This window comes from Brachyistius frenatus, unplaced genomic scaffold (assembly GCF_029030835.1).
Source record: "Brachyistius frenatus isolate BFR_SWC_R1_liver_20210118 unplaced genomic scaffold, ASM2903083v1 Contig_190, whole genome shotgun sequence".
NCBI lineage: Eukaryota > Metazoa > Chordata > Actinopteri > Embiotocidae > Brachyistius > Brachyistius frenatus.
Window position 1 is genome coordinate 428,290 of NW_027210789.1, and position 287,947 is coordinate 716,236.

The 287,947-nt window shown below is 39.1% G+C and overlaps 4 protein-coding genes across 8 annotated transcripts in view; 1 reads left to right on the forward strand and 3 right to left on the reverse strand.

The window, feature by feature from the left end:
• The window catches only part of tnn (tenascin N), a 169,000-nt gene extending 131,606 nt beyond the window's left edge, over window positions 1-37,394 (forward strand). The window contains exons 2-20 of one of the 2 annotated variants that reach the window (XM_069718332.1): window positions 834-940; window positions 7,552-7,749; window positions 7,919-8,113; window positions 8,384-8,758; window positions 15,152-15,285; window positions 15,395-15,524; window positions 17,186-17,368; window positions 18,011-18,100; window positions 23,709-23,972; window positions 26,604-26,867; window positions 27,284-27,547; window positions 29,292-29,555; window positions 32,048-32,178; window positions 32,798-32,936; window positions 33,101-33,252; window positions 33,791-33,887; window positions 34,005-34,169; window positions 34,749-34,912; window positions 36,968-37,394. In XM_069718332.1, coding sequence (XP_069574433.1) covers window positions 7,554-7,749; window positions 7,919-8,113; window positions 8,384-8,758; window positions 15,152-15,285; window positions 15,395-15,524; window positions 17,186-17,368; window positions 18,011-18,100; window positions 23,709-23,972; window positions 26,604-26,867; window positions 27,284-27,547; window positions 29,292-29,555; window positions 32,048-32,178; window positions 32,798-32,936; window positions 33,101-33,252; window positions 33,791-33,887; window positions 34,005-34,169; window positions 34,749-34,912; window positions 36,968-37,117 — 3,357 coding nt within the window. In that variant the 5' untranslated portion in view covers window positions 834-940; window positions 7,552-7,553 and the 3' untranslated portion in view covers window positions 37,118-37,394. Of the gene's footprint in view, window positions 1-781; window positions 941-7,551; window positions 7,750-7,918; window positions 8,114-8,383; window positions 8,759-15,151; window positions 15,286-15,394; window positions 15,525-17,185; window positions 17,369-18,010; window positions 18,101-23,708; window positions 23,973-26,603; window positions 26,868-27,283; window positions 27,548-29,291; window positions 29,556-32,047; window positions 32,179-32,797; window positions 32,937-33,100; window positions 33,253-33,790; window positions 33,888-34,004; window positions 34,170-34,748; window positions 34,913-36,967 lie in introns of those variants that run through there. The other variant, XM_069718331.1, reaches the window with a different exon arrangement.
• An 8,254-nt stretch (window positions 37,395-45,648) lies between these two features.
• On the reverse strand, window positions 45,649-52,016 carry LOC138632640 (uncharacterized protein KIAA0040 homolog). Its single transcript, XM_069718368.1, has 2 exons — window positions 51,857-52,016; window positions 45,649-48,534 (listed from the first exon to the last, which is right to left on the reverse strand). The coding sequence occupies exon 2, from the start codon at window positions 47,972-47,974 to the stop codon at window positions 47,642-47,644; it is 333 nt and encodes a 110-aa protein (XP_069574469.1). The 5' UTR covers window positions 47,975-48,534; window positions 51,857-52,016; the 3' UTR covers window positions 45,649-47,641.
• Window positions 52,017-65,411: 13,395 nt separating this feature from the next.
• tnr (tenascin R (restrictin, janusin)) lies at window positions 65,412-223,354 on the reverse strand. 4 transcript variants are annotated; one of them, XM_069718326.1, is made up of 32 exons: window positions 223,026-223,116; window positions 214,876-214,928; window positions 171,811-171,863; window positions 149,657-149,709; window positions 131,318-131,438; window positions 129,848-130,070; window positions 129,599-129,699; window positions 128,472-128,634; window positions 127,234-127,710; window positions 121,022-121,141; window positions 120,713-120,856; window positions 119,528-119,643; window positions 116,252-116,402; window positions 112,941-113,119; window positions 112,359-112,449; window positions 111,775-111,905; window positions 110,688-110,790; window positions 109,807-109,896; window positions 107,969-108,102; window positions 107,523-107,652; window positions 103,710-103,976; window positions 100,652-100,771; window positions 100,118-100,261; window positions 93,821-93,940; window positions 91,560-91,703; window positions 81,956-82,086; window positions 77,550-77,682; window positions 76,455-76,606; window positions 76,165-76,261; window positions 71,095-71,256; window positions 70,426-70,589; window positions 65,412-69,020 (listed from the first exon to the last, which is right to left on the reverse strand). In XM_069718326.1, the coding sequence occupies exons 5-32, from the start codon at window positions 131,399-131,401 to the stop codon at window positions 68,901-68,903; spliced, it is 4,191 nt and encodes a 1,396-aa protein (XP_069574427.1). In that variant the 5' UTR covers window positions 131,402-131,438; window positions 149,657-149,709; window positions 171,811-171,863; window positions 214,876-214,928; window positions 223,026-223,116; the 3' UTR covers window positions 65,412-68,900. The 4 variants fall into 4 exon arrangements, with proteins under 4 accessions (XP_069574427.1, XP_069574426.1, XP_069574425.1 ...); XM_069718325.1 differs by lacking the exon at window positions 214,876-214,928 and having other exon boundaries at window positions 223,026-223,354; XM_069718324.1 differs by lacking the exons at window positions 171,811-171,863; window positions 214,876-214,928; window positions 223,026-223,116 and having other exon boundaries at window positions 111,775-111,857; window positions 149,657-149,703.
• A 46,790-nt stretch (window positions 223,355-270,144) lies between these two features.
• Window positions 270,145-280,225, reverse strand: LOC138632646 (zinc finger protein 27-like). Its single transcript, XM_069718374.1, has 10 exons — window positions 279,780-280,225; window positions 279,116-279,185; window positions 278,945-279,032; window positions 278,599-278,848; window positions 276,348-277,706; window positions 274,685-275,002; window positions 274,159-274,213; window positions 273,977-274,043; window positions 273,638-273,896; window positions 270,145-273,008 (listed from the first exon to the last, which is right to left on the reverse strand). The coding sequence occupies exons 1-10, from the start codon at window positions 280,056-280,058 to the stop codon at window positions 271,674-271,676; spliced, it is 4,080 nt and encodes a 1,359-aa protein (XP_069574475.1). The 5' UTR covers window positions 280,059-280,225; the 3' UTR covers window positions 270,145-271,673.
• Between the last annotated feature and the right edge of the window lie 7,722 nt (window positions 280,226-287,947).

Consider the following 287,947-nt stretch of genomic DNA (forward strand, 5'->3'; position numbering starts at 1 on the left):
AAAATAATGTGAGAAACACTTCAAAGACAATAGTACGTAAATGTCAAATCAACTCAAGACTCTTTGGTTTCTAACTGCCAGTCATGTAACCAACAATAAATGTTCCAGTGATTATTATCACCATTTTCAAGAACCAATATCCCAAGACAATTTTATTCCAGGAAACACCAATGCTGCTCTTTTTTTTTGTCTCCATCTCTAACACAATCTGTATGCCAGTGTTATTTCCATGTCATTTTGAATCCAAACTTTCTCTACTCGTGTATTCTTGTGAACGTTTTGATTTAAAAAAATGTGTTTTGTCAAATATAACTTCTCCCCTGTGGTTACTGCTACTCTAAGCCCACTCTGGATTTTTCTTGGCTTCAGTCTTGCCCCTTTCAACCCAAGCTTTATTCAGTTACTGTTTAAAACCCCACTCCCTCTGCTAAAGAGATTAATTTTAACCCTCACTGTTACTATAACCAAACACACACAGGGAGAATAAAAAAAAAAGTATTGAAACAATGGGGAACCAAGGTGAGAAGTGTGTTCGGGTAAAGAGTGATTTTCTCCATAAGGAAAACATAAGTAAATGCTACTCATGATCTCTCCTCCTCCTCATGTCCTTCAACCCCTTCATTTAATCACTTACAGAGAAGAGGAGACGAGACACTCCCAAACTAACTGCCCATTGGCCTACTGGTATTTGGGGGAGATTTTAACTGCTGAAGAGGGAGGGAGAGAGCTAAAGTCACTGGCAGCGTAGAGATTTTTGAATCATTGGCACTGGCCTGTCAGCAGGTGGCAGAGGGAGAGGATTCGGTGAGTGACGTTCAGTCCTTCAGAGAAAGAAAGAAAGAAAGAAAGAAAGAAAGAAAGAAAGAAAGAAAGAAAGAAAGAAAGAAAGAAAGAAAGAAAGAAAGAAAGAAAAGAGAAAAGTGAAAGAAAACCCTCAAGGGTAAGGCAGCTTTGTGATTTATCATCTTTCATTGTCATTTTTAACTTTCAGCTTAATTTCTACGTGTGTTTTATTATTTATTGAAGGGTTCGAAGTAGTACCCATCATTCGTCCAATTAACCTGTTGGTGTGTGACAATTTTACGAGGTATATTGGTCATTTTTGTTGAGACTCAGACGCATTCATTCTGACATCTATAAACACGTAGAAGCAATTTTCAACTAATTATCTGCTGTTAATTCTGCTTTGCTCAAGAGATCTACATTTTGTTTATTTCTACATTTCCCAGCTCTTTCCAGCTTTTCTTTCTCTCACTTTCTAACTTTCTCTTTATCTCTGTTTCACCTCTTTCTACATATTTGCTATCCCGTGGTGAGATGGTTTGCAAGGCTTGAATGAAGCAGTGCACATTCAAAGCCTTTCACCCTGGCTCTGCTGTGAGTTACGTGACAGTCTGAAGGTTAACTTGACACACAGAATTCATCAAGTGTCCCAAATATGAAGCTGCTCTCGTGTTAGTTTGGGTTTGCATTACAGCTCTTTGTTTGAGAAAACTTTCAAAGATCTTGTTGACGGGGTTCGACACCCTTAACAAAGTTATGTGAGCATTCATGCTCAATGTTCATACTGAAAGTGCTGTATTGTGTTTTCTTAGTGTATTGCAATGAAAAGTGTTTTGAGATAAATATGCGCATGTGTGAGCCCATATTCACCATCCATTATTTGTAACATGTTTTATATCAAAGACAGACAAAATATTAAAAAGTTGCCATAAGTTAGATAATTAATGAAAAAGTTAAAAAAGTTAAAATAATATAACATAAATCAACATGATTATTTCCCCATTGGATTTTTATATTTTAGAATTATTGCTTATGATCTATGTCTGGTTAATAACCGCACTGTACTGTAGATAATCCAATATTGTCTGTCAACAAAGCTGCCAGCACTAATGTTCCTCCATTATAAAAATATAAATATTCATAATAACTGTGTGCTGGGGTGATAGAAATTCTCACAGGGCTGTTGATCCAGAAGATTTACCTTTAATGCCACTGTGCTGGCTCAGGGAATACACAGAAGCCCTCCTAAAATGAGCTACAGATGTGGGCTCTCAGCCATGCAGAATGATGGAGAGAGGAGGAGGCAAAAAGAGAAGAGAGAGACCCACAACCCTGAGTGGGTGGCTTATAAAAAAAAGTGTTCAGATTGCATAACGTGACTGCTTTCATGGAAACATCAAAACTCCTGTTATGACGTTTTTTTGTTTTTTTTTCATTTACTTTCACTGATTGAAAATGACCCCTGGGCACATGAAAGCTACTGAAAACACTCCTTTATTATTTCAAAAATTTATCTGTGTGTAGAATTTAGGCAGTTTTATTAATGCCTTTTCAGCAGGTTAGGTTTTCATCTGACAGCCGCTCTGATGAGAACGGAGCCTATATGAAGCAAGGTCCTTATCGAGGTCTCCTTGTGGTCTGTATGGCAGCAGGAGGCAGAGAAAATCATGAAGATATGAGCTCTGTACTCAGACGATAATTGCTTTCAGCTTCGTTTTATTCATTTCAGTTTCCGTGTTCTGTCTGCAAGCTGCTGCATGGGGGAAGGAGGAGAGGAAAGGAATGTCCACAAGTTTTCAACCGCACATAAAGTCACAACTTTACTTCTTCTCATCCGCTGGCTTGTTGGTTTATTCCAAAGAGATGTGTCCTGAGTTGAAACCTGGTGAAACAGTCAGCCTTTTGTCTGAGGTTTAATGCCTCTCAAGAGAGGATATAGGGCAAATGTGGATAGACCAACTGAGTCTTCTGGAACTGCTTCTCTCCTTCTCTATTACCAATTCAACTTTTTCTCTACAGCTGTTTGCCTTCGTTTTGATTTGTGGTTGTCTATTCTTTCCTTTCTTTCTTTGTTGTAGCCTATAGTTTCACAGAGTCAGTTTTCAAAGCTCTAAAAGAGATTTTTCTGAAACACACGCACATACACAAGCATCCGTCAAAGCTTCAGTAAAAGGTGTCTGTCGATCCAGACTGTATTGTCTCTGGATAATTAAATTGCGGTTGTTACTTCTGGAGGTTCCCCTCCCACCTTCCCTGTAAGCTATTAAATACAAAGTTTCCCATACTGTACACACATGGACAGAGCATGTTTTTTTTCTCTCATGTAAACGAGTAAGCACACATCACACGCAGTCCACAAACATTTTACAGGCCCATTGACATAGCTCTGCTTTAACATAGATAAGTTATTGTCAGGAAGGAGTTTTTAACTGTGTTCATGGACATGTTGAATTTTACTTGCAGTCTGGATGAGCCATGTCTGACTTACTGAGTGCATCCTCTAGACTGAGGCCACTCTGTTTTCCTGCTTTGTCCTGCAGTTTTAGAAAGACTCGCGACAGTCAATTGCCTTTAGATCATGAATGTACTGAACACTGATCCCAAACCTGTGATGAACATCTTTATTTGACCGGTCCACTGGAATCCATCCAATAAGTCCTTTCTGTTTTTACAATAATCAAGTGAAAACTTTCTGTGTTAGTTTGTGTAATGACAGCAACTTTATGTAACAAACTTCTTGTATTCATCATTCAGTGGTACCTAATCTTGCCTTTCATTCCACATCCAACCACCAGCTGTTCTATACATCCATAATTATTATTTGAATACACGTAATCTATCATCTATCTATTTAATCCTTCCATTCATACATTCATCTGTCCATCATCCACCTCTCATCAGTTAACATCCTTCCATTTCTTACGTCACCCATTATTTAACCCTCTAACCATTCTTCTACCTGTTCATCCATCCACCTCTGTGGCAGTGACTCTCAAATACGACTGCTTCACTTCCCTCTTTATTCTCTATTTCCTCTCACCATTAATCCCTCCATCTGTCTCTCCTTCCCACACCGGTACACTCTCAGCAGTCAGTAACAGCCCTCTGCTATGCTTGGAAAGTCACAGTGCTATCTCCTCCAAAAGAAATAAGAAAAGGGGCTGAAAATAGTGAGCATCAAATAAAACCTTGACAGGGAACTATTAACATGCTTGTTAAGCATCTCTGTGAGCCAGTACTCAGTGCTATTACACATGGCTATAGCACACTGTCTATAATGTTACTAACTGCTAGAGTTGCAGTGATTTAAACACACTCCCTCCATCATTCCTTCTCTCACCTATTAACTCTCCTTCACTCACTTCATCTCTCTCACTCTACAGTTTTTTCATCTTTGTATTTCCTTTCTCTCCATTTCCTTCTCTTAATGTCCCATAGTTTCATCTCTGGTAGACCTTCCTAAGCTTTCGCCCACAAATAATCTCTGAAGTCCAAGTTTTGACCACCACATAGGGTAAAAACAACAGTTTGCCAGTGATGTCATAGCTTGGATTGTTTGCACAGGCACCAGTCTCGGACCTCAAGCTTTCAACTGGTAGGAGTCAAATAGACAGCTAAAATAACCAAAAAGGTCGAGCATACTGAGTTTGGACTCGTTAGAAGCAGATCGTGGTAATTGTATGTCTATTCGCCTTCCTAAAAAAGGACTGGAGCCTTTTGAATCACAGAGTTACTTCATGTATAAATCATCAGATTTAAGATTCATATGCCAAAGTTTACTTAGCTGAAAAAAAACGGTGTCCATTTGAGTAAGAGAAGTGACTTTCCACTTTGGCTACTAAAAAAAAATGCATTTACATATCGCTCAGCATGTCAGGTATTCTCAGTTTCTTCCCTGCTCTGTTAATCTGATAATGATATCATCATGGTAGAAAGAGGATTGGCAGGTTTTAAGTCCACTTGTTGACATTTAAATTCTCTGACTAATGGTCAGGTCTGTGTCCAATGGAAGTTTAAGTATCTGTTTCTTTCTCTGCACAAATTCTTACTTTCCCAGCTGTTTCAGTCTTTGATGCTCAATGAGCAAATGTTTTGACTGTAGGGGTTTTCAAGTGATCAATTTCTACTCTTCAGAATTCAGCTGTGAGCAAACTAAATTTCAAGATAATTTAAAGTTTATAGTAAAATGCAGCTAAAACATGAAAATAAAATTTTTAGAGAGTTAGTTTTTCATCATGAAGGCATGCTGGAAAAGTATAAAATCACAACTGCCTGTTTGTTTTTTATGTTTCTGTCTTCTGTGCTTCAGTGTGTAGAGCTGTTGCAGGTTTGGCATTTCACTTTGCCTGTATGTTTCACAGAATAATCCTGTATGATTTCAAGCAAGTCCAACATATTTATTCAAGCATATGCTACCATATAGTTTCCAGTGGTCAGGCATCACCCAATTTATTGCTGAACTTTCACTCACTCTATTAGAGGTTTTCTGTTTCCAAAGACCACACAAGCTCAGCACAGTTAGATCAGAAGATCCTTCTTCCACTTTTAAAACTTTTAAACCAGAAATTTAAAATCAGACCAAAGTCCAAAAGAGGTCTACTGAAGATTAAACCAGGCGTACTATTTTGAAAGCATGTAATTTAGCTCCTTGGGGAAGCCGCTGCAAGGTTTTAAGTTCACATGACATCACTGTCATTAAACACAATGACATCATCACCGAGGACAAGTTTCTGCACTCTCTGAAGCTTTGAAACGCCTGACTGAGCACAATTTATGGTTTAGAGAAAAAGGACCTCTGGCAAAGTGATGACTACTCACTTTCTGCTGCCATATTGGAGAGTGGGAGCATCATTTTACAGGAACACACACACACACACACACACACACACACACACACACACACACACACACACACACACACACACACACACACACACACACACACACACACACACACACACACACACACACACACACACACACACACACACACAAGGGGTGACATAATGGTTCAGCTTTTCTGAGATTAAATATACAGTAGCGTGCCCCACTGAATGTAATGTACTTTATGTATCACCCCGACAGCATTTCTGTCCTCAATTCTATAAAACACTGACACTGTGAAGAAAACAAACATGACCCTCTTTCAACCCAGAGACTCAGGTCCAGTCAGCCACAACGAGAAAAACGTAGACAGTTTCAGTGGTCCGTTTCATAAAGTTTGTGCCAAAGATACAATCTGTGTAAAATGTATAGACCAGCACCAGAGAACAGATGGAAAATTTCATCATATGAAGCTTTCACTCATTCCACTCTGTGAGAAGTTAATTTCTTGTGCCTAACAGTCACCAGTGAGGTGTTCGATTTGTTCTTTTAGATTCTGTCGGTGAACAAGGCTGCATTACAAAAAGAGAAAAGTACACAATTGCCTATGGGACCTCAGAGACTCCCAGGGGCCCAAGTTCACTTCGTTTTTGCCCTTACAATTTGACTGATCACACATATATGAGAGATTTGAAGTCTGAAGTAGACTGAGCTATATAAGTGTTCCACAATCTGATTGAAAAAGCATTGAGGAGTCATCTTCAACTTTGTGAACTGAAATGTAACAGTCAACAGTCCCCTCCAGTATTTACAGTTTCCAACATGCAATGATATCTGCATTAAGAAAAAATGGTCTCGGATACTTTCATTACACGTGAACAGTGCATGTTCAGTGTTTTGTTTAGTGAATAAGCAACAAAGTGATTGTGAGCCTTGAGTGAAAGTCAGACGCTCAAACTGACAGAATCAGGCCAAGCAGGATAAGAATAATGCCAAAAAGTAAATCACTTAAAAAGTCATTATAAAACTAGCATTCATCTCAGATAATCAGCAAGGAGACTTATCAAATTGATCAAAATTATAAACAGTGTTTGGGATGTTTGTCAAAGCAATAGCACTTTCTGGATGCAGGAGATCATGAGGAATATATGCTGTCTCAGTTCAGAGAGTGGGATTACGCAATCGGAGCTCAAATTAAGTACAGACTTATTCCCTGAACAATTTTTTTTTCACAAATTTTAATAAACTGATTCTAGTGATTTGGGACCCAGAAAAGAATAGCTTTGCACATCACAACTTGGAGTAAACAAATTCAGCAATGACACCAAAATGACTTCACAGCCCACCTCTGTTCCTGGGGGCTTGAGCTACATATTGGCAAACAGCAGGTAGATTTAGGGACTTCCTGGAGTTTTGTAATCACCAGTTGCCAGGCAACTAACTAACTCTCAAAGAAAGTGAATAATTTCCCCAAATTATGAAGTTTTCCTTTAATGATGTACCATACACTGTTATTTGAATGCACTGGGTAAAATAATAGTAAACACTTTTGTGTTTTTGTTTTATATGCTGGAACACTAATGGCTTTCATTGCACAAAATACCTTTCTCTCTTTTTACTATTTCATACTATTTTATGATAGGTTTTCAATTTGGAGAGAGCCAGTCCCTACCTCCTTGAGAGTTTTACTGAAAAATGAACCCTGCATTTTCCATGCACATATATGCTGTCAAAGGTTTTATTGATTGTTTTTTTTTAGACATATAAAATTGATTGCATTCCATTGCTAGACTTGAAACTATCATGTAATGGTTTCTCTTCATTTCAGCTGAAGATCAGCGGTCATAAATGTGTCTGTCCTGTGTGCACTGAATGTCTGTCTTGTTTTAAAGAAGAAAAATGAAGAAAAAAATAACAATTATCTGCTCTTACCTTGACCTTTAGCCATGACCACTGTGCTCTTGTGGAGGGCCCTGTGCCTGCTGGCCCTACTCTGCTCCGTGTCACACCTCAGCTCTGCCGACAACAACCCAGAACCCTTGGCCCAAGAGCAAGGAGTCACCTTCAGCCATGTCTATAAAATTGACATCCCCGGGAGCTCCAGTTGTAAACTCGAAAACCTGCCAGCCCAGGACAAAACAGGTCATTAAAAAAGATATAAATGAGAGATCAAGAAAGAGAGAACAATTATAGATAGATTTAGGAATATTGAGTGCACTTTCTTCCTCTTTGGGCTGTTCCTTTTTCAATAGTAATACTTGTACCTATTTCTGTGTATGACCATTAAGTACATTTTTGGCATATTTTGCAGGTCTGCAGACAGACACGACAAAAAATGGAGAGAATGACATTGTCTTCAAACACAACATTAGGCTGCAGACACCAAAATGTGACTGTGGAGAGTCTGAAAACTTCAAGTCTCTGTTGTACAGAGTCAATGGACTGGAGGAAGAAGTCACCTACCTAAAGACACAGTGTTCTCAGGGATGTTGTGGAAGAGGTGGAGGTAGGTTGTGTCACGGCCTAATATAGCTGCATAAATGACATGGGAAGTAAAGTCTTGATCCAGAATTCAATTCAGGGAAAGGTGGAGGTTCTGGGAGTCAGGAAGATGCACAGAATTATGTTTTACACTCTGACAATAGTATTTCCTGTGAGCAAGGTACTTTTACCACTAATCTGGTATGTGCAGGCATAATCAATAATCCTACAGTATGAGTGGGTACTGCAACTGCAACTGCAAACAGTATAAACTTTCATCCATATCATCATCAAGGTGTGGACACAAGCTGCAGTGACCATGGTACCTACCAACACAACACCTGCAGCTGCCTCTGTAACCCCGGATGGGAAGGCCCGGACTGCTCTGTGTCCTCCTGCCCTGACGAGTGCAATGACAACGGCCGCTGCGTGGACGGGAAATGTGTGTGCCATCAGGGCTACACAGGAGACGACTGCAGCCAGCTGATGTGTCCAGACAACTGCAACGACAAGGGACAGTGTGTGGACGGAAAATGTGTGTGCTTCCCGCACTTCACGGGGGAGGACTGCAGCGTCCAGAAGTGTCCTAATGACTGCATTGGAAATGGCCAGTGTGTGGACGGCAAATGCATCTGCGACGAAGGCTTTTTTGGGGAGGACTGTTCATTAGGTAAGATATTAATATGCTTATCACACATTCTATCAATCGTTCAGTCTCAAATTGTTGTTTTGAGCACGTTTTCCAAGTTGTAATAGTTGTTTTGGATCCAGGTAGCCGGGCTGCCATTTTTTAAAGGTAAACAGGGATACAACTTGGTAAACAAATGCATTCAGTATTTTTTTATGCATGGAATATATCATGTATTTTCATCCACATGGTTAGAAGAGTCTTTGAGGATTGTAGAAATACAGCTTTTAGAAAAAACTATGAATAACTCGACCGAAGGCATGCTAACATATGAAGAGCTCAGTGAGCTAGTGGTTAACTAACTTAGCGGACAAGCTAACAGCTAATATTACAACATGCTAGAAGTTGACAATAAAAGCTCTCCAAGGTATCTTCAATTTGTTTCTGTAGTTTGCTGTTTTGAGATTGGGAGGAACGGCCTGCCTGATCTGAACCCGAGTGGTGTTTGGTTATTGGACTTCTGTGCTAGTCACAGTTTGGCGCCTGGAAAGACTTGGCAAGCCCAAACGTGTAGTGAGGGTAAACCGGGAACATCTGGCGGAGGAACCTGTCCGGGAGGTCTTCAACTCTCACCTCCGGAAGAACTTCTCACACATCCCGAGGGAGGTTGGGGACATGGAATCCGAGTGGACCGTGTTTGAAGCCTCTATTGTAGACGCGGCCGCTATGAGTTGTGGTTCAGAAGGTCATCGGTGCTTGTCGCGGCGGCAACCCGAGAACCCGGTGGTGGACACCGGGGGTGAGGGAAGCTGTCAAGCTGAAAAAGGAGGCCTTTCGGGTGTGGTTGGCTCAGGGGTCTCGTGAAGCAGCTGAGAGAGCAGGCCGGAAGGGCTGCAGCTGCGGTGGTCGCGGATGCTAAAACTCGGGCATGGGAGAAGTTTGGGGAGGCCATGGAGAAGGACTTTCGGTTGGCCTCAAGGAAGTTCTAGCAAACCATCCGACAACTCAGGAAGGGAAAGCAGGGCCTGCCCAAGGCTGTTCACAGCGAGGGGGGACTGCAGACTCGGACAGGGACACTGTCGGGCGGTGGAAAGAGTCCTAAACCCGACCAGCATACCCCCTGGAGAGGAGGCAGCATCTGAAGACTTGGTGGGGGTCGCACCCATATCCCTGGCAGAGGCCGCTGAGGTACTCCAAAAGCTCCCCGGTGGCAAGGCCCGGGAGTGGATGAGATCCTTCCTGAGATGCTGAAGACGCTGGACATAGCTGGGCTGTCTTCAATGTCGCATGGGGGATGGAAAGAGTACCCATCAACTGGCAAACCGGGGTGGTGTTTACTATCTTCAAAAAAGGGGGCCGGATAGTGTGCTCCAACTATCGGAGTATCACACTACTCAGCCTCCCAGACTAAGCTTATGCCAGCATGCTGGAAAGAAGGCTCCGACTGTTTGTCGAACCTCAGATTCAAGAGGAGCAGTGTAGATCCCATCCCGGAACAGTGGACCAGCTCTTTACCCTCGCAAGACTACTGGAGGGGTCCTGGAATTTTTCCTATCCAGTCTACATGTGCTTTGTGGACTTGGTGCTGCCGGAGTGCAGGGTGCCGGACCTGTTGCAACGGGCCATCCGGTCTCTGTACTACTGCAGTAGGTGTGTTCGTATTCTCTGCAATAAGTCAGACATGTTTCTGGTGGGTGTTGGCCTCCGCCAGGGCTGTCCTCTGTCACCAATCCTGTTTGTGACTATGTGTGTGTGTGTGTGTGTGTGTGTGTGTGTGTGTGTGTGTGTGTGTGTGTGTGTGTGTGTGTGTGTGTGTGTGTGTGTGTGTGTGTGTGTGTGTGTGTTCATGGACAGGATATCTAGGCGCAGCGGGGGGGGAGGAGGACGTCAGGTTTGGGGGTCTCGGGATCGCCTCTCTATTGTTTGCAGATGATGTGATCCTGTTGGCCTCTTCAGACCTCCAGCATTCACTGGGGATGTTTCCAGCCGAGAATGAAGTGGCGGGGATGAGAGTTAGCACCTCCAAATCTGAAGCCATGGTGCTCTGCTGGAAACCGGTGGATTGCTCCCTCAAGCCAAGCAGTTTAAGTATTTCGGGGTCTTGTTCACGAGTGAGGGTCGGATGGAGCGGGAGATTGACAGGCGGATCGGTGCGGCTGCAGCAGTAAAACAGGCGCTGCATCGGACCGTGTTGGTGAAGAGGGAGCTGAGCCGGAAGACAAAGCTTTCAATTTACCGGTCGATCCTCACCTATGATCACGAGTTCTGGGTCGTGACCAAAAGAACGAGGTCGCGGCTACAAGCGGCCGAAATTAGTTTCCTATGTAGGGTGGCTGGGCTCAGCCTTAGAGATCGGGTAAGGAGCTCGGAAATCAGGAGGATATTAGAGTTAGAGTTACTCCTTTGTGTCAAAAGGAGTCAGCTGAGGTGGTTCGGGCATCTAAACAGGATGCCTCCTGGGCGCCTACCTCTTGAGGTTTTCCAGGCACGCCCAACTGGCAGGAGACCCTGGGGAAGACCCAGAAAAAGCTGGAGGGATTATATCTCCCAGTTGGCCTGGGAACGCCTTGGGATCCCCCCTGGATGAGCTGGAAAATGTTGCGGGGGAGAAGGAAGTCTGGGTCAGGTTGCTTGGCCTGCTACCACTGTGACCCAATCCCGGAAAGGCAGAAGATGATGGATGGATGGATGGACAGTTTGCTGTATACACCTCCCCATATAGTTGTGTTATCAGGATTGTACATATTTTCATTTAATAAAAAAGTGTTTTATTTATTTATTGATTTATAAATTGGGTGAAAGTTCTTAACTTGTTAATCGTCAGTTAGCCGGGTAATAGTTAGTAAGAAGCTCTTTTAAAATGGAGAAGATCCAAACTGTCAGTTGGCGCAGTTTTTAGGTTTTTATCCTTAAACAGGACTAAACATGGACTGTTACAGCTTTGATAGACAGAAAGTCTATGACTAACTTGGTGGAACATTTTTCAAGTAAGAAAAGCTCACTTGATGTCCATGTACACATAAATCCTTAATGTTTTGTGGCTGTGGTCAGTTTTCATCTTACCCAGCAACATTTCCTGTCACCATTTAATGAATTCTGTAGAGAAGAATAGTGTCTGAGTGGGCATATTCCTCTGTTAACTTTTTATGACTAAATTATGTATTTAGGGTGCGTATTATAACTTTTTATGACCCAGCCTTGCATTTAGTTTGATCTGTGTTTCTCCTGAGACATTGGGATTCATATTTAACTTTGTAATACAGTCACCTCCATGGCTCTGACATTAGGCCCAGTATTTTAACAGCTAGCTCACACAGCACAGATGCTACAAGGAGCTCTGGGACCATTAAAAATATAACACTTGCCCCTAATGCCCCGTTCACCTTCATATAAATTTCCTTCCTGCGTCATTTAGTAAAAACCTTTAGATCCTGCCGGAATAATTGTGAAGAGTAATGAAATTGTGCTTTGGTCAGCGATCTGCCTCCATCTGTTTAATTTATGTTTCACCATCTCCAACTCATTATATCCAGTCATTCATACAGGTTCACAGGGTAGGCTGGCAGTAGTCACTGGCTTTGCTGCTGCATCTTGCCAGCTGCTCAGCACCAACAAAAACAGGCCACCTGCTCACCTAATATTTAATGTCTCTTACCGGGCTCTTTGAAAACCAAAAAGAGCAATGACGGATAAAAGATTCAATGAGAGCTCTTAGCATAGTAGATCAGCAAATTTACCAAATCTTTCTCATATTTGCGACTTTAGTTAGCTTTAACCTTTATAAGATATAATGGTTATACAGTATAATGACCAGCAGAGTCCTTTATACTGCTTCTCTCAAAGATCAGTCTGTCCAACTAAACCCTAACTGTTTGCAATAATCAGTCAGCTAAGTAAGAGTAGTGGAGTGAGTTTAGTGATGATGGCCATTGTGACCTATTTCTGTGGAATTCAAAGCATCTTTCCTCACAGTTATTTCAGATAGAGCAGCTGAAGGGGCCCATTCAGTGGGCTGACCCTGTGACCACAGCGTCTTTGGTCTCCAGATAACTTATGACATCAGGTCACATAATACCATAGGAATATAAGAATGCCCATCACTCTTTTGGAGCTCCATCTGGCTTTTACCCTGCAGAAGAATCATCACCTTCCCTGCTAAATCCACTGCTCACTAGACCACTATTGCTGTACTGCCTCAGGAGCAGAGTACAAATTGCATTTTTCAAAAGTCTAAGGTGAGGACAGCAGAAATGTGAGCAGCAGCAGCAACAGCAGCAGCAGCCAGGAATCGGCACTGAATTCATACTGTGAATCAATTCTCCAGCAAAATGGAATATTTGGCTGCAGGTGAACAACACAAAGTCCTCATCTCTTGAACTTTAAAATAATATTTTGTATATGGCAGCATCTGTCTATTCTTCTCTATGGCATTTCTCCCTCTGCATTTAGCCTACAGCGCAGAGCCTATACTTTAAAGCAGGAGATCTTTTGCGTCGAGTGGATCCACCAAAGTCCACTCCACAAACCATTCCAGGTCCTTAACCACAGTTCTAGAAACTGCAAAAAGAGCATAAATGATTCAAACTTCACAGTAGCAGGTCAGCTATGTCAAACCTTAGATTTAGTTTATCCTATCTGTATTTTGCTCTGCAAAAAGGCAAAGAATAGCTATAAAGGTCTAGAGCTTCGTGTGTAGGTGCTGTTGAATGGAGTCCAACATCAACAGTGGCATTGTGTCAAAGGAAAAGTAAGAAGGAAGGGAAAAAAAATACATCGTGTTTATTTTACATGTTAGCAATAATAGTGGTAATAAGCAGCGGGAGAAGAGTCCAAAAGCAAAACAGTGGAGACATTCTTCTGTTTTATATGGCTACTTGCCATTTCAACACCTGGATGATGGATGTCAATCTGCTCTCTGAGTGATTATGGCAATGGGAGTATTGAAATATGGCTTTAGATACGCTACACATCCAGGGTAGTGTAATTTCATTCCTTGCCAGGGATGTTAACAGTCTTTGCTTTAATGTTATTTTTTGTCTTCACTATCAAAGGCAGATAGATGCCTTGTGGCTTAGAAATCAGCAGTGCTTTAACAATGAAAATATTGTTTTAGCCTTTACTCCTTAACTCATGTCTATCCATCAGATTATATTAGAAAAGCAGGCACATCTAATGAGGTAATCTAAATATCATGCAGGTGAGATTATTGAAGCTGTTTAAAGCCTTGTTAACACAAGGCAGATGCTTTGGATTAAACTTTATTATTGTATCTTCTTTGGCTGTCTCAGAAATGTTTCCTTTCTTTCATAGACACTTTGGTAAGAGATTTAGTTCAACATCATGTACACTTTGAACTTTGTCCTCAATTTAAAACCATATTTGGCCATTTTTTTCAAGTTTGCCAGTTATGTCTTTGTAAACATGGTTCAGGATTGAGTCACATGTCTAACTTTAGAATATTAATAAACAAATAGGCAGGATAATAGGACACAGGGAAACAAAGAGAGAGCTCGGTTGAATCACCATTTCCTTTGTCCTGAACATCATAAACACTGTTATTTTGTTGTTTGTGTTCACTTGCTATTGACTTTTTCAGAAGTTCAGAAATGTTGTTTCGGTCATAATTCATATTCAGTCATAAGGAAACAATAATCCCTATTACTTTCCATGATGCCAAATGTTAAATGTTAATTTATTCACCCCAGCTGTTTTGAAATATTATTTTAGGGTAAAGATTGTTGATCGTCGTGTCAAGAGTGGTAACAGTGGAACATTAACTGCTCCTGGATGGAAAAGGGGCTGTTACAATTGAGGAAAAACATTGAACTTCCTGACTTGTGGAGCGGCATTTAAATCTGATGTGAATTCCTTCCCTTCCAAAGTTATGGCGGACTCCTTCACCACTCGGTTCACAATTTGTCACTTGAAACATGCTCCTGTGTACCATGTTTTACTCCTCAAAATTAACCACACTCTACCATTTTTTCCCGATATCAGGGCCACACAAAGTTCCTCTTGTTTGTGGAAAACCTCCCTCCCCAACACTGCTGACGTGCTGTCTTCTGACTTTTGGCTGCTGTTTTGTTTTTGTACTCCCCCATAGTTACAGTATATACCTTAGTGTCCTCCCCTCTTACTGTATTTTTTCCATAATCTCCATTGGAGCACATTGGCCTTGTATAACCACTGAAATACAATATTTCTTTCCAGTTATTTCTGTCTCAAACTCAGGGAGAAACCTCCATGCTTTTGCTTGGTCAGGACTTCTTCTTTGGTTCTTGTAACAAGCTGATTTAGACAATATATTTTCACGGTCTTTAGGTAATTGCAATATGTGTGGACATGTACATGAGGTTGAAATACATAGTCTGAGAGAAAAAGATCAAGGAATGTAATTTAAAAATGGAACATTATTAATATTTCAACCTCTTTCAGTCCTCGGTCCTCAGGGTATGCGCTTGGTCCAAGTGACAGACGTGTCTCTCCTGGTTGAGTGGGAGTCCGTTCAAGGGGCTGATTATTACATTTTGACATATCACCCCAAACATGATGAGGGGGCCTTGGAGCAGGTAGGATGTTTTTTTTTTTGTCATATCAGTGTCAAATAAAGCGTGTGGCATAGAGCTATATTTTTATAACATCTTACTAACTCATTAATTTCAACCCACGGTATCCTAGGTTCGCATTCCCAACACAGAGAACTCCTACCTCATCACAGGACTGACTCCTGGCACCACCTACATTGTCCAAGTGTATGCCGTCATCAGAGAAATCCAGAGCCAGGCAGACATAATTGAAGCCATGACAGGTGAGCACGGACGGCTTTCATCAGGACTGAGGAACAACAATGAGGCTTTCAAATGTGTTTCCATTGATTAAATTGATATTTTTCAGAATAATCACTGGTGAAGTAAAATTAGGCAGAATGCAGCATGTTGCCTTGAAATGAGTGGGTGGTTTAGAGTAAAGGCATATGTCACCTATTACAGGCTCATTCTGCTGTGAGGCCAGCTGTGGCCTGCAAGTCTGAGGGATGTACTTAGATTTTCTGTGGATTTAATAGTCACATTCGGGTCAAACGTAAGTATGTGTGTGATGAGGTATAAAAACACTTACATGTCAAACTCCTAAATGTTTAGCGGAAGGAAGTGTTGCGGATTCAATACTACATATTGAACATTGACTTTTCAGATTTGAAAAGTATCACTTATTGATCGTATTTCTTCATATGGCCTGCTTAAGGAGTATATTTATGAATGAATGGGCAGCCTGTTATTTGCTCTTACCTTTGGAGGACAAGCATCCCCCCCCTGTATTTATATGTTTATCTGCCATCTAGTTCTTTCACACCATTGCTATGCAAAAAAGCAACAAGCTGAAGCCTGTGATTACTAAGTTTTTCATTAAGCACTGGTTGGTTGAGCATTAAATCTTAAGGTAATTACAAGGGAATGGCTCCACAGATGTGTTTAATGTAACAGATGTGGTAGGAGACAGATGTGCAGAGAAAGAGATTGACAGGATTGATGGTAGTGAGTGAGACTTTAAAAAAATGGGAGAGACTGAGTCTGACGCTAACGTGTGGTTAGGCATGTTTGCCACGGAAAACCTCACAGAGCATAGCATTCCCATATGGGCATGAGAAAACACGCCATCATCTGGTTTATGGCTGTGTAAGGAGTACACAGCAAGAGACATTTCACTGGTCACATAGTTTTCATTTTAACTTCAAACGATGATCTACTTCAAAAGAGGGTTTAAATGAATGTTTTTCTGTTTCCCTTAGCAAAACAAAATAGCCGGCATGAAAAAATGCTGAGTATTTTAATTTGGTAAGATTTGTTTTCTTTGATGGTTCTGTTTGGTCTTTTTTCACCATATGCCTCAAATGCAGAGGTCCCTCCTCGCTATGACAACGTTCACTACTGTCATATGTTCCCTGTCTGTAAATACAATTACATGTATTTCATGTTCTCATGAAAAGGTGTGCTAAAGCATGTTTCTAATCTTTGACAGTAGAGAAGGATAGCAGTTATGTGCAGTGATGGAAAGATCACTGGAAAGTTATACTGTTACTTTAAAGCAATTTTATTCAAGTAGAAGTAAAATTACTTGTGTAAAAACAAACCCAGACAGTCTGAGTAAACATTAGTTGGCAGGACGAAGAAAAGATAAAAACCTTATGAGTCCTCCATATGAGTGACTTTCATTTTCTTTCGGAACAAAGAACAAATATATTAATATCATTTGGTTTGGGGATTTTCTAGATGGCCAAAAGGGAAATTCCTGCTTGGCCCTACTCCTCAGGAACGTCATATTTCAGTGTGATAGAAAATCATTGTGTAGTTCGAGGACATGCGGGCACAGAGCAGGGCAGATACTTTTGATTACACAAGCTTTAATGCAGGCTTTTCGGTAAGGGGTTTGTGTCTGTACATCCAGTTCCATCAAAGCTTGTGTCCTTCCCAGATGTCTCAACTATTGATGATATAAAAGTTATTGGCCAGACTGAGGTCTCCATTCAGGTGGACTGGAAGAACCCACCAGCTGAGGTGGATTACTTCAGGCTCACACACACTGACCCGGCAGGACAGGAGGAGGAGCTGAACGTACAGCAGAGCCAAGAGGCGCGCATCAAACACACTTTTGTGGGTAAGTCTTGTAACAGAGGGAACACAAGTTTGCACAGAACACATGATGCACTGACATGTTTCTACAGTAGCTCAGAAGAACTAAACACTGAATCCAGAGATGACCTTTTGTGTTTTCCTGAGTTTCTCAGCCACTGTAGATTCTCCTTAATGCTTGGAGAGGGAGGAGGAGGAGGAGGAGGAGGAGGAGGAAGGGGGAGGGGCGAGGGATGTTCAGTTGGTTGCAATCTGCAACCTCACCGCGATATCTGACACACTGCTCCTTTTGGTAGTGGTTTCATGCTAAATGCTTTAATCTTTCTTTTGAAGTGCTTTATAAATAAAACTTACAAACACACATGAAATATACACTATCATACATACAGTATGTGTACACAAATACAGGAATATGTTTGTATAAAATTAAAAACATATATACAGTAGAACTGAATAGAATATAATCATGTAACTCAAATGCATAAAAAGATGGCAATATCCTATCTGTTTATGTCACATCATTATATCACAAACAGAATTGTGGTGAAAATATCTAACATTACACAAAGGAAAGGCAAGAATTTGAGAGAGAGTCAATCCAAGTATGTGAACCACTTGTTGAGAGCATTATAGTACACACTGAAGCTCATTAATATCCTTTCCACAGGTCTGTATCCAGGAACAGAGTACCAGATTGCAGTGCAGGCCATCAAAGGAATCTCGAACGGACAAGGTTCTTCTGTCATTGGGGCAACAGGTCAGTGTCAACACATCAGCATTCATGAGTCTTTAAACCCAATGTGGCCAAACCTTGTTATCAGTAAGCAGAAAATGGGACCAATTTCCCTGAAATTGACTACTGCCTGACATTAATTGCACTGAGACTGCCTTTGTGCTTCCACTGGTGGTGTCTGACTCGGCATGACACTTAAAATGACTGATCAGCCACGAGTGGAACTGAAACACATTAAAGAAAAAGCGAGGATAGCCATATTCCACTTAGTTTTGAATTGGGTGCAACATCAAAGCCGGCTCTTTGCTCTTGTCATATCGCCTATAATTCACCAGTGGTCAGGACCTAATAGGAAAACACATAATCTGTCATGCACAATACTGACATACCGTACAATACAACCTGCTATTACCTTCCACATGCAGCCAATGATAATAGAATAATGAATACAGCCAGCAAGAGGCACGATTATGGATTAAAGATGGAGGGCTGGAATTTACAGCCCAATAATCTGGACAATTCCTAGTGGCTGTGGTGAGCATGGTCACTGAGGGGAAACATGATATGAATGGTGTAATGACTATAAGATGCTCCCTGATGGTGGAGGTGAGGTCTATGATTCCATCTGGTAATGTTGGATATTAGCATGTTGGTCTAACCGTGTTTTGGACTAGGTTTACTACATGAGGAGGAATTCATTTTTCAGCTTCACTAACAGCCGCTGTTGACATTTAGCTGCCATAACGTTATTATTTAAGTGAGTTTGAAATGGCCCACAGTGGCACAACAGGTCCTCAGTTACTCCTATTTTCTGTCTTTCATTCCCCTTTCCTTCTGTCCTCCCTCACTTTCACTCTCATCCACTTTCAGAGCAGTTAAAAAGCAGTCTCTAGGTTGATGGCTCTTCATTTTTAGACGCAGAGACTCCCAATTGAATGGTTTTTAGTCATCAGTGTTAGGTAGGTATTTTCAAGACTCACCTCTCTTCTTTTGAAGACCGTCAGGTACTCAAGTGCTCCAGACTTTGCTAATATATATATATATATATATATATATATATATATCTATATATATATATATATATATATAGATATATATATATATATATACCGAGTGTACCGCCACCTTGTGTCGTGGTTGCATGTGTGTTTATGTGTGTCTAGGCGTATGAATGGGCTAATCTACACCAGGCAGACAGTGGCTTGTCTCCACTCCAGTTGCTGCAATCCTTCATTTTAGGTGTAGCACGAAAAGGCTTAGAGGTGATTGAAGAGGATAGTCGTCCACTCTGTTTGCCAGAGAGGATGTGCTGGTTTCATGATGACTGGCATGGCGCAACATAGAGCACTGTTACCTATTATCTCACTAAACACGCTGTTTGCCTTCGGCTGTAGTGGTTATACACAGTGAGAGATAAAAGGAACATGGGGAGGAAATATGGAAAGTAAAGAAATGCAGAGCAGGCAGAAAGAAAGAAAAATAGGACAGTAAGTGCTGTGGTTAAAGACAAAAATTTGCTAAAATAATGGTATAACAGTGAAAATAAGGAGATGGTGAGAAATCAAGATATTTCTGGGGAAATCAAGAGCAAGAATAAGGCAGGATAGAAAAATATTGGGTCACAAAGAAGCAATTTCAGTAAAATTATGTCGCAGCATGTAATGCTTCACATTGTAGCTACCGCTCTCATATTGTGCCCTTACCCTCATGTGATGAGGGTGGCCCCGCTGCTATTGATAACACAATATTCCAAAATATTATTTTGTACTTTATAGATTTTATTTTTTTTAACACATTTTTTTTTATTCTACAATTACATCTCCCATCAAAAAATTATAAACAGAAAAGTAGGTTCATTATTCAGGAAGTATGGGAATTCATGTATCTTGCAAAATGGCACAGACGGTTCCAAAATCGATATATTTAATATTACTGTATGGTTGGACCTCCATTTGTGCTTCCAGTGTGACTCTATTAATTATCCTCCCTCAGCCTGCACTATGTTGGAATTATTAGTAATATATTCGGTTCCAAAGTAAAATAATTCTAAGACAGCAAACATTTAGAAAAATGTCTGAATATAAGGAATCTCAACTTGGAGCACACTTCTCGCAGTCTCCAACTTGCAAAAAGATTATAAGGCGTATAAACGCAACATACCACAGCTGCTACTGCTGATTCAGATAAAATAAAGACGCCACCAAAGCCTATATAACCTAAAGCAGATGGCTTGGCTTCAGTCGAGGGATTGACTTTTGAGTCTTAATGTTATCTGGATACACTATAGCACCTCATGTGGTCCAGAGGGAGTACCCTGTTGGCTCTGACTTGTCCATCAGAGGCTTTGGAGCCAGCTCTTTACATTAGATGTTGGAAAAATGTCAAGTGAAAATGGGAATAGGAACATTTAAAAAAAAAAAAATATGAGCATACAAGAATAATCCATGAAAGGTCAAACCGAGACTGAAGGAGTGTGTGTATAACTACTCTTTTTCTGTTGTATTTCTGTAGTAAGGATAAGGTAGTGAAAGGATGCATTTTGTTTGTGTCCGTATTTTAAATCTTGGTAACATTTGAAGAAGGTAAAAGTAAATCTACACACATTCTCCTTTTCTTTAAGTGTATAATTTTGGGACTGAACTGTCACCAGAATTCGTTTTGTGTATGTTTATCACTCTTACTTAGGCCAGTTCACAGTTTGTCAGTGTGAAGCTTATTACACAGTATGTTTACAATTCTACAGATTTGGATCGTTTTACGATGTAACAGTGGTGCTTGCTTTTGATTAGATTTTTTGATCCTTTAGTTGAGAAAAATAAAATGAAACTGTGTGTGTGTTCTTAAAAACAGTGATATTTCTATGTCTGCCATGGACTGTGAATGAGTGATGAGAGGGCTATTTAAAATGGCAAGAAAGGGATTTCATGTCATTCATGTTGCTACAGTATACAGATAAGTCAGTGCTGTCATAAAGAGTTATGACCTGCTTACAGTACATATTAGATTCTTGAGCAAACATACAAAAAAGTGTGGTTGCCAAGGGACTCCACAACAAAGCATATGTCACACCTGACATATTGTAGTCTCTACAAGAAACCACTTTATTGACTCGATCTATAGACATTCCCTTATACTGTGAGGCTGTGAAGCTGCATGGCTGTAAATTATGAAAGACGGCCTGTTACCGTATGCCTTGTGGTCAGTACCTCTGCTGAACATGCCACCCATAATGGATAAGCTGTTTTCCAAATGGCAGAAGCCACTGCTTGTGCTGTGTAGCCTGGAAGCCACTGACGCTGTACAGCTAGTCGGGTAGAACGTCTGGAGTAACTGGATCCATCATACGCTGTAACTTCAGAGCAAACACAGGCATGCAGTTCCAAGAGAGAAAATCAAATAACTTTTAATGTATGTGAGATAGTTATGACAGAAGCTATACTGTCTAGAAGAGCAGAATGAACTCCACTTCCTTTTTCAGGGGGGGGGGGAACAAAAAAAACACTGCAAAGGGAGAAGGAAAGCTGTGTTCTAAAGGAGAACAAGGCATACATAATTCAATACAAACTTTATTTCAAAGGTTGCCAACCAAATCACGTAACTTTTATGATTCTTTTAGGCTGTCTGTCTGTTGTAAATCAATTCAAAAATCATTTTCTTACTGGAATGAGAAAACATATGTTGCCAGCATGCAACACTTTCTGTTCTATACAAACAAAAAGTTTCAGTAAGATAAAAGGTAGAGCTCATTTTCCTCAGAGTGACTGTACAAACAATAATCTGTCCTTAAATGTTAAAAACATTAGGCTGGTTGTTGTCAGGAGGTTGAAATGATCTGGATTTTTTTTCAGGCCTGTGTTAAGTATGTTTGACAGTCTCTTCCCAAACACAATATTTATTGTGGCCCATGTTGCCACTTTGTCTATCAAACCACACTCACACAGGTCTGGTGTGAAGCTGTGAAATTATTAGTTGAAATGGCAACATGTTCACAGTTTGTGTGAACATTCAGTCTGGCACAAAATAACTGTTATTGATTCTTTTTTTGCATTGAGAGACAAGCTTTTTATCATTTCCAGCACTATTGAAAGAAACTTGTCCAAACATTTAGATGGATGCCAACCTGGTGTTTCACTGTGAGCATGCTGAGCTCACTTAGTGTTGCTTACTTAAGGTACTTGGACTACTGAACGACCTCTCATTTTTTCATCCTTGGAGGAAACAGTCAACTCTAATAAAATGGGAGCTATTATAATTCTTTCTGTGGTTTCGCTCATGACAGACTGTCAGGCAGCGCAGCCACAAGGACGGGGAAGTGACAGAAAGAGTAGAGAGGAGATGCAACCAGAGGGGATGTACAGTTAGACAGTTGCATAGTTCCTTTCTTCTCCTGGATGCATCATCAATCAGTTTTCACGATGCAGACTGTACACTGACACAAGACTGACCTCGACTGAGCCGCTGCCGCAGAGGAATAATCCTAAATGATGATTGCTTTTACATTTCCCTCCGCTTCCTCTGTGTGTGTCTCTCTCTCTCTTTTATTTTCTGTCCTCCTGTCTTTGTTGCTCTCTCTCCTCACTTTCGTAGAGATCGCCGCGACAGACCCTAACACCCATTCACGCACATGCAGCACCAACTGCTCCGCCTGTATCTTCCATATGTGTGTTCTGTCCTGCTCCTGTGTCCGCTTACCTCTGCAGCTCATGCTGTGGAGTTCAGTGAACAGGACAGGACCGTGGGATGGGTTGTGTGCCACGATGTTAAAGAGATTCACAGAGCTCCTCAGCTGAGCCAGAGTCTCCTGTGGTTCATTTGTCCTCTTCCATACATATTTCCATACAAAATACAAACTCTCAATAACAAGCTTTTGTAAATTTATATAGGAAAAAAAAAGTCAATTGTGTGCTTTAAAGGTGCAGTAAGCAATAACACATCCTTTCTCCAGCCGTCGCTACTTTAACTCGTACAATATTAGGCAAAGCATACATGTATGTACACTACAGGGATGGAGTGCAGTGACTCATCTACCTCAGTTATCCACTTGGCTGTGAAGCAAGCGAGCATTACTGAGTTAATTTTCTGCTGGAATGCAGCACATATAACTAATATATATGCTAATATTAGCTAATGAGCTACCAGCAAGTCCTTTTATTAGTTTCATGACCACGATAGTGCCTCTTACATGCTTGGAAGGGGAGGATGAAGCGAGGGGAGTTCATTTGGTTGTAATCTCTAACCTGACCACGAGATGCCACTAAACCTTACACACTGCTCCTTAAAGAGGTGGAAGATCTCATGAATCATTTTCTAACTGACATACTGCCTATTATAAAAGGCACACATGGACAACATTTGTCATTAATGTTGTTTGGTTTTGTAAATTGACAGCCCTTTGTTCCTCCTCAGAGGCCATGTTTTTTTTTTTTAATTTTTGCACTAGCTGCTAGTCGGAAAGCAGTTTTATGGCTTTTTCCATTAGCCACAAGATTATCTTCCTGTCCTGTTGCTCATGCTTGTCTTATTTACATCCAGTATACTCCTTATCTCAGTGATATATCTCCTCGGTTCTGTTTTCTATCCTGAGAGTTCTGTTCTGATTCTTTCTTTCTTTGTTGTATCTCTACTTCCTCAGACATCGATGCTCCGACAAACCTTGTTACCACTGAAGTAACAGAGGACACTGCAACAGTGTCGTGGGATCGAGTGCAGGCTGAAATAGAGGGCTACATAATGAGCTACACCTCTACTGAGGGGTTCAGCTCAGACATTCCTCTAGGACGGGATAGCACCTCATACAAGCTGCTTGGCTTGAGGCCCGGAGTTGTCCACACTGTCTACATCTGGGCCTTCAGGGGAGACAAAGTCAGCAGTAAGACTTCAACAGAAGCTGAAACAGGTAAACTTTAAATGGGATTTTGTCTCATTACAGGAGCGTTTGATTTGATTATTTGTCCATTATCTAATAGCTTCACAGAACAGCCTTATATTTGAGCAAATGGTAGACACTAAGCTTAAAAGTTCAGCTGAGGTCAACCACAAAGGTAAGACACAAAAGATAAGTTACTAACCCATCATTTTGAAAATGGTCTTGAACCTCCAATGTACAAACAGAAAAACATATTTCATCCTCAGTACACTTCTTTACTGACTGCACAATAACCTGTGATTCTCAGAAAAGTGTTCAAAAGCAGGTCATTTATTTTTTGTCTGTGCCTATTACAGCCTGTGAACAGAGGGAAATATGTTATAAGGGTCTCTATTTTTTCCAACTCCTTTGTGCAAGATGCTTCTATATCTAATAACCCTTATGTACCATGCATCAATCACTTCCTTTTTATCTTTTGTGTGTTGGTTTTCTGCACAATTTTCCTTTATTTTTGAGATGGCAACAAGTAAAAAGCATCAGTGCAGACATTTTACTCTTTGCACACTAACCCCTTTTATTCTAACTGACAAGAGGGAAAAGTTGAACCCTCCCTGAAAAAGGCTATTTAACATAATTAGTCTGGACACCTCATTTAAAGGCAGTTCAGTTTAGCCTGCGGCTGAATGTCCATAAGAAGAAAATTGTACATGGTCAATAAAGCCAGCAATTTAGTTTCTCTGATCTCTTGTGTTCTCATGTCTCCTAATCTGACGAGTGTACAGGTTAGCAGCTGTTGCTGTCTGCTTGCATTCATGTTTCAGAAGAAAGTCGGAGGAGGAACAGTTTTGAGTCCTGACTGGCATTTACCCAGAGAGCTTTGGGAATTCTGTTGAGCTGCAGGATCAAAAACTTGAAGGGCATTTACATATTCAGCTGGAAGTGAAGAGATAATTATCCCCACATTCATTCATGCTACTGTAGAATACCACCAATATAAATGTTTGACATAGTCAGGTATTCAATGTACTGTACATGTGGCAGATGTAAATTCACACAGCACAATCCACATTTACTGTCATAATGAATTTGTTGAATTTATGTTTTCCATTGTCGCACTTCTGCACACCTGTTGTGTCTATGTGCGTGTGTGTGTGTGTCTGTGTGTTTGCTAAGTAGTTTAAGCCATTGCCACTGCTTTAAATTGCTGTCTTTGTTGAAAATACCACATGTCCCTTTCTATTTTTTAATTTTTTTTTATTTACAATTGTGCATTTTTTCGAACCCGGATTCAGATTTTTTGCTTGGTTGGTTTGCAGACATGTTTACTCCAATAACCTCCCTCATACATCAAACAGCAGGAACCAAATATCAGAAGTTAAACTATGACAGGGAGCAGTATGGGAGGAGAAACATTGACAAATGTTTTTAATGAGAGATGGATGCTACTGAGGTGTGTGAATTATTTAAATATGTCTTGAAAGATTTCACAGTCACTTGCAATACGACACCACCAAAAATAAATCTGTACAATCTTACAATACTAAAAAATATACTTATCCCCAGTTTCCTTTCTAGAATGATTTCTCCAGAAGTAAAGAGTTGTAAACTGCCCTACAAAAACAGGCTGCAGTGACGATAGAGGCAGAGAAAACCATTCCCTGTACCTAAAATATGCAGATCCCTTATTTGCATAATGTTCTGCACTGTCTATCAATAAAATGTGTCTTCTCTGCCCTCTTATTCTTGTTAACTACGCAGGCTATTCAAGAAGACAAAATTGTGCTTGATTCGTTTTATTTTTTTAATCCATAGCTTTGTTTGCCGACGTTCCTATCTGTCCGAGTATGATATGCAGTTACTGCCTTTTCTCCTTTTAGGGTCGTGCAGATGTCCTCAGATGGAAACCTACCCCAATTGCTGCTAATCTGAAAAGACAGGGAATCTTTTCTAATCTAATAATGACATGAGTTAATGAAACAGATGCAGTATAAGTTGTTCAGTTGTTTTTTTTTATGCCTCTAGTGCTAGTGACAGCAGTGGCTGGAGGTGGTATGATTTCGGGTTGTCCGTCTATCCGTTCCGTATTCATTAATGCGATACCTCAGGAACACGTTGAAGGATTTATTTTTTCAAATTTGGCACAAATCGTCACTTGGTGCGAGGATGAACTGATTAGATTTTGGTGGTCAAAGGTCAAGGTCATAATTTACAAAGCATCCAGGTTTTAGAGTTTGTTGCTTCTTTGTAACAAAAAAAGTGCTACTGCAGTTTGCATGTTGTTTGATTAACATAGCTCATAGTATATTTAATATACTACTTCCCACGTTTCAGTGTGATATGACGTCAAACTTGAATTCAACAAGAAAAAATTGTATATGTTCTTTTTGGCAAATACAAAAAAAAAAAATTAAGAATTGAAAAAAAATATACCTACATTTAATTTTCACTGTGAATCACAAACAACAAATCTGCTTGATGAGAAAAGGACAAGGTTAAAAGATCATTAAACCGCAGCACACGGTTTGATCCAAGTTTGAAGTCTTTCTAACCTCTTACACACTGGTTGTAGGTGCAGCTGTAGGTGTGTAGTTTCTGTTATGAATGCACCAGATGTAGTGATGTCTTTTAAGTAGTGTCTACTAACTATAACTCCCCATGCAGAGCTGGATGCTCCTACTGAAGTCTTGGCCCAAGATGAGACAGAGTCCAGCTTCAGGGTGCACTGGGATCACCCTCAGGCAGAAATTGACGGCTACATCCTAACCTATAGCTCCTCTGAGGGCTCAAGTAAGGAAATCATAGTTGGGTCTGACAGTACTTCGTACGTGCTAACTGGCCTGAAGCCTGGGGTCCTCTACACTGTCTACATCTGGGCCGTCAAAGGGAGCAAAGCCAGCAAGAAAACCTCAACACAAGCCGAGACAGGTCTCAGATCTACTACCATCTGTTCAAAACCAAATCACTTAATTATCTGAATAACTTATGTAAAATTTAAAGGAATCCCCTTATCCTGTGTTTGACATGATAATATCCTTATATCACTGTTTAATATAACAACATAGAGATCGGTGACAGATTAGAGGGGAAAAAAAGAGCAAAGTGTCTTTGTGAGGTGTGGCTGTAGCCCCTCCACTCTACTGTAGGAACGGACACAATACTTCCAAAACACATTTGATCATTTGGTCATGGAGAGCGCTCTCTAAATATCAGTTCAAAATCTGCCATTAAACACTAGTGGCTGAGATCTGAATTTTTTCCTTTAATTTGCCACCCACCTTTTCATCATATTTTGCATCATTGTAGTTTGTGTATTGATATCCTCCACTAACATCTTCCTCTAGAACTGGAAGCTCCTGCTAACCTCTTAGCCCGAGATGAAACAGAGTCCAGCTTCAGCGTCTCATGGGATCCAGTCCAGGCAGAAATTGATGGCTACATGCTCACCTACAGCTCCCCTGATGGCTCTAGTGGGGAAATCCCAGTGGGGCCCGACGACACTTCTTATACCCTGACTGGTTTGAGGCCTGGGGTCCTCTACACTGTTTACATCTGGGCTGTCAAGGGAAACAAAGCCAGCAGGAACATCTCAACACAAGCTGATACAGGTGTCAATCACCACTGTTTGTTAAACCAAATTATCTGTCTTGTACATTTGTGTTTAATGCCTCAGAGTATGCAATGATTATAGCTGTTTTGACAGGACAACAGGTCAATTCACATGGTAGAACGATCAGAATCTGCCTGTTTGTATAGAGCAGTTTTCCAACGTATTCATCCAACAGTTCATTCATCTACTTGCCATCTTCTTCTTTGGGTCATAAGGAGCAAAACTGCCGAGACATCTTTTCACCCCAACAGCTTACTCTGGCTGTTCCTGAGCAGTCCCATGCCAGCTCAGAGGTCCAGCATGTCTTGAAACAACCCTGCGATCTCCTCTTCATCAGTCACGCCTGCAGTGTAAGGAAGCACTCGGGCTCTTTCTGCCCTCTGCTATTTGCTATTTGCTCAGCTGCTGCACTAATAGTTCCTCTTAGATTAATGGACCTCTCACTATTTTATGCAGACTGCAGTGAGCCAGCATGCTGGGAACTTCATCTCAGCCTTTTTTTTTCCCCAACAATTTCGGTATCTTCTCAAAGTTGGACCACAGATGAAGCTTTGATTGAGGATTGACTCAAGAAATTCAGAGCTTTGGCTCATCTGTCTCTTCACTTGTACCATATGAGAGCTTTGTTCAATTTCGCTCCAACTTGTGTGTCATTTCCAAATACACTTGGATTCGTGTAACGGCTGCCTCCTTTTCTCAATAGGATGAAAAGCTTTTGACAGAAGAGGACAATAGAAGGCTTGGAAGGACTTATTACTTTTTTAACAGCTGATTTCAATGGTCATGTACACCAGCATTTCTTGGTTTGCCACAATCACAAGCACTCTATATATTCAAGTCGCATCACCTTTCATTTATAAAATGTTGCATAATAGGGATGAGACTTGAGATTATTCTTGGCAGAGAAACCAGGTATTCTCAGCAAGTACAGAGGAATATGTTGAGCAATGACTTCTCCCTGCAGCATGCAGATGCACCTGCACAATCTCCAACTGTGCAACAGACTGAATTTGTGAGAACGTTCACTTTTCAAACTTGTTGGTTGTTTACTGAATATGATAAATACCACATTCAGTCTGGACCAGAGGTGAGCCTGACAACATTTAGCCAGTCCCTCTCAACCTAAAGCATTAGCTCAGACTCTTTCTATCCCAGATGATATACATTTGATCTTTTTTTCCTTGTGTTATCCACATCATCAGCATCTCTCTGACTGATTTCTGGCCATGAGGGGTGTGTTCAGCATGGACTCCCGTGCTGGTTCTCTCAGCTCTTACAAGAATGTCTCCATACAGAAGTGGATGTTCCCACGTACCCTACGAACGAAGAAAGACAATCTTCAGTTTGTCATCAGACTAAGTACAAACAGAAATCAATGAATCTGATGAAAACACAAGTACAGAGACCCCTTTGGAGCCTGATACTGTTTTTTTCCAGTGTCTAACTGAACTGCCCGACTCCTCATGTACTTTACATCACCCACATTTGGGTTGTGAATGGGGAACAAGGTTTCTGCATTGAACTAAAAAAAGCAATTTTTTGAATCTTGAAATATCTTAATGTAATCATCATTTTTGTTTACTCACAGTTGTGGTACTAATACATGTAGTAAATTCAAGCTGAGTTGTTTCATTTCTCCTTTTAATGAGGGATGAAACAACACATCTTCTAGTTTGCATTAGGAGTCTGTGTAGTTTGCATGAGTAGTATATTAAACTACTTCCACTAACTTCTTTCTCTAGAACTGGATGCTCCTGCTAACCTCTTAGCCCGAGACGAAACAGAGTCCAGCTTCAGCGTGTCATGGGATCCAGTCCAGGCAGAAATTGATGGCTACATGCTCACCTACAGCTCCACTGAGGGTGCTAGTGACGAGATCCCAGTTGTGTCTGACAGGACCTCTCACAACATGACTGGTCTGAGGCCTGGGGTTCTCTACACTGTCTACATCTGGGCCATCAAGGGGAGCAAAGAAACCAGGAAGATTTCAACACAAGCTGAGACAGGTTAATACAATATAAACAGGCAGATTTTTATTTTGGTAACATTTAGGTCCTTCTGCCTCTTGAAATGGTCACTCATTTTAAATGTTAGTCATTTTTTTCTCTTAGATTTTGTGGCAACCCGGATCTCTGCTTTCAAATACTTTGATGCATTTGGGCAAAACATCAGGATGCCATTCAGAGCGAGTTTTATCCAATTTAAGGAGGCCTTAATCTGATGTTTATATGAGCCAACTCTGAGAATTGCCAGCCTGTCAATGCTAAAATTTACTCTTAATTTGAAATACAGTTAGGATGAAACACTGTGAGACTGTTTTTAAACAATCATCAGCCTTTCAGTAATGAGTCCCAGGTGTTGTTCCATACACAAGCTCAAACTGGCTCTATTAGTGTTGATGAAAAGATCTTTGTCTGAGACCATTGATAATAATATCCAGTCAGTCAGGGTCTGCTACATGTGGTCCTAATTAAGCCTTTCAAAACAAGAGAACAAGAACTGCAGTAATTGTTCTCTTATAGAGTTGTTAAGAGATGTTGTGGGTATGTTGTACTGCCTTAATGTTGTTTTAAACTCCACTATTGCATACCCTGGTATTCACGAGGGTCAAGGGTTAAGTGGGTGAGGAAATACATCTGGGAACTTTGGTTTGAGCAGAGCTCTCTTCATTGCCTGTGTCTTGTGTAAGACTTATTTATGAACGTTTCTGGTGATTAACAGAAGCCTGTATGCTCTAATGGATTATTGTGCTCAGTGTTGTCAAAAACAGTGAGTCAGTAGTTGTCACAATAGAATTGATTTTAAAAACTATGATGCCATTTGATGATTTATGCACACCAAAAGGCAATTCATAATTGTTCACACCCAATTAACTTTAATTTATGAAACCACAATTTTCTAACAAAGTCAACATTTGTTAATCCAAACTTGTAAACTACCAGGAAGCTCCAGCACTGCTGTTCAGCCCAGAAATACTTCCAACAGGCCTGGCAAGGTCACTGGGTATGTCTCCTAACTCAGTGTGGGGTGAGAAGCAGGAGCACATGGTGAATGGGCTTCAACAGCGGTATCTTTGTGTGAGCCAGATGATCTGTAAAATCTCCTGGGAGCTCTAAGTGAAAGCTGGATCATTTTCAATTAGGCAGCAAATGGCCGAGTTTTGGATTATAAACTTTGCTCGTCGTAACTCATTAGAAACCATCAGTGGCTCCAGACCAAGTTATTGTGTCAGAGGATATCATCTGGGATACATAAAAGCACATGTTATTACATTTGTGACTTTATTGGACATAGTAACAAGCACCGTGAATATGTCACTTAAAACTGTCTCAAAACCACATCACGTGAGTTTTGCAGACTTTTCAGGAGCCTTTTTTTCCCACTAGTTAACAGTGGTGTTACTAAATGTATCACTCTTCACAGAATGTTTTGCCGTTACACCAAAAAGGCAATTTCGTTTTCCACTGACAATGATACTGATAATTGAATGGTTCCTGATTAAAAATCAGAGATTGTTTTGGATGACTTTGTACCAGGACACACGGGCTGTGTGGCGTGCGCTGAAATAATTTGGGGGGATTCGTGTTTTCCAGTACAGGTGCGTGTTTGTTTGTACTGTGGTACACAGGAGGAAGATAGTTGGCTTAATTGTTTGACACCTCATTCACCTGCCTGCACGTGTAATGTCATTGGTGTGCTGCAACAAACGCCTGCATGTCTAATTTTTAACAAAACAGTCAAACGCTATCTGGTTGATTTAATGGTGAAAACAGAATGAGCTTTCATGATATAGCCTACCTTAAATTCTAGGTTAGGCAGCAGATATGACTTACACTCACAACAATGCCAATATGCGCATGTAAATTATCTGTCAAATTAGGTGTAATGTAAATATGGTGTTTGTTACAGCTCACCAAAGTCCATGTTTACATATATTGGAGTACCATAGGCATAGCAGGAACACGGTGAAGGTACTAGGACTTGTTGGCTGGATCATTTGACACCTCATATAGGCCCCTGACCACACTTGTGTTATCAGACATTAAGGTGACACACACATCCTCTAAATTCTGTAACCACAGGCGGGTAAAGCTCTCACTGCTCGAGCAGGCGTCTTCTTGTCAGACAAATTATTGCAGCGTCTGTTTCCGGTCTAACCACCAAAGCGTTTAAATAAGGAAGAGAATAACTGCCAGTTTATCTGCAAAGGCAAATTGTAAATGCAGGCAGACGCTTCACTTCCACTCCAGTGCTTCAGGTGGAGAGAAAAGCTACTCTGTCAAAAGCATTACATTTACAGTCATCATTTGAGCTTCATGAAGGGAATAAGGTTTGTACCCCAAGACCAAAACTGAAAATGAAATTTAAAAAAAAAACCCCACAAAAGTATTTATTGAACACATATCACTTAAATTCCTTTTTAAAAACGTGTAAAAGCACCTCTATTCAGTTTTGTTCTTCTGCTGTCATCCACTCTGATTTACACTCGTGCCCATAGACATTGATTCCCCTAAGGACCTGAAGGCCACAGATGTGACGCTAGACTCGACTTCTTTGACTTGGATTCCTCCTCTGGCTGACATCGAGGGTTACATCCTCACCTACAGAGATGAAGAGGGAAACTTGGAGGTAACTGGGCGATCAGGTTTAACAGACGTTTTCTCCCTCAAACAGCTAAACACCATACCACAAGGTATTGACATGTGTAGATCATCTGCAATACTAAAAAGGTTAACTCATGTCTGTTGTAATTCTTGACGCTTAACATACTGAGAGTATAAACAAGTGGTGCATTTTCAGGTGTTTTATGTGAGTTAAAAGTTGGCCAAATATATCTCCGATGTTATGTTGTGTTTACTTTGACACAACTGTTCAATTACAAAGAACACACACTCCTGTGGAAGAGTGTGGGAGGATGCACGAATCCTCTTTCTCCGTATGCCATTTGGACAACTGCTTTTACAGTGTGACAGAGTGAGGCTGAAGGTGCATGTTAAATTTAAGCTGTGTGGAACACTGTCCTCTTGTGGCCACAAACAGAACAAATCTGGTTTTAAAAGAACAGAGGAGCCAATTTTATACCTTTGTTTTGTTGAGTTTTGATACAGTTTCATTACAGTGAACTTGATCAGAGGCTATTTTTTTTTATAATGTCAGGTACCTTATATACATGACAGGTCAAAATACTATACATTTATAGTGTTCACTGTAATTGATTTCACCTGTGTTGTGTTTGTGTTGTGATCAGACAGTTGAAAAACAACTCGGAGCCAGCGAGAGCAGCTTTGCTGCGTCCAGTCTGGAGATGGGGAAGAGCTACATTGTGACCATTATTGCCTACAGAGGCAACAAGAGGAGCAAGGTGGTAGAGACCATCTTCAAAACAGGTCTGTACATACCACCTAACTGAACAACAATGTTACCATATCTCATTTTAGTTGACCTGATATGTATCAGGTGCTGTAATGTGATTCTGTGCTATAAAAAGTATTTTTAGCTCAGGAGTATGAAATCAACATTAATCATGTTCACATCACCTCTTCTTCCCCAGTTGGTGTCCTCTACCCCTTCCCAATGGACTGTGTTCAGATCATGAAGAACGGCAATAAGAAGAGTGGCATCTACACCAGCTATATTAACAATGACCACTCCAAACCAATAGAGGTTTACTGCGACATGGACACTGATGGAGGCGGCTGGCTGGTAAGAATTATTGATACACTGCTCAGACTAATATACTGAAAAACTGATAAGACTGCTACTATTTTAAAGTGATATTTATTACATGGGAATAATTTATACCAGTAAATGTTAAGGTGGTATTTTACTTATCTTACACATGAATCTCAGTTTACTTGCCACTCACCACAGAGAACTGCTCAACCTGTGAAAGCTGTTATTTAATGTCTTCTGGAGTGAGCCATACAAAGTCTGAAAAATAAACCTGAGGGTGTCCACAAGCTGTTGGGTTGCATTGTGGGGAATTAATCCAGTCTTTTTGAAGCTTGAGAAAGCCACGGGACTAGAAGAAGAAGAAGATATCTTCTCTGTTGGTTGAAAATCTGTTTCTTTTGAGCCTCCCAGCTTTACGGAAGAGCAATGCTAAATACCTAATGTTCGTAGTTGACATTATAACTACTGGTATGTTTGTGGTGGATATGGTAACAAACAACCCAAAGCAAACAGTTTGAAATGTTTGTTTAACATCTGTCAGTGAAAATCTTCTGCTCGCTGCTTTCAGGTGCTTCAGCGTCGAACCACTGGAAAGCTGGACTTTATGAAACGCTGGAGGCAGTACATCGCTGGTTTTGGCGACATGACCGAGGAGTTCTGGATTGGTGAGCACTCCAGTGTTTTGTGCTGGATAGTTCTGCAGATATTTAAACATGCACATATGAACAGTAATAGAGTATCTCTTCTCTCATTCACATTATCTGTTGGTCTGTTCCCCTCAGGTCTGGACAAGATATATGAGCTGACCAACACTCCTACTCAGTATGAGCTGAGGTTTGACCTGGGCGTGGGCTCAGAGAGGGCCTACGCTGTGTATGACAGCTTTAAGATTGCACCAGTCAAGCAGAAGTTCAAACTCACGGTCGGAAAATACAGTGGGACAGCAGGTGGGGTCATTGGCTCCTACAACTACATGTCATATAAAAGACTGATGCTGTGAAAACAGTATTTGAAGATTTTCTCTCTGACACTCAAATAGAATGAGTTATAGAGAAGAAGTGATGCTAAATATAGCAATGAAATAGACAGTGACAGGAATAAAGTGGTTTCAAGCAGCAGGCAACCCCACCCATCGTGCTGAGGGTTGCTGAGAAAGCAAATACCCACCAACAGTCGGCGGGATATTTGCTTTACAATCTTACTTTCAGTCTCAGACAGTAGCTATATAGGGAAGATGGTATCTGAAGAAGGGAGGGTTTAAGTGGGCTTTGAAGCCAGACAGATACAGACACACAGCAAATGGGATGCTGTGTCTACATGCTGTATACCACTGTGCGCAGAAACAACATGCAGTATACTGCAGTACTGCATCATGCTCTGTATGGCAGTCTATTAAATTCCTTCCAGCAGTGAACACACAAGGAAAAAAAAGAGTGAAGCACAAAATCCGAACTATATGGCAGATAGAGGAATGTTGAACTGGATGACATTTTCACATGTTTTACAGTCCTAATTATGATCCTCAGGTGATGCTATGACCTACCACCAAGGCCGACCCTGGACCACTGTCGATTCAGATAATGACATCGCTTTGGGTAACTGTGCCCTGACTCACCGCGGAGCCTGGTGGTACAAAAACTGTCACCTGGCCAACCTCAACGGGAAATGGGGCGACAACAGGCACAGTTTGGTGAGTGAGCAAGTTGGCAGTTCTACAACACTGAACTCGGGGTTGTTGGATCATGAGGGGAAAATGTACCTTTCTGTCATGAGGCGCTGTCATGCCTGGTCTGAGTTTGTCATTGTGGGTTTTAAAATGGAACAATATATAAGGAAGAACAGTCTTAGCACAGTGGTTCATCCACTGATCAGTAAGCGGTTAGATCCCTTGCTCCTCCAGTCAACATGTGTACGGCGTGAAGCACCTTGCATGGCAGTGTGTGATACATTAGAGGTCCCTTGTAAAGCTCTTTATGTAAAAACTCTCTCTATGTATATGCAGTCTAGATCAGCATACATAAGCAGAATGAACTATACATTGTAGCACATACTGTTGTTAATACCATTAGTTCTCTCGTCCTGATTGATTAAGTTTAAGGGTGAGCTATGGAAATTAACTTTATAAACCCCAGTTTTTCTGGTGTTGTAGTCTGCCTTCATACCAGTAGGAGGCACTGACGGTATTATGTGGTGACAGTTTTATAGTATAATAACGTGCAGTTAAGCCGCTTTTCAACTTCTGGTACATGCTCAGCTCGATTTGATTCTACTCCCTTGTTTTTTGTTGTCGTTTTTTTTCCATCAACCAAAAGTTGTGGATAGTATCTGGTACTGTTATTGGCATCACCTCCAATCGAGGTTCTAAACAAGCTGAGCCGACACTAAAACCTTAGACGTGAAAACACTGCAGACAACTGATTGGTCAGAAGCCACTGCATGCACGACCTGGGACATCCTGCATAAACCTGCTGTTGTTAACTAGTCAAGCTACTATGGCAGCGGCAACTTTTTATTCACTAGACTACTCAAGATGCAAACATTTCTCTGGTTGAAAACGATATCCTCCATTGTTTTACGTTGAAAATGGCATTGTGTATTTTTAACTGCACTTCAACGGGGTTCTATCTGCAGTGGGAAACGAAATCCAGAAAAGTACCTGGAACCAAAGTTATTGGAGTCAAGCAGAGTAGAGCCGATACCGGCAGTAGAAAAGGGGCTTGGCCCAACCATCATGGCCTCACTTCAACCTTCCCATTAGAGTACTTTATTTGCAAACTTTTTCTGAAGTTCTACGATTTAAATCGAGCATTTATGACAAGATAAACAGTAGTTCCCTAAACGGCACAGCAGATTCATGGTTTTGAAAAATACTGCTAGTGGATCCCAAAACGGTTTTATTCTTCTAGTTCTGAATCCCATTCAGCCCCAAAAGACTGTGGAAAATACAATTTTCACAGTGTTGTTTAATTCAACACTTATTGGAAACCTCAGCTCTGAGGTTTAGTCACAAAGTTTGGAGGAGTTTCTTTTTCCTAATAATTTTTTCACTGTGTTTAGCCCTGCTAACACGTACAAAGAAACAGTATGTACAGCCTCCACTCACAACAAACTGCTACTTCTGTCAGGATTTGCAACAAACAGAACTGACCATCATGATTAAAAACTGTATCACTATCATTTGGGATATTTTCTAAAGGTGCTCACAGAATGGCAACAAAAAATGCTCTCTGGTCAGCAATCAAAGATAACTTCACTCCAGCCCACTTCTACTTGTTTTGTTTTGGACTGTTGAGGTGAGGCAGAAATGGCCAGAATCCATCAGCAGTGATAAGAAAACACATTTCTCACACCAGCTATAAACCATACGTGTGTTTTACCAGGCTGATAGGGTAAAAACAACAGTTATTATAAGGGAAACTGATACCAAAGGAAATGCCGGAGGATGTCTCTGCTCTCGTCACAATTTCATCCATAATATTGCTGTTGCAGATGTCTCCTGCAATGTTTGTCGGTGAAATGCAATAACGGCCAAAACAAGTTTGTTCTCACATGAAATGAAGCCAGAGGCTGGTATTTATTACTATTTTTGTCATTCAGCCTGTCTGTCATGCTGCTAGCCTCTTCCATGACTCCATCTCTCTCCTCCTTGTCTGTCTCTTTTCTCACAACTTCTCTGTATAAACACACTTTGCTTTCCCCTTTGTCTCTCCTCTGTTTCCCTCTGAATGTGCTGTTCTGCTGTCAGGGAGTAAACTGGGAGCCATGGAAGGGCCACCTAACATCCCTCGACTTTACCGAGATGAAGATCCGACCTGTGGGAGCCCTGTCCAGCAGGAAGAGGCGATCGTTGATGGCCCGGGAAAAAAGCAGAGCCACAAAACTCCAGGAGAAGTAGCAGAGCACCTAAAACCACAACAGACATCATCAGTCCCAGTAATCTGCGTTCACGCTAGAATTAGGTGTTTCTGTACATACAGTACACACATAGGTATGTCTTGGTACTCGGATCACAATATATTCATCACTGGTCTATTTGCATCAATGTGCCTCAATGTTTCGTCAACTTTATGGGAAAATAAAGAAAAGCTCACATGCAGTAGTAACTTATTATCTGTTTGTATTCAAATCAGAAATCCATAGGTTTAGTGTGATTGTAGGAAAGTGGCAAATAACAAAACTGCCTTTGAATTGTTTGTAGTTTTGTTGTAATTTTAGAAACTTCTGTTTTACTGATTCTAGTAGAAACCTTGACTATAAATCAGGAAACAGTAGACTGGAAAGAAATAACTTTTTCTCCAATTATTGCATTCATTTAAACTTTTTTTTTTTTTTTTTTTAGCCTCAGGGCAGTAGCACAGGTTACATGAATTACATCTGTTTATTTCAAGTCCTAGGAAGAAATTGAGTGTATTGTAGTATTGTCTAAATAGCATAAATGTAAAACAAAAAGTGGCCTGTGTTTTTTGTTAATGGATCAGATGTAGACTATTAGAGTTAGACCCCTGAGTTTATTGATTATGAAGCTGGCTGGCTGCGTCACATTATGCTGCCACTGTGCCTCTAACGCTGTCACATCTCATCAGTTTGTGTAGGACGAGCCAGAGAATAACAACGGATGGCTGTCTGGAATAGCCCCACTGCTCCTGCTTTACATTCATATGATAGGGACAGCTCGTATCAATCATTGTGATGTGCCCGTGTCAAATGTCAATAAGAATGAAGTTTGTTTGCCCCATCCTCAGGAATTTAATGACCAAACTGTTGTTTTCAATCTGGAGGGCTGACACGAGTTATTAATACTGCTTTGACTTTGACTTTACTTAATTACATTTTTTACACTTTTATTACAAACGTGGTTTATGTGACAAGGACGGAGCACATCAATCAACCTTTCAGCTAATCTGCCAGAACTGATTTGTCGTCCCTACCCCTCATACATTTTGCATTCCCCAAAACTTTCTTTTTAAGCTTTCCTGGCTTGTACGGTTTTAATCCAGCCGATCCTCAGTCAGGATGTTCAAGGTCAGAAATGAGGAGTCTCACTAAGGAATTAAAAACCTCTATATGAATAACTTCTTAACTAATTTGTATTGTCAAACTGACATTATAACTGCTCATTCATAGCCATGCTGCCATTCACAGAATAAAAAAGTTTTGTTACATGAAGACTTTGTCATTTTCCTCACCTCGGTGTAACCAAGGCCTTCAGGGATCCAGGTTGAACAAAATAATTACCTGCAAAGTAGTTCCATTTTTTTTCTCTGCAGATTTTAATGAGGTTGGTTGAAGATTGAATGTCTTACTGTGGAAATGACAGATAAGATGTTCTATTATTTCACGACTGCTGTTGTGGAAACACAACCACTCAAAGAGTCTACAGCCATACCAGTAGCTCTCTGAGGCTGTATGTACGCACAGTAAAGCTTTGAGCTCAAGTCTAATGCTGCTTTATCACAGTGATTCATATTTTTCAGATCTGTACACATACCTACACTCACATAGTTATTAGTTGCTTTAATTATATTTCCTGTTCATACTGTCCTTAATAGAATATCAATCTAACTGCAGACTCTCTGAGCCCCATGTTACCTTCAGCTGAACTTTAAAATGTAATTTTACACAGAGATCCCCAACCTTATTAAAGTTTTGTTGGGAGAATATCTTTAGGAAATCTCATTACAATCCATCCAGAAGTTGTTCCCTGAACCAAAAATGTCAAACTCGGAGTGGTGCTCGATGAAAAAGTCAGGGGATCACGAAAGTTATTCAAATTTATCCTGTGGAGACCATGAGTGTCTGTACAACTGATGATACTGTTGTCATCAGATGATAACCCTTCCAATAGTTGGGTGGGCTGACAACAGAAGGTCCTTTACGAGCATTGATGTAAGACATCCACCTCAAGAATATCAATAGCTGTAGTCCAGTGATATTTCAGGTTCACACAGTGCTAAGTTGTACAGAATTTATTAATTTGGCCTCTTCTGTTTGCAGCTGCATCACAGTCTTTATCAGCAGGTGGAGTTTACTCAGTTGGAGCATATTGTTAATCTCTTGTGAAACCTTTAATGACACCTCTCAGTTAAACTGCTCCTGCTTTAATTTACTGAATTATTTAAACCAAGCATTGCTGCAACTGGTGGAAACATGAGCACTGATACTCAGTTTTATCTGCAGTGTTTCTACAATGCTCCACTTTCATCACACTGAGTTGAGCAACTGTACTTTCAGGAACTGATGACTGTTTGCTGTCTGGTCTGTTAACAGTTTCCCAATTCTCTATCTCAATCTGTAGACAGTAATGGCCCACTGGCTGTCTGGGTCTGAGCCATTTTTACACAGGCTAAAAGTGTATGGGAAGGATATAAAAAGGAATACATCACACCATTTAAATATGAAAAGATAGAGATATCAGATCTAATCTCTTTGAACAACACTGGAACTCTTCAGGAATGTCATTGGTGGAAAGATAATATTTCTGAGTGTTTAGTCATCAAAACCAAATAAGAGATTGAGTATGGGGCCGCCTCCAAATTTGGAAGCAAATATTTCTCGCATAGCGTTTCATTTCAACTTTGAAATTAAATGTCTCACAAAAGCTCATTGATGCAAGAGGCCTTTTCAGCCACAGTGATTGCAAATTACTTTAAGGAGATTGGTTCCTGCCATTGCTTTGCGAAGCAAATGGTTCGCTCAGTGCCAGAATAAACAGACGGAGCCTTCTGCCCCTTCTCTCCCTCGCTCTCTGTTTCTCTCCTGTATATATAGTGTACAGTATAAGCTCGCTGACATACACATTTGTCTGCCTGTGTCACTCGGATTGACACTTACGCCTTGAGGTTCAGTGTGATGTATTTTTTCCATGAGAGAACTTGGTAATGTAACAACGGAGTGTTTGTTTGAAGGGGTGGAGCGTGAGTAGTTTGTGGAAAGAGAGGAGAACTGACCGAAAAAGAAGTGAAAGCATCTGAAATCAAGTTCTATTTGTTGAGATATTCACTGAAACACAACACACAGTGGGTTCCCCACTGTTCATGGAATTTCTGGAATATCATTGAATGAATATGAATGATGATATTTTATGCTGCTGTAGCGGAAAAAAAAAATTCCCCTCGGGGATTAATAAATTAACTACCTAACCTAACCTATATAAAGGCTATTCTTGACACGGAAAGTCAAGGGATTTGGTCTTTTTTTGAGCCAAGTCATGGAATATCATAGAGTTTTGGAGAAGCATGTTTAAAGTTTAGTTGCCATTTATCAAAATGTAATATTTTTCATCAAGTATTTTTGTGTATAGTCTTATTTAACTTGTTTCTTGAGTGGTTTTATCCCCTTCCTGCTCGTTATCAATCACTTCAGTCAAGATGTGCTTTTTCCTGTCACTGATAACGAACGCAAACATGGAGGAAAATATACGTTTCAACAGCTTTGGCTACAAAACAATGACTTCAATGATTGGTTGAGTAGATGACAGAAAAGCCAAATGTAAAGTTTGTATAACTTCTATTAATCTATTGGGGTATGGGAGAAGGAGACCTACACAGCCACACCCACAGTAAAAAGCATGCTACCCCCCTCACTGCTCTGCTCCCAGTGGAAGAGAATTTTCAGGCGGGGCAGCCCGAGGAAATTTTTTAAATTTTGTTCCCATTTAATAACAAAATATTTTGCTCAGTTTATTGAATTAGCCGCTCAAACAAAAACAACAAAAAAAAAACTTAAGGTTTTGTACTAAACAAGCCTTTGAACTGTTAAATAAACTCCAAATTACTTTGGAATAAAATAACAGCTGGATTTTGTCTGATCAGCAAAAAGGTGAAACATTTTTCTGTTTATTACAGGTCATGGAAATTCAGCTTTTTAGTCAGTGAAAATCAGACAGTTTGACATTTGACTTGATTGGGAACACGGACACAGGAACACTAAGTACAACCGACTGATCCGACATCATGGTGAAAATGTATACATTTTATGGTACATTTTGGATGAAAAACGGTTTCTTATCCAGGGGTCCCTGAACCTCTCATGGGCTGTTTTTCTTGATTGATTCCTATTGACATTTTTCAATTAGTCACATTCTGTAGTCGTTCTTTAATTTTAATAACAACGTGAGATGCACCTGTTACTACAGTATATCACATCTCTTACAACAAAAGTCAGGAGTCACAGCTCGGAGGCCTTCTCAGTTTACTATACCAGATCATTTCAAAACGCTAAATGACATGAGTGGTATTTTTATGCGGCATCACAACTGTGAAGCGGTAGAGTGTTAGCTAAGCTACAAGGAAATGAGTACTTTCAAATGGTGACCTGAGGTGTTAGACTTCTTGTCATCACATTGGTTGTTGGTTATCGTTCATCACACATTGGCTTAAGCGTCAAAAAAAAAAAAAAAGAGTTGTCAACGAGTTGGATACACCTCCTGATCAAATGCAAGGTGCTAGAATTTTTTTTTTTTTGTAAAAGTTTTAAAGGACGATTCTCAAAGAAACCTCAGGCCTTAAAGAATGACAAATGTCTACATGCTGATATTCAAGTTATGCTAATGCTCACAATCATCTCACGCAAGCTAATAATCAGGAGGTGCAAGATGGAACAAATTTGTGCAAAGTACACATCCATTGTCAAAGATGAACTGCTCCTCCAGCCAAACTTGATTACTTGCATCAAAGGTTTCTCGGCTACGGCCATCAAAGTGATGATGGAAATTACATGTTCACCAAGATCACTGGAGGCGGAAGTGCTGAGTAATTGCATATGCCTCAGCAGCTTTTCAGTTTTGTTTAATTACACAGTTTATACCTTGAGAAACCTTACTCCGCCCCTTTTATTGACTTTTTTTCTGTAATTCATTTCAAATAAATGATGATGTTTGTGTAACAGGAAATGTTGCAGCACGGAGCCGTGCACAGCTTGTATCATGCTCTGTGAATGCAGTTCTTTTGTTTGGCTTTTGTTCTCTGATTTCCCAGCCAGTCGCAGCTCCTGTAAGCGTAGTGTGTTGACACTCTGCAAAAATAATCAGGAGCATTGTTTTCCACTGACTTGCACAAATGAACCGGATGTATGGACACAACATTTTCATGAGCATATTCTCTTGGCAGCCACATTAAATGAAGAGTCCCGCGCACACTTAAACATAATGACTTCATGTCAAAATGTAAAGGCTCTGTTACCTTCAATTTAAATCAGAAATAGATAAACGAGATTTCATGAAGCTAGAAAAATACTTTATTCCTCTTCCTGTCATCTTCCACATTGTGCTTTGTCATTGTATTTCAATATGTCAGGATAAATTATGCGTGCACAGCAACCAACAAAACCCAGCCAGGCGCATAATTAATACAAAAAGAATCACCTCAGCATTTTTTCAACTGCGCAACAACAAAAACATGTCCTAAATATACAATGTCATGCATAATTGGATGGAGTGGGAAAACAAAAAACAAAAAACAAAAAAACCTGTGTTATCGTATAGAAAACTATCCAGGGGGACAGATTTGCTGTTCAAACAGATGACAAGTCCTCTCACCTGCATTTCCCTCTGACCACAGAAAACTGACAAAGTGAAAATGCAAAACATATATATCTTATATTTCCTTCCCCTTGACTCCTGCTGCTAATTTATATTTTGCGTGGAAAAAAAAAAAACATGATCTGCGAAAAGTGAATGAAGTCAAAACAGGCTCGACATCACGATGGTGTTGAGGAGAAAGGCGCAAGTGGTGTGAACATGTTAAGAGAAAAAGTGATCTCAAAAACTGGAGATTAATATAGCAGAGGGCTGTGAAAAAAAAACCCCACCTACAATACAACCGATGACGGATGTGAAATTAGCATCAGTTACTCATGGTCAGTTGGTAACTGAATGCATGCCGGGAGGCAAATGAGATGGAAGGAATTGAAAAAAATGATTAGCATTCACGTCTGAATAATTGAACGTGTTTGGTAGAGACAGAAAACCCCATTTTTTCCCCCAACATTTGTCCTTGTAATTATCTTGGTAAAATGGCTGAAAGCAAAATAAGTTCTGTTAGAAACTAAAAATCAGTGCTTACATAGAGTGTTATTTTCAGCCACAGTGCTTAAAATCAATCACTAATGATTCATTTTTGGATGTTTTAGCATGCCGGATTGGAAAGGTAGATTATTCCTGAACTCGCTTATATGTAAAAGCATTTTTGTAGTTTAAAGGGATAGTTTGACAACGAAATGAGAAGGTGGTTTCCTCTCTCATGTCGGTGAGCTGAGTTTACCTCAAAGACTGGAAACAGTTTGGTGCTTAAAGTAACAAAAGCCACCAACAACTTCCTGGAGTCTCTGCTGGTTTCCAAACATAATCCCCCCCCCCCCCGCAAAACTGTGAACTTCTGTTTTTACACTGGTAAACAGATGAGATCAAATGTGTTAATAATGACCTTGTTAGCTTGACAGAGCCCGGCTTGCTATTAATCCTTGTTACCAGTTTTTTTTGCTAAACTAAGCGAACTGTCTTAGCTGCTGGCTGTGGCTACATATTTAGTACACAGCTCATTTAACTCTTACCAAAAAAACAAATAATATTTCCCACAATGTTGGGACAATTCCATTAGTCTCTCTTCTTTTATCTGCTTACGTATCCCTGTTATCATCATTGTTATGTTGTGAAATTGTTCCACTTAGTATATATATATATATATATATGTATATATATATACAGTATATACAGTGGGTACGGAAAGTATTCAGACCCCTTTAAATTTTTCACTCTTTGTTTCATTGCAGCCATTTGCTAAAATCAAAAAAGTTCATTTTATTTATCATTAATGTACACTCAGCACCCCATATTGACAGAAAAAAACAGAAATGTAGAAATTTGTGCAAATTTATTAAAAAAGAAAAACTGAAATATCACATGGTCATAAGTATTCAGACCCTTTGCTGTGACACTCATATTTAACTCACATGCTGTCCATTTCTTCTGATCCTCCTTGAGATGGTTCTACTCCTTCATTGGAGTCCAGCTGTGTTTAATTAAACTGATTGGACTTGATTAGGAAAGGCACACACCTGTCTATTTAAGACCTTACAGCTCACAGTGCATGTCAGAGCAAATGAGAATCATGAGGTTGAAGGAACTGTCCAAGGAGCTCAGAGACAGAATTGTGGCAAGGCACAGATCTGGCCAAGGTTACAAAATAATTTCTGCAGCACTCAAGGTTCCTAAGAGCACAGTGGCCTCCATAATCCTTAAATGGAAGAAGTTTGGGACGACCAGAACTCTTCCTAGACCTGGCCGTCCAGCCAAACTGAGCAATCGTGGGAGAAGAGCCTTGGTGAGAGAGGTAAAGAAGAACCCAAAGATCACTGTGGCTGAGCTCCAGAGATGCAGTAGGGAGATGGGAGAAAGTTCCACAAAGTCAACTATCACTGCAGCCCTCCACCAGTCGGGGCTTTATGGCAGAGTGGCCCGACGGAAGCCTCTCCTCAGTGCAAGACATATGAAAGCCCGCATAGAGTTTGCCAAAAAACACATGAAGGACTCCCAGACTATGAGAAATAAGATTCTCTGGTCTGATGAGACCAAGATTGAACTTTTTGGCGTTAATTCTAAGCGGTATGTGTGGAGAAAACCAGGCACTGCTCATCACCTGCCCAATACAATCCCAACAGTGAAACATGGTGGTGGCAGCATCATGCTATGGGGGTGTTTTTCAGCTGCAGGGACAGGACGACTGGTTGCAATTGAAGGAAAGATGAATGCGGCCAAGTACAGAGATATCCTGGAAGAAAACCTCTTCCAGAGTGCTCTGGACCTCAGACTGGGCCGAAGGTTCACCTTCCAACAAGACAATGACCCTAAGCACACAGCTAAAATAACAAAGGAGTGGCTTTGGAACAACTCTGTGACCATTCTTGACTGGCCCAGCCAGAGCACTGACCTAAACCCAATTGAGCATCTCTGGAGAGACCTGAAAATGGCTGTCCACCAACGTTCACCATCCAACCTGACGGAACTGGAGAGGATCTGCAAGGAAGAATGGCAGAGGATCCCCAAATCCAGGTGTGAAAAGCTTGTTGCATCATTCCCAAGAAGACTCATGGCTGTACGAGCTCAAAAGGGTGCTTCTACTCAATACTGAGCAAAGGGTCTGAATACTTATGACCATGTGATATTTCAGTTTTTCTTTTTTAATAAATTTGCACAAATTTCTACATTTCTGTTTTTTTCTGTCAAGATGGGGTGCTGAGTGTACATTAATGAGAAATAAAATGAACTTTTTTGATTTTAGCAAATGGCTGCAACGAAACAAAGAGTGAAAAATTTAAAGGGGTCTGAATACTTTCCGTACCCACTGTATATATATAAAAAAGAAAAACTAAATCTCTCTGACAAATACAAACCACAATGACATGTTCAGCAAACCTCTAAACATGTTGATGTTCTTTCTTGGCAAACCTTACGGTCTAAGGCGGCTGTGCTTATTAGTCATCATGTATTGCTGAGGCTTTTTTTTTTTTTTTTTCAGGCTTTCAAATTTAGCCCAACATGTACAGTCCCTTTCTGTGAACATGAACCGGAAAAGACAAACTGCAATTTCCACATGGGGGTGTTTCTGTCTGAGTTGTAATGGAATGAGTGGGGCCTGTTTTCCCGGCAGTACTTGAGCAAGAAGATCAACTTAGTGCCAGAATAAGCTAATGCATAAAGATGATGATACTGCTGAGACCCTTCTGCTTAATTGGGCTTTGAGATGTCATCCAAAAATTAGCCTTCAGGCACAATCCACTCGAATCCCAAATCATTTGATTATTTCAGAGTTTCTCAAAAATATGCGGTTAAATTAGTTAAAATATAACTTCGAATACTCTTAAAACTATTTTTGCTTTAACACATAACTTTGAGCAATAGGCTACGTAAGTAATTGAAGAGTTTGACTCACAGAGGAAATAAATCATAAGTGTGTTTGCTTCTCAACAGAATATAGTTAAAACACTGCTGTGTTTTGAAACATTATTGATGTAACTATTCATCAAACATCTGAGAAATACACATTAAAAAGTTTAAACAGGAGCAGCTCTAAACAGATCACACGACATGATCTGTATGTTCAGAGCTGGAAGAGGCAGTCAAAGACAACAAGTTGTCACATTTGTTGTGTTTTTCTGCAAAGACATAATTGTATTCTCTTTTGTTTTATTATTTTGATTAATTATATCTGTATTCAGTGCTTACAATCTATAGTCTTCCATTTAATCCAAATTAGCTGCAAGTAAAAAAGGAAGAATCTGGAGCAAAAATTCTGCTGACACATGCTGAGATCATATGTAAAACGTACTTTAAAAAGTGAAACACATTTAATGCCAGTTTAATTTGTGTTGTTTTCAAAAAGAAAAAGAAAAAGAATTCCTCAAATGTTCAAAATAAATTCATATAGTGGACTAAAATGATCTAAATTATAGATGTTGCTTTAACCTCAATGATTTCCTGTGTAATGATTAAAAAAAAAAAAATTCAACTTGTGTATGTTCACCTCTGTTTCCAGGATCTACTTTTGACCACGAATCCTGTCACGGTCTCTTATATTTAAAAACATCTTCAAGTCATAAAGAATTTAATAAATAGATTTTATTCTTAAGTTTGCTTGTAGGTGTAAAAGTAAATCATTTTTTACTTCAGTCTAAAATTTCAATGAAAACAGGACCAAGAAACATTACAGACTTCTATAGATGCTGTCTAACCAACTATTCTTTTTTTTTTTGTACTATTTGAGCTTTTTGGTGATTTTTCTTACTTTTGGATTATAAATCGTGTCTCATTTGACCTGAATAGTCCAACTCTCTGTAAAGACCCAAAGTGGGTAAACAAGTTGGAAAATATCTAAGACAGAAAGTGAGAGTCAAACACAGTCGACACTGCAGCCTGAAAGTGAAAAGTAGGCAGTAATACAGCCATTTGACTACTGGGCAGACCTTAAATTGTCTCTCTCTCCCAAATACAGATGCAATGAATTTCACATGGGAGCTCTAAGAACAAAGTGCTCTCAATAACACTGTACTTCTCCCTCACACTTGCAGGTGTATATATATATATATATATATATATATATATATATATATATATATGCTTCTGTCTGCATATTTCTTCCTTTATGTACCACACACTAAAAAAGCTCATAAAAATGCTGTAAACATGGTCATAAAACCAACACGCACGACATCATATGAATACAAAGTGGTAACATTATCTACACTGTTTACATAAATCAACCGTATCTGTGTCTGCCAAGATGTGAACTCTTCCTGTTAGTTTGAACAATGTCTTCAGCCTCCTTTGATTCCAAGATAGTTTGAGTTTTACACTTGTGAGAAGCTCCACTAGCTTTGCTGCACGAGCTGACCCAGGATCAGCAGTCTCAAAACAAAAAATGGATTCTTAGACCACGGCCAGAGCCACCCTGTCGGGCGTCATCGGCCCCGTCTTGACCGAGATCCACAAGTCTTCCGTATTGGCTGAATTATTTTTCTTCTTTGTTTCTGACCTTGATGTTGCCATGGCGTCTCTGCAGCAGCAGCAACAGCAGCCGTTGGCATGGCGACAGCAGCAGCAGTGGCAGCACACCACCACAGTGGTGAGGAGGACCAGCAGGGGAAGAGCTAGGAGGACCACCAGGCAGATGGTGTTGTAGACGCCCTGGTTGTGTTTGTCTGTAGCAAAGCTCCAAAGTTGGTTGAAAAAATCCTGTATGCTGTCCGTCTTCCCATCCATGGCTTTAAGATACAGAGCTGGGACTCCTGTTCTAATTGAGACTGGCTCGCTGTTCTAACGTTTTAATAAATCCTTTAGAGAATTGTGAAGTTTATGAGACAGTAAATGTGCACATTAGGCTGCTGGAGACACCACAGTAATGAAGATATGGTGTTTGTTTGAGTTAAAAGTCCTTCCATGTGATGTGGCTCCAGTTTATAAGATGTAAGATATCAAGTTTTACTTACAAAACACCCATCAATCCCACAGCTGTCGGGTCAGATAATTTGCTGTTTTAACATTGAACCACTATGTGCTCCTTCTTCTCATGAAGATGCGAGTTTACACAGCTCTATCTGAGGCTGATTTATTCAAACAAATCCAAAAGACCAAAAGCTCACTTGCTTATTTGATGGATTTTTGTTTGAAATCGGTCAGTTGTGTTCTGCGCTCGAGCCAAGTTTGTTTATGCAGCTCCACATTCCTCAAATTGTTTTTTTGAGTCACCTCTTGTCCTCTTGCCCTTTGGCTGTCAGATGGGTTTTGTGGAGCTGCAGAAAGGTGGTTTAATGCAAGTGCGTCTGTGAAAGAAAAAAAAAGAGATAAGGTTAACATAGACAGAAATTTGGTTTCAGGCAGACAGCTCATCTTCCTCCTTCTTTCCCTTTCCCTGCATCCAATCCATCTGTCTTCTGTCTTTAACATCTCTACTCCTGCTTTCCTCCTCTTGTCAATGTCAGTTTAGGATTTTTTTTCAGCTTTCCCCTCATTAATATTGCAGAGAAGTCATTCGGGATTCAGGACAGATTTCTAAGACTCCCACTGAGGTAGACAAAAGAGACAAAGAAAGAGAGAAAGAGAGAAAGAAAGAAAGAAAGAAAGAAAGAAAGAAAGAAAGAAAGAAAGAAAGAAAGAAAGAAAGAAAGAAAGAAAGAAAGAAAGAAAGAAAGAAAGAAAGAAAGAAAGAAAGAAAGAAAGAAAGAAAGAAAGAAAGAAAGAAAGAAAGAAAGGAAGAAAAAAGAAAGAAAGAAATTATCTGGTGGGAGACAAGACACAGATAGAGGTAACCAATCTTTCTAAAGAGTCCCGCTGAGATGGAGAGTGCGACAGAGTGTCTGAAAAAGAAGAAAAGAGGGAGAGAGGAAGGCCTGAGAGAAGCCTGCTGCAGAAGATTCATATGAATATACCAAGTTAATGGTTCCCATTGCGGGCCGATAAACGGAGTCTGTTTTTTTTTATAAATTTCTGAGAGTTACATTTTCCTCTGACCTCAGATAAAACCTCTTTTTAACAGATATCCTGCAGGAGAAGTGAGGAGCTTCTGTTGGTCTGCAAAAGAAAAGTCAATCTTAAAAATAAAAGTAATATTGCTCCTTTTTGGTATGAGTACAAACTGTTTGATTTAGTCTGAAGCCTTCAGGCAACATCTTTATTTAAATGGTGTTAAACAACTATAGTTTTTCAAATGATTTCAAACACATCTGATTCAAGTATGCTCCTTAGAGTCTCTGTAGCTTTCGGCTACTGAGCTTCTTTGTATTCTAGTTGCAGAAAGGAGAAAAGATTTTCACCTCACATTTGGTTGCTTCTTCGGCAGAGAGAGAGAGAGGGGAGAGGAAATAGATTCGGTGTGGCTGTCACCGTGCGGTGTGTCTCCTGTGAAATTTATTGCAGACAGCACTGCTAACTTTTCTGCAACTCATTTGCTCAACAGGAAGCTACACGCTTAACATTAAGTAGTACCCAAAACTTCAGATTGAGAGTTCAAAAAGAGTAAACTCATCTCAGAAAATAGAACTGATCTAAAATAAATCACCACATTAGAGGCTGCGCTTCTTTCTTTCCAGATATATAATTAAATGTTATTTTTCGTTTTTGTTTTTTCATATCAAAGTTTTACAAAGAAGGTCAGACATCCATCAAATTTTCAATTTGAAAATAAAAAAAACTTTCATTTATGATTGGCTGAAGTGGAAAAAAATCTAAACGCAACGAGACTTATGAGTGAATAGTGAACGAATAGTGTGACTCCAATGTCCCACAGTTCTCCGCTGACAAGAAGAAAAATGGTGGCAGACAAAAATATCACAGATGTGTCTTGCTCTTGATTTAATCACACTTGACAGCTCAACTCTTCATCCTCATGAACCAAAACATCAGCAGCAGTGGATGGAAATGTGTATTAATCCAGATGTTTGGATGTAAACCTGACTGTAGACTGCTCCAAAGACTGTGCACATTGTGGTTTCACTGCCACATCATTCTTGGCTGCAAGTGCATGTTGCTGCGACAAGTTTGGCTGAGCTGCAGTACCTTTGTGTTCGCCCCGATCTTCCTCACATTGTGAAAACACTGTCAACATGTGAAGCCACCGTACAGTGAAGAGTATAAGTCTGTCAGAGTGGGACAAAGACCAGGAGAGCTGCATAGAGGTGGGATCTGGCTGTATAAAAGAGACAGCTAACAGTGAGTTAGCAGTGAAGTCATTAAAAGGAATGGGTAAGTCACTAAGCGTTATGATGATTATAGTCTCCTGCCAGGAAAAATGAGTTCACTGTAGGTGATGTTTATACATGGTTGAACTACTATGTTCACACTAACAAAGGAAATATAAAAAAAATAAAAATCATCTTAGAGGAGTGGTGCTATAATATAATTTATTTTTACCACTGTGTTTAGTGGTTTATTGAACATAAAATAGAATATTTTCCAGTTCAGGTTGTTTCACACATTGTTTTAAAGTAAACAATATGATTGCCACTATTGTTTTGCCAAGAATCTCTTTCTCACTAGGCAATTTGCATTCCTGTGAGAGCAACAGGGATGTTCACACTGCTGGTGACGCACTTCTGAGCTGAGGTTGGTCTGTCATACAGGTCCTTTTAAAGCATAAAGAGAATATATTCGCAATTTACAAAAAACTCTAAGTATATTTTCAATGAGACTCCATTCTTTGAATACACGCCTTCTTCAAATGATCTCACTGAAATGCCATTCTGAGACTCTCACTGGCTTCCTCAATTTCTCATGACTTTGTGCTCTCCTTGAGATATTCATATACAGGAAAAGGCCATTTCTGGGGCACACAAAGCCAGGAAGGGGCTGAGAAAAAAATGTTATGATTGCACTCCGTTAGCCCCTGCTGCTTTTTTAAGGAACATATGCGACCTAAAAGACAAAGTTGCAACAGAAGGCAAGGCAGGAATCTTTAATGACTTGCCCCGAGCACACGGTCAGAGCAGACCCTCCAACAGGCACCAGTAACACTTGTACTTTGACTTAAGTCAAACACCAACAAACAGATACAGACAGTTTATAAAAACAAAACAACAACACTTTGGATCACAAAGTGCAGCTGTTTTTCTTTGGTAGCAACAGGCCTACTGATACTCTGGAGGAGTACAGTTCACTAACGTGAGCAAGAGCAAGTGCACAAGCTCATTACAGTTCAGACTTGTGTCAGCTTGATCCTGACTGAGCGAAAGGGGCAAAGTGGAGGACATACAGTAAGATCAGGAGGAGGAGAAAATAAAAACCCTCAGGATTAAATCAGTACATTATTCGGTATATTTTATGTTGCAAATTGTAATGAATGTCAAAATGAAACTTTTCCTTTCATGAACTGATATTTGATATGGGTAGTTTGTTTAAAAAAAAATAAAGCATGTAAGTGACACTCTAGAGCACTCGTTGTCAGGAAGAAACTTATCAGCTTATCGTTGCAACTTGTCAAACATCCTGTCAAATCTAACAACTGCCAAAACAAGATTTTTAAATGGAGTCTGCTAAAGCAGCAGCAGTTTAACCTGGAACCCCACAACAAAAAGCAGCTTATATAAAGCACTCAGGACAGTTCTAAAGTATTTGCTGGCACTCAAGATCTCTTTGAAAGCAACACCTTACCCTGTGTGTACTTGTGAAGTTGCAGGTCAGGTCTCCCCTCCTGTCTAATCCACTCAGCTGCTCAAACTCCTGTTGTTTCTGTTTTGGCATCTGGCTTCTGCTCTGCTCTGGTCCCGCTCACCCAGACATCTTGACAAGTCTTCACTTTCTGTTCCTATTTCCCTCTCTATACCCATATTCCCCCTCCTCCTCCTCCTCCTCCTCCTTCTCTGTGAGTGTGTGTGTTTTGGTCACAACGTCACTGCACCCTGCCCACTTTGTATAAGAATGGGCCCTCTGTCTGTGCTTCTGTGCTTCCTGCATGGCTACTGGATTCTTGTGGTTGCTTTACTTTAGCCACAGAACAAGCACTGAATTACGTCAGATGGACAGAGACAGAAAGTTAGGTAAACTAAGTAAAAACATGTGACATGAAAGCACAAGAATGCAGGATTGAATACCTCTTAAAAAAAAAAAATCCCCCTCCTCCTTATGTGCACTAATCGAAAAACCTTGCAACACCACAATAAGTTGCAGGCAAGGTTTAAGGACTTTACATAATAACACTAAATGACTGCTCAAGCAAACACCACTCCACCCATCTCAGAGCCCCAAAATGGGTATACAAGAAAATGGGAAACGAAAACTGCACAAGTGTGTATGTGTTTTGAATACCGCAGGTGTAAGAACCAGATGCAAGCAAGATGTGAATGTGAGGTCATGTGAAGTGCGCACACACATGCAGAAACACACACTTACCACGCCTGTGGCGTTGTGGCAAGTGCCCTTTTAGTTCAGTCACGCAAAAGAGGATTTTTATTCAAGTAAGAGATAAGAAAAGAAAAGTGTTCAACCTACTTTAAATAGCAGTCGATCTATTCGTCTCCTCAAAGGGGTATTACGAGTAAAAGTGCATTGACACGTGCACTGTGTAAGCACTCACATCCTGTATGATGTGTGCCTGTGTAGTTTGGTCCCACAACCACCATGAATTTCCTTCAAAAACATATTTCCTTTTAGAGAAACTGCTCATTTACTGGAGTTTTCCTTCCAGTTTCAGCATCAGCGGAAGAATTTATAAAATATTTTAAAAAAATTGTTTTTTCATAATAAGAAAGGAACAATTTCACTTTTATACACTTGGTGGTTAATGGAAACGCCAAACAAGATTTGTGATACTTAAAAACTCAAAAAGGCTCATGTCCTTCATCTGAAATATGATCAGAGCACTACTGTTGAGCTACTGCTGCTAGTGTAGATGGACAAATTGTTGTCTGATAATCTCAAAAACCCACTTTGTGATCATCTGACTGGCTGTACATGCAGTGTGCTCTTTTGTAGCTACGGGGCATGGTTACATGAAAATTGATGAGACAAGCCTCACCATGTCTGCAGGTGTGCCTGAGCCATCTCAGACAAATAGCAACCAGCCGTTCACACACACACACAAACACATACACTCCCAGCACAGAGGGTGCTGTCTGGTCGGCAGGGCGTGCATTGCTACACAGTGAAACTATATCCTGGCTGCTGTTGAAGCACTACAGTGTCCAGTCACCTCGAGCTAGTGTTGATTAATGACCTCAGTGGAGCAGCCCTCCCCCTGATGGAAATCCTTCTTTACTGAAGTTTATATGAAAATCATTTCGCTATATATTCCATTTGCTGCCTTTCATTGCTACTTCAAAAACCTGCATGTAGAAGTCATCTTTTCTGTGAATATATCTACAAAATCCACAGACACCCTTTTAAACCTGCGGGCTTTTTTGAACATCCTTGATTTATTGTATGTTTTTGATGCTTCTGTACCATGAGATGACTCATAGAATAACCTGAAAAATGTGCTGGATCTTATGCAACAATTTGCGTTTTCAGGTAATAGAAAAACCAGGCTGCAGCTGTTTCACAACAAATGAGCAATAGCTGCTATTTCTTTCCATTTTATTGATAGAGACTGTGTTTTGTTCTTATATAATAAGGACTCCATTATACCCTCCCTTCACTCTGAGGATACCTTATGTTCAACTTACACTGCAGCGACCCTCTTATTCAGTACGTCCCATTTCCTCTATAGAAACTTTACTCTCAATTTATACTGCGTTGACCCTGAGCTATAACGGGCGTATAGCTCCCATCTGTTTTATAGAAACCTTTCACAGTGGAGCTCACGTATGAGGGAAACCTCATACAATATATACCTTTATCCTACTTTGGGTCTACAGCTGAACAAATTGCAGGAAAGACCACTGAGCTCCCGCTGGATCACCGATCACACAGTTATGATAGCAAAAAAAGTGACTGTGACATTACCAGCAGCATTAAATAAAGCCTCATGGAATTACTGGCCTATGCAAGAGGGCATTACCAATCGCTACTGGATCTGCCAACATATACTGAAACATGAGTGAGCCCGAACCCTACACTGTGCACTCTGTGAGTTCTTGAATGGGAGCGCTAATGAAAAGTGACTAAAGGGTTGTGGTAGTGGAATCTGACAAGTATCCAGAAATAGCCTGCTAATAAAACCAGTCCCTCCAGAGGCAAACCTGAGCAGTGATTCAATCCTGTAAAATGTTTGGGCCCAGCCCAGTGACTACAGGCACAGAGAAAGATGTGATATAAGATGCTATATAAGGAATTGCCTCTTACTTAAAAAAAAAAAAAAGAAAAGAAGAAGCAACAAAGAGCTATTGGCTGGCATGTAAACTTGAGGTTTTTACAAGGGCACCTATAATTGCACATTCCAGCTATGAAGTCAGTTGCCCATTTTGACATCTAATTATGTAATAATGTCAGCATGGTTCTCATATGACATGCACTGTTTTCTGGGTCCAGACCTTATGTTACTGTAAACGTGCCCTTCTTGGCTTGTGGTGGAGAAGTTTGGCCAATTCTACTGCATAAATAAATAAAGACTAACGCTGTCAGCTTGCAGTGAGGGAAATATTTTCCAAAGTGCATAATTTGAATCAATGGGGACTTTCTAAGTTCCTCTATGCTCACTCGGTATTTCCAAATAAAGAAGAAAAATTACACACCGTGGGAATAAAGAGTCATGTTAGCCAACATGCGTGGTTGCCATGGAGATTTGAGTTGAAGGTGGTGAGAAAAAAAGATGATTACTAATAAGTATGAATGACTCATAATATCTGTAGAAGTGGACAGACAGACACATTTATAGACAAGAAAAGGATAACTTGAGAAGGAGGCAGGCAAGCCCCTCCCCCTATTTTCAGGCTTTGTTCTAAGCTAAAACAAGATAACACGCGCCTGGTTGTAGCTTAATTATACTGACTAAAAAGACATAGTCCCAGCAAGAAAACAAATACATATTTCCTAAAACCCTTTTAAAGCAGATCAATACTACATGAACAATGCTGTCATTATCTCTCACAGACAGACTTTGCCTCCTGTTTCTGACACTGAGAAATGTGTGATAGACAGTCTTAAAACAAACACAGGCCCTGATGTAACCTTATGTGGTCATAAGATAACCAAGTAATATATGAATACACTGCCCTTCTCTCTCTCTCTGTGTGTGTGTGTGTGTGTGTGTGTGTGTGTGTTTAAAATGTCAGCCCTTGTATGCTGCTTTATACCCATTTAGGTAAACATGATGACAAACTTTATTCAGACTGAAGCAGATGCTTAATTTCTAATATGTAGCTACAGGAACGTTTTTGACACAGCAAACAAGTTCAATTACAAATTTTTAACATCCACTGTGGGGGAAAAAAGTACTTATAAAACTCAAAGGCGCTCGGCTGTTCAACCTCAATTTATATCCATATGACAGTAATTGAATCTTTGGCTTGCATTAATCTCCTTACCGTGTCACATTTTCTTATCTTGTTATTATCTGTGTCCAGTCCCACTTCCAGGTAATCGCTGTTAATCAACGAGACAGACCGGTGTCTAACCCTACGCAGTGCACTTTGCGTAAGTGGACATCAGTTTGTGTGAGAAAGAAAACTTGACAGCAGAAATTTGTCTTTAAACATGTGTTGACCTCCGTGTGCTTGTGTTTATGCAGCATGATTTAAAAATAGACACTTCTGCCTTGAGGTGGAAATTTCTCAACACAAACCATGTGTTATGATGGCTGCATACAACAGCCTTGATTGTGCACACGTGTTATAGTTTATGTAACAGAAGATGAGGAGGTTCTCCCTTCAAGTATTCTAATTGACAGTCCTTGTTTATTCCTGGCTTTTAACTATAAAAACAAATAAAGTTGGCAGACTGACTCGCATACCATTACAGCACGGTTATCATTCACCTCCAAACTGTGTGCATTGAATAAAGGCTAAAATGCACTCTTACATAGAAAATGTGATCCAAAGATCTCACAGACACACAAACACACACTACTTGCACTGTGCTAAAGTCTCGGGCATGTAGGATTGGTTCCCCTGTAGGTGAAGTCATTAAGTGCAGAACAAACTGTCTGCTGAGCTCGTCCCTCAGGTCACTGTAGCCCTGAGAGACACTTTCACATGTCTCGGCTCTCAAACCTGAATGGCTCCTGAGGACGTTTGTGTAGTTCACCTGATTCACGGGGTGTAAGGATCCCTGCTGGCACACCACAAAAATCTAACTCCATTTCCAATTTGGCCCCAAATCCTGAAAAGAAAATGGCAAAGCAGGAAAAACAAACTGACTGTGACAATCTAATGCTTAAAATAAACAGATTTAAGCCATATGTGTTGACCAAATGCAGCTGCCCGTATGAGTTATATGTCATGTTATAAATGTTTGTTAAAATTAATATGACTATTATACTTTGCCTTTTGGACCAGTTATTTACATGAAACCATCTGGGAAGTTTGGAGAGGAAAGGATTCTTCTGGTGAAAACTAAAGAGATCGCAAGCCAAACATTTAGCACAGAACACCCAGTATAGTATAGTACACTAGTACTTGTGGTTTGGAGGAAAATAAGCACACAATTAGGGTTACAAAGCTGCATGATGCTGATCTTCATTATGGCATTTTTGGTGCAACCTGTCCTCAAACTGATAACAATAACAGCTTCAGACCCATATTTGCTTTTAGAATTACAACCTCTCGTGGTTTTACAAATTATAATGGGCTCAAACACCGGACTTTCCCCCTGGAGACTGCTAGGGTAGGTAGGTAGGTAGTTACTTTATAAATCCCCAAGGGGAATTTTTTTTTTCGCTACAGCAGCATACAGGAAGCAATAAGATAATAATAGAATAATAAAAAGCAATAAAATAGCAGTAAAAAAGTATTAAATATAAAATGCACAGTATATACAGTACAGTATATATATATCTATATATATTATATACAAACAACCAAGAAACACAGACAACAGTGTTATTGTTGTGTGGTGGATTTTGCCAGAGGTGAGAGTGCTATTTGTGTCCTGTAAGAAAACCAAAGTAAACATTGACTTATTTTAATTTATGTAAAGTATTTAACATATGTAATGTAGGTCGCGTAACAAACTCCAAACATGATTTTTCCGAAACCTTTGGTGCCTCATAGTGCCTTGGCCTAGCCAAACAGCAACCTCTTCACAATGTTAACCACATGTCACTGTTACCCATTCTGTCATTTAAGTGTTGTGATGGAAATCATGAAGCCAGAGCGCAGGACATCAACTTCATGATCAACAGCAATATTTATTGACAGACTCAATCGAGTAGAGGCAGAGTGACAAGTGTAAAGGGGTCTCCTCAATCCATCTCTGACTTCCTCCCCGAACAGCTCTAGTTTATATTGTCCTCCAGAATGTTCTGTATCTACGGATAAGGAGAGGCGCCTGTCTCATCCTTAAAACTTGGTTAAACCTTGGAACACCAGACTGTCTTTCTCTTTAGCCATAACAGACCTTGTCATATGGCAACACAGAGTTCAGGAGAACATAGTGACCTCAAGAGCTCGGGAAAACCTGATGAGACGGAGAGACCCAGTGATGAAGGAATGTTCCTCCACAGGTGTGAAGACATGTTGGTCCTTTAGAGGGAAATAAAACGCTCATATGGGAGTCAGTGGAAATCAATCTACAGTATTGTGTTGTTTTGGTTTGAGGACATGTTGTTATTGCCACAATATTAAACCCACTATTGTAGTCTCACTGACTTAGATGTAAGCTAATTAAGACCCATTTCAGACTGAAGGGTGAACCAAGGTGTTTGAAGGGGTCAAACTGCATGGTTCTACTCAGCTTTGTGACCCACTGGTCAAACAAGGATAGATTCCAATGTGAATGGCTCAACCTGGGTTGTTATTTTTTTGCCTGTCCAGCACATTTCTAGCCAATGAGTTGTTTATCGTGTATCTCTCCCAGGTTTTGATCCAGGTCCTGTCTGAATTTTCATGACCTGAGATCATCCCGTGATCACTGACAAAAAAATACATAGAACATCCCCACCTCATTCATTGGTTTGGAAGAGGTATGAAACTGCATGAAGACTATGAGAAGATACAACACAATGTAATAGTTGTTGTAAATTATTGAAGCGCCTTGTTTTTCTCAGTTGTATGATTGCAATCCTGACAGAAACTAAAAAGAAAATAATTACTATCTGGAATCCATGCCTGACATCAATTCACACGCCACTATGTGTTCTCTGCAGGTAAGTACTACTGAAAAAAATGGTAAAAAAAAAAATTCCATCTACTAATAAGCTAGAAAAAAGGAGTAGGATACACGAGCCCATCTGATATAGCTGTCAGGAGTATGCTGAAAAAGACTGGGAAACACTGATGTAAATGATAAATCAAATCCAACAATATCAGAGAAGGGAAGGAGAGGAGGGGATGTTTACAGTGGTTAAATAAATATAATCACAACTAGAATAAAGGAAGTGTGGCTTCTCCCTCTGAAATCAGCTCAAATCTAACACATGTTTTAACACTCTAACTTCTCATTTGATAATTTCCTCTTCTTCCTTTCCAGATTCTTCTCCTGCAGCCCGGCTGTCAATCCGAATATTTTTCTAGGCATAACCTCACCCTCTGAACCATGTCAGCTCACATCTACAGCAATTCCCAACATTTACAGGCGAGCCCATTTAAGAGGTAGAGACAGGAGTGTGGTGCTTTTAGTAATTGTGTTATGGCTCTAGTTTGTGTATTGATAAAACCTTAGCAGCTGCAGACAGTAAAGACTTATTTAAATCTAAAATCTAAATAAGTGGAGGGCGTAATTGGTTGGTCATTAGTAGTTACAAAGGAGAAGAGCAGTCTCATTAAAGAGTATTCAGGCTGCAGAACCTTATTCATGCATTCATTCATTAATTGCCAGTGTTCGAGTGTGCTGAAACCCTGAATGAATGGTTAGATAGATCTCTCCAATAATGGGTGTTTTTCCTCATTTTCATTTGTGATCCTCCAATTAGAACAAACTCAGAAACACACGAAACAACCCAATAAAACAAAGAGAAAAGAAGTAGGAGTATGTGATGCTAAACCAGCACACCGGGTCTTACCACACGCTCTACTCCGCTGAGGTTGAAAACAGACAAATCTTCATGCCTCTCTTGTATCTGTGATTTATGTGAGGCCCTGTTCGTGCTCCACCATTCCAATTCATGGAGCTATGAGCATCAATAAACGTCTGATGAAAATCAAGCTGTTCACTGGCCGGTCGCCCAATTAAGCCCCAGTGTTTACAACGCTATCACAGAGAGAGTCTAACTGGGAAATCGGGGTTGCACCTCCCTCTTATTCAGATGCCTGCCAGGGCCTGTTAGCTTTCTGGGCTCAGTGAGATGTAAAGAGACTCTCGGAGCGCATGGGAGACTGGGGATGGCTCACAACGCCGCTTTTCATCAGCTTCACGCCATCACCAGCTCTGTGTTCAATCCTGTGGAGAGACATGGAGACATTACTGGATGAATGGGATGAGTAGAAGAGGAGGAATGGTGGAAACAGAGCGAGGAGAGAGGAAGAGGAGGATGGCTCACAAAAGGAAATGGATGTCTCCTCCTCCTTTGACCGTGTAGTAATAAACATTATAGCTGTTCAATGGCGTTTTGGCACCACAAAAATCGAATTGTCTAACATTTGTGCAGTATTTTTCCTCATTTTTATTAGTGTATATAGAAGGGAAGCATGAATAATACACATAGATTTCAATGTCTCAAAGGGAATTTTCTATTTAGTCATAGATTTTAGCTATTGAGTCTTAAAGTGTAAATAAACAATTTTTTTTAAAGAATATATAGTTTTGGAAGTACCCAGCAGGCATCATAATAAAAATAAGGTATTTCTGTGCCTAATTTGTGCCTGAGGAATATTCCATGTGAAAATATTGTTATGATATGATCAAGCGAGGCAGGTGTGCAGATGAATACCCTGAAGAAAAAACAATAAAGGTGTGTTACGGTGGCAGTCTAATCTACTGGCTTCTTACAAGTGCCAACACACGTTTTCCTACTTTATCGGTGTTTGTGTGTGTACATGCGGAGGACAAGTCCGTGAGTCAGTTGCTTGCTACTAAATTAACAGAGGTATCGGCGGTAGTTTAGCTAAGTGTTCGCTGTAGTTTCAAGCTTCAAAGTGCGTGTCATCGGTCAGCTGTAGTTTCTTTGGGTTCGCTTCCGTTACCGCAAAATGAGTTAAAGTGCACCACAGGGACAACAGTGAGGTTGAACCCGATGCTGGAGTGGAGGCCAGACAGACTCCGGGGGCCACAGTAACTGGGATGACTGTTTTGGTCCTGCAGTCCAGACGCGTGCTAGCGCCAAGTTGACAGAAGCCCCGCACTGCCTGCAGCTCTGCGTCACTCCCAACTTGAGCCGTTTCTCCAGGACTGACATCAAACTGAATAAAACTCTCTTTGCTTTCATTTAGATTGAAAGAAAAGCACGTTTCTGTCTTAATGTGCAGGCTGCAGCAGTTTTTTTTTTAGTGGTTTGTGGGTGTGTGCTCACTTTATGCTTTTGCTTTAGTAGGGTGAAGTTTTGAATGACAAAAGTGTGCAAGATTAAGTTGGGAAAAGTTGGAACAGTGCCATAAAAACTAATTAGCTGGTTAATGTGCAATCAAAATTGTTTGCGTATCAGCCAAACAGGGTGGGCTCAATTTATTCAGATGCTTACTTCACTGAAGTTGAAGGTTGTAAAATTTCACTTTTATTAGGATAGCTTTGTGAAGCTGCCTTGACTTAAGAAGCAAAAAGACACATTACTCTAGACTTGGTCACAGTGTCTTAGACCCAGTGAAAGTGATTGTGTCTGACCCCAAAATTTGCTTTCTTGTGGTTCATTCCAGACTTGTCGTTACAATCACATCGGGCCCCTTAAGTAAATTAAGCATTGCCTGTGATGGTTGAATAACTACCAGTAATTCAGAAACTGTCTAAAATAATAATGTGGTAACTTGGCATATTATCCAGCTTAATAACACAAATTAAACGAGTAACTTTAGAATAATAAGCTTGATGTTCTCTTTTTTTTCAATTTGAGGTATAATGTATTGTAATCAAGGTCAGATTGACTTCTTCTAATTTGTTTGTAAATGTTTTGAGGTGGGATATTGGATTATAACTACGTCTGAATGGTTGCTCAGGCGCCACAAAAAATACATAATTGCACATATATACATAATTGTTGTAATATACAGACTTAATGTCCCTAGACTGCAGTTAGAAAGTTATTAATTCATTTTATAAACCAAACATATTTCTGCTGTAGATCAACGAGAAAAAGTGGGCTCTGTGAGTTTAAAGAATAAGTGGCAGATTACCCTACCTACTCAGGGGCTGACATAACCACCGGCTCCTTTTAGATGATGTTATCATTTCCATGCGTGACCGATGAAATGCATCATGATTTACTGCATTATACGACCAAAGGGAAACAGCACACGGTTCTGAGTTGGGTTATTTTAGTGTCATAGGTCCATCTGAAATGAGCTATGTGTTTAATCTGATACAGAGAGAGAGCTGGTCGGGACTCTGTTTGACTGGCAGCAGCCGTCAGCAGAGCTGTCTGTGGGAGGGTCAGACAGTGTAAACAAACCTGTGTCACGGATTTGGCTGGTTTCATAGTTCCCTTTTTTTCTTTTGCTGGATTGGGCCTCTGTAAGTGGCTTATTCTGTTGTCAGCATTACATAGAACATAACATTTTAATGTTATCATGTATTCATTGTGACACTTAAATAAAGACTAAAGTTTTAATTTTCTTCCTTTACTTGCTATTCTGCAAAATACACAGACAAGTTGTTAATTTCGCTACGTTTGTAATGTGTTCTCGCTGTCTGCTTTTCCTCTCGTGTATTTCCTCAAGAAAATTCCTCATCATGCGATGTGTGAATCTTTGGCTTCAGAGTTTCACTGATGCTACTAGTGGACGTAATGGCATCCGCTCTTTGTATTCTAACATGTTTTTTTGTTGTTGTTGAAGTGATGGCTAATTGCTAGTGTTAACATCAACAGTGACAACAGTGCCTTGCCAAACTTTACAATATAAAGTCTTCTGGTCTATGATGGATTATATGAAAACCCAAAACTTTCAAACAACAGACACAGAGCCTCCCTTGGGCACAAGTTGTTTTGAAGCATCTCTCTCTTAATTGTTTACCTCTCTTTTCTTTTCTTGAAAGTACTGCAGAGACAGAGCCTCTCCCAGCTGTTAGCAGACTGTCATGATGAACTTCACTGTTTTACATATTATTTATATAAAATCACAAACATTATGGAGGAATAGCTATTTTCTTATTTTGGCTGCTGGCCAGTGAAACTGATTTACTGGTCAATTGTGCCGGTGGGGGAAAAATGTTACATTGGACACTGCTGCTAATTAATCATTTCCCAACCATGATAACTGTAAGTTTGATAAAGATATACTTTATGTAAGAGGTATAGCCATAGTCTTTGCTTCAGTCTATGAGTCCACCTGTCTGTGCCAATCATGTCATCAAGATGATCTGAAGTCCATTTAGTCAGTTTTATATTCAGGTCTTATATTTTTGACTGTGGAACAAAAACATGAGTTTGGCCAGTTTTGAACTGAAACTGCTTCTCCCTGACGACCTCTGTCGTACGTTAAAGTTAACGTTAGTCACAGCGCGCATTCGTGGTCTGCAGAATATAAAGTTTATTGTCAAAAAAGTTATAAAATTTCAGGTATCAAGGTCCACACGATAAACGGAGAACTTTGTCAAACTATGAGTGTTGTTTTTATGCTCCAGCTGTGCTGGGTCGTGTGAAGAGTTTAGTTTTGGTGAAGACTGAAGAGATTAGTTTATCTCTGACCTTTACTGCACTAGTGCTGTGTTGCTCATTTATTTGAGTCTGACTGTAATATATTCCCAAACTTCACGTAGGCTCATTATTTACCAAGTTGTTTTTGCTGACCAGGCACTTGAATGGATAATTAATGGATGATTAGAACATGCTGTAATTAAACAATGAATCTTAAAACTGCTGAATTTCAGGTTTGTGATTATATCATTGTGATAAAATCTCAAGCTGTGTACAAGAATAATGGATGTTTACATTTACAGTCGTGCGTATTATTTCTCTTGCTGTGTTTGAAGAAGCACACTAGTCATGTATAACTGTCAATTAGACCAGATGATTCAGAAAATTTGTCAAATTAAGCTTGAATTAATAGCTCAGGAGGTGGGAGTGCAGGTTTTTCTTCAGTATTACTGCAGCAATGAAGCCAAATGAACAGAAAAACTATACTGAGTTTTGTTATATTTGGTGACTAGATAAATGTGTGTTCAGGTATTCTTTTTGAATGAGGAGATTACAAGTGGAAAGCATACATCTACAATAGGTTAAGAGACAATATAACTCAGTCAGTATCTTACATTTTGGCAGATGGAGCAACTCACTTGAGTCTCCAGTGGTTGCTTGGCAACCTCACAGTAAAAACATGAATAAATTGTCTCATAATACACGGTAAAAGCATGCATTGCTTTTAGAGGAGCAACAATAAACAGCAATTAAACTGCAGTTTTTGTTTAGTTTGAATAAATAAGATGCAAGCTGCTTCTGAGGCAGATTTTTTAATTTGTGGAGTCCTGGCTCACAGTCTTTGTGCTAAGCTAAGCTAATTGGCTGCCGGTTGTATCTTCATTTAACAGACACGCATGACAGTACAGTTATAGTGTAATCCCAAAATGTTAAAGGTTATTCCATTAAAGTGAAGGTACTCCCTTACCTACTCTTTCCAAAGTTAATGTGTTGTTTTATGAATTAAAATGCTGCTTTTTTTTTTAATTTTTAATTTGGACAGTCTAATTAACTTAAAATTGGGCTCTTATTAACTGTCCCTTCTCTACAATCACCTCTGAAGATTACTTAACATATACGTTAGTGAAAGTGTTGCTATCTACAAGTGTTGTGATATGTTTTCAGGTCCAATCAGGATTGTTATGTCTCTGTGTGTGAGCATATGGTATAGGTCTTGGAGTCCAACCACAGTGGCCTTTATAACCCCACCTCTCACTGTTCATCACAACAGTAATTGTACTCACTTTGATTTTTAATGGCCTTTTAATTAGAGCTGCAGTTACTTTGATGAGTTGAGGCCATGTAGTCAGTCCACGTTGCTTCATTATTTGTTGGAGTAAAATGGAAGAGTAGTTACAGTAACCACAACTCAACTTGTTGAATATAGAAGTCGGCTCCAAGATGAACACAATAAACTGCGGTTTTCACAGCTATGCATATATGTTCATGTTTCAGTGCCGGTCTTAAAAAAACTTGTTTAATACTTATCAGTAAATGTTGAATGGTATTTGCACTTGAAATTCCCTCTGTTTATACAACAGTCAGTCTCTCCAGATCTTGCGATCGCAATAATCAACGCATATTCAAGCAAATATTTGCGAGAGCTTGCAATTTTTTTTAATTCCCGCGATTTTTCCGCAAAAAATGTCATCAGCAGAAGCTGTGCTGAAAACATTACGGCATAAAGTAAGTCTTTTAAAACAAAACTTGCTCTACTAACACAAAATAACTCCTCAATTACAATCAGCAGTTCTCCTCCTTTCATCTCTCCAAAACAAACTCACCGGAGGAAACCGGAAGTGGTGCGGTTTGTGGAAAATGTGGCCTTCGCAATAACATTTTCTAATGAAATGCTTATTATCAATTGAAGTGATTACATATTGCTATATGCTACAGGAAATGTATACACATGTCAAGTTGTAAGAGACTGCACTTTGTTTTTGTGAATACAGTCAGCCTTTGTTTTGAATGAACATGAATTAAACAGCATCTAAAGCTCTTATTTTGATGGCTGATGTAGTCGTTGTTTCTATATTAGTCACAGACTGTCTGTTCTGTAAAGTTACGGCACTTTTATGTGCTCTTTTATGGTTCTCTAAGTTCAGTAAATAAACACAAATAATTAGAATTAAAATATTTCTGTGGTGTGCAGCTTAATTATTATCAAAAAAAGTGATTATGCTGTATATGTATTCCTTTATCAGGTAGTGCTTTAAAAAAAAAAAAAAATCACTTGCAATTTTTTTCTAATTCCTGCAATTTTAGGCAAATAACCTAAAATTTGCAAAATCCTGGAGGGACTGAACAGTATGTAATTGATATCGTCTAAACAATATGAGAAACCGACACATATCAGACTATTTGAATATTTTATTAATATGTAGAAAATGTATTAAAAAAGGAACTATATAGTACATGTTTTAAGTCAAACTAGAGCTAAATTTGACAGTAATATCCAAGGTTATCCAACAATAAATCCTTAGTTTCAGCTTTATATAAGCTTTTCAAACAGTCAAGTTCACATTTTGTCAACATTTACATTTCCATGGCAAGATTTCAAATCAATGCAGTTACTATATCTGGCTTATATAACAAATATTGCCAAGCATGGTGGCAATATTGGTTTATTAACTTGTGAACGTAAACCCCTGAAATAAAGCCTTTTTGCTTTTGATGCCATTCAGGACCCTGCGTTGCTTCAATCACAGAGAAAATGTGGAAAATAAATAGCAGAGAAATAAATAAGGGGAACAGGTTTCCTGTCCTTCAAGAGGCTCGGTACAAACAGTGACGCAGTGTAAAAGTACTTGGGTCACTGAGACGGAGTGTTAAGTTTAAACAGTCAGGGATATTCTCTTTTCAAACATAATGTCATACAGTAGATTGAAAAGATGAAATTTTACGTAATGGCAAACTGAGAATTCAAACAAAATGCCAATTTAATATCCCCCTGCCCTCCAAAATGATAAAAAAAAGAAAAGAATTAATGCCACTTGACTGAATATTCAATAACATTGAACTATGCGTAACATCAAGAAAATATTTCAGGTTCCTTATTTCAATGTTATTTCTGGTATGTCTCCATGACAATACAGATTTGTTCAATTTCATTTGTTTTTCAAAAATGTCTCAATGAAAGTTTCTTTTGTTACATCAATTTATGAAACACAATGTAATGTTTGTCCCATGCAATAGAATATTTTAAACAAATGCAACAAGAAAAAAATAGGAAATTAATGAGATTATTAAAAAAAAACTTGTAAATATAGATGAATATAATATTAGCTTTCTTCTTGAAGGATTTAAGAGCACCTTATAGTTTGCAATAAGAGATAATCCTCACAATACAAATGACATTCTGTTCCTTTTTCTGCAGAACTTCTTGACCTTTGTTCCTCGCACAAAAACCCACCGAGGCAAACTTCATCTAAGTAGTTAATGAAATAAGTACATAGAAACGTCTCTACTCTACTATAACTCACTATGGGAGATGGATTGCATGAGAGAGTCTGAAACAGTCAATTTGACACTTCAAAACATAAATCAGACCTGGGAAAGGTCACGTGTTGATTATCAGGCGAATAATCAAAGAGATCTACATCTTCTACCTCAGAAACCATTTCAAGAGCTCCTTTTACCCTGATCAGCAAAGAAATGTGACTACAAATCAAACTGAAACATATCATCAGGACATTTGTTTTTCACTATCAGGCTCTTGATCGCAATTTAGTTAACATGCAGTAGGCTCCAGTTATCCCTTAGCACAACGTTGGTTAAAAATACAGTGGTTAAAAAGGAAATGTTCAAGGGGACTTTCTGAATTAGTTCGCATCTAAAGGGGGAACACATCAAAAGACACAGTATTTTCAACTCTATATCTACATGATTATATTATTAGTAGTTTATAGAGGGGAGCGTACTATCGTTTTCAAGTCTAAAGAGGAAAAAAACTAATGAAAATTCTACATGTCATGTGATGGAAGCCAGATTTGCTGGTTCGCTGCAATGAGAAAAGTGAATTAACGGAAGTAACAGAAATACAAAGGAACACATTTTCCAGCTAATCCAAGAGGAATAAAAAAAATACGTATTTGGAATATTGAATTTATGACACCATATGTTGCTTGCAGTGATGGTGACATTGATTTCCATGGATTGTAGCCGACAATTCTTACTTGTTTTCATTTATAAGTGTGAAACCAGAGGGGAGATATCGACATGTTCCTCCCACAGAGGAGGCAGAAAACTACAATGAAACAGTTCCCAGAAAAATGCAGTAGACTAACTGACACTGAACACTGAATAAAACACAGTTTGGTAGGCATGCTGCAGATTACACCCACCCCGCTAAAAAGAATACATTCTCCGCCATGTTGGCGGATTTCGTTGTTTCACTGCGGAGCTTAAATTGGGAAGAAAGTAAAAGAAGAACACAGAAGAAAGACTTGGCTCCACTCCACCTGCTGTTCTGCTTTCTTCGTTGACTTTATTTCAGATAGCAGTGGGAGAGAGGCAAGGCTAAAATCTTCACTATGCCCACCCTGATTTTCTTCTGCATAGAATTCCGTGATCACAATGCATAAAATAATGCCTGGGGACATGATTACCATAAAAGGCTCTAAAAAGTGGGACTTTATTTATAGAGGGAAAATCTGCTTCAGTGTCTTTGGTGACAGAAGTGACTGGCATCTTTCCAAACAGCAGGCTGACAAAGGTCCTTATTATGCAGATCTTTGGTTACATAGATCAGCACCATCTCTGCAAGCAATCACCGCATCTACAGCAGGGGTGAAGCGGTTATTAAACGATTGTGATTTGCTTGAAAATGAAATCCAGGAAGCAATAAATGCCCATGAACAACTAAAGAAATGAACTGATTGAACAACAATAGTTTTGCTGTGTTCCCACTCACAGTGCAAATACTGTCTCAGTGCGGCGACCAATAATAATAGTTTTTGTATTGAGAATTATTTTCATTATGCGTATTGTAATAATCAAAACAAATCAAAAGTAGAAAATAAAATCAAGTAGATGATTATGAAGCTGTTGCTGGTGTGCTGCTTTAGAAATGATGACTCTGGATGTTTAGATTTAAATGATAATTTTGATCTCATGTCCAGTATTTGTCATCATGTTTATGGTAATTTAATATAAGGTCAAAAACCAAGCCATCAAATTATATTAAATAGATGGACTTTGTCACAATATCAGTTATAAAAATATATATATATATTACAGTTAAGGGTTTTAAGGGCATATACAGTATATTTTTAGTTAAAAGTATTATTTCATAATGGTTAAAATAATGCTTGCTCTCACTCTTGAGGGCATTTCTGAGCACATTTCCTCGCATCCCAGGGAAAGGCAAATCACAGATTAAAGGAAAACAAAGCGTCTTGGTTTGCCTTTCCTTTTCGTTTTTTTTTTTTTTTTACAGCAAATAGAACCATTGTCATTCAAAGTATTTAATAAATTACATACAGTGTCTTCTATCATCTCAGTACAGCAGGGAAAGACAGCTAAAGCTGGGCAGGTGTGCGGAGATCAACAGAGTTCGGACTTTGTTTCAGCCTCTGCTATTTTATGATCCCATCCATGGTTATAACAAGTTCTGATTGTTGGTAGTACATTAATGTTTAGTATTATCTTACAAATCTTAATAAAATATTAGTAGCTTTTTGTAATAACCCACTTGTTCTCTGCAGTCTCACTAACGAGCCTCCCCACTGTTACATTCCTGCCTGCCTTTACGGTCAGTGAGGCACGCAGATAGCAGAAACTCATCACTAAACATCATCCGAACTCCATTTATCCATGACTCTGGGCCGGGAGGAGGTGGTTTGTTTATACAGGGGCAGACCGCCTCCTCTTGCTGCTGATGCTACGAAAGTTGAATGGCCTCATCTTCATCTCCACGAAAGGAATAGAGAACTCGTGGCCTTTCCAGTGGTACCAGTTGATACCCTGTAGGAGTGAAAATATGATTTTTTTTTAGAAGCTTCTCCAGTCAACAGGACCTTTTTAGGCAGGGCATTTTTAGAAAATAACCGAACATATGATAAACCAAGGCTGAAGATGGAAATACTTTCAGTGAAGTGTATTTTAGTTTCAGTTGAAGACAGCACTCAAAGCAGGAAGGCAAAAAGCCTGACTTAATAGCTCGCGCATTTATGATCTTACTGTAATTATGGTCTCACTTTAGCTGTGCTAATCCTGCTCATCACCAAACCCCCCCTCGTTCGCAGCTCTACACCAACATTTCTCTGTGTTTGTATGCCTTTCCATCTCTGCTCCCACCTGTTCTCATTTAATGTCATCAAAAGACTAAGAGAAAGGCACAGAGCAGAGAGAGAAGTGGAGGTGCTCCAAGCCTTTGTGGTTCAGCCTAATCACAGCTTCACATAACACCTCTCTGGCTTTCTCGAGTCATTTCAGTATGAAGCAGAGAGAGAGAGGTCCATCACACTCTGGTCAAAAGGACCAGAAGGGCCATCCAAACTGATGGCTCACATGTACCAAACAGAAAAGAAAAGAAAAAAATCCATTTTAGTTTGAGCATGTTGTGCTGGTGGTTCTTATTTATAATCAAACACATGAACATGTTTGTTTCATGCCTTGAAAATACTTTTACTTCCACATAAATACTTTCATAATTTTAACTTGCTGGAGAGTGTTTGAATAAACTAAAATCCTCCTGAAAGTGTCTCTTCAGACTAATAGCACTATTAAGTTGCATCCTCTTTAAAGGTTTCTTTTAAAATTGGACTAATGGGGCAGCAGTTTTGCTCCTTCAAATTTTGACCTTTGATTACAGCTCCTCCATCAGGCCTATTGGTATAGTAAGTAAAGAGATGGATGTCTTTAGCAAGTTTCATGTTATTTAATTTATTAATTATTTGCTTTAACCTTTATTCGCTGTTCCGTAATGATGGCCATTAATGTGAGTTTTGTAAATGTCAAAACACGCTTTCAAAATGACGGCCTTTTTTAATGACTGCATTTCGTTTAAGCGCAGGCTTCTTCAAACCAACAACGTATTTTTTCAATTGGAGTTAGGACTAAGTGCAAAGCTTAGCGACTGCTATGGCAACGACCGCATTGCTTCGATACTATCTATTGAAAAATGCAGTGATTCAAATACAGTGTTTACGATACGTAGGATTCTGGGCTTCACTCTTCCCCTCTAAAACTCCCTAAAAACAAAAGATTTTTACTGTCATGTGCTATTCAGTAATTCACGTAAACCAGCACTTCATTTTTTTCTAATTTATGCTACAAAATGTTTGGCATAATGATGCTTAGTTTCATTGACTACTTTATTCATCGCGTTCACTCCTGGATAAATTGGTGTATCTCGTGAAGGACGAACCTGACTGTGTCTGGACTCGCCGTATTTGCCATTGAGGTTGGCCCGGTGGCAGTTCTTGTACCACCAGGCTCCTTTGTAAGACAAGGCACAGTTAGTGACAGCAATGTCATTGTCTCTGTCTTTTGTGGAGAAGGGCCGGCCCTGGTGGTAGCTCAGAGAGTCACCTGGGATCAGAGGAGAGAGAGAGAGGAAGAGAGCTTTTAGTTTCAACATACTAAATATAGCTGCAGTGAATAACAATATGAATGTGAGACGTAAATGACCAGACAAGCAAGAGGGAGATGAGGAGACAAAAAAGGAAGAGAGAGGAAAGAACCCCTGCTGCAGACTCCATGAATTTACTTTGTCAGAGATAATAATGTTTTATAAATATGACAGGTAATTCTGGCATATGGACATGTTGACAGACAGAGATACATGAAGAGAGAGGACAAGAGTGGAAAAGTGGAGCAGTGCTGAGACTGGTTTAAGACATCAGGGACGAGAAAACGAGATGAGAACAAAATGGCAGAGAATGGGTGGAGGCTTTGTTGACATCAAATATGTATTCATATTACAAAAAGTGTCATTACAAGTCATTCATCCACAGAGCCAAAAGAAACGCAAAACAATGAAGTGTTTTAACAAATTTACTTGTTACAAATGTTTCTTTTGTACTCAGCCACGTACCAGCAGTGCCATTGTACTCTCCTATCCTGAGCTTGTAAAGGTTTCTTGCGTCTCCAATGGAGAACTTGTCATAGTTGGCGTAGACTGACTCCTGTCCGTCCCTCATGTCAATCCTCAGCTCATAACGGCCCTGAGCAGCAATCCTCTGGACGTTGTCGAGACCTGCAGAGAAACAGCTTGTATTTTAGAAAGCTGAGGCATCAACCAAATCTGCTGTGTGAACTTGTCCTTCATCTTTCAGTTACAGCAACATGCACACATTTAATCAATGAGAAGAGATTCAGTTTTCTTGTTTTTCAAAATGAGATTTGGAATTTGTGAAGCTCTTACTGTGATTGAATTTCAGTGGAGTCATACTATCTGGCGACTGTGTGCATTCAGTCAATGCAGAGACACGCCAGAGTACGAAAAAGTGACACGGTAGAATATTTAAATGAGGAATGTAGATCAGAGATAATGTAAAGTTTTTCCACAAAGAATATAAAAATATATATATATATATATTTCTTTAGCTTTTTGTGAGTAAGCGATGTTTTCAAAGTTTCACTTCGATTCTTGTTCTTCTGTGACAGTTCTCAGCAGGAGTGTTGTGGGTTAAAGGTTTGAATCCTGATAAACACTTTGTCAGCTGTCTTTGTCCACTGGTCTCATGACTGTGTATGATTGACACTCTCAAGTGATGGACACAGTCACTACCAGGCCTCCTGCAAATGCCACATGTTGCAACTTTGAGAGATATGCGGCTTTGCTCTCTATCTCAAAGCTAGCAGATAGGAGGCTCATTTGAACCCCGACAGCCGATAAGGCTCCACACAAGACCTGAGCGATTGCAACTGCCTTCACTATCAGATTACAACAAGCACCCATTTGGAGAAGAGCTTCCTTCCCTGCTTCACCTCCAACAGAAGCAGCGCATGTGCACTTTTTCTGAACCGGGGAAATGTTGTGAGAAAAAATAAAAACCCTCAAGCATTATACTGATAAGAAGTAGGAAGTAGAAATCCGGGAGAGAAGGGAAACTAAGTCTGCTGTAATATGTCAATGGAAAGCAGATAAAATCTATGTTACAACCCAAAGGCACTTAGAGTGACAGGGGGAAAGCTATTGTTGTAATAAAATTGTGTTTAACACTTAGTCATCTCTAATTCCTACTGTATAACATCGCTGTATTATCATCAATTAATCTACCACCAATCATTTTTTCAGTTTTTTTCCCCTCGGACAGTTTTATCAGGGATCAGACTCTATTCCAAGCCGCAGCGATTAAAAATACATTTTGACACACTATTGCACGCTTGTCCTATTATACTACCAATAATACCATCTCATCACATTTTATTACCAGCTGCGCTCTCATACCTCTGTAGAAACAAGGAGGGGGGATTAAAAACGGAAAGAGAATGGGATAATGATCACAGATCGCACAGGGCCACGGTGGTTTCTCTCTGTTATTACATCATCAAACTGACATTGTGTTCAGCATGAAACTGGCTGAGGTCAGCGAGTTGGGAGAATAGATTGCCCGAGAGCAGCAATAAAAATGGTCGTTCTCAAGCTGTAACAGATAATAATGAAAGCTCAATTTCCATATTCTTTACTGCTGGCCAGTTAAGTGCCTCTTCTTTTCAGTTTGAGTAGATTTAATATCAATGTTTATGGTTCCTACTGTCCGGTTTATTGCTATTCAGTGCGCAGAGGCAGTGATTAGCTAAATGTTCCCTGCAATGGCTCTCCAGGGCTACGACATTGACCTAATCTCTTGAAAGAAAATTGAAGGTCACACGCACTGAAACTGCAGTGAGCATCTGTATGACGGTATCATAAGGATGATAAATTCTAAGGACACTTGTTCCACAGTTAACAGGCAAACGATACAGCATTTATAATTACAACTCATCACAAAACAGGAATATAGCAGTTAGCTTCTTTGATGTTAAAGTGGCTACTCCCATTATTCAGCAGCGAAAGGACATCCACGGCAGGAAACTGACTGTTTGCTGAGCAGGAACAGTACTGACTTTGGAAAACATAGCTTTTTGTAATGTTAGGGAAGATCATGATTTTCAAATTTTCAATAACTCATTAAAAACAAAACAAAATTGAAAGTTTATGTGGCTATCGTCTTGTTTTACGTCTTCTTGGTAGTAATGCGTCTTGACTGACAGAAGATGGCGGTAATGCACAAAAAAGCTGTTTGCCAACATCCATTAAACAACAATAAGAGAAGAACACATGACGTCCAAGTTCGAATAGTATGCTAATATCGAATCGGATTTTAGCTTGAAATGCCCATAATTGTTTTGTTTTGCTCGTAACATGTAAGAACAAGTGGATAACATATTGTAAAAAAACAAAACAAAAACCTGACGAATATTTGTTCAATTGGGGCCCAGTCACAGCATCATTGACAACAATGGTTTGGCTCAAAAATATTTCACTTAGGTGAAATCACTGTCATCAGTGGACTTCCTCATGGAGGAAAATAAAATGCACGCTGGGAAATTCAACTTTCAATACATTTTACTAATGAGTATTAGGCAACAAAGGCATTACAAAAAAAAAAAAAAAAAAAAAAAAATCAAGATTATTGAACATTAGCAGCGCTGTGTGTATTCAGGGAGCCCCGAGGATTTTGTTCTTAAATTAAAAACTGGACAGTTTCCCAAAAACTAGTCCCACATTGATAATCTAACACCACCTATTTCATAAGATCTTACAATGAATTTCCTTTACCCATGTTCAGCTGAGACCGGGCATTTAATCACATAATACTCCAGCAGACCTTTTTTTACATTTCAGTATGTCACATTAAGAATGAAATGGGTGTGAATGATATGAATGAGGGCTGTATTCTGTACAGCGGCTTCACTTTCAGGGTCCAGGTATTGTGGAGGCTTGTTCATACAGCCATAGTTTACAAGGACAGCTGAATAGAGCCATTGGTAATGTTTTTAATGACACCTCTGTTGTGGAAAAGGCCAATATTTCGCTGCTCACAACAATTTCAACTAAACCAACTAACGGGTTAGTTTCAAGCAGCAGTCTCAACATTTTGGGCTGCACACCAAGGCTGCTGGGTTCCCTGCTGCTATATTATCTGTAATCTGGCATTATGGGGCAGCTCTTGATGCTCCACACCCTGAGGTTACATTAAGCTGCTTTTATGCACCGAGAGGACAGAGTTACAGTACAGCAAAGAAGAAAATAGGATGGAACGGGGGAGGGGGGAGTGCATCCTTGGAGGCACCTAAAAAGTAAATCAGGACCCTGGAGATGAAGGTACCCTTCTATGGTGTACGTTCAGAAGTGGTGAGAGGACAGATTATGGCTGATTCAGCTGTAGTGGAAACAGGTCAGAGGAAATGTTGCACTCACTGAGGCAGATATACGCAGGTGTCTGTAGGTTGTAGTGCACTGAGACAGGCATTAAAAGTCTGCCAGATCTGTGCCAGGATATTTCTCCGTGATGCCTTCAGGTGCATGAGCCAGACAAGCTACGATTTTACTGTCACTTTACAACTAGCTATTCAAATATCTTGTCCTTCTCTGGAGTAATTTCCTCCACTCTTCTTTGTTGAAATCCAAAAACAAGGTAAATTATTGATTTATAGCAACAGACAGCAATCCTCTTGTGATGAAATGTTAACAGCTACCTTTGAACGCCCTCTCAGCTGTTGAAGTAATGGGAACAACTGGCAGTATTTTTTTTTTTTTTAAATTAAAAAATTAAAAAAATTCCCCTCGGGGATTAATAAAGTATATACCTACCTACCTACCTATTTTTCAGCTCAATTCAACAACAACAACACAAACTAAAGCTTTAAAAATAACCAGTGAACAAACAAATCTAATATCCTAAATAACAACTGCAGGCCACTGTGTTGGACTGTTTTATACATTAACTCCAGTTCAGGATGGGTTTGAGCTAAAAAAAAAACCTCCCTTTATGCTTTATTCTATTAACAGTGTTCTTACTCAGAGAGTAATGGACTACTAGAGCGTGTCACAACTATCTAGGTTATGATTTACCATGTTTCAGCAGAAAAGTAACAGCCTTCCTTCTGGGGTGATAATGCAACGCCATAACGCCTCCCATCCCCCTCCCTCTACTCCTCCCTCCCTGTGTTCTTTAGTTTCTTCATTCAGAAAGTTCAAAAAACATTCATTTCAAGGTCCTGATTCACTTGATGAAATATTCATGTAATATTTTCTTTTAATCATCTGCACCATAACAATAACACAAAAACTGGCCCATGAAAAAACATGACTCATTTGCACATTTTCTAATGAATATAATTATTGTTTCATAATGAGATTTGGAAAAAGGGGGGAGAAAGATATTCAACAGTCCATCAAAACAGTGAGGACTTTCTGTTGTTGTGTCTTTGGATCACAGTGACGCTAAAAACAATTACCAAGTAATTTCAGGGAGAGATGAGCTTTCAGAGAATCCAGTAATGAATCGGCTAGACTTTGTGAAGTCGAGTGCTAAAAGATGACAAGAGACAAAAAACGAAGTCTAGCAGCACGGTTCTCCATCTTCATAGAAAGTGAAAAATCTCACAAGAAAGGCTTTACTGCCTGCACAAAATATTGAAGACATCTTTTCGCTCTGTAAAATAGATATATCAATTGAAACCAAGTGAAAGCTATGAACCTCTATTGATTGTACCTATTAAATCCGCTTGAGTCATGGAGACGTCGTGTTGATATAGAGGGGATACAGCCGTTAGAAAACCAGAGCAGAAACTGAACAAAATGGGTGGCAGGTTGCAGCTCAATATTGGCCATAAAATGTAGCTGAAATATATTGAGCTGGGTGACAGGTTGAAATAAGGCAGCAGCAAACATGACCTTACCTGTGAATTATTTATAACACCTGCTAGTCAATCAGTATCGTTTTAGGTTTGTTAAGGGGATAAAAAAAAAAATAGATGTAGAGCGTTCACTCCCCAGCTCCCTTGACTGAGGAACACAATGCAGATTTTCATTTCATCCTGCAAGTAAATCAAAAGCTGAATATGATGCTTTTCTGTCCAGCGCTTCACAACAAAACAGTGACGGACTTACCGAGCCAGAACTCATCCTCCAGGTTTCCAAAGCCAACCCGATAGTCACTCCACTTCCTGGAAAAGTCCGTCAGGCCATTCTGTCGACGCTGGAATACCTGGACACACACGTGATGCGGTAACAAGATTAGAAAAGCAAACCAGAAGTTATGACTAAAATGTATCAGCAATTCATTTCCAAGTTTTTCAGCTCTTCTTCCTATTTTCTTTATCCAACAAACACAGTTATTTGCAATTCTTAATTTGACAAGAGAGATATAAAAAGAAAGTGGTATCTTGGCAGACACTTACAATCCAGCCTCCTTCATCTGTGGCCATGTCACAGTACACCTGCACACCCTGGCTGGGGTCTCTGTTGATGTAAATGGTGTAGACGCCGCTCAGAGTCTCACCGTTCAGCAGGTGTTGGGCACAATTCTGAGGTGTTGCAAACAGACGACTCCCTGGAGAAGAGCACAGAACCGACCAGTCGTGACAGGTTATAATTTGCTGCTTTTTCCACATTGCGACTTCAAATTATTCTTTAGTTTGTTGAACAGTGCATGGATAGAACTTAAACAAGATGTTTCATTACAAATTTAGGGATTCATTAATTTATATATTAACATTAACAGTAGATCAAACCACAATGTGTTATTTGAAACAAGTGGCATCAAAGAACATAAAACCCATCAGCTCTGCGAAGCCTTTTTGCGTCTTTAAGCTTAGGTAGGTAGGTATATAATAAAGTATATACCTACCTACCTAATTTGTTTGCTTTTTAGAAAAAAAAAAAATCCCGATAAATGACTTCTCTCGACTTATCCAGCAGAAAAAGTTTGTGACTAGTTGGTGACCACAGTGAAACATTTAGCAGCTAAAGAGACAGATTGTTAGGCAGACAGAAACGTGGCTTCAAATAAATGCAAATGTTGTTCTTTGTCTACTGGATGTGCCAGTAAGCAACTGCTTCCCAACGTGTTGGCCACAAATAGCTACATAAGGCCAATATATATCAGTGGTGGTTTTAATATGCATATTTACATTTGGCATGTTGTCATGTCATGTTTATCCCTGGCGATTAGAAAATTCATGACGCGTCCAGCAGACTATTACACACTGAGCACATCAGAGATTTAAGCACATTGTTCTGCTCAACGCAGCCATCCTGCAGGTGCAGCCTAATAATAAGTCTCTCTCACGAGGCTATAGAGTGGGGAGATGAAAATTGTGCCTGGCTTTGTGGTCCCATTATTGTGCACCTTTGTTATGGTGACTCTAATGTGAAATGCAAAGCAAAATCTCCAGGGCCAAGAAAACTCACCCTATTAGAATGACTTTCCAAGCATAGATCAAAGAATAATAATACATTATGCGTGCTTGTGTGTAAATGTGTGTATGCTGTACCTGTAGTAAAGGTAGTGGAGACTACAGCGCTGGTGTCTAGTCCTCTTGCAGCCTGGAGCTTGACAGTGTACTCTGTAGTCTCAGCCAGTCCCTCCAGTCGAATCCACGTGTCTTCCGCATCGAGTATCAGCTCCTAGTGTGCACACAGGACCACATTTATTCACATAACACATATTGCAGGATGGCAACTATGTAAGATAAAAAAAAAAGCCTTCTGCAAAGGTAATTATTTAATGAGCATTCAGTGCAAACCTCAGGGTAAAAATACATTCTGTTAGACTCTTTTTGTTCCAGTAGCATAATGTTCTCATGGAAACATAAATAGGTGAGGTGAACAGTATTTAGAAGAAATAGAAAAATCGTATTCGGCCAATTAAAATATTATATAAGTTACAGTTGCACTTCCACAGGCCACAGCACATGACTTGCTTCCTGTATGAGTGTTTAAGTGTGTGAAAAATAAAATAATAGAGGAACAGAGAAGCAAAAAAAGATAACGGTGGATGGGTGGGGGCTCAAAGGAGGAAGAGGCAACTAGACGGAGAGAACCAGATAAAAGGCTCTTTATCGGACTGCCAAGCTGAGAAGCTGCGAAGCAATCAGGAAACAAACATTTCTATTTTTGGTGGAAAGAGTCATGACACTGCAGTGCAGTTACTTCCCTTCGTTTTTCACCAATTCCCTTTTATTGAGCTCATCTGAAGGGGCCAAGCCGTTTGACTGTTCGTAACAGAGGACTTTCTGTGGCATCACTGTCTTGAATGTGACATAAATCCACTGGCACATGGCTTAAAACAAACAAACCTGTCTACACATGTGTTTATGAGCTTGTATGCATGTGTGTTACAGTTTGGCCTGGATACACATTAAATATGAACAAGAAAAGATGAAATATTCAGTCAGTGTTGAAAAAAGAAAATAATCACACATTCCCAGGGAATGTTTCCATGTGAATTATGCAGGGCAGCAGCTGGTAAATGGTGTCTTTCTGTCTCAGAGGATATGACATTTTCCCACCGGGCTTTCAGGGTCAACATAAGATTTTTATTGCAAGCGAACAGCCCTGTCTTATCAAGCCTAATACATACCTTCATACGCTCGCTATCGATTGTGTATGTGTGGTTGAGTGGTTGGATGTTTGGTGAATGTGTAGTTGTCCTTGTGTGAGAGCTTTATCATTCCAGGCACACACTTCACCAGCAGTGATATGTGCATTTACAAACTATTCAGTGAACGTTCATCTGACAAGAAATTAATCTCACGGCTACTTTGTATAGATTTTAAAAGTCCATTATCTTGGTAAGAGGGTAAGTTGGCTGAACAGTTGTGAGCCTCATCCATATGTGCTTATACCACAACTGAGTTGATAAGGCTGCATGTTTTCAGCCAAAACAGATGTCAAGAGGAGATAACCTGAGAAACTGTGAGAACTGTAAAATGAAAGTGATTTTAAAATCTAAATAACCTACATAAATAGACGAGAGGACACACAGTTTGTCAAAAAATAATGTCAGTGATTTTAACATTTGTTCCTCAAAAGTATTTGAGAAAATATGACACACACATCTTTTCCTGTCAGTCTCAGACTAAGCACAGACAGAGGAGTGAAAACTAAGTAAACAAACTTGAATTAGTAGATTTTACAATGTTTTGTTGCCATGTATATTGATGGGTAAGGAGCGCCAGCATCTGAATGGACTGAAATTACGTTTTGGGGGTTGTAAACCTGCTTAATGTGATACAGCTGACACGCTTATTAGCTACATGCAAAGTGAGGTTAGCAGTAGAGATGTCCCGCGCCCATCCTAGGGATCAGCATTGGGGCTGATATTTTAATGGATTGATATCGGCTAAAATAAAGCTGGCAGTTTGATTGTCAAAATATGCAGATTTGCTCTAACAGATGCAAATATTTCCTTCATCTCTCTTTTCTTATAATCAAAGAGCAGTGTTCAATAGGGGTGTGCCATATCATATCGTTCACGATAATACCGGTATCATTTTTCAGACGATATCAAATATTTATATCGTGATAATGGCAATTTTTCAACCTGCTGACGAAATGCGGTCATACGACATATGCAGCTTATCGAGCAACAAGCATGGCTGAGAGCTGCTGTATTCTCCAGGTTTTTAGGTCAGTGTGAGTTTAATTGACGGACGCGCTATTTCTCCTCCGTTCCTCCTCTGTCCTCCCTGTTTTTCACACCGGGCAGCTCCGCCCTGCTTCACACACAGAGCTCCACTCACGGAGCGCAGCAGATGCTCAGGTGAAGTACCCGACTCAAACTGCGTTATTATTGGACAAATGTCGCCCCTAAACTTTAGAAAATCAGGCCAAGACATCGCTGAATCTGCTGACAGTGGTGAGGAAGTAGTTAGAAGCTCTGCAAGTGATCATGTAGTCATCCTGAAAGAGCAGCAGCTCTTCTGCACCGCTGCACCTCCGAATCTCCCTCAGTGCTGTATACAGGATCTGAATCTCACTTTGAGATACAGTTCTTTACCAACTAAAGAACTGAGATCATTTTTGTTTAGTTTTTAATAAATATTTGAAGGCTTAATGTTACATTTTTGCTGACATAAATCTATAAAACTTTTGTTGAAATGATATGTTATTAAAATTACAGCCCACCCCTTGTGTCCAGAATGTTCACCGTCTCATTTTTTGTTGACACTGACCGCCACTCACTGGTTGGAGATCAGAGCTTATGGCAGGGCACACTAGCTGTTGCTGATCATCATTCATTCTGTGAGCAACTTGATGGCACGTCATTATTAAACACTATTAAACTTGTCTGTTTTGGTTTTCTTTTGGCTCTCTGCAGCTGGAGTCTGTTCTCATCCTAAGACGTCACTATAAATCCCACAAGTGGACAAAGTGTCCTCTTTCTGGCCTATTGCATCCCATTAATTTCATTTCAGGAGTGCTTTGTGTATACGTATCATATACAGTACATATTTAGAAGATTAAAGGTCAGCCCAAGTAGGAAGTTCACTTTTCTGCAGTGAATATTTGTTTGGTCTCCAGAATAAGAGATGTAGTCTTTTACATAAGGAGACAACAGCTACAACAGTAACATGTTGCTTACACATTGATGCTTCAGTATTAATCATCTAGTGGTGTCATAATAATATATCAGGCAGAGGGACAACACCTGCACTTTTACTTTATGCAGGACTTTTACTTGTAATACATTTTCTTTACATTGCTGTATTGGTACTTTTACTTAAATAGATAATGAGTACTTTTAACACTGAGTTTAAGATACAACAGTGATGTTAATACATGTTACGCAAATACAAAATTGATTAAGGTATGAAAGAAGTTCTCAATCTTTGTAGCTGGAGATGTGATATTGCAATAGTTAAATGCAACGATAGGGGCGTCCTGAAAAGGTATCTTCTTTTTGGGTATTGATGTGAATACTGTGTATACATGTAATAAACTGATATGCATATTATATTTTATGAGAGGAAAAAAAGTTAAATTTATCCTCTGTAAATTAAACATGCAAATGTATGCACAGCCTTGGAAACATCACATAAAATGTTGACTTACTATTCTTTTGAGAAAACAAAAGAAAGAACATTATCCAGGAAAAGGATAAAAAGGCAGGCCAGCGGATCAGTAGTGAGAGCACTGTGAAAGGAGGTCGGTCTGATTTAGAGAGTTCATCTTATAAAAGAAATCAACTCAAGTCTTACTGTTGCATTCTTTGTGCATGAGTGACACCCGATGGTCAACCGCACAGCAGTGCCACACTTATGTGTGTGTGTGTGTGTGTGTGTGTGTGTGTGTGTGTGTGTGTGTGTGTGTGTGTGTGTGTGTGTGTGAGTGACTTGTGATAGATCATCACTACATCAGAGTTGATCTGTGCGTGTGTTTTGACCACACAGCTCTTCCTAATGTGCTTTCCTACTATTACTCAGCCACATCAAAATGTTTAATCAAAGTAAACAATGTCTCTGCTGTGGCACATTAAAGTAATATGTCCATTGGACAGGCAATTTCACTGTGTAATTCCCTTGTGTGTATCAATCTGTGAGTGTGTTTGTGTGCCTGAACGTTTGCACGCTCCACACCAAGAGATTACATGATTGAAAGATAAAATTAGAATTTGAAGTGCTTGTCATAGAGATGTGATCGTGCATAAATATGTTTTCCCCATCGCTGTTCAACTCGGGTGTAATAACTTCAGCACAAATGCAAGTGGTTTCAATATCTCCTACAATATGTACAGAATTAGGTTTCTATTTTCAGGGGAATTGACTAACAAAAGTACAGTTCATGCACTCGATATGGAAACACATTTTGGTTGCAGATAAGATGTTAACCATCACAGAAATATAAAAATATGTGAGTTGGAGACAGAGTTAAGACAAGAGCTGCGCATGACACTTACTTTACGGCTGCCATCGGCTGACTTGTAGGTGAGCATGTAGTTGTCAATCTCTGCGATTGGTGGTTGCCAGGAAATGAGAGCACTGCGGTGATTCACCTCACTGGCTGTCAGGTTCAGGGGTGCATCCATGGCTACCAGACACAGAGAAAAGACATTACTTTTACACTCAGCTTATATGGGTGTGAAACAGGGATGTGCGCCCAATAAATAGAACTCTGCGGGATAAACGTGCACTGTATTCGTGCTTTCAGTACTATTATATATTTAATGAGATGCAACTCTTCAATGTTGAGTTGTTGATTTATCCACCTGCTTTTTTCAAAATGGCAACAGCCTTATATAAACTCATTGTGGCAGAAAAAGTACTTACAAAAATGTCATATTGTTAGTGTGCTTGAAGATTCACTAAGCGATCGTAAAGGTGATTGTACCATTCCTGGGCTTCACAAACTTGAACAGAACTACCTAATTCAGAGGTTCCTTCTTGGTTTGGCTTCAGACTACAAAAAAAATAACCCTCAAAGTATCTTTGTTTGGATAAAGTAAGACTTAATTTCTGTTTACATGACAACAACATGTCATGTTATTGCTCAGGTATTGAGGCTGTTTTGTTTGTTTTCTGGAACTTTTCAGCATATGAGGTTTCACAATTAAAGGTTGAATCAGTGTAGGAAATTAACAAAATATTTGGCGCCACTGTCTAAAAAATGGGGCATTAATCAGTGCATGAAGTTACTGTTTTTATTGTGAAATGAGCAGAGATTCAAATGCAAACAGTAATTGCCAACTTGTGCAAACAGGAATAATTATAAAGCAAAGAAAAGTTGGCAATCATCCGTATGTGTAAAATATACCGTCTGTATGTGTGAGCGAAAGCAGGAGACAGTTCTAACTATTTATGCTTTTATTTCACTAATAATGTTCTTTTCCAATATGCATTAATTTATTGCTTTTTATTCCCTTTTTATGTCAATGTAATCTATTGAATTATTTATTATCCTCCATGTTAAGAATGTCTGGGCTTTATAATAATTGCATGAGATAAATAATCATAGTTTTTACACACAACAGTAAACTGCAGGCAGTTTGGGGTACTGCAGGCTTTCTGTTAATTAAGATGAGCTGTGGCTCATTCACTGTCACCAGACAATACCATCAGCAGCAACAATCAGAGCAACTGTAGGCAGTAAAATGTGATTAAAAACCTCAAAAAGAATGATTTGTACATCATTTTACCAGCCTGCAGATTACCTGTGGCTCAGCATGCTCTATCTATGCCAACTCACCATATAACTAGGCCAGCAACCAGAAACCGGTGGACACTTTTTTGGTAGTTTAGCCTGCTGTGCTGCCTGGTCAGGTTGTCTATCTCTGGACAGACTCAGCAGCAGATAAAGTCCAGTGGCAGTGATCCAGCCTCTTCATAAAACCTCGGAGTCTGAGATAAATAGACTTAAAGTGCTCAGATAGAAACCGTGTCCATGCCCTTACTGGTGAAGACTATCTGGAAAGGATTTTATTATTTCGATTTTTCTGCCACTTAAAGCGTAAGTGTAGTGCTTCTGATTTAAATGCAGATCTAATGATTGAGGCTGTTATCATCTCATAATCCTTATTGTTAACAAATACAAGTCTTTGTGCTCGTCTGAATGTCAATATTTTTGGGGATACAGTTTATAATTTAGGAAAAATTATTCACGTAGGAGCTAACAGTGTGTTTGTTGGAGACTATTATGAGACGTGGATTGATACACATACAGAGCCTGATTTACGAAAGGTCCGTGTGTGTAAAATCACGTGCTTCACATCACCCGCAAAAAAATGTCCAAGCTGATCTATTAACTACATGCAGTGAAGATTGCGTCTTTCAAATGTGCAACTTAACACATGTTGTCCATTTTGCGTATTTGCCTGAATGCATATGTAATATTGGGCGTTTCTACTCGAACGTGCAAAATACTGAGAGGGGAAATGCAAATACATACATTTAGCACCCGCCATGATATTTACTAAACCTGAAAGTAGAAAAAGGGGAAGTGATTAGCGTGTATTTTAGTATGACTGAAGGACACGTATTAATAAGGTGCGCAAATCTGGAGAGATGGCTGCTCTTATTATTGTGGTGAGAAGGAGGCGCAGGAAACTAAAGAATACGTAGAGAACGTGTTTTTACACCCATTTAAACATGTCTGATATGTCAGAGGAAAAAATATTCTGAAATATTTCCCGTGATAACATTTCTGAGTTATTGAATGAACTGAATGATGATTGCCAGCCAACAACAAAGAAGATATTTCCTTTTGCGGTCGTATTTAGTACCCTTTGTTTGAGATCTTAGTAAATCAGGCCCATAGTTCACCACCGAATATGTACTGCACAAGGAGGGTGCATGTGAGATCAACTGTGGTTGCGTAATGAGGGAACATGTGCAGTGGTGTGGCTGATTTTTGTGTTTTAAACAGCCTGTAAAAAATATTTTTTTCTGACACAGCAATTAAGGATAAGTCATGATTTTCGATTTTTCGAATAGTCAATAAATCATATAATATAAAATAATTTATGCGACTATAGTCTGGTCTCATCTCTACCAGAAAACCAGAGTTTCTGTTTGTTAACTTCCATTAAATAACAGTGTTCAAAAGAACATGTTACTACCAGGCTTCAGGAAAACGTATGTGGCTCAGTAAGAATAGATGTTATGGTGCAAACAGCAGAAACATTTGAAGACTACTAAAGTTGTCAAAAAGTTCTGTTTGCAACTCTCTAAAAAGTGCAGTTCAAACTCTGGCAGGTAAAGCTTACTTGGCATACATCTATCACAGCTATGCAGACGGTCTATCCGTAGACCAACAATCAATAGCTGGCTTTGCCACCAGACGAAGCAACTTGAATGTGAGCTGTGCATAGCAAACAACGGCCTTCATCTTAAAAATGATCGCTGAAGACATGTTTCTCATTACCTCCAGTCAGTCAAAAGTTTTCATAGTTTGATGGCACTGAGTGAGTTACATGATGAGTGTCTCTCTTTTTGTGTGTGTGAGGTAGCAGGGGGGATTGTTCAAATAATTGTCTGAATAGTTTGCCAGCAGATATTAAATAATATTTGTACATGAAATACCAATTTCCAATAGCGATTTTAGGCTTTTGAAATACAGACTGTAAAAGAAAAGTATACCAGTGCCAGTTGTAAAATATAACCCGTTATAACCAATGAATTGCTTGGACATCAATAAAGGATGAAAAATTGAAGTTTAAATAAGTAAAAATTCTCATCTGAATACTGCTGTGCAAGTCGAGGTTTCCATCTTTACTTTCTAAGCATTCAAGACGGATGATAAAAGAAAAAAAGAAAACAAAAGTAAGACACTCATGTTCATACAAATATAACTTATGGCCTATTCATTTTTCAGACACTAAATGTATTCTATGAGGTAGGTAAAACCTCCATGTCTGTAATCCCCACAGGACAATGTAAAAAGAAACAGTGAGACAGTTTTCCGTGTTTAGTCACAGCATATTATAGCCTCAAAAGCACTCAAGTCCTTGATCAGCAAGCCCACCCAAGTTTTACTGCACATTACATCACATCACCCAACTATTTTCTTGGTCCCTGCACAGCTTTAAACAAGGTTTGATTACAGTGCCTTTGTTAATACTTTAACCACATCACAAAGAGACTCACCTCAATTTCCCCACCTTACATCACCCTTTTTTTGAATCAAATATCTGATCTTCCGACATAGCAGCAGGAGCATTGACACGCTGTAACCTCATTTTAGTACATGATAGAAAATAGATGACCCTCTATTTGGAAAATCAGTTTCCCGGAGTTACATCATGACTCCGGGGCACATCGTCAGCTAGCAGCTCTCAGTGTCAGGGAGGCAGGGGCACTGAAACAAATGAAGTCCTGCGCGTTGTGTGCTGTGCAATCCAATGTCACCGCTGTGAATATGAAATCAAGATATCCACTGCATGGCTGTCTTTTGCTCTGATTCCCTTTGTCTGGCTCTTTTCCCCCTCCCATTCGCCTATCTGTAGTGAAACTCGTGTTTTTCTTTTACAAACTGCTTGAATTTGTAACTTTTCTCGTAGACTAGTAAGGCCAGTGTCTTTTCGCTCTTTTTGCTCTACCCTCAAGTGAACCCAGATCTCATAAAACTCTGCACAGAAAGAAAATCCACAACAGACACTCCCTGTATGCCTGTCAGTTAAATCCATGTGTGTGTGTGTGTGTGTGTGTGTGTGTGTGTGTGTGTGTGTGTTTGCGCTTGTGTGCGTGTGCGTGCACTTATGGAAAAATCAATGACAGCTCGGTAATTAACAGCGTGTACCCGCGTTGATAACCTCCTGAAAGATACAGGGAGCCTTCCATCACAGTGATAGGCAGATCCACACAGTGTGACAGGGGGATTGAGAGAGAAAAAGAGGAAACAAAGAGTGTTTTAGAGTGAGAGGCTGAGTTGTGTACTTTCAGATGAAAGCAGCACTTTGCAGCCTGTGCTAAAGTCCGTGGTGACTCCTCTTCTCATACACCTTCCCAGATTTATTGCCTCCTCATTTCTGCTTTTCCTCCTTCTCCTTTGTCTGTTTCCACCCATCAACCTGGGTATTCCTCTGCTTCACTTTCCTTATCTCCATTTTGTTTCTCTCTTTACATTCTTCTTGCCTTCCCATCCTTTGTCCATCCCCTTTTTTCCCCCCACTTATCCATAAGGCTGCCATTCTAACTCAATGTGCCAGAGAGTGAATGGAGTTCATCTTTTGTTCTTGTCATCCCCTTGTGTGGATGAACACCAGTTCTGGATTATGTCCACGTGGGGAATAGGTGAGAGGGGAGTTCCCAAGTCATGGAAATGGAGGGTACATAGTAACCATCATTTTGCCTGTCTTTATTATTTATTTGTCTTCATTCTCAAATTAAATCTGTCTTCTTGACTCTCTCTCTTTCTCTCTCTTCCAATTAAACCTGAGCATGAAGTGCAGGTGAGCAGGTGTCATCACAGTTCCTGGCAGCTCTGAAGCTCTATTTTCAGATGAGAAGGTTTGAACAATGGAAATGAGATGAATAGGTTTGGCTACATCTAATGACTCATTAACACACGCTGTAAACAATTCTAGAGGAAACAGATAAACACACACACCCGGAGCAGCAGATGGGAAAGGTAGCATGGGCAGCAGCAATTTGTTGCAGAGAGATGAGAGGGAGGACGTTACTCTTTTGGAGTGGATATCGCATCTCTATGCCAGTTTGCAAGTGAATCCATCACTGGATGATGTATAGATTAATTTGTATTTATGAAGTCAAATGTAATGTAACCACATGCTACTTGGATGGATTTCACAGATGGAAGTATGATGGTCAAGCTAACGGTTATTATCTTTAAGTCCAACTGTGTGCCACGGCATGCATATCTGCTCTGTCAATCACTGCTTTGTGTCTCCTTTGAGAAACTAAAAGGGAAAAACATTTACATTTCATATCTATACAACAAAGGACCCAAGCTGAACAAACTGCATCAGCTTTCCTGCTAAAGTCTCTCTATATAACTTATGAGTATGAACACATATATGTCAGATAAACCAAAACAAACAATCACTGGGGAAAAGTGCTCCGTTACAGCTAGTTTGCAGTCCAGATAACTGATTAGTTGGGCAGCTGCAGTAGCTAAAACAGCATGTAAACATACCAAATTTCACTTGAGCCTGGAGCAATTATTTTGTTACCTATGGTGTAACTCAGAGACACTGACAACCTGCACGAGTCTGTTAATCAGATAATGCATCACCAGCATTAAAGTTTTCAGCAGGATGTCAGTTCTTCTGTGGGATCGGATCACACGGGGCGGCCTTCATTCCCCACACACATTGGTGACTTTTGGGCAGCCATAACCCTGTCGCCGGTTTACCGGTTGTCCTTCTTTGGATCAGTCTTTGTAGGGGCTAACCACTTCACAGGAGGAACACCCTGCTTTGCTCTCACCAAACCTCTAATCAACACAATTTATTGTCCTTATGCTTTCCAATTTTTCCTACTCTCACCCATTCTAACCAGATAATCAATACTATTTACTTCACCTGTCAGTGGTTTAAATACTAAGTACTAAATTTAAAATACCATATGGAACATTGATAATAGAGTATTTTTTTTCTTCCATAAAACAATAAACAGCACATATGAAGGCACTTGTTTTTAAATGTACATTGAAGCGTCAAAACTGCATCAATGGCTTGAGGAATGAAGATTATGGTTCTGTAATAGGAGCACTCAGCACTTGGTGAACAATTATCAGTCAGAGCTATGTGAAGCTGCCCGCAGCAAGGATCTCTACTGCTTCAAAAACTTGCCCAGCACTTCTCAGCAAGTGGGCTCAAGACACATCTGAGGGGGAAAAAGTCCTGGTGCTGCAGCCTGCAGACTTATAGAGACACCCGCAGCAAAATCCCTTATTTTCCAGCGCTATAGCTTAAATATCAGCCTTTGGTGAGCCAAGCTGTCTTACTTTGTGTTGAACTCTTGAGGCATGGAGGCCAAACAACAAAACAACTCTTAGCTGTGGTTAAGAGGCTTGGGAATCAACAAAGAACCTCACCACCACTGAAAAAAACCTGAATGGATGAGGCTCATCCCTTTTTCTCCCCTTCTCTCTCTGTGCTGTGTTCAACACGCATGTGGGAAGACTATCCCTTCCTAAAAGAGAAGATAAAACTTGACAGCAAGAACTAATGTTGACCTTTAACCCCTCGGACATCAAGCTTTCCATTTACACAGATGTTACTGTATACATCACACTGACCAGAAAAAACAACTCCTTTCTCCGAAGCTATCCTTTAGTTTATTAAGAACCCACTAACAGGTAAAATGCTATTGAAACAGCTATGTGACAGAAACTGTATGCAAATATATGTAGTGTAGTGCAGTAGTAATACATTAGCAGGATAATATTCAGCTATTATACTGCTAGGTAAGAAATTAGGAGCGAATACCTTGTATAAAAAGTGAGGCTGGGTGAGACTGGCTTATGTTGCTGTTTGTTTTGTAGATTTATGCTCATACGCTCCCCAGAATATTAGTGTTTTTCAAACCGTTACACACACACACACACACACACACACACACACACACACACACACACACACACACACACACACACACACACACACACACACACACACACACACACACACACACATTTATGCTAATTTTTTAATCCCATTTTAAGACCGGCCTTTTTGCAAGTGTATTTAGGCCCCTGTTGTTTGTTGTCTGTTACAGTTGTGAATGTATTTCACTTGATTTTAAAAATGTAGTTGTACATATTATTTAACTGCAAAGCATTTATTTAAGTTTTTGTGCTCTGAAATGAATTGAAAACTTGACAGGAGTATTAGTCATGACGGATAAATATTTTTCCTTGTAAGTGTATTCACAGACTTGCTGTGCATAAACTAAACCAGCAGACCAGTTTTTCTCCTCTCTTCAGAGACAGACAGAGGAGCAAACTATTCAAAGAGAAAGTTAGTCAAAAGCTGACATAAACAGGGCAGCAGTGTGAATACAGCCTTCTGGATATAGTGTGTGTATACAGGGAGGCTGGAACAAAAAGTCTTTAAACTTTGTTGATATGTTTGACATTTGGTAGCACTTGATTGATGTCTGGGATTATTTCTTTTTTTCCTTTACTGAATTAAGTCACTTTGTTAACTGAGGTCAAGATGAAGAGATTTATCACTGAATTTAAATATGAAAGTTATCCTATTCTAGGGCAACATGAGAAAATACTGTAAAAAAATAGAAGGCCAAGGTAGGAGTGTTTATTGTCAAATTCACAACAGGCTCAGTTTTGCTACTACCGTATGTTTGAAGCTTAACATGTAGATTCTGTAACAGCACGATAGAATCTTATAATCTTGGTATTCTTCTAAATTAAAGTGGACAGTGAGTCTCTGGCTGATGCCTTATATGGAGAAATCTGATCCGTCTTTCCCACTTGATAATAATGTTTACCAGAAAGGCATGGCAAGAATAAATTTAGTCTATTACACTCAGAGGGAGAGCAACAAAGGCCAGCAACTTCTTGATTCCATAAGACATGATATTCAAATCAAAACAAAACCTTTGTCCTTTCAGCTCACACCATGGTGCTGCTTACGTCACAGCAATTCCCCTTATTTATGAGGGACTGCAACCAGGATAGCAATGTGTTTCTTTCTTTTTTTGTGTGCTCTGGAGAAGCTGAGGAACATGACGCACGAGCAGAGCATCTGTTTCCAAATTAGAATCACCTTAAACTGCCAAGACCAACTTATGTATAAGTTGGTATCTTTATTTACAGCATTGACATGGTTGGAGGTACACCCAATTTTCCTAAACCTCATTTATGTTTTTAAGTCTGTGCAGCCCTGCTCTCGTACGCTGTCAGAGCTTGTTTCTGTTTCGAGTAGTTCGTCTCTGCTGCAGTGCAGGACAGGTAGCTCTGGTGCTCCTTTGGGGATATGAACTCCTGTGCTGACTGAAAAGTTTTTTTTTCCCCTGCAGGAACTCCAGAAGAAAAAAAAGTTTACAGAGCTGCAACTCAGCTAAACTGGAACAATTCCCCCACACCTAACTTTACTCTCTACAGAGCAGCCAGTAAAGGTGATTACATTCATTGTGAGGTCAGCTGGAGGGGAAGCAGTCAAAAGTTTAATCCTCACCACAACGTATGCCTCACCAGGTTAAAGTGTCAATAAAGATACAGATCCCTGTGACATGTGTTTCAGGTGTTATATAGAGATAAAAGAGTCAAAGCTTTTGAAAGGTACCTGAGTGGTACTGTGAAATGATCCATAATAATATAATCTCCTGATATTCTGTCTTGCATCCTTTGAGGCACAAACATGCTCACATGTAAAGCTGGGCAATAAACAATATCGGCACAGGTCAGGAGTGAAAATTGTCTCATTGAGAAAATTAGAAACTTTAATTTAAAAAAAAGAAGAAAAAAAAAAGATCACAAGGCTAAAATACTAACAACCAATCACATGAGAGACTCTAACCTAATGAGTCATATGACGCTCTTTAGAGAAGCAATATCTAAGTTTTTGCATATTGCAACCTGTTTCTGACGGGCTCATTTTAGATAAGACCCACCTTCTTGACGTCCAGCTACCAATCATTCGGAAAAAAACAACCATGTGACAGTGTAGAGTGATATGGAAAAAAACAATAGCAAGCTAAATATTTTGCAATTTTGCACAGCTCTTCATCCAACTATAAATCCCTCCAATTGCAGTTGTTGTTGTGTTGCATTAAACTTTATTAATCCCTGAGAGAAAAGCATCCACCGCATTTGGGTCATTTTAACCACTTATGAAGCATTGCAAAGCCTTTGCCCTTGTCATAAACAAGAGCAGTACATTTCCTAATTAACATACATAGTTTTTGCTGTAAATGAAACTAAGCACCCTCAGGAAACCCACGCTAACACGGTGAAACACATTTGAATTCCACACAGAAAGTCTTAAGCTGGGTCTGGAAGATTGCTGTGAGGCGACGGTGCTAACCACTGAGTCACCGTGCCGCCCACTGTACCAAGACCTGCCCAATAAAATAAATACATACGCGTTTGGAGGTTGGTGATAACGGTGCCACTAGTGAGGGGTCCTTTGGTGGCGTAGAGGGATACTGAGTAGGTGGTGCTCGGCTTAAGGTTGGACAACTGGTGCTCCTGCGTGTTGCCTTCTACCAGGAAAGTATCAGCCGTCACTGGAAAAACACGCACAAGACTTATGTTTACTATGTGACGTAAGTTTTGCGCATAACTGGTGCACAGCAACAAGCATGGCTGAAAGTAGCTACATTTTACACAAAATATGAATCTCACTCAGAGTTGAATTCAGTGGATTTCGCCTCCACTTGGGCTTCTGGTGAAAAATGTTTTTGGCCAGTACTGTGGCATACTATTAATATGTTTTAATTTGAAAATTAATAAACATGAAATAGACTGAATTTTTTTTTTTTTTTTTTTTTTTTTACAGTGGTCTTATCTCACTGCATATTCCAAGAATCAGTTAAAAGTATTGTCATGACTAATATATCTATCTGAATGATTTCAGATAAGTTATACCTTAATTACCAATCTAACATTTCAGTCAGAAGAAGTTTCTGAACTGACTTAAAATTAGTGATGAAGAAAATGATTGCAGAGAATGAATGTAAGACATCAAATTCAGTAGAAAATATATTTCATATAAATGCTGTGGTGTCCGAGATCTTGTTTAGTCAGAGAGTTTTAATTTATGGCGACAACGTTGTGAGCTGCATCTCTTTCCAAATCTTCTCATTCTGGTTCCAAAATGTGTTTCTGATGTATCATAAGCATAATTCCTGGATATTTTTGAACTGGCCATCTGTCCCTGGACAACAAGTATGTGTTAACTTCACACTAACTGTGATGCTTGTTGATTCTGCATATGCCTGTAGACCATGCAGTACACGTGTATAAACTTTTATTCCATGATGCACCATTGATTTTTTTTTTTTACATGCAGTTTGATGACACCATGATGACTCAGATTTTATGTGGGTGTTGCTGCCAATAAGAATCTATTTTGTTATGCAGGACAATACTCAGTGGAATATTTATTTATTGACCTTGGTTTAATACATTAACTCTCATGGGAATCTGTCCATGACTTACACTGCACTTCTCTAAACCCCGGCCGGGGCTGCTTTCCAAATATGTGTCCGGCATATAGATACTGTGTCTGTATCTGAGATAATCTGGCTGCACTCCAGTCTGTCAGGGTGTAATTTACACACCGACTCCAACAGCTGAGTAACACAAGATTTCTCTGGATAACCCTGGCATGGTGTACTGTGTGGGGTCATGTGCAAATGAGAAATATTCTTCCCAGAACAATTTTCTATGCCAGTTTATAAAAGTCAGAGAAATAACAATGGTTCAGATCAAGTGTTGTTTTGACCTACTATTTTAAAATATTTATTTGTGAATGCTAATGACTGCCAACTCTGGGTGCTGATTGTTTGATTCTTTTTGAAACTTTTTCGACTTTCTTATTTACTCTCTAGTTGTGAAAGTCAAGTGTATTTAAGCTGTGTCTGTAACTGGCTACCAACTGCAGCTTGGCAGTCATCCACTTGGTTCAGGGAGCAAATTATAAACTGATTCTGAGGGCCCAAGCAATATGGCTATCTCTTTCCTATCTGGCTATGGCTGTCAGCCACTGAAGACACGGGCTGCATCAGAAACGCATGCTCTGTAATAACTGCATTGTTTATGCCAAGGCTAAGTACTTCAACCAAGCATAATGAACTGTTCTGAAAGCAAGACAAATGGATCTACAGTATATTGCCCCGAAGGACGCATCACGCTGATCTTACTTCTTAATGGGAATGGCGTGATGGTGCCTGTCACATCTCTACGAGGAACCTGCTGCTGCTCATTATACTGCATGGAGCCCTACTATTATAGTACTATTCTTTTATTGTTTACAATAAATATAGTGACTTTCTCAATAACAACTTCTCCAGTAAATATCTGTTTATACCACAACGTGCCCCACTTACAAAATGCTTCATGTAACACTAAATGAAGCATACAGACAGCAACAGTGTTTTAAAAATGTGTAAAAATTGATAACGGATTTAAGGCAGTGTCAGAGTGAAAGATTATCTGCTGTATTTTTCATTATTTCCTGTTTAGGAGTCCCACCAGTGATATCCCAGGAAAAACAAAGGGTGTTAATGATCATATGCAAATGACTGAAGCAGACTGAATCTTGTCCTTTGGTGATAGTGAGTGCATCCATTTATTGTCTAACAAAAATAAAATGTCTGAAAGCAGATGCATGAATACTCACCCTGGTTGTGTGTGAGGGTCAGCACGTAGTTGTCTACATTGGACAGAGGGGGATTCCACCTCAGCAGGGCTCCTTGTGGAGTGATGTTGAGGGCCGTCAACTCAGCTGGCATATCCATCGCTATGATTACAATACAACAAAAATATAAGCTTAGTTTATTGACAAAAACAATAAGAGGATCAGTCAAGGACATCCCTTACCAAGACATGTGTGAGACATTTTCAGTGATGTACAGCTAATCAGCTACGGTTCAGAACCTAGAACTACCAGGATTTACTTACTAACTGCAACACACATTCAAAGTCACCTTATTTGCTGTACATCAGCAAAAAAAAAAAAAAAAAAAAAAAAAAAAGAAGTCAGTTTTGTAAAACACATACAAAACAATACTATTTTAAATTACAGATAATGATAAGTCAACATCTTCCAATATCAGAGATATAAAACAGAGGAAAGCAGCAACATTTATGCAGCTGGATCCCAACAAGGTTTGTCATTTTTGCCTAGAAACAAAAACAAATTATAAATATTAAAAATAGTTGCCAAATAATTACTCAATGATGGGTTATTCAACTGCTTGACTACTGTTTTCAGGTCCAATATTAACTGCATTACATAACAAAGCTCTTAAATGAGCCTTTGCAGGATTTCTCATTTGGTTGGCCGCTGTAAGAAGAATAATACAAAAAAATAACTGTTTTTGGAGAAAATTGGAAAAAACATTTTATTTAGACTATAATTATAGAAACCCGACACTGAAAAGCCTTACATTTATAGTGATTAATTAATTATTTTAATCACTGTGTCTTCAAATTCTAACATACATCTGAGACAAATTATGCATTGAAATACTGTAGGCTGTAGAAAGTCTCATATATTCTCCACAGATTGTTTCCCCATACCTAATTTCATTCTGTGACTGCTGGACATGCCAAAATTGAGTTTTGAATTTAATTATACCTTTAACCTCAGTGTTTCAACCCCAATTTCTCCTCAGGCGTGTTATTTTGGCACAGCAGAGAGCGTGGCACCAGAACACAGAACAGTGCATGTGATCCAGAGCTCTGCCCAGATCAGGTAATTAATATTGCCCTGCCCTCATCAGAATAATAAAAAAAGAATTGTTCTCATTGGCACACAGACGTGAGTCTTTCTTATATCTGCGATAGATGAACGAACTTCATTAAAATCATTACTTTAATTGCAAAAAGCTTTAAGTGAATTTAAGGGAGGCTGGCCAAGTCAATTAGATTGGCAATGGGGATGGGCAAAAAAGAGAAAAATAAACAGGTCATGCTCCTTCATCAGGGCCTGTGATAATCCAATCATCACCCCATCTCCTGATTACACTGGTGAGTCACAAGTGAGCCAGTTACGTCATACTCGGATCTGTATCTGAAAGTCAAGTCCCAGTGTTTACCATTGTGTTTTCATTCGAAAAAAAGATTTGAGAATTTAATAAATAAATGAGAGATAACAATTGTGAATTTGGCAGCTTCTTCCAGTAGAAACTCGCTGTTCCCACAGATGACACCACTGACTGCAGAGAAAATCACAAAACCAAGTGCCAGTGACACAATGACAGCTCCCCAAACACTGGAGTAATCTTTCCACATTGTCACAAAAGCTGTCACAATCAAAATACAGGAAAAAAATTACTCAGTTCTGTAGTGAAGAGCTTTCAAAGCTCAGTGCAGTGTTTGAGTCAGGGTTTGTCGGAGCTGGTCAACTGGACCAAGTGGTACTTTTCTAGTGTCACTACCAAAATAATACAATAAACAATACATTTAATACAGTTTCAGTGGTGAATACGGTGCCGGCAAACGTGCAACATGCAGTTCAAGACTTTTTTATTCCCCCTGCAATGTACTGATCCTGGTAAATGGTCTTCACTTATTTAGCTCTTTTTCAATTTGACAGTCTTTATGTGCTCATCTGTTATCAGGAGAAACTTGGGGTTCAGTGTCTTGCCCAAGGACACTTCAGCATGAACCGCTAACCTTATGATTAGTGACCAACCTGTTCTACCATCTGAGCCACAGCTTTCCTGTATGACAGCTATCATCGTGATGACAGCTTTTTCCCCTTCAACTGCTGAGTTGGAATTAGATAACGTTGAAGTTTCCCCGGCGTACATAACAAGCTGCTGCTCAGCTCTGAACGTCCAAAGACATTCAGATACTAATTCAGATACTGATGCATGATTCTGGCTATTGTTTAATTTCTACTTGCTGTAATTGTTGGCCAGTTCTCCACTGCTAACCATAGAGAATGGGCTGGATTAATACTGTAGATTGATATTGTAAATTACAGCAACCGCACTCACTTATATGACCCACAGACTCATCGCTCTGTTGGTCTTCAAGAACACCACCAAGACACAATCTTATTTACCATAAAATCTTTGGCAGTGTAAAGACCTTTGTTTACATTACAGTCAAAAATGTTTATTTTAAAGTCTGGCTAACTAACAAAAAAAATGGGACAGTTCATAATCCTGCCAATAGCTCTGATTCTGCTGTTGACTTTGTTGTGGACGATTGGGTACAGACATCATCCATTGTATGTTTTAGAGGGATACCTAACGCTTAACTGCTAGTGCTCAACTAACGAATCAGTTTCTTCAAGTATATGTCTTTAATTCGCTTGGTTTCCTCTTAAATGTCTTAATCATGTTTTAGAAAATCTTCAGGACAAATGAAACTGACTAAAGAGTCAGTTTCATTTTTCCTGAAGATTTTGTGTGTGGTTGAATGTGTTATTTCAGCAACACTCCGGTTGCGTTGGTCTGCTTTGAGGTCAGCCTGCTTTGGGCTGTGACTGTGGCCATTATACAGACCAGACTGCAGCAGACAGTTCAGTTAGTGTGACACACTGGGCGATGTTACTCTCTAGTCTATCTTTGTGTTCCCTCTCATTACTGTGGCAAAGCAGAAGAAAGTCGGTTATCAGTGTACGAACACTTTCTACATATTAACCCCAGAGCTCCACTGGATGTGTCTGTTGGTGTTTGTGGTGTCGTATTAACACTCGTGCAGGGCAGACCACAGCCGGGATAATATTTGTACCTCCTGCACCAGCTGTGTTTAGGCTGCATGTGAGTTGTGCTGTTTTAGAGCTGCAGGGGAACCTGCTGACTGATGAATTTGGATGGTGAACGTAGTGCTGTGCAGGTAAAATGCCTGCTGATACATTCATTTTAAATGTGAGATATGACCAATCATTACACCCAATCAGCAGGTAATGATTCGTAATTGGTTTTGTGCCATTTAGCTGCTGAATCTGAGGAATTCTTAAAGAGCATGATCATTTTGAAGAGTCACAGGAAGTATTAATTAACATAACATGAACATGGTTTTAAGTGTTCTATTAAAGTGAGTTCTCTTAACTTAGCATCATTGTGAACCTTTTTTCAAAATTATTCAGGAAGTACTTGTTAGCCATCAAATAATTAGCAATTATTTAGAGATTTGCTTTTTATACATTAGTAAGTGGTATTTTCTGTCTTTTTCTGAAGTGGCAATACAAAATAACAGAGCACCTCGTTAAAATTAAAAATGTTGCACCTCTAATTGATCCTGATACAAGGGTGCTCTTGCTGCACTAAAGTAGAAATGTTGAACTGAGACTGCATGACAACAAAGACAAGTCCAGTATAACAAGCCCCACAATTTTCTGGCAAGAAGAAAAAGGTTTTCAGAAATGAACACCGCACACTCCATTTTTTTTCCCTTTCCCTTTTTTATCTACTACTTATATAGAAGAAACATGAGAGTCAGATATATGACTTTCCATTTCTAATTTGCATGTTTAATCTGCTATTAATTCATACTTCATCCCTCAAAGGTTTTGCTGTCACTCAGTGCTAATTGGTAATTTTATTGACAGGGATATTTTAACAGCCACACTATAATGCAAGATATTTCTGTACGTATATACGCATATCGTAACAGCTGTTCGTCCCCTGGCCTTAACATTTTGTGGATGTGTTGTTGGGGACCCTCAGTTGAACGCTGGCAAACTTGTCCAGTAGTGTAGGCGGAGCCGCCGCCCTGCAGTAGCAGGTCCAAAGACCATCGAAGCAGACATCTTTACCTTCTTCCACAGTAAGCTTTTCTCAAGAAGGATTTGCCCGACTATTAAAACAATCGCATTTAAAAATGTGGAAAAAAACCCCAAAAAGTTCTTTCCCTTTCACAGCACCTAAGCCGAATGAACACTAACAACTATGTTTGCTACAATGGCGAATGTGAAAAGTCGTTAAAAGAAAACATGCCTTTTCAACGTTAAACATTGACATCCAAGGGACATTTACGGTGAATGTTGAAAAGATGTCTTTTTTCAACGTATGTGCACTGCACTACTTTTTAAAAATCTTTTAAGTGTACACACTCATCTGTTTTCTTTTGACACAGCTGGTAGAAAAACAAATTAAGACAAGTAGGGCGGACTTTAATGGCCTTTTGACAAACTTCAGTTTTGGGAAGAGTCAAAATTCACTGGGGGTCCTGACACTTTGCTAATGAGCTCTGTCATTAGCCCTTAAACAGGGCCTCACATAGTCTATTTAGTGTCAACCCTGCCAAATTCATCTTATATTAGCAGTACCTGCTGTGTTGGCAAAATGAAATATGGCTCCCTGCTTTCTCAGCTCCTCTCACAGTAATTGATTATGGGAAGAAAGTAGGTCGAAATTGCGGTGTTACTCAAGTCATTACATACATGCCCAGGCAATGTTGGATTACCCTCCCAAATCCCCTGTTTATGTATTGTTGTTGAACGCAGTATTAAAGTGTCCCTGGTCGGGCATTGTGCGATGTGAGGAAAATGTTATTTACCATTCCTAACAAGCTTGACTTTGGAGTTATGTTCTTTTCAGGCTGTTACAGCCCCAACGGCACTGCTCATTGTAAGTACACTGGGATTGTTAGAAGAAGGAGCTGATAATAAAGTATTGGGGAGGAGAAGAAAGAGAGAAAGCAAGAAAAAGAGCCTCTTTTAGCTTATTTCTTCTTACTGGATTCTTGAACCTGGCAGCTCCGGGTGAAACAGGTCTCATTGGCATGCAAACACACCTTCTGTCTACTCTTCAATTCTGTGCTCCCCTCAGTTTTCTTTTCTACACACTGCAGATTATGCATACAGCACTGGGAGTGTGTGTTAATCTCGGGATACTGGAATTCTTTCACAGAGGAGAACGGTGTCTCCTGGTCACGTGTTTATGACAGCGAGCTTTCATGTTCATTTGGAAAGCAAAGAAAACCTGATAATTTGCGTTTATAAAAACAAATTGGGAGTAATAGGGAGATAGACAGAGGAAATAGAAGACATAGATGGAGCAAGGAGAAGAGAAAGGATACTGAAGGAGATAAAGAACAGCATAACAATACTGGAGGATCAAAGTGAGTTGAACGGATAAAATGATAAGCGAGAGAGAAAGCAGAGAGTGAGATATCGCTCAAAGTGGGGTTACCAATTACTGGGTCGTGGAGTGGATAGTTGTATTTGCAGCTCATGCAGTGTGAGCTGTACTCTTACATTTTGTCTGACATCTGTGTATCAGAGTCTGTTGATTTTTTGATGTACAGCTTTGTTGTGGGTAGATGAACTAGTTCATAAATCTAGCAGCAGAGGGAGTAGTCTTAATTTACTTTAAATAGCAAACATTTTGACCGCGCCACCCTCACGCAATGTGAATTTTTATCAGAGAACTGTAGTCAAAAGGAGTGAGGAATGGGAATTTATTATAGTAGAGATAATAACATTCACATAGTACGCAGCCTCCACAACCAACCTCCTAAAAATCTGGAAGAAGCACTCTTCTAACCAAAGCGTTTGCAACAATTAGTCTATTAATTAATTAGTCGAGTTCATTAAGTTGTTATTTTAAGAAAAAATAACAAAAACTCTGTTTCTCAACTGTGATGATTTTCAGTGTGTCAGATGACAGTAAACTGAGTATCTTCATGTTTTCGACTGACAAAACAAGCAATTTGTTTAACTAATTTTGATGGGCTAAACAATAAGTTATTTGAGAAAATAACTCAGATTAATTAATGGTAAAAATAATTGTTCGTTTCAGCCCCATCTTTAATGTGATCTGTTTAAGTTTATCAATTGAAACAGAATAATCATTTCTGCGGGTTGGAGAAACTAATCAGAGCTTTGTAGGGGACTATCATCACCCTTCTTCAAACCCAAATAGCTACATGTATGAATTATGGCAGGAAGTGCCATTAAATACCAGTTCAGTGTGATCATCAGGAAAGTGTGGCTGGTTTCCTAGTTAGCTCCTACCTGTGAACACAGAAGTGCTGATAACTTTGCTCTCCTGACTCCCTCTGACGGCGTTGAGACTGATCTCGTATTCTGTAGCAGGAAACAGACTGGACAAGGTGTAGTTTGTCACCTCGCTGTCAATCACCACGCTGTCCACTCGACCTGCAGGAGGCACCAGAGAGAAAAAAAAAAAAAAACATTGGGGCTGCTGACATCACTCTGATATTATATTTCTTCATGTACAGGGTAAATCACAAAACCCACTAAGTGTGTGTTTTGCATCATGGGCTAAAATGTAATCAATATAGAACTTTAATTAAAAATGTAATTAAAATTTACAGATAAAATGTTATAATTAATTAGGTATAACGCTGTGTGTAACAGGGTGCCCTACTATGAAATATACATTAAATCAGAGAGACCCTCTGCAACAAATGTCACATTCACTTAACTGCAACAAGACACAGCCTTGTGCTTTGTGTATGTTAATATAATAAATAGTTATTAAAATGCAGTTAAGATACACATTACAGTAAGTAGTGTAGTGCATACCTCTGGCCGACTGGTAGGATAGTTTGTAGTATTCAAATGGAGCCAGAGGTTTGATCCAGGATATAGTCACTGCGTCCTCGGTCACATCTGACACCGTCATCTCTTTCGGTGGGTCCATGCCTAAAAGGGGGGTGATCGGTAAGGACGTGTTAACATCAGGTCATAACATTGGAGGCCAAACAATGCCGATGTCATGGCTGACGGAGTTTATTCTAATCCCAAAAGTACAATGGGAAAACAGTGTGTGCCAGATTATAAAGCAAGTTTAGGAATAAAACAAAATAAAAAAAGAAGGCCCTTGAAAAATCAAAGTGTGTCAGTAATCCCTGTTTTAATCTCCTCTTCATTACATTTACATAAACAAACCTGTCCTTGGGTCTATGCAACCACGCACATTTTTAATACAAATTTGGATTAAAAAATATTTTTTCCAGGAGAACTTGAGCTGCATCCAGGTAAAAGAACACAATGGGCGGCATTAGTATTGAGGCCAAGGAGAGTTTACACAGAGGAGATCCCCCTGCTGACGGTGTGTTTTATGTGCCTCTTGAGACCATTCAGCTGCCATGGAAAAGGTTACAGTGAAAACAATTTGAGTCAACAATTAAACTCACGACATGTCCTGAGCTATTAGAGGAATAAATAGAAGGATAGTTAGACAGGAAAGTAAGACTCAGAAAAAAGGGAGGGAAGTGTTCCATCCCTTGGTGGGCACCATAGATAAAAACATTTCCAAACAAACTACTCCACCCCTCTTCTCTTCTTTGAAAAAAATAATAGCTTTTATTAACAAACAGAAGGGGAAATTTAATACTTCTGGGTTTGAATTTATTTGAATTTGACTTGTATAAGACACAGTTGCATTTATTTAGCTTGTGATTTTTCATCCATGCATTTCTTACTAATCATGTTTGCTTTGGCGAATGTGGTACCCAAGAATAAAGTCTGAAAAATGTATTGTTGTCATGAAGGCTTCTGAATGGAAAGAGTTCTGTCAGAGATGTACTGCTATACACTGCGTCTGCCAGGAAAATCACAACAAAATTAACATTATATAAGCGGAGTGACTGTCAAAGCCGGATAAACCAAACCACCTCGTATATAACTGTGGATGAATCTTCCAAGAACGCAGCACATTTCAAATGTAACGCTAAAAGCACACCTTATTACTCCAAGAAAGCCAGACTGCAGTCTCTCATCGAGGCTCGCATTCAAACATGCGAGATCAAAGCAGGACACCGGTATCACCGGAGTCTAAAGACAGGTGCAAGAAATACTGTACATCTGTCTCAAAATCCCCGTCCAATTTCACCTTTGAAAATCCGCTTCTGGTGTGTGGGCGAATGTAAAGAGTGAGAGGGAGGGAGATGGTGCTCCAAGCTGCCAGGGTATTATTTGAAACTGGCACAGCAATCAGATGACAGCATGCAGGTGTTTCTGGCATTGATGCTAAGTTAATCGCTCTATTGTTCAGTAGTGGCTTTTCTATGTTCTCCATTTGTTTTCACCCCTCTCTCTTATTCTAAGAGCTTCTTTTCACAGTACGTCAATTAAACTGAAATTGAAAGAGTCATTTATAAAATTTGACTGAAATAATATGTAAGTTCATAAGGGATCATAGCGGCACAGCTGGAAGTAAAACATTTTAACAAGAAGAAATTGGGAGATAATTGAGAAGAATCAATTAAAATTGGTGTCTATTCTAAGGATCGACTGATGTGGCTTTTTCAAGGCCGATACTAAAATTTGTAATAACAAATTCCAACACAAAACTTAATTCAAATGACTTCAAATAAATGAATTTTGAAAAAAATTTCCCCTCGGGGATTAATAAAGTAAATACCTACCTACCTACCTACCTAAATAAATGCTACCACTACACAATCTTATTATGAAGGTACATTGCAATTTGGGCTATTTATTGTCCCCTCTCTGTTCTGTTGCGCTGTGTCTGTGTGCGACAGAGTTCACTTTTCTCCTTTTCCATGCCCTGCTCTTTATTAGTGTCATTTATATCACCTGTTTCTCAAATATCCCCTAATATTAACACCATGATTTTGAGTTTACAATAAAAAATTAATCGTAATTTAGATTGCTACTGAGTCTATGTGGCAAACGTCAGTTATCTAGTACCATAAAAGAAGAAAACCAAACAGTATTTTTGGTTTTGTGTCCCTTTAGCGTGACCAAAAAAAAGAATAAAAGAAAAGAAAAGAAAGAAAAGAAAAAACCTCAGAGGCAGACTCTAATTACAAAACTCATTCTGCTGTGGTTCTGTACAAAGAAATGCTCAAACAGCAGTTTTGCAAATACATGTTTAATTTAAAAGCACTATCTCCTAAACTGATTTTCCTTCCCATTCGCTTTTTCAGACTGTCTTATATATGCTAATTGATCACTTTCCAGTCCAAAAATCCTCTCTTTTCTGTTCTCCACCCTGGTTTTTCTCCTCAGTGCTAACTAGGATTCAAGGAAGCTCCAGTCCCACCAGTCTCTGTAAATCCAATAGAGAACAGGGCAATTCGTTCATAAATGGGATTAAAGTGATCAGAGTGAAAATAGCTCATCACTTAATGTGTTCGTTGATCGACCAAAAAGTAAACCGCCACTATTTTGATAACTGATTAATCATTTTCAAGTTTACAAGAAAGAAAAAAAAGCCGAGCAAGACAGAATTACAGCTTCTCTATTGAGACAATGTTCTGCTTTGTCCTAAGTGGTAATAAACTGAATATTTTGAATTTTGGATGTATTTGGATTTTGATGTCTTGGTTGGACAAAACAAGCAAGTCACCAACTTTCAGTTAAATAAACTGCCGTTGACATTTACCTCTCATTTTTAGTTGACTTAACAATTAATTGATCAAAGTCAATAATTGTGAAAATGACCTGCAGATTAATCGATAATGAAATCCTTTTTGGGTGTTTTGGATGACGCAAAGGTGCACAACTCTTTACCCAGACCCAAAGCTCGCAGCCACAAACCTTGTCTTTGCTGTTCATGTTTCTCTATTGTCATCTTTTTCAAACCACTTTTCCATGAAATCAAGCAGCTCACCTGTAGTGAGTGATGCTGTAATGGGCTCAGAGGTAGCGTCCCCCTGTATTGTGATTAGACTGATGGTGTACTGAGTAGACGGCAGCAGCCCCTGGACCAGTGACCTCGTCTTGGAGCCGTCCAGCGTCACCTTAGAGGTGTCGGTCCCGTCGGCAGAGCTGTAGCTCAGAATGAAGAGGTCAGCAGGCGGCGCTGGGGCACTCCACGCCACTGACACCGAGTCTGAAGTCACCTCTGACAAGTAGAGGTGGGTTACAGGCCTGATTCCTGGAGGAATGGGGGTTGAAAGGTCACCGCAGAGCTTTCAAGGACAGTTAAAAATCCTGCTTACAAGCAGGAAACGGGGATGGCAAAAAAACCATCATCATTATGGAGATGACAGACAGGCCGACCAGTGATGGATGGAAGCGGTCCGGGATGGTGTAACAGATCGTTTATAATACAGTTGAGGAAATTAGCCTTGGGTCTAATCTTGATGGGGAAGGTTAGAGTCGGCGCAAACCACAATCACGTGAAAGTAATGATTTAATTGGTCACAAAAGAGAGAAATTAATGAGATTATCCACCATTAAAATGAAGATGTGATGGGACTGCTCTTTATAAGAAAAGGGAAAAAGGATAATGGTAACAGATGCTGTTGTCACAATGTATGACCTGGTCGGGAGATGATGTAATGAATATGAACTAGTGTAGCAGCTGACGCAGCAACAAATGCGAGAGGGTTTGAATTTCATTCGCCATGTGTGGAGGTATAAATAGCAGGGAAAATGTGGCAGCACTGACTTTTCTCGCCTTTTATGATTTATTCAGATTAAAAGCATCTTGTAAAGTTCCCTTTGTAATCACTCATCATACACTGCATTGTTTACACTGGCAGGCCTCTGTAGTATTCTTGGTGAACCGCTACCTTTTATTGTCCGTCACAGGTTGTCGACATGCATTAATGCCCCTGTGCAGACAGCAGAAAATTTGCGGCTCTATACTGTCCTTAAAGAGAAAAGACGATGGTTCCACTTTAATTATGGATCAAGTACTGCAGAAGGAAAGAGTGTCTTTGTAACACGATGGCCATGATGGTGGAGGTTAAGATGAAGGTGTTGTCTTTGATCAAGATGACAGGGACAAGTCAATTGCAGAGTTAATTATTTCAAAGCGAGTAAGACACAGCAACAATGACGACACAGAGGCGATGCGGTTGAAGTGAGATGACAGCGTTGCCGTCTGTCAGTCTTAATGGCACTTTTTATAGAACAAACCCACACACAGATGAGTTGAAGAGGAACTTTTGTCATGTGAAGTGTGACTATACTTGGTCTGTGAAAGAAGCTGTATGATGTATGGCTGTGGAGGATCTTCAAAGAGCTGCCGTACAAACTACAGTTTAAAAGGCGTTTGCTATAAAAGAATGGTCTTAATAAAAATATGCTTGTGGTTGCATTATGGAAATTGTGGGGTCCAACATTTTTGTAGCTTGCCTCGGATTAGGGAACCACTAAAAGTGCCTTTCTAAATCAATCCATATTGTTAATGGAAGATTAAAAGAAGCCCTGAACTTTCCACGTGTATAATAAACAACATTTGTGTTTTATGTTTTTTTTTTCTTGAGGTGGGGGAAAAAGGAAATCGACCCATTTAAGCATTGCAATTATTACCTTTACGATGATTCTTTAATTGATATTTTGATTTATTATTTATAATTAGCAAGTGTAACAACAGCTAAAAGCTAACAGTTAGCTTAGAAGCGAGCCACTTAGCTTGTTAACATTGGTGTGTGAACAAAGTGAACTGGAGAGCTTTTAGTTTGTTCAAACAGTGGCCAAAAGTCTCTGGTTTCCTGCTCACAGAGAATAAATCCTCATGTTTAATGCTACTGCTGACCAGAAACAATTTATTGTTCAACCAACTGCTAACAGTGAACGATTTTTGTCTGACCGTCTGTTGACTGGAAACAGCATTTATATCCACACTTTCAGCCTAAGGCGAGCCTGGTGTGCGAACATAAGCACCAGTGATTCCACTTTGATTCATTTATTATAACGTCTTAACGCATGCTAAATAATTCAGGTATAAAACCCCTGAAAGTTGAATCAGTTCATCTGGACCCAAAGTTTAGTGGGCACAGCCAAAGGGTTTATAGCCAAAGGGTTTATAGCAAAGATGCTGAAATAAAGCTTCAAAAGATTGACTGAGATGTGTTGCACTTTGTTTTTGGAAATATTACTCATGTCATAGTCTCTACCAATGTATTTTTGAACTATTTACTGTCCAAAAAAAACACAATCATTTCTGCTATCGAATTGCAAAACTTTCAAATTGCAATGCATATCAAATTGGCTCCCAAGAATCGTGATGGTATTAAGTAGGGAGATGAGCACATCGTTCCAGCCCGTTTTCTTACGCTTACTGCTGTTTGCATCCTGTTTCTCAAAATCCTGGTAAAAGATGAAGAATTGATGAATGATTATTTTTTATTTTTGATGACAAAATAAATCCAGTAAAATTATGAATGAATGTAGTAATGAGTAAATTAATATATATTGTAAATGAACAAACAATGAGTCATCTTGAAGTGCTCTCCGAATAATGTAGTGTCACGACACAACTGCAATCACGACAAAGTGACTGAATAATGAGCGATTTGCACATAACTGGAGTTAATTTACTGACAGAGAGACAAACAGAAGGACAGGTAGTGGCGCGCCACAGAAAGTCTGGGATTTATACTTGATCGATTCATCAGATTTTTTTCGAGACGACAGATGTCGGCAATATGGTCAAATGAACAGTAGATGAGAAGATGACAGGTAATTTATTATTTCTCCTCTGATTCCACTCGTGACTTTATCATTCTTTCATCTCTCTCCAGATGGTTAAAGTGGTGTAACCAAATGAGCCACAGACAATAAAAGAGGATGAGTATGATGATGTGATGATGTTGTGATGCTGACAACTGCCAACATGGTCACAGTGAAGACGGAAAGAGATGATGATAATGACAACGGTGAAGAAAAGAATGACAAATCTGACAGCAGGTAAGCACATGTCCATCAGTTTGACACCGTCCTTTGTGCAACTGAACATCACATCAAGCTTCTTTTTTTTTTAAATAACAAAGAACCAGCAGAGCTGAGAAGATTGACGGGTGATCATACATATAGTTGGATGGATCGTTGTGCTTGAAAAGAAAGAAGTAACATCAAGTTGAGAAACAGGATAGTGAAAGCAGATAGTTCAGAGTGTGACAACAAAACTGGGAGAATGTGGTGTTGAACAGAATTCAGAAGAAACAGGAACACAAATACATTTAGATTCAAAACAGAGGTGCAATTAGGAAACGCTTGTAGGGAGCTCATTAGCTGACTTGAATAATTTACCTCTGCTAATTGCTCCTTCAAAGTCTTCCATGGCACTCCATTTTCTTTTAGTGTGACTCACCTTGCGTGCCAGCAGACTTTAATTCATTATATTCACCATTCAACTTCTTTACGCATCGCAGTTTTTATAACTGTTTTGTAGATATCTGTAGTAAAAGGCTGAATTTTCATGTCCTTATCTGAGCAGAGACTCCTGGGAGTGAATTTATTTGAGCTCTTTCTGATAATTGAGTGTATTAAACTGATACTGTTTAGAAAAGTTTATATCAAGCTGTTGAAATGAAAAAGACAAACAGTGTTTGTTTATCAGGGAAGTGCTCTCATCAAACTCCCCTTTGCTTACTCTGTCATCCTTGTTTATTGACACTACATAATATTTTAGGTGAATGTCTCAGCTGATCTTCATGTTGTTCAAAATAATATTAAACGTTGTCCCTACCTGTGAAGGCGTCTATGGTAGCTGCAGTGCTCTGCTGCCGTCCTCTTCTGGCTGCTACAGTGATGGTGTACTCGGTACCAGGCTCAAGGTCCGTCAGAGTGGTGGTGGTTACATCTTTAGGGACTGTCACCTGGAGCCGAGAGGATTACATTCAGCAGGCGGGTAACGTAATGCAGGAAAATGCAAAGGCATAATGACAGAAGGAGAGGATGAGACTGTCAGGAAAATCAACATTGTCCTCAGATGTATGATTCAAGAATGAAGAAAAAGTCCATATGACTAAAACTACTATCTCTTAACTTATCATTTGATTGAAACATGAACTTCCACAGCCCCCAACTCAGGAACTCTTGAGTTCATATGAATTCCTCTCATGAACACGGTTAACAAGACCCCATCTGAAGGCAGAATTAGTTGTATCTTTTATCAGTTCAGTATATCTTTACCTCAGTCGTGATGCCGGAGGAAGACGTGTAGGTGACCTTATAGTGGTCGATCGGGCCCTGGACGATGCCCCACACAAGAGTGATGGTGTTGTCTGTGGAAGCCGTCACAGTTAGATCCATGGGTACATCGAGACCTAACGGAGGAAAAACATATTTTAACTGAAGGAAATATTTTCAGCAAAAAATGAAAATGCCCAGATTTCAGACAGTCTTTTGCATAAGTACATCAAAACTGTTAAACCTGCAGATGCATGTTAAATGACATTTCAGAGACCTTCTTCTTAATCCTCCTTCAAATCCAGCATTGTTTACATTCATGTATACGTCCTACCAGTTTTCTTCTCCACTGTCTTGACTTTAACTTTGCAGCATATTGGCGTGTTACCACCTGCTGTTCTTTGGTGGAAAAGTGTGACACCATTGGTTGGACTATATAACGTGCCTCTTATGTGTGTGTATGTGATCATGCGCAAGTGAAGCAAATCTGGAGCCTGCTCATAGAAAAACAGCTCAACAACATTACTGAAGGTCAAAAAGCTCCACAAGGACCCTTTACATTTTCCCGCCCAAATGGAGTTGATGAAAACATGCTCTGATCCACATTCTGTATTTCAGTAAGACAAACTAAGACATATAACGATGCCAGTTTAGTCTGCAGGATGTTGTGTTGGCCAGTTAGACCTAATAGTTTAGCAATTTATGATCAGCAGATAAATTCATAATGTAAATGAAACATTTAAGCCATAACTCTAAAAGAAACACAACTCTTGCTAGTCATCATTCCTATCATACATGTTCATTCTTTAGTGCAGCTCTGACATCAAATTGAAGACAAGTACTGATGTAAATTTAACATTTCACTTCTGGGATCTTTATTTTCAAATATATATATTAATATAATGATCTCACATTCAGTTTTTAATCTTTTTTTTTATTCTGTGTGTTTTTATGTTTGTCTTATTCTATCCTGCACTTATGACCCAACCTGCCCACTCGATCATAAATGTTTAATTTTCATTGAATTTTCTGCTGCCGTTTGTCTGAAATTTCAGTGTTCTGCAGCTCAATGTCAAGTTTGTTTAGGGCATAAAAAAAAAAGAGAAAGCTGTCAATGGAAATGATGCTTTCAGCAACTCTGACTCACAGTAACACGAGCACTGCTGTGTGCCAGGAAAGCAAAGGCGTTGTCATGTTCTTTAAAGCTATTTGAGATAGATGTGGTAGATGCGGAGCATTTTCAAAGTTTAAAACAAGTGCACAGAATAGAGGTGTAGAACAAGCCTATTCTTACGAAGGCATAATTGTGCGTAGAGCAAAAAAAAAAATATTCAGCTATTAAAATAACTGCAGCTCGAGGGAAAATGTGCTTTACAGTCAACGTGATGGGAAAGATTAGCAAAACACCTCCATGCACTAACATTTCAAGCAGAAGGTTAAATGGTATATATATATATATACATATATATATATATATATATTTTTTTTTTAAACCAAACTCAAAATATGATAAAAAAAAATTATAATATCTGGGTAGGTAATGGTAAGCATTGTTACAGCTTTAAACTGTTGTAATGGCAACTTTGACTCAAGTTGATAATATAAAACAGTCACACAATCCCCTATATTAGCACAAGTCAATGCAAAATCTGATTTGACATTTTTTTGGAAACTGCTTTCAATGGTTAGAAAAAGAGCAGTGACCTGAGGATAGTGACAAATGGGCCAACGAGCTGCTGAGATTTCTGCCACAACGCTGCCGTGATTCACTTTGCGTGTCTTATATTCATGAGTAAAGCTCTGTTTTTTTTACAGCAGAGCATAAAGAGTCATTCACTCACCCGTCCTGGCGTTCATTGTGGCTGGTGTACTCTGGTTGCTACCCTGCATGGCAGAAATACCGATGCCGTACTCTGTGCCTGGCAGCAGGTCTGAGGTACAAAGACAGAGAGAGAACCGGTAACTAATTTAACACACAATATAGCAATAAAAAACTATCACACAGACTGTTTGACATTCTACTCCTCACACAAAGTGAATGTCAATTAGATGGGGGATTTTCATAACAGGCCAATTAGCTGTACACTGGTGATGAGATCGAGGCACATTTACATGTAAATCAGTATGATTTTTGAAGAAATCAGCTTTCTGCAAACTGCATAATTGATCAGTTTCAAATCAATTCAGTACGTCCACAGTGAGTTTTTCAAGCTACAGAAATGGAGATGAAATATAAAGGAGCAGACGACCGAGATTATTAGCAGGGAGAGCATGGGAGAGAGAAAATGAGAGTGACAGAACAGGAATGAAAGTGGAGAGAGGATCGATTGCATTGGCCAACAAAATAACACAAGGACCTTTCGCTTCTCTTTTATGCAACCCATGCCCTTTCCAGCATTATGGCCTTTCAGAAAAAAAAACTTCCAAGCTGACCCCTTCTTTCTGAAAGCCTTTCAATATGACCACAAGACATCAAGCCTTTTACAGATATGATCAGTAGCCCGTCAGCCAAGCGTTAGCGCTGCAGATAAGCCTGCCATGTTAAACACAGGCACTTCCCTGCTCCTTCAGTACACATTTGATGCACTGCGATGATACCGTAGACATCAGGAAACAGTGCACAGAGCAAAGGAGCCCCACAGATGTTGATGATAAATAATTCAAGAAATATTGACAACACAATCAATAAGAGAAGAAAAACACATCACTCCTCCTCACTTACCTGTGAGAGTAGTTTTAGTGGTGGCTCCCTCGTTGCGTGGCACAATGACTTTATCATACATATCTCCTGCTAAAGTGCTGTACACCACCTGGTAGCTCTCCACCTACATTTAAATAGAGATATTTAAACATTTACAACATTATTTTGAATTTATCGGTTCAAGTAGTAGTCTCATTAGAATGAAGGCAAGACTTTCACCGCCGATATTGTTTTTTTTTTAACTGTGCATCGTTGGTTCATAGAATAAATTGATTATTTTGTCTCGGCACAGCAGGATATTTGGCTCTTTGTCAACACTGTGCAGTGCAGAATCATGAGGATGAATACATTTGCAGCGCTAACAGGCATCGAGACAGCCTGGCTTCATGAGTCTGGGTGTGCAGTTGGTGTGGCATGGAAATATCGTGACTACAGACTGAAACAACATGTGATTTGTTACATTTTCATTCAAAGTAAAACATTCAGTGACCATTTGTGCCCAGTGAAGTGTTCGTTCCACTGCTGTTATTGGCATTTACCAAGCCAGGAAAATGCGCACACACACCTGTGGGCAATGATAGAGTACTCAAGAAAAAAAAAAGGGAGGAATAAAAACCTGCTTTATTGCAATAATTCAGGGGGACTCATAATGTCAAGAGGATTAAGGGAAAATTAGGTGTTCTTTATACAAAAAGGGCAGAATAAACATACAGCGGGCTCAGTTATATAAGGGGCACCTCAGGTTGTGCTGAGAGTGTGTAAAAGCTAAGAAATATTTCAGGACGGTTGAATACACCTATTTAATGTACTGAAAGAAAGTACTCACTCTGAGCCCTACCAGAGTATTATACCTATATAATACTGGCATATTATCATTGATTCATTGTCAAACAACAGTTTTATGATATAGGTTGTCAAAGAAGAGCTAATTTTAGTGTTGAAATTTTGTTTAATGTATTACACTGCATAATATTATATCTACTCATGTTGTATTACATATGAAATCTCAATCCATGAACTGTAGTAAGCTGAAAAAATAAACGTTAGAGTAAAAACCAATGAAAGCGAATCCAGATGAATGAATGAAATTTGGTCCACGTCTCATTACCTCAGCTTCACTGTTGTCCCATTCAAGCTCGAGGATGGTGGAGGTCTTGGACACAAGCCGCAAATTCTTGGGGGCATCGATCTCTGAGAAGAACGATAAAGCTGACAATGTTGGGGACACTGAGACCAATTCTAAGGGAGTGTGACCAAGCAAACATCATCAGTTTAAACAGCATCAGAAACAGACACAGGTCAAGTGAATCTGCCATTTCTAAAACTTCATCAGTTTCTACACGTCCTTTTTAAATTACATTTGTTAGCCACTTTCTACAGATTTTCTTCATTTGACTAATCTAAATATATACTTAATATATAAATAGACATCATGCATACATTTTACTCCAAATGTAGCTGCAAATAATGTTTGCACTTAATTCAGAATAATATTCCCATAAATAAAGTGCCTTCCTCTGTACAAACTTTAGGAGAGTAAAAATTACCTTGAGCAGATGTTCATTACCTTATTCAATATAGACAAACAGTGTGGCGTACATTAGGCCATATGTCATTAATGTGCTATTCTCAGAGGCAGGCACAGGATCACACACACCACTATCACCACATCTGCTCGCTGTCAGACCTCACCGGTAGTAAATTCAGTGGAAATGGATCCGCTCTCGTTTCCTTTCCTCACACCGCTCACTGACACCTCGTAGCGCGAGCCAGGACGCAGAACCTTTGGAACGAAAAAAAAAAAAAAAAAAAAAAAAAACGAGACAGTTTGGTCGGTTTAATCTCTTTGCATGGATGTTTTTCCGTTTTTGTTTTGTTTTATCTCCAGAGACAGAAGCCAGGCACACTCAGAGATAAGATAATTTAACAAGCATGACAGGCAAACACACACAGACACACACAGCCACGCAAACACTTTACATTCTAGTAAGTAACACTATACTTGTTAGCACTGTAATAAACCTAAAGCCAATTCTCTACCCAACAATAAACAAGTTCACTTTTGAGGGCTGTTATTTTTCTGTCTGCAGATGGTAAGTGAGCCCTCGTAATGTGCCCATATGATCAGATCTGTGACTTTGGGACATGATGAAATGCAAAACACACGCGCGCGCACACACACACACACACACACACACACACACACACACACACACACACACACACACACACACACACACACACACACACACACACACACACACACACACACACCTGCAGAGAGTACTGGCTAAGTGTGGGCTGGAGGCGGAAGGTGGTGCGTGGCCCCTCTCCTCCCACGAGGCCATAACGCAACACAATCTGATCAATCTTTGCCTTTGGTGGTGTCCATTCCACGAATGCCACAGTGTCTGACACATCCCGCACAATCAGCTGTGTGGGGCCATCAATCACTGCACAACAAAGGAAAAAAAGATGCATTGTCATAAAGTGACCTGCTGACATTGTTACGGACAAAGCTGAGTCACCAGCGTAAAGCTTGAACAATAAATATTTAAAGAAGAATTTAGTTTGTGTGGAAGACCCTGTCTTCTTCTTACATATGCTATTAAAGCATGTCAAAAGCCCAGATTCATGTTTTGACCCATTGGAGTGGGTCTCAGGCTGGGAATTATCAACCTAATGTAAGATAAGATCAAAAAGCAGCAAATCCCAGGAATATTGAGCATTTTCATGAAAGTGATTACTGAATAACATCAACTGTACTTTAAGGGATTTAAACCCATTTGTCTTCAAACGAATCCCATCAAATTGTAAATGTTGTTTAATAGCAAGCAGCCGCCACACAAAAGCTTGGCCTGAAATGTGCAAAAATGCTATTTAATTAAACCAAGCCAAAGAGTAAATAAACAGAATTCTGGCCACACATTTGATGCAAATTTTTGTTTTGGATATGTCTCAGTCATTATTCACTAGGACATAAAAATTAAAACCCTGAACTGTGAGGATGAAAAGTTCCCATTTATCCTTACGAAGCTTCAAGCTTTTGAAGCTGTAAATGTGGGTTTGTTATCAGTAAAAGCTGCTCTGACAGACAGTCATGTAAAACGTATCACACCTGACACATGCTCAGACAATAGGTTTTATCTGCACGAGGTGTAAAACATAAGCCATGATTCAAGTCTCTCTGCCCTGATCGCTAGAAAACAACACTTATTAGGTGTGAAGAGCTGAAAACACACCAGGCGTGATGAGGAAAACACAAATGTTTGACAGAAGAGGGATTCACGAGGAATTTTCTTTGCACGTTCTCATTGTTAGAGCATGAATGCCAATAGGAAGACATTTCAGTCAAGCTAATGAGGCTTTAGAGAACGTGATTATTAGCACTATATTTCTTTAACCTGTTAATTACTCACCTGCAAAAAGGCTATGGCAGTTGTGTTTGAAAAAAGTGTGAAAGATCATTTAATGTTGCGTGGCACACCATAACGGATAGTTCTGAAGGAACCATGCTGTGCTGTGATAGCATAATTATTCACTATTGCTGCCCCCGGGGAACTCATGGGAGAGACACATTTCACACAGTGAGTGATTTAGGACCAGTGCTCTTTACTGTGTTTCTTTGATTTTTTTTTTTTGAGATCTAAATAAGTCCCAGACTCCAGCTTGACATATTGCAGGTCCACCCTGATTCTTGATGTATTAGAAATTGGCCCCTTGGGTCTCGTCCTAGAAAACATCCTGAGAAAGACAGTTGCTGAGAACCAGTTCCCACATGCGCTGTATTCTCCCTCTGGTTTTGCTCTGACTCCTTATCGCGCTCCCTCTGTCTCCAAGGAAGGATAAATCTTTGTTATAAATAATTTAGTAACTTCAAATTTGTCTTTTTCTCTTTCTTTATCCAATAAGGTGTCATGCAGTGGGTTGATTTGAAAAATTCATGAGAGAGTGCCATGAATTATTAATTGATACTTAATTACAACCCACGAAATGAACAAAGACTTGACAGGAAATGGATAGTGTTTTGACTGCAGACCTCAGAGTCTGAATTGTTATGGACGAGATTTGAATTGGCTCTATTACAGCTGTCTAAGTAGTGTCAGCTGGGTGCGGAGTGGGGCCAATAGCTCAGTGAGGTTTACATCAGGGACATAAATGGTGGCAGACCAAATATGTCAAGGTGACACTGCTTATTACACTGTGTGTACTTGTGAGTGATATTTCTTTAGTGGTAGATCTGTGGTGAAGAGATAAGCTGAGTCATTGACTGATTAACAGGAAAAGAATTGCCGAAAATTACATAAAGCCATTAATTATTTAAGTAATTTATCGCGCAAAAATGTCAAACAATTTGCTTCTTCTAGCTTTTCAATAATGAAGTTTTGACGTTTTTCTCTGTTACATCAATTTTTGATTGAACGTCTGAAGGCTTTGGAATTTTGATTGGACAAAACAATACATTTTAAGATTCCTGTTGTTGCAGTGCTACAGATAGTGACATTGATATGTTGAACCATTTTAGCTCGGTCTCTCGTGCCAGATAAAAAGTTTGTAGTACAATTAAAAATTCTCAACATCCTTTTTCATAACTGTATATGAACAGAGAAGTAAATGTAATTATTCAGCCCAAATTCATTGCACAGACCTGGGATTGATTTTTTAACTTTTGGAGCAGCCTTTAATCAATCAGACATGACCACCAAATGCACCACATTCAGACAAAAAAACAACATTTGACTTGAACATCGTCGCACTCAGACACAAACACTGGTCATTAATTGGTCGGCCCTTTAGAGTGGCTGTGCAAACGTTAATGCAAATGGGGTTTACCAATTTCAATTAATTGAGATTTCAGTCTGTCCCACATCATCATGAACTCAAACTCCATTTAGAAGCTGCGTCTTGTCAGATATATTGCTATCACAGTTATGAGACTGTCAGACAAAATCCTCCTAAGTGAGGGATTAATTTGAATGTGTAAAGGGTGACCTCAAAAAAGGACATTCAAACTCTGCATGCAAAAGGTCCCTTTTCATTTGTAAACATCTAACAAAAACCTGTCATCTGAAACATGAAGTAGCCTAAGTTTTGCCTGCTAGCATGGCCACTACATGGGCTATTAACAGGCTTGCTTTGTGCATGTGCTTGTAAAAAGGATTTTTTATTTTTATTTTAAAGACTCATTATTATGGTTTTGTATTTTTTTTCTGTTGTGTAGCACAGTTAAAAATGCTGCCTACAATATTTCCTTACCCTGGAACTCAAACCATTTTCTGATGGCCCAAAGTATGTACTGTATATTTAAATTATTTAATTAATATGATAAAAATAATTTGCTTTGACTTGCTGACCGTTAGTTTGAACTGACAACTATAACTCGACAAGGAGAATATTTAGTCAGGGGTAGCCCTCAGTTTTTACACCAGTTTATATGATTGATAAGAGGTATGATTTCTCAGTGATCAGTGCGACCTCAGCAAGACGATTCTGAGTTTAAAGCCAAGTTAGGCAGATTCTAAATGAAATTATATTTTAAAATCATGGCTTATTGTTGACAATTTACAGCTTTCACTTCAACATACATGTTGTGACAGTAGCAGTGACTGGCTGGCTTCGACCCTGGTCTCGGAGTGCCACCAGGTTAATTGTATACTCTTCCCCTGGCCTCAGACCAGTTTGTATAAATGAAGTGATGGTGCTGGGCAGTTGTGCAGTCATCCCTCCATCATTGTCCTGGGAAAAAACAGAGATAGAAGTGATGAGATGAAAGGAGACTCATCTCTATTCCACATTGTTTGTTAAATTTATTTTTCTAAATGTCAGCAACTGTGAAGCCCAAACTGCTTCTCTCAGTTAAGATAAGAAATCTGGCAGATAAAAAAACCTCTCCTCACCAGGAGGACATAAACAGTGACTCATGCAGCTAATTTCTATGCTGTAAATTCTTTGAAATGTAGGCTGTGGTCTTTTTTTTTTTTTTGACTTATTTGTAAACTTCCGGATGGTGTAGCACATTAAATTCCCAGATCCCCATGCACGGGTATGCTACGGTGATATTTCTCAGGCCATGTTCTGCAGAGGCAGCACTCTGCACATTTCCAAAGGCTTGTCACTCATCCATACGGAGCCCCAGCTATTTCCAGCTGTTCTCAGAGAGCCAGTGTTGCAAATGCGCTTCCTGCCGATAGACAGATGTTCCACCTACTGCTGGTCCAAGATCCCCAAACGCCTGTGCTTTGAAGGCTCGTATTAAAACAGAACATAGAACAGCTTGCTTCTTTACTAAATCAAATCTGTAATTAGAGATGTAATCCATTTAATCACTTCAACTAAATTACCAGGGTGGGCAGTAACACACAACGGTAATGTTCCAACAACAAGCGGTGTTCAGTCTTTATAATAATATAGTTATATCAAGGCAATGCTAAATTAAACTAAATGAATCGCCATAATAGTACAGCTCACCCCCATCTCCTCTGTCAATTTGATCATAATTAGTCATCATTCTCTGAACCGACAAGGTCGCTGCTTTTGGTGCTCAGTTTTCAGTTTTTTTTATTACTTTAATTTCATTGAGACAATGGTTGACATGATTATGGGACTATTTAATTGCCCATTTATACATTTAAGCTATCTATTAGGGTAATTTAGCTGTTCGGGTAAGACAACATATCATTTGATATGTCTTTGAAAAAGGTTCCAGAAAGAGCTTCTAATAATCTTCTTACTATTCATAGGAAACAATGTAACAAATACATCCGATTTTTAATGATTCTTTTGCCTCCAAAGTTATAATTATAAAATCTGAATGATGTAACATCTATCCTGCTTTCAGCCAAGCAACCGCACACTAAAATAAAATATGATTCTTGTGCCAGCATTTTATATTTTGCATTTACATTAAATAAACAGTAATGAGGAGGATCAAAGTGTTCCCCGATCTCAATGGCACTCTGTCTCTGGATTATTCAGACAGCAACATTGTTTCTAGAGAAACACACTGCTGTTGATTTTTGTAAATGTCAAATGAGCACAATAATTAAAAAAAAAACTCTCCGAATCCATTATTTTAGGCTGGCAACAGTTTTCTCAGAGACTACCCGGGCAAAGCTAAACACTGTGCGTACATACAGTACGGTGTAAACTGTAGAAACACACACAGAGTTTGGAAGAGGTTCCCTTAATCATTTAATCATACAATTTGTTTAATACCATGTAGCTTCAGAGCAAGAATACCTGGCACTGTCTTCCTCCCAGGAGTGAAGGAGTGAGTTCCAAAGATCAGGCCTGAATTAACATCATTTATAGAGACATCATCTTTGAACAAAACGCTTCATGTAAAAAGGATCCTGGAGATTTGCACAGCCTTGTCATGCGTCCCGACCTCTGAGCTTTTATCATTTGCTCGACTATGAATCACAATGCTTAGATGCTTCAGGGAAACTAATCATTATGTGTGTTTCTGTGTGTGTGAATTGTATTTTGAAACAATACAATAACTGCAAATGGTAGTTTTGAGAAAAAATTAAACAAACCTGATGGAAAAGTCACACAAATTATATAATTGACCACTAGCCTTGTTTTAAAGGACAATACGACTCCTAACAGCAATACTGATTGATTGCTTTGCAGTTTTTATTAATTTACAACTGAAAGCCCACAATATAACATATAGGATGCTGTGGTGCTGTAGTATTGTACTGGCAGTTTTATATTTCATTACAATATCACATATACACTGCAGCTGTTTCTAACATTGTTAACGGTGGGTCTCAAAGCTCGCCCTCCCTCTCTGTTTCCTCTTTACTGGGTAGTGAGTTTTCTGTTTGTTCAAATAGGCCAAAGCTTTCATGCCTACTTCCATTACGAGATTGTCAAAATTCACAATCCCGACTGCGGGATTAAATCCACAAGGGGTGGGACCGCCAACTCATAATATGATTTCCCCTGTGGCTGCAGAGAGAGAGAGAGGAAAACTGAGGGAAGGTCGAGTTGTGAATGTATACAGAGACGGGATGAAGAGGGAGGTGAAAGAAAAGAGGGTAGGTTCAAGAGGTGAGAGAGGAAATGGTTACAGATCTCAACCAAGGACGGAAAGTACAAACAGATTAGGAGGAAAGGAGAATCGACATGCTAGAAGAAAAGAGACGTAATAAGACATGGAGGAATAGATGGGAAGGCTAAAAGGAATAAAATATAATTAGAGGAGGCCCGCTGATTTTTTTTTTCATTCAAAACTTAAAAGGGCTTGAAAAATAAACACCAAAAAGCATCTTAACATCAGATTTGAGGCTTTGTGCCCGGCCGGACCAAAGGATATCTCCCCTGAGAACACCTTAAAGGAGAAAACCAATTACTGTGAGAGGGCACGAGATTAGAGCTGCGAGAGTACCTGAGTTTACAGCAGGAATTACAAAGAGAAAAGGTTTTGCCTTTTTGCTTTGAACCCAGCCTGTGTGGTTTGACGAAACGTTGTTCTGGATAGAAGTTTAATGGCTCATCCATCTAATAGCCAATAAGCTGAAGACAATCCGCTTGTTTAATTTGTTATGGGCTTTAAATTGAGAAATCCAATCCATGCAGTTCTTTTTCTCCCCGTTTCTACAGACATTTAAAGCCATTTACAGATTGGCATTAGTTAGATTTGAAAATAATTATTTTCAATCAAGAATATTTCACAAGCAAAATAATAAAAAAAAAAAAAAAGAAAAATGTGTGTGGGAGAGTCAGCAAATCTAAAAGCATACAACATCTGCCATTTTTACATCTGTCCTTCTCACAAATGACAACGGGGAAGTTTTACGGTCTTTCAGTGTGCTGGAACACGTTCACTTAGTGTTTACACATCTTTACTCTACCTTGGGGATGAAGCTGATCTCCCATCCATCGAAGGAATAGTAGAAAGGTTGCCACTGGACCTCCACCGACGTCTCAGTGATAGATTTGAAGACTAAAACATCCGGATTGGAGATATCTGGAGAGGTAGCAAGAGACGTATTATTGTTCTTTACTGACCCACACAGACCATAAATCACAGATCCATCTAAAGCTAAAGGCGTCCAATGCTGCGCCTTTCTCTTACACATTTCCTTTCTCTTAATGAATCTTAGTTCTTGCTGTACTAACAATATTGATCTTTTACATTGTTTGTGACTTGTATAGGTTACTTTTGTTTACAAAAATTGAAAACCTGAATACTTCACAAAAAAAACCTGCTGAAAAGACTTTTAAAGCTGGGATATGTATGACTTATTGTGACAATTCTGATTATTACAAATAACACTCGCTCATCCTTTGATAATGCAGCAATGTGCCCAAAAATCTTTCCAGGTAATCAAATTCTACATTTTATAATTCAATTTAGCAAATGAAACCAATAAATCATATCTTCACTGAAAAATGGTTGCATCAGGCTTAATTTCCCAAAACTGACTTTATTGCTCCAAATTCTACCATCACTGAAATTAAAGTCACTTAGCTGTGAAATGGAGGATGATGTTAGCAGCCTGGATGGCACTAATGGCAACGTTACTGTATATAGCCACACATCAGCTGATGTACAGCTGATATAATGTTCTGTTCACAATAAAAATAGACTATTACTCACTCAAGGGATTGATAAGTTTGCCAGAGCGGCAGGGTGGGGCAGTTGCGGCTGTATAGTGACGGAGGCTGCAGCAGCTAAAAGTATGGTGACGAAATGAATTAGCATCCAAGAAAATTTTCTGGAGTGGATGCTCCTGTTTCAAAATATAAACTTGTCGTTCTGATGAACGATTTAGGTCAAAACAAGACAGCCATTGACAGCAAACAAAAACCTAAAAGGGATTGGTGTAGCTGTGTCTGATTAGAGAGCGTAGAAACAAGAGAAGGGACTGAGACACTGAAGTCAAGATTTGAAGTTGGATATGTAGCTATTATACATTTTTATAATTACTGTCATTGCCAGAAGGGCTCAGCAAATGTTCTGCACTCCTGGTTTAAATCAAACATGGCTTCAATTAAAACTCTCAAAGGAAGAAAAACCACAGCTCTGTGCTTACAGGTCCACACAGTAATACTGGCAGGAACGCTGATACTGTTGTTAATGACGGCAAACACGTTGATGTTGTACTCCATGCCTGCTTCCAGCCCTGAGATGGTGCAGGTGGTCATATTGCCTGGAATCCTTATCTCGAGCTGCACACCTGACAGCGAGAGAGAGACAAGTAAATAAGATACACTGACACATGGCTGTACTTTTTTTTTTTTTTTTTTTTTTTTTTTTAAGAAGCTGTCTTTGCTTTTAAGACATTTCGAAACAACAGAAAATGTAATTTCAACCTGAAAGGTCAGCATAGATCTGAACTTACCTCCGGGGCTGCTCGGTGTGTAGGTCACTAAGAAATCTGTCAGCACAACTGAACCCTCCCACTCCAGGTCAATAGTTCGATCCGTTACCCCTCGAACATTCAAACTCATGGCTGGTGCCACTGTTGAAAGAAAAAAACAGATATATATTTGTCTTTTTGTGGATATTCGTATCAATGTATCATTTTCAGTCTTACAACAAAATCAAAATCCACCACTGTGTCACCTAAGAAGTAACTTGTGAGTAGTGCCCGTTACGCACTACTAAACCACTATCCATTAAATCAACGGACAGGTCGCCAGTCAATCACAGTGTAAGAAAATGTAAAGGTGATTATTTAACAGGCGGCATTATGGCGCGTCCTGATTTAATTTTCTGTTTGTGTTTTTTTTAAGTGTATTGGAAAATGTAGCCTTAAACATCAGTCAAGTCAAGTCTTGTGAACAGTAAACGTTTGAAAGAAATATGGAGCATAAATTTGCCATGGATACAGTGAGCAACAGTGTGGGCTGCAACATGACCCCTGTTTTTTTTAGTCTGTAATTGTTTACATTTTGGGAGGTAATATACACCAAATTAGCTCTCAACAATTTATTTTTGTTCAGTATGAGATAAATGTTTTTTTCTTTTTTTTCACGAATGTACACACTGACTAGTTGTGGGTTTGAGCTTCCACATAATATAATATAATATAATATAATATAATATAATATAATATAATATAATATAATATAATATAAACACTACCACCCTTAAATAAGATAGCAATAACCTAAAACTAAAACCTTCCTGCATTGCCATTTAAGCACGTAAGTCCTACAACTCAAAACATGTTTTAATCATCACGATTTTTAATTTTTTTTTTTTTATCTATGTTCACTTAGATGCTGTCAAGTAGATTTCCTGTGATCACGGACAGCTTTTAACCAAGCAGCCTCTGATACACAGCTCACTGAGTATGTCTCATACTCGAGGAGACTGCAGTGTGAATGTGAATTCCAGCCAGTAAAAGAAGACGGCGCTTGTGGCAAGAACAGACTGAAGTGGAGATCGTCAAGCTATAAACCTGAGAGCTGGTGTTGAATGTAAATGTGGAGTGTTTACAGCCCCCGCTGCCAAAAACTATGAAGGGGAGGAGGGGAAACAAGTGAAGGACATAACGGAGGAGAGGACAAGACATGAGGTACAAACAGTTTGAGTTGGAGAAACGACGGCATCAATGCCCAGAAGACAGCCAGAGGTAGAAAAAGACGAGAAAAGATGTGCTTGATGAGAGTAAATAATTAACACTGAAACATGATTGAATGAGAAATGGAGGATGAAAGAGAGGAGAGGAGTGAAGGAGCCGTGAGTGATGATGTGTTACAGGACACAACAGCACAGCAGTGAGTCCTCCTCCGGGAAGTTTGGGACACTTCAGTACCATTTCAGCTACTTTCTCATGCACTCGACAGATGGACGCATGCTGTACATTCACTTTGTTCATTTCAAAACAGCAGGAACAACTCTTGCAACGTTCACTTAGCAAGATTTATTTCACCAATTCAACGTAGCTTTTTCAAGCGTAAGAAGGAAGTAACAAATCAAAAGAAGGAGCAATAATCCATGGGACAGACATAGAGTGATTGAATAAGGTCATCCAGGAGGCTCAGTAGATAATGCTTGAAAGTAAAGATGTAACTCCCAACAGAAAGTGAAGGGCAGAGAGAGTGAAGAGGTTGTTCTGAAAAGTTTGTCAACAGTTTTTGGAGTTGAAATCGCAGAGCAGCGATTCTGAATGCAAATACTTGTTTAGACTGCTGGAACTGTCACTGAGAACAGGTGCAGCCTGACAGCTTTCCTCAACAGCAGAGCATCAAGAGAGATGTGGATGGCACGTCTCAGGTGAATGACACACCTTCGGTAGCCCAACATCCGCCTCGGATGAGAAACCGTTTAAAGGAGTTTACTGCTACCAAAGTACACCGCAGAGAACACACACAAGTGCAAATATTTTTCAGAAATAGGTGTTTAAAAACCAAAAATTTGTATTGATTTGTTTGTATTTTGAAATGCAAAAATTCAAACTGATAGACAAGGCCGTTATTTTCATGGTCAAAAAGGGATCAGTGAAATTTAAAAAAGTCGTTTTTATGTTCCATTTTGTTTGACGAAAAATAAAATCACAACAACAATAAATGTTATTTTCATATTCTGAGAATCCAGTGACTAAAAATGCACCTTTATATTTATAATACCTTTGGAAACTATAAACTTGTGTTTAAATGCTCACCAAATAAATAAGATGTTACAGAGTAGTAATATCACTTGTGAACTAATTCAAAAGCTTTGTCTTCTTCATTTCTGGAAAATTACAATACCATTTCTCAGGCAGGTACCCTTCCTCATGTTTGATTCAAACTTGCTGAAGGTTATTGAAAAATCTTGCCTGGATTCTACAAGTCTCATTAGGGTTAAACAGTGTGCTTTTATAGGCAGATACAGCGGTATCTACTCAACTAAGACCTTGATGGTAAAACTGAAGCAGTGCATCCATCAGCAGAGGACTAATTTACCTTCAGGCTTCTTTGTGTAATATCAATTTGCTTAACTGACTAAAAACTGAAACTTGTGCCGTGAAATATAATATTTTGGGGTTTGTTTGATACAGGACATTTGAATAATACAGATTGTTAATCGTCATCTATCAGTTTCCTCCCTTTAAGTGAAGGTCAAAAGTTTGGCTGGATTTCTGCCCCAGTTTTCCTTTTCCTGGTCCACAGTGAGGAGTCCTAATTTGTTGTATTTTGTCTATAGTTTGAAATGCACTCAATCCAGCTGCAAACCAACCAGGGGTCTAAATCATAAACCAAGTTCGAGGTAATTGGACTGTTACCCAGATTCACAAAGCCTGACATAAGTTATCCTGGATCACAGTTATCACGAACCTGGCTACCAGCTCTCTCTGATCATTTTCAGTTTACCAGTTCAGCTACAGGCTTGGTCACATGAAGGCCGTTGAGTAAAGAGCAATCCAATGAGAGTCGGGGGCAGCTGTGGCTCAGATGGTAGAGCAGGTTGCCCACTAATCAAAAGGTCTTTGGTTTGACCCCCAGTCCACATACCCACATTAGGGATGGAACAATTTGTATTTGAATAGTCATTATAATATAAAAAATAGATTAGTATATGTGACTATCGTTCATCCTTATTTCATGTTGAAATGGCACCTGGTGGTAATACATTACTCTCGTCAGAAGTTGCTCCCGATGGCATGCGAGCACCGTGCATGTTAGCTCTGCTGCCATTGGTGAAAGAATGTGTGTGTGACTGGGTGAACAGGAGTCAAATTGTAAAACGCTTTGAGACTGCACGAGTGATAAAGCATGATAAAAATGCAGACTATGTACTTTTTAATAAGATATGAGGAGAGAATTTTACAAATGGCAGTGACAATATTCAGCAAGCAAAACATGGAATAAAAGCACAAAAATAACGCAGAAGAAATAATATTATTAGAATAAAGAAACACAATAAGAAGTCCATAAAATTATTATATACAGCTGGAGATAAAGCCGACATGTTCGGTAGTCTTGAGCGACCGAGGGAAATAAAGTGTTTATAATTAAAGTTTCAAGGTTAAACTTTTCTACTGAGCTGTTTTTGTTGTACTCATCGTACTATTTGCTATTCATATTTTTTTTGGTAAACTTGCACTGTTGGTAAGCAGCTAAAAATGTTCAGATGGCAAAAATGACAGAATAATATGCTGTCATAGAAGTTTTGTGATACATGAAAAAAGATAATTAATTTATTTTTATGGTCAGAAAGTAGTTCAGGATATTGAAGGACTTTTGTCATAAGCAACTACACAATTTCAGCATGATAACAGTAAACTATGTTCTCCTGCTGCTGAGGCTGGCTCTGAAAGCCACTCAGAAATAGTGTATGTTCTTTGCCTGCATATTGCTGTCAGCTTCAGTTCAGATGCGCGATGAGGTGAGTGTCATATATCTGCCAAATATCAGTCAAATAATTGAGCAGTTAATCTGTCGCAGTGCTGGTATCCACACGTATGTGCGAGATGTAAATTGTCACCACTGCCGCACTCAACATGTCAACAAACCAAGAGTGTCACCGCTTCAGAATTCATGGTAATGACTTTGCAATATCTCTGCTGTAACGACTGAATGTCACTCCTCACCACAAGCTGATCTCTGTTTTGATATATTTTTATGTAAAGCTATAACGCCACACCTGAAACATCACATTTAAATTCAGCAGCCTCCATTATGTCTCATAATGGGAGAATAAAGGCCACCGTAATTGAAGCAAAAATACACGCAGCTTTATTCAGCTTATAATAACATGAAACACTTTAGCATGTCACCCCGCAAGTCTCTGGTAACCGAGCTGCTTCGTTTTATATTCAGCAAACTATCACCTACAAACATTGGCTATTTTAGCCTCTAATTACAAAGAAATAAGCAATTCGGTCTCCCTCCCTGAGTATAGACATTAAATGGGAGGGCAGCACGGAGGAATAAGCCTTAGTAATATGATTTTACGTCCCCGTCGTTCTATCGCTTGCTCTTCTGTCTGTCCTCATCCGTCACTTTGTTGACAGGAGCCTGAAATGGCAGAGTAGGATCTGATATTTTGGCGTGGAGAGCTGGGCTTTGAACAAAGGCAAGCGTGGCTCAGAAACTGTCTCAGCTGCAGTTAATGTGACAGTTCTCTCCCCGGATGAATGTGACTTTTGACAAATGAATGCTGTTACACCTTCTGCTGTCAAGCAAGTCATGCACCCCACCAGCTGCATTTGAAGCACAGAGGGGTTTATTTTTCAGGGCTGCACACGTACTAAAAATGTTGGGCCAGAGAGCTGTGTCTAGATCTGTGACATTTACTCTAAATTCAAGCTCTACTAAAGGTGGTTGCATTCATAATTACCTCCTTATTATGGCTGAGAAATTAGATCGGACGACTGTAGCAAACTCTCAGCCCTCTGAGGCATATAGCTGGACAAAACCAGGGTTTCACCTTAGCTAAACATTACATTAGAACACCTTATTTCACTCTTTTCACACTAATTGTGTTGATGCTTCTCTGTGGGCAGCCATGCATGTGAGGTGTTTACAGGACATCTGTTAATTCTAGCTAGAGAAAATAACCTAGCTTATACTCTCCTCCTTGTTTTACTGGTAGCGATGAGCATTTCAAGCAAAAATACTATTTGAAAATTGTTCTGAACTATTAGATTATTAATCGAGTATTCGCCACCGCCCCAAAAGCGCACACACAAAGAGAGGGAGAGACTCACTTGCTGTTAACTCGGGTTTAGAAAATGCTTTCCAACCTGTAAAACTGTCAGCTTGGACAAATCTGATAAGAAGAATGTCTTTAGTTCCATCCTTGACAAGAGGGCCGTTGCTTGCGCCGCACATCCAACATCAAATTCACTTTGTCTGGCCATTGATTATTGATCAGTGTCGTTGTCTTCTTGGTGCTTGACTCTAATGACCTCATAAAGGTTTCTCTGCAGAGTTTGCACTGCACCTAATCTTCATTTACTTTTGAAGGAGTTCAACACAGAACTTTTTGACGGCCGTAGTCGTCTCTACATGTTTCTGCTGTTGGCACTGTGGTATCTAATCTCACAGCGCCGCATAGTTTTACCTGCAAAGCTTCTGAGCTTGGTAACAGCGTGTTCTTCTTCCTGTTATGTTGCTTAATGGCAGCCGACAGACAGCTTTTAGACGCATTACTGCCACCTTCTGACAGCAGTAACGCATTACATCCAAGCGCCCGTAAAAATAGGGGAAAGAAGGATAGTCGCATATACTGATACACTTTTTATATCCTAACATCTATTCGAATGTTCCGAAATCGTCCCATCCCTAGTCATAGACATTACAAGTAAATATTATCAGTGATGGAGGCTCTCAATCTAACGCTTCAACTCTGATTGTATAAGAAACCTGCTTCTTGTTGAAGAATTCAGCCTGAGGGTCACAGAGTGTCTTTCTGAAATCTGTTTAGGTTGGATTTCTGCTCTGAGTTACTTGATCCTGGTCACACTGACAGCTAGTCTTCAGGGAGGACAACATCTCGGCTGAGAGTTTCTGCTTCAAGGGATTGATCCACAAATGTCTGACAAACTACTTTTAGTATTTGCCACATTCAGAGCATCAAACTGATAAGGGAAGTGAAGGATAAAAATTAATAGCCTACCAGAGTTGCAGTCATCTCCAGCGAAGCCATCCTGACAGACACAGAAACCCTCCTTGCAGACTCCCTTCTTGCTGCAGTTGTTGGCACAGTAGACCAGTGAGCAGTCCTCCCCCACATATCCGGGTCGGCACTGGCACGTCCCGTTGATACACAACCCCTGGTCCGAGCAGTCATTGAGACACCTTCCAACCATGCAGTCTTCGCCCGTGAAGGACTCCTCGCACACACACTCCCCGTCGATACACAAACCACGGCCTGAGCAGTCTGAAGGGCACCGCGGCTCTGAACAGTTGTCACCTCCAAAGTCACGGTCGCACACACACTCCCCTTCGACACACACACCCTGACCGGAACAGTCATTTGGGCACCGGGGCTCGGAGCAGTTTTTGCCAGTCCAGCCTTCCTCGCAGATGCAGCCACACATATCAAAGCTGAAGCTGCCGTGGCCGCTGCAACCTGGGACAAAGTCCAAGCGGCCTGGGAAGAAAGATATGAAAACTGTTTATTACGTGAAAAATGATGCCTTATTTCAATGTCCAAAAGTTAGACATTGAGAGTATTTTAAACATCCATTCATCAGTCATCAGCCTTGATGGGAGAAACCATCGTCAAAACATCCATGAAAGCTGTTTCACTTTGTGCTTTGCTTTTCCATCCTGCCACTGACCTCCTTAGTTCAGCATTTCATTCACCTTCTGATTCTGATCGTGACTGCTGGAGATGATCATACATCTTTAGAAATGTCTGTTGAGCTTTTTTAGAAAATATTTGAATGGGCAGATCGTGTCAGTGGAGCAGATCCTTTAACTGTAATATTTTCTGTAACTATCCATTCCAGCACCCTCATATTATAATCGCAGCACCAACTCAATAGTGAACAAAAATCTTTGCCAGCAGCAAAGGTTTCTCCACACCTTTTAGACTGACACTGTGCAGCAGGAAAAAAAAACAACAAGCTGCCCTCCAGCATCAACATTCTGCTGCCGTCTGTCTCCTTTTTTTTCTGCCTGGTTTACTCATAGTACATTTTTTTTCTTCTTCTTCTTGCCACGTCTAAAACAGCCTCCCCTGAATGTTTTTCTTGCGGTTTCTCATATCTTTGCTTCCAAAAGCTTGTCACATGTTCAATAACAAGAACTTTTTGTGCAAATACTGCAGGTAAAGAGTCTTATATAAACAAAAACTACATCCTCCAACTTCATCTGTATACTTTGTTGTCAGTGTTAAACATCACTCACCCATGGCTGAGCTCTCCCCACAGCAGCCAGATCCACACTGAGCTCTGAGCAGGGAAACCTCTCTCTCCAGCATCTCCACCCTGGTGGCAAGCTGCTGGACTGTGGCTGTCGATTGACAACCGCATGCTGCTTTCGGGATGTTGATGCGGTGAGTGAATGTTACCTGAACGAAAGAGCACAGTTTAGTTAGGAAGTGAATTTTGGCAGCTTAGCGCATTCATTAAAATAATTAAGGATAATAATTATGCAATTACAGGTCATAGTGCGCTTAATACTCTTAAAGTGATACTAAAATCTATCTTGAGTTTAGTCTCTCAGGGCTAACTTAAGTCACTGTCAGTTTTCAAGGTTAAAAAAAACACTGCAGGTGCCTATGAACAAGGTCATGAGGCATCACATGTGAAGACTGGAAGGAAAGTGGCTCATTTCGCTAAACATTTTGTTGATGGAAAATGTGACAGTTCAACATCCTAAACATATCCAATGACAAACATCACCACTTAAGCTAATTAACAGCTTATTTACACATCCAGCAGGTATGGGAGTAACATTAGCATTCATTTGAAGTCAGTTTTACAGCCACCTTATAAAGCACAGTCCGTGATTCACACTCTTTTAGTTGTTTTTGTTCTCCTAAGGGAACTATTTGTCTCTTTAGCTGCTAAATGTTTTAGCGTGTCCGCTGTTTGATGCTGAGCGGGTAGACGGGGGGGTTTTAGGGCTTTTTTTTTTTCTGAAAGCAGTTGCCTGTTGCAGCTGAAATCACAGCTAGGAAAGAATAAACCTAAAAAGTACCGTTACTGTCTGAACAGCGAGACAATCAGCTGAAACTAGCTTTAAGCGCTGTAAACCTGAAGGAAGGATGAGTCGGCAGAGTTTGTGCAGCCCCCTTTCAAGTCTATGGATATTATATGTCAATTGATTCTAAATAAATCTTTAAAAAAAATTAAAAAAATCATAAATCTCATAAATAAACATTAAAACAGATGTTGTTCTTTAGAATCATGTCTTTGTCCTGTGGGTCAATTTTTCTTATCACTTAGAAAACGGTCTCTTCACATCTCACTTGAGATGTATCATCCTAAATACTTTACCTGCCTCAAAGCTTTACTAAGCTAAACACCCACCTGGCTGTCAGCATCCAGCGTCTGCTCAGTGTATTCTGTTGGTCCGTTTGGATCCATCGGACCCTCCATGGAGGGTCTGGACCCCAACTCAGCACGAGAATCTATGAAATGAAAAAAGCAAGTTTAAAAAGATTGACAGCATGTTTGTGTGTGTGTGTCTGTGTGTACAAAAGGTTGCTTGAGGACAACACATAAGACAGCTGCTCTGAGTTTCAACCCAAACAGTCAATCGATCAGAAGAGCCCTCACCGTCACCCGGGGCGGGCGGTGCGGAGGTGTCCAGGTCAACGGAGCACAGAGACTCCAAGGGTACATTGATGTTGTAGACGTGGTTAAAGACCACCGGTTGCTCCCGCAGGGTCTGGTTGGCTAAGGAATCAGAGGGGGGCTGATCCCCCTCTGGGGTCTGCCTCCTCACTCTGGTGGTACGAACCAGTTTGTTGTCTCCTGATGGAGCAGCATGAGTGGCACCCTAGAGCGAGAGACAATATCAAACATTAAACAGTGCACGTGGTTTGGACTTATGGGTTTCCAGTCGTTTTGTCATTCATATCTTGTGTTTAAACAATGATGGAGTGAACACCAAGGTGAGAACCCAGGGGGACACCAAACAAGATGACACTAATATACATAAGTATTTTCTTACTGGCTGCAACACTGACAACACAATTATCACATTAGAAATGTGGGTCAATTCCAAAAAGGCAGTTCAGTATTTTCAAATATTAAACAATCAAGTAATATTTGAAGGAGAAAAGAATGATGAGAAGAAAATACAGCCACTGTCTAAACTCTACTCGATAAGCTGAGCGGTTACAGTATTTACAACATCTTACTGGATATGTATTTTGTAATTTGTTAAAAATGTTTGATTAGTGATGACAGAGTTATTAGTACAAATTATGAGTGCTAACTGTCCGCAACTGATTGCTCGCTAAACAAACTCTCAGTGGAGGAGAGTCATAGATCCATAATTTAGTATGGCAGAGCTGTCAAGATGTCTCCATGTGTCAAAGCAATGTGCAGTATGTAGTATAAATGATATATGGAGGATGTATTTATTTTTATTCAATATTGATATTCCTCATCATATACCTCACAGTCACACTGCTGTTTCTTCATTTTCATGTCCTACACGGATCATCAGTAGGTAAAAGGATTATGATGTTTGCCTGAACATTCAACTTTGGCCTAAGTCCTTTAGTAACCAGGTGTGCATGTAATACACCCAGCAGTCCACTAGAGGACGGTGTGTCAATGTCACGGCTCTGCCTTGGCTAGGCGTCAACAACTGTTTAAGAATAGATTACTTTAAACAAGTCCATGTTGCCATCTAGTAGTTGTTGAGTGCATATTTAAGATGACGAAAGAGTCGGATGGAAATTTGGAGACGCCACCAACTTGTGGAGAGATCATTAGCTCAGTTAGCTAGCTATAAAAACGGCCTACTTTCTCGAAGAGATAGAACAAACGAAGATGAAATATTAAAGACAAAGAGAACACATGCTGGCGTTTTCAATCATTACTTCTCTTTAATACTCAAACTACCCCACATAGAATTTCAGTGAATTTGTGCCAAGAGTCAAGTGATTAACATGGCTGCCAAAAATAGTGACTTGGAAATAAATAATGAATAAGAAAAAAAAAAAAAAAGCCCCAGACAGAGCTACTCAGCAAGACAAAACAAGTGGACAGGCTATTTAGTCTGAACAATTTTACCTGTAGAGTAAGAAACAGAGCAAAAGCCAGGATCCAGCTTGCTGTGGGCACAGTGCCCCGGTGATGCCGCAGTGCCAGTAGCATGCTGGGAACAAACCTCAACACTCCTGTCCACTCGCACCTGTGAAGCAGTGGAAAGTTAGTATAAATGAAATTTTAGGGAAAAAAGAAGTGTAAATGGCACACAGGTGTCTGTACATGAATAGGTTTCAGTACTTTGTTACTGTGCTGGCATGGAAAACATGAATGCACATCAATGTCTGTGTCTGCTCTGTGTGTGTGTGTGTGTGTGTGTGTGTGTGTGTGTGTGTGTGTGTGTGTGTGTGTGTGTGTGTGTGTGTGTGTGTGTGTGTGTGTGTGTGTGTGTGTGTGTGTGTGTGTGTGTGCGTGCACAGGGAGTTACACTGGAGTCATCTTATCCTCTGGAAATGATAAATAAATGTCTTTGATCTGATGTAAAATAATTGGCTTCAGTAGGAAAAATAAACTCTTCCAGGGATTATGTAGCTGGCTAAGAACCTATGAATGGATTTCACTTTGCAATACCAAATATTTGATCTTCCCACTTGGGAGCAATACAGAAATATTGCTCAGGGAGAGGGTTGATAGATGGATTTCAGCAGAGACATGGTTTGAGTGATGCTGCTGTAATCCCCTCTCCATTGAGTAGGGAAGCGAGAATGGGGACGCTGAAATAAAAGCCTGCAGAAGAAAAACTGATGTGAAAGCTTCGAGCAGGCTGTCACATACCAGCGCAGACATGAGCATTGCAGCACTGGAGTTTAACTTTAAAGTGAGTATTTTGAATTTTCAGACATTTTACTTAAGCTGCAGAAGTTTTTTGTTTTTTTTTATCATGTAAGTAGCTTGTTGTGTGTGTTCGAATGTGCTTTGCAGTAATTTTAAGCACAATTCCCTGGAGTTTGAACATGTTTGTGTCTCTGCATGTGTGGGCAGAAAGAGTTAAAAAAAAAAAAAAAATCCACAGATAAGCTTGTAGTCAGGAATCTCTTTTATCACAGCAATGCATCTCATGTTGGTGAAGCAAACTATTGCTCTCAGCTGACACCTTTTGTGAGAGACAGATGGAAGTCTTCTTATCGCACCTAACTGGCTCTGGCTTTTTTTTGATCATTTAGGGTGGAAATGTTGAAACATTACTGTATTTGCACATCAATGAGAAACAGAGAGACTCCCAGTGTGCGAGAGCCCCGTATCTTTTTACGGTTGCTTCATTCGGGGAAAATGAAATATTTTTTTTATAAAGTTAATGCATACGCAGTGTCTCAGACTTCCTGCTTACAAACTGCAGATTCCTCACACGGACACTTTTCAAGATCTGCGTCGCCTATGCTCAGCACATCCTTCATTTCATGATAAAAAACCTTTGTGTGTGCATATGGTGAAAAGAAACCTTCAAATAAAGAATGTTGACACATACAGTATATCATGAAAGACCCAGGAGAAAGATAGCTGGTCATATGTTACAATCTACAGCACGCCTCGCTTCAGACAGTGCTTCTAATACTTTTAAAAATGACTTTGGCCTTGCTGGAATCGACTCCCAACCAATGTCATTCGCTCTATGCCAAAAAGATGGAAAACGTTCTCCTGTGAAACCTCCCCTCAAGCGTGCAGCCGCTGCCCGACACGACAGGAGCCATTGAACTGGTGAATTCACCGAACAAATGAGAAGCATGAGGATGATGAAGGAGTGAAATGAAGAAAGCCAACTGGAACCATCCTGTTCACAGGCATTAGCTAAAGCAGTGTTCCCTTGGCTAGCTTCACTAGATGGCGGATGCATGCTTAAGGGATGTGATGATGACAAATGGCATGACATAGATGTTTCATTCGCTTCCGGTAAAGAGTTTAACAGAGAGCAGCTCTCGAAAGCGTTTGTTACCCTGACCCTTTGTTTTATAGTTAAGACAGATTAGTACTGAATAACTGATGCAGATAAAAATCCATTGACAATATATTAATTGATGTGTTTTCAGGTTGACATAAAAAAAAAACATTTTTGACAGAGATAATCTTCATGGGCTTTAAATTTTCAAAATATTTCTTAGTTTCCTGAGAAGTTGTATTAAACTAACGTAGATATTCGTTCATATTTGGAGATCTCATTTTCTGTGTACATGCATGTTAAATTGCGGGCTTACCTGTCAACAAATTTCACATTTTCGATGTTTGTCTGACCTTCTGGCCACCAACTAAAAGATGCTAAAAGTAATGGTAGCTACTGATTTGAATTAATTGGACTCTCTATTTAGACTGCTGACGGTGAGTACAAAATGACATGCTTCTTATCAGGAGACATCTCAGAATTTATCTGAAAATTTCCCATAAATTACAGATCTGTAAAGCAGTTTGACTAAGACATATCAACGAGTGATAATTAGGCTTTTGGCTTTACTCTGCTGAGACAAATTCACAGGGGTCATGTGGTTTACCGTTGCCTAGACTTTAAAAAAATCTAATCAAAAGATATGACAAAAAAAAATGGATTCGTGCTAGAAGTCTGAAGAAGGCAACATTTTCCTGTCAGTTCTTCTCACTTCATTTGCATGTTGAATAAAATATGGATACGTGGCAGCAGTGCATCAATACATAATTGCTACATAAAATTTCATGATACAATGTTGTATTGATCTTTTTCCCCAACTCTTGTGGAAATAAATAAATCTGCTAAAAGCTTAAAGCACATAATTGTATCAGCCATACAATGCTCAATTTTTTTATTTTTTTTTTCCATTTTAGACTTCTTTTCTATGAAAAAGAAACTGAAGTAAAAATAGACATATCATGAGATAAAAGTGTCACGCAACCTTTTTATCTCACTATAGACGAAAGAGATAAAGGTCTAGTATGCATGCAAAGTGTCTTCCTTCAAGGCAAATAGCAATCCTATATATAGTGTTACACTGGCAGTGATAAAAGTTTGAAAGTGGTTCAAAGTCACAAGATGATATGTTGGGTCGTGGTGCAGGCAGATGCCCACGAGCATAACCACGCACAACGAGACAAGGTTTTTCATGCAGGCTCAATTAAGGACGGACCCACTCATTCAACGTGAAGACAATCAACTTGCTCCAGGCACGAAAAACCGGCTTAATTTACTCACTTTTTTTTTTCCAGGGGAGAGAATGCATGCACGTGGTTGAACACAAGAGCCAACACAAAACCAAGTGCACTGATATACACGCTTTCAAATCCACAGTACTCTCACATAATACAGTCAGAGCCACACCTATACAGGGGAAAATACACAGTATCACATTTACCAACATAAAACCACACACTCTGTTTCATGTATCTAGTGTTTTTAGTCTTCAACTTTAATAATAGTCCACCTGCATCGATGGTAATTAAATCTGTCAGCATGCAGCCCCTTAATCTAGAGATACTTTCTAAAGGCGTAAGCACAAAAAAAACCCATTGTGGATTTATTTAGCTGCACAGCAAACTATGCCTGCATGTGTATGTACGTTCCTATCTCCCATTTCTTCACAGCTAAATATTCTGTCCATGCAGGAAAATAGGAATTTAATGATTGAGAATGCTCTGAAACAATGCTGTCAAAATATGTGTTACCTGGTGATTTTCTTGAGTTTCTTGAGTTCGCCCCCTGCCAGGCAGAAATGAAACTGCCTGTTCCAATTATAATAAAAACCATCAGGGCATTTTGTGCAATGTCACACGGAAAAGCTAAAATATTCAGCCGACACCAAAGAGGTCACAAAAACGGCATGCTTAAAAGTTTGATGGAAAAAAGACAATCACTTTAATCTTGTCTTTCTAACTTTTTTCATTTGTGTTACATTAAGTTTCTCTCTCAGGTGGCCTTTTAATTTTTTTTGTCTTGAATCTTTGACTATCTTTCTCTTTCATCCACAATATGGTTTACGGGCAGGCAATTCGATATAAAAAGAGAATTGAATCTAAAATTGCAGACAGTAATTACACTGAGAAACTAATCAATTTTTTTTGACAGATGGGGTCCTTTGATCATATATAGTACATAATGAATCTCTATCTAGATGCCAGGGGGAAAAAAATGACAAATAGCTGCATCTTGTTTATATAGAAAATGGAAGAATTGAGGTCAAATAATAAAAAGAATATGATGTTTATTCTGTAATGATATTTACAATGTCCAACAATGAATGGATGGCTAAGGTACTGAAAAGATGTTTTAATGATACATTATTGGATTCAAATTTAAAGCAAATTCTGTCCCACATTTCAGCACAGGCTCCTGCACCATACCAACTGTTGCCAGTAGAACAACTGATAAGAAGATGTTATAGCTGACCTTGCCAAGACAAATATTAAATATAATTTGTTTAAGGATTATAAGAAATAAGTTGCCTCATCCAAATTTCATCAACCCGTTTCATGTACTGTAGCCCTACGTTCTTCTAGATAACTTGATTTAAATCATAAACATTATACTCTTCCTTTCAGCTCCTGAATGTGTTGTTTGATCGTAACTCATCTGATAGTGTTTGTAATGGGTGAACCTATTTGTTGCTACTGAGCTCAGTTGAACCGTGTAAATGCCCTCTGTTCCCCACTCATTGACTGTCCAACAATGACATTCGTGATCAATTAACTGGTGGACAATTTCTGCTCGCTGCTTGCTTTCAACTATCGCAACAAATTTGGACGTTTGGGGTCAACGTCTTTCCATTAATAAATCAATCTTGTTCGCTTTTATTGCATTAACAATAAGATCACAAGTGTAGTTGTCAACTCAAGCAAGAGTTTTCTTCATTTCAATTGCTTATTTCAGGACTACAACAGAGAAGTGCAAATGTCTGTCACTGAATGAGTGACAGATCAAAGTTACATCGTTAGTTGGCCCAATGCCGTGACTTCCTGTATCTGTTTTAAATTAAAAACCTTCATTTCCAATTAAAAGCGCTCCAGCGTTTCATACGTGTTTCAATCATACAGTATATTAGGTTTTGACCAAGTCTTTTGGTTTTTTTCTGGGGGCAGGGGATCCAATTTTAAGGGAAACGTTGCATTTCAACTGAGTCAAATGTTATAGTAGTGAACCTTATTTTACTTTTATCAAACTATTTTGGCCACACACAAGTTACGTACACCGTTTCAACTGAGTGGGGACTGGAGCTTCTCTGTGTACAGCCACTTTGCTAGTGTCTACTGATAGTGTATGTGTGAGGCATTTAGGTGGCATCTGTATATAGTAGCTAAATAAAATTATCCGGGTTACACTCTCCCCCACTAAGTTGCATGAGTCTCTGCGTGGTCATGGGCCGCCACCCACCACCACAAGTAACTTCTAAGGAACACTGGTGTCTATTTGTACATGTGTGATACATGTCCAAAAGTTTGCATTGCAGTCTTGCTGTAGCAGTCTGGCAGTTAAAGTGTAGATAACTAGGGTAACTAGTTAGGTAGTTTGCTATCAACTTGGCTATGTCAATAGAGGACTGCCACTTGTGAGACCGACCTCTCTTTTTTCAGTACAGGTTGGAGCATTTAGGATCTAATATGAGGATTGTCAGCTGCTCCTGCTGGCTAACAAAGGCGAAGCTAACAACATAGATGAAAACCAGAAACTCAGATTTTCTGAAAAAGAAGTATGTTCTCTTGTCCTTCTTCATGGACACTGGCTCTGCCGAGGTTAAAAAGGATGTCATTGATGAACTCGGCTATGCCACAGTGTGCCCTGTTGATTGAAAAACATTGCAACGCCTATAACATACAGAGCTGCTTTTGTGATGCAACAGTGGGCCATCATTTTTGAAACTCTTCCCTTTTTTGGTGTCATGGTAACTCACCATGGATGTCTTCTGCACTTGAGTGTGAGGAGATGAAGAGTGTGATGTAAAAAGCAAATTTCATTTTGCATACGGATTAATGCAATTCATGTTTGCAGACACTGGGTCAAAAGCTCACATTGTAAAAGGTTTAATGCTGCTTTGTGGCTTTATCAACCGGTGCTCATGCTTATGACTGGATTCTGAATTAAAAGCTTACTTACCCTTTTTGCAGATTATATGTTGGCCTTGATAAAGACTGTGTAAACACTATGTGTGTAGTGAAAAAAACAGATCCTGTAGTGAATAGGACCTGGCTGTACCTCAGACGTGTTCATTTCCATGGTGTTGTAGATTATCTTTTTTTTAATGTGAATCCATGGTTTATCAGGTTTCTGTATGTCATTGCTGAATCTGATTTTTCATCCACAAATTTTCCACAATGAATGTCACTGTCATGTTCCTTGAATCATCCTGAGATGACTCAGTGAGCTGTCTTTTTCTTACTTTTGTCTCTCCTTCCTCGACGTTTTTTTTTTTTAAGACAACAACGGTGCAACTGACTGCATAATTTCACTGTCACTTTATTCAATATATATTTATACACGGAATCTCTCATCTGGCAACAACGGCAACTCTGCTTAGATCACACATTTTGCTGATTTGTAGTCTTTAAGTCGAGCATGTTTACCCAGTCTGTATACTTTAAATGCTCAGTATTCACATTATTCACTGTTTTGAAGAGCTCTCAGCTTCAGTTAACGAGTGAGTTTACATACTCTGTATGGCTGTCAAGCAGGAGAAAATAGTTTTTGTATTTTTTTGTTATTCTCACTTTATCCAGATGTGGCTATCGTGGCAGTCACTTAGTGTAATGCGGCTATCAGGATAGCTTTGATCTGCATTTGAAAGCGGTGACTTCTTTTCATCTAACAGGCAGCTTTTTTTTTTTTTTACTTTTAAAAACATTTTTATTCAATTCAAGACTGTATTTTATATTGAATGTGTGAAGAAAAGAAAAGGCTGGCAATTTTACTTTTTTTTTTTTTAGAAGAACAACAACGAATCGATCATTCAATAGTTCAGATTTTCCAAACTTCTCTGCCTCTGAGGCTCAAACCATTGTTTCCTACTGATCATGTAAATCCTGACAATGCGTTGAACGTATAAATTTTCACTTGTAGTTTTTTGCCTGTATTACTTTTGCAAATAGGAGTAAAAAGCACATTTTTGGGGGTTCTGTTTCCGCCCACAGATTAATACACATTTACCTCACGAGTGAGGATTTACTATTTGTGGGTTTCAGCTCAAAATTAACTGCAGTGATTACGTTCAACACAGGAAAGCAACTTGTCACCCACTGCAATCTTGAGGCTGACTGATGTGTTCTTTGAGTTCTGGGACAACAATGTAACACTACGATATGGAGGAATCAGGTGTATAATTATTTGGCTGCAGAGTCAGCACTTTTTTAGGATTAATTCCTTATTGGATTTTTGCTTTTCATGGGAGACGGCAATACGACAAATGTGGAATATATTTTCCTTTGAATTCAGTTTAGTTCAGACTTTATGAAGAATACAGCTATAAGAAGAAAGTTGAGGGTCCCAAGAACAGTAAAATAAAAGGTATGCCAAACACATCAATGAATACAGAATATCTAAGAAACTTAAAGCTAGCACTTTAATTTAAAGCCTGTTCCACAAGACTGATTTAGACCGTATCACATAAATACAGCGCAAACATTTTGTTGCTCAGTATGTCAGACATTACTTCTGCTGCCTGGAAAAGAAGTGATAGCATGTTTGTAAAAGTAATACTGTTTTATGAACGCTCTGGATTAGATCTGTTTTCAGAAAAAAATTTAGTACTTTCATCTGTTTTTGTCATGCGGAAAGAAGGGGCCCCTTGCTGCTGTACAGCTTCTTCTTAGTTTTCATTGGAGGTGTGAAAAGTTGTCTTTCATGAGTCCTTCGTAGGAAGCAACAAAAAGATGACAGGTTGTTATTACCACAACAGTATTAACAGCTGCTCTGAGCACTCCTCCCTCCCTCCCCCATCCATTATGATTCCCTCTGCACAGATGAGTGAAAGGAGCCATGACTTGTGGGAGTGTATTGTGCTTGCAGCTCTTCAGTGAAGCTGAGTGGATCACACAATTCACAATGGGTCGTGACGTTTCTGTTCCCGAGGGGCTTTCTCTCAAAACGCGCTGTACTGACTGCATTTACACCTGGCAGAGCTCCATCTGAGGCGCTGCATAAATACACCGTTACCATTATCTGCACGAGTTATCCATGTACACATCATATCTGATACAGCGTGAATGACTTGAGGAAGTTTGGCCAGGAATTTGTGAAGACGAAGAAGATTGCGTATTCAAATAAAACAAAAAGCATGTGATGAAGAGCAATAAAAGTAAACAAAAGATGTGTGCACTAGAGAGAAATAACATTCTAATTACAGGTAGGAGAGAGAGTAAAACAATTACAGGGATTTAATAATGACAAGGGGGTTCAAGATATGCAAAAAAGGAAAGTTGAGGGGCAGAGTGCTAAACAAGCTTCTCTCACCCAGCGAGCTGCATCATGAAATGAGAGGCAGCCTCTCTTCCCACACACACCTCATGATCATAGTCCCTCTCAGAAAAACTGTGTGTAGGTGTGTGTATCTGTGTGTTTTAGCAGTTAGGGGACCCACAGGAGATTAACATCCCCGTTGGATTATGGAAAGGATACGTGCTGGAAAGCATCATTAACTCTCACTGTGTGTGTGTGTGTGTGTGTGTGTGTGTGTGTGTGTGTGTGTGTGTGTGTGTGTGTGTGCGTGCGTGCGTGCGTGCGTGCGTGCGTGCGTGCGTGTGTGTTACTCTCTTTCGATGGCCACGGGGATTTTTTAGACTGCTGCCTCCTTACTAAGTGTTTGCTGTCTGCCCTGTAGACATAATGTCTCAATCTGTATGTGGTCTCCTTCCTCACTGCGGCCCTCCGGGGGTTCCGCGAGAACAGATAAATCAGCCTTGGGAGCAGTTGACTGTTTTACTATGGCTTTACGGGAGTCCAAAGGAGGACAGTGAAAATGTTTATTAAGCAATCACACTGGTCAGTGTGTTCCCGGTCTTACAGGGACACTGTGATCATGAGCAGTCAGCGCAGCGCAAGATATGAAGTGCTGCTTCTGGTTTAAGTCAGAGTATCTCTCGCAATAATTAATGCATAATCAAGTAATCTCTGGACAGTTTGCGGGAGCTTTCAGTTTAGCAAAATTCCTGCAATGTTTCTGCTGAAAAATGGCGCCAACAGAAGTTCTGCTGAACGTATTACGGCATAAAGTCACTTTTCCAAACAAAACTTGCTTTATTAACCAAAATAACTTCTCATTTGCAACTAACACAGCTCTGCACCATCTCCTCTCATCAGCAAAACAAACTCTGTGCTCCGTACTTACAGGAAAAAAATACAGTAACGAGCATTTTGGAAAATTATTGTTATTGGAATGAGGAGTTCTGAATGTAAAATTAGTTTTTAACACACTTGAAGTTGTAAGACACCGCACTTTGTTTTTCTTTGCTTATTCTATCTTTGCTTATCATCCCTGTTGAATTCATATTAATTAAACAGCATCTGAAGCTCTTATTTTGACAACAGATGTATTCTTTGTATTCAATATTTGAGTCACAGACAGCTTTCCAAAACAGTTTATTTTTTGTAACTTTAAGCCACATGTCTAAGTTCAATAAATAAATAAAAAAAGTATGTGAAGTAAAGTATGTCTATGATGTGCAGCAGGCTTATTATTATTATTTTTTTTAGATGTAACTTATTATTAGTTAGTTTAAAAACAATCACCTTTTTTTTTTCTCCTTTTTTTCCAAATTTACCGCAAAAAACTCACTTGTGAAATCCTGGAGGGACTGTTTAAGATGCTGCCGGCAGGGTGTCGGGCTCAGTCAGGAACTGCTATCAGAGTCACAAAACCTCCTGAAATGTTGTCCCTGTTCTGCAGCGTCACACTGCTGTGTCATGATGTGGAGTCAGGACAGAGGGAGAGGACAATTTTCTGCTGTACTCACACTTTCACTTCACCTCTCAGAAAATCACCTTTGCTCTATGCTGGTCCATCTTCTCTTATTTGCTGCTCTCATTTTTCATTATCTCAAGTTGTCATTTTCACCATCTCCTCTTATCTCTCGGACAGCGTTTTCATTTTCTCTCTTTCTCTGAGGATTTTCGTTATCCCTAAAAGTTTTTTTTTTTTCACTCGGCACAGTAAATCTGGTCTTCCAGAGATGCTGGTTTTCAGGCTGAGAGCCACATATTGTAGAGATGGAAAGACAGAATTCTCCCTCTTCTGCGTTCATTTATTTCTGACTCTCCTTCTCTGGCAGAAGTCCCGTTATCCCCTCCTCTCGCGCCATGTGAAAGTAAAGCCATAACCTCCATTTGCACAGGTTAATGTGCAGCCACCTCAACAGGAACATAAAACCAATACCGGGCCTTCTTGCGAGGGTGATTGCTCATCCTCTCTCCCTCTCTCCTGTCGCTTGTGTCCCTTTATTCCTTCTCCATCCCTGCATCTCTACTCTCTCTCTCTCTCTCTCTCTCTCTCTCTCTCTCTCTCTCTCTCTCTCTCTCTCTCTCTCATTCTCAATCACTCTTTCTCCTTCTCCACCTTGTGAATTGGACTCTGGCAACATTACGATGCTTTTCTCATTATTCTCATCACTCTAGCCAAATTGCCCCGTCTTTCAGGACCATTGAGCTCTGCCATTGGGCTGCACAAGTCTTTTTCCTGCATCTCAGGGCTGCTTCAGAGCAAAGATGTGACCAAGAAATGGATTTAATTCTACAGCAAACAATACAACCCCAGGCCACTGATGACGGTCTGCTCCACACTGCACACTGTGATCCATTTATCAGGGAACATGTAAACAAATGTTCACAGGAAGAACTGAGATAACACGCAGCACAGACTGACCTTCTTTCTCTTAGGCTATCACTCAGACATTCACAGATTTTATTACTTTCGCATGCTAATTAATAACCAATTCCACTGATGCTATTGCCAATACAGCATATTGAAATCCTGCCAAGAGTTAGATTTTGAAAGGTAGGGGTGGGAGATGAACATTATCTTTTACTAAAAATGACATACAAGATGACAAGTGGAACCAATTATGGGAAGTTTTTTGTTTTCAGTCAGTGTCATCAATTTTTTTTAAATAAGCATTGGCACTATACTAGATTGTACAATGCTTCTTATAATGCATGATTAAATCCAACTAACTGCCGGTGTTATGTTGTAGATAACACTCAAACCAGTGTCATTACTACATGTATTTGCACTCCATCAAGGCTTCACCTTGACTCTCTCTTGTATTCAGCCTTCACTGGACTAAACTCACGAGGTCTTCCTGCATCTCTGGTTTGTCCTCAGTGGAAAGATGGTCTCTCACAAAAGTTGTTTTGTGTATTGTGACAATATGAAACTGTAACTATTGATACATGCTGAAAAAATTATAAAAAGAGAGCAGAGAGAACAACAACAAACAAATCTAACAAACTGTACAAGAACTGCACTAGGCCGACAAAGGTGGGTGAGAACAGAACCAGCAAAAGAGACAGAATGGACAGATGAAAAAGCGTAAGAGGACAGTTAATAATTTAGAGAGTGGTAAAGGTAACAGTCCTTTTGAGTTCACTCAGCTATGAGTCAGAAGGAAAGATCTTTTTTTCTCTCTCTCACTGTCTGCTGCAGCCGAATACCCACTGCTACTCTATTCAGTCCTGACACAATACATGGCTTTTAGCAAATTCATTTTCCATTTCAGAGCTGCCCACTGGTCATTTTAGGATGGAAAATAAATAAACAAAAATGAAAACATGAAGGTAGAAGGCGCAAGCGAACCAGACCAAAAGTTGTTCTGCATTTCACACAGGGAGTTCAAGCATATATATATTCTGAACATTCAATACAAACCAAACCAAAACAAACAAACTATTCCCTTCCATTTTTCTGGCATTAATCCACACAAATCTATACTACCTTGCTTTTCTAAGAAGCATAAGGTTTTTAGAAAGAAGTGGTATTTCTTTTATTTTGTCTCTCCTCATCACATCAAACAGCTTGTTAGCGCCTGAGTTTGACATGCATTTGTAGTTCTCTGCCTCTACTTCCCTCCCTTTCACTCAATTTCCTTCCCCTATCTTTTTGCTCAGGCATGACCCAAAACAAAAAAATGGACAAAAACACTTCAAACACCTCCCGTCTGTCACCTCGTGTGCTTTTGTTGTCAGCAGGTCTCTCTCTCTCTCCCTTTCTGGTTAGCCATTTCTCTCCTTTCATCTTCGTCTTTCAAAGGGGTTTTGTTTCTTGCGGGACAGAAATGACAACGCGTCCCCCTCCACATTTCATATACAGTAAATAGGTGGAGAAAAAAGTCCTCCTCCTCCCACCTGTGCTATGTGGTTTTTTTCTCTCACTTCAGTGATTTACGGTGGGTTGAAATGACACACAAAACGCAGCCACAATCCAATACCATAAGCTGTGCAGAGACGATAAAGCAACTACAAGGGATCAAAAGGATTGACACGTTCTTCTGTTGCGTCTGTCAGTTCGATGCCGCGACAGCGAGGGAAGAAGTGCTCCCGGCGCTCGGCGGGGATTGTATTCAATTACCAAATAAACAGTTCAACGGCAGATAACCATTATAAGTAGTTACTTTAAAGCCAAAATGGTATTATGTTTCATTATTATCAGCTTATATTTGTGGTGACATTGTCCCGCTTTAATAAAATCCCTTTCTGAATGTAGTGTTTGCATTGAAATGAAGAAACATGTAGTGGTGATAAATAACGACCATGTTTCATGCTGAAACAGGCTTATCGATGCTTTTGGGGATTTGATGGTCCACCCTGGTTTTGATTGTGCCATTAGTCTGAGCGATCTTCATGCTTTCCCAACCGTTATAACAAAGAAGGGAACCAACAGAAAAAAAAAACACTTTGCTGAGTGTAGGCAGTGTGTGGTCGAGAGAGAGCACACGTGTGACAGTGAGGTTATTGATCGGATACCGGAGCACAGTATGAAGTTAGCAGTTTAGCTGTGTGAACGTAACAGTGAAGCGCCTGTGCAGTTTAAGCGATTTGTTAATGAATAAATGCTACAACTCCTCAAGACTCAAGCTAAGTTACCGTGACCAGCTAACCATCTGCTAATTATAGTAAAAGGGGTTAGCCCCGCAGTGAGCGTCAATGTGTTAGCCTAACCTGACCATGCTTGCTGAGATTTGACTGACTGAGCAGCTGTTATCATTTTAGTAACAATCTTAGCCGCTCCGAACCACAACGGAGAAATGTCCCTGCTGCAGAGTAGCAGAGTATTGTTTATTTCACTGACTATTTTTGAGATATTACTGAGTTTATAGTTACTTTTCTGTCCTGATGCAGAAATGATATTTTGTCATATTCAAAGTATAAATTTATTCTAAACCTGTTCTGAATTTGCCTTTTTTTCCTTGGATGATCAATTTAAGAAGAGCCTGATTTTTTGGTAATGAAAAAGAACCAATATGAGTATTATTTAAATACAACAACAACAACAACAACAACAACACAAAAGCAGGCTAATAAGATAACAATACAAAATAACCACACCTGTCCCTACAGCTGGGCAGTGGCTAAAACCCAACAATGGGATCAATCCACTTTAAATCTTGTTTTAAAAAAAGATGTTCTGTTTTCAATAAATATTGTAATGATAACAGTCCAGATTTATGTAAAAATACATATTTTTGTCAAATAAACTCAAACATAGTTACTGTCTGAAAAAAAATACTTCTAGAATTCACTGACCATGAAAACAAAACAAAAAACCCTGCATCTTCAGCAAAAAAACAACAATAACAATATCAACAGATGGTAAATGTAGGATGGATTGTCATCTGAATTTGTATTGCAGTTACATACTTGGACATCTTTGCTGAAATTCACAATATTATTTTGCCAGAAAAAACTCAACCTTCCTTTTAATGTTTACTTTGTCCCAGACAGGATTGGTTGGACCTCCATTACTGACTGAGGTCAGGTTGACTCAAACCATCAATTATTGACCAAGCTATGGCTGGACTCTGAGGCTTTATTTTTTATTGATTTAGCTACAAAATCTTGGGTGAGATTAATGACCATTTTATGACTGTAAAACTGAAGAGTTTCCGACATGAAATGTAGACAAATAATCTGACGGTCAAGTCCCTTGCCAATCATTTTATGAGAGTAGATGGAGTGGCACTATCAACCGTCTTCAGGTATAAATCTGTGGTACGGTTTTGCTCTTGTTTAAAGAAGCTGTTGGATTTACTACATTTCCACTTACCATTAAAAATATAAAGAATTCATCAATCATTAAGGTGTGTTTGGCCTGAGACGGTCAGAAAGCTCTTTTGCTTGACTTTACTGGCTACCAGTGCAATGAAGGACTCATCTACAAATTTTATTCATTACCTTTAAGACACGTCTTGGACTAGCACCTATCTGTATCTGAGCTTTTAAGCCTTTGTGAGCCCAAGCACAGCTTGAGATCCAGAGGCAGCACTGCTTTGGGCAATTCACAGTTGAGACAGACGCTTAAGGTTCAAGGTTTTTTTCACCAGGGTCCCAGAAGACTCTCTGAACAACGTGTCTGAAGAGATCAAGCCAAACACTTTAAAAACTTACTTTGAGGGCTGGAAGTTCTTGAACTGCCGTTAGCTGGTCTGTGTCTGGTTTTGTTGGAGTTTCATTTGATTTGTGCTTTTGCAACTAAGAACTGTGTGTAGTTACAACTTGCTTTGGTCCCATTTTTAGTTTTGCTTGAAAAGTTTGCATTGCTACTGCATTTTCTCGACAGTAGACATTAGCCAACCTGTTACAGGAAATGTCAGGGGTCTGAGAGGTAGGGGCAGACTGTTGAGACATCCAATATTGATCAAGCTTCCACAGCGTCAAATTGGAAAAGCCTCTAGTGCTGAGGGAGGTAAGGTCAGACTGGATGAGTTGTCGTGGCTACATCTCAATACCAGGACATCAGATTGTGATGCTATCAGTTTCAGGAATAGCCTGGTGAGCAGATGATACAAAGGTCCACTTCTTTAGCAGGGAGCCTATGGCAGTGACAGACCACTCAAACTGCTTCCAACTGCATGGTCTTAAAACAGCAAAAGTAGAAACAGATTTTTTTTTTTTTTTTTTTTTAAGTACAAGACCACATCTGTTTGTGCACAACATGTTGATGCTGAAACCCTTTCCCTGTGATGCTCCATTATTTTCCAAAATCTGTTTCAGGGAAACGTCAGTAACATCTCAAGTCCCCAGATAAGCAGGATGAAATTATTCTATTGCCGGCAGAAGTTGAAAGAATTTACCATTCAAAGATTTTAAAGTAGTTCTCCAGGGTCTGTCTGTTCACATGCTGCAGTTCATACTCGTCTGAAATGTTATGTTTCATGTGATTTCCTCTGTCTCGTATTCACGATGTTTACCCCCCGTAGTGGAGACACACCCCGACATTGCAGGTGCGCTAAAGTCACAATAGAACCGTCTGCCAGTGGAGTCTCCACAGACTGTCACTGGGTATGACCAGAATTTACACCAACACAACTGTTTTAGAAACAATTAATCCATCTCCAAGTTAAATTTCAGTCAAACAGTGTGATCAGAAGCACCTAAACAGGGTTTTGCAGGATGCTTCTCTTCAGAAGAAGGAGCTGTGTTAGTCTGCTACTGTTCTGGAGGCCCACTAGCTCCTGATGCTGCTGCCATAATCAGGACTGACACAGGCACATAGACCATAATCCCCATTGATTAGAAACCTGAGATCAAAGGCTTCCACTGCTGCCACTCTCACCTCTTGTCTCCACTCTACTTATGCTGTCTCTTTCTCTCCCCTCCTCTCTCTCCATCGTTCTCGCTCCTCTCTTGCTTTTTGACTATGTGTCTATGCTTCTGTGGTGTTCAAGTCCTGTTGTTTACCTTGCACCTGTTCCAATGGCTGCTGTGTACTGGCATGCTTCTAATAACCAGAGGCTAAACTCAATCAGGCCACTTCAGTCAGAATAAACTGGCTCATTCTGAAACAAATTTCTTTCTGTGTGCTTGACCACATGATGTTTAGTAGTTTAGTTGATTCCAAACCATGGCTGGTGCTGCGTGTGGCTCGTCTACTCATGTTATTATGCAGGAGTAGAAGAACTGTTTAATTGATGAAGAGGTTGGCAATAAAGCAGTAACAAAGTCAGAAAACAGGCAATCACTATCTCCCTGTCTCTCTCTGTTTTGCTTCCTGGCGTCTTCCATTTTACTCCTCCTTTCTTAAATTATTTTCTCTCTCCACTGCAATCAACACTCTCCAAGTATTCCGTTAAGACAATGAAGAAACTGTTTCCCTGCTTTGCTTCAATTTTCAACTTCAGCAAGCAAATCGATGACTATATCTGCAGACACATTAGGGTGTGTTCATTGCTGTTAACCTCATATATTTAAGATCAAACCGCTTCCATAAATAAATCGCTGCTCCTCCAGCAAAACAAGCCCGAACCTCCAAGTAAAAGACATCTGAAGATTCAACATGTGTAGGTTGCAATAAAACTGTTTTTGAAAGTGTTAATGGTGTAAAACAATCAGATCACGACTGCACAGAAAAATACCTCCCCAAACCTCAAAACAAATCTGTGAGACTGCAGAAATTACTTCATAATGACACACTTTAAATATTTCATAAATCTATAAAATTATTTTTTAACTGACATTAAATTGAAAGATTACATTAAATAATGCCTAAGGATTAATATGCATACAGTGATGCCACTCCTGTAAGGGCTGTAAGGAAAAACAATGGTCATGGAGTGTAAACTGAGAGCTCCTCATCATAATCCTGTTTTTTACAACTAATAGGTTTATTTTCCTTGTCTTGTTTGAAGTTCTGGAGCTCGGGGCACATCCTGAGGACACCTGCCATACTCCTGATAATCGCTGCTTAAAATTGAAATCTCTGTGAAATAGCTCCCTAGTCCAGTGTGCGAGCATGGTGGGTTGTGTACTTATTTTGTCATATCCCAGGGCTGAAAATTTAATTAAGTGTTGAAGATACCCAAGCTGTTTAACCCATGTGTAATTAGGCAGAGCAGTGCATCATATTCCCAAATCAGAGAGTGGATATGAAACACACAAATCATTTCTATGGTGGCATAGCTTTCCATAAAAAGGACAGATATGACTTTAATTGTACTGAAAGGTATATGTTGATCTGTATTAAAATACATGTACAAGGTGAGATCAAAGCCTTGTGAAACGTTCTGTTGCGCAGGAACAGATCGCAGCTCAGTAATGTGCACGGATCAGGGGAAAGCAATAACTTTTATGAGTAAGTCTTGCAAGTTTGCAACATTTGCTTAGGTAGGAAGGGAAATCAGCAATGGAGACCCCTGAAATTCTTCATAAAGTCTGCAGCGACTGAGCAATGCTCCGAGTAAGAGCTTTTGAGTGACATTTCCATTTCAAGAGTGGTAGAACATCACTGTCTAAGACCAAGGAAAGCGTGTTAGAGCCGGAGCGCAACTAGGTGTTTTTTGGTTGACATTCAGAGGGAGGACAGACTGCCATCACCGAGATCGACTGTAACATGACCTCTCAGTGTGCTCAGAAAGCAAGAGTCGCAACATTTCCAAAAAGCTTCCAACAAATGAAAACGATTTTGAAACAATGTTCTGTTGTGTTAGCACAAATTTAGAGACTCTTGGACTGCCTGTGTACATTTATTATTTGTTCCACAGTAATTTAGGCTCCTACCAACTCGAAACAGACACTAAAGAAAAAATCATAGATCCGTGACTGCACAAGTCAAAGATGAGATCTTGCCAATCACCAGGTAGAAAAACATTTTACATTTGACTGCGTGGTCCCTAATGCATGATTGCACTGGATGACCTTCCATCAGTTTACAGACACAAGCCTTTTCACACATGCATGTAAATTGTCAGTGACTTCAGTCGACACTTCAGAAGTTAACTGTGCAGCATCTGTTGGTCAGTGGTGCGGTACAATACTCATCATAGAGTTGTATATGTCTTGGTTTGAGGGTAAGCGTTCTGTGTTTGTCTAGACAAACAGATAGACAGTGGTGTGTGTGTGTGTGTGTGTGTGTGTGTGTGTGTGTGTGTGTGTGTGTGTGTGTGTGTGTGTGTGTGTGTGTGTGTGTGTGTGTGTGTGTGTGTGTGTGTGTGCTTCCACCATGTGATAGAGAACTGACAATCCATTTGTGTTCCTATTAGGACGCCAGTTATGGTGATGAATACATACATGGAAATTAGCCCAAGATGAGGGCTAATTGTATGATTAGATGTGCTTCAGGTTGATGGATGCACAATAAGCCCATGCACATAAAGCAGTCATTAAGGTACATTAGACCGTTAAATTGAACATTACACTTTGGCCAGAGGGAAAAATATAGTTGTTCATTAATGCGTCTCAACACGTAGGTGTGTGTTTTTGTTTGCGTGTGTGAGTGGTACCTTTTCTGTGAGGACTTTGTTCTCGTGCTGCCAGTCTCTCTCTGAATATGCACCTGTCCAAGAGAGGGAAAACATTAAATTAGCATTTCAACAATTACATATTTGAATTGTTTCCTCCCTGACTTAAAAGTGCAGCATTCCCTAGAAATGATTTGAAATGCAAATTGCTTGCACAGGCTGTAGCAACGCTATCACTGCAGAAGTGTTTATTTTGCCCACACACTACACAACGCAAACCAAGATGTATACAAACCACAGGTAGAAACATACACTTAAGCCTTCTTAAGCCTCCTCTGTCCCTTGTAGCTTGGCAGTGTCCATATATTAAATGAGCAATGTAAGTCAGCATTTATATTCTCAGTGCAAACAAGCCCTGCCTCCAGTGGCTCTCTTAAAATGATAAAGCAACCATGGGGCATTGCAGAGAAACGTCAGGCACACGCACACAAACATATAAACACAAACAAAAGCTCATTCACAGCAGCAGTTCTCACAGAGGTGTAAGCATGGACACTTCCCCCTGCTGAGAAAGAACAGGCACATGTTGGGGCTCTTCTATCAACATGGAAGAAGAAAAAGTACTTATTTGCCTTCCTCATCTGGTGTGCTGCTGAGGTTTTTTTTTTGTTGCAAAGCACCTCCTGAGGCACAAACACACACACACAGACACATGCGCCCACGCAAACACAAAACTAAGTCCCACTTGGTCTTGAGGGTGTCTCATTCACCCTCTGAGAGATAAAATGACATGCTTTGCTGGCCGGGCTGTTTTCAGCTCAGAGGAATTGCAAATTCTCTGAAAACGGTGTCATTTTCACTTCGATTTCTTCCAGCAAAGAAGGTTGATTAAATAAACAAAAAAAGCTAGGCTCCACTGTTAGTTCTTCAAACATAGTAAGTGGGAGAGACACTCATCTCCATCTGTCCCCTTCATAAGGGAAATCAACATGCAATTTAAGACTGTTTACATATTTGAATATTATTTTCAGATGTGTTTCACAATGTATTTATCGAATACTTGCTACCTCTTATGTAGTATAAGACCTGTTATGACAAATTGAACTCTCATTGAAACCAATTAGGCAACAACAGTAAACTGCTACTGTAACTGCCGCACAACAAGCAGTAAACACAAGATTGACACACCTTATACTGTAAGGCTGACGAGTAATGTTACCATTTATTTTGGACTTTTGTTTTTGTCCTGACAAACAAATGTTAGATATTCACTCTCTTTTTTTTCTCGCTGCTGTCCACCAACTCCTGAGAAAACTATGTGCTTAGTTGCTATTTGGTGCTGAGCAGGAAGCATACAGTGACTTTATTAGAGCTTTTTTATTGAAGACATTGAACATGGCTGCTGGAATTGACTCAGATGAGAGTTAACCAAAACAGGAGTGTAAAACCAAAACATTAAGGTGAAAAATACTATGGAGCCCAGGAGAAAATAATGTGATCACAGTAAAAAGAAACTAGATGGAACTATTTGAAGTAGAGATGATATGAATAGCACACTCCCATGTCTAAGTCAGACTCTTTGTGGATCCTAACATCAGCCCTGAACTCCTCCCTCCAAAGTTTTGTGCTCCGATCAAGAAAATCTCAACAGACCTGTAGTATTTCACAACTTTTTACAAGCTGTACAGGTTCGGAATAGGACATGATTTTCAATAGGAAATGATCATTTCCCTTGTTATGACAAGAGACTGGTGGTAATGTGATGCCATCGCCAACAGGTGGCAATAATTCACCTTAAAGCTGTTTGCCCTCAGAACAAAAAGTTCTGGTGAAGAACACGTTACTACCAGGCTCCTGTAAAATATGTGTGTTACTGTGAGATTAGATGCCACTGGCACAAACAACAGAAACATTCGGAGACTAGTTTAGCCATGAGAAAGTTCTGTTTGGAACTCCTTCAAAAAAATAAACAACTTTAAATGAGCAACCGTGCAAAGTCTGACAAGTAAAGTTAGCATATTAGCGAGACGTGCAGAGGAAAGACGGTAACCACGGACATGTTTCGCTACGGCTTTGTCAACACGGATGGTTTTTGAAGTTGGATGGCAATTGTTGAGCCTGAGTCAACAGCGTGAGGGAGTCTTTCTCTCTGTGTGTGTGTGTGTGTGTGTGTGTGTGTGTGTGTGTGTGTGTGTGTGTGTGTGTGTGTGTGTGTGTGTGTGTGTGTGTGTGTGTGTGTGTGTGTGTTATCTTTAGTACGGTAGATGCATCGACAAACACCAGTGTGGAGATGCAGAGACATGTATTCACAAATCCATATTCTTCAAAAGTCACTCGCAAACAATAAAACAGATCTCTGAATCATTTGCAACACCATGCACATATACCAGTGTACACAGGCTGTTTGTTTCACTTCTACATGCTGTCCCACTGAGAGAGGAGACAGATACAGATGGTCCTGTTTCCTTCCTCAGACAGCTTTGTAGTTGTGAGAACAACACAAAGAAACGCTTTCGAGTGTAAATCATATCATGTTCCCGCAGTTTATTCGCTGGGCCAGCAGCCACTGAAAAATGCTGATGTTGCAAAAAAAAAAAAAACACATGAGCATGAATAAACAATGTAAGACAACAGAAATGAATGTGCATAGTAAATAATCTGCATGCCTCCATCTTTGTTTCCGCCTAACCAAACAATAGCAGCAAGTTTAAGAAAGAAAGTTGGGGAGGATGGCTCACTGTTAGAGGTATATAGTCCTGATGAAGCAAACATGGAGATGGAAATGATAAATTATTGATTACGTAAATTCACAAAGCAAAACTTGGAGGAGTGGAACAAAAATATTTGTGCCTGTTTACCGACTTGTTTCACAGATCCCATCTGCTTTTCATTTCTTGTGGACAATAGGTTTAATACAATTAAAGGCCAAAAATAAAATTGATAATACAAGCACTGTGTATGGAGTGACATATGGCAAGATTACTGGCTGCAGTACTTTATTGAATAAGCAGGGTTAGGGTTAGCAGTTGGGTGGAATTAAATGTGATAATTTTTTTTGTCTCAAACTGCATCTGTGGAAACAACTTTTGGAGACAAATAGTTTTATTTTCCTGGAGCAGCCTTAAAGTTGATAACAGTGGCTTCCAATCAGTTTGCATGCACTACAAACCATGTGGCATTTCTTGAACTGCAGATCCATATGAACAATGTTTAGTAAACTTTAGTGAAAGAGTTTCTGAAGAAGAATCCACAAATGCCACTTTTCAAAGCGTAAATGAATTAGCTACAATTTCTCATTCATTGAAGTCCATTCTGACTCTAATTGCCCTGGAGGTCTAAAGTTTTAATATCACACTTGTGAGTCTGAGTCTGAGCCATAATTGGTAGAGTAGATGTCTGAGAAAGATGCTTATACAAGTGAGAACCGAGAAACTCTGCACATACATCATTCTGTATGTAGTAGCTCAAACATCCAATTTAATTTACAATAATTTATATGCATATGTGAGTGGAAGGGATAAGCTCAGCACGTAGCCGTTACCTCGACAGTTTGAATGTCGGCAACATTTTCTGCACATGACTGAGAACACAAGTTGATTCAACAAAAATATTCTTAAACTTTATGGGGAAAAACAGATTTGGAAAAACTACTTTTCAGGGATTTTTTTTTACGTGCAACTTAAATTGAAAATATATAGGACTTAATGTACATTAGCGTCTTTAGTCCTAAACATCAGTGTAATTCTATATCAAAGCCGCTAGAGCCACCACATAAATCAAATTGGCTTATTGAATTGAGAAAGTATGAAATATCTCAGATGATAGATTGTTTGTATTTAGTCAAGATGGCATACAGCCACTAGTGAATTCTATCTCTGTGTGTGTGTGTGTGTGTGTGTGTGTGTGTGTGTGTGTGTAAGAGACAGAGGTAGAAGACAAGAAAAAGAGAGAAGCAAATTGAATTGAAAGACATCCTTTCTCTGTCTCCATTTCTTTCTTTCTTTCTTTCTTTCTTTCTCTCTCTCTCTCTCTCTCTCTCTCTCTCACACACACACACACACACACACACACACACACACACACACACACACACACACACACACACACACACACACACACACACAACTCTACTCTACAGTGAGTTCAGGTCTTTTATGAATCCTGCTTGTTCCTCTGCTTGTGCAATTTTTTTCTCACTGGACGATCCCATTTCCGTTGTGTTGATGCAGCAGATGGATTCCCTCCCACTAACCATTCATCACCTGCCACACCAAAAACCTGCCTTTGCCCTTTTTATGGCAATGAAAAATGGGTCTCAGACCATCATTTTCCACAAGAAAATAAAACTTGTTTAATGTGTCATCAAATAGGTTTCATCACATGGTCCTACTGGAGCTTTTGAGCAGAAACATTTTTATTTTATTTTGTGTTTTTAGGATGAGGATGCTGAAGGGCAATGGGGAAACATAAAAACTGCAAAACTCGGTGTACAGTGAAGAAACACAAAGAAAAGTGGGAAAAAAACCGTCTTTAATCTGTTTTGATTTTGGTTTTGAAGTTAGTTATAATAGATACTTTTTTTGTTTTGTTTTTACTATTACAAGTTGTAACCTTGTAGAAGGATTATCCTGAAACACTTAATTGAATGTAAATATAATTTTTTCAGCATGTACAATTGTGGTCATAAAGACACATTGCATTTAAATATTTCAGCCACTGGACATATTGCACAGGAGACATTAGTGTTAAAGAGGCTACTTCTAATAACTTTTTTAAAATTAAGGACAAATTAAAAAACTCTGCTGACCTTTAAATTTGATTAAAAAAAATATAAAAGTAAAGTCATTTCAATTTTTTTTTTCTTCTTGTGTATTGATGTAATGTCGTTTTACTGAGCTGACTTCAATACTGAAATTGCCTCATGTTTTAAATGATTCCAGGAATAATTATTAACCTGATACTTTTGGATTTAATTTAGGAAGTGTTTATTACCCATGCCAACAGTGATGAAGGTGGAAGGACAAAGACAGTTTTCTCTTTATAGTGAGCCAATTAGTCAATAGTTTAATTCACTCAGATGTTCCAAATGTCAGGATTTAATTTAGAAATCGTTCCACTATGTCATTAAAAAATAATGAAGCCAACACTGCTTGTGACACTGTTAGCACAATGAGTTAATTTATGGGAGTGAGGGCAGCTCAAAATGAGACATCTGTTATCTTTGCTGGGCAGGAAATGACATTTTTGGAGTTAACTACACTTACAAGAGCACTACGGCTTTACCTGCCTGTGTTCATTTAAACTTTGGTGACAAAGAGCAAAACTTTGAGTTCTGGTTTTAAGTTTACTTTGTTCGGTAAAAAAAATAGAAATAAAGATTTAATACTAATCTATTTAATCTGTATGACACAACATGAATCAGTTTTTACTGGTGCTTTTGCTATCTCCAGAAGTAATTATTACAGTTCTGGGGTTGGAGGCGCTTCATCACACAGCTAAGACCACATACTTATTCTATGAGATATTTGCTCAGACCATCATCGAATCACTATTGATTATGTTCTGTGTGATGCAGCTTAGGAAGTGACAATGAATGATCAATCACATTGTAGATGCACTTCGTTAATTAATCAGAGCAGTTTGCTAAAACAACATTTAACATGCTGGAAAAAGAAGAAGGCAAATGTCTCAACTAGTTACACAACAACCCAACAACAGAAAAGAATCTGAGTAAAATCGAGTTCAGCTACTGATAGCTTAAGTGACAGATTTTTAGGTTCGAAAGGATGTGTATTATTAGACAATGATACCGGTCCGTATTTCTAAAATGTTCAAAATGAAACTAATGTGTCGACCAAAAGTGTACTTCTGTAACTGACTGTTAAATAATGAAAACAAACTGGGGTTTTTGCTGTGAAGATTTAAATTCAAAATGGGAAAGTACGTGAATCCTTCAGTGTTGTGCAATCAGCATGATTAGAGTTGTTTGATCTTCCCACACAAGCCTTACTTATACTTGCATGATATCCTATCTGTCTGTCTGTCTGTGTGTGTGTGTGTGTGTGTGTGTGTGTGTGTGTGTGTGTGTGTGTGTGTGTGTGTGTGTGTGTGTGTGTGTGTGTGCGTGCGGGAGTATGCACGCACACCTACACACTCTCTGCCAATGTTTTATTTTGAAGTTTAATTTATACATGATCCCAAAGTTTGTGGTGTAGGGATGTTTACATGAATATTCTTAGACTTTTAATTTAATAGACTTTTAATTTGGGTATTGCTGAACTAAACATGTGCCCACACAAACAGATAAAAATGACAAGCAAAACCTGCATAAACTATAGACACAGAGATAGACATAAAACCACAGGGAGACAAATATCAGGTGTCAGGTGTGATACTCTGAATCACTCAGCCTTAACGTTAGACAATTCATTATGATGGTAATCAATCCCACAGAGATGGACAGAGAAACAGAGACAAGGTGACAGGCAGCCTGAGAGAAAGTCAACAAGAAAATATGCTCAAGGAGTAAATTAAGAGTTGATAAAACAAAGTCAGGCTATCTGATGAATCTGCATGTCAAATAAGACAACAACTTAAAAGTTCACAAATCTGTCTTGTAGCGTTGCAGGATACAAAGTAAAATCCTTGAGGATCAACAGCAGAAAGCACACGGGTACTGAAGTAATAGAAGATTCATATTATTCTAGTGACATATTTTATATGATAGTTGAATCATTTAAGTTTAGTTTAAATAGTTTTATATCACTGAAATCAGTCACTTAGAACTGTATATTCCTCCTAAATTTGATGACATAGAGAAACAAAACCTTTAATTGAAGCTGAAGATGATTACTCTGTCAAGCTGCAGCATCCAGTTCTAGAGACTAAGACATATTCAGTTGCAAAACTTAAAAGAAACAAAAACAGAAAGGCAGAAACAAAGAACTAAGATATTCTCCTCACCACACGATGTACGCTGATTTTGTGTGCTTCCTTTGTGTTTCTTCACAGGCTCTGAAGTCACGACTCTAAAGTGCTTTTCTATGACTGAGTGGCAGGCAGAGGTCAATACACTGGTTGTTGAAGTTGTCACACCTACTCAGATACCTCCTGTGAAGGTAAGTACTTTAGGTGAAAAGTCACATTTATCTCACAGCCACAACATCATAAACCAAAACAGTATGACATGAAATATGGGACATTTAATTGTCTTTAGGTTTATAAACAAGATTCCACATTAAAACATGAAAGCTGTTTCTTCTGCTGTTTTGAATGAACAACTTTATCAGAATATGTAGTGACATATCGGTGGATGGAAACAAACTGCAGATTTTCTGGACATTTGGTTAACATTTTATCTTCATTTGGATGTCAACTTGACTACTACTAACCAACTAGCCCCAGATTCACTGCGTTAATATATATGTCTGGCCCTACTGCATTGAGAATTGTCTCCAGTCATTGCATCTTGGGGCGTACACCTCCAGATATTTCTGAAACTACTGGAGCAGCCTTTAACCCATCAGCATTGTTTGCTCTATCCCTTGAGTTGTGTACCAAAACTCTACTGCTGCTGCACTTGTTAGAACTACTTCAATGTCATTGCACTTAGTCACCCACACTGGTCACTGATTGGTCCGCCCTTCAGAGTACTAAAGCAAACCTTAATAGCAGCAGGGTATCCAGACTACAATGACAGCGAAGTAAACTGAAGCAGTGAGCAATAGTCAGGTCGAAATTAAAGGTTGGAGAGATGATATACCTGCTCCCTTGCATATTATTATTATATTACATATTATTTTTCAGATCATATCATCAATTAGCTCACAGTAAAAACCTTTGTAAACTGTTTAAAAAAATAAAAAAATAAAAAAAAAAAACATCGCACAAAGGACCAGGGTTTGGTCTCCTTACCCACTGCATATTACACATTGTGCACAAAGTACCCACTTCCCTTCACCACAGTCAATATCTCTCACACTCTCTCTCACTCATCAGCCTTTACAGACAGTACAGTCCCTGTCAGACCAGTGCAGAGAGGTTAGGGCTGCAGGCCTGGCTGCGGATATCCTGGAGGATGACTGGGACTGTGGAGGGAGCGTGAGAGAGGTGGAGAGCAGCGCTCAATCAGTTTCTATTGAACCCACTACAGTGGGAACATTATAAGCAAAAGAGATCTGGGGGACACAAGCCCGTGAATTTCTTCAGACTTCATGGAAAACAGCCAGCCGGACCTCTGCTAAACGGTGAATTTACGTACTCACATGGAGAATTTGATTAAATAAAGACTTTATAAAACAATAAGATTATTTTATAATTAACTATATTAATAGAAACTACACTCGCTATTAGTTTCATTTGGTGTGAAATTTGCCAATTTTCCTCCCCAAAGAACATTTATTAATGCAGACAGAAAAAAGTCAAAAACATGAAATCTCTGTTGAAAGAATTCGAGGCTCACGGGTGACAATAGGCTGAGAAAGACTCGGACTCAGATGCTGCAAAGGAAACAGGAAAACCAAAATAAGGCTGCAAGGGATTTAAAGCCTTTCAAATTTGCTAAAAGGTATGTAAATGCAGGTTTAACCATAAATGCTCCCTGTATGTTGAGAAGGTACAAATGTAAAACCCACAACAATACTAGTCTGAAATTAATAAATTAGGTCCCAGGAAGGTAAATGATTTTCAAAACACACCAAAACATTTAAGTGTAGCTGTAATCGTCATGTCTGACTTTGAAAATCTGACTTTGGACTCCTGATTGATATCAGATTGTATGTAATTGAGACAGAAAAAACACAAAACAAAATTCTGAACTTCAATCTACACATTCATGTGCTCATTCAGTTTGTGGTCAGCCAGGCGTCTGTCACATTCATGAGACATAACTGCATTCACTGTACCAGCCTTCATTGATTGATTTGACTGAAAAACACATTAATGGACACAACAACATTTTCCACCATCTTTCCATCTATTTTGGTTATAAAGGACAAGTAGATGAGTTAAGTACATATGCATGACTACCTGGTTTCCAGAGCTGAGACAGATTAAAGTACACACAAATCCAACCTGAAGCTTTACAAATAACTGTGGGACAGTCAAGTCCCAGAGAAAGTGTCCGATCACATTATCCCATGGTCTCATGATAAAAATTAAATTGATGCACTCTTTTTTTCCTTCTTTTTTTTTAGCTACTGCACTTATTATGCTTGAGGATTTTCTTCTTTAGGATTACCATAAATAAATATGACACATGTAAAATAGAAGATTGATGTATAAATGCAACATATCTTAAGTGCCATGAAATAACCTACGTTGTGATTTGGCGCTATATAAATAAAGTTGAATTGAATTAATTATTCCTTTGCCAATGATAGAAACTGTGCACATGACAATATAATGTGACTTTCAAATTATCGACCAAAGATGTTATTAGGTCATTATAGCACATGACACGCAGTAGTGCATTTGGGGTAGTTGTTAGGAAAAGAAAGAGGAATTCAGGTAAAATTATTACGTAAAAAACGTAGGTTATGTGGCTTTTCAACAGTCCTGGTTCTGATTGTTGTGTTTGTATTTCAGCCTCGGAATCTAAAATCAAACGTTTCAGAGGATCTTTTATAGGACCCCTTATTTTGGATAATAATTTTCAATTTAAGTTCAGTGCCAATGTATTTAATTTAACAGGGTTCATTTCGGAGCTTTCTCTATAAACATGTTTTATGTCTGAAAGCAGGATGAAAACTTCTCGAAGGAAGTAAGACGTTTTGGACTGCATGGTAAAAAAAAAAAAAAAAAAGCATTGTGTTTCTTTCTTTCTTTGTTTTCTTTGTCACATGCATATTTAATTTACATTAAAGTAAAGCTGACTTTAAACCTATAACATTAGTGTTTAGAATATCTGGATTTCCAGCCTGGCAACACTGATTGCAAAGAATAAGGACATAAATATTAGAAATCATGCTGATGTTTCCCAGAAAACATACAGCTGGGGTCACTTTATTCACAGTGTTGCAACATTGAAGCTATATAAGAAGGGGCAGGGTATTGGTAGCACTACAAAACACAAATAATACAACAGCTTCTAAGTCTTGGTGAAACATCTGCTTACATGGCCGCAATATCAAATGTACCCAGTGATGTTATGACATGATAGCTTTCAGTCTGTGAATAATAAATGGTTAAATCTGTGCTCATGTTTGATGTAATGATTTGAAATTGATTTTAAAACTGATTGATTTTAAAACTCACCACACGCAGTAACCTGTTTTTTCAATGTGTTTTGTGGTTTTAAGCTTGTTTTTACTGTGGAATTAGTCTGGACACACAGCTAAGAACTGTTACAAAGCCAATTCCTAAACTGACTATATGGATAATAGCAAAAAGGAAGAAGAATGTTCACCTGCATGAGTACTGCATATGAACTACATCCTTTTCTTCTGAATAACAGACCTTCCCATAATCTCAGGAGATGGCTCTGCCTGCCGATGAGCAAAACTGCATTTGGAAAGTGAGGGGGCGCTTTGATAAAAGTTTTTCTATTAGCTCAGTTATTCAATCAAAACTGGCGAATCAACTATGCATGTTTCATTGAGTCCTGGGACCTTTTTCATACATTTAATATTCAAGGATTTCTAAATGAAATGTTTAATACTGTGGTGCGAAGCAAGGGTGTGTGGTCTCTTCAGTATCATGTCCAGCACGGATACAGTAGGACTGGGACGATTGGCATATCTCCCTATTCGATGATGATACTTAGGTGCCAACTCGCACCTCATTTTTTTGTTTAACATCAGACAGTGAGATTAAACTGAATCATACACTTCTATAGACTACTAAAACAATACACACTCTCATTCAGTCTGTCAGAGTTCTATTTCAGCAACATCATTGCTATAAACCCTCTGCTCTGTCTTAAATGAGTGATTTGTACGATTTAGTGCCAACTAGTGGTGAGTTTGCAGTCTGCTACCACCTACATTATCTATCATTAAGGAGATTCAAAAAAATCTTAAAAATTTGATTTAAAAAAAAAAAAAAAAATTATGAGTATACAACCTACATTATAGCACACTGAAAACTTGAACGCCAATAAAGTTAATCTGAACAGAATTTAATTTACTGGTACTATGACAGTTGATGCTTTTATATCAGGAATGTAGTGATGTAGTTGTGAATTTTAATGCAACACAAATACACACCACATGTACACTTTTATATACAGTTTACTTAAACAGCAACCAATATGGACATACGCCGAATAATGTATAAAGTATGACCGGCTTAACTACTGAACCATGAATTTATTACATTAAGTGGACCACAATATTGTGATATCCAGTAGCTGTAAGTATAATTACCTCATATTCATGACAACATTATGTTTATTTAGAGTTGAGTCATAACTTAAAGAATAGCACACTTTATGAAAACACATGCAATGTGACAGGAGCTTGCAACCACCCTGAGATTCTTCACTTCTCATGACGTGATATCGACCAGCCTCTCCTTCTTGAGCCATTTTTGCCCATAAAATGTACCTAACGTTTGAGCAGTGACTTGAATACAAAATATCAAAAAATGATCATCTAAAACACAAATGAAAAGTGTGAACATTCTTCATTTTTGTCTTGTGCGTGTTTTTTTTTACCCCTTCGTCTCCTGTGTTTCCTATTTCTGTGCTGTCATCTTGCTCCAGTGATATCTGTTATACTGAGAACAAAGATCAAGAGTGCTTCTGCATTGATTCTTTTGCTTTGTTATGACACTAAATTCTGCTTCAGTGCTCTTTGCTAAATGAACAAGCCACACACACACACACACACACACACACACACACACACACACACACACACACACACACACACACACACACACACACACACACACACAAAATGACAGATAGCTGTGAACACAGAACTTGATACGAGATAATTTGTTATTTTGAGACTATTGATTTGTGTGTTATGCAATAAAACACGTCTTTCAGAAGCATCTTTGCAGCAATCAGTTTCAACATGCTCTCTCATTCATTGCATGCTAATGATATGATCAATATATCTTCTAAGATGCTGAATGCACAGCAATACGATGTCATAATCAAGGGAAGAACATAGGAATACACAACATGACAAATATGACAAGAACACTGTTGTGAGAAGACATTAGTTTACATGCGAGGTTCCTGAGACATAAACCACAGAAGCACAGAGCTCCCCTGAATATCATCCATCACCCAAACATCTAGAAAAAAGATGAATACATTACTCTATTTTTAGAGAGGTATTTCTACATTCTGAGCTTACACTATACACCAACAGCCAAAAAAAAAACAGTCGGGATAATATGCAAGGCAACGCATTATCCTATCAGGTGGGAATGCCATTTACAGATGGGGTCACAAGTAATGGAAAGTCATTTTCACCAGGGGCTGTTTTCCATGTATGATAGCAACCATGCTGCCAGCGCAACTAGGACAAATGGCTGCCTCTTGCTCAAATCACTACGGCAACCTAGACTAAATATCTAAGCAGCCCCAGCTGAGGGCTCAGGATGGCTAAATGTATCCGTTGACCACCACAGTACTGTCAGCAAACTACAGTGTAAATTACAAATCACATGTATACATTTTGAACATAAGCTTGCTTCAATCCATATTATTTATTAATCTACTGTATGCATTTAAGTATTTTTTCAGCCAGGAGATGTACGAATACAATGTTTTACTGAAGTCAGACATCAATAATCCCCATTGTCCTGAGTCTGGTAATGAAAGCAACATCAGTGGACATTCACACATCAGCGTTATGAACTGGAAGACAATTAGCATATGTTAAAAGACTGAAAACTGTCCTGTGTTTAAATAAAGATTGTCTCACAGAGCCAGCTCTGACTCCATCGTGCTGTGACACTGCTGGAGAATGGGCTGGCTGCGCTCATATATCAGTGATATAGGGGGAAAAAACAATTGTATATATTTGTATTGTTTGTATTTCTTTAAACCAGTCACAGTTGCCTTAGGTGTTACTAAGCCCAGGGTACAGCGACAGTGCCCTTGCAAAATTGTGTTTGGGGGGGAAGTTGTTTAGGGTGAAACGTGTGAGTGCTGGCCTTAAAATGGTTAAATCCTCTCAAGAAACTAAAAAGAACTCCACAAAACCTCGAGCTGTGTCACTAGTAAACGATAAAACTTTGACTGAAGACCGATTAACAGCAGTATTTGGTAATGAGAAGTTTGTTTGTAATGAGTTTTCTTTAACCTCCAAATGATCACGACAGTGATGACCAGTGATGCATTAACACTATACTCGGGCCTTTAATTAGAGGCAATAATTAAATGGCATACCAAAAAGTCTTTGGAGCTCAACAATCATGCTGTGGATGTCACACACGAAAAGTTTCACAAAAGTTAATTTTGCCTTTAGACAACTTTCTTGCAGATACCTAATGTCACATTTGCTTGACAAACATCTTATTTCTATTCATTGTAATTGACTCTTTTATTCAATGTAAAAGTAAATATTACATTTACTGTTGCAAAGTTATTTTTAATGTGGTTTCAGTCAAATATAATCATATTAGATGAGCAGCTGTAACTAGAAAACAGGGCAAAACAGATCATTTTAGTGATGCACTAAATGTCAATAAGTCCAAGCCTGCCTTCCTACCCGTAGAGGAGAAATAAACTCCACAGTGTGACGGTAAATAAAGCAAATTAGAGCTTCCTTTGAATTAAAAATATGGATGGTTTTAACTAGATAATGAGAGCCTCTTAAACAGTTAAGCAGTAAAGCAAGTAATTGCTTTTTCATGGACTTAGATTTTGAATTTCTATCATGCGGTGAGAATAACAAAATCCAATCCCACAGATAGCAATTAAACTCTTCAGTGAACTTCTGACATGGTTCGGTTCCAAGGTAATCACATCACTTACTGTGATCCATACTTAATTTCCTCTCAGGATTTTGATTTTGTTTTTTCTATGTAGCATACCTAACGTTTAGATATAAGCGTGTACTGCTGTCATGTACGGCACTCACAGTTCCAAAGGGGACGTATTTTTAGCAAACTAAAAGACCAAGTCATTCCAGAAATCTTTTCTAGAGGAGAATAACCAAAATATGGATAATTTCACAATGAACATTCCTGTCATGTCAGGCCAAAGTGGTTTTGGATAGTGTGTGAATTTTATGTGACTTTAATATCTCCCTGCAAGTTCAACAGATCTGCAATATACACTTTAGCAAGGAAGTTGCAAATTAGTATTATTGTTAATTTTGTAAGTCCACTTTTTTGGCATTTATATGCCACATTTAATTCATTTTTTTATAACATGGTATAATGTAGCAGTAAAGCAGCCTTATAGATACTTTATGTATTTAATAGTCATATTATTCTTCAGCCATTATAACGCCTATAGAGATACATTTTATATTATTATAACTATATTATACTATATTGTGATTCAGTTAACTGGTACCAGCTCTTGGTTATGTGTCCAATGGGGGCACAGTTGTCAACATACAATAATTATCTCTTATAACTGGAAATAAAAGTTTGCAATCATCTGTTTAGAACATGCTTTTATACTGCTTTTCAATGATAAATAAGGGGACTACAAGTTTTATCACTGTTTAAATATATGTTACATTTATAGTTTTAACTAGGCGTTACTGTATATCATTAATACAATTTGACATTATTGCCTGGTGTTAAGGAGTGTGATGTATTCTTTTGAAGCCCAGCCACAGAGGTAGAGTAAAACTGGTTATTTTAATGTTTTAGGTCCTCTGAAATAATGGGTTTGTGTCTAGCATGTGACACCAGAGCTGGGCCAAATAGAGGGGATCCAGGCAATCCTTTTGATTTCCTGCTGTTTCTATTTTTGAGTCGGTCTGAGTCACCTTGTGACCACTTCCATATGGTGGCCTGTCCAACAGCAAGACCAAATTGCATTACTGCACTGGTCACAGCGAATGGTTGCTGCTAACAAGTTGCTGCTCCTCTCTGACCCCTGTTTGTGTAGTAGGTGTGTTGCTGTGGCTGCCTGCGTGTCCGTGTGGATTTGTATTTGTCTGTCAGTGTGTGAGCATGTGCTTGTGTGCTTGACCCACAGTGACTTGTTTTCAATAAGAAAATGAAAGCCATTGTGGGATTTTTTTTTTTTTTTTTCCCCTCCCAGCGAACCATTTTCTTTTAATACTTCACCTGCACTTTCCTGAACCACTGGGTGTGCTCCCACGCTGCAACTCCCAAACAAGCATCGCCAGCATCTATCTTGTGGACAGAAGTGCTGAGTGGCTATTACTTCTCAGCGGACCACATAAAAACCACAGCAATTAAATGCTATTGGGCCATTCAACTTAGTCTTCTTAGAGGAAAAAAAAAGTGACGTGAGTGCCGAAAGAAGAAAGGCAAAGAAGAAGGTTGGAGTGAAAGTAAGAAAAAGAGAGACCTCAACTGGTGCTGCTTAACAGAGAGGAAGACCTTCCTGTCAGTAGTTTGAAATGAAGATGGAAGAATTAAAGAGTGTGAAAGTGGCTGTGAAATTAGAAATGATGAAATACTGTACCTGTTCTCAAAGGAACAGGAAAGAGTTTAACCCTTTTTTAACTAAAGGACCATTGAAAGTGAAAGTAGACTGCAGAATAGGAGTTATAGTATGGTCTCATCTTTGAACTAGAATTCTAGATAACATGATTTGGCCTTTTTGTTCCACCTAGAGCTGGTTATACTTCAAAAATGTTCTGTACCGGTCCCAATACCATGAGTTTGATGCAGTTTCCTGAACACCGAAAACATCCTACTTGGAAAATCAATTTTAAGACAAAGAAAATTACATTTAACATTATGGTACACATTTTTAGTTTTCATGCAGTTTAGTGGGGGAGAGTGTAACCCATATTGTTTTCTGTAGGTCCAATTAACAGATGTTGCCGAAATGTCTCACGTTAGTAGAGACAAGCTTGTTGGCTGCACAAAGAGAAGCCTCCTGTTACAGCAGCAAACAAAACTGAGATAGATATGTGGCAAATAAAATAGTTTGAAAAGAGTCAAATAAGGCGTTCTAATGTAAGATTTATCAAAGCTGATATTGAGTGATTTTATCTGTATAATCGGGCCAAACAATACAGTCTACGTATGGTAACTGTTATGGATCACTGACACTGATAAGATTTACTCCTGCATAAATGCAGCAAAAGTTATGCGTTTGAATGCAATCAGACTTTTGTACAAAATAACAAAACATTATTTGATTCTTGATAGTATTGAAGCAATTCGGTCAGTGTCATAAAAGTATGACAGTTTGAAGCCTAGCTGTCATTAAAAAGGAATTCTAAATATTGTTCTTTGCTCTCCAATCAGTGTTCTTCAACCTGCTCAGCCGAGAAACTGTTTTTGACTATTGTCTGATTTCAAAAAAGTCGACTTGTTAGGACTTGTAAGGCAGGTCAAGAAGTGTCTGTAGGAATTGTCAGCTGTTGATCATTTCTGAGCGTTTCCAGGTTGTAGCTTCCATTCTCCAAAATGTTATTAAAATATGGCACTTAACTAGACTTGTGGAAGTCAAGATGAGCTCTGGAAGATGAAGACACTGTTCAGATATAAGTGCACATCTGCTGAGCAGAAAAGCAGAAGCTAAACCCCCAGATGACTGCAAAGGAGCTGCAGATCACATGTCACTCAAATCAGTCAGACGGGCCGGTGCCAGTGCAATATCAGGATATACAATATATTTCTGGCCTCTGTCACATGGTCTGCATTTCATATCGGTAATGCATTTATGTCCTCCGGAGGCCACTAAGGAAATGGAAGGACGTTTAACCAACCCAAAGTTGACAGTCAAAATTAAAGGGCATGTCAGTATTGATTACAAGTGATGTTGGTCAGCCACAAGGGAAGCTCCTTGGGGGAACTGCAGATTATTTCAATGCAGCTGACAACATTTCATTTCACAGAAATCTAAATGCAAAAAGTTATGAGCTCAGTACAGTAAAATCAGGGCTCAAAATGTGCCCTATTGAACTTTCAATCATTGATATACCGGCTATCTGAATATTTGAATAAACTGTACTCACCCCCATTTATGTCTTTGTTCCACTGATCAAATAGGTCCACTCTCTGTGCCCCACTAACCACAGAGTTCTGCAGTCAATCAGGCAATGTCAACCAAATTAAACCTCATGCCATGCTGGGTAATGTTAACTGTTAATTTATAGCTAATTAATGCATAAATGTACTATACAGATTGTACAGAACCTTTTATTTATATTTCGCTATAAAAAAAACTGATTTAATAGCTCATTTCAGTAGGATGTAGCACAAGTATTTTCTCCTTGAAGTTAGCAACATATTTTTTCTATTTATCGGACACAATTTATAGACAACTGGTGTAGGTGAATGGTTGGGCTAACAAAGCACAGGACTGTGACCCTAGAGTTCAGGGTTTGTACCCTGTGTCCTGGGTGATTTTAGGTTTAGGCAACAAAAGCACGTTAATCAAGGTTCGGCAAAGGTTCTGATTTCAGTTATATGTTATTAAGTAAACTTGTGTTGCAAATTATATTCAGTTTTTTTTTTTTTATATATCAAGCCAAGACTGCTGCCTTTCTCTGACCTTAACCAAGTGCTGTGGGTGCCCGCACATAACCATGAAACGATGGCATGGATAGTGTTGGCAAAAACACTGAAACACACTGTCAGTGAAAAGTTAACAGATGTGTTCAGTACAGAAAGTTTTTCACTTGGTTAATTAACAGTGGTTCCTTATGGTATTGGTAAAAACATGTGCATATGGCCAACATAGTATTTCTTCATTTCTAATTAAGTTGTATATAAAATGAATTTTCTAGGAGACGGGGTTTCAATGAGGACAGCAGGACGCCTACAGCAATTCACTCTTTCTTTCTTACAACACATTGATATGCTGTTCCCATTAGAACACAAAATAATACATTTTTAAACTAATATAGGCTGTTTCCATTCCCTCATTTGTTCCCATGACAACCACAGCTGTCAGAAAAGGAAGTTAATACACAAAATGAATCACCACAAAAATACATTTGAGAACAGTTTGAGTCAGAGTAAACCCTAGTTCTACTCCTACTTTCACTAAAAATTACAATATTACAGAAAGCATTTCCCATTAAGACCATTATTGATAATATTTTATATTATAAACTTACGATATTGATTTTAAATTTGAAAAAATAAACAGTCTAGCTTCTCCTCCTACTGTATTTCAAGCTTTATCTAGTAGTACTGCGTACTAAACTGTCGACACCTCAGTTAAAGCAAAATTGAACAAAATGTAACTCCTTCAGTTATCCCTGCCATCAATTTGCACACTTATTTTATCACAAAGAATCTCAGTAAACCTAAACTCAACTTTAAGCAGACAAAGCTCTGTTTGTCGTTGTGAAGTTTGATGAAGTGACAGCATTATTCCCAACGCTACAGTCAATCCCACCACTGTTGTTGCTGCCACAACGGAAGATCATTCCCATTCATCACAGTCTGTCTACGTATATTCCAGACAACTAAAAATAAACATCTCCAACCTGTCACTAATCAGGATGGGGACTTAGGTACACAGCATAGAAAAAGCATGACGAGCAGTGAACTAACACTGAAAATTACAAATGGCTGCCTGTCTCATTACCCAAGCAAATCACATTAGATACCCTTCGGAAGCCTGATATAGATGCTGCACTGCGTGGCCCTCTCTCGTACAATCAGTCTTTCCATCCGTCTTTCTCTCCATTTTCATGTCTTTTGCTTTCTTTGTCTGACATTTTCTTACTTTCTTCATGCCCCTTTTACACCTTTGTCCCTTTGCCTTTCTGTAATTTCCTCTCTCTTTCTCTTACAGAGACTTTGTTCAAATGGAAGTTAAGGACAGAGCGTTGCCTTATTCAAGCTCCTCAGATATGAGGGAACAATGATAAAAGAAGGCTATTTTCCGAGACAACAAATCCAAAGACGATGGTGTAACAGGTAAAAGGCACACACACTGAGTGATCTGTTTTTAATGCTCCATCCGTCGTTTATTCTTTATCGGAAGACTTTAAGCTCTACTAGCACTGGCTCCTTATGTCAAATGACCAAGACAAACAGCTGAGTTTTTCCATATCAACCGTACACTTAGTGCTTGCCAGCATGTGCCATTGGATCAGGAAGAAAAACTGAGTGTCCAGTTTGCTAGTAAAGCACTGATCCCACTGTGAACCTCACTAGAAATACCTCATATCACACACACTTAATCTGGAAAATCAAGAGACTGGAACCAATATCCTGGATGTGGTACAGCTGGCTTAGAACATATAACTTCATGAAGGCCTCAGGCTGAAAAGACATAAAAAAGATTCTTCTTTTTCTGAAAATGTCAATGTCATACGTGGGGGTTCAAATGTAAAGATTGAACAGCTGGTTACTGGTTCAAATTAACTCATTTTTTAAAAAACTGCAGACAGTATATTTACACTTCAGTCAGTGTCACAGGGCTTGGATGATATACTGTATGAAAAGCAACTGTTGCACCTGGAACTTTTAAAGGCAGAGCAAGTATAAACCCTCTCCATGTTTCAAGAATGATGTGGACTGTTAATTGTTGAAGCATTTGGTAATTTTAGTTATTAGGTTTTATGTTAAAGAGGCATTGCTGTACATATTAGAAAAACACTTTCTAAACCTGCATTTTCATTTTGTTGTCTGTTTTCAAGCTCACCTGGGTGTGACATCCAGTGGCTCTTTTATACCGGCTTTAACAAGCCAGTTATTTTATGCTAACACTCTTTTGAACTTGACATACTGTCATCTGAACATATGCAATTTGGGCAAAATTAATTAATCTGTATTGAACAGTAGTATCACCTAAGATTTTGTCACCAACAATATTGAATGAGAATAGCTGATTAATTTTGGCACTCCTTCTGACCTTCTGACATAGTGATCTGTTTAAACCGTAGGGAGCGAAGTCTTGTGATTTTATCCAATGAGAACAAACAGTTTGCCAATAGCCTTCGGCTATCTCGATGTGCAAGTAAGCATACTGTTTCCCCTGGCGTGATCGATGTTTCTCGATTAGGCTGCTGGGTCCAAAAGGAATGCAGCAACTTTCCTATTCGTCAGCGATACTCAGAGCCATTCACATTGAACACATGCAAATACACACATGCACGCTTTACCACTGAAAGACAAACTGATGTCACAGACTGACACAGACGTCATTCGTCCCATGGTTTTTAGCACAAACGTCAGATAGAGTCCTGCTAAAAATCAATAGGCATTTGCAACAATCAATAGCTGGGTTCCTATGAGAAGTAATTAGAAAGGCAAACATGCAGTGCTGCCTCCTTACTTTTCTTCACCGTTGGGTCAAAACAGAATTTAATAAAACAGTGATATTTGTAAGGAGGTTCAAGTACCAAGATACATTTATTTTTTTATAAATGACTGTTGATATATAATGAAAATGAATAGAAAATGTCTTTGAATTAAATAATGGTGTCTCTTTCTTGTAAAGAAAAAAAACATCTTTGCTACTACCATAACTGTTATCTATAATAGTCCCTGGCTGTCAAACTCAAAATCTTGCTCTAGGTGACACTATGTCTAAAAGTACATCTAATAGCACAAGTGACAAAATCACATAATTAATGGTTTGTCTTTGTCTGGCTTCTGGCTTGCTATTCAATCCACTGGAGTGATGATTAAAAACCTTTTACAGATCTCATTTTCAATATATTTTCAAAGTACAAAGTCATTCGTTTTACATGCCAAAGATTGCGCTCTTGAATGACCATAAGAAGATGACAGCAAACCCCTCAAATTTCTATTTTCAAAACTTTAATCTCACAGACATGGGATAAAATAGTATAGATTGGGAAGTATGGATAGACTAGCTTCATCTTAATTTCTCTTTACTACATTTTGCATCCTGTTTTAAGATCCATATTTTAACAATTAGTCAGACTTAATGTAATTACTGAGGTAACACTAATAAGTAGTTACATTTTTCTTGTAAAACCCGTTGGTGTGAATACAGCAGGTGTTTCCATCATTGTCAGCATGAAGTCGTGTTCATTTTGGTAATTTCGAGAGGGAAGGACTTGTACTTCTGAAAATAACTATAATTAGAAAAACTGGTCAATTTTACCTGTCTTAAGATTAATCTTCTCTATGTATACATTTCTTATATCTTCAGCTTTACCTTCCTTTCTGTCTATTCACATTCCTTTCCTATTGACCTCCCATCAATCTACTGTACATAGCTTCCTATTTATCCATCTATCTATTTGCTTAGCTGTCTGATTGTATTACCAGAGGGTTATGGAGAGAGACACGAACAGATACAAGCTTGTATCAAATGAACATAAAACTAGGCTGCAAGTTAAGGTAAGTAGTGTGGAGTCATCAGTTTAAACTTGGTTTGCTAATCCATTACATCTCTGAGACGGCTTTTCTGCATTAGACCTTCTCTGCAGCTAAAGAGACAGCTTTAGATTTGTTTGAGGGGTTAAACTAGAGGAGTGTTACATGTTACTGTAATCAAGACTGAGCTTGATGAAAACTGACAGTCAGGTCACTAAACATTCTGCACAGAAATCATAAAAGGATCCAATTATTCAATTCAGTATGGCCCATATACTGCTGCAGGAGTTAAAAGTTAATGCGTCACCTCACTGGAGTCGACTACACAGTAAACCCTATGCAGACAGAGCAATGGTGCCTGTAGATCATTGAGATATGCAGCACACAGTGATTGGAACAGCTCCTCGAGTGTGTGCTCCAGTGCTAATGTGGATACGGGGGTATCCAGGGACACAGAGACACAGCAAATGGACCCTGGCTCTGAAAATGCTTTACACAAAAATCCCAAGCTGTGATAATATGAGAGGGTTTCAGGAAATATTAAAGATCAACAGAAAAAAGGCATGCAGCACCCTCAATCAAAAAAGCATTAATATGTACATTAAAAGGCTAATAGAGTGATTGGTTTTTTTTTTGTGTTGTTTTATTCATTTGAGAGGTCATGCTGAGTTGTTTTTCACAGTGTGTTGATACATCTTTGGACATTTTTCTTGCATATGCTTAAACATAAATACAGTTTGTCACATTGAAGAAAGTACCAAACATTATGCAAGAACCCACACAATCATATGCTGTAGCACGCATTTAAAGTTGGAACTCACCTTGAGAGCACCACGCAGAGTTGATCCTTTTAGCGATGGTCTCTGGGTTGTTGCTGTCAACAGAAAGGAGAGCGGTTGAGATTATTTAAATGTAAGTTTCTGGGCCCTGCTTTGGTATGTTTAAGTCCATTAGATGGAACTGGAGAAAACAGAGACAATTAAAATCAAATTTTATTCTCTGAAAAAAGATTTGTAATCAAAGCCCATCCATTAAAAAGGCATTAAAACTGCATCACATGCAGTATGTCCTACAATTACTCCCTAAATATTCACACCCCAAACAAAACAAAAAACAACAACTACAAAACCTAAAACAAACTAAGCAGTAGATATAGGTCAGCACTTTCGAAATGTTCAAATACTCATTAAATCATGAGATGATCGAATAGTTTATGTGACTATCGTCCTGTCTTAAAAAATATATATTTACCCTTATTTTTACCGCCACCTGCTGCCAATGCGTTACTACCACCAGAAGGTGGTGATAATGCACCTAAAAGCTGTTTGCTAACCAACAAAAGCAGGAGAACAACAACTACAACGTTATAACCAGGCTCCAGTAAAAACATGTGTGGCCTCAGTTTGATTAGGGAGATCCAAAGGTACAAACAGGAGAAACATGCAAAGACTAATGCAAAAAGTTCTGTGTGGAACTCCTTCAAAAAAATCCACAAAACAAGGTGCAGAGCTCTGACAGGTAAAGTCAACATATCATAAGTCTACCACAGCTATGCACAGCGAAGCACCAAGCCAGCAGTCCATCCCCTGATCAACAATCCACAGGACAAAATAAGTTTTGTGTTAGACGTGCAGAGCAAACTCAGAGCAGCACTCATCTCAATAACGATAGCTGAAGACATGCTTTCCATCAGATTTGTCAAAGGCCAGGGTTATCATTGTGTGATAGCATTTGTTGAGTCCAAGTTTACAGCTTGAATGGGTCTCTCTGACTCTTTCTGTGTCTTTCTCTCTCTCTGTGTGTGTGTGTGTGTGTGTGTGTGTGTGTGTGTGTGTGTGTGTGTGTGTGTGTGTGTGTGTGTGTGTGTGTGTGTGTGTGTATGTAATACCGCAGTTCCCAATGAAAGTCGAATAGTATTTTTATACTATGATTTTATACTTGAAATGAGCCAACACTTAAAAGAGGCTTTTTAATGGAAGCAGTAGATGCGTGATAGAGTACTACGCGACATAACCTTTCCTGTTACATAAGGCACTCATCTTATGAGCCCCTCTCGTGATCCTAATCATCCTGCCATATTGTTCCAGCACTTATACTTACAATCAGCTTTTGGTCAAGTTCAAGTGTTTGTTAAATGTATATTTTCAGTGCCTGTGTATACTGTATGTAGACATGTACATAAAAACACATGAATGCACAGCTGTAGAGGTTTCAGCTGAACGTGGGGTCATTTTGTAAAGCTTCATACTCTGATTTAATCTGTCTCAACACCCACAAGCAAATAAGATGCAAGTGAAATGAATTTTCACAAGGACAGAGAGAGAGGGAAAACAGCATAGACACAACACACCAAAAACTTACATGTACATCAGCAACATGGAAAGTATGTTAGCTCAATACTGTGCCAACATTTTGAGGTTTTTAAGAGATGAAAGGAGATACTTTGTAATTGTAAATTACAGGCTCACACTACAACCTCAACAGACAATGGGAAGGCAAATATGCCTGAGAAAGAAAAATTAAAAAATACAGAAATACAAAAAACAAGCCAAAGCAGAGAGACAGGGTCAGATTTTTTTTTAGGAAAACATACCGTTTTTTGAGTTCTAGCTGCTCTCATTGAGTGACACATCACATTTTATCAATTCATCAGGTTTTTTTTTTTCATCAGGGTTCTTTTTTTCTTTTTTTTTTTTTTACAGATGATTACTTTCAGGAGTGTTCTTTTAGATTTATTGGGCAGAGTGCCATCTATTGTTCTGCTGCATTAAACATGTTATTGTGCCCAGTAAATCTGTTGGAGGATGTCCCCCTTTGTTTAGTTTAGTTACAAAAGATTAAAAAAAGAACCCTTAAAATGAATCAGGGAAACTAAGAAATAAGTAAGGTAATTTACAGATGGAGATGGTAAATTATACATTCATATTCACAGAGAGTGCGAGAGGAACTATCTGACATACATCCAGTCACATCTGCTGTCGCAACAGGTCGTGCCTTTAATGAGAGAAATAGATGGTGGTGTGTGTGCACTTGCGTTACTGTTATAGTGAGGACACATATATCGTATGTTTACACACTCCCATTGTGGGGCCCCACTCCCCTTTTGGGAAAAAAAGGGGGTCCCCAAAGCATGAACCATTACGTTTTAGTTTTTAGAATTGGTTAGGTTGCGCAAGTCGTAGTAATGGTTAAGAGTTAACATAAATCTCTAGGAAATAATGTAAGTTAATGTAATGTCCTCTGAAGTTATGGAAATAACTGTGTGTGTGTGTGTGTGTGTGTGTGTGTGTGTGTGTGTGTGTGTGTGTGTGTGTGTGTGTGTGTGTGTGTGTGTGTGTGTGTGTGTGTGTGTGTGTGTGTGTGTGTGTGTGTGTGTGTGTGTGTGTGTGTGTGCTTTAATTTTATCACTTCATTAATTCCTGGGGATATCCAACAGCGACTCACAGAACAAAAGAGGATGATGAGAGAAATGTGTGGGAGGTGAGACAAAGACAAAAATCCCAGATGTTAAGAGAAGGCGATGATTGGTTAATTTTCACACATCCCAATCCCTGAAAACAGAAAAACAAAGTGACATAAAACGGCCCTCACTCAGCTCCTCACTGGGATTTAAATTTGGAACTGGAAGTGAACAGCAGCAGCTACGGGCGCCACACTTCACACATGTACACTGTAAAATAGCTGCAAAAATCACTGCAAAGCACAGTCCTGTTTTTATCTTTCATCTATCATATGTCAATGCAGAACGAACACAGAGGAGGAAACAGGAAGCTGAAGAATTACACTATCGCAGAAATCCATTACAGCAGTCACTGCAGTGACACAAGTCTGCAGTGATTTGTTAGTACTCTGCAGTCACTTCCTTAATTTGGATCTTTATAAAGTAGCAACATTTATTACAATGTAATTATCCATCCATTCATCCATTTATTCATCCCATCTTCTGTACCCACTTTATCCTGGACAATTACTATTTTTTGTAACTTTGTTGTTTTTTTATACAATGAGCACAACCAGTAATGCAGACCAAAGAAAGGCATTTATTTTTCCAGTATATATATATATATATATATATATATATATATATATATATTAAAAAAATATGATTGAACGAAGACACATTATGACACAAAAAATACTTCATGTCATTGTTTTTGTAGAGTCATTTGATATCACTTAAATTTTTGATTTGCATTTAATTATGAAAATTCTATATTCAATCTATTTGATCAGAATTAGTCACCATCCTATCAGGGGAGGGATGGGCTCACACTGTACCAGCTTAAATGAGAAATGTTGTGTAAATTTCCTCTCTCCGGGGGATGGATTCACTACTGTTTTTACCCTGATCATTCACGTGGAAGAGCATGAGCGCAGGGATGTAATTACCAAATTTTGAGGGGAAACTAGTTGTAAATGAGACATCCTTTTAGTTAAATTATATATACTGAACATCGCATGACTCTTTTGTCAGAAATAACATGAACATTGATGGCATACACATCAGCTGTCCAGCTTAACAATATATGATGATGAGCTACTTTGCCTCCTTTAAAGTACAGAAAACATGACGCTAGAGAAGTACTTCAATTCTTTTCAACTTTTTCAGCAGTAAAAATGAACTAAATTGCAATAAACTCTTAGATATTTCTCTCTTTTAATGGAAAAATCTAAAATGTAATATATCTGTTGCTTTTTATAATGTATTTTGATCTTTCTGAGTTGTTATCCCATCCACTCTTGCTACTCTTCTTCTCACTAAGGTTTGCATGGTGTAGTCAAAATGTCACAGGAGCTGAAAGTATTGCTCTATGCATATTTCCCTGGCCAGCTTCAGAACTTCTGTCAGACGACAAACTTCTCAGCTATTTGTCCTCATTACAACACAGCCTCCGACTGGCCACTTTAATTCCCCTGCCCGTCCCTCAGGGGGCTCTTTTCCACCCCTGCTTGGCATGAGTCATTTTTACGACCACCACTTTGGCTCCCATCGGCCCAGGCCGTCTCTGCTTTAAAGGCAGCTTGGCGAGTAAATCTGCAGCTTTAATTAAAATAGCTTCTTTTGTAGCGCTTTCAATCCTGCCGTCCTCTTGTCCCTGATGACATAATGGTGCCGGGAACTTCCCTCCGCAGAGCTCATTCAAAATGACTGGCCCTTGAAATAATGGAGGTGTGTCGTGCTACTTCATGATTAGTTTGCAAGAAATAAGCAACATCTCATCCGATCTCATCTCTTTGTTCTGACATGGATTTCTGAGTGAAAATATAATTAGAAAGGTCAGGGGTAGAGGTTCCACATCATATACATTCAAATATTCAACAGAAATCAATGAGCAAAAAAGTTGATCATGCGGCACTTTTAAAATAGAATAAGCTTCACAGTGAGTGGAGTGACAAATAAGAACCATGTTGTCAGTGTTTCTTGTAGAAATAACGATTTGTGAAGCCAAATCAATGAGGCTCATTCAAGACGTTTTCCTACAATATTGTTCAGGGACTAACTTTGGTGCCATTGATTGGCTGATTTATAGCTTGCATTTGTTATGGGATTACAGTGAATGTAGATCTGCTCATTAGAGGAGAGGAGAGGAGAGGAGAGGAGAGGAGAGGAGAGGAGAGGAGAGGAGAGGAGAGGAGAGGAGAGGAGAGGAGAGGAGAGGAGAGGAGAGGAGAGGAGAGGAGAGGAGAGGAGAGGAGAGGAGAGGAGAGGAGAGGAGGTATCTTAAATCTCACCTACCAAAGCATTAAATACAATGTAGGAACATTTTTAAAATATCTGGGGGGCAATTTTTGCCTTCACTGTCTAAGAAACTGGAGCGTTTACAACATTTTGGAGGCAGTAGCCTAATTAATACATAAAGTTACTATTTTTTATGTGAAATTGAAATTCATAAAGTTATTGTTAACTTGTGTTAAACAGTAAATAAAAATCCACCCCAAATAAACATGTGCAATCATCCTAATGTGTAAAAAAATACCAACTGTAAGTGGGAGAGAAAATACAAGGCAATTCTAACTATTTACGCTTTTATTTAGCTCTTAATATCCTTCTTACATGAAAAATGCATCAGTTAATAGATTAATTGAAAACTTCACTGCAGGATCGTCTGTTGTCTGAATGATATTGTAACAGAGTTACTTACATATGCAGTGTGAACAACAGGGCTGTTTGTGTGAGTGTGTATTCTAGATGGAAATATCTATTAACCCTCCCGTTGTCCTCGGGTCAAAATGACCCACAGCTGTGTTCAACCAAGTTCTATTTTATTTCTATATTTTTATATTTTTTGGGATCATTGGTGATCATTCTTTAAAGAAACCCTCACAGCCTCCTTGTCACCAATGATCCCCAAAAATGTGAAAATAAAATAGAACTTGGTTGAAGACAGCTGCGGGTCATTTTGACCCAAGGACAACACGAGGGTTAAAGGAAATGAATGAAAATAATAGTTGTTATCTTAATTGGATACTGCCCTGACCTCGTCAATATATTCACTTTCCACAATCTTGGAGGACATTTTTTCCCTTTGATCACAGTTTTTAGGGACATTCTGAGATTGAAGCATTTTTGCCCATTGACCCTATTAACCCTTTAACCCCTACAAGCCCCCAATAGGGGGTTAGGGAGAAGACTTCGCCAAAACTATTATTAAAATATGGAAATATATACCGATATTTACACATCCAAACAAATGCCACAAGTGTTCCCTTTATTATTAAAAATATTTATTTTTGTATCATTTTTTTTATTGTGGTTTCAGAGATATGCTATTTTTATTATGGGTGTGGAATTTTCGAGCAGAGGCCTAAAAAATAGGTGTGTTTTTAAAAGGTTAATATCCTACATAAATCAAATATGTGTACAAAAACATCCCTGTGAGAACAGGACACAGGTCTTAAAATGAACAGCATTGGATTGAGGGAGTATTGTGTTGTAATGGGCACCGTTGGAATTGCAGGTCATGTGAAAGAGAGAGCCCCAAAAAGACTTGTTCCCTACACACATCCGCTGTAACATGAGTGGCTGTATTTTTCTGAACACCACAAACACCTGAAATGAAGCACATTATCACTATTTGATCCATTGGGTCCATTAAAACATTAAGTCTCAAGGAGCCCCATCAGTGAAACATTTCCAAGTAAACCTGAACAACACTTTTGCCATATGGGCCCAGCTAGCAGCCTACAAGTCCAGATTGTGTAACTCCATTTACCATCAGTCATTATTTCTTGATCTCTCTCTCCGCACTTTTCTTTCCTCTCCCGGTTCTAACTTGCTCCTCTACTTTTCCTTTCCTATTCTCTTTTCTTTCCACTCATAAAACAGGCACTAGATGCACTTATAACACAACCCTCCCCCCTCCTTTTTTCCTTTCTCTTATTTCCTCTCCTTTCTTATCTTCACCCCTGAAGGGGTTGTCTGTCTCCTAACCAGCTGAAGCAATGCTTCCGCCGGTTTGCGCCTGGCCCCTATTACCAGAGCATGACAAGGAGCTGCAGTGTAGACTTGTCAGCTTAATAAACATCCTTTATGGCACCCGACTGGGTGTGTTTTGAGGGGAGTCAGCCAGCCACCAAGCAGTGGACCATTGATTCCATGGATGGCACATTGTACTTCCACTTCCACCCGTCTATTATGCAGTGGACAGGTTGCAATTGTTTTGTCATGCACAGCCATAGTTATGACACTCATACTCCTAAAGGCTGTCTAGTTAGTTTCAGACATGGTTATAGAGAGAAAAGCAGAGGAGAAAGACAGAGCCAGAATTAAAGACATATCCAGCACAGGTCAAGTGTGGCAGCATCCAGGGCAGAACTACATTTAATCAGTGGCTGCTTTTGTAGACCTTTACACAATACTTTTTGTAACCTTTGTTCTGCAGGTCAAGGTCAATAAGACTTTTGTATTTTCTCTTTCCGTCTAACCTATTTCCCTCTTCTTCTGAAAGCAGTAAAGATGAGGGGTCACGGAGCAGCGGAACAAGCCATTCAGTCACCTATAATTGTAATCACACTTTTTTTTTTTCTCTTGTGACACTTGAGCCACAATTTTAACTGTTCAAAGACCAAACTGAGAGAACAAAATGAGAAGATAGAAACACAGCTTAGACCATCACCTTTCACACTACTTGGACCAAATGTTCAGCACCATGGACAGCAACGATTCTTGACTACCAATCAAGCAGCAGAACTGGAGCCAAAAGTAAAATGTGCCTCTTTAACCTTTGTCCACTAGCGTGTTATAAATATTCATAACAGGTGGGCAGGCAGATATGTCACCTTAGCAAGCAAGCAGCGTAGCCTTGGACTGAAAGTTCATTAATATTAACTGTAGCTGTGCACAAATTATAAAATATTCATTTAATAGTTCACATAGCATGAACCAGGGATGTGCCATTTTGTTTTTCATTCTATGTATGAGTCAATGGTTGTTTCCAGTGTTTATCACAGATGTGAGACAGTTTGATGTGTAACACCTGAGGAGAGCTACGGGAGCAGGGAAAGCTACTTTGTATAATCAACAGCCTATCAGGAACAAGTGAGGGGAGGTCACATTCAAACTAATGCACCTTTGATTGTATTTGTCATCTTTGGAACTGTCCGTCTGTCATGATACAACCAAATCACCAAACTGGAAAAACAGTATTACAGACCTTTGTAAAGCAACAGCAGTGAGGCAGGTGAACCTGGCCACCCGTTAAACTGTCAGAGCGACCTTCACTTACCCTCAGTATTGATGGTCCAATCATATGGAGAATATGAATTAGTACCTTCAGGGATTTCTTAAAATGAGGCATAATTCTTGGATCTGTCTGAAGAAAGAATAATAAATCTTGTTGTGACTTTATGGCATCGCCCAGAGAGCTGCAGATGATGAATTTCAAAAACATGTTTTCCTCACTGTATAAGATGTTGTGGTCAGAATAGTGATTACAACATTGACTTTACTGACTGAACAGACCCTTTACAAATACCGGACACAAACGAACTGAATGTGTCGGCTGGATGACCCCCCCCCCCCTCTCCCTCTCGTGCTAACAGCAAATCACATTAATCTGCTCTGCTAAAAATCTGGGCTCCACTGAGAAAAGCAAATCAACACAGATGTTTCACTGCCCCTTTCCAGCTTTGGGATCCCTGATTCATCTGGATTTACCTGCCTAAAACACACTGTGCAGAGCCAAATTCTCTATTCCACTTTATTGCTGTGTCCAAGAAAGGTGAAACACCACATGTATAAAATGTGCCATAGTTAAATGCCTGAGAAAAGTTTTAAGATGTTAAAACACAATGAAGTCAGGAACAAAACATCTCACAGAGCATTTCCAACCAAAGGTTTCTTGCATAGCCATCAAAAAACAACAGAAACCTAAAATCTGTGGACCGATGAAGAGGCTGCAATGGTGTTCCATATTACATACATCACAAAAACAGCAATGCTATATTAGACAATATTTTTCCACGTGGCTTTCCATTGTTCTCTGGTGCTTTTTTAATTAGGTCATCTCATTGTGCCGTCACCTCAATGGAAACATGAATTAATTCATATTTTCCTTTGATGATCTTCAGGAAAGTTAATTCAAATTCTGCTAAATTTGGATGGAAACATGACTAGAGCCTGTCAGATTTTCTCAGGTCAAACAAATGAAATATATCTCAAGTCAAAAAAAGTCAAAAAGCAATAAAAGTAAAATCTGAATACTTGAATAAACCATGAAGTCCTTTTGCATTAGACTATATGTCTCACACTGTAACGAAAGCATTACAAAACCACTGCCGGTGGCTCTGCTCTCCCTCCCTCTTTGTTCAGCTTTTCTATTCATCATCTTTAGGTTTTCTCACTATAAATAGATGTCAGTGTCCATTACTGTCTCTGGACTCCGAAAAGACCCTGTTGTACTTTCCAAGCTCTTTGTGCCAATCCGTATCTCTGCTTTCAGACACTTAATGTACCCTACAAACTATAATATTTTATTATTACATTACTTTGAGCTCTCTGTGTAGAGTCACCATCACAAATGAATTGCAGAAATAGTACTTTCTTTGGAAAATGGTGGGCAGTAATTAGCATTTATTGGGGTGGCAAAACATACAAAGCCACTGCTACATTAAGCGCGAGAGTGACCTGATAGCCAAGCTGTTTGGGTGAACACCACACGGGCGCAAATGCCTTGAGAATTGAGTCCCCAGTTTGATTCTACTTTGGCCGGCCTTCTGCTCCATGTCATTACCCTGCTCTCTTTCCCACATTTCCAGTCTATCTTTAAAACAAAGCATTAAATGCCCCCAAAATAATCTTTCTTTAAACAAAAAAGTCAATGAGCATTAAAAGTAAATTGTGCTTTCTTTGTTGGTATACATTATTCACTGGACTGCTACTTTAAGGTTAATACATCTGGGATTAGTATTTTCAGTTTTTTATCTTATCGCCACAACTATCATCAAACAGTTGATTAATTCATTTGTACATTAACTTATTGTTTAAATTCCGATGACAGCAAGCAAATTCAGATTTTCAGAACACAATCTGATCTAACCTGGTCTGAAATGTGAAACATGTTTTCCCAATACCTTGTATGTTTTGATTGCTAACATTACATGATCATTTCAATTTAACTATGGAACATACGTGAAGATTGTTTTAAGTTAATGGATTTGTTTTTTGGGGGTGGAAGAGTGATTGGCTTGTCCGGTATTTATTGAAGCATTATCTGGGAATTCAATGAGGCGGCATGGCACAGAACCACTCAGACCTATTTGATTCATCTCCTGCACAAAGAGCATGTCTTTGTGACTCATGAAATGAGCTTTGATTTGCTAACATAAAAGAAAACATCAAGCCATGACAACAATGGACTTTGCAGGGTCTCAGAGAAAGTGAAAAAGAGTGGATGGTTGAAAAGGAAAGTGTTTGTAGGCTGCAGAGAATTTTCCTCATCCAATTGAGCAGTTCTGAATATGTTGATGCATTATCTAGGATTATAGGGGGCATCAACAGAATATATATAGGTAAATAAAACATGGAAATCAGAGTGAAGGCACATGCATTACTTGTCTCAACAAATGTGGGCGCATTAAGAAACATTCTAATAATCATCATGTAAATATTTTGTGCACAGTAAATCTGTATTTTGACAATGTTGTCGCTGTCCTCAGTTCAGTGTGACAGTTTGGTAATCACAGTGACAGGGGCAGGATATTGGATTCACCTGAAATGCATTGCAAATGACACATTTATCTATCCAGTGTGCTGGCAACCATACTCATGTATTAAATAAATGTCTAACACAGAGACGTGCACACGCTTACATGCACATGAAATGCAGAATCCCACTGAGCCTGCCATGAGTGCAGAGGTGTTTGCTCACTCATCAACTCGGAGCTGAAACACAGAATTGCTGTCAAGAAAGAGCGCGGCACAGCTGGGGGGGAGGGTGCATCACTTCAATACTGGACAGGTTTCTATCGTTTCTGCCAGCCTCACAGTTGCACGGCAGTGACTGATGATTTGTTTATTTTATACACGACGATAAACTCTCATGCTTTCCTTTTTCTATCCATGTCTTTGTGTGAAGAGCAGATGCGAAGGTGTGAATTACTGCACTGACTGCACTGATCCCTCTTAGTTAGATCTTTCTTCACAGCCCACGACCTCTGCCAAGTCTTCTGTCTGAGATTTTATAATTCCTGATTAAACCATTAATATTCACTGGCCTGAATACAGACTAAATTAAAATCATGCCGCTGTATTTTGAATGGCATCAGCATAGTAATGAATTAAAGTATTGTTGGAAAGCACAAAGCTGTGCGATTTAAATGCTGTGAACTGTTTTACGATACCAATACAACAATAGCAACAATAGCAGCAGCAGCAACATACTTACTTTGTAATTAGAGTGTGCACACAGAAAACACGGTTTCTTACCTTTTTTGTCATCTATAAGGACACAAACTAGCTGAATTATTGTGAGCTGCACACTGATTTCACCATAAAACGTGTTTTTGTCTTTTTAGTACAAAAGGAGCGAATAATAGAGCTTGAGTAGGCAGGTATTTTTCTTTTGGGTCATTAATAAAAAAAATTCCATAATAAGCTTGCTGTCTGAGAGAACACCAGACTGACTCTCTTTGGCTCAATATTCAGGCTTTTAAAAATTCAGCCCTTGACGGAGGCTTAAGGCCAACCACAGGTCATTTCAGATAGTTACTTTTGGCTGTTCCACAAATGCAGATGTGCGTGCTCGTCCCTTCAGTAAACCTGAATTAATGGCGTAAAATTCTGGAGAAAAAGTTACTATTTAAGAATTGGCAGGTCTATCGGTCTTTTCTTTTTCGATATAACCAGAACCTGAATTTGCTTCATGTAAATTCAGACCAAACAAATAGTAACTTAAATGGCACACTGCAAAGAGACGAAAACCTTTTTTTTTTGTTATTAAAGTGTAAACACTCAAAACAAAGTAACTTATATAGCTGACACAGCAATGAGAAAAATCATTATGTATCTATTTAATAAGAAAGGAAAAAAAAATATTGCTAATTCAGAATCAGTGCAATTTAATTAATTGGAAGTCACAACTAGTACACTGTCAAATTTGGACTCCAGTGTAACACAAAACAAACACTGACAGTGACTAATTCTTTTCATTGTGTTACATATTTTCAGTGACTTGAGAGGTAATTTGTTAGAAATGTATCACACAGATGTTTGGAGGTTTTGGTTTTCCCTTTTATAAACTCATCACTGAACAGCAATCTGTCTTCCAGTCAGTAGTTTAAAAATAATCCCAGATGTATATTCACTTTAAATTTACAAAAGCTTGATGAATGGCTTTTTTGACATTGTTAAAGTAGTTTCATCGATCTAAACTGTAGATTTATTGATTGAGTGAATGATTAATGGGCACGGGGTTTAATCATGTTGAGATTAATTTCAGCCCTTATTGAAGACGAGAGCTATAAATACTGTGACATTTTGCCCCTCATTTCAAAACATTTTCAGTTATTTGTGAGCAGAAATTTGCTTTTGTGCTTACATAATATTAAAACTACATTAAATAAGGTCTGAGTTATTGAAGACACGACTTAAAAAAGTGCCGTCGCCTTTTCTAAGTTTGTGCAATCAATCATTTTGTCAGTGAAAGTGGCAAGATGCCGTTTTAATCAAAGGCTGAATATTTCATTTTGGTGCCGTGTGCTTCGTATCCTGTACACTATCAAGGCCAAAAAATTAGATGAACAAATCCCAAAGGTGTTCCACTGCCAGTGTTTAAGGGGCCATCTCTGTTGACATGCCGACAGCAGGTAATTTGTTATAGCTAATATGGTCAATTATTGTAGCACAGAGTGTTAACAAAATGCAGAATTCTTCTATTCACTATAAAAGAGAAGCATCAGAGTTATGTTTATTCACTGTGTTAACTGCACTTCAGAATATCTGGTTGATACAAGGACATTCCGGTCACAAATTTAGACCCAATTCATCCATTAATACTCTCAAATAATTCACGCTACATTATTTCAAAAGCCCTATCAAATCACTCACACATATCAGGCTCAAAGCTGCCAGCAAAACAAGAGGCAACACTGCAGAGCAACACGGACTCTGGACACACGTGGATCCTCTGAGAGCAACACAAGATCAATAAGGGTGCTTTTTTTTTTCTAAACAGCAGGGTTGTCCTCCAGCCAAAGGAAGAAATGATCTATGTAGATCTCATTAGCCCCCTATGATGACAGACGTACGGCCAAATGATTAATGGCCAGCAGGAGAAACAGAAGAATTATTGACGTGACCTTTAGGGATGCCTCTGTGCAGGAGTGAACAGACTGACATGTCTTCTACTAAAATGATCCAATTTGACATTTCCATCCTTTTCGCTTTCGCGTCCTTCTCTGTTTCTTGCACTCCCTATCTTTAAAGTAGTCCAGGAAACCCATTACATATTACTGTCTGCCCTGGTCAGTTTTTGTGTTAGAGAATAAAGAATATGCAGCGAAACTGTGCAGGAACTGACTGTATTGCAGTATTCTGTCTGAATTAATCTGCACTTGGAATGTCTATAAAAGGGTTTTAATGAAATCACGGTTGAATAGTCATCTGCCAATTGGATTTTATAGGCACATCCTTTGTGGGGGAAAAAAAGTGAAAGTCAATAACAGTAGAATGTGTCATCTCAGATGATGAGGTTTTAATGATGGGGAGCCATCCAGTCACCTTTCCACAACCCCCGGAGATAAAGAACCACCGACAGTGAGCAAGGACGGTGAAGGAATTAATTCAACATTTTGAGTGTGCATGTGTGGAAGCGGTGAAGTGTAGGCAGGTGATGTAGATAAGAAGTCAAAATGAAAAGAAAGGAGGAGAGGTATGCGAGGAGGAAGCCAAAGAAAAGGGGAGCACACAAGAAGACAATCCAATCTGGGAACACTCTTTTCTGTATATTTCCATTATTTACAAGAAGAAATGGTATAAGAAAAGCACAGAGTAGTGAGGGAGGAATAATGAAAGAGACAAAGAGGTGCAGCAAGGAAAATTGGGAAAATTGGGGGGGAGGAGATGGAGGAGAAAGGATGAAAACAGAAAGGTGCAGAGGAAAATGGCATACATGGAGGCAAGGATAAGACAGATGACAGATAGAAGGGACAAAAGACCAGCAAAAATGAGAATCCATTAGAATCCATTGCATTTAATTGGTTTGAACAAACACAAATGTTTGCATTTTGTTTCAGCCTATGCTTACCTCCCCACATTTGTGCCTCCCCTTACAGCCCATAATCGATCAGGGGAGCTACTGCCCAAATCATAGCTCACTCTGAACATCCGGATCAGGATCCAAGAGCACCACCGTCATTGATTTGACTTTCTCTACAGGAAAGTATTTATTTTAAATCAATACTCAAAACATGCATAAATAAATGAAAAGAAAAATGTTCTGTTTCATCAAAAATATAACTCTTCTGTGGAATTCTGTGAAATGTTTTTTTCCAAATTACCTATTTATATGTATTTGTGAGGACACAATACACAATTTATGAGAAAGTATCAAAAATGCTATATCACATGCACATTTGATGTTGAGATGTTGCAGCCTCTTTTTGCACCATACTACCACCTGTTTGAACATTTATTTTCATTAATATTTATCCATATCTGCTCATAACAACTTCCATGCAGAGCCTGTGATCATGCAGCACCATTTAGAAAGTGGAGAAATGTCAAGGTTACAGGGAAAAGGTCTTGGACAAGCAGATTATAAAAGAAGCATATCAAGAGTATGGATCAAATTTTGCCCTACCTCCCGGCACTACCAGTTAGATAATTAATAATACAGTGCAAGAAAGAATAGCATTAAATAAAGAGCAGTTGATGCATCTCAAGAAGCAGGACCACTGACCAGAATCTAAACCAGCTTTGGTGAATTATTCAAATAAAATATCAACACTACAAGATTGTTAACTATGATACATGTAAAGAACGGGTACAGACCAGGTCAAAATATGCAACTTTTATAGATTATCCCTTTTTAATCCAAATAAAGAAGTGTTTTAGTTTCAAATGTTCACAAATTTACTAAAACTATACACAGAATGTCAAGAAATTCCAGGACTGAGCATTTCCTTGTTCCTTGCACCTTTTTGAAGTCCTGCAGAGACAAAATGCACCAGTTCTACAATTATACAATGTAGTACTTAACTATGATAATAAAACAAAGTTAAAATGACCTATCACTTAATAGATTTAAATTAGAATATTGTATTACACTATTAACTGCAAATTAAGTACACTTTACATTATTGTTATTGTTAGATCACGTTTTAGATTAATTTACTCCTTTCCAGGCAGCCGGAGATCGTATGTTCTGGTTTAAAAAATGTGATTCATCACAGAAAATATTTTTCTCTCCTTTTATTTTTCAGCCAACATTTTACTGCCATTGTCCTACACCTGTGAGCAAAGATGAAGTTCAGTCTTCTCTTTTGTGATGCATTCAACTACCAGTTTGTTCAAAACTCCCAGCCATGGAAATTGTCACCAGAATACTGTCAATTTGGTTTACCTTATAATGTGCTGTTGAGCAGATGATTCTTATTCAGTTGGCTTAAAACCACAAACAACAAATTAGCAGCTAATAGTATAACATCAGGGATGTACTGACCATCAGGTATACTGCACATGTGAGGCAGTTGACCATTAAAAACCATTACAGTTATATCGACACTGTCGCTGTGTCTGTCATTCAGTGATACGCTATTCAGCGCCGTTAGAATAGCTATGAGATGTGATTAGCTCAATTAGCTCATCATCTGGCTATTTATAGAACTGAGGCAATTCTACGTAGCAAACAAAACAGGACTACTGACCTTGTTTGGACAATTCAAAACAAATTGTTCGTGCAGTTCATGACAACACAAACCGTACTCAAAACAAACCTAAATGCTGTTGAAACATGGTTTTGCTGCGACTGTTTTCTTGCGACTATAATCTTGCTAAAAAGGGAGATAAACAAGCTTTAGTGTGACCTATAGTGATGGCTAATTTGCGTCACTACGGGGTTAATACAATCATCAATCATAAGCCAAGTAACTAACAGTAAATATGTGAATTCTAGCTAACTGAAGAAACTCTGAGGACCGGTGTTTCACTGAAATTTGTCACCCATCAGATTCTGTGACCTGATATGCTTACCCTCACTCCTCATACTTAAACCTAACTAACCTCACCAACACTGCGGGCCACATATTTTGGTGAATCACCAAACTGAGGGCCGACTGTCTGGACCCTACATTGACTCACTATTGCCTCCTATTGTACAAACTTGTATTAAGGTTGAGATTTAATTCTTACAAATTACACCTTTAAATCAACAAGGCTGCAGATACACAGTATGTAGGAGACAAGACATTCAAAGCCTTATCAGTGAGAAGAGGCTGTTTAATTCAGCCCTTGCTTGTATTGGTATCCAATGCAAAGACATCAGAGCCAGTGTTATATGATCAAATTTCTTAGATCTTGTGAGGACATTTATCGTAATGTGTGTTGCAGGGAGTTACTGTGATTTATTATAAAGCTGGTAACTTTATTTGACGTGCATTTTTATTAAGCTATTCTCATGTTCAGTCTTCCAGAGGCCATCGTTTCTATTGACAAGTGATACGGAAGTGATATGTCTTACCCTTCAATACAATGGGAGGCCTGGGGCTTATTGGTGTGCTCTGCCACCCTGGACACACACCATAATATTTCTGGTGTTGTAAAATTGAATGCAGGTCTCAGCTGTGTTGTATCAACATCTCTGTCTTTCCATCAATCTTTCCCTTCCCTTTCATTCACCATTAAATAGAGATGCCGCTGAGGCAATACTACGACAAAGTATGGAGGGCTCGGTTTCCCTTACTCAGACCTTAAGTGCGTAGCTTCATGCAGTGAGGGCTTTCGTTTTTTTTAAATGGCTCCATGAGCGAGTGTTACTGGAGATATGCTGTCAGGCCTTTGAAAAGAGCCCAGATAATTGTAAGTCATGCTGCTTAGTTGTGTGCTCCCTGTAGACTTTAATCAAAGTCTCGCTGCATATCAATTCTTTGAGATATGTTTTTTATATTTCTTTTATCTTTTTGTTTGCATTTGCTGTGACTCACTAACAACTCAGTGGCTCTGGAGGTTAAAGGCTTTGTGAGAGAAGATTCCGATCTTTTGCCAAAGACGGGCAGCCAACGAGAAATACAGTCGTATAATGTGAGGAGTGCAACAGAAAGATCCCTCGTCCACAAAATCCAATAAACCAGGGAAACAAATGCAAGGCAAACAACAAAAACATGGTCAGCTCACTGAAAGCCTCCAGATGAACAAGCACCCACCTTAAGAGAATTACTCCACTAAATGGATGCAATTTAAATATGTTCATTGAAGAATTACAGGCTACAATGTGTTGTGTTAATGTTTTGACATGGAAATCAAAATTCAGGTAAACATACAGCTTAAATTAGCTTAAGGTGTGCTTTAGTTTTTCCATGAATCAAAAAATGTCTCATCCTGTAAGTGTATCTGCTTAAAACAATGGAAATTCTAGCTACTTACTTAAAAGTAGACACCTGACTGTAAAACTTTCCAGATGTTGTTTTAATTAGCCTAAATTACCTAGAACCATTAAAAATGTTTGTCAATGCAGCTACACCGTGGTTTAAGAGTGTTCATGGTGGTGCGTTGCTTTAAGAAAAAACTCATGTGACTAGTGTGCCCATTTCAAACCATTCCAGGACCACCCATGATCAAATCTCTAGCAATATTTGGAACTCATTCACTGACAAAAAGGGCAGAAAGACCAGGATTAAATGACCACTGCCATTGCTAACAATGTGCAGTTAACCTCAGTGATAAATGTCTTTTTTTGTAACAGCTTCACAATCAGAGGCAGCTCGTTTGTTAAACGCTGTTAATAGGAAGCAACAGCATCGGAAAATGTTCAGTTTGCATTAGTAGTAACTAAAGAGACTTCCATTATGGCTGTAGACGACCTATTCGTAAACTTGAAGGCTTCTGTCAATCAGATAAATTTCGAAGCAGTAAAGCTGACATAAAAAACGCGCGTCGTCCGCAGATGTCGTTCGCTACCCATTTAAAGCTGAAAATCTATAGAAAACGTCTTTGTTCTTTCCTACGAAATCACAACTGAAAAAAAAAAGTTGTTTTTAAAGTCCATTCATTGCTCACACTTGCTATGACGAAAACCAGATTAAGACATTGAGGATTGGGTCGATAGGAGCTGATAAATGGCTCATCTTGCTCCTGTGAAAGGTCAGAGCTCTTATTATTTACAACACTGGGTCTTTGTCATGGCTCAGTGCCACTGACCTTGCACAGGTCCCACGTCCCTCCATCTGTCTATAACTGAGTGTGTGTATGGGATTTTATTTCCTCTCTACACCTACGAACTGCAGGTTCACAATACACATAGAAACATGTTGGTCTACACTTCCACAGATGTGTACACACACACACACACACACACACACACACACACACACACACACACACACACACACACACACACACACACACACACACACACACACACACACACTAAAATCACAATGGTTCTCCAGCCACCGGAGTGACCTTGGTCTAGATTAACAATGGACCTGGAGGAGCAGACCTCATTCATAAATCCTCTGAGAGATCCACATGGTTTTCTATATGAGCACATAACTGTACTAGCACACAAAAAGATCTGATGTAGTTTATTTTCCTAAAAAAAAGTCCATAAAACACACAAAAGGAAAGAAAGGGTCAAAAATAACTGAACAAATAAAAGTCAATGTGTCCAAAATTCACCATCATTTCACTTGGGGGCAAAAAGTGTTCAAAATGGCAGCTTGGCAGCCACTCAATTTCAATCCATTTCAAGGTCTTCTCCTCATTCTGCCTGAGGATAATTGAATCTTAATAGATTTCGAGTTGTCAGTTTAGTGGGATAAATGCTAACATTTTAAATAACTCTAGAGACTTTAAACAAAAAAGATAACACATTTTAGACGACATCATCTGCGAGAGAAGTGTATTCGATTAGGATCAACCCCAAAAAATCAAGTATTGTCTTCAATTTAGTTTCTCTCTGGGGTTAAATGTACAATTGTTGATTTTAAAGAAACAAGATCGGGAATGTTTTTCATTTGAACGTTCCCTGTGGTGTATTATTATGCTTATCGGGTAAAAGCACAGGATATGAGTAATAAAAAACACATTTTTCTAAACCGTCTTGTATTTGAACAAACATTTGATTTGTATGTATCGTTTATTCTGTGCCGACAGTACCAGGATGGAAGAGGAAAATATAATGAAAAACTAGGTAGGATGTCTGCCACCTGATAACAAATATATTGTACGTGTTATATTCCTCTGCATTAGAGTTTTCCTGAATGGCTAAAACACTAAGCACCATTCTCTAAACCAAACACTCAGTAGCCTGAACCCATTTATTGAATCACACACTCTTTTAGAAAAAACATTAACAATGTTCACAGAGTTAGACAAAATTTGCAGATCTCATTGACTCTTTTTGCAAAACTCTAAACACATTCTCACTCACTAAAACAATTTTTTTTCACTGTGATGCACTAGTGATGCATAATAGTGACCACAGGTAGCAAAAGTTAAACACAAGTAAAGCACCAGTGTCATATCTTAACCCTCCCATTGTCCTAGGGTCAAAATGACCCGCAGCTGTGTTCAACCAAGTTCTATTTTATTTTTATATATTTTTTTAGATCATTGGTGACAAGGAGGCTGTGATGGTTTCTTTAAAGAATGATCAATGATCCCAAAAAATATAAAAATATAGAAATGAAATGGAACTTGGTTGAACACAGCTGCGGGTCATTTTGACCCGAGGACAACACGAGGGTTAAACACAACAACTCAAAATGGATGACACTTGTTGCAAATGATGTGATGAAACCAATATAAGCTAGATCAGAGTGCACAGGTTGTTGCCACAAGCTAGTGGAGAGACATAGGAAGAGTGACTCTAAGCGGTGGGGCATGTGGAACATTGTTTTCTGGAGCTAAATGCACTGAACATTGTGTTTTCCATTTTTTCTTTTATGCAGTGCTTAATGACTGCTGACTAGCGTTTTAATTTTGACAGGCTTGCAGCATGATGTGACAACATAGTTTGATTTTTGAGGGAGACATAAAACTGTTTTGAGGACATTGTTTGATTTTGTGCTTACCGTTTTGAGAAAAGGGTGGAAGGTTTCAAGAAATGTGTCTTAGCGATTATGATAAACTGTAAAATTTCATCTAGAAATTATTGGGCTGTAGGTAGTTTCAATAAAGTGACATCAAAGAACAGGCTTCCTGCAAAGATGAAAAATCATACATCAATACTTGCAGTATAAAAACACAGCTGCAAAGCCACTTCAATGTTCCCCGAAGTTAAGCGCCACAGATGCTTGCCTTTCAATCTCATCACATGCACTTCTCTGATTAAGTCTAATTCAGGACCAATAATGCCAGTAATATGGTGCCTTGGCTGGATTACTTTGGCTAGTTTATGAATACAAGGTATCAATCATTCATGCTTTCCCCATTTTATCTACCGCCACTGACGACTGCTGATGATTCACGATAATGATAATTTTAGGATTTGTCTAATGATACTGCTGAGACAAGCAATCTCAGTATACTGATGCCACACTATCTCATTATGTACAAGGCCACCACACTTTGGCTGAATCTTTAATGTGAAAACCCTAGGTGTTGTTTTGATTTGGGACAAAACATGTCCTTGATGAGTTATGCCCTGCAGAGGCACTCGTTGGATTTATGGGTCACGTCCAGCTGCCTGCAACACTGAAAAATGGTAAATCAGCATATAAATGACTGCATTATTGAGAGTGCTAAGAAAAACATCAACCCACAAGTCCATTATATTAATTGGAATCGCCCTCACCATGGCTCGCAATGACTGCGATCACGCGAGGGTCGAGTGGTGATAAATGAAAGGCTGCAGTATGAATATAGCTTTGGCCAATCATATAACAGAGCATGTGAACAACTGCTCCCTTTTGTTTATACTGACCTTGTAATTAATCAGGGGAAGGCAGGGATGTTGGCAAATGTACAGGAGTGGGGTGGGTGTGTTGGGGCGTCAAGGAGGAGGGTGAGGAAGAGGAGATGGATTTAAGCCCCCGAAGAAAAGACTACACAGGGAAATCCTGAGTAAACACTGACCTAGTCCTCAGTGTTTCCACAATGTTGATAGAGATGGTATATCTCAGGGGTCAGAGGTTTAGTGCTTTAAACTGGGGATGCTACGTGACAAGGGAATTCAGCAGCTGTTTGCCTGTTTCCACAGATGGGTAACTGTTTCTCAAGCTTATAATGCTAAAGACAGTGGTGCCATTGTACAGGATGTTACAGAGCAGTAATTCATTTTCTTTTTTTAAAAAAATTCAATATTTTCAGGCATTAAATTAATTGTCACCTTTAACGTATATTTGAAATAAGTTCAAGTTATCAAAAAATAAATAAATGCAGTATTTTAAATTCAAAAGAGTAGATTTAAACAGAGTGAAAATAGTCAAAAAGGTGCGCAAGTCATAAATACATCTGCAGCATGGGGCTGATATGGCCAAAAAAAAATCAACCTATTTTAATCTTATGAATGATTCACAATTTAAATTGTTATTTTTATCTCACAACCCAGTAACTATTATAGGTGCAAGATCAGTAAAATACCCTTTAGAAACATTATTACTCCTATTACATATTGTATTGTGGAAAAAAGGGAAAAATCAACTGTGGTTCCTATTTTGGAGTGATAGTTTCCAGGCTTTTTGATTTTGTAAATTGGGAATGTACATCACACATAAAATGTCAATGTTTCTGGAATTTTTGTACATTTGTGACTTCACTGCTTGTGAGGCCGTAGAGGAAACACATATCTCGATTTAGCAATTTGTCCATGTTTCACTTTGTACAACAACTGAAACTATTTAAATTAATATGATAAATCTCCCAGCCTAACTGCAACCATAAGTCGATTAGCCTAACTGATCAATCAACAGAAAAGTATTTGGAAACTATTTTGATAATCACTTAATCCTTTAAGTCCATTCTCAAGCATCTCGAAAGTTAGAATTTTCTGAATTTCCTTGTCTGACATTACAGTAACTCAACAAACTGGACAAACTGTGAAGGGTATTTTGTATTTTTTTGTTTACTTTTATAGAGCATACTTTGAATCAATCAGTCAAGAAAGTTATTGTCAGATTGATCCAAAAATGAATACCTGATTAGTTGCAACGCTGGTCATGAAAACCCTTCAGTGTCTCTGCCTGTTTCATATGTAATCGATATCTAAATGTGGAAGTCTAAAAGAAGTGTCTTTTCTTTATTCTCTTTAAACTGTGCAATATTGAGCTCACGAGAAACTTGGTTAATCTGTCATCATCAATCAAAAGCAGTAATCTTAGATCGTAAATGTCAAATATGCCATTTTTAAATGAAGTACCAAAAAAACCGATGGAGGTGAAGACGAAAACCTTGTCATTTCCAAAACAGAAGAGCAGTGCAGATGCATGACAAAAGCTGATGGTGTGCCTCTGCTTTCTTCTGTTTACATCGTAACACGTTTCACCAAGCAATTTGATATTGTAAAATCTGACACAGATTGAGACCAAGATCAGTTGCATAGTCAGAGGGCACCTTTCTAAAGTTTAGGACTGCATAGAATAATTTAAGTTTCTTAGTTATTAGTGTAGCTGACCCACAACTACAAAATTGCACAGAGTCTTCACACCTGATTAGAAGTGGACCCTTAGAAAACCCAAACTGGACTAGAAGTAATTTATATTAAAAAAAAAAAAAACATTGGGCCTGAGAAGAGAAAAATCTGCTTGGAATGTTCCCAAAGATGATTGAACCCAATCCAAAATGCAGTCCATTAGAAATAAGACGGGCACTGCAACAGTGTGATGCACTACCAATTAATAAAGAGACCGGGTCATCTTGCACTCTACTTGTCCTTTCACACTCACCGTCTTGCATGAAAAAAAATTATCCTGTGATGATTATGAGGCACTACACAATCAGAGCTGATTAGGTTCATTCATTCACATCCACTCGGGTATTAAATATCCTGACACACAAACCCAGGACCCACTGCAATACAGCTGGACCCTTCCTGACTTGATTAGACTCACTGCAATTTGGACCCAGCCCACTTTGGATCTTGAGTGTGGGGTAGTTACTACGAGTACAATCAGACATCTACAGCAGAGCATGTTTATTGATATTACAGTGTAACACTTGCCTACAGTTACTCTATGTTGTTTCTATCCTGCACTCCTCGGTCAAATTGTATTCTGTCCTTGTTCATTCAGACTTTTTATACAGGTTCCAGCAGCCTGACATCATTCAAATATTTGCGTCTTTGTATCTTTTATTTTCATTAGTTTGTACTTTTCAGATATCTGCACCTGCTGCAAAAATATAAGAGAGCGTCTTCTACTCTGTAATTTAATCTTTAGTCTGCCCAGTAAATGGAAATACTTTGAGAAATCTTGAGAAAGTTGCCTTGAGGAAAACTTACTATAAACCTCCAAATTAGAATTATTTAGAATTTAGATATTGCTCTGTGCACTACAGGTTTAAATATGTAAGATTGTGGCTAAAATATACAGATAATCTTGTTTTTATGTATGCAACACAAACCCAAACGGTTCTATCTCAAAAAAAATTAACTAACAAGGTTAAACATTAAAACGGAGCTGCTGATCATTTACATAGGAAATGATTTAGCAATTATAGAAATGAATGGGATGTTATACTGTGACCATAACTTTTGGTGAGAAAAAAATAAACAAGAAAATACGCAAAAATACAAACGCAGTACTTCTATTTTTTTATTTTTTGTATATGCCCACTCGTCTTGTAGCTGCTCTTAACAGGCGGCACCCATTTTTCAAGAGGGCACTGAACAGAGAGAGAGAGACTGAGGTTTATTTAGCGAAGAGATTCATCTCAGCTCCACATAAAAAAAAAAAAAAAACAGAAATATGGCACAGGTTTATAGCAAAGCCATAACTCAGCCATGAGAATATATATTCATGCACAATCTGATGCATTACAGGAATTTATAATCAGTCGAGCAACACCAGCCATTGATAAATTTGTAGCTGTCTCTGTGCATTTCAACTCAAAGATTTGATAAACGGTAATGCTCACAATGCTGAGTTACTGTGTTAGACAGTTGAGTCATCCGCTTATTAATGTCATTGCATTTGATATATAAATTTCATGAGATGTTTCCTTAAAGAGCATATTGTCACTCTTTTCCTCTGTTCACTCCTCCATTCAGTGCCTTTGTACTGTACATTCCTCTCTGTCATGCAGAGTTCAGAACGCTCTTGAAGGGCACTAAAGCATTCATCAGGTGGACATTACACCTGGTCATATTTAAAGCTTCTCTAAAAAAAAATATTTGATTCTAGTTTATGCAACTACACTTTTTAATGCATCAAATCCAATTCAACTACAACTTTTCATCTTTCACTCACTTAACTCTGCAACTGATCACATTTCCCCTGGTTTTGTGGAAAAATCCTGTATAATAACAAAGAAAGTAGTTCTTATTGAATATGTATAGACCACCATAACTTCAAAAATGTACCTATCTTTAATAATTTTTTTAAATCCTCAGACTTCAGCCACAAAGAGAATACAATATATTTTGTTATTTTACACAGTAGAACACATTTCAAAGCTACAAAGGGCATTATACTTTGACGGTAACAAAGCAGACATTGTTTATTTTGTGGATAAAAAAAAAAAAAAAAACATTTTTTTTCATGAAACAAACCACCATAAAAACAAAACTTTCTTGTCCTGAGGGTGAAAAGTTTTCTAATATGGTGAGCTGTTTACAATGAGAACTTTATATATTGACAAACTGTCAAGGCCCTCGCTGCAATCAGGCAATTTACAATTCACTGGCTCGGTGAGTCCTACTTCCCAAAGAGTGAGACAGTGTCAGTTCACAGATAAAATGAGGCCTAACTGAGCTGCTCAGTTTGTTTCAGTTCCTTATACCGCTCAGGTTGAAGTATACTTTCACAGTTTTCTAAGTGCACGCTATTATTTAGCATCAGCAGACCCATCATAAGTTTCCAATCCAAAACCACCTGCCTGTGCTTTTGCAGGTATTCACATTAATTAAACCAAAACTTGCCTGCAATAAGCAAATTCCAGCCTGAGATGCAGCTTTACGCGTGAGCCTATTTGTGTGTGTGTGTGTGTGTGTGTGTGTGTGTGTGTGTGTGTGTGTGTGTGTGTGTGTGTGTGTGTGTGTGTGTGTGTGTGTGTGTGTGTGTGTGTGTGTGTGTGTGTGTGTGTGTGTGAACTGGAGACCGAGGCTCTGAGTGGTCAGGAGGAGAGGCTGAAAACCTGCACCTGTTACTGTTTCCAAGAACAGTCCAGAGAGATTGGGGGAAAAGAAGAGCGACACAATGGAGAGCAAAGAGGTGGTGGTGTGACAGATAAATGGGGGAAAAAAAAGGAGGCGATAGTAACAGCAAAATGAAGAGATGAAGAGAGAAAGAGGAGGGATTTCTTCGCAGAGATGGGTTTTGTTTGCCCGCCTGTGTACTCGCGTCCATCTCTCTGTTGTGTGCTTTGTGGATCACAACAACATGATCAAGGCCTAACTTTATTATGGTGGCAGCTTTTGGCTGCATTTGAAAAGACTGATCAATTTGGCTTCTCCCTGCGACGTAGCCCTGCCATGCAGCCCATGACTCCGCAAAACATTCAGCTGCTTGGCAGCACAGAAGGGGCTGGCGGGCACCAAAAGAAATGAATTGTAGCTCTGCAAAATAAGGACTGTAGCCCAATGAATGAGCTCATTTTCTGCCCTCTCGCACCATCTCATCTGCACTGGCACAAAGCAGCGCTGTGATGTATAATCCAACAGAGCAAAAATTATCACCAATGTCTCTGTTAAATTCATAAATTCATAGAATAGAGCCTATAAAACAGGAGGAGGACTAAATAATCATGACTGTTCTCCAATTATGATCGGAGCCTAAATGTTTTCTCACAGCATTACTTATCTCTGCATTTTTGGAAGTGTGGACTTCTTTGAGGATGCAGAGTTGCAGAGCTCATAAAACTTGTTTGGATATAGAAAATCGAGCTAATTTCTCAGCCGGAGAACAGCAGCTGACATAAATAGCCAGGTGGTACCACCAGTTTAATTAATTTTACAGCCATTAAAATAAAGCATTAGAGTGATTCACTCTACCCTTCCAAAGCCAAACATACACACTTTAGCACCTGCAACAAACCCCAACTGAACTCAGTGCCACAAAGCTCCAGGCTCAGAGATTTGCCCTCCTTTTCCTATGGTAAAAGGTAGTAAAACTCCTCACAAAAATGCAGGCTCACACCATCTAATACATACACACCCATTTTTTTGGACTCCCCTTCTCCCATCGAACACCCCCCTCAGGCAGACTGACAAAATGGAACTGCTCAGGTGGAATGATTTACCTGTTGAACAGGATGATATGGTTTTGAGAGCTACCATTTTTCACTGGCGGCTGACACCATCGCCCAAAGAGTCATAAAGAGACAGGGCCCCATCCAGATAGCAGGCATAGCTCATTTCTATGACCGCATCCAGCTGCACTTTATAATGTTTTTTCTAACAGTGTTGGAATAAAATGTAGGTCATAAATACATGTGTAATGCTGACTGAACACGGCCACACCAGACAAGGATACATCAAAGTTACACTCATGATATATTTAATAATTAATGAAGCTTTTCTCTAACTGTCTGGAGTCTTTATATGATGACTTAATGGTGCTCTCTCTGCTTGCCTAACCCTTAAAGACCATAAACTTTATCAACATTATCATGTCAGATGTTAAGACAGACTCTTTTAAGACTCAGCAATCCATCTCTATTTTGCAAGCAACAATCTGTTGGTAAAATGAGACACTGCCATCAGTCGGATCTGCATGTAGGAGATGATGACAGTAACAAATATTTATTTTACAAGCTTAATTTGTTAAAAGATTCTTGACATTATCCTGGAAGTTCCCTAGCCTCGTTCACAGTTCAAGGAAACTTCGTAGGGCATTTTTAAATTGCACACCTGAAGCAGTATCCAATGTGAACAATTTGATGCACTAGATGGTTTTGGGTTCAATAGGTTTCAATACAGTTTAGAAAACAAGTTTAAATGTAGTTTATTCTAAAATGGGGTGGACCTAATTCAAACAGAAAAAAATGAAAACACTCAAGCATTTACATATGGTTGTTATTTAATCATAAAGAAGTAATAAAAATAACTCGTTCTCCAATTGAATTACAAAACTACACATAAGGAATTATAGTGAAACTCAAGGACTTTGAGTCCATTATGCTTAAATCTTGCATTTTTTTTGCAGGTGAGTATGTAGATGATTATTGACAGTGATACACAATTCACAAGATGTGCAGCTTTTATTGAGTTTGAACAACTGATAGAAAAGCTAACTTACAAATTGTTCTAATGAGCACTCACCTGAGTTCATATTGAACACCTGAAGCGCAGTTTTGTCTGTAAAGTTTTCCTGCAGATTGACTTGCCTTTTGTGTAACAGCATCAGGCTGATTCCTAACTGTAGTCTTGGTCACTCAGCTGTATTCAGTTCTCCTGTCTCTCACTGGGCTTCAAACACTTCACTTGACCCTCCTCTTGTGATTCGGTGGATAGCCACTGGGCAGCCTAAATTGCCTCTCCTTTGACCCTGCAGTAAGAGCAGCAGTAGGTGGTGGAGTCTTCCCAGCTCCAGTCCCAGCCTGATAAAAACACAGGAAGACAGAGGGAGAAAGGAGATCTGGGCACACTGTCGGTGTCACAGAGCTGAGCGTTAGGAAAGGGCCAGTTGGATGTGCTGAGATGACTTGGCAGTGTCTGATTTGTTACATGATTTGGCCGCCATTTCTGCAACAGAGTCTCATTTAAATTCATGTGTTCATTTTTTTTAATACTCTTCTCCGCCTGGAGCCGAGTTCAGACGCTGTTTTTTGGTCAGTTAAAGGACACTTAGGATGAACTGGACAGTCCTTTTCTGGATGTCTGTTTACTGCGCAGTTGAAGAAATGTATAGCGTTTGGAGTAGTGAATACGGTACCCAGGAGCAGCACATAGTCATGCATCCTCTCATATTTGCATTTAGATCTAGTCTTTAATCTTGTGTTCATTACCTTTATGGTATGGTCTTTTTTGCCTCCTGTTTTCTTAAATGTTTACCGGTATTGACGATATGTCTGTAGAGCACTTTGTAAACTCTGTTTCTAAAGGTGCTATATAAATAAAGTTATTATTATTATTATTATTATTATTACTTTGAAAATTGATGCAGTGATTAGCACTGTTGCCTCACAGTGAGAAGATTCTGGGTTCACCCCCCTCTCTCTCTCCACCTCCCCATCCCCCCCGTGATCCTGTTCAGGACAAAGCAGGTATAGATAATGGATGGATGGAAGTTTTGTTGATCTCTGGTCAACATGGTTGGTAAATATGAAGCTGTTCACCAGGTGATCTCAAGTTACTTATTTTATTGATTTCAACTAGCACATAAATGTGACAAAAACCAGCAAGTGTCAGCTTCAAAGACACAAACCAGTCTGCATTGTTTTTTTAGTTGTCTTCCACTGACTTTAGATAGTTGGCCTCTGTAAATTACCTACTGCAGGGATAACATGAAACGAGTTAGTGCTCTCAGGTTAAGTCAAGAAGGAATTTAAGGCAAAGAGCACGAGAACTGCAAGCAAAAAGACACAGGCAGGGTTTGTAATTCTACTTCATAAATAGTCCGAAACAAGAGGGAAGAACAAAAAAGTCTCTTGCGCCGCTTCTGGTGCAGAGACTGCTAGCAGTCCAGTGGTCAAATTTGTACAAACAACATAACACAATAAAGTATGGTTTTCCGCGCACAGAGAATAAAGCCTAACCTTTAACTGGTAACGGTTTAACTTTCCGCTAACTGTTTTTGTTCAACCATGTGTTGACCAACACCTCCGACCAGAGACGAGCCGGGTGCTTCAGCACAAAAGCACCAGTGACTCATTCCATTACAACAGAACTGTACTTAACTAAAAGGTAGAAGACTTCTAGCCTATGGCCTTCTGACTTTTTAAGTGGTTTTCCTACTAATGGGTTTTTTGTTAGCACGGATTTAAGACTTAGCCAAAGGATTTATAGCAATAATGCATCTGAAATAAAACTCAGAAAGCCGATGACAGTCTCCAGAGAGTATAAACTTTTTACCATCGCTTAGTATTAAGAAATAGGCATGAAGCACAATAAATCATAATATTGAATCACAATACTTGTAGAACCGCCAATACTTTAATAAAATTGCAGCATCCGATCGGCAACCAAGAAGCGTGATAGCATCGAATCGGGTGGTAAGAATATTGCCCCAGCTGTAGAGGTTCACACTGGTGATGACAAATGACCACACCGGCTGGTGCTGGCTCTCTCTCTCTCACACGCACACACATCATGTTCATCCTCCAGCGTCCTTCATCTGGGCTCTGACACCTGTTCCCATGGCAACACTATCAATAGGTGACCGACCAGGGTCAGAAACTCTCTTTTTCTATCCGCCTCTCTCTCCTTTTTTGCACAGGTCCTGACATTTGGGGGTCTCGAGCACCTGCTCGTCCACAAACATTCAGGATTGTATGTCTTCTTACTCTATTGATTATTCTCCCTCCATATTTTGTTATCTCTTGTCCAATCTGGTCTGTGTCAAGCATTTGTGGAAAAAAAAATCCACAAAAGTGCACACACTATTTCCATCCAGTTGACCCCAACCTTTAAATAAGTTCACGAAAAAAGTTGATGGTACAAAATAGCTCAAATAGCAAAACTTCTGAAGCAGACACTCAAAATGTGTTTTCTTTTTTCACAACAAGTAAACCTGTGTTCAAAACAGCTTTTTGTCATTACAATCACCATAAAGTGGAATGAGCAATTTCATAATAGTAATAATTTATACCCATATACCATAAATTTTGAAAATATCAGCTAAGCCAGAGTAATGAATTAAGAGAAACATTGAGGGATTTATTCAACTGGAACTCGACTTAGTGGATTAGCAGAGATGGGCATAATTGTGAAATGAATGCAAGCACATAATGGGCTTTGGCTTTTTGGACAATACACAGCTTCTCGACTACAATGCTTTAATTAAAAAAAAAAAAGTATGCGACAAGAATTGGATGTCTGCTTCTTTTTCTATGTGATTGTGTTGTTACTTTTTCATTGAAAAATTTCAATTAATATTATAATTACGAGATGCATATTTTTAGAGCTTATGGAGTTTCCTAAATAACTGTGGCTGGTACAAACTGGTGAGGAGTCAAATTGGTCTAAGTGTTTGGAAGAAAATTGGAAAAATGTAGAGGGATAAAACTGTTGTTGGGGGCTGTTTGCCACAATGACAGCAAAGTAAATCAATCCCCATCCACCAATAACAATCAGGACGGGAGAGATGGCTCCATCTCATGCGATATGCAAATCCCGTGCTATGAATCTGGAGTTGGTTAGGAATGTGTCAATAATCGTGTCACTTTTTCTCAACAAGGATGTGGTGTTCTGGCTTTAGCTAACCCGGTTTAATCCCACTCCCAGCGGTATACTGCTGAGTTGATCTGAGTTGCACAATTCATTGCAGAGAATGCCAATCGCTGTCAGACAGCCACCTGCTCATGTGTCTCTGCCTGGGGAAGTGCTGCCAGGCCAAACCCCACTGATTAAATTATTTCTGAATCTGATTGTCTCTCCACTTGCACACTGCTTTACTTTTTAAACATGAGTAAGAGGTGGATAGTTTGGTAAAAAAAAAATTAAAAAGCCATGACAAAATGTTCTCTTCTCTTTTTCGTCCCCTGATTAAATATGTACCTTCAAATATAGACCTGCTTAAAAGCTCAATATGAACCTATGGGTCCTGAACCTCCTCTGTATTTTACCAAATGGCAATCAGAGATCCCCAACGACACACACCTAATACACTATAAAGACATTCTCTTTGTCATATTGATTTGCTCCTTATTTACAATATAACAATGACAGCTGTGGAAGAGGGTTAGGACTTTTATGTTTCTTGCTTTTTTTGGCCATATTGCACAGATTTTAAAGACAAAATAATTAAATTGTTAAGAACATAATTAACAATGAAAATAATGGTTTGCTGCAGCTCTTAAATATTCACACAAAAAACAAATAGGACCTAATGGCCAGCTCTCTAAACCCATGAAGGCTTTGATCAGCTTAGATGTTCCTCAAATTTGTATTCACCTATGCATATTTGGAGTGGGCCGAAAATATGACTGAGAAATACTCAGATTAAGAAATAAACATCACAGCAGACTCGGGGAGACACTATGAGGGATGAATAAAGTGCTTAATAAAAGAGGTGTGCTAATTAATGATTCATCATGCCTTGAAGGTTCTCAGTGGAACAGCAAAGAAACCCGTCAACCCACTTCAGAAGGCCGCCATGTAATGTCATGCTCTCTATCCAGCTCTGCAGTACGTTTTGATTATCTATCAGTGAAGACTCAGTTGTTTCAATGACATGACTGCCCCGTTCCCTGATGTCTGCCAAATGAAAACAGAACTGTGTCATCGCCAGAGGAGCTTAATGATCCGCAAGCACACACACACACACACACACACACACACACACACACACACACACACACACACACACACACACACACACACACACACACACACACACTAACCCACACAGAGACAGCACCTTATTGATCACTGCCAGATTTGTCTATACACTGGAAACAAGCCTCTAAGCAACACAAAAAATTAGGACACTGATGATTTGTTCGTTAACACAGGCAGGAATGACACCCCCAAACACACACATTCACCACACTGTCCCTCATTTTGGCACACTCGCACACATTCAGAGAGATCGCCAATAACCCCCAAACTCACACAGACACACACACACACACACACACATAAATGCAGACACAGTAATTGACTGATATGGAACAGTGAACAAGGAGTTCTTGTCTCTTTTTGAATTATGTCTGGTGCTGGACAATTGTGGAAGAGTCTCTGGCAAAAAATCCAGTGCGAGAGAGAGAAAAAGAGAACAAGAGAAAGAATCAAGCATGGCAACGAGAAAAGACTCGGCCGGAGAGGGGCGAACTGTGTGAACTTTACAACTCCCAACCCAGGTCTCCATTGTGCTGCACAAGAGCCACATTGGTCAGGCAAAGCCATAAAATATAAACACACAAGCACTGAATAAAGCAATTGGTCTCAGCCAAAGTGGAACCAAACAACTTCAGTTGTCTAGACGAGGCATCTCGAGTTTTTGAACAGTAACTGGATGGGCCCGCCTGCCTGTCTGGGCAGAGAACTAAATGTGACAGTCAGTGTGAAGGACCGGCGCCAGAGAAGTGGAGAGAGAGAGAGAGAGAGAGAGACTGGGAGGCAAGGAGTTAAAGACTGAATGAGAAAAAGAGGGTGTGAGAGAAAGAATGAGGACAGATGCTGTCTCTGTGGCTAACACCGGGTGTGACCAACAGCCAAATGGCACACAAGAACAAGGGAATTAGTGTTTACAGTCACCGGTTTTAACAGGTTGTTTTAGGTTTGTGTAGAAGCAGAGTTTGATTAAAACAAAACATGAAGCAATTATCTAAACTGGTCCAGCAGGACTGAGCTGCAAATTATCCCATTTAAAAAAAAAAAAAAAAAAGGTGTTGATAGTGTTTAATTGAATCTCTTGGGAGGTTTTTTCAATTTCTTATTTTTACAGTCATCTTTTTCCATTATGTCACATCAGATGGTTTAAAGACTTTGTGAATTTTGTTTTCTGTGTTTCATTGTAAAAGATGTCCTTAACAATACTGTCAGCAATTATACATGAAATGTTTATAGTCTAAACATAACACAAAATGTAGTTCATACAAGCAAAACAAATATACAGTAAATTAAGAGCTACTCAGTACTTTGTAAACAATTGACATTAATTCACCCCAACCTTTGACCTGTGCTGATCCCCCACAGCCCGCTTAGCTTTGAGTTCAAGTACTCCTTCCATAGACACCAACACCATGTGTTTTTCTGTATTTATTTTAAACCCCATGGTTTTCAGTACTTGGCAAAGCTGGACTTTTCAACCATTTATCTATAACTTTTAGTATTTTGATTTTGTGACCTGCTCGCTTCCAGGTTTTTACAACTGAACGATCAATGTGAGTCTCAGGTGTTACAACTGGTATATTGCCAAACACACAAAACATTTAAAACTCTAAAATGATCCATGACGGTGAACTTCAAGACCATAACATTTTGAAGTTAGAAGCCAAATGTGTAATATAATCTTGACAGATTTCAAATGTGGTTCCAGGCAGGAAAACAAAAAATAAGATGTGTTGGGACCGCAGGAAGTGAGGATAAAACATATCAAAATAAAAACATGACCCCAGAGGTTTGAATCATAGAACAGAGGCCGGTGGGCGAGGGAGCACACAGATACAAGTTATAAAAGAAACAAACAGAGAAGCATCTCTTTACCCAAGGCTGCCTTACCAACATACATTACACAGAAACTGAAGAAAATAACAGCCCACCCTTAACAAAAAAAAACTTGCATCACTGCCTTTAATTGTCCATGTATTCAGTGAATAAAAATGCATGGCAAGTTATTAAATTACATTTTTAACTCATTGCTTTTTTATTCAACAACCCCCAATCCAACATTAAAGTTAGGCTGAAGCCTCCAGCGTGACCAAATGTGAAAGAAAGTGTAACTCTCACTACAAACACTGGACGTTAAAGCTACTCTCAAGATCATGACGAACATTTAAATGGATGCTTTCTCTTCGAGTGCTGCACTTGACTGTGTTGCATCAGCCAGAGGAAATCAAATGCATCTAAAGTGTCCCTAAAGGAGAAGTCAAAAACAAAACTCCTTGGCACTCACTGATCTGCAGGAAAGAGGTTTTGCAACCCTCAAAACACACAAAGTGCACGCCAACACACACACTTTCTTGCCTCCTGGGCTTCATTTCATTGTCTCTATATAGACAAGTCCTCAACACCTTACTAGGTTTAAGTACTCCGTGATTGCACCTTTATAAATTATAGTCAGTTTGGGAAAAAAAAAATCAGTGACCTTCAAATTAGCTTGGACTGAAGTAGCGTGAAGACCGAAACATGGAGGCAAAAAACTGCCTATTCCTCTGCATGCTCTTATCAATGTTCACACTTACTGTTTGTGTGTGTTTGTGTTTGTGCATGCATGCGTGCGTGTGTGTGTGTGTGTGTGTGTGTGTGTGTGTGTGTGTGTGTGTGTGTGTGTGTGTGTGTGTGTGTGTGTGTGTGTGTGTGTGTGTGTGTGTTATGTAGGAGCTAAAGCCACAAAAAATAAATGTTATATTCTCAGAGCTGCATGGGAGACAAAAGCAGGAGTGCCCAAGTTAACAAAAGGTGATGCAGTATCTCCTATGTTTTCTTAATGTGCGGTTTCACCCAATTTCAAGCATGACTGGCTCAATAAGATTCCTGCATCCCATTTAAACATTCTTCCAGAAATAACATTTATCCACTTTGTTTCATGGCTTCCCGCTTCCATGGACTTGTCTCACACATGCCTGTAGCTACCAGCTGGAGCAGTTTGGATTTCAAATTGTGAGGCGAGGCTCTGAAGAAAGAGACTATTTGGTCCACTTTTGGAAACATATTTGTGAGCTAATCCAGCATGAAAATGGCTGGATAATGTAGGAAATGTGATATGTGTGGAATGTGTAGACCTCAAATTAAATGTACTACTAATATGTAATAGTCGTGCAGTGCGTATATGTTGCACCAGTGTGACAGTTAGAGCAGGGAGTGTTTGCATTTAGCGCTACCTTCAGATGGTCATTTTCCACTGATGTATCAAGCAGGTAACGTCTATAGCCCTGTTTTTAGTTTCCATCAGAGTGCTGTTCATCGAATAGCACTTCACTGTGCTATCCAAACACCTATTTATTCAGCATTTTTTCTGGAATCACTTCCCTCTAATTGACCACGGATGGTGCTGCTTGATACAATTCCACTGCTGTTTCCAGGCACAAGGCCTATCTCAGCAGCAACACATCGCAAAACACAGAATCCATCCAGCTAACAATAGCAACCCTCGCTATTCTGCTACATTCCCTGCACTGCTCAAGCTGCTAATTAGAAATGAACCAGGTAATTAACCACCTTGTCCCATTGTTTGAGATAGAATATTTCTCTCTCCCATCATGCAATTTTGTTTGTTGTCAACTTACAATGATTGCATTTTTTTTGTTTTTGTGTGCATCCTTTACTCCAATTCAAATACCTCAACAACTCAAAAGAGTGGAGATAAGGACAAAGAAGGAAATGGCAAAGTTTGTTGGGTTCTTATCGCAGAACACAGCTCTCTTTTTTTTACACAACTACTTTTCTCCGGTTACTATGGCATTTTCACTTAGTGCATAACATAAATCTTATGTATTTCATTTACATTTCTACTTATTACAACAATAATTCGATCTTTTTGGAAAGGCAAAAATAAATGACGTATTAATTTACACTGGAGGACTTGTTGGTTTGTGACTTGCATCCATGGGTCAGTTCTGCTTGTATAATAGAGAACTGGTTGAACAGTCTCAAAGGAGAAATAATTATTAACCTGTAACTTATTAAATTATCTTCCTGACACAGTAAGGTTTATAATCAAGTTTTTTATTAGATTAGACAAATATGTATTTCAGCTTTCCTTTTCATCCAAACTGTAACAAGCCAGTGAAATATTTTTCAATGAGCTGTTCTGATCTGTGTCCAACAAGCTTGATTAGGACAATGTTCTTTGCCAGTTTTGGCCAGCTGAATAAAAACCGACTGCAAAGTGTCACAAAGAAAGAGGGAGAAGTTGTGCGGAAGTGTGAGGGACAGACCAACAGACATAGAGGATGAGAAAAGAATAGTTCATTGTGTGTGCTCTCTCTGGGTGGACAGTCTTTGTAATGAGAAATATTAACATTGCCAGATTCTTTCAGTCCTGTTAAAAGAAAAAAAATGACCATGCTCACACAAAAGAGCTTCCCTAAAAGCCATCCAACCAATCAATGGCCTTTACAGGGAAGGCAGTGCACAGGGAGAATTTTTTTCACATACACATCAGTGAATGCCATTGAAAGCAAAATGAATCATTTCACCTGAAGCATGCTGTACTACGACAGTACATCATCTCCTAATAGGTGGGTGTGTGGTCTCAAGAAAATGAATGGCATTGAGAAAGACCATCTTTATTTTTACTAGTTTTTAGTTTTTGTTCCTGTTTTAAGGGTGACTGTGGAGAAAATGTGAGTTATTAAATAACAACAATATATTTTCAGTTGTTGAAGACCTTTAGATTATTTATTTGAGGAAAAAATTGATAATACCACAAGAAAGAAATAGAAACAAACAGTTATTTGGTAAAAGTACTAGTCAGTAACTAGTAGTATGGCTGCTGTTAGTTTTATATTATCGTACATTATATTACATTAATTACTATTGTTGATATTTTAAATCATACACAGCATTTTAATGTTGGAACTGCTTAAAGTGGAGCTAATTCTATGATAACCATCACATTGTTGGCTGGACAGCAACATTGGGACCAGCCCTTTAAACATAAGAGCATTTTTCAGCCAGATGGTGCGACTTCCTGTATTAATTTCATATCAAAAGCTCTCATTTCAAAATGAAAGACCCCTAAACTGATCATATGTTTTCTAATGAATTAATATGAAAGATTAATCTGGGAAGTAATTAGTTATTAAAGCTGTCAGGTAAATGTAGTGGAGCTTAATTATAAGGTGCATACAATTAAAGAGTCCTCAAGTGGAGTACAAGCAAAGAGTAGTCATCATAAATAGCACATACTGTTAACTATTTCCGGCAAAGATACAGAAATGTATACAGAAAGGCAACCAATCACTATGATGATGTATTTATCAAGACTTCACTAATAGTATGAGCTTTTAATCTTTGTTTCTTTGCTGACAGCAACTTATTTGTCTCTGTCTTTGCTATCGCATATGTGTAAGCTGCGTGCAAAAGATTTTGTTAAAAAATTACTGCTGCAATATTAATTTATTTCCTTCCAAATGACAGGCTGATGAGTGGCATTTGTTTTCACTGTGTGTGAATGGTAAACAGAAAACACAGATTCACTTTTTGGGAGCATGACAGTTGCACACCGAAACCCAAACAAAGACACATATATGTATCCCAAGCTGCATTTAGACATATCTTAGCATCTGTTGAATCATCTAGTTCAGCTGGAAAATATAACCCTCATGAGGAGGGGAAATGTTTCAGGATAATAACTTAGTGCTATACAGACAAGTGTAGGCTGTTTTATTTATATGTTGAGACATTTCAGTGCAGCAGCAGAGCTCTCATTCGAATTGCTCACCAAATGTTCTAATGAAAAGAAAAAGAGGTAAATATAGAACAAGATATTAAAATGAGTCTTTTATTATGAAGCAGCAATATGAAATGCTATTTGTAAAAGCAGGTAGTAAGCAAACAGATAACTCTGGCTATTCTGTGCACCGGTGGTCAGTGTGTTTGCAACCAGCAGTAAGTGGTTGGAGGTCTGAGTTAAAAGTTACCACTTCAATTTCACTTTTATAATCAAAGTTGTCCTGTACTCAGCTGATATGTTACTTTGTAATAAAAGATTACAGTATAATCTTCGCTGTACTCTCAATTATTTTTCTGGTTCACGCATATCTATTTTCAGGGTTAAATGTAAAATACTCACACTGTAGAGGCCTGAGTAAGTAAGTTGATACCCTTAAGGCTGACACTCCGGCAGCACTCCGAAGAATTTGTGCAGCAATGAGCCAAAACATTCCAACAAAACTGAACATGAGGTCTGTTTGTGATACCAGCAAGTCATTGTTATCACTCACAACCACCTTCAATGATAATAAAGAAATTCTAACCACCAACCTCTTAATGAAAGAAATCTCATTTCTATCTAACATTATCTTCCCTTTAAGCAATGACAGCGTATATTTTACAAAAAAAAACGTGGTATGTACGCTATTTCCAGTTGTCACCTAACAATTTTTAAAAAAAAATGTTCTCTACTTTGGAAGTGCCACTCTTCTAGACCTGTTGGCTGAAAGATATCTAGTCACAAAATTACCTCGAGATACAACTTCAGTATACAAAATCATTTTACCTTATTGACCTTTTTCCTTTTGAACGTGATAACCTCAATTGTGTTTAATGATGGATATATCATTATCTATATTGTTAATATAATTAGTGTTTTAATATAGACAGCTCAATTATTTCTACACAGAGGGAGAGAGAGTCAGAAAACCTCAGAAAGATCATGTAATCCTTATTGACAGGATGTCACAAGAGTCATGTTAAGAAGAAATTAATTAAATTAGTCACAGTAACAAAAACACTCTCAATAAATAAAGGGGGAAAAAAAGAGCTTTAAAAGACCACAGAGGAAAACTGGATGGCTAATTAGGACATTCAGTTGCTTCATTAGAACGTCAGCTGTCAGACAGTGTTTGCTAATCTTGAATTTCTCCACAGTTACAAACATTTCCAGTTTTGGACGAGCCGTCACTGATACAGTTAGATTTGATATCCTGATAATTAACCATTTAACAGGAACACAAATCACTTTACAGGGCTTAACTTACTCAGCCAAGAGTTCAGTTACAAATTCATTATTAAAAATTATCCATGACAGAAGACAAAGGTTTACTTAATTTCCACGCTTGCACCTGATATTTCACCCACAATTTTGGATTTTCACAGAAGCCTGTGAGTAATGATTGAAAAATAATTCTCTCAACAGGACCAAATGGCTTTTCAAACAGGAGGAGCTGCCGTTTCCTGTATTCTCCCTGATTGTAAATTTTCAAAGTCTCACTTTAAATGATATCTCTTGATATCTTCAGGATAATTTCCATAATAGGTTTCAGTCATCACTGTCCATGAAGGATTTCTAAACTACAATATCCGTGAGACCAAATTCCACTGCGATAAAGAAGCCTTTTGGAAGAATAACTTGCATCTGTATTAAATCTAAAATGTTGGTTGTTTTTTTTTTTTTTTTTTCATTTGAGAACAAAAAACAGCATTATGAGATCTGAATTCATCCATCATTGAAACCAGAAAGTAAACAGCTTTAAAATGTAGGATAAAAACACCATGACAGTCAACGTTAACATCTAGGCATATGTTTTTTGTGCACAGGCCACATTACTTTTTATTAGAAAAGCAAATAGTTATTAACACAGCTGATCATCATTCGTCTTGATGATTAAAATGAAAGTGTCATACTCATCCACGTCCCAAAAATGCTTTGACTGCCTGTCACCAATCACTTTCCAGACCCAGAAAATGAAAAGGACTTTTACCCCTGAATGTCAAAAAAGGCTCCTTCCATTTATATACGGACAGTTTGAGGACAAACCTGACATTAATTCATGCTACTGTATGACTGGAGCAATCCACCACTTACATTAATTTTTCTACTATTGATTTTACAGAGGCTCTTTACAGGGAAGCTGACAGAACAGACACATTTGCTAGCTTCAGTAGCACGGCTGTGGTAGCATAACTACAGTACCTTAACAGTAACAGCGCAGGCATCAAAAGTAAAACAGATGTCTCCTGTTTCTGCTTTCTGGGTTGTGTATGACTGTAATGTGTGATGTGTATCCTACCTGCCCACACAGATGAGAGAAAAACAACTCTGTCAGAGACAGGCAGGCACCCACACAAGCATATATTTGCATTAGTAAATTCACACGAACTAATTGCATCACTATATTTATTAATTAACCCCTAACATTGCTCGTATTAGTGTATGTGCTTATTAGTGCTGATATTATTACACACCGAGGGCATGAAATATAACTTATCACTTGTAAATGCTCTTATTTGTCCATTTTACGCTCACAAGTGTCCTAAATAGTCCAGGCAGTATGTGGTTGTTTAGTTTTAAATTCTTGCACACCACGTTAGACTCGCACACAATCATAATCTAGGACACACATTCTCACGGCCTTCGATCGCTCTGTCAATTACACAGAGGAAGTCAGGGAGGAAGAAAATGACGGGAGTCAACAATGCATGGAACATCAATGCGTCCAACCACCATTGTCTGTTTAAGTGGAATTGACTTCTGCTCATTTCCCAAATTACGCATATCTGACTGGCCCACCGCTGCAGGGGCTACAGGAAGCACAGGGACACAGAGAGAGTCTCTCACACACTCTCTCCATTTCTCCATTTCTCTGCAGGGGATCAATGATGTCTGCTTAATTATTGGGTGAATTTAATCAGCGGCACAGCAGTACGTACTGCCTTGTGACCCAGTAGCTGTCAGGAAGTCATTTGGTTTCTAACAGTTAGTGTTCGGATAGCACCACAATAATTAAGGGTACAACAATTTAATTGTTCCAGAGGTGTAGCGCTAACAGAAAATCTACCACTGCTCTGAGCTGTCTCCGTGCTCAGGTATTCACATACAGGTATTTGACTGCCGCTGCGCAGATTAATTGTTTTTGTGGAAATGGTGCCAAAAATGCCACAAATCCCTGTGACCTAGACACCAATGTACTGATTAATGATGCACGCTGCCTGGATTAGTGTCTGAAAAAGAGATAATTAGCAGGTCTAGCCTATTGAACTGGGTTCTAGTATTATTATCAAGATAAACCATTTAGATTATTGAACAGCTCGTGCTGCGTTTCACTCACTTTGTTCTTCCTGGTTGCTTTTGCAGATTTGAATCTGTGTAGCAAAAATTTTCTGCAACACAATATGGAAACTAATGTTTAAAAACAATGATTATATATAGATGTAAAAGCTGTGCAGTTAGTCGCAAATGTTAGTTTCTCGTGTTATGTTAAAACTGTTCGAGTAGTACAATCCCTCTGAATAGGCCTACTATACTTTGGTCTACAAATTAGCTTTTACCTTTGCCATGCCTCCTAATTTAAGTTAATTGCCGGTGTCTGCGGCTGAAATACATGTCAGATAATAAGTCAAAGCAGCTGATCAAAACAAGACCCAAACTGCTTCACCGAGCTGCAGTAGTTTTCTAATGACATCTTTTATTCAGCCTCCAAAACACTCCATGCAATCCGGAGGAGAGCAGTGAGAATATTGGCTCTGTTTTCAATGATGGTTTCATTTCTCTGTTTGAGACAGAAGATAAAAATGAACACTCAGTCCAAACTGATGAAATACAAAGATCTTGCTGTGAGCTTTAAACATACTCTACTTCAAACGTAGTTTATGATCAACAATTTAGACAGTTTCCATCATTAGTTTAATATTTCTTTGAAAAGCTTAATGGAATAGTTTGTCAATTTGTGACTTAAGCTTATTGACTTTCTTGCAGAGAGTTACAAGAGAAGATCAGTTTACTATCAAGGCTGTAAGCATGAATTATAAGGATGAAGCCTGAAGGTGATTAGCTGAGCTTAACATAAAGCCTAGAAGCAGAGGGAAAGAGTGAGTCCAGCGCTCTCCCTAAAGCTTAAACAAAATCTACATGTAGAGCTCACAAATTGCTACACTGCATTTAGTTTGCTTAGCCAACACAATACTAAACACTTTTATGCAAATCTCCTCAAAACAAGAAAAAGAACGACCTCAACAACTAAAAGCAACAACATTGACCTCAGGCACAGACATTGAACTGGGTGTTTGCAATGGAGATACCTGTGAGAATTTGCAGTTTTAACATGACAATGGTATCTATTTTTTTTGTTTATCTAATCTGTAGCTCTTGGCAAGAAAGCAAATAACCATATTTCTCAAAATATCTTTAAATATGACAATATAATTTTGATAGAGGCGTAAATCATACTGGATTTTCCAAAAATACTGACTTTTACAAGATTCATTTTTTGTTGGCATTGAATAACTGCAGCTCCCGTGAGTCATCATCGTGGCTTCAATAGTGCTTTTGGATCCAATGCCACAAAAGCAGGGGAAATCTCAAGTGACAACTGTTTTATTGCCTCTCATTCAAAATATAATTTAAACAGTCAGAGGATAAAAATACAACAATTAATTTATAAAGTGCTGGCACTTAACAACAGAAGCATCTGCTGAGCTCTGCACGGCTATACAATGAGCATGTTTTCCAACTTGTTTCAGCTGTCTGCCTGTTGCCTCGGCGTCACAAATCTGACAACAAAACATGGTGGAACAATGTGCAAAGGAAAGAATACTGCTTCAAAATAATGTAGAACGCTTTAGCAGCCCCCGGGGCATCTTATTGGCTTTCAGATGGTAGCCCTGATGCATGCTTTGCAATCCTGTGAAAGTAGGCTGAAAAATGTCTCATCACTCTCCAAAGGGATAGGTATTGATTGGGAGAGATCAATGAAAAGTCTGTGGAGTAAAGGTAATATCATCTCGGAATATGTTTTTCTGTAAGAACCGGGATTGTGCCTGGGATAATATCATGAAGTTGCAGATTAAGGTGTATAGAATGAGTAAATCTGGGATCTAAAAGTACAGACCAGGAGTTGTAAAAGCCACACCACTGCAGCATTTGCAACTTTAGATTCAGGGGCAGCGTGCAATCTGCTTTTAATATCCATATAAAGTCCATTGGAAACACTTTACCATGGCGGAGCCTCAGATAAATTAAAACATGAAAATAAAGTTCATTTTTGTTGTATCAACTTTGAGTTGACAGTGCTCATAACACAAAATAGGATGAGAACAAAGGACATTTTGTCTTTCTTTTTCCTATCTGTGTCAATCCTGAACAAAGTAATTATAGTACACCAGAAAAAAACATTCATTACATTTTTATGAGTTAAAAGTTTAAAACACTTCACTGCGTGACAGAACAAAACTAATGAGGGAGCACATCAGGCCACCTGTAAAGTCCAACACAAACTGGCACTATAATGCATCATATTACTTTCTATTGAAATCCATACAGTATAATAGAGAATAGAGGCAGACAGACGTGTCTGGGTGTAGCATACAGACAGATCAGTGTTTCACTGCTCAAACCTGAAGACCATAAAGTTCCTGAAAATCACAACCTACTGAAACAGCTAAATGAGTTCAGTTACTATCAAAATGCCACTACCTGCATTAACTCTAAACATTACAGATATCCTCCATCATTATCATGCACAGCACACAGCTTCAACATCAATCTCTGACCAATCTTACAACCTTTTTTCCTCATGTGGGCTTTACATGTGGCTTTAAGGTCTTTCTAGAAACACTTGCTTCATGTTAGTTGTTTTTTGGCCTTACCATAACTCAGTGATGACAGAGGTGAGTGTGAGCTCAGAGGACACCGTGGCAATCTTTTGGAAAAGGGTGAAAAGTACAGACATTAGATTCAGATTGTTTTATTGTAACAAAGACACTGATTAATATCTGTATCCCTGTGCTATGGTATTAAGCACAAGTGTTGCTCAGTCGACCCAATTATGAGGTATACCTAGTGCAAACCAACCCATAACAGCACTGTTTTGCATATTAAGTGGAAAATCTAATCTATCAGAATGCATATTCTATGGACGTATGCAAATGGAACAACTGGAGCAGTTATAATTGCTCAGCGTGTGCTAGGAATGAAAATGGCTTTTCGTATGAGCTAAGGACATATTAAGTTAATGACACCATTCTGCTAAATGGCAGACAGATGGGAAATTCACAAAGACAAATAGCTGTTTTAGTTCTTAATCACACGTGCAATTAACTGGTGTAGGAAGGCAGTTTGATTAGTTACTAGTAGCTATGTGTCATTTAAGAAGAGGGTTTTTTTTAGTCCTTATCCTGGAACAACAGTGATGTACAGAGAGATTATGTTTTAAGTGAAATGCAGAGCTGTAACGCAGTTGTGTTGTCAACAGGGTGTTAATGGGCCAACACACACTGTGACACTGACTAGAGAAACAGAGTAGCAGTCCAGCTAAAGCTACAGAGGGTGTTCTTTCGGCTTTTAATATTAATTGTATGATGCGTGCATGAAATCCGAAAATCTTTCCAAGAGCGAATAATGGGATGACGATGTACTTCAGACAACTTGCGGTGGCTTTAAAGTAGCTGTTCTCACCATCTGTATACAGTTCATCAGTCAGGTGTAAATTATGAGTTGCAGTTAGAATTTTGTTGTGAAACTAATACTATTTAAGTCCCCGGTCACCTGCTAACACAGCTCTAAAAGGAAAATATTCAAGTGAAGTGTATTTTGATGATCACTATTCAGAGACCAGACGACTTGCTTACGAAGACTTGAGTTTTCTTGACAAGTGTTGGACTGGTTTCAATTGACTTGGGAAACTTGGGTTGGACTTGCCACCAAAGATTTAAAAACAGCTTTGGCTGCAAGGCTTTCCACGCTGTGTTCTTTCTCCACGCTGGATGATGCACTCAAAACATCAAAAAGACGTCTCTTCTCACTCCAGAGTTTGCCTCTCCCCAACATACTGAAAAATCAAAACGCCAGGTCTTCTTCCGTGCCAAACTTTGGAAGATATTTTTATGCAGACCTGAGAGTTTATGAATATAGGTTGTCTGTTTTTATGTTGCCAGTTTATTAGGTTAATTAGAATCAGAGGGGAGTGTGCGGCGTGAACCATCTCATTCATATGTGAATGTAAACTTATTTAAGGTAATTATCCCAATTCTTACACTGATTAATCGACTGATCAGATCATTTAGTTGTTGAAATAATGAGTACCAGCTCCATTAAAGGAATTTATCTTTCTATTTTATGTTTTATAACTTGTTTGTCAATACTACTTTATCAATTGAGTATATTCAGTAAAAGTTTAATTCATTTGTTCAAAATGTCAAGTTTAAAGAGCTTCACAATTGAGGCAACACCCTTTATAATTTAGGCCTTCTGCAGAATTGTACTTCTTTCACCTTTTCCTCCATCAATGAGACTTTGCAATTGGAAATTTCTCCCAAAATACAAATTCTACACAGCACAGAACACAGAGAACCTGTACTCTGGTTTAATTCATGTATTCAGGGCACATTTTAGGGGACATTCCCCCCCCCCACCTACCCCTCCTCAGTGAGCAGTGTGACTTCTCCTAAATAAAGGTTACATAAAGCCAGGATATTTAAATAAATATCAAAATGATGCAGTGTAGCAGCCTGGACCGTACAAGTTCAGAAATCAAACAACAGTATCAAAAAGTCTGCCTTTCACTGCCGCACAGCTGTTGTATAAACAGAGCCAGAGCATATTTACCCTTCAGCTAAAGGTGTCTCTTGAGCCGATATGTTTGTATATCTGAACATCCTTCACAGGCTGCCTGGAGGGGGCTCACGCCTGAACTTTAAGCTTTTTACTTCACAGTAGGGGAGAAAAAGCGACTAGTATCAGAGGTCATCTGGAACACTTCTTTTCCTCGCAGGACATGCACGCAGCAATGCGCTCATACATGATCACACGCACACACACATGCACTAGCACCAACAAGCAGGTACACACCAGCACCCAGGGACTTGCACTGTGCAGTAAATACCTTAAAAAATACACCTTTGAAGGAGGTTGAAAGAGATGGAAGACCTTTATAGATTATTTCCCAGAGCAGACAGTGAGGTGGGAGAAGGAGGAGAGTCAGAGAGCGAAAGGGAGACCAAGAAGGAGGGGGGGGGGGAAATGATGCTGTTCGCAGAAAGAGGGGGATGTGCAGATGGAAAGTGAGACGGAGAGAGAGAGCGAGAGAGACAGACAGGGGAGGGAGAAGAACACCAAATGTTAAGTAGCAGTTGAGGTGGAAGAATTCCAGTTTGGATTCAAGCTCCTTGGCTAATGAGGATCATTAATGTGGCCTGCCCAGCTACTCTCAACGCTGGGGACAACTGGAAGATGGGGGGGATAAAAATAAAACCTCTCGAGCATATTCCCATAAGATTCATAAGGCGGGCACTTGTAAAAAAAAAAAAAAAAAGAAGAAGAAAAAGAGAAAGCACAATTTGGCTGCAGACTGTATTTCATAATGCAGCTCCTTATGCCGTAGAATCTGGAAACTGCGATACTTACCCAACAAGAACACTCAGTTGAACTCTGAACTCTTTGGATTCTGTTTGAAGCACAGCAGAAAAAGAAGCAATTTATATGTCTGCGATTTCACAGATTGAAATATAAAGACCAAGGTGGATATGTCTCTACCGCACTCTATGATATAATATAAATCAGAGGCTTATCAGTTCAACTGTGTCGTCCCATGTGGGAAATTTGCCTTATGGGTACAAGATGGAAAGGAAAGGAAAAAGATCTCCCCTCCACTCAATTGCAAAGCTCTCCTATCTAACGCACATTATTTCAAGTGGCCCGTTCACATTTCTCCACACATTTTATGATCTTATCAGCCTTGTCATTTTGCCTCTCTTCACTCAGTTTTACACACAGTTGGCTTAAAAATAACAATCCAAGGTCCTTTCCTGTTTCTATAAATCACTTGCAATATATAATCCATTTATATTTAAGCACCTCTGACCATTTTTACAGCATAAATCAAGGGAGTTGTTAAATTAGAGGGCATCAAAATAGCTAAAAAAATATATACATTTCCTTTCGTCAGTGTTTCAGAATATAGCACAGAGCTGCTTTGTTGGACATCCTGCGATCGATTCCTGTTTTTCCCACGCTCAGCACTGTCACTATACACTGTTCAAGAGCTGCATATGTGAAATTTACTACATCTCGCTGGATCAGGCATTCCCAGCCTGCAAATACTGCAAACTTGCTCCTCCATCAGCCCTTCTGTCTATTATTTTTTATTTGAGGAGAGATGCTCACACACTGCGCTGTCTGAGACCCGAGGCAGTCAGACAGAGGAGTGTCTATAAGATCAGCATAATTGGCACATTCATCCGTCCTCAGTTAATAAAGTGCTTTGTGGTTTAGAGATCAACAGTGAATAGATGCGATGCTAACCATTGGTGTTGTCTCCAACGTTTACTTTAACTGCCTCAGCCTTCATTAACACGGAGGAAAAGTACATTTTGAGTAAAAGAAAACATAACATCGAAAAGGGTAGTGCAGCCTTAAGCAAATCAATTAAATCTCAAACTCGGCAAATAAAATGAACAGCAGCTTGAAAATGGTATTGGGAAACCAAAGTGCTGTTAGAGGCTCCTAAATGGTGGAATGAGCTCCCCAACGACATCAGGACAGCTGAAAGTCTATACATCTTCCGCCGCAAACTAAAAACACACCTCTTCCGACTTTACCTTGAATAGGTAGCACTTTAGTAGCGCTTAAAATGGCACTTACTTTTAGCACTTTGTAGCTTGGCTTTCTTGAAGAAATTGTATTTCCTTGATTCTTGTTGTTCTGGGTTTTGTACCCTCATGGTTGAAATGCACTTATTGTAAGTCGCTTTGGATAAAAGCGTCACCTAAATGAAATGTAATGTAATGTAATGTAATGTGTGCTAGTAAACCAATTTTCAGTATTTGTCATCAGGTGAAAAACACTGATCTATAATTCCGGAATATTCTTAATAAATCCGTAACAACTAAAATAAACACATTCAAAATACACAGAACTCCGGCGGAGACAAGTCTGTTATATTTTCTCTGTTGTTAGCGCAGACTAGTGCACAGAACATGCAGGTAGCAGCTTCTCATTTGTAGCTCAGATCTTCACCAGTTAAAATGACAAACATCGCCGGTGACAGGTCATATCAGCTGTCGCTAAATAATGTCTGTATTCTACCAAACCTTATTGATGGGGTAAAAGAAACACCACTGAACAACCACAAGTAGCCCGAGTCAGATCAGACGTAAAGGACAATTTCCACCTTCATTATTATGGTAACTAAATTCGGGTTCAGAGAGCTCAGTGAAAGCAGCACATCCCTTCTGCCTACAGTAGCAGTTTTATGTTTATTAGCCATGAAGGTACGCCGCTCAAACAGATGCATAGCAGAGAAGGGAAAACAGGATCCTTATCTGCCTCTACATACTGTGCGGCATGACGACCAGTTTTTGAGCAACATGTTTTATGTGACTGACAAATGAAGACACTCGAGAGCATAATTCCGTACAGGTCAGCTTTAGCTTTGACCCTTGTAAAGTTTTCATTTTCAGCTCGGGGTACACACTGCTCACTTCAACCAGCCAACAGAGAACAGTGAGAGAGATAATGTAAATATAACCCAAAGCAAACATGAGTAAGTTGCTTCAGATAACACCGATAAATATTGTGATGAACACAGTAATTTGCATGTAAATGTTAGATTGAGTTACATTTTTTTGTGTAAAGAATAATCTCATGGGGGGGGGGGGAGCGTGAAAGAGAGAACACAAGCAACAGGGAGCAGAAACAAGAAAAAGGAAGGAAAGAGTAAGAAAGAAACATAAGAGTTCACATATTTGTTGCAACAAATGTCTGGCTTGTCTGCCTTTAAAACATGAATCAGAGCAGTCTACTCAGGATTCATCACACAGACTGAGATGATAGTGCAGGAGGCCACTGGGGTGATTCTTGAAGAGACAAACCAGAGGTAGGAGGTTAGAAAAATGCTCCATTTCCACATGGATCCCTTTTAAGCCGTTAAATGATGTAACTCAGTGTGTGTAATGTAAAAAATTGTGCAAGTAAAAATGAACAACGCATGCATTAAGTTATGAGAATTGCTTCCGTTATAATGTAACAGTAAAAATTCCAGGTGCCTGCTTGTGAACCACAACAGCACTAATCTAATTACCAAACAAGAAAGGAAACCTTGTTTGTGCGATGGATAAAAGTGTTTGAACTACAACAGAATGAAGATTTCTATCTCCGTTCTGCAGTTTATTTTCTGCTACAGTGTTTAAATCTGTGCGTTGTGTGATGGATGAAGCAGTCGATAATGAAAGATGGATATGTCCACATTTAACTGTCTGCCTAACGATAAGTAATGACGGTTCCTTAGCTAACACAATTAACACTGGCGCAGAGGAAAATAAAATTCCCCCAGAACTAAGTATTATGTAAATTATTAATTACCACACAGACGATTGCAATCTTGTTCAGCTGCCCATTGGCACTCTAATAAATGTGAGTGACTTGGAGACAGAGAAAGGACAATTGTGGGGATAATCCTGACAGAGGGAATGTGAGAAAAATTGAACAAATACCACCTGCTCCTTAAGCAATTTATAGAAACAATTTACATTTGCAATTCAAGCACCAAACACAGCCTCTTACCCAAACTGACTCTCAACAAATGCAACCAGAAAAGTGGAAACAATGAAAGAAACCATTTGTATAATTTTGCATTTCTTCTAGTCAGTAAAATATTATGTTTCCATGAATCTTCAATATACAGTCGAATCTGTAATTTACGTCCTTCCGTAATCTTCCAACGGTTCTCTAAAGAACATTTTTCTTCACTATAACGAATAGTAAAAATGTAATACTAGAGCAACAGTGTAATAATCTGTTTTTAATTTGAATTTCAATCACACAATTTCTGTATAATCTCATTCTATATTCAATGAGATGCGTGTTTTATGAGCAGCAGCCTCCGTAAAAGCAGTTTCACTCATATGGATGTCTCCTCCGTGTGTGTGTGTGTGTGTGTGTGTGTGTGTGTGTGTGTGTGTGTGTGTGTGTGTGTGTGTGTGTGTGTGTGTGTGTGTGTGTGTGTTTTTCTGAATGTGTATGTGACAAAGACAGACAGAGTGAGCAATGAACAGATAAAGAGCCAGTGAGAGGTAAAGACAAAGACAGAGAGTCCGTGTGCAACCAGGAAGAGAAAGAGAGAGTGAAAGTGATCTCTCAGATTTGGTGTCTCAGCTTAATGACACCGGACCCACATGGGAGAGAAGGAAAGCCAAGCTCTGTGCGAGAAATGATGAATCCAAAGACCGATAACCTCGAGCCTGCCTGTTCGCAGCCTACACACAGTCATGGAAAAAAAAAATGTACTTCTCAGTTTCTGTGTCCACAAGAAAACTGAAATTGTAGGATTCTCTCTGCTTGCGTTTCCCTTTTTCACAGCATCTGCCTTTTTCTGTCAGTCCCGTCACTCTCTTTCTCTTGTCAGTTCCAGTGCTGCATATATCACTACTGCTTTCAATGCTGTGTCAGTACCTAACTGAACTGAATCCCCCCCAACCTGTTCTCCCGTGGTGTCCATGGACAATGTGTCTGGCAGACTTTGACAAATTAAACCTACACGATATATGGCTATAACCTTCACCGGATAACATGGAGGGAAAAGGGGGGGAAGCGGGAGGAGGGGGGGTTATAGGAAAAGGAGAGGACTGAAAGAGGAATGGAGGCACATGCAGATAGATGGTGGGATACACAGAGCAGGGCATGGTATTTCCAAGCCAGGTACAAAACAAGAGCGCACAGAGATGGTGCCCATATAGACCGGCTTTCTAAATGTCAACGTGTTTCATAATAAGTCGGTGCTGCTGAAACACTGAATTATCTGAGCAGGAAAGACAGTTAATTAGCCCAAGAAAGAAATGGTCCAGAAGCTTTTTAATAACTGTCACAGTACGAGAGGCACTTGACAGATGACCACATTCACTGTTGGAAAGGCTGAATGCACTATTTCCCCATGCAGAAGTTGAATTGGGTCAACTTTGAAAAGAACTCCAACGGTGTTTACAATCAACTTAGCTGATGAGTTTAAAAGTACCTAAATCATACATTTAACATAGGATCTTATCAAATTTACTGTACAAAAAAGGCACCAGTTGCGTTTGTTTCCTTTAACTACCAGAGTCTATATAATAAATGAGGCAAATTGTTGTTTTGAAGCGATTTTCTTAATGTTCATTAGGACTCAGCTGTAAACAAAATAATTATTTTAACGAGCACAATAAATTGTCTCTTAAAGAAATAAAACAGTGGCTTTAAACAAACATACATTTCATGACACTTGTGACAAATTTCCATTCAACAGCATCAACCCCTCCAATTAATTCTCTCAAAGAAAGCTTTTATAATGACTCTCATTAAATTGCTCAAGTGGCTGCTATTCAGGCACGTTTCACCTGTTACGACACTTTCCACAACACGCTTGAACTACACCTGCACACATACACACACGTAAACACACAAACCAGCGTGAGGGGGGTCGTTAAGCAACTATTGTGGTGCTCCTCTGCTCAGCATGATAAGGGCTTGATTGATACTGTGGATCCCAAGTTAATCACCTGGCTACATGACTGTAATGCACACTGTCTTCCAAGTAATGCACAAAGAGGCCACAAGCAGCACAAATTTAAAGTGAATAAATCTACAACTGTGCATGAGTGGAGATACAAGACACACACACGCTCACACACGTGCGCACACACACGCACGCGCGCGCGCATACACACACACACACACACACACACACACACACACACACACACACTTGTCACAAGCAGAATATACCTGCCGGACATCCGTCCCCGCTCCACACAAGTACAAGTTAACTCACCTGCTCTGAGTGACCAGCTGAAAGCTTTCAAATTGGCCCTGGGTAATCTTCTTCCCCCTCTCACTCTCTCTCTCTCTGTGGCAGTGCACGGACGTCCTACGGGCTGCTCAACCTTCCTGTGTGGCTCGGTGTAAGTGCATCGATCTCTCGGCCAAGTGGTACGTGGTCCTGCTGTTTCCACGAGACTCAGATGCGCTCTCTCCTCTCCACCGCTCAGTCTGCCCCTCGCAGCTGCAGAGGGAAATATGAGGATGGGCAACGTGGTGCTCCACTCTCTCTCTCTCTCTCTCTCTCTCTCTCTCTCTCTTTCTAGTGAGCTGAGATGCTCTCTCTCTCTCTTTCCGGGTTGTCAGTTGTGGTGATGCTCACCCCCTGTATCTCCTCACTCCGTCACTCCGTCTTGCTGAGCAGAACTGCATGCTGTCTCACCATCTCCTTTTTTGCTCTTTCTGCATTGATTCCTGTACCTTTCTCTCTCTCTCAATATTGATCTATATATCTGTGTCTTTGCTAGAGCAGCCTCTAGTGGCTGAATTCTCCCCATGCAGCTCCGAGAGACGCGATTTAATTTTTCCAGAGTGTGAAGCTGTGTTGTGAATTTGCTCGAGGATTTCAGTGTGACCCGACGTCAGGTAGAGAAAAAAAAAAAAAAGCAGGATTAGAAACTTCTCATTAAAATAACACCAATACAAGGGAACTGACTAAGGCTGCAGCGAATGGTTATTTACACTATCAGTTCATCTCTAGATCATTCTTTTAATGAATAATTACTTGTTTAATTTTTAAATCCCACAAAATGCTGAAAAATTCCATTTCCATTTCTTTAAAGGTCGAAGTAAAGGCTGTTTAGTCCGACCAGTATTTAAAAACACGATAATGTTACGTTTACATTTTTAAGATATAAAACTGAGAAAACTAGAAAAATCTTCACCCCAGAACAGCTAATCTCGAACAAAACCTTATAAATTCTTGAGAAATGATTTCTAAGTTTTATAACCGGGAATGTTTTTTCAGTTAGGAGAAAGAATAACTAACACATCTTGACTTCAATTGTCAGGGTGCTTTTGAGCAAAGTGTTTAAAGGCAATTGGCATTTGTTTAAGACATTTTACTCTGTACGTACTGTTTGTTTTTACTTCCATTCGTGTAGTGTACCCATCATTAACTTTGATAAACGTGTATACAATATCTAAACCAAATTACAAAGTGGTGACAGAGTAAGAATAAAATGTGACAAAATACCCCTCGGTACAGAAACAAAAATGAAAACCCTTTGAGATGATAGTAAGTCATCCTAAGTGATGAGCTTCATAAAATTTTACCAACTTTGGCCCAGTAATAGAAGACAATAGCAGATCACGTGACAACAAGGATCTAACCTATTGAGGAATTTTCCTGGTGAAAGTTCACAGAAATGTACTATATCTATTGATCTTGGAGGGTACTTTGAAGTGTGATCTGTCCAAGTTGGTGCAGCGACAAGTAATCAATCATAAAATAAAATATTAGCAAGTAGATGCCATTACAACGAGGAACCCACCTATTGAGGAATTTTTTGGGGGGGAAAGGTCAAAGTTCAGAGAAAAGTATGTGTTTCATTGTCTTGGGAGGAGATTTTGAAGTGGGATTCCTCTACGTTGGTTCGGTACAATGACACCAAAGTAGGACCAGTCATAGAAAAGAGAGCAAGCAAATGCTATGACAACGAGGAACTTACCTCTTGAGGAATTTGTTTGGTGGAATGTCACAGTTGGTAGAAATGTACTGCAGCTTTTGATCATGGAGGGGACTTTGAAGAATGATTTGTCCGGGTTGGTGCAGTGAAAAGTCACCAAAGTGGAATCAGTCATAGAAGAAGATGTTAGCAAGCAAATTCCATGACAACGAGGAACCAACCTTTTGAGTATTTTCTATGTGAAAGGTCAAAGTTCATAGACGTGTACTTGTGGTAGTGGGGCGTGGTTTGGCTCAGCTGCAGGAGGCACTGATTGGAGGAGTGGTTCAGAGAAAGGTGCCTGGAAGAGGCTTAATCGGCACAGCTGCAGGGAATCACTGATTTGTCTCTCTCCAGATAAAAGTCCTGGCAGGTCACCAGACGGCTCGTACTCCGGACTTTATTTGGACTTAATCTTGACTTTATCCCGACCTTGTCCTGCACCAACGTGTAGAAATCATACTTCAAAATCCCCTCCAAGGTCAAGAGATACAGTGCATCTATCTCTCCATTTCTCTATCAATATATCTGGACCTTATTTGGACTTTATCTGGACCTTGTAATAATATTTACACTACTTAAATGTATCTTTCAGGACCACGCCTCGCTCATAGGTATCGTCGTATATTTACAATACTTTCCATTTATATTGATCTTAAAATAGCTTTGCCTCCCACTGAGGTCCTCATTATGATTACACTACCATGAGTGTATGTATCTTTCAGGACGTCTGCCTTGCTCACAGTCCGTCTAATTTAGGCACAACGAAAATGGCTGGCTGGCTGGCTTTACCATTGTAGGGCACTTGGCGGCTCAGTTACAGCATAGAGTAAGTGTTAAGTTAATAATAAATTGAGGCTGATCAAAACCAATAAAACATTAAATAAACACATTTATGGCTGTGTAAAATCTGAACTGGAATAAGTATCAAATATGCCAAGTCACTGACTGCTAGCTGTTTGCTAATGTTGACAACAGGTTCAGAAGCGAAGTTGGTGTTATTTAACTACCTTTGGGTTAGTGAGGCTTGTCTACTCTCAGAATACTATTAGCCAATTAACAATTAAAGTGCAGTCCACGATTTGATTACTCGCATGCAAGTAATTCAGGATGACTGTGCTGGCAGGATATATTTCATGGTGCAATTAAGTCTACCAAAAGTGTTAGGAGTCCCAGGAATGGTACCACAGCAACAAAAATGAATATCCTGTAGGACACAGGTAAAGTTTAGCAGCAATGAAGACAGAAGGTGTTCAGTTCTTCTTCCAGATTGCATCTTATTCCTAACTTCAAAAACAACATTCAACATAAACACCGCTGTGTGTGTTGCAGCAGTCTCTTTTACAGTCTCCTACTGTCTCTGAAATGTACAAGTGTCAAAAGTCTGGTTATGAAAGTAGATAGTCAAGAGACATCCCTGCCAGACAACACTCAGGTACAAACGGCGCGCGTTACCGCGGCGTGGCAGCTAGTTTACTAAACTACATATTTGCGCTTTCACGCTCAAAATAACTTCACAAAGCCTTACAAAATTAGCGTGCACATGCAGTATTGTTTTCCCGAGAGCGAGCATTGGCCGTTTTCACCAGTACTAACCTGTAGGACACGGGTAAAGTTCAGCAGCAATGAAGACAGTTCTTCTTCCAGATTGCATCTGAGGAGTGAGCGTCACACCCTGCGCGCAACTGCTCCGGTGTCCACAGTTCCTCCTGAGGCGCTGCAATTCTTTACTGTCCCTCTGTACGTTTCATATGTTTAGATTACGTTCTGTAATTAGTACTTAAATCCCTACGGTCATGTTCTACATCTCAAATCGTTTCAAAATAAACAATGACAAAATTAAATCATAAATGTGGTCACATTTTTGGGTGTGCCACAAAAGCGCTAACGTTGGCATGAGCTCACCTGAGTTAAACATTCATTTTGAACCAAACTCACCCCAGACAACGTGAACACCTCAACAGTCTGTCAGGAGGGAAATGATCATATCAAGCTGCATCAAAGTAACAAAAAACATCTTATTCCAGTAATGTCGAATGAGCCCACCCCTAAGTCAAAGTGAAACCACCGATGACTGGAAGAAATGTTGCAGCAAGATAGATGTACTAATGCTAAAGTAAAGGTGCTGGATCAGGTAGAGGGGTCGCCCCCACAGCATATCCCTGGCCACTGCTCCACCGCCAAATAGATAATATGATGAAACAGATTATATTTCAAACGTGCAGAATGTGTTAGACATTTGGTTTACAGTTTTTCTATTCTTCAATAATAATCGTTTTTTTGACAGTACGGATGTCACTGGTCCTAAAGTAAAAGAAAAAAATATGTGTGAAGTGTAATACAAAATTGCTCAAGAATAATAGTTGTATTGCATTTTTATTTTTCTGCTTTCCAAACGTTTCCAAAACATGTTAAAACAAATCTACACAATTGATTTTACTTCAACTCTATGCATACAGTCAACCTTCACTTTAAGAAGTTAAAACGCTCTAAGAAAATCATATGAACCTGTTGTTATTTGCCTTTCCCTTCTAATTATGTTTGAGTGGTAAACAAAAATATTTTTAAGGAAAGTTGATACAAGGACTTTCCCCTCATATCATCCATTATTTAGGAGTTTGAATTTTGTCTTTTATTTATATCTGGTCCTTTGTGTAGTCACACTTGAATGCAATAACCAAGGGTGCATTAGTTGTTGTATTCAAATGAAAAACAAGGATGACTTGATTATTTTTTGTTTACTTTTAGTGTTGTAATGTGTGCTCTAATATCACATATAACAGGCACAGTGGTCATACTTAAAAAATTAAGTCATACACAATTTGCTAATTACGCAATCTTGCATCGAAAACCAGACAGATCTCTGCTTCTCTGATTTGGTACAATAATTACCTGTGGAAAGTGGTGTTTCTGACTGCTCAGACAGCATCAAGGACACATGAAGACTACCTCTACAGACAATGTCATGATGAAAACTATTGCTGACAATACGGAAGTTAGTATTAAATGAAAAAGATGACTCCCTGTCTCAAGAAGCTTGTCAAGAGATTAATATTCCAATATGAAAACAATCCCCAAACACATTGAAACAATCACACAAGAGTTTTTAAAGAGGAAAAAAAGAAAACTATGACCTGGTCAACTATGTTGCCGGACTTGAAAACAGAGCAACAAAATCCCTCCAGCAAAGAGCAGCTAAAATGAATCGTCTGTGAAGAATGCCAGAGCATCTCACTTGTTAAATATACCCAGTGTGGTATATCTAACTAATTTGTTGTCAGTTCTACATAAACACCTAAAAAAAAAAAAAAAAACTGAAAACTAACATGAGATGATACAATATTTTAGTGTTATTGCACTGGGGTTTGTTGTTTACTCCATACACATTTATGAACTTATTGTATATAGCAGCTTTTTACCTCACTGGTCCAGAAAGTGCTTTGCAATTTTGCCTACCACTCACCCTTTCACACAATCACACTCACAAACCAGTGATGGTGTGTGAGACAGTATGTAAAACTCAGTGCTCACCTGACACTGGGAGCTACTTATGAATCAGGGTCCTGCCCAAAGACACTTCAGCATGTGGACAGGAGGAACCCTTCCATCCATTATCCATTATCCTTTATCCTGAACAGGGTCACAGGGGGCTGGAGCATATCCAAGGTGACTTTGGGTGAAGATGGGGTTCACCCTTGACAGGTAGCCAGTCCATCACAGGGCAAACACAGAGAGACAGACAACCACTTGCTGTGAGATGGCAGTGTTAACCACTGCACCTCTGTGTTGCCCTGGTGATTGAACCACCAACCTTATAATTTGTGGGCGCTTTCTGAGCCGATACCACAGTTTGTTCCTTTAGCCCTGTCATGTACAACATAAAGATTGCCGTGCAGTTTCAAGTTAAGTGATAGAAGCAATTTCCCCCCCCTTTTTATTCCTGTTTGAAAACCTTTTCTCTCTTGCCTTACTACGACGAAGCTTTTTGTGCCAACCTTAATGAAGGCAAAGTGTACTTTTTTTTCTTTTGGATTAATTCTTTTGAATGAAAGCCATAAAGCTGTCCACAAAGGAGCCCATGTGCAGTATGGCACTTCACTGTAAAGCTCCTTATTATTAACACATGTACAGGTCAACACTGAGGTTCTTTAAGAATTGAAGGCCAGATGTTTTTATTGTGTTGTAAATGTTAAAAGTTAGCAAAAGTCAGACACAATGTTTAGTTGACCACTGACTTCCACTAACTGATCAATGCTGGACTGCTGAAGAAAACCTGCTTTTGTGCTGTGTGGATACTAAACAGGCCAAGTGTCACATCAGTGAAGGAAAAGTACTCGCAGTGAATCGTAGCTGCAGACAAAATAATCTCAAACAGAACAACAGAAGTGGAGAAAAATGTGTTTTTTTTAATGTTCCTGATTTGGTTGTTGATGTGTTTGTCAGGTTATAATAAAGAAAGGACCCAGGAGGTACGCAGATGTTTTATTCTTAGTAAGTTGCACACATTTGTACGCATGCACTCAACTCAACTGTTGACAACCATCAAAACGACACAGGAGTCAAAGCATATTCTCACCACAGGAGATTAATCAAGAACACCTCAGGCTTTCCAACAAACAGGATAGATAATAATTGTTAGTTTGCGTAGGAACAAATATGTGGGCAGAATGGTAAGACGCTGGCCTAGATAGAGATCCATAGGGTGCCATTAGCCAGGTATAGCAGGAGAACCTGATGCTAGCTGTCACAGCTGATGAACAGACTGTAGGAGATCACTCGCTGGCTTATGCAGGGATCATCTCACTGAGCTAATTAGAAGTGTTCGGCATGAAAACCTTGAGAAAAGACATGGTTATAAGATCACACGTCCTGACAGAATGTGAGAAAAGTTACAAGCATGTTTCAATCATCGTGACAGCGATCATTTGTATTTTTTTTTACATTTCCAGCTTCATTGTTTGAAATAAAAAGGGTAATCACAAAAAATGAGATTCTGTAAAAAAAACTAGGCAATTCGATTAAATTTGAGTTAAAATAACAGCAGCCACGAGTAAAAGACTCTCTGGCCTCCCTAAATAATGAAAATATGTTCTTTATTTACGTAAAAAATAAATATGTGATGCTCAATTTAAAAAATGTGTTTAAACATGTTGCATCGTTCTGCATAAACAGATGACACGGTATAACTGGGAATCCCAGCTGCAAATATATAAGCTTTGTTTCACGTGTTCCGGGAAACAATGAATGTTTACACTAATCGGCTCATGAAGTTAACAAAGACGTTCACACATTTAACAGCATGATCTAATGACACCTACTGCACTGTATAATCTGTACATTTTCAGATTTGAACACAATTTACTTTGAAATGTTTGTCCTTGAACCTGAAAAAAAGTGACAAAGGAAATCTTCGACTGTGAACAAATACTGTAATAATCTACTGACACTAATTTGCTTCAGGTTTTATTCACACTGCTGACTCCTTTTTTTCCCAAAGCATCTCACATTTTTACACATAAATCATGAACAATTAAGAATTCAGTACAAAACAATTGTTCTTTAATTCTCTATGTAACATTAGACAACAACCACTTCTTAGTTTTTAAATGTTTCAATCATGTTCAGGTTTTTTTATGAAAACATAGACCTATATTTTCAGTTAAGTATCTCACGAAATCCTGACATTCATCGATTTCTGTTATGAATTTATCTTCTTTAATTCTGTGTTTACTCTGAATGTATGTGTGAAAAGCTCTTTAATGTTAGAGCTGGACATAGTGCACTGTTTTCCCAGCGACATTCAGTGTGGTAAGACTTCATTCAAATTTAACATCCTTATTGAGCATATATTTTATTATGTAATAGTAATTTCCAGTAAAGCCTGAGAGTAAAAGCATCAGCTGTCTTTGGGAGGATGTCCATAGACACTAATAACCACAAAGATAATCTGAGTAATGTGATCAGGGGATAAGATCTGCCGTTGTATGTAAAATAAACTGCCATTGTAATATTGTTTTTTCTACTGGGGCCAAAAAATGACATCCACGATTTCCAAATAGCAACAGCAATGCTAAATATTGTAAACAGCTATTTCCATGCAAAACACAATAAAGCTGCACTGTGCAGAATTCAGCGCTCACTGCTGCTCCACTGAGTTTCCATTTGATTTACCTCTTGCAAGAAACATGCATGGATGCAATGCCAGCAACATTTCCCATATTTTACAGCCATTCATTGCATCATTGTCATTTCCGGGCCTGATAGAGGACAATTTCATGAAAATTTGATGGTAAGAAATTATTTCAATCACTTGAGCCCATGTCCTCAGTTGCTTCCAATACTCCTCTTCCTACCATGTCGTCAAACAGGTTATATTTTTGTATTTATGCAACTGCATGTCTTATAGCAAAGCCCCAGGCAACACTGTCTGTATTTACTTCAGATTGGATGTGATGCTGAACTAAATAAGGCTTTCAATCCCATTTTGTTAATCATCAATGTGGTTATCCTTAGCATTGAAAACCCTTTGATTTTCTGTGGAGAAGTGGCTGAGTTAAATGTCAGCTTTCAGTCTATATGGGGAAAAAGTAACAGCACAAAGCTAGAGTTTGAGAATCTAATTTTATTTGAAAAACTCTATAGGTTTCAAGACAGCCATTCTTCCTGAGAGAACACTGCAACAGCAGTAACCCTGATCTGAATGTAACCTTGGTTCATCATAAAGCAGGGAAAGGCATCAAAAAAGAAATGGTATTCAGCCCTGTTCCTCTGAGTTTACATACTACTATGTAACGTGTAAGATGTGTGCGATTGGCTGGACAATCAGGGGGTTCTGACTGGTGAAGAAGCCTCCCACACTTTAATCAATAAAGCTTTCCTTTTGTTTAACATCAGTAGTTGAGTGTACCAATGATGCAATTAATGTATGTCTGGTTTGCACTGATTATAATGTAGCAGAGCTGTTGCTACCTTTTCTTATTTGATAGTTCCTCTCATTTAATTGATCAAATGAATATTGATCAGAGCGACCATTCGCTATAAACTGAGTAGGAAAGCCACAGTTTGAATGTCCGGACCAAATTTCATGCCAATCAGGGAATTGTATGCAAAATTATAAATTTGGATCTCATTGTGGCACAAGTGAAAGTTTAGTGCACCATGCATATGTGTATCAAATATCATGTCAATTCATCCATCAACTAAATGGGTAGTTCAGTAAAAGCCAAAATCATTAAACTTATGGTGGCAACAAAAGACAAAGTCAGGTGATCACCAAAGTCAATCATCCATCCCCTCACGACCATGAATGTCTGTTAAATATATCATCATCAATGTAGTGGACCAATTGATCAACAATGACATTCTTTGAATCGTTGCTAAATACTGAACCCTGGTAATAATATTTGACTTTTTCAATTATTTGAAATGTCCTGTTCTTGAAAAGGATATTTTATTAAAACCAAAGAGTCATCATGGATGCAGGGTCATTGAGATGAATGTTTGATTGAGGCAGGGCATCTTTTAGGAATGACACAAACAGTTTTTATAAACTACTGCAGGACAGACGTGTAAATGATGAGGACTGACATAAGGGCGGAAATTAGTTTAAAACAAAAAACGTGCTGAGGATTAGTACACTTTCAGGGGAAATTTTTAGAAATGGGAACATTGTCTGAACATCTGTCACAGGAGTTTAATTGCCAAGGGAAAACATCCAGCCTTCTCCTAAATGAAAGAGGAAACACTCACTCCTTTACTTAATTAAACATGAAAACATTCTTTCTTTCTTCTAATTAAAGATCTACTGAGCTGGCCAACTGAAGTAATCTCAGGTGTCTAAACGTCTCTCCACACTTCACTTCACTTATTTTAAGCGCCATGCCAGCACCAGGAGAGCGGTCTGTCACTGACTATTTGTCAGCGCAAAAACAAAGAGGGGGAACAACTTAACCAAGATGATGTTCAGGTCTGTATATTTTTGGTTGACAAGTGCAAACGGCACAGCGAGATGACAATAATTGATATGCAGAAGCTAACAGGAGTAAACTAGGTTGAAGGGAGGCCAAGTGACAATCAGGTGAACACAAACAAAACAAAAAAATTGGAAGAATATAATTGATAAATGGTTTATAATGCATTTTAATGTATTTGTTATGTATCTACAGGATATCACTGAGGATTTATTCAGGCATTTGACATGTCAGTAATTATAGCTTGACATATGAGGAATTTGTGATAGGTGTGTAAACAAAAAAATGAATTATTGATGACACGGAATGCTATAATATATATGATTAATAATTATATATTATTCTTCTTTCTATGAGAGAAGGAAAATTACCCCAAGGGGAAAATCCTTTTGGGATAAAATCTTTGTGGGTACCAACGAGTAGACAGCATGGTTACTGCCATATAAATTCTGTATTACCAATAAGATCCTCAACAGAAGAAGGACAACAATAAAGGAGATCATGGGGGGATTGAAATGGAAAATATAAATGACACTGTGGCATGATGGTGAAACTGATTTGCATGTGAAATGAATGAAGTGAATGCAACCTCAGGAACAGTAATGCAACATTAAAAACACACACTATGTGTCTCTGGCTCTCTATCTCACTTCCTGTCTTCTCCTCTCACACATATAAATACACACATCCACATGACTCCATATATGTATAAATATTAATAACTTAATTAAAACATAAAATAAACAAGCTGAAGCAGGATGAGAGGGGTTAATTAGTGAGTAATATGTTGCATATAGTAAAAATAACTCTATACTGTATTGTAAGTGTGTTGAGCTCGCCTACTTAAGCCAAATCAATTCTTTACATATTTGGCAAATGCTTCTTGTGTCGCTTCTGACTGTATTGTACTGATTGTTGATATTCAAACATACAGTAAAGTCAACTGAACGTGCTTTGAATAATTTTGCCTTGATAAAATTATAATGCCTACGTGGCCACAGGCATTTTCAGGTTGTCCTTCTGTTCTTTTCTCGTGATCGACATCTTAGGAATACCTAAATGGAATTTGTTCAAATGTGGCACAATGTTTACCTGAACTCAAGTTGACAGAAGGATGAACTCATTATATTATGGCGTTCAGAGATTACTGGCACCTCATGTACATCACATTCATGTGAACAAGATGCCATAATTCTTATACAGCAGGGGAGATTGTGACCACATTTCACATTTAGTCCGATGCTGAATTGGGGGCACTAATCTTGGGTGTCCACCTTGGAGCTGTAGTGATTGTTTTTATCTTCTATGCTGTCAGGTTAAAGATGTCTATCAGGCATCCACATTTTAGAATTTGTAGTTTCTTTGCAGCAACATCCATATTTGAAGCATCATCTTCTATCATGGCTAAGACTTCCCTTTCCACTACATATGTTGTATGAGACTGGACAAACATGTTGTCAACTGCAACATGGTTATTTATCAATTAGTTTCATACATTTTGCCTTTAAAATGGTGCACAGTTTTTCAAAGTAGCTACTGAGTGGTAGATTGAAACATCTTGTAAATATTGCACTATTTCTTATGTGGATTTATTCTCAGTGTCTTTTGTCGCTTCTTGTGATCCCAGACTGACTCTGATGTTGTGCTCTGTGAAGGTGATACCATCTGTTGCAGGACCCCTTGTTGTTGTTGTTGTTGTTGTTGTTGTTGTTGTTGTTGTTGTTGTTGTTGTTGTTGTTGCTGCTGGGGATAATTATTTTTTACTCTGGCTGTAGGTTTGTGTTCATTGTCTTGTTGCAGAATGAATTTGGAATCAATCAGACACCTCATTAACAGTTTTGTGTGATAAACAAGAATGTACACATCTAAAGAGTTGAAAACTTTTGTTCACTGCTGTAGATTGTTCTTTTTGCAGATGAAAATAAGTCGAACGTGAGTTTGAGATATATTACAATAGGCAAGCAGGCATGTACGTGAAACTAGATAAAAAAGGATTCGCAGCTTTGTCTTTTTGCTTTTTTCACACTTTTTTTTCTCTTGGTTGAGGATGCCAACAGCAGTTCTGACTTTTACCGAAATGTAAGAAGTTATCTGTTCCACGGAGTGCATGTATCAAAGACGAATGACAGAATCAGACTGACACAGAGAGAATTAATGTTATGCCAGATGAGTGAGAGTTGGCAATCCTTTACTTGTTAAGCAGTCTTGGCTGCAAAAAGCCCCCTCATCACCTCCTGAAGAAGTGACCTTCACAGCAATTCTGCACATCTATTTTTAATAGAGAATGAGACTGTTCTGTTCACTGCAACCGCTAGACAGTAAGTGATTTTTTTTGTGTGTGTTTTTTTGTTTTGTTTCTGGTGAATATGAAGTATTGTGTTATCCTACATAAAGAGATACTTTTATATTTAAGGAAAAACCAACTCTTCATAAAATATTGTTGGGTTCATATGGTTTAACCTTTAATACTTCATTGTTTTCCAGTCATGATTCATGGTTGCTGCTGATGGTCATGCTGTCATGGGATTTTGCCTGACATCTATAGCAAGTTATTGTTTCATATATTGAGCTCTATATGCAGTGAGTCAATTTGCATAAGACTCATTGCTGGGTTTTTTTCTTGATTCATTCAGAACAGTGTAGACACTCCCGGAAGCAGTGCAACTCACATATGGTTCGTGGCTGTGAAAACTCCAACCAATAATGAAGCCTTGACATGCAGTTAAAAGCTCCAGGAAATACCTTTGTTGAAATCATTTAGTCAGATTAGCAAATTCAAGAATATATTTTCACAAAAACATGGTAGGTCTGGCTAAGGCATGCAGTGGCCATACCAAAAGCCTTTAACAAAAAGGGAGTGAGATTAGCAGCTGCTGCTTTCAGAAATTCCTCGCAGTTAGTGTCCCATAGTCTCGATGCCACTACTCATCGGGCCTGATTTACTAAATGTTTGCGCGTGTGAAATCACGTGCAAACTCCACACCACCCGCAAAAAAATGTCCGAGCAGATTTACCAACGACGTGCAGCGAGGATTGCATCTTTCAAATGTGCAATTTAACACCTTGTCCATTTTGCGTGTTTGCCTACATGCATATGTAATATTGGGCGTTTCTTCCTGAAGGTACAAAATACTGGGAGGGAACATGCAAAGAGCACAATTTAGCACCCGCAACGATATTTACTAAACCTGAAAGTAGAAACAGGAGAAGTGTTTGCGTGTGCGTTTTAGTACGACCGAAGGGGTGCACAAATCTGGAGAGACGGCTGCTCTTATTGTGGTGAGAAGGAGACGCAGGAAACTAAAGAATGCATAGAGAACGTGGTTTTACACCCGTGGAAAAAGATTTTAGATGACAGAGGGAAACATTATTCAGACATATCGTTTGTCAGCGATGACATTTCTGAGTTGTTGAATGAACTGAATGATGATTGACAGTCAACAAGGAGGAGCCACGAAATACCAGCAATTAAAAAAACTTCCTACGACTCGGCAATGTTGTATTATGCAGCCTTTTTTTTCCGCCTTTTTGTTTTTCCCACATTATTGACTTTCTTGCTGATAATCTCCTATGTAGCGTTTTGTTCTTGTTCTATTCATATGTCTTAATTTCAATGGGATCGGGTTTCCTTTTCCTTTTGCGGTCGCTCTGTTTTCCATTGGTGGAATCACTTTAACACACACCCTCATTTAAATATAGGGATTTGCACCTGATTTCAATGACGCAATTACTCTTAGTAAATCACCTGCAAAACGGGAGCAAAAAAAAATTTGCAAACTTTTGGAAGGAACACGCAATTTAGTTCCCGGTATTTGAAATGTTAGTAAATCAGGCCCATAGTGTTTTAGAACATTATCACTGGAAAAGGGATAACGTACACAGATAGTCAGTAACTTTATGTTTTCTGATTTACTTTGTATATTATAGACACATGTCTAACAAATGCAAATGCACAAATGCTAGTTGACAATTCATGCATAATATGGTTTAGCAGGCGAGACAGGGAGCAGCAACAATGGCTGCCCAGGAGATTGAGAGCAGCAGGTGCAGATACACACTGAGGACTCCTAGTGGACAGGTGAGGTATTACTGCGTTAGAGAAGGGAATAGCAGACAAGAAACCTGTTATTCAAATCAGCAAGCGGTTAAAGAGCCGTCTGTTTCTACACTAAAGATCACCTGCTTTTCTAAGTCTGTTTGTAAGTGGTGCTGTTTTTTTTTTTTAGCTTTTCTCCCTTGTCTGTCATTCGAGTGTTAATTTAATTAATTTCAAGAACAGGCCAATGAATTCATGTTCAAACAGAAAAGATCTACTTCTAATAAGTGTGTCTGCACACTTCTCTCTATTTTGTTCCTTTTTTTTAGCATCTACCCTTTGCGAGCAAATTACGAGACCAACACAATATGGGCAAGGTCTTTTCCACAGAGGATTCATTTCTGTTCAAGTAAGTAATTTAAGCAAACCTTGATAAATCGGCAGTGCAGCCCAAGGCAGCAAGTGCAGACAGTCTTTTTGTTTTTGTGAACTGAATCTTTCTTTCTGTTTGTGTTCATACACTTGTGTTGACCTAATTTAATGACAGATTTTAAAGGTTAGAATAATTAGGTAAGTTAGGTAGATAGTTAAAGGTTAGTTAGATAGTTGGATTTAGGATTTTCCACATGATTACGCAAAGATTACAACCCCTATGTGTTAAAATGTCATCCAGTAATTGCATCTTTTGAATAATTCATATATAAAATTGACATTCTTTGGTTTATGTGGAGTTGCCTTTGTTAGGTGTTATAGGGGGTCTAACATCAGTCATTTTTTTATGAAAGTTAATGTCCAGATTAGTAACCTCAGTGCAGCCTGACCTCACCACAAAACAAGACATTGGTGAATGGGTGAAAGGGGTTAAAATGACTAATATTTATGAAGACGACCTCTTGTGGTCGTGTGAATAAGTGCATTAAGCCAGACAGTCCTCCCATAAAACACGTTCCTATAAAGGTTATCTTAGCAATCAGCTTAATATGACCCATGTTTACATTTATTCCGACCTCCAGAGATAGTAGTAATTATGATGGGAGCAAAGGAGGATGTCAAGTGATGTTGTATAAAGTCTAAAGAGAGATAAAGTGAATTCCTGAGTGTCTCACAAGTGTCCAGTTATCATACCACTGTGGTAAGCTGCTCCAGACAACATTTACAAAGGTTGTGTGTGCAGATGAAGAAATTACTAATAACATGTTTCTTCGTAGGTTTCCCCCTGCTTCTGTTTTGTGTTCAGTGTGAACATACTCAAAGTGTGCTTTTTTGGACCTGTCAGTCTGGACAAAAGGCTGTATAGCCAACTTCGACCTATGTACGAGTGTATTTATTGTAAAGTAAAGATTGAAGGTTATTGTTAGAGGTGCTTGATCAGCATCATTCATTGTATGATATTCTTCAAGCTCTGTTTTATGGACTCTTTAATCCAATTAGCTTTGATTCATTTTCTTGACCACGTGGTTTTCTTTTGACTGCTTACATAGCTGTTTTTTTCTGTCATTACCATTATTTATTGGATTAACTTTCTCCTTGGAAAAGCACTTTGTAACTTCTCTTTGAAAAGTGCTCGCTAAATAAAAATGATAAATACGTCTTGGATCGGAGGGAATGAAAGCTGGACCAGACTGTACTTCACTTTAGCTTCGAGTGAAGGACAATACAGCAGTCCTCAGCTCCTGCTCTTCTGAGCTGGCAGCAACTGTCACTGACTGTCAGACACCAAAGCCCACCCCTGAATGTTTTATCTGCCTGTTTGTGGCTCAGTGTGTTATATCCAGAGGTATGTCATTTCCTTTTTGTGGCCCGAAGATTTAATCCCCCTCTTGCTTGGTATGCTCTCTTCTCTCTCCTCAAAGTATACTCTCAACTCGTCAATGTACTTTCCACATATGCCAGAGTTTGGACTTGAAGCGAGTTGTATTTGCCATGTTAAAACAGCTGTTGTAATTTCCAAATTCTCCTGCTGTGGATTGTTTGCTGAAGTTGACACCAGCAGGAATAATAATAGCGATGACTCATGAATGTTACATTTGTTGATTATTGTGTGCTCAGTGTCTGACAAATAAAATGCTGTAATCCAAATCTGAAGCAACAGAAACCTTTGCAGAAGTCTGGAACACTGAAAAAATGAATATTTTGATCTGCAGAACTGCGATAATCAGAAAACATGAGGATTAATGAGCTCCACTGAAGTGACTCCACTCGGTGTGTGTATGTTGGTGTGTGTTTGCTCAAATACATGTGTGTAACTGTGTTGGTGTGCGTACCTGCCTGCACAGGTGTCTATGCAAATTGAAACTCTCAGACTGCGTCCAATTAAAGTGCCTCCTCTCTGTGCTCCTGCTGTGTTACCCTTGAAGTCCACAATGTTGACAGCAGCAGCAGAGGATGAGTTCCTCATCACACAATGGCTTCCATAGTTGCTTTTTAAGTTTTAGTTTTTGTCAAGTTGGCAACTTCTCAGCACAGTCATAAATACACAGGCAACCAGACATTCGCACACGAACACAAGTAGATGCATGCTCTCTCTCTCTCTCTCTCACACACACACACACACACACACACACACACACACTTTTCCTGCTTCTATTTCAGTGCAGTGAGGAGAAGAAAGCCACCAACACAAATAGAGAAACTAAGTAAGAGTAACACAAACTAGACTCGTCACGAGAAAGGAGGGTGAAATTACAGAGATGCTGTCTCTTTTTCCCCGTCATCAGCCAGTCTGAGGCAACACAGGATTGGGTTGCATGAGACGTCTGTATGAGGAGCGGTGGACTGTGCTGAGCATGACTGGGTTGCTGATAGCAAACAATAAGCAGGTGGCTCAGAGGAAAAAGATGAAATCATTGGACTTTGACGCTGGGGCTGAAAAATCACTGCAGCCGTGACATGAGATTTTCACATCACCACATACTGACTCATTTACTGTTTGTATTGATCAATGATGACAACAGTGTTTTGTAAAATTCTGCAAATACAACACAATGATTGTGTTTCAGTTTTAGTTCTACACTTTCTCATGTTCTGTTGTACATTTATAAAACCATTAAATCCACCTCATCTGTTTCTTCGTTCTCCTTTGATAGCCATGTTTGAAGAAGACGTATGAGATTCGGCTGTTATGGAAACTAAAAGTAGGACAAAGGTAAAGCCTCGCCCCATTCAAGTCACACACAAGGGCAGCGCATGTACGACAAATGATTTATTTTTAGCCAATTAATGTCCGCCTCATAAACCACACACAGACACAGACACACAGATGGGTGAAAACAAGAAAAATAAAAAAAACATATGAAGGGAACCGTTTCAGACATTTGAAGTACTCCATACTGTTATTTCACTGCGATTCAGGGGGGAAAATGTTTACATTATGTGGTGGTGATGCATAATTTGTTGAAATCATGTACTAGTAAAACAGAAACAATGCCAATGGAAAGTCAGTTAGGATCTTTTGTTGTGGTAGCCACATGAATGTGAGCCGGAGGAGTGATGCGGTTCAGATGACGTCTATGTAATGTGTGTTTGTCCTTGTTAGAAGGAGGCAGGTCAGGTGGATGTTTCAGGTGAATGAGACTGCTGTTTGCTCGCCATTTCCAACTGTGAGTTGGAACAGTTCTTTAAAACAGCGTTTACTGTTGCCATGACAATAAAGGTTGCATGACTTAAAAGAAAGTGCAACTCCAAGGCATCATTTTTAACCCAAACCATTGTCTTTTTCTAACCTTAATAGTTATTGTGACTAAATCAAATCATTGCCAAAAATGTAGCGAACACTTCTGTGGTTTGCTCACATGAGTGTGTTCATGTGTTGTCTACCTGCTATCAGTCAACAGAGCAAAAGTAGGAACATATGTGGTAATTTGGCTAGCTAAACAAATAATAAAATATGCATGTCATTGAGTCCTGCTTTGCCCAGTTGGCAGCCAAACCTTGGCAACCTGCTTGTTGCTGAACTTTATCCACATCTCATTCATATTTGTTATGTATATAATTCACTAATATTGTACAAAGTGTGCCAATGATGATCACAATCACTGAAACATCTTAAATAGGCCTAAAAGTAAACTAAAACTAAAAGACTCATTAGAAAACTCCAATAAAGAAGTAAATGTTTACTCTCTGATCTAGTATTTTATCCTGCTCCAGCAGGTGCTACACTTTGTCCTAGCCTCACTCTAATTCTAACCTGACGGTATTATTTCAGCAGCACAGACAGTCCAGTGTTAATGGCGTGAAAAAGAAATGTGAATATCATCACGAGACCACAAAACATGTCTCTCCCTGTGGAATCTCTGCAGTTCAATATGAGGCAGGTGTGCAGTGTTAATCCTGTGACCCACTGACATTCAGATGTTCACTGCGAGCTCAGGCTGACGAGCTGAGATGGAGGTGTTGAAAATGTGGATTTCAGACAGGCCTGAGTGCAGGCTAGTACAAAAATATAACAAATATTTCAACATTTCAGAGAAAGTAATCAATATTTCTGCTGACATAAGGCTGAATAAATTAATATAGTGTGCCTTAGTTATGTTAGATTATGCAGTGTGTTATGTAAACAGCGTAGGCAGGGTGGTTTGTTCTGATGGTTCCTTTCAGCTCTCAAGAAAAAGAGATGAGTCAGTGAATAGATATGTTGTTCCTTAACAGCTGATTGAAAGGTAATCTCTTTTGAAAATCTCTCTTGTGAAAGCACTGACTGGACTACATTTGAAAAGTGAGGAGTGACTATTTTATTGTAAGAGGGAAACGTGTAGTCCTTACATCAAATGGACTGTCTCAGTACTGCGTATGAACATGAAAGTCCTCTTTCAGTTATGTTCAGCTAATGATCTGGCTGTTGACTTTAGTGTTTGCTGCAACTACAGACAACACAAGGGGCAAATTGGATCTATCATGTATTCTGCACGGCCAGTGAGGTCTCTGCAAGCGACTTTTCAGTCTATATTGCAGATATGTCCAAGGTAAAGCTCCCAATAGGACTATAAAGTAAATCTCATCTGAACTGATCTTATGTCTTTACAATCACTATCAGTCTATCTCAATCTGTTAATAACGTTATCGATTTCATTTGTATTCATGCTGATTTAAAGCACCAGTTATTTTTATGATGCTTATGCATAAGTTAAAACAGGAAGATCTGTTCCCTTACATTCTCTTATCTTATCTTTATACCTTTATGGCTGAATATATGCTATTCTTGCTGCTCTCTTGGACACTTCAGCTTTCTCACGCTTTCAAAATCCCTCATTCATTATCTTGTCGTCATTGTACTTCAATAATCTTTCTACCAATTTTGAGCTCATTGCTTTCTCATCCCCGTTCTTTAAATAGCATATTAACTCTGTCATTGTGCTTTTCAGACCTCCTGATATACAAACCTTCTCCTCCCCATCACCACGTCATCCTTCCCTATCCTTCAGCCTCAACTGAAGTTTCCGTGAGTCGTCAAAGCTCTCCCCTCTCCCCAGATGGCTGCCCACCTCTCAGCCTGGTTCTCCCTGTTAAAAGTACGTTTTTCCTTCCAGCGGTTGCCTATGTGGGTTCCTTTCTGTAATGTTACATGGACCTCACTGTGTCAGGTGCTTGTTGTGATTTGGCGCTATAAAACCAAATTAAAATATGTTTACTCCATTTCACCTCCAGCGTCTCAACTCAGGGGGTCATGTCCTATCTCCTGCCTTCATTTGGAACATCGCTGTATGAAGTGGCCTCTCATTGTTGGAGTCAGTAAAAATGTTTTACTCAAACTGTCATTATTGCTATAGAAATTGTTATTAACTTCTAATTACCTATCCTTATTCAATTATATTTGCTCTTCTTTGACCAGAAGCCTTAAATACATTTCTCAAACAGTTGCTTCGAGGGGAGACGAAGAGATAGGAGAGGGAATCAAAAGGAGACTAAAAGGAAATAATGGAAGGGGAGCAAGAAGTGTCCCATAGATAAGAGGTGAAAATATAAGAAAAGGAGGAAAGTAAAGGGGACACAACTGACTGAAAAAGGGAAAGTGATACGATAGAAGAGGAGCATTGAAGAAGGACAAGAATACAATGTGGGACAATATACTGGGGCATGGAAGTGGAATAAGGATGATTTACATACAGCAAATGAGAAAGCAACAACTAAAAATAAACTGATGCACCATGGACAAGTTCTAAAACCAAAAAAATAAAAACTGTACAAATAGGATCTTTAGATCCTCTTCAAATGTTCCTCACAATTTCCTCCTGAAATGATTGGGTATCACTTTGGTGAGAAGTGATTGGATCAGTCAAGTTTGCAAGGACACATCCCGAGCGTCTGGAGATGTTGTACCGTGGGCGTCAGTGAGATGGTAAAAGAGAGAGAATATCAGAAAACATATTGGAGAGGAAAAGACTGGAGAGCAACATGAATGCCTTTCTGAGCAGCTTAGTGATGTGCCAGAGGAGAGAGCTCACAGAAAATAATTGGATTTCATTTTGGTCCACCGGCAAAAAAAATAAAATAAAAATGATGCATGTGGTCTCCTCCGAGCTCCTGCTACAGGTATCATAAAGGCAGAGAAATGTTTGAGTTTTTCGTAGAATTGCAATGGTGCAAAATGAGGAACAGAAAATTCCTATTTTTGATGACGAGGAAATTCCTTCATATGCTACACATGCTGAAACAAATATTACAGAAATGTTGGGGAATCATACAAAGATCACATAATTATATGTTGTATCAACACAAACATTTGTAAAATTGAAGTTAATACCAAAAACTTAACTGATTCAGGTTTATGTTTCTCTTCAGTCAAATCCACATGTCCTGAGTTCTGGTGACTTATTCATCACAATACGCTGTTGTTTGCTCATCAACACCTGTTGTTGACTTTGAGAACAGGCCATGTGGTGATGTTGTGGATTATTATGCATTTAGGATTTCTGCATTAGCTGCCATAATGACGCCTGTAATGATGACAAGACAGTCGGCCACTACAACATCTGCATTTCTATTCAAAGTGTCTATCTTGAACGGTAATTTATTTTACCTAACAGGGCCTTGTATAATGTTTTATTGCAATATCTAAGTGGAGATGAAAATTGATTTGTAACAAGATGGAAACTAAGTGTCACATAATTGCAGATGGGATTTTTGACTCCTTGCCACAAGTTTTCCAATTTTTTTCTTTTGCTTGAAGGTTGGAAAAATATTCTGTGCCTCACATTCAGACAGTGTTACGTACAACACTTCATACATTGAATCAGCTGCTTCCAACTCTTTCTAGAGCTTTACCCTGCAAACGTGCATAACGATAACACATGTTAACAAAGAAAGAAACAAGTAAACAGAAATCAAGTAAGTGAACCGTAAGATATGTTGTCACAGTAACAGACCAATAAAATATAGCATACAGATGAAAACAAAATCATAACTGCACAGTATCCATTACTGTATTAACAAGAATGTTTCAATCTTTCAACTGCTTTCAAACATTGCTGTACGGGTCGTGCAAGCTTAATACTTACATTTACATTTATTGCGATGTGTAGTGGCTGTTATAATAATGACAAGAGCAAAGGAGGAAGCCAGGTGATGCAGTATGAAAAGTGAAAAAGTCCATGTTAAGACGTTGCTGTACATTTCCAAGTGAAAGCAAAAGTCAATGTTGACTTATGCATGTCAGTTAATTTCGGTAAAGTATTACTAAACGTATGCAACGGAACTAACATACAAAATTTTGTCCTAATCCAAAACAAAATGAACCACGTGTTGATTGTTGTTACCATGACGGCAAATGTCTGATAAGCCTTCAACAGTCATATATGTCATTTTTGCCAATGAGCTATTATTGTTTTGGTATTAGGTGCTGTTGTAAATCTTTAATGTATGAATACATTTTCAAATAAAAAAAACTGCTTGGATTGAGTCTCTCTATCAAAGCTATAAAACAATATGTACTCCTGTCAAACAAAGTACACAGTGTTATGAAACAGTGTTTTGTTGATATGAATACCAATAGACATTTATACAGACTAGCCCTATACACAAGATGGAGCAAAATGAAATATAACATTTGAGAGAAAAACAGTAAACTGATAGTTAACCTGGGGGCTGTATACATCTCACGATGAGACAGACCCCTGAGGAGCCTGACCGTTCAGTTAACCTGATATTTAATGTATTCTGGATATCTGTGGGGTCCAGAGGATGAAAACCAACACAATTTATAGCATGTTTTTAACATCAGAAATTCATTTTGGCTTAAATTTATGTTACAACTTTCATCGAGTTAAACACCCTCCACACTTTAAATGAAACCAAATGCACCAGCCATACTGTGAAATGTCACCTGTTAACACAAGTAGATTTTTGAAATTCATTGATAACCATCTTAAGACTTTGCTGTAATACATGAAAAAACATGTCCTTTCCTTCTCCCTCAGAGTTGCGGGGTGACGAGTCTGTATTTGAAGCTCTTAATAATGTTTCTTTGCCTCTGCTTTACAGTTCGTTTCAGATCTCTGTCTTCAAACAAGTCCACCTCTACTGTAGGTATAAATGGCTTGTCATGAATATTAATGTGAATGTCCAATAAACATTAATGAGACAGTGAACGAATCCTGCTGATGAAAATACCCACTTTCTTTAAGAGGCTATTTTCCAGTGAGCAGCTGAAGAAAAATACTGCAGCTAGTTAGAGTTATAGGACACAAAGTGGCCATCGAGGGACACACATTTTTACAGTCTATTAATCTATGAATAATTAAAGGCTCTCAGTTATCCCTGAGGAGATTACAGCACTTTGTCTTTCAATACAGTAACTTGCTTAGTGGTGTCCAAATACAGCACAATGCGGTCCCTATTGTCAGGAGGCTCTGAGCCCAAAAAACTCAACACCTGCACTAAATTTTACAAACAGCAGAACAAAATGGGTCAAAAAAGAGGTTGCAATACTTCTGATACTGGTATTGTTTAAGTGGTAGTGACAAAAATATGCACGCTTCACATTCCTTTCACTTGTTATTTTTATGTCCATGTGACAAGAGATGACTTTCATTTTCAGTTCCTTTTACAGCCTCAGAGCCTTTTTTTTTTTTTAAATCACTTTTACACAGCAAAGTATTAAAATCATTTGTCATTATTTTTGTCACAATCATAATGCGACAGGATTGAGGATACACAGATTTTTTTTTTTCCACAGTTTACTGAGCAGTGAAGAGATGCCCAAACAACAGCTGTTATTGCTGCTTTACTTGCTTTGAGATTTCAAATGCTCACTCACAGCGCTGGTGACAGTAAACAAGTACGTCTGCGTGCAGATGACAAAAACAAATAGTTTCCTATCTCATCAAAGGCCAAGCAAACTGTGGTGGATTTAGAGCCGATCCACTTGCAATGTCGACAGTGGTGTTGAAAAAAATATTCTGTATTTATTTCACATTAATGGGATTTCTGATGTTAGAAAAACAGGAGCTTTTTCACTGTGACAGGCTCATTTGATTCTGCTGGTTCCAATATGGGTGGGATGCTGTTATTGTTGTTACATATGATGGTGTCAGTAATGAAAAATAATAATAACTGTGTTGATTAATGCTATAAAATGAAAATAGAAAAGTTGCAGCTAAAAATTAAAGAGTACCATCAAATAAAAGTGAGTTTTAACAGGAGGTTTAAAGATTGTGCTGACGTAGTTTAACAAGAATCTGCAATGCCTTCAATGTTAGCAGCATAAATGCATATACTTTTCAGGTGTGGCAAAAGTTGACGCTGATACAGTGACCTGTAGTGGTATGATGGGTGTATTACACAATTTGTTTTGATACGCCCAGCTATCAACCTCTGACTGTGTTGGAAAGAAATACTTTTACTTTGTAACTTTGACATGATCTCACCATCTTGAAACATCCTGCTGAGGTCTCAACTGCGCCACAGCAGCTTGTTCCTTCCCTTCATTCAGGATCAGGCTTCTGCTGTAGTCTTATATCTCCAGGTGTAGCCATTACTCACAGTAAATAAGACCTTTTGTATTATTCATAAAGTAGTATTACAATTGGCTGGAGGTGTACCTGGGGCTACACTTCCAGCCTATCGGAATAGGTGTCATAAATAATGCAAATTTTATGTAAATAGCTTCCGAAAAAGCTGGAGGACAGAGGGGAATCTGGGCTGGAAGGAAAGATGGATTTAGTCAAATCTGAACAACTTTTGGTGAATAAAATGTCACAAATATGTTTAGAAATACACCCAGTAAATATGAGTCAAAAGGGGCTACAATATCAGTTTTGTAAACAAAAAAAAAGACCCTGCAGGAAAGTTGGGAACTTACAGGTTTATAAAAAGCCTCTCCTAAAATTCACACAATTTGCCAGATAAGCAAGATAAACAAGTTTCATTAATTATAAAACTGAAGAGGCAGAGAAGCAATTAGGGACACAACAATAAAACAAAAACAACAAGTGCAGACCTCTTCCACAGATGACTGCAGACAAAGCAGGAAAACAGGTGCAAGTCTTAACATTAACATGGTTTCCTTCCATTTAAATGTGACAAAAGTAGTGAACCAGCCTGTGTATTTGGTATTGCCACACATAAGTAAATATGGTATTTAAGAAGGGAAATTGTCAGCGAAAAAGGTTTGGAGTGGACATTTTTTTACTTTCAGCTTTTTCAAAAGGGGGTCAATATCGACAGGAGGGTGAAGATGCTTGGACTGCCTAGTAGAAAAACTGTTTGTTCTTTTTAAAAGCCAACGTTGTTTTATTACTGACATCTCATGGCCAAAATTCGTGGGAATTGTTTGGAAAAAATTTCCCCTTGGGGATTAATAAAGTATATACCTACCTACCTACCCTACCTACTTTACTCCTGTTGAAATAGAGTGAATTTTTTTTCTGCTTTGTGGCAGCAATTACTGTTGTTAATCAATTTGAATTCGTGTCACAATTTAAATTTCTTTAGGACTACCATTTACATTCTTCTATGTACTTTGCAAAGCCACAAAACTTATTTTAAGGTGACCCAAAAGGAGCCCACAAAAAAATCTTGCTGTGACGTTTTGGCAGCTTCATACTATATAACATAAAAAACTATTAAACGTTTTCATATTCGGTGTAATAAAAATGCTGTATGTTCACTTCTATGATTGGCTGTGCTTTGATTTTTACAATTATGGATAATAGTTGTAACACATGAACATAGAAAGGTTGTGTGTGGGACCAGTGGGCTGGCTGGGCGTTGCATTCGAACTACCGTGCATGCTGAAATCGTGTGGTGTGTTGGTAGTATATCATAGGAGCACCACAGGTTCAGATCGTAACAGCTGGTCATATCCATAGCACAAACTATTGAAACCCAGCAGCGACCAAAATCTGAACAATGACCATATATCTAGCCAGAGCTTCGCTCGTCACAGTCGGGCAGAGCAGCAGCAGCTGGGCTCACAACAAGCATCTGGATACTGTCAGAGATTGGCCTTTTAAGATGAGTAACGAGCGCTAAATGCGGCACGTGAGGTGTCACATCAGCTCCTTTACACAGTATCTGCAGTCTTCATCTTAAGTGACAGTGGACTTTACCAACACATCAACTGTTCATTCGAATCAGGAGGAACGTAAAGCATACTGCGAGGTGGCAGAAATGTTGTAGCAAGGTAACGCAAAAGTAGTCCTGAGAAAAAAAATCTTACTGTGTCCTTTCAAGGGTCTCAGTCGCTGAATCAGCTCTTCTAGTTTTCTTTTTAAATGCAACAGTGCAAACTTGTGCTTGTGCAGCCACAATTGAGGGTTTCTAACCCACGCTGTAGTCACAACCAGCAATGCACTACTACATCATACACAGTATTGTATCATAAAATAGCTCAACCTTTCTCCGTCGGTCAGAGGAAATGCTAAACTCATTGGGAGGTAGCACGAAAGTATTGCAAATAATGCAGCAGTATTGCAAGATCATTTAAAAGTATTCCTCAAAAAAAGTTCTTGCTATGATCTTTCGTGGCCACTGTACTAATTGCAGAAAAGGGTTTTAAGTGCAAAAAACGAATGCAATACAATAAATTAGTGAAACAGCTTCTACTAGAATGAGATTCAGATAAGTTAACAAATAAAGACAGTATTGGAGAGGATAGAGGCACAGTGGTGATTGTGTAGTTATTCTTTATATCATTATTTAGTTAGTAATATATTAGAATGACGGTTATCATTGCAAACAATAATCTTACATAATGTTAGGTTGACCCACAGACTAATGGGTTAGCAGACCAACAGTGAAGGACTCCAGTCAAACACAAAACAGGTCTCTAAACTTTTCATCACTTCAACACAAAAGTATATACTTCTTGTCAGTCTCAGAGCATTAATAAGTGGAGTCATCCAGGAAAGTAGTCATGAAAAATGTGGAGGGAAAACAGTGTAACCAAGTTATTACAGAATGTTTCATTTTTTTTTTCTCCGTTATCAGGCAATTAGCTACTTCCATTTATCACACACTGGGCTCAGCAGACAATATGGCATATAAACGACACGTGAACTCACACTTTCTCTCTCATGCAGACACACACACTTTCTCTAATGACGGGCATGCATGTGGCAATGTCAGCATGGAGGCGCACACACATACATACATCTCATTTCCAACAGGATTAGGATACCATTTCACATAATAAAGTGGGGCCTCATGAGCACACAGTGAAGAGGAGGCAGCAGGTTCTTGCAGATTAGACACATATGCATACTGAGGAATTACGTGATAGAGTAAACAACTTGCCAATAATTAGTTCAGATGTTAAAGTCTGTTGAGATGTATCTTTGTGATAAAAATGTTTGCAGTTGTTTCAAGTAAGTGAGAAAACTGAGATTGGCTGAATGGAGGTATTGCAGTTTATAAAAGTCTGAAGGGAAAACCACTTTTGATTATTGTGGCTCCACTGAGACCCTGTTTCCATTTGGCTACATCAATCCGGACATACTGTATGTGACCTGATCTGTTCAGGCCACATTCGGAGGAGGCTTGAACAGATCAGCTAAATGGAAACAGCCTCTGAGTGATGTCTGTGGGCTGAAACAGGCTTATGTAGTTTAGTTATGGATAGACAGAAGGGGTGTTTGGTTACGTCTGGCTCACAGAGGCTCACAGGGGAGCTAATGTGCACACCTCCAAAATCCCAGCTACCCATCAGGAGTATCTGCAATGGTGGTTGGTTGAGCAGAGAGAGATATCCAGGAGCACCAAGGTTGAGGCCAGCACCCAGCTATGAATTAATAAGAGCACCAGCAGCAAAAGTACAGACACTATTTTATTTATTTTCCAGAGTGGAGATTCACAGGAGTTTTGTTTTGGTCTCTACTTCATTTCCTCTACGGCGGTAAATCCTTCACTGCCTATGTTTTACGCATAATACTCACAGAAATCAAAAGTGAACCAGAGGCCTTACTGGATATTTCCAGTTGTCATAACTGATTTCAGGTATTTTGACACAATAAACTGGTTAAACTAAGAATATTAGCCTATTATCAAACATATTTCTCATTTGGAGAGTTTAATTAGCACTCGTCTGTGTTTTTTTGAAGGACAACATTTTGGGAAACGTGCTTATCAGATTTTTTGCTAATAATTAGATTAATGCACTCGTGTCTAAATGATAAATTAGAAGCTATCTTAGTTTACCATAAGGACTATAAAATCAAGTTGTAGATTTATACAAAGTTAAGGGTTATGATTTCTTGGTGAACAGAAAAAACACTGAGCTATTAGGTCACAGTAGTTACAACAGTTTTTAATGTCATGTAAACCCATAATTTGGGTTTATATTTGTGTTTTTTGTATGGATTAAATCCAAGGAGGTATGATAAAATAATCACCTTCTGGTTCAAGTTACATATAACGTCTTCTTGGCAAGAATACTATTTGGCAAAACGTTGAATTATTCCTTGATGAGAACTAGGAAGTTGTGTGTTTCACCACCAAGTCCAAATATCAGCAGTGAACTTTTTGATAAAGGCTAAAATATTTTGGTGAAAGCATACCTTTCTTGCCATCATGAAGTAGGATACTTTTGTATTAAACATCTGACTAACCACAGCAAATATGACACCTTTTTGATCACTGCAAAATGACAACACTCTGTTCAGTGTGCAAATAATGGAGATAGACTCTTCACATCAGAATTGCACCCACCTGACATGATTTGCATTTCTGCTGAAGACTGCAGATTCATCTCCTGAGAAAGCCATAATTTGTCTGCATCTGTAATTAGTTGAGAAACAGACAAGGAAGTGTAGATCTGATAGGAAACCTGCTTTTCTTGCTTTTTACCAAAATCAGATAAAACAAGCAGTCAAAGCGAGGAACGTGGCTGTATTTTAATGTAACAGATGGCGAGCTTTAATATAAAACATTGCACATGCAAATGAACATCTAATCAGGCTACTAGCCAGGCTTTTTTCGCATATTTTTTTCTGAAGTACGTTGTACAATAATCACAGAAAACTCCATATTACTGAAAAAGTACAATAAAGTCTAAACATTTCATAGTTGTAAACATGTTTTATAGATAACATGTACAGTGCTAAACTGAAGCTGTGATCTAACAGAGGCTGTGATTCCAGTGGTGTTGTGTTGCCTCAGTGTTGAAGTGGGCAGCAGGGATTTCAGCTGCCATTGTGTAACGCCAGAGGGCTTTTCCACTCAGCAGTGGCTGACCATGGGGATATGTGAGGTCTGTTTGGCCTCTTGTACCCTTCTCAAAGCAACAAAATGTACGGGGAAAACCCTCTCAACTGGACAAGCCAAGCTGCCTTAACATTGTATACGTGTGAAGTCCTGACAAGAACTACACACGAGGAAGGGACATGAACATTTTGTCTTGCTGCTCACACAAGTTATATTTTATTTTTAGCTGTAAGCGATGATCTTTTTTGACAAGTAGGCTACTCTGTCCCTCATGTACTTCAACCATGTCTGTGAAACTTAACCCTTTAAAAACGCACCTATTTTTTAGGCTTCTGCTCAAAAATTGCAAAAAGAGTATATCTCTTCAACCCCAATAAAAATTAATAATAAAAAAATATTTTTAATAATAAAGGGAACACTTGTGAGATTTGTTCAGATGTGTAAATATCGGTATATATGTCCATATTTTAATAATAGTTTAGTCCTAGGGCTTAAAGGGTTAAAGGAGTAGTTTTACATTTTTGGGATATACTCTTGCTGCTTTCCTGCAGAGAGTTCTCATATCTGTGCGGTAAATGTCGCTGGATATAGGAGCCCGTTAGCTTAGTTTAGCATAAAGACTGGGAACAGAGGGAAACAGCTCGCCTGGCTCTGTCCAAAGGTCAAAAAAAAAAAAAAAAATCTCCTGCTATTAGTATGTGTAAACTGAATTTCCCCACTGTGGGATTAATGAAGTCAAATCTAGTCAGGACTCTATCCCAGCTCACCATGGGCGAAGGCAGGGTACACCCTGGACAGGTCGCCAGTCCATCACAGGGCCAACACATAGAGACAGGCGGAAAAAAAGACCATTCATGCTCTCATTCACACCTAAGGACAATTTGTAGAACCACCAATTAAGTTGAGGTGTATGTTTTTGGATGGTGGGAGGAAGCCGGAGTACCGGAGAGAACACACGCAGGCACAGGGAGAACATGCAAACTCCACACAGAAAGGCCCAGGCCCGGATTCAAACCCAGAACCTTTTCACTGTGAGGCGACAATGCTAATCATTGTGCTGCCCAAAAAGAATATTGAAAACTGAATAGTTCAAGCCACATTTTAACCCTCGTGTTGTCCTTGGGTCAAAATGACCCGCAGCTGTGTTCAACCAAGTTCTATTTTATTTTCATATTTTTGGGGATCATTGGTGACAAGGAGGCTGTGAGGGTTTCTTTAAAGAATGATGACCAATGATCCCAAAAAATATAAAAATATAGAAATAAAATAGAACTTGGTTGAACACAGCTGCGGGTCATTTTGACCCAAGGACAACACGAGGGTTAAAATGTGTCCTTCTTGCTTGTGCAAATATGTAACTTTTGCTGATCAGCAGCCACTTTGACCACATACTTTGTGGGAATTACAGGATAATTTTACGATGAGGCACAGTGTATTTACTTCATGTTTTCCTGTTGTGATAAAACTATTTCATTGTTTATTTGTGACATGTAGCACAAGAATCACCGTGTTGGAAAGTATCTCAACAGACTATCTAAAGGAAGCTACAAATGTGAGGAATAGAGGCAATAGTATATGGCTACTGAATTCAACTTTGCATTTGAAAAAGGAGGAATTGTTTTGAATGTTATATGGTCTTACAGTAACAGCCATTTTGCTCACACATAGCCTGCTGGGTACAGTAAATCACTGTGAGGAAGCAATAAGTGGACTGGAGAGGAGAGGAAGCACTAATCAGGAAATCAGAGGGATTTTCTTTTTTTTTTTAGCTTTTTCACTTTGATGAAATTACCAAATGAAGAGAGTGCACTCTTGGCAACACACTAAATCCACATAAGCAGCTCTTAGTGTCTTTCTGTGCCCGGTTTTATCACATTTGTGAGTGTAATGTGTCATAGAAATGGCTGGGTGACAAAATGGAGCTACAGAAACAGAAAGAGGGAGATTTGAACTGACTTCTCTGAATCAAAACATCAACATGATGACATTAAAAGGTATCATTTATGGAAAGTCTGGCTGCTAAAACAGAGAGGATTCAAACTCCTAAGAAGTGTCATTTTCAGAAGAGCAGAGCAGCGATTAAGAATGTTTTCAACACTCGCAGTCTGGAAGTGAAGGGTTAGCCGGGAGAGAAAGAGGAGAGAGGAAGAGTTGAGTGGAGGGGAGGTGCAGCAGTCAAGGCCTGTGCCAGCTGCTCTGTTCTCACGTGGGATGGCTGTAATTAATTTGGACACTTGGCTGCTGGGTGGCAACAGCAATAATATGTGTGTACACGTGTGTATGCGTGCATCCAGGAGCCTTTTATCAGTGAAGACATATCCCAGCCCTCCTACTGTATGTTACCCTTGAGGTGGCTATTTGCATTATTGTCAGAACAAGGCACATAAGCTACTTGACACACAGGCTCACGCACTCAGGCATACACACACACATACACACAAACACCTATGTACGCACACACAAAATTTGGAGTAGTCAAGAAAAAGTAAGTGGGTTTTAATCATTTAAACCTATTTACAATTTGATGTTTTACCATAAAGCAACATTATTAGGTATGAATATTAATGAGAAATAGCTTCTTTTTTTTTTCATTTTGTTTTTAAAAACACAGTCTGTGTTGGTTGTCATTGATCTCTGCAGGCCTGCAGTTTGAATTTAAATCATGCTTATTAAAAATACATTCATGTCTTTTCAGGGCCACAGGGGGCTGTAGACTGCAGCCTATGCCAGCATACAGTGGGTGGAAAACAAAGAAATCTCCGTTGTAGGTCACTCGTCTATCACAGGTCTAACTAAAATACACAATAGTTGAAATGCATGAATATGAAAGAATTTGGCACACAGTTCACCTGATCTGCATGACTTTAGACTGTGAAGATATTTTAAAGGAAAAACATCACACAGGGGAAAGAATCAGAATCCAAGAAAGTCGATTAATCTCTGGGTCCTTTTTGCACAAATCCTACCCAGTGCACAGCTCAGACCAGGAAGGGAAAATATTATCTAAAGAGTACCGTCTGTGAGAGCCAAGCACCAGGCGCCTCCAATCATTTCAAAGAGTACGGAGGACGATAAAGAAATTGATAAGTAAAATCAGCTTTGCTGCACACTATTGAGTGTTAATAATAGATTTTTTTTTTTATCATCTGCATGCAGGGCAACACTCTATCACACGAGTACACGTTGGCATATTATCATTCCATAAAGATCCATAAGAGAACTAGTTGCCTATTTACACATCAAGCAAACAGAACAAGATTAGCATTCATGCAGCACTGAGGGCATCTGGCCAACCAATGAATGAAAGTAAAATATTCACTCCTGTTGTATTTCTCCACCCAATTCTGAGGGAAATATCTAGCTAGAGGTTCCACTGTTGGCATAGTTACTAATGTCTGTCTTCTGTTTATCACTGGACAAGGTGATGTGACATTGATGATTGATTTATTTGTTTTTTTCTCCTGAAAATCTGCTTGCATGACAAAAACAGTAATACTATGGGAGGAAAACCAAAACAATCAGCTGAAAGACACTAAAATATAAGGCTGTTGGGAACTACAGAGTTGGTTACTACCAGCAATCTCTTTCAAGGTTAACATAGTAATTACGTCCACTGTTAATATTAACATATTAGTGCAGCTTTAATTTTGGTGTATTAACACATCAAAACTTAATGGAGAGCAGACAATCTCATACAAAATCATTTAGAGTGCTGATGACCAGATATGTATTATATAATGGAGAACTGAAAGCTGCCAAATGTCGCAGCAGCTTACACAACAGCTCAGCAGTTTGGATGTAATCACAATATAGCAGCCTACCACATAGACCCATTGCTTTAAGTTAACGTGTCTCTAATGCTTATGGCTGCATATTTTAAAGTTTAGTTTAAGAAATAATTCACTGAAATGTTATTTCAGCAATCTAAGAATCAGATTCTGTTTGTTTGTTTTTTAGGTAAACTCCACTGAGCTCTTTTTGAATGACAGGTTTCTAGTGTTTCTCACTGAGGTGGATGTTTCAGCCGCTGGGATACTCAAGAGTTTCACACTTTCCTCACTTGGAGTCTGAAGCTACTTTCATGCAGACCATCAAAGAGCAGGAAAGTCATGCAGAACATCTCACCTCTGCCCCCCTAGGGATTACTGTCACCAAAGGTATGAGGTTGAATAAGGATTGCGCAACTGCCATAGATGATTTCCACACACTGGCATCAAATATCCACCACAGCAATCTGGGAGAGCTGCAAAATGTCTGAGCTCTGCTCCTGTAGATTTTCTTCCATGTGTAGCATATGAATTGCAAAGAAGTTCACAAGCTGGTCCACGCCTTCTTGTTTCTGAACTGCATTCACCTCTTGTGACGAACACGCAATTGACATTTGCATTTTTGATAAGCACAACCATGAAATTGTCCTAAACCTAACTGCTTAGTTAGAAAAGAAAAAGGAGAGATGCACATCCACGGTTCTGGAGTCTGATTCAATCAAACCAGATCAAAGCACATGATGTCCTTTTGTTTATTTAGCTGGGTGTTGTTATATTTACTTTGATTGATGCTAATTCAATTATTAAAGCTAAGTTTACAAGGACAGAATTAAGTGTTTTAGTTGCCTTCCTCCGACCAGGGGTACCAGTGATGTTGGAGTCACAGAGAGATGGATTAAAAGGAGAATGGTAAAAATGGTTCGTGTTTTCAGTTGGGGAAAGCTCCTACAGAGACGCAGAAGACATTATAAAATGTATTTTTTTCCTTTGTGACAAGTAAACTAAATTTCAAAGACTTTGACTTTGTCTTTTGACAGGTTTTGACCATACTGTGGTTGTCATGTGCAGATATTGCAAAAAGTAATCACTGACTTTATGTCAGCGCGCTTGTCTGGCGATAGAGTTTTTTCCGGGGGCATCTGCAGGGAAAGAAACTGTGGAAGTAATACATTTACAACTGAGCTACTTACCGCTGAGATCTTGACCGAAATGGATGAAGAGGGAAATAATTTCCATAAAAATTGTGATGCAGTGAAAACTCACTTAGTCCCAGCATGAAATCTTGTTTACGTGTTTCCAGATGACTGTAAAAAGGACTGCTAAAGGTTATTTGAACCATTTGGCCTTCTCTTTCAGTCCCAGAAGAAACAAGAAAATAAACTGAGAATGAGTATAATATGAGGGAAATGTTGAGTGCACGTTCGTTCTATTAGACCTGTCCATGTGCCAAAAGGAGACCTTGATCTGACTCATGCTGGCATTAGAAAATGTTCTGTCAATCCCTAGTACAAACTGTACTAATGGCTGCGATGGGCAACATTCAAACTAAAAGTTTTCTACTGGATAACAGATCTGGCTCTGATTGTGGCCAGCAGGCTTTAATATAGATATTCAGAATGCCCTCTAATGGACCAGTGGGGATTGTGACAAGCTGTAACCAAGAGTGAGTGCTATCATTATACGGTACATCACAAAGAAAATTACTGGCCGCTGCAAATGTGTAAAAAGGGGGGAAAAAAGCAAGAATCAATGTAGAAGAATTATGATGGATGAAAAGAAAAACTGAGGTAGAGAGGAAGAGAGAGGAAAAGAGGAAATGTGCATGCGTCAGAGTGCTTATTAGTCAACCCTGGGCCGTCTGATGAAGGACAAACCATTGACAGAGGCAGCACTGTGCCCGCAGGCAGACAGAAAGAGGAACACACACTAATACAAAAATGTACACTCAGTCTCTCACCCTTCCCCTCTCGCACACACACACACACACACACACACACACACACACACACACACACACACACACACACACACACACACACACACACACACACACACACACACACACACACACACACACACACACACACACATACACACTGCTTTAATTAAATTGACAGATGTCAAAGCTCTGATCACAAAAGCAAATCTCCCTCCTCCCTCCTGTCATTCATCTGTCCATCTATCCTTGCATCCGTCCCTGTTTCCCACCCATCCCCAGCCAGGAGGACAACCCTGACTGCTGTGACGGTTAAAGTCGTGTCGTTCAAACTCAAACTCAAACACATCTCTCTCTCTCTCTCTCTCTCTCTCTCTCTGTCTCTCCCTCTAACACGCACACACACATATGCACAAGCATAAATGCAGTCCGTCACGCACACATGCTCAAACATAGAGAGAAAGTGATTCCAGAGAGCTATTGATCTGTTGTGAAGCTGATAGGACAGTAATGAACTTCCTGTACAACAAACGGCAGCCTGTAGAAAGAGAATTCTGCTCTACATGTCGCTGGCACATCACAGTTGTCTGACTGATGTTTTTATAGTTTTTCACACTCTGCACGGACTTCTTTGGTTTTGAGAGCTTGTCTTTTTGCAGCACATAAAACTGCAGTGCTGTCAAACTTTTTTGTTTCGTGGTGGCTGTTGTCACCAAGGAGACAACACAGGGACCAAATGATTCAAATGCTGTTTAAATGATATTTAAAGTTTCACCACTTTCCTTCATTTTTACTCTTCTCTACATTATGGATCGTTTGTGTATACATAAAAACAAAATCCACCGGTGAATAATAAACTTAAATTATAATAAACTGCTTTACTATGTTCATTGATTACCAGTCAGGGGTTACAAAGATTGTGGAGAAAGAAACAAATTTTACACTTAATCAACTACAAATACTACAATATTACTACTACTGAAAAGCAATTGGTGATTACTGCCAAAAGTAAGAATGATTGCTTGATTTAAATCCATGCATACACATGATTTACTGTACAGTATATTGTCAATAAACAATGTCAATTCTATGTAATTGAAGTACTGTATGTTTTATTTTCAATTTACAACTAAAAAGCTATTTCTGTCAACTTCTTAATTCCTGTTTTGGTTGTTTTGGTTTGTGTATTTACTTTTTTGTTTACTTCATTTCTTTAAATCTGTACTGCACTTTGTATATAGTTTTATTGGTCTCTAAATACTATGCATAAAAAAAATTGAAAAATGTCTTTCTTTTTTTTACTAGTAATAACTGATAAACATGCAACCTGTGGAGATGGGTTGCAAGCATAGGTAGTTATGAAGAGGTCAAAAGTAAAAAAGGGTTGGAAAAGAGACAAACTGAGTTAAACTTGGAAACAATGGTACAAAATCTTGACGTTGTCACTGTCTTTTCATTTGCTGACTCACAGACAGAAGTGGAAATCTTTTGCCTGCAGCAGACTGTGCACACACACACTCACTCTGGCTACACGAGGACGAAGTGTCACAATAGATCCATGTACAACTTGTCAGCCATTTACATGGGTGACTTGAAGTGCTGGCAGGATAATTAAACTCTCTAAATGATTATAAAATAAAATGGTCAGGACTGACCTTGGTTCTCTTCTCTTAACTGTGCAAAGACCTCTCATTGTTTTGCTCCTCACTGTCGCCCTGTTCTCTCTCCTCAGAGCTGTATCACCATTAAGGTAATGGAACTCCTAGAGCAAAGTCCGAGTGTGCATGTGACGGAGATCCAGAGAGAGTATGTCTGCCCTAAATGCCCCTGGCACTTTCCCTGAATTTAGAGATGAACCCATCAGTCTTCATGTCCAGCTGCCCGTCCAGAAGCAAAGGCACTATACAGCAAAGGTACCGACATTATATGTGTGCACAAAAAGGGAAAGTGTATGAGTGTGTGTCCTGAAGGGACTTTCTGCTATTAGATAATGGGATGTAATGGAAATGAGGCATACTCTATACTCTTTCTCTCGGTTTCTATCTCCTTGCTTTCCTCATGTTTCCTCTCTTACACTTTCTTCACATTCTCTGCAGAAAAGCCTGTGATGTTTCACTCTGTGACTGACGTGCCATACAGTTTAATACTTGGCCCTGGGCGGTGTCTCAACATAAATCTTAGATATTCCTGTAGGATACACCACAGCCAAAGACAGGGTTTAAAAGTGAGACAACCAGATACATTTTATTTCCAAATCTGACTTCATGGGAAAGCTGAATCCAAGCAAAATTTTTAAAACGTGTTAATTTTGCCCATCTGCTCTCTCCTCCTTCACGATAACAAGCTCTTAATCCACTTAGCGTTTTCTTGTCAGTTAAAAAACCCCAGTAGTAGTTTTCAACTAGATCATTCACTCCGCCCCCAACAAAACGGATAATCTAAAATTAAACCCACAACAAAAATAACATGCCTCTTATCAAACACGTCTACCCTCTGGTGATAGAGTAAAGAGCAAACTAAACTCAGATACACACACACACACACACACACACACACACACACACACACACACACACACACACACACACACACACACACACACAGATGTATATAAACACTTATTTGCACATATATGAAGGTAATATATGCCGAAGCAGGCACATCAGTATGACACGCAGACACAGTGGGGAGTTTTAGAAGTTTAATAGACAGGGATTTACCTTCAGGATTTATCACAAGAGCCCTGTCATAAGAAAGACAGAGAGTAACAAACAGTAAACTGTGAGCAGCCCACAGCTCAGAGCTCAGCGCTGCACAATGTGCGGGGAGGACTAATTTATCATTTCAAACACTGCTTCCATTTTTTTCCCATCCTACTCTCTCTCAGGTAGACTCAAACACTGCCCCCTCTTTACTGTCACTGCTGCAGCCTGAAGTTGGATTCATATATGCGTGTCATGACGTTGCAAGGCGAAACAGATGCAACACTCATATGCCAAATAGGGCAGCCATTTTAAGGCAATGTCACTTACTTACGGCAGTAACTGCTTAGGTTGTGATGTGTAGTTCAGGCAGTACACCTTTTTTTTTTTTTTTTTTTTTTTTTAATCAGTTTGCTCAGAAAATGGTAGAAAATAGACTCAAGATATAAAATATTTGCATGTTGTTGCTCTGTGCTGAAGTGATGGATGTGAAGGCCCCATTTGATCCACACATGCATTAAAAGCTGCTCTTTACTACGGTGGCCATGTGAGTGATTGAATATATAAATGCATTTCAGAGTGTTGCAATGTGTTACATCATCCATCAGTGTCCTCTTTCAATCATAAATGAAGGCATATAGTTTGATTTAAATTCATACAGTTACATTATTAAATCTTTATGTGGATGGCGTAGAGTTCTGAAATACAACAACTGAGACTGATGTGAATGTCATAAAATGCAAAAGTACTAGATAAATACACGTCTGCCCTGATGATGTGATCATCAGTGTTATTAAAAAATCACACTGGCGGAGAAATGAACATGTCTACCAAATTTATTAACAATATATCCAATATCTGTTGTGACATTTCACCCCAAACCATAAATGTCTACACAATTTGAATGGCAGTTAGTCCAACACAGTATTATAAGTAATTATAACTTCTTACAGCAGCAGTCTGGAGAAAGTTATGGATTTTAGCTTTAAAAAAAAACAGAGTGCATTTTGGGAGTGGGGTCGTATGAGGTGCTTAGCCATGCAATGTATTACCTGCTGTAGATAGGGGGTCAGCATGTTCACAGTTTGAAGGAGCAGCCCTTTAATTCATTGATAACCTTCGGATTAGTTTTTAGACAAAAAACATCCGTACTCACATCCACTAGTACCTTTATGCTGAGGTGTGTAGTCATAGAAGTTGGTCAGTGGACATTGACTGATGATTGATTACGTTGTTAAAAATATGTATTGTCTCTATTGTGTTTACTTTGAATATTTTTTTTAGCAGTTCAACAGATTTTGGTTTTAAGTGTATTTTCTTGCAACTGGCAGTTTTGTGCTGTTCATGCAATCCACTAAAGCAAAACATTGCTTGCAACAGTACTTGAGATCTGAGAGAATGAAACAGAGTTTTTTTTAGATATGTAGGCTATAGCATAAAATATATTTACTTAATAACCTTTGAACTTGGGTACTTGGGCATCAATGCATAATACATTATTTTAACTTTACTTTTTGAGCTTATTCCTTTTTCTTTTTTTTCTTTTTTTTTTAATGCAGCTCGGCATCACAGGTTCATGAGAACATTGGAAACTAGTGTTATGCCAACAAGGTCAAGCAGGGTCAGTGCTAATCATTTTAGAGTGCTTATCAAACACCATTACACACACCATATATCCTTTTATATGATCTGTGAATGGACTCCACTGAGGAGGATGTGCACTTTGTCCTTGGTTTAATGGCAGCGTAAGTTGATAGAGTTGCAGCTACCGACACCGTAATGTGCCTGATGTATCATATTCCCCCCTCTCGTCTCTGCACAGTGGGACAGCAGTTTCTCTGCCGTAAGGTCATTACCATGACTTTACAGGGGGTTCATTGCAAAGAAACAACCCCATAGACCTTTAAAAGGTGTCATTTGAGAGCAAATAACATCCAAGCTCTTCATATCACTCACGACTTCTACAAACATTCAGGCTGTCATGCGCAGGCGACTTCAGGCGACAGTGGGAATGGGCCATTTTAACAGCATAATATAGCTGAGAGTATTTTTACTGTAACAGTCTTCTGCAATACCCATGATATTATTTGCAGTGATATTGTCTAGGAGAGACCATTTTCTTACCACTTTAAAAAGGGAATAGTTCTGAAAGTTACACTGAACATTTGTTTTGAGCAGTCCCTTGCCCTCATGTCTAAATCCTATTGACCTCTATTATGAGTGTAAAACTATAGCAGTAGTACAGGTAGCAGTGGAATTTATATTATATTTTTTGGAAGTTAACATGCACAGGATGTGTTTTAGTGACTGCATTGAGATGGAAAGATATCCCTGCCACTTTCTTCACTCTTATCTGTACTCAGCGGTGGTATTTAGCCTGACAACCCCTACTTTGAAAGCAAATGATATTTTATACATATTCATGATTCCCATGGCGTATCCTTCTCATGACCTCTGAAATGCTAACTCATCTGCAGCCAATGTGGTCACGGTCACACACACACACACACACACACACACACACACACACACACACACACACACACACACACACACACACACACACACACACACACACACACACACACACAGATACTCTAGATCTGAATAACATGTCCCGCCTCAGTGCTCTGGAGCCAATAAATGTCTATTTTTTTCAATCAAATCCAATTTCTTCTTGTATAAGTGGCAAAGCAGTGGTATGCAAGGAAGGAATGACAAGGGGCAGAGATGCATGAGATGGAGAATGATAGATAGAAATATATATTAAAAAATAATAATAGAATGGAGATGGTGAGGGAAATTATTATTGCATAAAAATCATGTGAAGAACAAAAGGGGCAGAGACAAGTATGCAATGAGTGAGCCAGGAAACAAGGAAATGATACTTAGAAGTACTAAGAGAGTAGGTTTTGTTAGCTGCGTGAGCACAGAGTGAAACAGACAGAAGGATGGAGGTTTGGAATAGCAGTTAGTGAGGAATAATAACTGTGTATAATGTCAATGCTGTAAAGTTGTATCAAAGCTTCATCCAAATGCAATAAGGTGGCATACAATAGAGAGAGAGCCAGACAGAGAAGAGAATTGATAGAGAGACATTGAAGTGAGAAAACTTACAACCAGGGTCAGAGGTGACACCTCCTCTGTGGTCTGTCGATTGTGTGGCTGCTGTTTTGATCATCTGAGGAAAACGCATCGGTCTTAGCAATTCAGTAGAGCCTGCCAAGAAACCTACTGTAACTCAGTTTCTTATCTTCCACAGAATAAGAGGAATGCGTTGACTGAAGCAAGGAGCTGTTCCCGGTAAAACGAATGTAATCTATAACTACAGTATAGTCAGGGATTTCAATTACAAGAGGACCAACAAGTTTTCTGAGAAATGGCAGATAACTGCGACTGTAATTATTCAACACGATATCACGCCAAAGCATGTAATACACCCACCAGTCCATTAGAGGATACTGTGTCTGTCACATTTTTGCTCGCTTACCACGTGGTTAGATTTAGGAGACAAAAAAAAACAAAAAACATACGTGGTTACATTTAGGAGGAAAAATAAAACACGTTATTATATTTAGGAAGAAAAAAGAAAAACATGGTTACTTTTAAGAAGTAGAAAAAACGTGGTTGTATTCATGACTTAAAAAAAATCCTTGCGGATATGTTTTGGAAGAAAAAACAAGTGGTGAAGAACCGGCACCAGAACTACTTTGGTTAGGAAAAGATTTTCTTCAAGAAATTCATAAAACATTTTTGCTTAATTGAACAAGGTTGTGCCAGGTGAACATCCAGCATTTTATCACTCCAATTACCGAACCTACCTCCTAAATCTTGTAATGTTTCTCAGATGATGTGCATCAAATGACCTGTGTCACTGACTGACATCTACTTTTCACAAAAAGGTAAGGTCAACTGTCACACCAACACAGCTCCCTCTAGTGGACTGAAGGGTGTATTTCACACTTTGCTGTCATCCATCCATTATCTATTTCTGCTTTAACCTGAACAGGGTCAAACTGTCAAACTTCACCTTAGGGTGAAGGCAGGGTACACCCTGGACAGATTGCCAGTCCATCACAGGGCCACATAGAAACAAAGACCATTCACACTCTCATTCACACCTAAGGGCAATTTGTAGAACCACCAATTAACCTGAGACGCATGTCTTTGGATGGTGGGAGGAAGCAGGAGTACCCGGAGAGAAGCCACGCAGGCACAGAGGAGAACATGCAAACTCCACACAGAAAGGCCCGGGCCCGGATTCTAACCCAGAACCTTTTTGCTGTGAGGCGACCATGCACCACTGTGCCGGCCACTTTGCTGTCATACTGGGCTAAATTATTATTGAGGTGTGGGTGAAAAATTAACTGAATACACAATTCAGGCGGGGATTAAATTTACCAAGCAGAGGATGACATATTTAAATCACCCCACTTTCCCTCAGGATCCAAGGATGGAGTTAAAGAGTACAGCGAAGGTAGAGGACCTGAAAGAAAATATGTGTTGCATTTTTTTCGTCAACTAGCTTGGCTAAAAGTGTAAATACATAATTGACAGTGCACTGTCTTGTTTGTGAGGTTAAAAGTATATATCTGTATCTGATATGTCTCCTGATGATTCATATTTCAAAACACACAAAGAGCCATGTGACAGTGTTTGTGCATGTTCCTGTGGATACTGGAGGGACGTATTAATTTGCTGTGAGGTTGGGAAAATGTAACACGCCTGTGTCAATTTGGAGGAACACAGCAGCCTTGTACAGATAACTGTCTCAGTCTCAGGTTGGCAGTGTCACAGCCACTTGGGGTTTTCTGTCATCTCCGATTTCTCACCGATTGCTGCTCCACATGTGTGCTTGTGAGTAACGAACTGATTAACATTTAAGGGGTTGAGGAAAAACGAATGTAACTCAGTAATAGGAGGGGAACAGGAAGCCGATGTCAGCTCTCACAAACATGTACTACTCTCTCCGTCTCTGTATATTTTGTCTTATCAAAAAACTAATTAGTTAAATTGTGAAGGAAGGTTGGGAGAATAATGCAATCATTATTTGAATTTTTGTTATTTTTCTTCTTAATTTCTTACACTTTATAGCACGACTGCAAAAAGGAGGGAGTACAATCATTTCTGTCACTGCAACTGAATGAGGAAAGTATGAAATTATGAATAAATTAACGGCAAGTTTACACATATTCAGGAATCTGACACACTTAATGCAATACAAGATGGAAAATGTGGTTTATATGACAAATATCTCTACAGTCTGGGCATCGTTATTCACCTCACTATTGTACATGACTTATAACTGTAATGGCTTTCTGCTGTCTCTTTGTTTCTTTTGTAGCCAGATTGCATTAGCATCCATGCCACTGAGTGGTAAATGTTGTTATGTTATGAATAAGTCACAAAATGATTCTTTCAGTATCTTTCAGTAATGCAGCGTATTTTCTCTATCAGCGTATTTTCTTATCTGCTGGTGTCTGAGGGTTTTATCCCTGCTGAGGTAAGCAACAGGCAGAGGGATGCTGAATGAATGCAATATGCTGCAGCTCCTGTATGTTGATATCATCTGTCAGTTATCATTAGTTTTACACTGGAAACTTGGAGCGAGAGAACATCGACTGTGCAGCCATCCATGTGATCCTCAGCTTGTTCCCTTACAATGAAACTTAAAACTAAAAACAACGCTGTCTGATTAAATGTTTCAATTACAGTTTTAAATAGTTCCAGTGACACAAATAGATTGGATCAGATGTAAAATTTCCATCAGACAGTTTCAAAACTGTTAATTGTTGCTGGTCGTCAATACTTCCTCTTATACTGTTAATGTGTTAGTGTTCATAACTGGTCATTCAATCACAGCGGAGCCATAATCATGCATGTACATTTAGGGCACATGCATCTCCGTTGTGAAAAGTATATGTGACAAGTTGACACATGCACAGAATCTTTCTTTCGATTTCCACTCATCAATTACCAGTATCATGGAAACAAGACTATGTAACGCCTCTACTGAAAGTTGATGATCCTACTGATTTGACTAATTACAGATTAATTTAAAATCTCTCTGCTTTGGCAGAGATCATGGAGTCTCTTGTATCCGACCAGCTATTCCTGGACTCCGGGCACAGCACTGTAACTGTTAGCTGGAAAGTTTTGGATGACATAAGGGCTGCTGATCATGTGTTGTTTTGTTTATAGACTTTACCGTATTTGATCCTGTAGATCATCTCGTGTTAATTAAAAACCTAGTGAGAGCTGGTATTGGTTGTGAAGTGGTCAATTGATTGAATTTGTCAGGTTTGGTAATGTTGTCTCAGATCCTTAGTTCTGAAAAATGGAGTTCCCCAAGGCTCTATTCTGGGGCCTCTACTTTTTCTATTATAAATCAATATTAAATTTGAGTGAACTCAGACTGGAAATGGAGTCTATTTTTATTATATCCCTTGATCTTGGAATGATCTGCAGGCTGGACTCAATCTAGTCTCTCTCATCTCTCTCACCAGTTTTAAACAAAAGCCAACGGCTTAATTTTGTTACACTTCTATGAATTTAACATCTTCTGTGATGGGTAGAAATTAGTTTTTGCTCTGTTCCTCTTGTAATGTCTTGTTTTGTATTGTATTGCAAGTATTAATTGACAGGCACTTGACATGTAAATAATCTGCCTTTTTGGCTAGGTCACCTTTGAAAAAGAGATTTGACCTCAATTGGTTTTTACCAGATAAAAAAAAAGGTTGAATAAAAAATAAATAAAAACAGATGCAGTGAAATGTGAATGTAAAGCCTGGATTTTTGGGTCCCCCTCCCATCAAATTTGTGCTCATCTCTGACTAAGATCTAACACATCTCCCAACTCAGTGAAAAAACATGCTGACATCCTTGACATGGTGCTCAATCCCTGCTGTTTTGGATTGATGCTGCCGCACTGTGACAGAGAGAGCCAACTAATACGTGCCAGTCAGCCAGGCAGGATAGCAGGAGACGAGTGATTGCACTGCTGATGGGGGTAATTCTGCACAGATAGGGGCAGAGGGAGGGGGTAACAATAAATAACAGAATACAAATGCTCTCTGATTGATAAATGTACAGCAGCACTCTATCTTCTCTGTGAAAGTCAGCAGAAAAAGAGGTACTTCCAAATCAATGAATGACAACAAAAACTACTGCTGTGAAACTTTACAGACCAAGCACTAAACAGACAAAAAAAACAACTGTACAAATACACAGCAGAACCTCTTTTTTAATTTCATGGTCTCTTCAAACATTTCAGGTGGATAATCCTGCCATTAAAACGATAGTTTCGGGTTTGGAGAATTCGATCATTCACTTTTAAAGCCAGTTTTAGTTGGAAGGACTGGCACTACTCTCTTATCAAGTTATATATCCCAATAACACAATAAATTAGTGTACAAATTTTTCCCCCAGAATTTGTAACTATTCTTTTAAAGGGAAGATTATCTGCCTGTATTGGGTTTTTTTTTTAAAAAAACAACAATATTCTGCAAAGATAATCCTATCAAGCCTATTTTCTTTTCTAAGTAAACAAGATACCTATGCCAGTTAAATGCCCAATTTTTTATTATTATTTAATTTTTTTAAAAGGTCCCCTTTTTTTTTGCACATTGAATAGAACAACATATAAATTAGGGAGTCTTTTGAGGTGCCGACAGCTGCTATTTTCTCCAGCGTCCAGTTTAAGAGTTAAGCTAACCTAATTATCTGCTGGCTCCAGCTTCATATATACTGAGCAGACATGAGAGTGGTATCCATCTTCTTTTCTAACTCTTGGCAAGACTCTGAAAAGGCATGTTTCCCAATTTGTGGGCAACATTAAGTCTAATCAAAAATCATTACATGCAATCATTCCCACTCACAGCCTTGTGAATTTCAAGTATACTGTTTTACCCTTTTAAAGTGTTTAATTGGAATGGGAGAGTTTTTTAAAGCGGGCAAATGACCAAAGGGACTCCCAAAAAACAAAGCAAGCACAGCATATTAAAACACGCACAAAAAGAAGAAGATAGAAAACAGTGCAAAAGTAAAGTGCATTTCAATAAACAACCAAGTGATGTTGTCTGGTAGCTGGTAAGCAAGTAAATGTCATTTGGCAGGTGGATAGCTGCTGCATCTGTGTGGCTTATTTGAGTTCCTGTGTGGGAAACCCATTTTCAAATCTGATTTCTTACGCAAATATAGAAACCATTCACTAGCTAGGACCCCGCCTCGGCCGAGGGCGAACCTTCATTGATTGAGGGAGATTAAGGCAGGGTGAGAGTTTCACGGATTGGGGAAGGCTTAGTTGAGGATCCACTGCGGCTACCGGGCCTTGTAGATCCCCGAGATCTCCATGTGGGACGGAAGGATAAAGGCTATGAAAATGATAACCATAAGTAAAACGGTTTAACAAGAGGGAGGGAGGGAGGGTGGGATGTGGAAAACGCGAACAGGCCGAGGTTTAGAGTGGGTGGATATTTATAGGTGTGACCGGAAGTGGGGGAGTGGTTGAGGCGTGGTCCTGCTCCTGAAATTCAGATAAAACTTTATCTCCAATAAAATTAAAATAGTCGAACAGTGGCTCCAGCTGCTCGTGGAAATGCTCTTACTCTCTTATGTCAGCTCATGTTATCTTACTTTTTTCTCCTGATGTTCCCATCTCTCTAGTTTGCACTATGGAAGAAATTAGCAAAATTACCACAGATCTAAACTGCCTAGTTATCCTGCGGCGTGAATTTGTGGTGGCAAATAAATATTATCCTCACACTGATGGAGCCAGTATGCCAAAACAGTTATTTTATCCATGCTGCACTCTTCTTCTGAAGTCCGCCTCAAAGCATCAATCTGGTCTTCTGTCAACAGAGAGCAGCTCAGATTATTTAATAGGCATCTTAAAAACATCACATCCAGAATGGGAGGCAGGGAGGATGAGGGTTACACAACTAGACAGAGAACATTGGTATGTAAAGAGAGAAAATAAATGGACCTATTCAAAAAAAGATGGGAAAGAATTAAAGAAACCAACTATACCATGATGTCCTTGTGACATAGTAAATGACAGAGTGCATGAATTTTGCAAGCCTCAGCAGCTCACTCTGACAAGGGCATCTTAGCTCCTCTATAATACTCCCAGGCTCTTTGAGGTGTAGCTTTTAGATATCTGCAAGAGCAGGTGGTCACCTACGGGGAGTGGAGTGGAAAGAAACCTGCTTTATCTCAGCAGAATATGCTGGTTCAGAGAAGATGGCAGGAGAGGGAGGAAGAAGCAGAAGAGGAAAAGAGGGGAGGAAGAGGCTTAGGAGAAAGAAGGAGCTTGGTTTCACTCAGCAGGCCAGCTCAGGTACTGCAGCGTCAGTAACAGTTACCATAATAATTGTGCAGGAGGGATGACTGTGCTGTTACTATTCTGGAAATAAAGTCGGTATCTGTGGCACAAGGTTGACATCTACTGGTATTCTTGTGACTAGCAGCCACCGAATCCCCCAGTTGTTGCACTACAGGGCTCAGGCCACATGCAGCCAAATTATCCATTAATGCGACAATAACCAGATAATTGATTTGTATACAGAATGCTATAAAATAATGAAAAGTGTCCTTTGTAGTATCTTAAAGCTCAAGACGGTGTCTTAAAACTCCCTGTTATATCAGTTCAAAACCCTCCCAAATGTTCAGATTCTGTGGATGACAAAAATGAAGCAAATCTTTTGATGTGAGAAGCTAAAACTGGAAGAATGTTTAGCAATTTTACATGAAAAATAAATGATGGAATATTAATCCAAACTGTCACAGCTGTGAATTCAAACAAAATTTACAAAAATTAAAAATGGATTTCTTCACTCTTGTCATTACTCTATATTTTACATGTACCATCAGTGTGATATCACTCAAAAAATACTTTTAAAATCACCTCAGTATTAAATCCAACACTAAGGTTTTGACTGAATGGGCTGACTTAAGAAGTCTTACTCTTATTCATTTGTATTTTTTTGTTTTGTTTTTCACTTAGATCACTGGAGCTGAGCAAAAATATGTAATTTGTGGAAGAAATCTATGCATACTCCATACTTTCATAATATCAGATAAAAGTAATTTTTGCATTTTGTCTTATTCTTTCTTTGTTCAAACATAATGCAACTGAATGATACATTTGAAAAATGTAACAAAAAAAACAATTCAACTTCATTTATTCCTCCATCAGTCCATCCGGGAAGTATGATGGTTTGCAGCCCAACAAAGCCAAATAAATTTTGTTCAGTTCAGTTCTCCAAGCAGAGTCCACAGTGAGGAGCCTTGGACTTCCCCATTAACAGGCTGACTCTTTCCCAGAGAAAAAAATACGTTTATCTGACGCTCAAAATACTCTATGGGTCTTGAAGCAAGCTTAAGTCAGTGGCGTGCACACACAGAAAGAGGATGAACATGTAAGGAAGGGGATTCATTCAGGCTTTTTGATCTGAGTGGGAACTCCGAACCCAGATACAGTCCTATAATTTAAATTCAACATCTGGTAGAGCTGAGAGTCAACTGTTCGGTCGTGCTCAACACACAATAGCTCTAAACTTTATTAGTTGGACACATTTATTTTAAAAATGTTTGCATAAAAAGATTAAAGACCCATGTAAGGTATTTTCTATGTTTTATAAGATAATCTACAACTTGCATATTTAATGTTGCTTTCAACTATTTGCGACTTTATAAATAGTATGGCAATAAACCTGCAGAGATTTAGGATAGGTAAATCAAAAGAGTGCAGAACTCCACAGCTTTTCATTTGTTTATTCATTCACTTCTTTATTAACCTATATTTTACTTTTCTTGTCTAGTTTCTCAACACGGTTGCAAAACCATAGTCTGAGAAGTTACAGTCAAAGTAGTAAATCAAAACAGTCAGCAGTAATGTAAACCATATCTCTCTGGTCCTTCACAAAGCTCTGAGGACACATCGGTTATCGCTGAAGCTCAGGCTAAACAGAGAGCCAACATTTTCTTTCAGAAAAACCTCAAACCACAGTGAGATGGAAATACCAACCCTGCCTCTATACATTTTCTGGCATTACATAAAAGAACATTGTCATTGAGTAAATCTGATTTATTGGCCAAAAGGGAAGCATTCTGTAATACTGACTTACGAAAACATGAAAAAAAAGAACTGATGGATGAACTGATAGATGAACTGATAATGATGTTTTTCAACACGTCGCATAATTGTGCAGCTTTTTAAAGCGTAAGAAAAAAAACTGATTGAGACACAGTACCAGCCTTGATTTAACTGTATAAAGCTATTTAATCATTTCAAACAGATTGTTATTATTCAGATACATGAACAGCATTCTGTAACCCCTCTCTAATCCTAACACTAATACCGTTCTTTAGAGTGATTACTCGATCCAATTGTTCCTAAGGCTATTTGCAAATAGCTTTGCTTGCAATATTGAATATTGTAACTTGTGCTTGTGGTTTTAGGACTGATCCTGTTTGTAGCGATATCTAATACTCCGAGAGCAGGATCAATTATCAAGCTGAATAGCCCCTGACATGAGCTTGATGCTGATTCTGAACGAATATTGACTTGCTTTTCTTGCAAAGGAGCTCAGACAAGTCATATCACAAATGTAATATCAGGCCTGCTCAGTCTCCTGTTTCCAATTTGATTCCTTGGTCTACACATCAGTTAACAGGATTAAAGGTATTTGAAAATCAAACAACATGATATTTTGACAGTAAGATGATTAAATTCAGAGACACGCTGGTCTGCGTGGATGTTTTGTTTCTCACACCAGGAATTGTTTTAATTTATCCACTGAAAGACATCCATACAGTTCTGTATAGCCCTCTGATCTTTGGGGGTCCTTTTGTTTTCACAATTGAACTCACTAAATGAATTCTTCAGCTCTACGTGTTCAAAGACTTCTCCGTTGGTCTTCCTCTACGTTTTGCTAAGCTCTCACCACTGCTCTCACTGACTCGCCTCTTTTTCTTTGTTTCTTCTTCTGGGTTAAAATCGCTGTCATCTTTTGTACTTCTTCTCGAGCTCCTTGCGTTCTTCCTCGTCATCTCCTCCTCCTCCTTTCTTTCCTCCTCTTCTGCTGAGTGAAAGGATACGTCACTGCCCGACTGCTCTTCCTCGCTCGCCTCATCAGCAGAACCCGTTTTCTTCAACTTCTGTGACTTTGATTTCGCTGTCTTAGTGTTCAAACGCTCGTCTTCTGTTTCCCCTGCCAGAACCAAGTTGCCTACTGCTTTTCTCTTAGGCCTTCCTCTGGGTCTACCTGATCTCTTATATTGATTTTTTGGCCTATCTGCTCTCCCTTTCGGCTCCTCCTCTTTTGTATCATCTTCTTCTAAATTGTCAGACTCAGAGTCTGTGTCTTTCTCATTCCCATTGTCCTCAGTATCACCAGCGTTATTTGCCGTTTTGTCCACTTTACCCCTCTTCTGTTCGGGTCCAGAGCTCGATGAGTGGTAACGTTGGATGTGACTCTTCAAGCTCACGTTGTGATTAAAGGACTCGTCACAGTGCTGACACTTGTAAGGCCTCTCTCCCGTGTGCACTCGCATGTGGGATTTCAGATGGGTTGACTGGCTGAAGCCACGTTGGCACACTGAGCACTTGTACGGTTTCAGTCCCGTGTGCACGACAGAATGTCTCTGGAGATGATTTACTTGAAAAAATTCAATCCCACAAACCCCACAGAGAAGCCTATTCGGGCCTCTGTGCTTTGCCAAGTGGGTCCGCCGTTTTTTACTGGCGTCAAATGTCTCTGGGCAGTCAGGACATTTGTAGGGATTTTTTTTATATTTGTGGGTGTCCTCATGTTTAAGTTTGTCCACCCGGGTCCTGAAGGTAACATAGCAGTATTTGCAGGGATACTCGTAGGTTTCATCGTGGATTTTGCTATGAACTTTTAGCGATATCTCGGTAGCACATCTTTTGCCACAAATATTGCAGGAATAGGGCTTTATTTTGTGCTCACAAACGTGAGGCTTCTGAATACTGAAAAAACGTCCACAATCTGTGCAGAGCTCATTAATTTTGAGGCCACACGTGGAGTCTAAATCGTTGTCTTCATCTTCCTCTGAATCCTCCGGTGGATTCCATTCACTATCTGAACTCTCCCAAACGTCATGACATTCCTCTTCATCATCTGAGGAATCACTTTCTTCATCACTAAAAGTAACAATCTCAGACAAAACTGCTTTGCCGGGGCTGTCGTCTGTTGGCACTGCCTGGGAAACATACAATGACAAACTAGCACGATTAAAAGTTGTCAAAGTCTGTAGAGCAAAGAAGTCAACATATTAAACAGGAAATGCAAGAATTTATTGTTATAAATGAGCTTTTCATGGAGGGAGAGGCAAGAGATGTGCTTTGAGACCAAATTCAACTTTAAGTCATACCTCACTTTCTGAGGAAATAATTGCCCCCAATGTCCATCACAAATTAATTAAATAAGGAGTCATGGTTTAAAGACACTCCAGAACTTCTCAAAATGATCAGGCTTTCGGGTTCTCTTCAGTAGCAAAGTAACTCAGTGGTAGTTTGCTAGACATCCATGAACACAAACAGGAACTGCCAAACTTTTATTGATGCCAGTTTCTCAAAGAGACAACAAATCCGGGCTCAAACAACGGGCTAAATAACCGACCTCCATGTCAAAGTTACACTTTGTATCACCCTAAGCCTCCTGCATAACGGGAACTGTAGTTCCAAAATATCAACCATGGTTCTGCCACCAATCAAAGTTTAAAAAATAAAAAAATAAAAACTTTTTCTGATAGGGGCTTTACAGTGTGAGATTTTAAATAGTTCTGGTCAAATTAAATGTAATTGTATTTGAGAAATCGCACAAACCTACCTGTTGAATCTCTGAAGTCACTTCTGCGCCTCCTTTCGGGTGTCTATTGTCAGCTGGTGGGACAGTAGCATTGACCTGACTTTTCCATTGGTTAGAGTAGTCACACTTAAAGCACCGTTGGTTAAAGACAACGAGCTCCCCATAAGTGACCTTTTCCGTCTGGAGTTTACATCCACATGATGGGCATTTGCGTCCGAACAACTCGAGGAGGCGCTTCTCGTTCACAACGTACTTTCCTTTCGTCTTTGGAGGTGTAGCTCTAAAACACAAGTAGAATTTCAGATTTTCAGACACAACCTGATGTACAGTATTACAACATGGAGAGCAAGGGTAACTTACAGTTTCTTGTCTGGTTGTGTAGTCAGATCTTTTTGTTGTGTCTGGCCAGATCCAGCAGAGACAGCATCTGAAGCGTCAGGTGAATATGACATCAGGATGCAGGCTACAAAATAGCTCAATATTCATGAGTAGAGAAAGGGTGTCACAAATAAACAACCTTTTCTACCTTTCTCTATATCTACCTGTTAGAGTGTGCTGTGATTTTTCAGGGCTGGAAGCTGCAGTTTCCACAGGCTCCTACACAAAATCACAAAAACAAAAGCTGATAGTTTAACATAAGCTACAAAATAATACATGAAAAAAATGGACATATTTATGTTCCCACACACAGCACCACCAAGTATACCATGAATACAATCGGTTTCTAGTTTATTTAAAACACTATCGGCTCAAATTACGGTCAATAAGAATTGAGCTTGTGGAGAGGTGTTCACAAAAGGTTCCAAAGTTTGTCCTTTACTTTATAAATATAATTCTGTTCTACAAATGCACTTTTTTTTTTCTTTACAAATATATATACTGTATATATATATTTTGTTCTAAACATGCCCAAACTCGAATTGTTTATGCAGATACATTTTACAGGTTTAAAAAGATTTACAGCTACAAACTTTACATTATTTGTGATCACTCTGCAAGTTTAAAATCGTACTGAAGCCAATTGAATTCCGTAGTGGTTAGTTGCAGATGTTGCTGCAGCAGACTCACCACACGTGGGCTCTCCAGATGTTTGTCAGGCTCTGGTCGGAGACCCAGTGATGGGAGAACACCGGGCTTTAGCTGGATTTCGCCACTCGAGATCGGGTTTACAAAACAGTCGGGCGCGAAGTGTTCGCGACAAACGGAAATATCAGTCCAGGACGACTCTTTCAGTCGCTGCTCGTTAACTTCCAAAACAAACTGGACCCACTGCAGCCTGTCCTCCGGGTCCTCCGGTAACTTGAACCGCTGCGCGCTTCGAAGAAACGAATCACATCTGACGACGGAGCACATTTCGGATTTAACTCGTGTTCCTCTGGCTCTTAATGCGGTCGTTCACAGTGCAATGTTCATGGAAAAGTAAGCGGGACCTGGAGCAACGACCGCTTTCCGACGTCAGCCACACTGTGCAGCCATCAGCTAGCTGTTATGCTAGTCAGCCGTGGTGCTGGCGAAATGGGCGGGGCTTTCTGGCTGGGTTCGCGTGTTTTAATGACGGGCGTGTCCTGGATTTGCATTGAATACACGAATCGCGTTGAATTACTGACATTTCTTGTCATTACTAAAAGAGAAAACTAAGGACAAACGACATTATCAGAAGTTTATCTGAACCTATACGGGGCTTTGTTAGTCTGAATAACACAAAATAAGTATCAATCTCCCAATGTAATATTTTGGTATAAAATTGCCTCTACGATTTTCCCCTTAGCTGCAGTGAAAAGATAATAATTCTGTATTGATTGTAACTGTAAGATATGTAATTGATTTGCTTACCTTGAGGGTTTAACACTTTCCGTAAACTTTTGAATATATTTTATACAAGCGGGCTATTCTCCCCCAAGGTTTAGAGATATCTGTCTCCGTTATTGTTGCCCTCACTGCAAAGTCATTTTTAACACGTCTGTCCAGAATCAGTGTCATGTCTTAATCCTTTATAAAATACAAATAAACAAAATTCCCTTCAGTCATTATATTGAGGCTGAGGCAAATATCTAAAAACCTGGACAAACAAAAACCCAAACTATCTGGTGTTACCAGTCATCCATGATATGGCAGTATGAATACATTTATTTTGGAAGTCAAACACAGACAATGGGCCTTTATCAACAAGACATTTAAACATGTCACATCAGGAAAAGTCCATCTGTAGTTACTTCAATTTCAGGGTGTTGCTGACATTTGAATAGAGCGGAACCACCAGTAATGAAATTAGTAACACAGGGTTTTCCCACATTGACAATGTAGGGACTTGCTCGTGTTTTTCCTGTGGAATTTGTCCGCAAAAAAAGGAATTGTAAAAAGTCATGATTATCCAGGAAAGCATTACAATCATGTGAACACACAGTGAACGTCTTTTTCCTCAATCCAAATACTGTTTTGCGGTTTCCGTTGTCCAGTTTGTTGCTCAACTGCACAAATGTTTTTCCAGCTCAGTTGCCCCGTACATATGCACACAATACAAGTGATGGCACATAGAAATATTTGTTTTTTTACAGTAAGAGAATTGAACATTTTCAACACAAAGAACAAAGCTGCTATTATGTGTTAATAGTAAAAAAAAATTTTTTAAAAAAAAAAACAATGGCATTTGAAATGACCCCGGCCTAAGAGTACTTTTTCTCTTCATAAATGCTCAACTCAAAAACATTTATAGCTCAGTATCCATCTATGCGTCTTCCACTACCTGATTCTTTCGAGGTCTTCCCGGATGCTTCCGTGAGCTCTTACTGATGCTTTGACTATTGTACCTATTTCTTTTTCTTTCTGCTGGGTCAACATCAGATTCGCTGTCAGAATTTGTCTCTTTCTCACCTCTCTCCTCTTCCTTCTTTGTCGAGTCAAAGGATATGTCACTTTTGGTTGGCTCGTCCTCACTTTCTTCATCACTGCAATGTGTTCTCTTTAACCTCTGCGCCTTTACTTTGGCGCGCACAGTGTTTGAACCCTGACCTTGCACTTCCTCTGCCTGAACCACGTTATCTGCTGAACCTTTCTTCGGCCTTCCTATGGGTCTACCTGTGCTTCTTTTATTTTTTGGCCTACGTATTACCTCCTTCTGCACATCATCTTCTGTATCCTGTTCTTCCTCTGCATTGTCAAGACCCGAGTCGGCATCTTTCTTGTTCCCACCACCCTCAGCGTCACGAGAGTCACTTTGCTTTTCATCTATCTTTTCTTTCTTCTCTTCAGGTCCAGAGCTCGACGAGTGGTAACGTTGGGCGTGACTCTTTAAGCTCACGTTGTGATTGAAGCACTTGTTGCAGTCGTGACACTTGTAAGGCCTCTCCCCTGTGTGAAGGCGCATGTGGGATTTCAGGTGGCCCGCCTGGCTGAAGCCACGTTGGCACACCAAACACTTAAATGGCTTTTCTCCTGTGTGCACCGCTAAGTGTCTCTGGAGATAAGGAGCGCGGTTAAATTCTATCCCACAGATGTGACATTTTAACTGCTTTGGGCCTCTGTGATCTTCCAGGTGGATTGCACGCTCCTTATTTGAGGCAAACGTCTGTGAACAGTCCGGACATTCATAAGGGGTTTCTTCGATTAGGTGGGTCTGCTCGTGAGTGATTTTGTCCACCTTTGTTTTGAATGCAGCGTAGCAGTATTTGCAGCGATGCTCATAGTTTTCATTGTGGATTCTGCCGTGAGAGTTTAGAGCCAACTCACTGACACATCTTTTTCCACAAATATTGCAAGAATAGGGCTTTATTTTATGCTCACATGTGTGAGGCCATCTTTTAGTGAAAAATGTTCCACAATCTGTGCAGAGCTGACTGTGTTTATAATTTTCATCATCATCATCGTTGTCGTCGTCATCTTCTTCTTCTTCTTCATCTTCGTCAAGTTCCCCGTGAAGCACTCCACCTGGTAAAACCTTCTTCACTGGCTCCCACTCCTCATCTGAATCCATGTCACCAGGATCACTTGATTCCTCCTCTGACTCATCCATGGGATCGCTTTCCTCATCAATACTGGCAACGATCTCAGGGATCCCCGTGATGCTGCTGTGGGTGTCAGATGTTGACAATGTCTGTGAAAAACAGTGAAAACAACAGGTACAATTTTGCAATTTCGAAATCAGTGGACGTTCTGAAAGCCAAACAAGAAGGTGCAATCGGCGCATCGCGATACAAATGTCCAAGGGATGTCAATGTCGGATGTCCAACATTGACATCCAGGGGACGTCCGCAGTGGACGTGTTTTGTAACATCTTTTCAACATCGATGTCCAAGGGACATCCACGTTCATCCTTGAATCAAAGTGAATGTTTCTGCCAAATTTGAAAAAAAAAATTCTCAAGGCATTCCCTCTATATTTACATACACGAGAATGGAATAGGCGGATAAATCTATACACGTCATCCGTGGATCCAAGTCGACATTGGATGAACTGATTACATTTTAGTGGTCAAAGGTCAAGGCCACTGTGAGTTCACATCCATTTCCCACTGTGAACGCAATTTCTCAGAAATGTCTTGGGAAAATCTCTTCTAATGTGGCACAAAAAAATTATCGTGACTCAAGGATGACCTGTTTTTTGGTGGTCAAAGCTCAACGGTCTGTGTCACGATCACATTAATTTCGCTCTGTAATTCTCAGAATCAGAATTAGCTTTATTGGCCAGGTATGTTAACACATACAAGGATATTGGACACCGGTTGTAACTTCTCTCTCAATGTGCAAAAACAAAAACAGACAGACATCAATAGAAATATAAAACATAAATAGACATATATACAGCTAAGAAACATATATACACTTAAACAATGGTGAAATTGCACCAAGTGAAAATGGTTCTAGTTTGATAGCAATTCACCTGTTAATTTTACAAGAGCCAGAAATTGCAAAATTGCAAAAATACAGACAACACAATTGGATGCACAGGTAGATATTGTGTAGTATATCTAACAACTGACGTCCTACCTCTGAAGCTTCTTCTTTCCCCCCTGTCTGGTGTTGATCTTCAGCTCCTGGGACATGAGCATTGAGCTGGCTTTTCCACTCGTATCTGTAGTCACACTGTTGGCAGTGCTTGTTCAAAATGATGAGCACGCCCTGGATAACCTTCTCAACATTTGCTTTAGAACCGCAGAAGGGGCACTTGCAGCCAAACAACTCCAGGAGTCGCTTTTCACTCACAACATACTTCCCTTTCATCTGAAGAAGCTCAGCTCTAAAAGAGAATTTAAAGATGCAGATAGTTTTAAATATAGACATAAAACACTAAACCGTTATGATCAAATTAAGTATAACTGTTAATATAACTTACTTTTGTCTGATTGTGTCGAGGTTGACAATTTTTTGGAGCACCTGACCATAATCAGATGCATCACTTGGCACTGGGCTTTCTGGGTCAGCTGTAAATGAAGGTGTATTAATGTTGAACGTAAATGAGCAAAGGTAAGCTTGACTTTTTATGAAGTCAAGTCAAGTCTCTTACCTTTCACAGTTGAAGAAGTTGGACTTTCACCCGCTCTAAGTTGATCACATTCTATGGGTTCTGGAGGCTCCTAAGAAAAGTATTACAACAGTAAGTAATTGTATATAATATATATAGATATATACTGTACTGTATATACTGTGCATTTTATATTTGTTACTGCTATTTACTGCTATTTTATTGCTTTTCTATTATTCTATTATTATCTTATTGCTTCTGTATGCTGCTGCAGCGAAAAAAAAATGTCCCCTCGGGGATTAATAAAGTAACTACCTAACCTAACCTAACCTAACCTAACCTAAGAGCTTGCACTGGAATACAAAGTTGTTGTAATCAGCTGATGGTTCAATTGAGAACTCCTTACAATAACACATGGTTCCACGTTCACTTGCGTCAACGCGTCACTTGCACACGCTTTAAAGGCGGTGACGTTTGCTTGGTCTGTGGCAGGCTAACTGCACGGAATTAATCTCCATGGTAACGTAGGTGCCACTGCTTTCATGAAACCAAACTAAAGGTTTAATTCAGCCAAGGATACCTGGAAAATACCGACATCATATTATCCGGGTTTCGTGTCGCCGCCTTTCAGAACCTTGTTTGTTTTGAAACAGTTCTTTCCAGACGCTTACCGTCAGACACCCAACAAGACATGTTTCTGTCTCACCTGCTTGGGCTCGGGTTCATCTGGCTCGGACTTGATACTCAGCGGTGGGACAGCATCGGGTTTTAGCTGGAAAGTGCCAGTCGGGGTCGGGTTTAAAAAAGAGTCGGGTGTGAAGTGTTCACTACAAATAGTGATATCAGTCCAAGACGATTCTTTTAGTCGCTGCCCGTTAACTTCGAAAAGAAACTGGACCCAATGAAGTCTCCTGTCTGGGTCGTCCGGTAACTTGAACCGCTGCACACTGCGACGCCACGAGTCACAGCCAACGACAGAGCACATCTTGGGTTTTAAGTTCTGACCCACTGGTTCTGGGAGCAGATGCGGTAGCTACGACACTGACTTCATGCAGTTATAAACCAGCTTTTCACCGTACGGGAGCAGGGAGATGGACCATGTTCGGTACCTTCGCATTATCAACAGCTAACAGATAGCCATTTCTGCTCTGGTGGTGGTGACGGCTGAAGGGGGCGTGGTGACGGCTGAAGGGGCGTGGTCTCACGGACAGGTTTGCGCAATTTCATTTCAGGCGTACACCGGCTTGGCCTGTCAGAAAACCTTTAACAAATATATAAGAAACTTCAAACGGTACAAACACCATACCCTCCAGGGTAATTTGATTATTCTCCTATAAACTGGTTTGTATGACCAGTAACCTGCACGAGATGCTGAACAGGAAAAAGAAAGCCTGGAGGGATGTGGTCAGGATTGAGCAGAGGGATAAAAGTGAGGCGGAGGAAGCACAGAGTGGCATACAGGTGAAAGCTGGAGTACAAGCTCCAGCGAAACAAAGTGATGGGTGTGTGGTTGGTAGTGAAGACGATCACTGAATTCAAGGGGAAGGGGATTTCAGGCTGAGGAAAGCCTGAACTGAGTTGAATGTGTTCATTATTTAGGTCATTCCAGTACCGTCAGGTGCCTCCTCCCCTGACCACGCAGACCCAACACCCTTTCTCTTCATAGCTGCTTCCCCCTCACACTTCATCAGTGACCAGGGCTAAATCCTCACACTGTGCCTCTCCCCTCACCCCCCCCCCCCCCATGGACTTCAAAACAACCCCATCAACACCTCCCCCATGTGAGAAACTGAGCCCACCTCCACTGACCATCCATCATAACAACTCATTAAAACTTGCCAGGTAAGATTGCAACTGTATAAATGGAGGTCTGTGGGTTTGGCATTATAATTACCTATAAAGCATCACAATAACAGACATCAATAGTAAGGAGACCATTTTCCCCGTCTAAATCTGATGCTCTTTACATTATGTAGGTGTCATCAAACTACAGAAGCAGCTGAAACCTTTTCTGGTTTTGTTAACACAACAATATTAAAATGCACTCCTAACACATAAAAGTAAACTCAACTGGCCTGTAAGCAACTGGCAACATGTGTGATTAGCGTAGCAGTATTTGCAGCGATGCTCATAGTTTTCATTGTGGATTCTGCTGTGAGAATTTAGAGCCAACTCACTGACACATCTTTTTCCACACATATTGCAGGGAAAGGGCTTTATTTTATGCTCACATGTGTGAGGCCATCTTTTTGTGAAAAATGTTCCACAATCTGTGCAGAGCTGACTGTGTTTGGAGGCAAGTGGAGGAGAAACATCATCATCATCCTCATCATCTTCTTCTTCTTCTTCTTCATCATCATTGTCATTCTAATTCTCAGGTTCCCTGTGCTGCACTCTCCCTGGTAAAACCTTCTTCACTGGTTCCCACTGCTCATCTGAATCCATGTTACCAGGATCAGTCGATTCCTCTGCTTCATCCATGGGATCGCTTTCCTCAATACTACCAACGATCTCAGGGATCCCCGTAAAGCATTTCTGAGTGTTATCTGTTGCCGCTGCCTGTAATACAGTGACCAGAATAAGTATGGGCAAAATTAGACCTTGTTTAAGACTTGTATCTAAAAAAAAATTTAAAAAAAGAAAAAGAAAAGAAAAGTCAAACCAGAGGAGGCATTAGGATTTATGAATCCAAGAGCTCCATATGACATTGACAATACTGAAAAGTGCAGTGTGCATATTTTGTTCTTATAGTCATTTTTCTGGAGGCACAATTATATTAAAAAGTAAGCTAAACTCTTAAACTACAAGAAGTACTGATATATAAGTACAATACTTATTACGACGATTGATAATGTATCATTAAAGGAGCTACCGAGAAAAATAACAGATATGATGCAGCTGGCGCGACATAACCTACAGTCTGAACTGTGTATATTAGTTTGTTCATAAAAACAAAAGGAACAAAGAAACAGTCGTAATTTTAGACATTATTGACTATAATTGAACTTTATGAATTTTGTTTGTGTTTTGGAAATGTTTCGCGGGCATATGAAACCATACCAGAGTTTAGTCCAGTCCATTTTTATGAAGGACAAGAACAGAAGATACCAGCAGGTGGCGCTATGCAGCTTCAAAAGGTTTTTTTTTTATCTCAATATGCAGTAGGCTCACAGGCTACTGTTGCCTCTAAGTGTCAATGATATAGTTTAGCAATATTTAGTAGATGATTTGTTATTCAGCAGGGGGTGGGGAAATATGGTTGCATTTTTAGGCTACAACGTGATACCACAGTTAGACCACTGATATTTCAGAGCCATGGTCGGTCCATTGATTGTAACTTGCACAAACCACATAGATAGAGGATAGAGGATCAATAACGTGCCAGACGAGACTAACAAATTGCCCCGGCACACTCTGCTTTTTCTTATCTAGAGAATTGATTATCTAGTGATTTTTATCTCTTTATTACATGATGTTGTACACTACAGAATTAGGAAGTGTATGCACATGAAAGGCTTTATTACCGATAAGGAATTTTATCAGAATAATGTCGGGGTCAAATGTAAGCACTCCATTGGCGGAATTGCTTGCTGAGCTGCTCTTTGAACTGTTGAAGCAATGTGTGATATTTTCCAACTCCGTTACCACAAATATTTTAAATATACACCAAACCCTCCTGAGGATGAATAGTTTCCCAGTCACCCATTCCCAAAAGATGGCCTGTTAGATGTACATTAGAAGTGAAAGGAAAAAAGCCTGTGGATTTGTACAGCAGTTAAGTGATCTCTTCCTCCAAGTGGAATGTTTTCCAGGAAGTGGAGCACACTAAGTACCTCATGTTTTGTGTCTCAAACGATCTATAAATGTCAATAATCCCCAACAGTCATTGAAAATTGTCTTAGGACAATTTGGTGGGAGTCAACAACATGTCTTTTTATTGTCATGTATTGTTGGCAAGGAATGATAGAATAACACATTATGCATTCTTGTCTTTGTCAGAAGAATATTTTCAAAAGATAAATAACTCATTAAAAAACCCAAAATGCATGAATAGTAGTAGACATAAAGTTAAAGAGATCAGATTTGTCATTTTTAAGTTCTCTGGATAAAGATGTTGAATTTCATAACAAAAAAGAACCTTTCGTAAGGCAGCTGGTCTTTCGTAAGTCAACCTCCTGGCCACATGAAAGCCTGAATTGCATCTTAAATGCTGAATAGTCCACTGCAGGGGCATCCGTCTGAAATACGGGCTCAGGGTCACCTATACAGTTTTAAAGGTATGGCCCCTAAACAAACTGACATTCACAACTGCAGCCTCTACAGCAGACTTCCGTAGGAAGTGGCGACAAATTGCTCTCTCATGTCCCTCTGGGGATGTTGAATGTATTACCAATGTCCAAAAACATGCTAAGGCTTTTATGACAGGAGAAAAAAAGGCTTTGTGGATTTACTTTTCCGCTGGGTATTTTAAAGGCCTCTACTTCCTGGTCATCCTAAATTATTCTATGTGTCATAAATCAATGCAGCATATATCTGCCCTGAGGATGTCATACTGCCTCAACATTAATTTGTTTCCTTGTGTTTGCATGTGTTTACATGCCTGTAATGTGTATACAGTAGCTAGTATTGGTTTGTTGTGAGTGTAGCTTTTCTTTCTTTGTGAGTGTTGGCCCTGAGAAATAGAATAAATAATTCACCATATCAATGTGAACTGTCTGCTTTCCTCCTCTTTACTGTCTTACTTTGATATCATCATTCACCATCAGTGTATTTGTGTTGCTATTTCACAGGCTGATACTTATTAGGAATGTGCCATTAAATTGTAAACATCAGGACATGACAATAGACTTGGCAGTGCGCACAGACACAGAGTGTGAGAAGATAATTTCCACGGTTTACACAGGAACAAGCCCATTCTTTTCATGGTGATTGTGGTTTACTATGAAGTTCCCATGTGACTGAGCCAGGGAAAAGAGAGAAAACTGCTCCAAAAAGTGTAGAAAATGTAATTTTCTTGGATGTTTGAGCACAAAGGAATTTCACCCCTGACTCATATTTACATTCTGTCCTCCTCCATCATACCAATTCTGGGAAAAAGCGAGTGAGCCGCAGTCGAAACATGTCAGCTGCCTTTTACATTCACAGAGGAATGTTGGCGAGTCTTCACAATGTTGTCAGTCAGTACACCAAGATAAGAGCTCTCAGTTCATAAATAAGATTGATGGCATTGCATACCACCAGTTCCTGCTCTGTGTTTTCCCATACAAGCCTCTCTGTCAAAAGCATCCGTGCTATGTTACCAGCTCATATCCTCTCTGTCCAAGTCCAGGCTTGCTTAGGTGTTTTCACATAGTCCCCATCCAAGCATTGGTCAGTGTGAAGCGACCTTTGATGTTTAACTCCCAAAATTTCATCAGTTTGTCCTCAAGTCCAAGTGAATATTTATGCCAAATTTGAAAAAAATCAATTAAGGTGTTCCTGAGATATTGGATCACAAGAATGAAATGGGGAGGAAGGACAGACGTGAAGTCAAAGTAACCTTGGCCTTTTACCAGCGATCAGTATAATCAATTCAGTTAATCCATGATTCCAAGTGAACATTTGTGCCAAATTTGGTATTGTTTGCTGTTGTAATAGTACCACTTTGTAAAGAGTTTATAAGCTGTAATTAATAGCACAAATAATAGTTATTAGATCATTAATTATTATTTAGTCCCTATAAGCAAATAATGAGAGAAAATTTTGAATTTCCAGGTTGGGATAAATCAAATAGACTGGCGTTACAGTATTATCTCTACTTAATAATAATGAAATTATAAATGATTAATCAATGCTCACATTCTGATAATCTATCACGTCTGGAGTTACAAATGCTAATAAATTGTCAATAAATTAAAATGAACTCAGAAATACAGTAGAGGATCTCCTAAAAAATACTGAAGTTTTTATTTATTTTAGGTGCAGAAGACAGAAAAACCTACATTAAATCAGTTTTTGTGTAATCATTCTGTGCCTTTAAAACATCATAATGTCTCCTTGCTACACTTGCACACACTTTGACAAGTTACTTGGCAGGAAGGTTGCTCCAATAATCTTGGAGAGCTTGTCACATAGGTCTTCTGTGGATTTCGGCTGTTTCATATCTCCTCATGTAATCCCAGACCATGATGTTGAGAACAGTTATCTGCTGCAGGACTCTTTGCTCTTCTTGTCACTGAAGACAGCTATTTATGACAGGCTGTATGTGTAGGATCATTGTCATGTTGCAGAAAGAATTTGTGACCAAACAGACGTCTGATGGTATCGCCTGATGAATAAGAAAGCAAACATCTAAAGTGTCTAAAGCATTTGAACAATAGTCTGTGTTAGAATGGAGTCAATAAACCAAAAAAAAAACAGTCAGTCAGAAACATAAGGTGAATAAAGCAGACTAATTTTAATGTAAACAAACCAAACCACACAGGGTGACTGGTGAAACAAATGAATGGACAGTGATGACACCAAAACATTCATTGTCCTTGTCACTGTCATTCTCATTGTCATTGTCATTGTCCTGCTGCATTGTGAAATCTCATTGTCAGTGTTGTTCAGCCACCCCAAACTAGTGCAAGTCGATATCTGTGGCTCTGTGGTGTGTGTGTGTGTGTGTGTGTGTGTGTGTGTGTGTGTGTGTGTGCGTGCGTGCGTGCGTGCGTGCGTGTATCAGAGAGATCTATTTGGAAACAGATACCACATAACTGAGCTCTCCATTCTCTCATCTTCATATCCAATGGCATGTCCTGAAATAGTTCATAAACACCTCTGGGTGTGAGTTAAATCGAAGGCAATAAAGGCATTTAAGAATGCAATGCATGTTAGCAAAGGTGCACCAGAATTTCAAATGGCATTAGCAGCTAATCTGGGAGAAACCTGTCTTTGTCACATGTAGGGTTACGTGTCCCTATGAGAATGTGATCTATGTCAAGCATGCTCTTCATGGCATGAGGAGAACAAGAGACCAGGTCACCCGAGAAAGTTGAACCCAAAAGAATGCGACTCTGGTATTCATTAATGAAGTGCACTCTTCTCTGTGGTGGAACGAGAGGACAAGAATGAGGACATAGGGTGACAACGGTAGAGAAGCAGGAGGGGAAGAGAAAAAGCACAACATCTCCCAGAGAAACAATGATTTTCTGACACCTGCTAGTACCATGCTGTATGTTTGTGATTTCATGTTTTACACGAGTCCACTGAAATTGCCTGGAGGTTTATTGCCAAGAGTAAAAATGAAAGAATTCACAAGTCAGTTAATGTATATTAGAATATTTTATTGCCTTATGAAATGTTGCATGAATTCAACTGTAAAAACCTTCATATTGTTTTAAGTTCACAGAAATGTCTGTTTGAAGTCAACACTCGGTTGGTTGTGTACAGCTTGACAAGACCGTGATTGTCGGCACATAACTTAGAACAAACATACATAAACTCTTTGGCGTTCTGCTCAAAGCACTATTGTATCTAAAATAACAATACAAACATCTGTATAAAATATATAATAATAATAATAATAATTAACCTGTTTGTTAGTTCACAAAGCTCACAGTAAATAATACAAAAATCAAAACACTGAGTTTTCAACTTTTGCCCCACAGTGGTGACCAAACCAGCAGAATCACCACATCAGGACACATACTCACATACTGTAATCACCACATGCAAACATACTTTGAGAAGAATAAAAAGCATCAGAAAAAAAGAAAAAGATGATGAAATCAACACCATGATGCTACACTGTCCCAAAATCACAAACTTACAACACCAGGTCCTAGTCAGTTTGGCAAAAAAAAAAAACACCAAATTGTCTTTTATAATATTATGGAGCTCACTGATCACACGCCTCGACTTTTGTAGAGCCAGCTACTTGAGCGTCAGAGATGTGAAAAGCAAGAGCATTTAAATCAACAGTATTTTGTGTGTTATCAGTTTAAATTAATCAACAAAGGGGAGTCTTCTAAGCAGATAATATCCAAGCGATGGGAATGAGATTACTCAGATTAAATCCACATTTTTTGGAGAGGAGAGGCATGCAGGTCACATAGATAACCTCTAAATGAATATTTATCTAGCAGAGCATGAGGCTTAAGTTAATATTTGGGGAATGTGGAAACCAGATAAGATAAATATGTAGCTTCTTAATTCACTGGGTTGGGATAAAAAATAAAAGGGATAATAAAGGGAGGAAAGCAGCAATTATATATATATATTTATATAAATATTTTGGCACACACTCTCTGAGAACATGTTGCCCTATTACAATCCACAACACTGTCCAAGTACCTCAGAAGATTCATCTTTTCTCACTATACCGGGCAGACTGCCTGCAGATGTCCAGCTCAGTGAGAGTAAGCGAGTCGGAGCACAGCTCTGTCTCTAAAATGTGAAAACAGTCCTTTTTTTTTCTATGCGTTGGCCTCTCTTCAACATTCTCGCATCCAGTATTTTGTTCCTTTCTCTATGCGTGCAGTCTTCACAGATACTCATTGCTCTTTTTTGTTTTCCTCATTCAAAAGCCACCTCTCAGTTCTTTAAATGAAGATTTCCACCGCCTCTGACTCCAGCTCATCCAGTCCTCTGAAGGGGTTTAATAGCAACTTCTTAGGCGCTGCCTTGTCTGGAAAAAGAAGAAAGAGGGAATAGATAATTATATAAATGTTTTAAGGCTAAAACAGTGGAAAAAAAATCCCAGATACACTTCATCAATGACTAAAGGTTAACAAACATTTTCCACAGTCAAACAGACCCCTCTGCTGAATGTGCTCAGTCAACAGATCCACATTATTTCCTAACCAGGCACATTCCACAGGGCCCACATTATGAACCATGACCTGCACAGAT

Coding starts and splice junctions, on each gene's coding strand:
- LOC138632646 (XM_069718374.1), bottom strand. CDS start 280,058: ATGTGCTCTGTCGTTGGCTGTGACTCGTGGCGTCGCAGTGTGCAGCGG. Junction 279,186..279,779: donor ATGAACCCGAGCCCAAGCAG/GTGAGACAGAAA, acceptor TACTTTTCTTAG/GAGCCTCCAGAACCCATAGA. Junction 278,849..278,944: donor CTCGACACAATCAGACAAAA/GTAAGTTATATT, acceptor ATTCTCTTTTAG/AGCTGAGCTTCTTCAGATGA.
- LOC138632640 (XM_069718368.1), bottom strand. CDS start 47,974: ATGGATGGGAAGACGGACAGCATACAGGATTTTTTCAACCAACTTTGG.
- tnr (XM_069718325.1), bottom strand. CDS start 131,401: ATGCTACTGGCACTGCGGCATCACCGGGGCACTGTGCCCACAGCAAGC. Junction 127,711..128,471: donor TGGGGAGAGCTCAGCCATGG/GTGAGTGATGTT, acceptor CTTTCTTCCCAG/GCCGCTTGGACTTTGTCCCA. Junction 100,262..100,651: donor ATCCTACCAGTCGGCCAGAG/GTATGCACTACA, acceptor TGCCTCCTGCAG/GTCGAGTGGACAGCGTGGTG.